Below are 246,288 nucleotides of genomic sequence, written 5' to 3'. Positions count from 1 at the left end.
ATGAAGAGGACCCCAAGATTTGTCAGCGTCTCTGATCTGGGAGGGAGTAAGTAGAGCAGCAGACCTGCTGTGGCAGATGCACATCGAGTCTCCGTCTAGGACTGGGCTCTGGGGGTCCCTGAATGGCTAACTTGGCAGCTGGGTGAGACGTTTCCCATCTTGTATCCACTTACTACCCCCGGACCCAAAGCCAAGGGCTGCCAACTCTCCTACTGCTATAAATGTTACCCATACCACAGAGAAAACCTTGGGTCCAGAGGACACGGGATTTCAGGTGGGGAACCCTAAAGATGTTAGCACTGCAAGGAACCTTATTTAGTGGTGATCATCCAATTGAATCTCCTTTACGAATGCAGACACTGAGGACCAGAAAGGGGTGCTGATTATAGAAGGTCAAAAATGGAAGAGAGATGTAGAACCCAGGAGGTGAGAGCTGGGAGGGCCCCTAGAACCCCGGAGGTCAGAGCCGGGAGGGCCCTTAGAACCCGGGAGGTCAGAGCCGGGAGGGCCCCTAGAACCCGGGAGGTCAGAGCCGGGAGGGCCCTTAGAACCCGGGAGGTCAGAGCTGGGAGGGCCCTAAGCACCCGGGAGGTCAGAGCTGGGAGGGCCCTAAGAACCCGGGAGGTCAGAGCTGGGAGGGCCCTTAGGGCCCAGGAGGTCAGAGCTGGGAGGGCCCTAAGAACCCGGGAGGTCAGAGCTGGGAGGGCCCTAAGAACCCGGGAGGTCAGAGCTGGGAGGGCCCTTAGGGCCCAGGAGGTCAGAGCTGGGAGGACCCTTAGAACATGGGATGTCAGAGCTGGGAAGGACCTTAGAGAGCTATCTGACTCTATAGGTGGATAATGAAATTCAGTGACAGGAAAAGATTTGCCTTAAAATGGATCTGCTAGGGGTGACTAGGTGGTATGGTGGATAGAGCACCAGCCCTAAAGTCAGGAGGACCTGAGGTACAAACAATACATTCTTTTATCCTTCGAGAATGGCCACACAAGGATTAATCTGGCCATCTCAAGGATTTCACTGGGAAGGAGCCAGAAGCCCAGAAGGGCACCTACTATGGAGATTAAATAGAAAGCCAGATATGGTCTGGCACAATATCACAAGGTGACAAAATGTTCAATAGTCAGAATAGCCTTATTGGGTCATAACTAGGAGAAGTTGTCTGATTGGAGTCATACTTGAGATCCAGATCCTTACAATCCTTCAGTGACTCAGAAACTCTTGAGTTTAGGACTCAGGGGTTAAGGGACTTGTCCAGAATCACACAGCTGGTGTCAAAGGTCTGAGGTCAAGATTTGCACTTGTCCTCCTAGTTCCAAGGTTGGTGCTCTATCCACTGTGCCATCTTGCTGCCCCCAAGAGGAAGTCGTTTTTATTTTTTTATTTTCCAAGTCAACGGGCAAAGTTTATTATAATTGTAATGCCAATTAAAGCGAGCTAAGTTCCAAAAGAATTTAGCAAAGAACCAGGAACAGGCAGATCAATTTGTAGGAGAAAGATAGAACAGATGCTTCATGTCACCCATATGCTAATTTTATGGCTTAGAGAGGTAGAATCGAGGAATATTGAATTGTCTGGCTTAGAGATGGAGTCGCATCCCATTATTGAATTCTGTGGCTTAGATTGTCTCCGAAACTTTGTTATTACTGACCAATGGTTAGTAGTTTTTTTAAAAAGAGGTTATCAGATGGCCAGGTGGCCATCCAAGAGAGAACTCTTGCTTGTGTTGGCCAAGTCAGTGGTCCTGTGCTTGGGGTCCTGAGTGTTCTATTACCTTTCCCCCCTTTCTTCCTGAGGGTGAGCCTCAGGCCACTTGTACAGAACAGGATTTTCTTAGTTATAGCTCTGTTTTTGCCCAGTCATTTCAGTCTCGTTCGACTCTTCATGACCCCATTTGGACTTTTCTTAACAAAGATCCTGAAGTGGTTTGTCATTTCCTTCTCCAGCTCATTTTACAGATGAGGAAATGAGGTAGATAGGGTGAAGTGACTTGCTCAAGCTCACACAGCTAGTAATTGTCTGAGGCAAATTTGATCTCAGGTCTTCCTGCAGGCCTAGCATTCTGTCCATTTTCCACCTACCTACCCTATTATAGCTCTGAACCCAGTTACATAAGTGGAGATCTCCCTACTGCACAAAATTCAATTAAATTGAACAGATTATTCAGTCAGTGCTTGTGGGTATCACCGAATACCCCTCCCCTCTTTAAGACACTTCAGTGGCTCCCTTTTGCCTCTAGAATAAGATGCAAATGCTTCTGTTGGGCCTTTGAAGTCCTTTACTGTTTGGCTCCAAACTATCTTTTCCAGACATCACTCCCAAGCTATGCATTCTGCATTTCAGTAAAACTGACTTGGTGTATCTTGCCCATTTCATCTCTCCCCTCCCTACCCTGACCCTCCCACCAAGACTCATCTGAAGAGTTATCTCCTACATACTAAGACTTTTCCCTAATCTCCTAATTGTTTGCTCTCTACTCTCCTCATCATCTTGAAATCACTGTATGTATTTATTTGGTATATATTTTTATTCACATTTTTGAACAGTTACTCCCATTAGAATGTGAACTTTTTAAAATTAAAAGCTTTTTAATTTTCAAAACACGTGCATGGATAATTTTTCAACATTAACCCTTGTAAAACCTTGTATTCCAATTTTTCCCCGCCTTCCCTCCACACCCTCCCCTAGATGGCAAGTAATCTAATGTATGTTAAACATGGTAGAAATATGTTAAATCCAATATATTCATACATATTTATACATTATCACAAGAAAAACCAGATCAAAAAGAAAATAAATTAGAAAGAAAATAAAATGCAAGCAAACAACAACAGAAAGAGTGAAAATGCTATGTTGTGATCTGTACTCAGTCCCCACGGTCCTCTTTCTGGATGTAGATGGCTCTCTTCATCACAAGATTATTGGAATTGGCTCGAATCATCTCACTGTTGACGAGAGCCACATCCATCAGAATTGATTATTATATAATCTCATTGTTGCCGTGTACAATGATCTCCTGGTTCTGCTCACTTCGTTTAGCATCAGTTCATGTAAATCTCTTTGGCTCTCTGAAATCATTCTGTTGGTCATTTCTGTAAGAACAATGATAAAATGTGAATTTCGTAAGGGATGTGTTAATACACTTGTTCCTGTCTCCATAGTACTTAGGACTGTGCCTGGAACATGATGGTTGTTTAATAAATGTTTCAGTTGGATGCCAGAGCCTCAAAAAGAGGCAGGAGGGGAAAAAGCATCGAGTTGGAAATTAAGGAGACTTGGATTCGAGTGCCAGTTCCACCAACATATTCCTGTGGGATCCTGAATTAAGTAATTTCCCCTCTATGGACCTTCAGTCTTCTCTTTATAAATAGGGGGAAGTTGGGTCAGTTGGAATCTGGCATCCCTTTGTATTCCCCTGTTGCATCATTCTCAGACACGGGGAAGGGCTCGGAGCTTGGAGGGAGGGCATGCAGCCTCTGGGATGGCCCGCGAAGTGCTCACTCAGGTCCATGAAGCTACCCACCTACACCTGGGATTGGAGGGATTTAAAGGGACTTCCACAACTCTATCTGGCCCAGCTGCGCCATCTAGTGGACTTGCTCAGCCCAGCAATCAGTCTTCGAGCTCTCTGTCCAGAGTACTGGACAATTCTCAGTTCTGACTGGGAGAAGCCATTAATATGTCAAAAGTCTCAAGCAGTTGAGTAAAAAGCTGGCCGGGCTGCTTAGCACAAGGCCAGGGGATTTGGATTTGTCAAGGTTCAGCAAGGGAGAAAGACTCAAAATTCTAGTTAAAAAAAATACCAGTGAATGTTATAAAATATAATTGTTGTGTAAGAAACGAACAGCAGGATGATTTGAGAGAGACCTGGAGAGACTTACAGGAACTGAAGCTAAGTGAAGTGAGCAGAAATAGGAGATCATTGTCCACAGCAACAAGAAGACTATACGATGATCAATTCTGATGGATGTGACTTTCCAACAATGAGATGGTTCAGATCAGTTCCAATGATCCTATGATGAAGAGAGCCATCTACACCCAGAGAGAGGACTGTGGGAACTGAGTGTGTTTCACAACATAGCTTTTCCACTCTTTTCGTTGTTGTTTTCTTGCATTTTATTTTGCTTCTCATTTTTTTCTGGTTTGATTTGATTTTTCTTGTGCAGCAAGATGATTGCATAAATATGTATGTATATATTGGATTTAACATATATTTCTACCATGTTTAACATATATTGGACTACTTGCCATCGAGGGGAGGGACTGGGAAAAGAGGGAGAAAATTAGAACACAAGGTTTTGCAAGGGTTAATGTTGAATAATTGTCCATGCATATGTTTTGAAAAATAAAAAGCTTTGGGGCAGCTAGGTGGTGCAATGGATAGAACACCAGCTCTAAAGTCAGGAGGACCTGAGTTCAAATCTGACCTCAAACACTTAATACTTCCTAGCTGTGTGACCCTGGACAAGTCACTTAACCCCAATTGCCTCAGGAAAAAAAGAAAAAAAAAAGAAAGAAAAGAAAAGAAAAGAAAAAGAAAAAGCTTTAATAAAGGGGGAAAAAAGAAAAAAAATACCACCACAGCAGGTTCAATACTATGGTAAATGAGGGAGAAAACCTTTGACCACAGACATTCTAGGCTCACTGGTCATCCCGGCTCATGTCCTTGTGTTTTTGCAAACACCAAACGTGGCTTGTGCCCAAGACAGAGAAGGACATAGTTCTGGAATGCAACTCACTCTGATCCCCATCTCTATGAATTCTGAGTCAGTGCAAATTGCTAGTCATGTGGAAGACTTTTGCCACTTTGCTGGAGGGTGAGATGAGATGTGTGTGTGTGTGTGTGTGTGTGTGTGTGTGTAGGGGGAAGGGAGTACAGATGGGAGATCAGGAGTGCTTTCAATCATATGATTACATCTCTTCCAGTTACTCTTTTCCAGTCCCGCAGGGACTTGCCCTCTGTCTATGTAAGGCCTCTTGCAGGTAGGCTAGGAGAGTCAGCCCAGCTTTGAGAGGAAACAGGACTCCATCCATCCAGTTAGTCAGTCAATAAGCATTTTTTAAATGCTTACTGTGTGACAGGACTGGGGATTCAACGAAAGATTACCTGCCCTCGAGGAGGAGACGGCATATAAACAGTAAGTATTCCGAAGATAGATGTTGTTGTTCGGTCTTTCAATTGTGTCTCTTTGTGATCCCATTTATTTTTGTTTTTGCCAGACACTAGAATGGTTTGCCATTTCCTTCTCCAGCTCATTTTACAGATGAAGAAACTGAGGCAAACAGAGTGGAGTGATTTTGCCCAGGTTCACACAGCTAGGAAGGGTCTGAGGCTGATTTATCTCAGGAAGATGAGGCTTACTGACTCCAGTCCTGGCACGGAGTCACCATCTAAGGTGTATGTGTCTGTCTGTCTGTCTATTTATCTATTTATCATCCATCTATCTATGTATCTATCATCTATCTATCCATCTCTAATCTCTTCCAGGTATGGAACACCTAAAACCCACAACTAAGCGCAGGATGCAGACTTTTCAGTACCAGAGTCTGCTCCACAAAGCTTTCCCAGGATTGTTACTCAGTTCTGTGCAGATGCCCAGCAGAGAGCCCTCAGCCAAGGTCCTCTCTGGCTCCTGGGGCAGCTGCTTGTCAAATATCTGATGCTCTTTGCTACAGCCTTCTAAAAGGCAAAGTTAACATAATGCTTTTGTCACATCCATGAAATCCTGGTGATTCAGAGAGCATCAGGCAACCCCATGAGCATCACTCAAATAAATGAACTCCTTTCACACAGGAAGGAAAATAACTTGGTGGAAAGCACCTTCCCACTACCAAATAGGGTCTCTCCCCTCTCCTTCCTTTGCCCCTTTCTCCCTCCTCTTCTTTCCTCCTTTTCCCATCTCTCCTTCCCTCTCTCTTTCACATACGTATAAACCAAATAGATTTAGAGTTAAGATTTTTAGAGCAGATCAGTTCAATCCCTTATGTCACAAATGGGGAAATGGAGACCTGGGGAAGGAAAATGACCCATTCAGACACAGAGAATTAGTTGGCCAGAAAAGAAGCCAGGGCTTCTGGTTCCCAACCCCTAGTGTGCCAACCATTATATTCTGTTCCATATGGATCTGGGATGAAACCTGCCCTTGATTCATTTTAAGTGTATAATAATGGTTTAAACTTCACAATGGGAAATGTTTTATGCATTCATTTCCACAAATATTTTATTAAGCACCTACTGGGTTCCTCATACTGGGAGTATAAAGATGGAAAGTGAGATGGTACCTGGCTTCAGGGGGCATTAAGAGGGCACCATAATACATAAGCGTGCCGGGCCTGGAGTCAGGAGGACCTGAGTTCAAATCTGACCCAAGACACTTATTAGCTGTGTGACTCTGGGCAAATCACTTTTCCCTTTTTGCCTCTGTTTCTCCATCTGTAAAAAGAGCTGGAGAAGGAACTATATCTTTGCCAAGCAAACCCTGAATGGGGTCACAAAGAGCTGGATGTGGCTGAAATGACCAAAACCTGGCTTCTAGCAGTTTATAGTCTTCTAGGCTGGGGTGGGGAGTAGGGACAAGACCTGTACATCAATCAGGAGGATGTAAGAGATCAGAGGGAAAGTCCAGCTAAGGGGCAATGAGAGACACTTATGAAGGAGGGAGATCAGTTACAAGAAAGTTAATGGGGCCTTGAACTAGGGTGGTCACCATGAGTAGAGGGAAGGGGTCTTGTAGGAAGGCAGAACTGGATCAGGACTCAGCAACTAATTAGGTGTCATGGTACTCAGGGAGAGGAGTCAAAGACGGCTGTTGCCGTTCGGCCATTTTCAGTGGTGTGCGGCCCTCTGTGACCCCATTTGAGGTTTTCTTGGCAAAGATACTGGACTGGTTTGCCGCATCCACATCCAGCCAAACGTTAAGTGACTTAGCCAGGATTGCCCAGCTAGGACGTGTCAGGCTAGATTTGAGCTGTCCAGCCCGCTGTAGCGACCCTCGCTGCCCCGGTGGAACATCACTGATGTAAGAAATGACAGATGTGACGAATACAGCTTGAAGCTCTACATGAACGGAGCAAAGAAAAACCGAGCCAAGAAAACAGTATATGTAATGACCATGACAGTAAAAAACAAAACAAAACAAAACCCAAAGTCAAATGGAGGAATACTGTAAAATTTCCTGGAGGAGGGGGGTGGCATTTGGGTGGGGCTTGGCAGGAATTCAACGTTCCAGGCAGAGGGAAAAGCCTGGCCAAGCAGGCACAGAGAATTTGAGAAGCAGGGCTCCCCGTTTGTCCTAAACATTGCATGTCCTCCAGGCCACTCTAAGGCTGCGAAAATGAGATCAGAACACGGAGGGCACCAAAATGCCAGGCAAGGGATTTGGACAATAAAGAGCCAATATTTTTGAGCAAAGAAGTAATGATGAGTATGAATATTCACAAGAAAAATTATTCTAATAGTTCAAAGAAAGGATCAGAAGGAGAAGCTCCTATGGAAAGCTACTTCCAAAGTCCTAGCAGGTGGCAATGGGAGAGCCCAGAGAGCAGAGGAAGAAATGAGGGAGGAAATTGCTAGAGATTGGATATGAGATGAGGGACAGGGAAACCCTAAAGACAACCTCACAGAAAGAGTGGAACATGGGAGACTGCCCCAGACAGAGAAGTCAAAAGGCCGCAGGCACAAGGGACTAAGGTCAGTAAGTTGCATCTTGGAGATGTTAAAAAGCAATAGAAAAAACCAAGGATTTGGTGTTCCCAAAGGTCTCTCTCTGGGCCTCCTTTATGAAATGAAGGTTTGGACTAGATCTCTGAAGTTCCTCCCAGCTCTAAATTGGATCTTAAATTGGGCAGGTGTGCGCGCACACACACATACACACACACACACACACAAACCCCAGCCTTAGAATGAGGAAGAACCGGGTTCAAGACCTTTCTTAATACCGTGTGTGTGACTTTGGCTAAATTTCTACTGCCATTACAGATTTTGGTCTGCAGGTGTGCTCACCGGGAATTCCCTAGAGCCAGGGGTCCTCAAACTTTTTAAATAGGGGGCCAGTTCACTGTCCCTCAGACTGTTGGAAGGCCGGACTATGATAAAAACAAAACTTTGTTTTGTGGGCTTTTAAATAAAGAAACTTCATAGCCCTGGGTGAGGGGGATAATCGTCCTGAGCTGCCGCATCTGGCCCGCGGGCCGTAATTTGAGGACCCCTGCCCTAGACCAATGAATTCCGTGGTTGAAATGCTAGTGGGGCACCTAGATGGATGTTCTGCAGGTAGATGCAGAGTTCAGAAAGGCTGGGGGCATCTGGGGTTGGGGGAAGTTGTAGCTGTGGGAGGGAATGAGATTAATGAGGTGGAGAAAAGATAGCTAAGGACCGCGGCTGGAGGTAGGGAAGATGAGCAACCTGAACAGAAATAAACAGGGTCAAAAGTAATAATGGAGTTTCAAAAATTGGAAGGAACAGTCAACTTACCTTTTTTGTTACTTAGCAAAAATGGACAGTGCCATATAAGGGATTACATATGCTCTTCTTATTTTCTTCATTGGATTTTGCTGATTAGATTTATGTATTTTTAAAAGCATTAATTACTAAGAGGAAAGTCAAGGAATGACTCATTTCTCTGAAACTGAGAACAACTACACAGCTGGGGCGAAATCTAAGATGAAGAGGCCTTGTTGAACAAGTAGAGGGCAACCTTGGAGAGGGAAGTTCCAGTAAAGTGGTGATAGGGGTGATGTGGAAGGCAGATTCTACAGGTACTGAACAAGAGTAGTTGATAAGAAAGTAGAGGGAGATGTATAATAACTTGTTTTTTTCTTTTACAATTACTGATGTTTTGTTTTTATACTATTTTTACTTTGTGAGGTCTTTTGTAATAAAATTAAAATAAAAACTAATAAGAATGATTTTATCTGAAAATAAATGCAACATTTCGTAACTATAGAACGCTCAATTCTAAATGAAAAAACACATTCCACCTCCATTGAAATGATCAACAAAGTTTCTAGTAACAATAAAATGACAATGTTTCTGTACACATATATATGCATACACATCTCATTCTGCATCCTAAAAAATCCCTAACCTTTCTGTTATGGCTCCTATTGTGCATAATTACTTCAAGGATGGGGAAGATAGCTGGATAAATTATTAGTGTTAAGAATACTAATAAAAAAGAATGAGGCCAGAATATGGGTGATAGAGAATGAAGAAACGCGGGAAGATTTCTATCCTATCAGGAATAGGATGCTAATGACATTAAGAATTTGTGAAGAATGAAGGAGGGAATTGAGGGCAATTTCTTGGAGTTCTTTTCCAATTTCATTCCACATGACTCCCCTTCATATACTTCAATGTAAAACTATTTTGAGAAACAGTATTTCATTTTAATGGAAAGAGATTCAGAGCCAAAGGGCCATTGGACAGAGATCCTGGCCTTCCAAATATTGTGTGAGCGCGTGCGTTTGCATGTGAATGCAGAATGGATTTGGGGATGCAGTGGGGAGGAGGAAGAGAAAGCAGCAGTGATCAGTTTGTATGCCAGAATAATAGCCTTGTAAAAATAAACTAATACAATCAGTCAGGGGGGAGAACAATGGTTTGTATGAAGTAATGGTAGTGGGGATGCAAACACAGGATTTGACAGAACCTCAAGGTACAACTGAGTCCAGGGAGTGGGAATCCTGGCATAGAGGTCCCTCTACACCCCTCTAGAGATCACTTTTTGCTTTGTTGCATCCACATTCTCTCACAAACTGGCTTGGGACTTGGGGCGAGTTGTTTGACCTTAAATCCATGGTTAAATCATGTTAAGAATTGACATAAACTTAAGAAATCACTTAGTCCAACACATTTTACAGATGAAAAACTTTGTGGACCTTAGTTTTTTTTTTCAAATGGAGATTTTTCCATACAGAAGATCTACAGAGATTGATGAATATGAAAATCCACTGAATAAATTTAGGCAGTGGAGTCTAAGGATAGAGAATTGGACTAGATGAGGCCCAGTACTGAAATTCTATGAATTATCACTTTGATTCCCAGCCCCCAACTGCAGAAATGCCTTTTCTTTTTGAATTTTTTCTTGACTTTTATTATTGCACTTATCATAGCACATCCTGTATGTAAAATCTGCGTATGTGTCATCTCCTTGGCTAGGTTATAAACTCTTTGAATAAGAGACGAACTGTGTCCATTTTTCTTTGACAGCTAACATTTAGCAGAGCAACTGGAATATAGCAAGTGCTGTACAAATGTGTAAGGATTTGAAACGACATGGGAATAATCTTGAAAAATTGTCATTTTAATCAAGAATGGAGACTATTGAATCTGAAGTTGGTCAGGCCTTCTCAACTGGATGTATTTTGAATAAGAAAGCAAATGATAGAGAGTCTCATGGAGATGCAATACGATTTAACCACAATCTAATTTTGTCAAGCAAAAATAGTCTTTATTCAAATTTAATGGAAACAGGGATCACTGTACTTTGCAAGATGGGGAAAAATAAAATTAAAAAAAAATCTTTTTTGTTTTTTTTTTAATATAAAACAAGAGTATAGTCACAATACCAGAATATGGAACTCTACAGTGGATTTCCTATGGATTACTGAAGAAATCAGTTTCTTGACTGTGCTATTCACAACTTTGTTAAAGTCCAAAAATATGAAAACCAAAGTAGTATGAAACTTAAGACTTAGCACTTTCACTAAATGGCATACATCAAAGGGCATCAATCCAAGGGCAGAAATGGTTGAAGTCATCATACCTACCTATGTCATCATCATTCCAGCCTCCAAACCACTGGCACCAAGCTCCCTGTCTGTAAGGCCAGGCCTGCGGGCTGAGGCATTTGGGATGATCTAGTGAGGGCTGTGTAATTACGGGGATCTTTCATTCGAGCAGAAAAGCCTGGCCCCAGGAGGCCTCACAGAGAGGGAGCGGGCACTGAGATTTCACAATTACAGACACACCATTGGGGGGAGTTAAAAATGTACAGCATTGACATGGGTTCTACTTCAATCACTTGTGCTACAGCTACCCAACATGTACAAAAGACTTCTCGTGGAGCTCCTTCCACCTGTGCTGGCAGCCACTTTACGACCTCGAGCGGGATCTAGATCGAGACCTGGAGCGGGATCTGGAGGCAGATCTGGATTTGGACCGGGACCTGGTTTTTGAGGCCGATTTTGATCTGGAACGAGATTCTGATTGAATGTTTGGTTTTGATTTGGAATTAGATCTGGATCTGGACTGAGCTTCCTGGTTTGCCTGAGCATCTTCCCCATCGCCTTTGCCTTCTTTGGGGCCAGCCTCAAGCTTTAGGTGCTCCTTGCCCTTGGACTGGGAGCGGGATCTGGACCTGGACCGGGAGCGCTCAGGGTCCTCCTTGCTCTTCTTTTTGCTGCTGCTCGCCTTGCTCTCTCGCTTGCTGTGCCTCTTGCTCTTGGAGCTCTTGCTGCGGCTGCGGCTGCGGCTGCGGCTGCGGCTGCGACTACGGCTGCGGCTGCGGCTGCGGCTGCGACTGCGACTGCGGCTCTCGTCCCGGCTCCTCTTCCTTCCTTTCCTCTTGTCTTTGCTCTTGCTGCGGCTGCGGCTGCGGCTGCGGCTCTGTCCCTTGCTCTTGCTGCGGCTGCGGCTCCTGGCCTTGCCCGTGCCAGTGTCCTGGCTGCGGCTGCGGCTGCCCCTCCTCTCCTCCTTCTCAGCTCTCTCCTTGCTACGGCTGCGGCTCTTGCTCTTGTCCTGGCTGGCGCTGCGGCTCTTAGCTTTACTGTCCTCCTCGTTGTTCTGGACTTTCTCTTCGGCCTGGTCCTTGCTTTTGCTCCGGGCCTTGTCTAGGCTGCGGCTGCGGCTGCGGCTTTTGTCCTCCTTGCTTGGGCTCCGACTCTTGTCCTTCTTGCCTCGGCTGCGGCTCTTACTGCGGCTGCGGCTCTTGCTCCTGGAATGGGAGCCAGACCTGGAGAGAGGCAAGCATCTATTAGGGCAGGGGATTGTCAGTGCCACCCCACAGGATGTGAACGATTCCGAGGGACCCCCCGGGGAAGGCCGCATCAGTGGGTACCCCTTGTCAAAGTCTCACAGCGGGCAGCGCAGGGTCAGCCCTGGCACTATCTAGTGGGAGGTAGCGGATGAATTCCCCACCACAGACCAGACAAAGCGGTGTTCCTACGACACCCACCTGGACCGGGACCGACTCTTCGAGTGGCTGCTCTTGCTGCTGCCGCTGCGACTCCGGCTCTTACGAGAATGTCTGCTTCGAGAGCGGGACCTGAGGAAGAAAAGCCCAGTTTTTAGAGCTCGTTCTGGAGTCAGGGCCAGAGTCTGCCTGCCCCACGGGCTGAAGCGGATGCCTTCCCTCGAACCCAGAGCCGCAGCTTCTCCGCACAACTCCCTCCCACCACCATGGCGGTCTAGAACTCCGCAGAGGACGTTAGCGGGGATGGCAATTTCTCAAGAATGATATTTTAAGAGTACAAAGAAAAACAATTTCCATGAGAACAAAATGGTAAAGGATTTAAAGAGAAAGATGAGGATATACCCACAGTAAAGTCACCAATAAATTAAAAAATCTAAACCATAAATAAAAGGACAGGCAACAAAGAACAAAAACAAAAGCATGACAGAGCTGTATGATAAGAATAATGATAGGTAATATTTATACAGTCCTTACTAAGTGCCAGGTACTTTGCTGAGCACTTTATAATTACTGTCTCATTTGATCCGTACAACCCTGGAAAGCGGGTACTATTATCACCCCCGTAGTACAGATGAGGAAGCTGAGGCAAACAGGGTCAAGTGACTTGCCAGGGTCATCCGGTTAGGAAGGGTCTGAGGCCAGACTTGCACTCAGGTCTTCCTGACTCCAGCCCCAGCTTCCCTCTCTGATGTGGAATGTTCTTGAGGATGAGACGGATGTTGTGAGCCTGGGTGAGCGGGAAGGAAAGTTCTTAAGAATAGTAGAGTTTTTTGGGAAAGATAATGAACTCTGCTTGGACATGCTTAACTGGAAGAGGTCAAATTCAACACAGCAATTTAAATTGCGATCAGCAAGAAGGGGAGAGGGAGGAGAGGGGAGAGAGCCGTGAGTAGAGGGAAATTAGGTAGAAGTTACAAAGAATCATAGTGGAGCTTAATATCTGGAGCTCAAATAGTAAAATGGACTGCCCCAAGAAGCTATCTCCTGGTTCCTTCTTACTGGAGAACTTTAAGCGAACTAAGGATGACCTTTTTTTTCTTTTGGTAAGCAGAGAAAGTCAGATGTGAGGATCTCTTAGTTCCTTCTGAGCCAAATTACATGATTCTTTTGAGATACACAGGAGGCAAATAAATAACAGATAAATTAGCCTACCAGGAAAGGCTCACATGGGAACAGTAAAAGTAATTTGAACCTAGTGAAAAATTGCTCAATCACATGCTTTTCTCTACTTGTTATTAAAACATAAGATTAACAATTTTAAGACTGGAATAAGCATCTACACCTGAAACTATGTGAACAAAAATTCATTATGACAGCTTTTGGTTAGAGGTTATTAACCCCCTTAATGAATGCCTTTTCTCTTTCAAAGGAAGAGAGCTAAGGTTTCTCCAATAGCAAAAAAAAAAAAAAAAAAAGGGAAGGGTAGTTTGTGTCTGTGGCCTTTACATAGAAATCCTTTAGTTATATTAAAAAAATGAGTTACCTTGAATGACTCCGACTTCTAGAATAGGAACGTCGTCGTCTAGAGCCAGGCCTGTCTTCAACGAGTCTAATTTTTCTGCCATTGACTTCCGTTCCATCCAGCTTTTCAAGAGCTCTTTTCATGTCAGAATAGGACACAAATTCAATTACACCTTCATTTTTGCGCCCTTTGTGAGCATCTGCATATGTTACTTCTCCTGCTTGACGCATATAATCCTAAAAGGAAGAAAAAATTGTTCTGAATGGACAGATTAGGGGACCTCATACTAAAATGCAGAAAGCAATCATCACATTAGGAAGCAGCAACTGATTCTTTTTTTTTTTTTTTTAACCCTACAGGGAGTGTGTCTCAGAAGTAAAAGCTTAGATTTTAAATTGTATCTTAAGTAAAATTCCATATGACTACAATGCACCAAATGGTTTCTACATCTTACAGCAATAAATTTTATTATAGTGGTTTGTAGAATTTTTAAAGTTGGGAGGAATATAATCCAACCCTTTACAGTGAAGTTAACCAGCAATTTTATTATCACTTTTCATTTGAAAATTTTAATTACTTATCCTCTCACTGTCCTTATACTCTCATTTTTATATTTAGAAATTGTAATGTCTAGTCTTGCCTTCTTCACAGAGTTACTGTTTAGTCCAACTGAGATCTATGAGAAGTGCTTTAAAAATTCTAAGGTACCATAGTACTGAAACACTACTATTTGAAATAAATCCAAAAACTTAGGTTAATGTTAAGACCAATTATCCTGTTTCCTCAAATTTTCTACTACTAAATTATTTGCTTAAATACATATAGTTTCACTCGGGAAAATGTAAACTCTTTGAGAATAGGGACTGTTTTGCATCTTTGTCTTTGTATGGTCAATATCCTGTACGTGATAATTGGGAATCTCCCCACCCCAGTTATGATCTGGGTCCTTTCTTTTCTGCTTCTGTAATATTTTCTTGGTGATGTCTTCTCTTCCTCAGATTCACACTTGTCTTTCTACTGATGATTCTTAGATCTTCATTTTCAGCCCTAATCTCTTTGCTCATTCCCTTGCATGTCTAGCTACTCACTGGACAACTCAAGTTGGATGTCCTATAGACATCTTAAATTCAACACAAGCCCAAGTGAACTCATTCTCTTCTCCCCCAAGCCCTCCCTCTTCCCCACAGTGTTATCCTTAATTGCTCATTCTCACTCCTACACTATCAAATCTCTTATCAAGTCCTGTGGATTCTACCCTGGTGATCTCTTTCTTGTGCTCTTTTCTCTCTGACAGTGCCATCATTCTGGGGAGAATACTCTTCACCTCATGCTCCATTAATGCAATGGCTTTTTGGTTGGGTCTTCTTGTCTCTAATCTCTTCTCACCTTAGTCTATCCTTCCACTCAATTATGAAATTGCCCTTCATAAAATAATGTGGGTGTGACATCACTTTTCATTCAACAAAGTGCAGTGGTTCTCTATCAACCCCAAATACAAAATCCTATGTGATGTTCAGAGTCTTATAACCTGGACCCTTCCTGCTGTTATATTCTTTTTATATCTTATGTCCTACTATTTATTTTTTATACCTTACTATTTATAACTTATTCCCCTCTATATACTGTAGGATCTAGGGATACTGATGCTCAGTACCCAAAAAAAAGATTCTCTTATCTCCTGGCTCTAGATATGTTCACTGATTATCTTCCATGCCTGGAATGATAGGGAAGGAGAGAATCTCTTCATCTCTACCGGCCTCTTTGACGTCCATCAAGTCCCAGCAAAAACTCCACTTCTGTAAGAAGCCTTTCCCAATCCCCCTTAATGTCAGCATTCTTCCTCTTTTGAGTATTTCCAGTTTATGCTGCACAGCTTGAATGTACTTACATGCTTGCATGTTTCTCTTCCCTTACCTCCCACCTTTCCCATGCTGTAAGTTCCTTGAGATGATTTTTTTTGGGGGAGGGGGCATTCTCTGGAGCAGTGCCTAGCACAGAGTAGGTACTTAATAGTTGTTGACTGCTTGAATGTCTTAATATACACTGAATGAACTGAAGCAAGGGTAACGATTTCTCTTCGGAAATGTTTTTATTACTAGAAATTAGAGAAATTCAGATTAAATGTATAAAAATCATAGAACCAACAAAAGACTACATTTTAATGTGAGTTTGGCAAAATGGCCTAAGAAGTAGGCTGGGTTATATTAGTTCATGGGTTTTCTCAGCGAAACATGATTCTGACTTTCAGTCTTTCCCATTTCTAAAATCATGGAAAGATCTCACCAGTCCTATTAGGCCTCTTGGAAAGGCTCTCTCCCCCTCATTTATCTCCCAGCATTTCTTGCTCCTCTCAAGCCTTCATTGTCTCTTACTTTCTGTTCTTTAAGAGGAGATAAGTCTCATTTTCAGACTCAACCAGCAGAGTTATAAAACAGGTAAAGTGATGGCAGCAACTCTTTGAGATCCCCCATCATACAGATGAAGAAACAGAGAGAGGTTTAGTGAAGCCCAGTGTAACACAGCTGTTAAGTGCCTGGGGACGGATCCCAACCCAGACCTTACTGACTCCGTGGTTCAATGATCTGTCCATATCTCTTCTGTAGGTCTTGGTGTTTGTTGAACAAATTAAGGATACCTTATTTCTCATGTTGAAGTCCCAATTCAAAGAATAAGGGAATGATTCTTTAATGTGTTTAATCAATTTGGCAAGAATCACTTCTACATTCTCAACCAAGTATACTGAGTCAGGAAATGTGTCATCTGGACCTGATTTGCCACTAACAAATGAAGGTCTCTTACTGTATCCAATTATAAATAAGATACTTTCCTATTCCTAATCACTCAAAGCTACCCTTACTTTCAAAGAGTAAGATATGATCAATTCTGAGCTTTAGATATTAAGATTGTGGGCCCTAAAATTCAGTCAAACATTTCAGGAATATAACACAGATAAAAACTTTTGCCAAATTAATATTGAACTACAAAGATCATGAGTCCCTAAATATTACATTTAATGGCTAAAAGATACTATATATCAAGAAGTATATATTTCAGAGTCTGATTCTTTTTCTACAGCAAAATAACGTTTTGGTTGGGTATACTTATTGTGTATCTAATTTATATTTTAATATATTTAACATCTACTGGTCATCCTGCCATCTAGGGGAGGGGGTGGGGGGGGGTAAGAGGTGAAAAATTGGAACAAGAGGTTTGGCAATTGTTAATGCTGTAAAATTAACCATGTATATATCATGTAAATAAAAGGCTATTAAATAAAAAAAAAAATAAATTAAATAACAAAAAAAAAAAAAAAAAAAAAAAAAAGAAGTATATATACTATATACTAAGATGGTAGCTTTACTCTGAAAAATATTTTGGAGCCTACTGAAGGAGGAAAGTTAAAGAAGTGTGCCTCTCCACTCCCCAACAAAGGTTCACATTTTTAGGATGAACATGGATGTGAGGACGGTATTAATATTGTGACTGCAAGAGTTTTTGTATTTTTACATATCCTTTCATTAGAGGAATGTCGAAGACTTAGAAGTAATAGCAATAAACTTAGTGGGTTATGGACCTAACCAAGTTTACCATAGATAATGTTATCTCAAATCAATATTGTTTTCCAACAACATCAATAATAGATTCTAACAAGTCCTCAGAGGAAGCAAAGCAGATAAAATATTGTGTGTGGAATTAGAAAGACTTGGTCTCAAGTTCTGGTCCTGACATGACCTGGCTGTGTGACTAGCAGTAAACTCCTTAACCTCTCAGTGCCCTGGGCAGCTTTTTCAAACTCTAAATTGCAGTTAAGCTGTTGACCTGCATCCATGACATCAATTTCTATACCATGAGATTATCTACAAAGATAAAATCAAAGATCTGTATAACACAAATTGGCCCAAACATCCAAACCGAATCCTACCATTATCAAGGCAAATGCCCAATATTATTGTTTGGCTTCCATCCACCAAAAGTGGATGGCCAACTATTCTCTGAGCTGACAAACCATACCTAATGATGTGCTTCTTCTGTGAAATCAAATAACCCCCTACTTCAAGGAAGTACCTGGACCAGGTGTCCTTTCTTTTAACTCTTGATTCCTGCTCATCCCCACCCTTCCCATCCTGTCACAAAGCATCCATGGTTCTCAAACCTTTAAATCTTGCCAACTGCAGCGGCTGGACAGATTTTCCACAATCAATCTGTACTCTGTACGAGTTGGAGGACCATATTTATCTCTTCCACTTCTTCTATAACCATATCCACCTTTGGGAGGTTCAAGCAGATACCAATACTTCAGTTGTGGAATAGGAAAAAATGGCTTAGTAGACATCTCATATAAAAGATTAGCATATAGATTTAGCCCTTACTCCCACCCAGTTACAAACTTTATTTTTTATTTAAAAAAGAAAAAAAAAGCAACCACAGAGATAAACATTAAAATTAACTTTAATATACTTAATGAAAATATATGGATGCATTCATTAATGTGTTTAACATTTACACGCGAAATTTTATAAAAATTTAGAAATGACATTCAAATCACTAAAACTAATTTATTAATATTACTTATACTGAGATTTGGGGTTTGTGAGTATATGGTATGAAAAAAGATTTTCTGAAAACTACTTCACTTTAATCTCCTCTGCGTTTAACTCATGGAATTCTCACTACCCAAGTCTAATAGGAAATAGGTTGCAATTAGCCAAGGACCCCAAAGAGCCCAGGGTCAGCAAATGGTACAGGCAATCATCTTAGCCTCAAAGGAGTCTTTTAATTAAAACACTGAGGTCTTTATTAAGTCTGTGTTAAACAATCACATTACAAAACACATTATTCAAAAATTTACAAAATATTAACACAAAACACTCCACTTATTTAAAGAACAATCAAAATCAAACTGAAACATTAGCAAAGACATGCTTGTTTCCAAATCTAGGTTTACTTTAAAAATATTATAAATAACTTAAAATATTATTAACAATTTGACAATAACATTAAATAATTTAGCTTCTAGCAACAAAGTTGACTAAGTAACTGATAAACTGATACAAATGCATAGTAATGCTTACTGCGTCCAGAACCATAACTGCCGTCTCGACGGGGACCCCGGGCATGCTCAACAATTACTCGCTCACCACAGAGGTCTTTGCCATTCAGTTCATAAACAGCATCATCTGCATCACGGAGGTCATCAAATTCAACAAAGCCATACCTAAAAGAGAGGTCAGAATCACAATTGGGGTGAGGGAGTTGGGATCACACCAATACATAATTTCACAGTTATTAAAGAAAAAGCAACAAAGCTTCATGTTCTACTAAGAGTTAAATCTACCTTGCAAACTAAAGGTTAGTTGGGGTCACTTGTATTACTAAGCAAGGCAACACTGCCCCAAAAGAAACTGCAAAAAGGGAAGTGTAAGGGTTCTGTTTAAAGGATATAAATATAAAGACCAGAAAACCTATCCGAGAATTAGGGAACACGTAGGGACTCTGCCAAGATGGTGCTGCTTTCAAGTAGCTTCCCAATCTTTCCTTGCAATAGTTATGCTTACTTCTGGGATAGGTGTTATATTCAAGCCCTCAGAAACACTGGGAGGGTGGGGATGAGAAGTCCTTCCATAAAAAATGGAGGTATACCTTTCTGCAGGATCAGAGAGTAATTACTGAACTTTCAATAAATCATAGGTTCAATCCCAAAGTAAAAACCTAGGGGACAATCAGACCTAACAGACACTACCTGAAATTTACTGTTATGTTCTAGGGTGATTAACTTAACACCACCAACAAAAAGTAATTTATACTGTGTACCAGTGAACCATACAATTTTTAAAACCTGTGCTTTTCTCCTACTAACGGGGGAAAAAAATGAAAAAGCTTGATTTAAAAAAAAGATGTGAAATAACTTTGTTTATTTCAGTAAATGTTTATAAAATTTTAAGAGACAGCATGGTATAATGAAAAATGCACAAGATTTCTGAACTGAAAGCCCTGGGTTCAGACATTTATTTAGTAGATTATATCCTGGTCAAATCACTTAAAACTCTGCACCTCAGTTTTCTTATCTGCAAACTAGGAATGATAATACCTGCACAAGTCACCTCATAGATGTAGGAAAGAAATGTTTTATAAAATCCTAAAGTGCATAGAAATTTATATTCTGAGTTATACAATACTTTGTAGGATGAGTTCTAGTTCTTTGAGATTTTAATTAAGAATTTTAGACCGGCTGGTATTCTTTTAAAAACTCATGCAACTGTAGGCTTCTTTCTGGAAAACCTGTTGGGAGCTTTCTAAGTGAAAAGCTTGATGACATATGTGCATGCGCGTGAAAATACACACACATGCATGCAATGAAAAAATAAAACAAATAAACCACTTAATGTATGTTAGACAAGTGCAAATTTATGTAAACCTAAATGCAAAAATCTTAGGTCTTTAAAAAATACATTTCAGGTATGCCTTATTTACAATCATGCTAACATTGCTGGAATGGCCTTCTATCTCTTAATTTCAAACTACTGATTGTAACAATCATATTAAATGGAAACATTGGTTCTGCTGGATTTTGAAACTAAAACAACTATGTGATACTTTGTATTTAGAGATAGGTTGGAAGGGTAAAGAAATAACAACTTCTATGTAGTTTGGAGCTTTAGCTTCACTAACTGCCGTACTGGGCAAGTGCAAGTAACTGAATCTCTCAAAAGTCTCCATATCTTCACTGATAAAGTGGGGATGATATTCTCCGCTTTGCCCACTTCAGAGGGCTGTGATATGAACAGAAAAGCACAATTTCTATATATCAGTGCCAGCTGCAGTTATTATTTCTTTCTCTAGTGCATAACACAATTCCTGGCACATAGAAAGCACTTAATAAATGCTTACTGCTTAATTCAAATTAGTTACACATCTGAATTGCTTTTAAATAATCTCTTTCCATGAGTTTTATCTAGTTTTTAAAAACAAAGCATTTCAGTTGCCTCTTTAAAAGATGCTAAATTTGCTCATTTCCCCCCTTTATTAAATATGTTATGGTTCTATTAACTATATTACAATGTAGCTATATAATGTCAGATTTTTTTCAATGTACTGATTGGTTTCCTGATTTATTTCCTCTTAAAAAAATTCTTTATTGCAAGGGATGGTTCTAGGAGGGACACAACGGTGTAAAAACAAAAGATAAAATCTATTAAATTAAAAAAAGAATAAAGTATAGTTATCTTATGCTGGAATATTCCTTATGGGTAATTTATAGCTATATAATCTTCCTCGAAATTAATGTAACTCCTATAATCTCAAATATAATAGCTGCTCCTGATAGTCACAATTTGTGAAACTCTTAAGAGCAAGACTTCTTAAGCTTTTTTGTGTCATGGGACTACCTACCCATGGATAATCTCATGGAATCTATGAACTCATTTTTAGAATATCTTTAAACACATAAAATAATGTTAAGATTACCAAGTAAACAAAACGTACTGAAACAATTATTAAAATATGAAGCCCTTCCCTCCAAAAAACCAAAACAGTGTATGGATCCCAAGTTAAAAGAACTTCTGCATTAAAGCATTGCTTCACAAATCCTTAGCCTATATTGCTGAAAATACTAGTAGATGTGATTAGTGAATTATTAACTGCCTATGTTTGAAGATTGTGGTAAACAATAGAGGTACCATAGGACAGAGGATAAATGTTGTACTGAGACAAAGAGAGATTAAAATCTACAAATCATAGGTCACTGAGCTTGATTCTGATTCCTGGCAAGATTCTAGAATGAATTTCTAAAAGAATAGTTAATGAACGCCCAGAAAAGAAAGTGGCCTTCATCAAGAATAGGTCATGTCAGACTAACTTTTTTTGAGAAGACCAATGAAATAACAAATCAGGCCAATGCTATGGGTTTCAATTAATTTAGATTTTCTGCAATGCATCTCATGCTATTCTTGTAGACAAGATGGAAAAAGGTAAACTAGGTAAAATTGGGTAAATACATATCTGTTTGACTGGGCAGCCCCTCAAAGTGCTCATTAATATTTCAATGTCAATTTGGGATAGTTCTCCAGTGAAGCCATGCCAGGCAATTGTACCTGTTCCTATGACGTTTAATATTTTAATCAGTAACTTAAAGGCATATCGAATTTGTTAATATCAAAGGTAGGCTAATCAAACACATGATTCAAATAGATCTTAATAGACTAGAACAATGAACCTACTCCATTAACACGTTTGATACCACCTTTGAGGAAGGGCACTGATAAAACAGTTTGTCCAGAGAAAGATAACTAGGATGATAAAGTACCTTATGAATATTTCATGAGAATTAATTGAAGGAATTACAAGTGTTTAGCTTGATGAAGAGAAGACTAGAGGGAACAGGCACATGAGAGATGATTTCAAAATCTTGAAGGATAGATTGTTCTAATTGGCTCCAGGAATTAGAATGAGGAACAACTAAAATGCAATGGAATGGAGATTGCAAAGAGGTAAACTTTGGCTTGGTAAGAGAAAAAATATCTAACAAATTAGAGCTGCCTTGATGTGGTATAAATTGTATTGGGAGGCAGAGGATTCCTTCTGACTGGAAACCTTTAAGCCAAGGTTGAATGACCACAGGTTGGTTACACATGAGCCTTCACTTTGGTCGAACTAGATGGGACTTTAAGATCCTTTCCAATTCCAAAATCTTGTAATTCTATGACTCTTAAGAAGCTATGAACACTGCCACATTTGACAAAGCCAGTTATGTTTAGCACACAGTTACCACAATGAAATGTGATCAAGTCAGTTAATTAAAAAAAAAAAAAAAAAAAAAGAAAATTTACTAACAGTAATTACCAGCTTCTGTGAACTCTCAGCTATCATTTCTTAGTCAATTCTACCAAAATTAAGTATACTCTGCTTACCCTGTATGATTTTGAGTCATACAATGCCATTATCTCTATTTTGTGAGTCAACCAAAGGGCAATGGAAAGGTGCATGGAGTATATGACTTGGCTTTAACATATTCCCAGTGAACAACAACTATATGGGACAAGTGGCATAAAAGACATTGCCAGAAAGACTGATGACTTGAAAAGAATTCAGGTTAGTTGTAGTACCTGGTACAAGAACATAAATAATGGAAATGAAAACCCGAATCCTCCACTTAGTATACAATGTCAAGAGATCTAAAAGAAGATCCCAGGTTCACAAAGGGTAGGCCCCTGTGGTGAACCTATAGGATGTCATGAACAAGAGTCACACCAGATGAGAAGGCAAAAGCAGGTTGCAGGATCTGTGTTTCTGGAGGGGCTGCCCATAATAAAGAGATCAGTTTCAGTGCCCTATTATTTAATAAAATCAAGTTAGTTTTGCAAAAGCACCCTATCTTCTATTTGATCTCATATATGACAATGTACTTTATATATATATATATATATAAAAATCTATTTGCTCATTTAGGATTTGTCACTGGTTACCACAAGATGAAATCATATTATCTAGTGTTTTGTACCAGTTTGGGCTGACAGCAATTATACTCTAAATATCAGTGTCATGCTTTCAGTGCTTATGAATGGCTAACAGCCCTGTCTAGGAGAATTTACCATCATGATTCATCCAAATGGGAACTGTCAGAAGGTATATATTATATACACTAAAAAAGAAAACTTCCTGTTACTTTCCTGGATTAAATTGCATAGTGTGTAGGCACTACAGAGGCCTTTAAGCTTTCACAGATGAGCAAACTGAGGTCTACAAAATGTTGCTTGTCCAAGAACTTGAAACCCAGTTTTTTTGCTTCCAGACTAGCCTACTTTCCATTACATCATGCTGCCTCCAAAATTAAAATTATCTTATTAGAATATTACCTAGAATTACACAAACTAAGGAAAACCCATAGCAGATTATTTTTTACACCAGTTATCATGGAGTTAAGGGCCACTGTAAACATGGCCCTAAATTATAATATGTAAGTAGCAAACTACACTAATTCTTTAAAAAAAAACTAATGCTTTAATCATATCTAGACTGTAATGCATTTTCTACAACTACAAATCATCTTGTGTTCATACTGTCCTAATTCTCCTAAAGAAAACCCAATAAATAGAACTTTTGACTTTTTCTGAAAAGCAAATGATAATGTGGCAAAGAGAATAATTAGTTTCTTCAATACTTCCAGGATCTGGAATTTTAATTGTAATTAGCTTGTTTTCCATGATCAAACCTCTAGATCTTTGTATTTTAGCAACTAGTGTTGAGAATTACAGTGGCCAGCTGTAATCTCCAAATTTAGCTCTACTGAGCTTTAGATAAGAGACCTATAGTTTGTCACCAGATTCATCCTTGAAGTTTTCCCAGTCTGGTAGGTATGTGTTTTGTTAATATGGCTAGAGTTATCTCCACACCATGATGAAATTTCCAATTAGGACTTTAAAGGACACATGAATTTCCTCTACCCTCATTCGTAGCAACAGCTTTTATGAAGAAACGCACTCTTATGGAGTAGAAAAGAATACTGGTGCAGAAGTTAGAAACATTGTCTTAAATCCTACCTTTGCCATTTACTAACTGGGATGTTGGGGAAATAAGGTAATTTCTTTGAGCCTCCATTTCTTAAGATATAAATTGAGGAGAGCAAAATTTCTACTTCCCTCAAAAGGTCTGGTTAAGAGAATCAAATGAAGCAATAATTCATATAAAGTGCTACACATATATTATCTGTTGTTATAAGGATGAGAGATGAACATGGCCTCTGAATTTATCTCTTTTTCATTTTCCACAGACTATTAACAGTGGGCCCCTTAATGTTCAGATATTATTTTAATTTTGTTTTTGTTAGGCAAGAGCCAGTCCAAAGTCCCCAGTAATAAAAGTTTGCATCAACATGCTAATACAGCCATTCTACCTGTGACCCGACTCAGGTGTCAAATCTCATTAAAGTTTAATTTAGTACATGTAGATATAGTTATTTAAAAAAACAACAAAAAACTAATAAAAATATAAGTGAAAGCTAATCTGAGAGAGGGACTTCCTCCTTAAATCCCTTATTTTGAAGTTAGACTGGTCTGAATCCTCTGATGCTTATTACTATGGGCAAAGCACTTATTCTCTCTGTGTAAAGTAGGGATGAGTAGCCACCTCACAGGGTTGGACTAAGACATAAGTGAGGTGTTACAAAAGTCTTAGCAAAATTTTTAGCTATTAAACTAGCTATTATGGCATAAGAGTTTAAAATTGCACTAAGACTTTTGGGACATCCCATACAATATGTTTTTGCAAGCTTAAACTGTTCTCAGTTAATATCAATTAATAGTATTATCATTGCCAGCTGGCACAACCAAGTGCCTGCCTTGATACTATTACAAGAACCAATTTAATTTGACTGCTTCAATTTACTTAACTAGTTAACAAAAGTTATTTCTTTTGGAGGAAGAAACACTTTAATTCATTTGTTAAAAAGAACCATACTTTACAAAATGGGGTAGGGAAAGGCTTCAGAGAATTCTTTTCCTCTGATAACCAACAAAACAAAACCCTAACCCCTCCCTCCCCAACTCCAACCAAATATAAAACTCCTTTAAAAAAACTTGTTTGAACAGGACTCTCATTATATATACACCATCAACTCTTAAATGTTTTAGTTTCTTTTCAAACAGGAAGGTGGTATTTAAAATCTTAAAAGGTTTATATTTGGATGAAAAGTTCACCAAAATACATTTTTAATTGCTTGCCCCAAAGAGCAAAAGATTCTTGGAGCAGAAAATACTTTATCCTTTAGGATCCAGAGAATGGGTTGTTCCAGGTTAACAGATACTAGAGATTACTGCCCCAATTTAAAGACAACTAAAAATATACTGGGCTATTAAATTCTGGAGATAATTATTGTATACAAGTCAATTTCTTCTTTACCTGTTCTTTATTTTCCAGGAATCAGAGAGTTACTATGCTCTCCTTTTGAATTTTTATATATAGTGGAAAAAGAAAAGAGTAATTGTTTGGTGTTTAAATTAGAACAGAGAGCCTGAGGACAGAGACACACATGTACCAAAAAAAAAAAAAAATCAAAAGAAACATCTGGTATCCCTCTATGAATACCTTCCATAATAAGCAATCCAAACTGGAAATTTCTTTAATCTACCTGCAGACAATGAATCTCCTCTGTTCTCTAGGAACAAAAGTCAATCCTCTTTCCATTTAGAAGAGGGGGTGGAAGGTAGGAAGATCATGACTCTAAGACAAACTATAAAACTCTGCCAAGGGAGAGACTATTCTACAGCCCTTCTTCCCCAATCTTTCAGAAAGAACATAGAGCATGGCTTAACTGCTGAATCTGGGCAGCAGTAAATGGAGAGGTAAAAAGATCAGGTTCCAATTTAGGTTACCCTTCCTCCCAGCTGTATGACAAGCCACATAAACAGTTAGAAGGGCCCTCAGAGGTCATCTCATCTAACACCTAACTAAAGAGTAATCTCCTCTATGTATTCATAGTCTCTCCTGAAGACCTCTGGTGAAGGGAGTCAACTACTGTCTAAGCTCCTAATCTGCAAAATGGAAGCTACTCCAAATGAATGCTTCATAGGGTTGTGAGGAAAGTGCTCTGTAAACCATAAAACATTACCTAAATCTGAGTAATTATTTTCAAATGAATAGAAATGTTTTATCTTCAAAGATTTGGCCACTTTCTTATCTTATAGTTATTCTGGTAAATTTGACAAAGAGTGGGGAATATCTCTAGCCACTATTTATAGTCTCCTAGAAATATTCAATACCATAGCTCTTAAATATGGCATTTGTATATTAAAGATGGACATTTTTGAACTAATAGTTTTCCTTTCTGGGCTTCAATTCTCTTACTGTGTTTTTCATGCATTTTTTGGGGGGTGAAGTCTCAGATAAAATTATGAAGCACTGGCATCAGAATGATTAAAATAAAAGAATAAATAAAAACAAACCAAAATGATCCAAAGGCTTATAGCAAATCTAAATACTATTAATTAGGTTCTATTATTGCTTAGTAAGTTTTTTTCTGATCCCAAAGGTCTTTATCTAAAAGCTGTAAATCAATGGGCCTTGTCCTTTTCCTTGTATGCAAAAAACACTACTTGAAGAACATGATACAGAGGTTCTCTCACCCCTTCCAGAACGTCTTAGGGTCATCTCTGCCCTCCAAACATCTTCACGGGACCAGGGAGGCTGGAGGCAAGTCCTGTCTGGAAAATGATGAGCATGACTTACTCTGGGGTAGGCTGATCAGTGGCCTAAGATAGTATGCTTTAGTGCCATGTGCCTAAGGGAAGCTCAATAGCATTCTAAGTGATGGTGCCTGCATGGAAGAGAAACAAAGTAAAACACTGTCTTCCTCTGTGCTTAAGTTGTTCACAGGCACCTACTACCACCTCTCAAATGAGATCATGTGTTAAAAGAACTTTGTAGATTATAAAGTGTGTTTAAAATTGGAAATTCTATGGACTCTGAATTCTGTCAAAAACAGACTTGAGTTTAAGTTCTACCACTGGGTGAAGTTGGGCGAGACACTTAACCACTTGGGACCTCACTTCCCTCATCTACGAATGCCCCCTCCCCCCCATATCACCACCCTCAAAAGGGAGTTTGAGATTTTCCTTTTTAATAGTGGCTCTCAAAATGGCCTTAATCTTCTTGAATGGCTGCTCTCTTCCTTTCCTTACTATAAATCTAAAGGCACTTTCAATGTAATGTGCTATTCCATATACATGGTCATGACACTCCTAAATCACAGTAATAAGAATGTGAATTTTAATTATTCCCCCCACCCCTGCAGATATGAGAGAAGGGTTGTATTCTCACCCGTTTATCCTTGTAATAGCAACAGGGCTGGCCAGGATTAGGAATGGCATCTGGGACCAAAGAGTTTTCTTTAATCCATGTGAAGTCAACTCATAGAGGGACTAAACACCTAACTTTGATCTTATTCACACTCTAATCATCTAAAATAATCAGGCTCAACATTTAAGCTGGGATAAAAGGAAGGAGCCTTATTATCAACTACCTGGGCAAAGAAAAAGGCAATAAATGACAGAGGAAAGGAAATTACAGTACTCATAAACTCATGCTCCAAAATATTCTGATCCTGTCTGAAAAATAGCTGGGAGATGGCTATCTGGATAGCCAGAATCATTCATGCTTCCTAATAAAAAGAGATAATGGGAAAAGTCCTGGGAAAAGTTTTCCTTTTGTCACCACTGGTCAAGTGTCCAGGTGAGATAAGGATAAAAAAAAGAAAAAGAAAAAAAAAGAAAAATGGGGGAGAAGGGGCTGGAATGAGAATTCTGCAAAGTACCTGGCCTAGATCTAAAAGGTCTCTCCACGTTAAAGAGTACTGAGGTCTGAAATGCCCTCAAAGGAGAGTCAGTGATTCTGCCACATAAACACTTCTGGGTGGGCAGTGTTGCTGTGAATGGTGGAATGGCACATGAATAACTCCAACCTGATTTCACTATAGAGTTGATCACAATTCAGTTTCCATGACTTCTCTTTAATCCAATCCACCCTATATCATGAAGTAGATCAATCAGACTCTTTCCATCCAGAGAAGTGAAGTCACCAAGATCCCCTTGCTTATTGAGAAGTACCACCTTGGTTGTGAAGAACATCTGTTACTGAATTTTCTTTCCAAAGTCTCTGTGAAGTAATAATGTAATAATGATATACTTGCAGAGTGTTTTACAGTTTTCAAAGTATTTGCATATGCATTTATTTGATCTTCACAAGCACCTTGTGAGCTAGACTGGGCAGGGATTAGTACTATCCTTGTACAAATGAAAAACAAGCTCTGAGAAGCTGGGACTTGTCTGAGGTCACACTGATAAAAAAGAGAGCAAGCTGATCTTGATTTCAACCCTAGTTTTCCTTTGGTGCCCTCAAGGAAACTCGAGGAGGGGACTTACCTAGGGCCATCAGGCCCATTCAAATGCTCTAGCCATTAGTGCCAAATGTCAGCTCCATGCCCTTAAAATTGTTTGCCTCAATCTACTACTATCCAATTTGGTGGTGAATCCAGGTCTACCACTTTTGGATATGGCTTCTAGCTTAGGATTCAACTTCTCGCACCTTTCAAAATAGAAACCTATCTCCTGATTTATCACCTGTGGACTATATGCAAGGAGTCTCAACTCCAGATAATAAATAACAATGGTACCACTCTTCTGTACCATGTATATTTATAAATTTGAAGCTCTCACAGTGCTTTTCTTGGTAGCTTTGATACTAAGTAAGTTACTAGTTCTTGTTTTAGTCTTCTAAAATGTCCCCAAGTTTTGCCCATCTGTCCCCACTGTCAAGACTTTACTATCTTAATTTGAGATTACCATAAAGCCTTTCTACCTGGAAACCAGTCTGTTTCTGCCCAACACAAGCATTTCATTTGTGTGTGTGTATGTGTGTGTATAAAGTAAAATAAATTTTTCCTCCTCCCAGCACTATTTTGGTTACATTATTCTGCTTCTCAGAAGAGTATATTCCCAAACCATTATCTAAGTTATTCTCTACAGCAGGGGGACTTTACTCACTTAATGTGGCAAATTATAGCCTTTCTCAACAATCTCCTTTAAAAAAAATTAAGCTTTTTTCAGAAACCTGGTCTCCTGTCAATCATTTCAACAAGACCCCTTTGCATTTCTCAATAAGTGACTAGACCAAAAGATTTAGAACAGGGAAGAAACATATGACATCATTTAGTTCTACTTCCTTGTTTTAACAGGCTGTTGGGTGACTTGTCTGAAGTCACATGAGCAATAAAGAGTAGAACTGGATTTTAAACCCAGGTCCCCGATTCCAAAATTGGTGCATTTTTATACTATGTTAATGATGTAGATGATGATACTTCTTTTGCTCTCTCTTGTTTGTAAGGCTCTTAATTTATGCTTTTCCTCTACTTCATTGCAGAAGTGGGAATTCTGTAAATTCCCAAAAGGCAGGTATTATGTTTTCCTTAGGGCCTAGTCTTCTGCACTTAAGAGATATGCAGTCTTGACTTGATAATATGATTGTTAGGGTGGATAAGATAGGATTCTTTAGAGGCAGGAAACTATCCTCATTGGTAATATTTAAAAATGACTGTGCAAGAACAGATGGCATGCATACCTCAAATTATGGGGGTTGGGGCTGACTGCCCCTTCATTCTGTTTGGGGGGGAGGGGAAATCAAAGATCTGGGTATGTGTAAGTCCTATATTGAGACACACATAGGTGAGTGATTGTCACCCTATCCTATTTTTTCTTCAAAGGTAAAAAAAAAAAACTTGAGTAGAAAAGTTTGGGGAAAGAGGTTTATTCTTGAGAATTTCCATTCTGAAGACCTCCCAGGACCTAAAATGAACCTAGGGAAATTGATGTCAAATTTAGTTCCTTGTGTATACCTTTAGATTTAGGAAAGGAAGAGAATAAGCATTTATATAGCACATACTATGTTTCAGAATTTTGGTAAGTGTTTTTAAACAAATATTTTATTTGATCCTCACAACAACCTTGTGAGGTGGGTGGGTACTGCTATTACCCTTAATTTATAGTTGAGGAAACTGAGGCATATAAGTTAAGTGACTTGCCCAGTATCACATACACTGTGTCTGAGACCAGATTTTATCTGAGGTTTTGACTCCAGGCCCAGTACTTTATCTACTATACCCACCAGCTGCCTTTAATGACTCAGGGATGGGAATGAATGAGACTCATATGAAAGGTTAGTTATGTGTGGAAAAAAAAATTGTAATCACCACAAAAAGGGTTGAGAAGGGTGACCAGAAAGATCTTTGTAAATAGATTAATTGAATCAGAAGAAACAGGATATGAAGTATATGGGCTTCAAAATCTCACAAAATTTGAGATGCTATCCCATGGTGTCCACAATATGGTAATTTAAAATTCTGATGTTGAACTAAGTATGTAGAAGCATTTAATTTCTAGACAATAATCAAAGACATGTATGACTAGTGTAAGGGAGGTGGGCTGTTCATATAATGAGATAATCTAAGAGCTGTACTGGTACTCTAGATATAGGAAAGGAACTATAGGAAAGCTTCCAGTGCAATGGGTGGAAACTATATATATAGAATATTTAAAGGAAGAAAATTAAAATGATGCAATCTATCTGATGTATAAGTTGGGACCCAAACTGATCCCCTTGATGTAAATAAGCAGTCTTCAGATAATATATGTATATGTGTCTATGTATAAGAGACACATTTATACTTGTATCCCTTTCAACTTACTGATATTTATTAATTGAGATTATGGATAAATAAGTATCAGAAACAAAGGAATTAAATCTGTACTTGTGGGTCAGTTGAGATTGAAGATTTTTCTAAATATTTAAAGTAAAATATAAGTGTCACTAGCATTACTAACCTAAGCAATACCAATGGATCCAGAATTAGAAGAAAAGTTTGGCTGTCTAATCAAATGGCTTCACTTTTATAAAGGAAATTAGTCTTTCTTTCTCTAGCAAAAAAATTTTGCGATACTTTTAGTGCTGTATCAAATGCAGTTTACCTTTCTTCATTCACTGTGGATAATCTTTCCAACCTGCAGTGTCAAGTGGAGAGAGGAATCACAATGAACCAAACAAATCTGAGTGCAAAGAAAACCAATGTGTTAACTGAAATTTTGCCAAGGAGACATTTATGGCACAGAAGTAAGAACCCTGGATTTGGAATCAGAGGTCCTGGGTTTGAATTCTACAACTGCTCCTTATCACATGTGTGTTGGTGGCCAAGTGAACCGACTTCATTATCTTCATTGCCAGAATAATAAACTAATCTTAAAAAATGTATCAGTGAATGAACAAAACAATAAAATCCCATAATGTAGTTATAGAGATGCCATTTACCTCAAGATCAGACAACTTTCTTCCATTCTCTTCAAGCAAAATATGATAAAGACTTCACTTTATGACTGAACTTTTGAGTAGAAAAAGTCTAACCTAGAGCTTTATTTAGGTGTCAAAGGGACAGGATTACCCACCCTTAAAAAAAAAAAAGTTAGGTTTGAGAGTATTTCAATATCAATGAGAGATTTTGAATCAATTATAGTCAAAACTCGCCTCATTTTATAGGCATCTGACTCTATACTCATTTTTTGTGTCACTGTTGTCTCTGTCTGAAGTTACTTTGCCACTCTGAGCTCAGTTTCTTCCTTTATAAATATAAACTTATACTGCTTATACTTCAGAGAGCTATTGTGATCAAGGGGCTTTGTACACCAGATAGCACTACACATACAGGAGCTATTCTCTGTGCTTATACCTAAGCCCTGTTTCTATTTTTATTCAATAAAGCAATTCTCTTTTCTAGTCATTGTATCTACAATTATGTAAAATATGAATAACAAGTTTTAACCTAGATGATTACATACCTCTTTAAATAGTGAAATTATTATTTTGGTTTTTATAAGTCAGAATCAAACTGCTCCTCTCCATGGAATAACTGGTCTTCAAGGATTTAGGGAAAAGGGAGGTGGGCATGGGGATGGTTTGGAAAAAAACATGTCCACACCTGTGTCCACTTTAATTTACTGACACTTAATAACATTAAATTGAGCTTAAGGGTAAATGGGATAGGAGGTGTCATAAGAAGAGGGACTGAATATTCCCTCAAGTCATAATGAAGTTCATGCAAACTCCATTACAAATTAAAAACAATTTCCCAAATATAAGACTTGAAAGATTAAAAAAAAAACAAAACCCCACACTACTTTGTAATAATAAAAAAGGACCTCCTCACCCCAAATGATTAGAATTAGTGAATGAATTAAAATACCTAAATGGCCCAATTTCCTTACTCCATCAAGTGCTTTCAAAGTACTATCTACTACCAGCACAGAAAAAATAAATTAGTTTATATTCAACACAAAAACAAGAATGACATGCCAGGTTATGGAGATCCTATGGAGGAGCCCATGTTTGGTCCTTCACTCTCAGGATCTTTTATGATTGGGTGGTTCTGGGAACTGATACTGGGACATCAAGCATTTTACTTCTTACTCTTGTTGGTGCAAGTCCTACCCAGGTCAGCCACAACAAAATCATTACCATCTTACAGCTCTTCAGAGAATGGTGTGATGAGCACTTCTGGTCTCAGTCCAGGGTCAACATCATAAAAATCACCGTCTCACTTGGCAGTTACTGGTCCTCTTGCTGGTAGTCTCAGCAGAGAGACCAAAGACTGAATGGGCTGTGGAACCTGAACTACCCTCTCACTCTTAAGAGACAGCCCCTGAAGGTCAAGGCCGAGCCACCCTGGAAAGGCGTGAGGGAAGCTTTGACTGCCACTGCCCATGCTGTACCTGGTCTGTGAATAAATAGGTCTTCAGTCTCCAGGGTTGTCAATGACTCATTTTGTAACCTTGGGCAAGCCACTTAACCTCTCTGTGCCTCAGTTTCCCCATCTGTAAAAAATAGGGACAACACTTGTTTGTAAAGCACTTTGATATCCTCAGTTGAAAAAAAATCATATAAATGCATGCTATTAAAAAAAAAATTCCAACGATTTTACCTTACAAATATACAAAATACCACCACCACCATCAATATCACCTTGGCTGTTCAGAGCACCTTTCTTCTGAGGAGCTCAAAGTACTGTCTATATGTTAGCCCAATCTTCTGCTGTGGTTACCTGGAGGTATCCAACAATACTGGATCCAAAAATCAAATAATATCTTGGATTTATCCAGCACTTGTCTTCTAAGGAGTGATAAAAGCTTCATGTATCCCATTTATTCATATGACACCCCTGTGAGGTAGAAAGGGGGAGGGGAGCACATATTATCCTCATGTTACAGATGGTTAAGCTGAGGCAGTTAGTGCTTAAAAATGACTCGCCCAAAAATCACATTGCAAGTCAATGGATACACCGGGTTCAAATTCCAAGTGTCTCAGGTCAGTGCTTCATCCACAGTACTTGATATTTTAAGTATCTTAATGTTTTAATTTGATACATGGGTCCTGGAATAAATTTTTTTTTTTTTTTTTTTTACAATGGAAACAAGAGACTAACAAAATACTTTAAACAACAAGAACAAGAACACATTTTAATAATGATTTTTTAAAAAGTCATCAAGTTCAAAAAAATGCATCCACATATGGAATATTTATAATATGAAAACAACTTGAGGACTGTCCTACAGACTTAGGAGATGTCACCTAACAAGTGAAAAATGGACATAGCAGTCTCATGATGAACTATTCTTTTACCTGTAAATGACTCAGGATAAAGTGCTTGAGTATTCTATGGCCCCTCACACTAGTAGGGGAATTTCCAAGGGCAGTCGTCAGGTCAGATTTGAATAAGCTTCTCTTCCTCTATTAAAACATGAATCTTTAAAAACCCAGAAATTTAGGAATCCATCTTCAACTTTTAACACTAAACAACAGGACTGGCCAAACCCTTCATTGAGTGAAAAACTTCTAAGCGGTTCTTAGGAATTATAATAAAATTATAGAGAACCAAATGCCCTAATTCTCCTATAACACAACCATGTCATGTCTGTTCATGTTGGCTCTGAATGACCTTCTAAGCTACTCCTTAGGATGAAGTTAACACATAAACATGAAGAAGAGGACAAGGGCCCTAGTGGCAATATCAACTTATTGTATTACCACCATAAAAAAAAATCAATTACTAAGTTGTTATCTGTTATTTTCGGGGAAGGTAATTACTTATGATTAATCACATCTTATAACCTGAATTATTAAAATCAAACAAACTTGTTCACTCAATAATAATTTTGCTTTTCCTGCACCTGCTCTACAGGACAAAGGAACAAAATGACAAAACCCAGGTCATATCAGGGATCATACCCAGCTATACAAACCATTCTAAGGTATCCTGGCCTTAGGGCCAGCAGAGATTCAGACCACTGACCACTCAACTACTATCTATCTATCTATCTATCTATCTATCTATATATGTGTGTGTTTGTGTGTGTGTGTGTAAATATAAAAAAAGATCACTGTTGCTCAAGGTGACCCTATGGAAAAATCCCCAATGAAAAGATATATACTCTATTTACAAAAGGTAGGAAAGTATACTAAAACATTTAGACAAATTTTCAATAATACGAGTTTCCTAACTAATTCAATTAGAAGGAAAATTCTATTAAACAAACCACCTTACTGTCTGAGAATACTGGTTAATCAAGGGTCATGATAGTATGAAACACAGATCCTCAAAGTACTAACTAAAGTTCTTCCTCACAAAATATACTTAAAGTTATTTATTTCATGTCTTCAATTAGTGAACAATGAAAGCCTGCTCATTTTCAAGTTTACTCTTTTCTAGATGCCAGGTGGTTAAGATAATCTGTAGATGTTGAAACAGAAAACAACCCATATACACACATTCCAGTCACTATTAATTTGCTAAGGCCTACTAAAAATAAAGAGGTAAAAACTATCTTTAAGATCCTTCTGGTACTGTCATTTATACATTTCAATGCTGCTTTGAGTGGACCAACTAGCAATCTGTTTCAACAACCTATTGACCCCAAAATATGGGCACTTTAATGAAGATAATTTAAACTGTTGCTGAATTTATGGCAAATCCACTCACAAACGCAAGATTTCATAAGACTAAGTAAAAGTAGATGTCATTAAATTTCATTAACTGAGATTAATTACAACATTTAGAAGGTGTCACAGCCACAGAGTCCAGGTCTTTCACTCACAGAATACTCAAAAGTTTTCTGATGGTGATCCAACTTTACAGAGCAGGCTGAACTTTGTCTGCTCCTGTCAACAGAAAGAAATTCACCATTCTATCAGTAAGGAGAGTGATTAAGAATTAACAACAAAAAACTCCAGTAAACAAGCCAAATCCTCCTTCTCCCCATCCCAGCCCTACAAAACAAAGAAAGAGAAAGCTACCTATGCAATTAGTATTTAGCTTTCCTGACATACATGCTAGACATGGAGTAAAGAAGACCCAAGTTCAAATCCTGCCTCTGACATTGAATAGCTATTGTTGAGCCTGATTCCCCCTCATCTATAAAGTGGGGATACTACTATGTTTGTAATAAGTACATACTTTACAATAAGTAGTGCCTACTTCACAGGGTAGTTTGTGAAGCTCCAATAATCCCATTTGGGTTTTGCAAACCTTAAAAGTGCTATTATTTTTAAGACTTAAAACCCATGAATAGAAAGCATCTGGTACCACTTTGGAGCTGCTGGTACAAAGAGAAAAACCTCCAATGAACTTGACAGGGTCTAGAATGGTTCTGCCTGAAAAGGAGAATGAACCTACAATTTCAGAGGCCCTCCATAACAGGGCCCAGATCTTACAGGTCTTGTGTGTGAATGGAAATGCACTCGTCTTGAGTGCAAGGTGGAAGGCAACTTGTAGTTTAGCACAGCACAAAGAGAAACACTGTTACCTTGGGTTGCCTGGTGTATCAAAACGGCGTGCACTAGCTTCCCTCCTCTTCTTTTTCAACAATATTTAATGTAGCCCTGACTCCTACTTTCTAAGTTTTGTACACCTTTTGTAAAAATGAAATTTCCCATGCTTCGCTAGTACTGAACTCTTCAAGGTAAATTTCTCACCACTACCCAAGACAGAATTCTGTTTCTCTTTCAAAACTAATTTTCTCCTTCCTATCCATAATCCTGCTGCTAGGAAGAACTCCCTTTCCTGGCACCCAAACCCACAAACTTGCAATTTAAGGTTCTCTTTTCAGTTAATTATGCAGAAACAGCATATACAGTACAATGGGGAAAAAAGCACTCAGGATCCTAAGTTAGAATCCTGTCTCTCCCTCCAGCTATGTAGGCAAGTCACCCCACTTCAAGGCAAACTAAGGATTATATCTGCACAAGCTGCCAGTTTACCTAGATTGGTGTGAAGAGGAAAGCACTTAAACACTTTGTAACCTTAAAGAGTTATGTTAAGATACCATTTTATTATTAGTTGCTAATCACACCATTTCTTTCTTTCATACTTACTCTTTCCGAGCTAAGCTGAGCTGATTGCTACTTTCACATCCTAAAGTAGGATTAAGATCAACTCTTGGCTGGATGATGTCCCTACTGTTGGTCTCATTTTCTTCAAATTCTCCTTTCCTATTAATCCTGACTGCTGCTACAAGTTCATCTTTGGTACACGTCCCTTGGCCAATATCTCTCCTATCCTTTATTTTAGCTGATGGCTTCTGACTTTTCAATGAATATTAATTTCAATGACAAAGATAATCCTTCCTTATGATCATCTTTCAATTAGTTTTAAATCTCTATGAATTCAATTCTCACTTCTCCCCAAACACCCAAGTTTCCTTACAGGACATGAAGTATCTGTGTAATGACAGGATGGGAGACAAGAGTACTTAAAAGTGTGCACACTTTTAAGGCTTCTGGAACAGGATCCATTCTTCTTGATTATTTCACTTCCCTAACAGTTCTACTCTACCAATGAATGCCTTTTGATTCCTATGTATTACAGTTTTTAGTAAAAGCTTCATAATGAAGTTTAAAGTTTGTATTCATTTATAATTTTGATGTTCAAATCCTTTAGTGATTTATTTTAACAAATTCTGTTTTACTAGTATCCCACCATTACTTCTATCAAGCCAATTTACTGGATATCTGACATTGGTATCCTTCTTCCTATATTCTCAATGAAGTTTTCCTCAACTTCTCCAACTAAAAGTGATCTCTTCCTTTTGAGATCTTAAAGTACTGCACAGTTATCTGTGAACATGATCTATCTCCCCCTACTAGGTTACTGGCAGAGTCCATGTCATATTTATCATCGTCTGCACTCAACAAAGCAGATGTGTAAGAAATGTTTGCTCTTGTTCTTATCTCATCTGAGGATTGCTGATCAGGGACTTCCATCATGACCAAGACAGTGCTTATTTTTCCACCCAACAAGCTACCATTTTCCCCTCAACTCAGTAGTATATTATGTTTACCTCTGTACTATAACAATATTTGTATCTTAATTCTAAGAGGCAGCTTGATATAGTGGATAAAATACTGGATATGAAGAAAAAGACCTGAATTTGATTCTTGTCTTTATGATCATGGAGATAACATTTATCCCTCCAGAACTTCAGTTTCCTTATCTGTAAAATGGGGAATAATACTTGCCCTACCTACCTCACAAGATTGTTTTAAGAAAGTGTTTTGAAAACCTTAAAGTGCAAATATAATTTTGAGTTATTATTATTTAAACTATACATTGAGCTCCATATGGCAGAAGAGTCATCCCTCACTACATAATTCCATCACAGTGGTAGGCACTCTATTAGTATATAACATAACAAAATGATCAGAATACTCCACACAGTATACTAACTCATACTGTTTAATTACTGCATAAACTCAAAAAAGTATCTTCATAAAAAATTATGTTTATTTTTCAGTTGCTTGAAACTAAGGGGAAAACCTATGACTTGATCTCAATTAAATCTCCGTAATTGTTAGTCTCTCTCAACTGGACTCTGTAAAAAACATTAAAACATTAACCTTAAATTCTGAGTGTATGTTGTATACCAACTCAATTCAAATAAAGAAATATTCATTAACCTGACCAAGAACACACATGTGATAAGTCTTAAATCCTTAAAGTCCTGCTCTGTATAATTTGGTATTTTGCTCTACCCATGTGGGAAAAGGAATGAATATTGATCAACATTTTACCAATGAATTTCCCCCCAGATAATTCCATTGTGTGATCATCTCCCAGCAAACTTTTAAACTCACAACTACTTTGTAGTTTCTAAGAGCAACCAACTTTTCCATAATATACAACCTATGTTTAACTACCTTTCAGAATCTATCAAACAGCTGCTAGTATTACATAGGGAATAAAGTGCAAGCACATGCCAAAGGGCTAGTTTGTTCTCTACCCTTTTTCTCCCACCCCTACTCAGGCCTCCCAGAAAACTAACTTTCAGACACTTCTTTCGATACTCAAGTTTGTCTTTTCATTTTTGTACAATTTCCCTCTTCTCAAGTCCCATCATTAATGTGTTGTTTTTGTTCTAAGTCCCTGTCGTTCCCCCTCCACCCCTCAGTTCTCACTTCGCTAACATTACTTTACTCACAATATCCTCTGTACTCACAATATCCTCTTCACATTTTAACTCTTGACCTAAGAAATCTTCTTCTGGCTCAGCTTTATCAGAACGAACCATTAAGTACGTCCTTTCAGGCAGTCTTTGAGGGCCAATAAATTGAGAAATACTCAAAACCCTGCGCCTTCGTCTCTTTACAGACAGCAGCGGAGGCGGTTCCCCTCTATTAGAAGTAAATTCTCTGGCCACAAGCACTTTCGCAAACACTGGGGCAGCCAAAGACAGGCACGGGGGAACTGGACAGAGCTCCTAAGAGCAGATTGGATGCTGACCTGCCCGTGGAGAGGGGATGTGAAGGCCATGCTTTCGCCAAGTGTCACTACTAGACTGAGTGGACGTGAATCTCCCGCTCAAATGAGCTTGGCACATGGCGAACGGGGCAGAGCCTCTGTGCCCGAGGTCGTGCGCCCCGGAAGGATGCCCGCTGCCCCGTTGTTCTGGGGGGCGGTGGAGGGGAACAGGAGATCCTAGTTGTTGGGTGTCCAGCGCGCCTCGCCTTCACAGCAAAGGAAGCCCTAGGCCCCCGCCCCGGTGCTCCCCTCCTCTGCCGGCCTCCCGGCCCGCTTCCTTTTCTCCCCATCCCACCCAGGTCCCAGGTCCTCCGGGCCGCTCCCCATCCCCTCCCCCGCCCGCCCCGAGTCTCCGCTCTGCGCAAGCGCAGTCGGAACCCGGGGCCTACTCCGGCCCCCCGAGGCGCCGCAGCGGCGGCGGCGGCGGCGGCGGCGGCCCCGGGGCCAGGAGGTGAAGTGGCTGTCCCCCCCGCGCGATCCCGGAACCCCAGCCCCGGGGCCTCCCCGGCGTTCCGGGGCCCGCCTCCCCCGCCGGCCCCGGCCGGCTCTCTCCCGCCATTTCGCCGCCCGCCTCACCCGTTCTTCAGATCCACCTCCAGGATCTTCCCGTAGCCCTTGAAGAACCGTTCCACGTCCCGCTCCCGAGCCTGGTAGCTCAGGCGGCCAATGTAGACCCGCGGCATCCCGGCGGCGGCGGCGGCTGCTTCACCCACCCCCACCCCCTCAGGCGGCGGCCGGCTGGCTGTCGGCGACAAGGCTGGAGCGCGGCGACGGCGGCGGCAACGGGCGGGCGGGAGGGAGGACGCAGGCGAATCCGGGCGACGTAGGCGAGCACGCAGCGCGCGCGCCACCGCCGCGGCCGCGAGCCCTCTTCCCCACCCTCCCGGCCCCGCCCCTCGCGTTTCGGAAGGATCCCAGGAGGGGGTGGGACCATGGGTAGGAAGAGACGCGCGCGTGCCCGGGCAGGCTTTCCGCCCGGGTCAGAGAGCGGAGGGAGGGACGGAGGCGAGGCCGGGGCCACGTGACTGTCAGTCCCCGGTTCCCTCCCCGCTGCCGCCTTCCGCTCCGGGAAAAGCCCGCCCGGTTCTTTCCGCCGCTCCGGGTCAGCGTCCAGGCCAGAGGGGGGATCTTTACGAGAGCCCTCGGTCATCGGCTTCTGCTGGAGCACCTCCGCGGATGGGGAGCTCGCTACCGTCCCAGGAGACCGGCTCTTTCTGCGGGGTCTCGGGACCCTCAGCCCGGGGCCCCGCTCACGTGTCAGCAACTTCCTTAAGGATTAACTGGAGAAACCGGAAATAGCTCGCTTCGGGCCAGTTCCGGCCCTCAGTGTCCGTCTCTGCCCGTGAGGGGGCTGCTCTAGAGGTCCTCGGGCCCCTGGGCGCCGAGATTTACGGGCCTAAGATGGGGCCGGGGGAGTGTCACCGGGAGTCCCGGGTGCTGCTAATTGGAGCCTTCTTCCCTAGTGCCTCGTGAGGCCCGTGGCTAGAAGGCTGGACCCAGAGCCACGAAGACCTGACCTCAAATCCAAGCCGCGACGCAGCAGTCCGGCCCGGCCTACCTCCCTTTCCTCATCTGTAAAACATGGGTGACAGGAGCACCCAGCTTCAGGGTGTGGGGATCAAATGCGATGGGAGATGTCGGATGTTTTGTTATTTACTTCGGGCCAAGAACTTGAGAAACGTCTCCTGTTACTTTCAGTGCTGGAGGGAGAGGCCTCTATTGTACTGACAAAGAAACTGAGTCAGGCAGTGGTTAAAGGATCACACTGCTGGCTTCTGCAATTGGGCTCAGTGCTCTCGGCGGGCACACAGAGGGGTATAGAATGGTCACGTGGCTCAGTGGAAGCGGGCCGAACTCCCAGTCACCGGACCTTGTGTAACTTTGGACACAAATTTCCCAAATGGACAAAGGGAGGCTTCGGATTAGTTGACCTTTAATTAATTAGCCGAGTTCTAAGGATAGAGATATAGCTTGCTTGTCCACAGCTTTTGTGCATAATCCTCCCCCATCTTCTGAGCTTTTGAAAGAAGGAACTGTAGGCAGTTCTTTTTATTGGGATATTGGGGGGACTGGAGGGCAAGGTAGGGGGCATTCTAACTTTCTGTCCCAGATGTCCCTGCAGATCCCAGGGATTAGGTCCTGTAACCTTGGTCGTGAGTTTTCCCCTGACTCATTTCAACCTGAATGGCAAGCTGGAGGCTCAGTACTCAAGACCAGCAGCCCTGGTGATGGAGGAGGAGGAGGAGGAGAGCTTATCCTTCTGTTCCTGCTCTGAGTGTCTCTGAAACCAGAGAAGCCACATGGAACAGAACAGTGGGAGGCCAGGTCACCCAACAAACCAGCCGTCCCCATCTCAAGTGCCTGAAACTTAAAAAAATACTACAGCATCTGAATGGGAACATTAGAGCTATCAGACCATGACCTCTCTCAGTCTCTAGGCCGCCTCCAGATCCTTAAGTAGTGCTAGAATGTCCTAGATATGGTATCAGAAAAACTTCAGTTCAAATTTGACCTCAGATATTTGCTAGCTGTGGGACCTTGGGCAAGTCACTTAATCCCTGTCTGCCTCAGTTTTCTCAACTGTAAGATGGAGTAATAATAGCATCTCTGCCTCTCAGGGTTGTTGTGGGAAATGAACTAAAACAACATTAAACACCTAGCACAGTGTAAATAAACACTATATGTCAGTTATCGTCATTATGATAGGAAAAATGGAGTTAAAACTTTTATAAAATGATTAAGAATAAAATTAGAAGAACAACAGTTACTACAGTAAAGCACTATGGAAGACAAGTCTGAAAGTTGTAAGGACTCTAAACAAAATAATGATTATTACTTCAGAGGATTGATGATGAAATATTCTTTCCAACTCCTGACAAGAGTATAGGGTGCAGAAATTCATATATGTATGTGTGTGTATATATATATATATATGTATATATATATATATATATGTGTGTGTGTATTGCTATTATGTATATGTATAAACACAAATATATTTATACATAATCAGTGACAAATTTATTTTGCTTAACTTGGTTACAAGATTACTTTTCTCTTTTGTTCTAGTGGAGTAGATAATGCAAGGGAGAGAAAATAGGTCTCTCTTGATTAAAAAATTTTGACATTTAAAAATAAAGAGGTTGGGGTGAGGCACTATAAGTGTAGAATATTGTAAGCACTTACAGATGAGACCACAGGATTATTAATTTTATCAATTGTTTTACTTTTTTATAAAAGAACTCTCATGGGAGATGGTAGGGTGGGATGTAATTCTGGAAAAGTTTGTAATGTAAAAACAAAATGCATCATTACAACTTAAAAAAAAAGGTAAGTTGTAGAGAGTTGGAATTCTGAAAAGGTATACTTGAATCTAGGTCAGCAAGGTACTTATAGTTAAGTATATACTTAATACTTAGTATGGTGATGTAATGGTTGTGCATGCATTGTAGTGATGTAATTCTAAACAGGTATTTAAGGGAGTCTCAGACACTGAAGACTCTCAGCCATAGCTACAGAGAAGACTTCAGGCTCGACTTCAGACTCCATCTTGGACCAGCCTCATGGTGACTCTCCTGGTCTCCTTCACTCCTCCACTAAGACCAAGGACTCGGGCTGATCCCAAGATCCTCCAGAGAGCTAGTTCAGACATTACATTTTGGCGCCCAAAGTAAACAGGCCCAGAAGTTAAGGGAGATGGTGAAAGGGGGAGGTCTGCAGAACTAGCACCAAACTGAAAATTCATCCCCTAACTCTGCCCAGGTTAAAAGCAACATAAATGTTTTGTGGAAGAACCTTTCCCTGCTCCTTGATGCTCTCATGCCTAAGGGATGGAGACAGAGCAGGGCTCAATCCCTGGCCCTGCCTCAGAACTGTGTATTCTATCATTCATCAATAACATGCCCTATCCTAGGATTTGAGGGCTATGAGGATTTAGTAGTGAAGAGGAGAGAACATGAGCGCCTAGCTGTTGATGCTGTTCATCCCACAATCCCAGTTGAAGGGATGTTTGCTAATATTTAAGCAGTAGTTGCAGGTCTTCCCAAGGGTGACAGTAAATCTGAAATAGATCTTGGCAGGGCTCAGGTGCACCCTAGCTTCAGAGAGGAGGAAACAAGTGGCAATGACTCAAGTTCCTCCCTTTGTGACATAAACTGGATCTCTTGTTTACTCTATTGTCCAGGAAGAAACCGGGGGTCTTCTGTCCACTGGACAGAGAAGATGCAGAACCAGTATCAGAAAATTGTTCTTCAGCCTGGAAAGCTGGCATTAGAGTCACAGAGCCAGCCAGACTCGGGTCTGTTCTCTGCGCGGTCCAGCCTAAATCTAGGTTAAGTTCTACCCATCTGGTTCAGGATCCCCACTTCCTGGGGCTGCTTCCTCTGCACTTGGTCTTTAGAACTTTGTTGTGCTCTTCTCAGTCCAGATGAAGGCAGTAACAATACCCACTAATCTGTGGAGTGGCTTATATAGTCTAGCTTGTTTGAGTCTTAATACTAGCAGGTGGAGAGCATAAGCAGCAGCCCTCTAAAAGCTAATGAAATTTTGATGATAATTTTCCAAAGTCCGATCTGTCATCTATCTCAAAATGAGGGTGAAAAGCCAGGGAATGGCGTCCGGGGCGAGGTATAGGAGCTTGAAGATGAACAGATGGGGAGGAGCTCTGATGTAATGTTGGGCTAGCTTTCTGGAATGTCACCAGAATGGCCAAAAATGAAATCTCTTATTTCTGGTCTTCTCAGCCCTTATGTACCTTAGTACAATTACATCATTACAACACACTGATTATGTGTGAACTAGAGAACCATTACATCACCATGCTAAGTACTAAATACATGTATACTAGAGAACCATCATTTCATCAATTCCACTGAATTAATATCTTGTAAGTATCCTTGTTTCAAGTAAACTTCTCCAGAGACCCTGAAGGTCTCTGGCCACAGACTTGGGGTGCTGCAATCCAATGAAACTTCCACAAATCCAAGACAGAACCAGGGCAAATTAGGTTAGTAAACTGGCCAGGCTTGAAAACTAGTGATGATTAGCTTGACTGGGGGACAGCCGCATGAACAATGTTCTCTCACATTCTGGTCCCCCCAAAGGCAAGACCCAGAACAAATCAGAAGTACCAATACTTGTTGGAACTACTTCAGTGCAGAGAGCACTTGGGCAAAGTATGAAGTAGACTGAAGGCATGAATGCTTGCATTGTGAACCAGTGCTAAGTCAGAAGGAAAGTGAAAATAGATCTTATCAGCTATAAGCGGAGGGTTTCTTCCTGCTTTTTGTCCCCAGCACCCTCAGCTCAAACAGATTGCTGACCAGATATTTTTTTTAAAAAAAGGTCTCATCCTTGAGCCTTCTCAAAATAAGGTTATGAAACCCAGGAGCTACTAAATTCTTGAGGAAGGAAAATACTGAAGACCCTCAGGCCAATAAAAATAACCTTAATGCCAACTGCAGAAATTATCCCTAATAATGAAACAGACAAAAACAGCAGCAGCATCTCAAATGATTTAGAAAAGGAGACGGGCAAACTTAGAATTCCAAAAAGCCCTTTTGGAGTTTGCATGAATCTAAATCTCAGGCCAATTATAGATCAAAACAGCAATTTTTAAAAAAGCTTTTATCTGTTGGTCACCATCACCAAGAAATTATCCTCAAGTATTTGACAGAAAATGTAAAAACATTTTATGACTTCTGCCCAGTAGTATATGTAGCAATCATTGCCATGGTAAGAGCCAGAAAAAGAAAGGTAGAAATATTAAGGAATACCCCAAAAGACAGTTATCACTCACCACCATGGTATAAGAAACTGTAAAGAGTCATTAAGGATCTGTGGAAAACAATTGAAAGGGTATGAAAATACTGTATCTACATGGCATGTATTATAGAACACTTAAATGCCGTGTTCAATTAAAACCTATGGGAGTCCAGAAAACAAAGGCATCTCAGAAATAAGAACTTACCTTGACCAGCATTTGAGAGCAAAGGTTAAAGTGATAGAAGAAGTTAACACAGAGCAAAGAACAAAATAATTCAATATCAATTGAAAACTTTAGAGCATCAATTCTCAAACTGTGAACCACAGATCTTTAGTGTCCTTGCAGTCAAAAGCATTTTCATAATATGAGTAAGATGTTATTTATCCATTAAAATACCCTTCCCTTTTATAAATGCCTATCTCTGTAAGGCCATTTTCTTCATAGATTTTAACTCCAACATGCAGAATGCAGAAGTAGTTATGAGAATCTAGATCTCTTCAAAGATTTTTCAAAAATATGTAAAACAATATGTCATTCTTTTCACTTAATTCTTTTGGACAAAATATATTTTGCAGAAAAATGTTGACATGTGGTAGATTTATTATTTTAAAATGAATTGATATTTTAAAATTTATTAGTTTTTATTTCTAATATTTGTAAATATCAATAGCTATAACCAACAAAATAAAAGCTGTTATGAACTAATTTTTTTCTTTAAATTAAACAAAATCTTTGTTCTTTTTTTATATTAAACATGTTTCTTTATACACATTTCCACCATTATCATGCTGCACAAGAAAAATCAGATCACAAAGGGAAAAAAAAAGATGAGAAAGAAAAAAAAAGCAACAAAAAAATTTAAGTATTATGTTTCCTACAGTCTTCCTTTCTTCTTTTTTGGGTGCAGGTGGCTTTCTCCATCACAAGTCTATTGGAACTGGCCTGAATCACTTAGCACCATTGAAAAGAATTATGTTCATCAGAATTGATCATCGAGTAGTTGCTATGTACAAAGTTCTCTTGACTCTGCTCACTTCACTTAGCATCAGTTCCAGTAAATCTCTCCAGGCCTTTCTAAAATCATCCTGCTGGTCATTTCTTATAGAACAATAATATTCCATAATATTTGTATATCATAACTTATTCATCCATTCTCCAATTGATGGACATTCACTATTTCCAGTTCCTTCCCACTACAAAGAGAGCTGCCACAAACATTTTTGCACATGTCAGTCCTTCCCCCCCTTTAAGATCTCTTTGGAATACAGTCCAATAGAGATACCACTAGATCAAAGGATATGCACAGTTTGATACCCTTTGGGCATAGTTATGAACCATTTTAAGAGTATAAAAGGAGGGAGACCTGAGGCTTTAAAGTCCCACATCATGAAGCTGAAAATTGTATCAAATTGATCAACTACAATGGACTTGGCTCTTTTGTACAATGAGGTGATTCAGGTCAATTTCAATAGACTTGTGATGGAACCACCTGTACCCAGAGAGATTATAGGGAATGTGGTTCACAACATAGTATTTTCACATTTTTGTTGTTTGCTTGTTTTTCTTTTTCATTCCCTGCTCTTTATGATCTGATTTTTCTTGTGCAGTATAAATGTGGAAATATATTTAGAAGAATTGCACATGTTTAACCTATATTGGATTATTTGCTTCTATGGGAGGGGGAAGGTGGAGAGGGAGGGAGAAAAATGTGGAATACAAGGGTTTGCAGTATTTTGGAAAACAAAAAGCTATCATAAAAAAAGAAATTCGTATCAAAGAGAAACACAAAATGTGCATCAATAATGTGATGAATAGCAGATGATATAAAAACAAATCAATTAAGAATACTTTGCAAATGGAATATTGCTTTATTTACATAAGGTATTATAAATCTAGGCAGGGTAGGTAGTTGATGGGTACATGGGGGAAAGTAGTCCCTTATTTCAGGTGAGAGAACAACCAAGTTTGAAAATGGCCAGAGTTGTGAAAAGCTGGCTAATGGAACCAACCTGGCCAGACCCATGCTGAAGAGGGGGTTCCCTTGTCTACTTTGCCATCCCACTCCATACACCTCCTTAGGCAAATCTACAGGGGCAAGTCAAGCTAAGGCTATCTTGCTCCTCCTCCCCTGTTTGCTAGTATTACCTATAACCCCAGAGCCACAGGAGCATAAGATCATAAAGCTATTCCTGGAAGGATCTTTAATAGTTATTTGGTCTAATTTTCTCATTTTACAGATGAGGAAATTGAATCCCTGAGAAGTTAAGGACCTCTTAAGGTCACAGGTACTAAGTGACTATTTAAATAACCCAGGGTTTCTGGCTCTGGATGGTTCCACAATGCCCTCATTCCTCTGGATTCCAGAGGCTTGACCAGAAGGCAAAAGAGACTGAAAAAAAAAAAAAAAAAAAAAGGCAGGGGGCAGCCTTATATACAATATTAATAATGGATTAAAAATGGAACAATTCTGATGGTCTGGGGATAATCTGTGCCTTTCTCCCTGTCTCCATTACAATTTACTTTGAATTTGAAGGGGAGCAATCAGGGGGACAGAGCATTATTTGTAGCTATTAATATCAAACTCTTTAATCATCTAGCTCAGTCCACAGCCAAACAGGATTCTCATTTACAAAATTCCTGACAATTTTGCTTCTTTATGACTATCTCTGGGATGGTAGACTTGTCATTGCACAAGGTAGAAACTCATTTCACTTCTAGAGAGCGCTAATGGTTTATAGTATGTTACATTTACATAGTATCTCATTTGATTGCCATAATAATTCTGTGAGGGGGTTATAATAGATATTATGAAATACTATATTTTACAGAGACAGAAATTAAGGCAGAGACTTGTCATCAGTGATCACACAGGTGTCAGTAGTGCTACACAAACACACACACACACAGACCCAAATGAGCCTAGGGCTTCTTGATTCCAAGTCCAGTGCTCTTCCTACCATACATATCACCTCTTTGTTTTTGACACTTTTCCCCAAATGTGGGGTCAAAATCTGCCTGCTTGTTACTTCCACCCAATTGGTTGGGAACAAACTTCTGGGGGCCAAGGGCAAGTTTAATAATATCAGTGAATAAGCCTTACTTAGATGCATCTTTCTCCCATAATTATATTGCTGCCAGGTCCCAATCACTAGGACCCTGGCACCTGGTTTGGTCTTTGTCTTTTTTAGGGTTTCCCTTCTTCCAGCATCGTTAGAAATCTCAATGCATCATGTTAGTGACCTTTTCAAACTCCTTGGAGTGATCTTTTCTGGGTTTTCTCAGTTCTGGGGCCCTATTTTGGATGGCCCTATTTTGCAATTCCCCATCATTCGGGGAATGTTCAAGATGTGCTTTTGAGCAGGGAATGGAAACATGTTCTTGATATGGATTTTCTTAGCTTGAGAGAAAAGTACCCACTGGGACACTGAGAGTGCTCATGGCAGGAAGAGTTGCACCCACCTGGCCCAAGTTCAAGAATTCAGTGAATCATATCTGGAGAGGGGAGGGCATTTCCTGGTACAGGTATTTTAATGGATTAAATAAATACCCTTGTAGCTACTAGTACTCCCCCTGGTAAGTATCCTGTGTGGAGAATGACTCAGAAGGACAGGTCTGACAGGGAGGGGAATACTTGTTCAGCAGCTCTTAAAGGCGTTAGTCTTTGAGGGACAATCCAAACCCCAGGCTGGCTCTTGGTGTCTCAGGGAGAGCGGGTAGGGTTTAAGGCTGCCTCACTTACTGAGTTGTGTGACCTTTGGCTTCACCTTGGTGGACTTCAGGATCCTTATTTGTAGAATTAGGGGGTCTGACCTAAGGGAGGGGAACTTTAAAGTCCTGGCCACTTTTAGATTTATGATTTTCAAAATATGGACAGAGTGTTCATCATGTTGGATCTGGATTCTAGAAAATTCAAGTTCAAATGGAACCACAGAAACTTATTTAGCTCTGTGACTCAGAGCAAGTCACTTAGCCTCAGATTCCTCATCTGTAAAATGGGGATAACAGCACTGACCTCCCCCTCCAACACAGGCTGTTGTAAGGATCAGATGAGAGGACATATAGAGGGATTTGCAAACCTTAAAGCAGGGGTCCTTTTTAAACTTTTTAAATAGGGGGCCAGTTCACTGTCCCTCAGGCTGTTGGAGAGCTGGACTATAGTAAAAACAAAAACTTTGTTTTGTGGGCCTTTAAATAAAGAAACTTCATAGCCCTGGGTGAGGGGGATAAACATCCTCAGCTGCTGCATCTGCCCAGGTAGTTTGAGGACCCCTGACTTAAAGCATTCTACAAATGAGGGCTATTTTAAAGTCTATAACTCACAGCATAATAGATTGCCTTCCCACCTCTCCCACTGCTTATTAATTACATTCAACTTATAACCTCCTGATCTTTGGCTGAGCTCTCAAATCCATTTAATTTTTATTTGCCTCCCTACCCAGCCCAGGGTCTAGGTACTTCTGCTGACTCACCATCTTTCTCAAATCAATTCTTTGTTTCCTTCCTCTTTCTTCCCATCCCCCAATTTCTTCTGTTCTAGCTTTGTTCATCTTCAGGCCTGGGTTTGAATTCTCCATTTACATTTCTGAAACGCCAATGATTTTGTCTTCCAGCTCAAGAAATTTCAGTGGCTCCCTAGTGCCTTAAGGATAAAATATAAAACCCTCAGCCTGGCATGAAAAACCCTCACAATCTGACTGCAGTCTCTTTTTACAGACTTCATAGTCTTCCCGGTCATGTACCTTAGATTCCAGTCAAACTGGCTTCCCTGCTGTTCCTGGAATACATTTTACTCCCACTTCTCCAATTTTGCCCAAGACAGATCTCATACCTGGACCCACTCCATTCTCACTTCTTAGATTTCCTAGCACCCTTCAAGACTAAGCCACCTAACACACGGTTTTCCTGGTCGTCATTAGTTCTTTCTCTGACCAAAATTACTTTGGAGAAACTTTGCTTAAAAAACCGAGCAATGCCGGTGTCTGCACCCTGAGACAAGTCAGATCAGGCCCTTCCATTCTGGAAGCAGAACTCAAACGTAAAAGAAAGGCAATTTTCTCAATTTCCCCCCCAAAAGAGCAATGACCAAGGACCATAGAAAGGTATTATTATGGTGACAGGAAAGACCAAGGCACAAACTCAGAAGAGGATAAGAATGTCAAAACACCTATGGGCAAACCTCCAACAGGAAGAACTCTCAAGCACAGAAAAAAATTCATGACAAAAAGGAGCTTCAAAATCATAGGAAAGGCAGAATAATTGGAAACAGAAATGAGTAATTAGAAGAGAATTATGAAAAAAAAATCAAGACCTTGGAAAAAGAAAGCAAGTGTTTAAAAATAGAATTGGCCAAAGGGAAAAGGAGATACCAAAAACCACTGAAGAAAACAGCTTCTTGAAGAGTATGATTATCCAAATGTAAAAGAAAGTACAAAAGTTAATTGAGGAAAAGTTAGAATTGGGCAAGTGAAAAGTAATGACTCTTATGAGACATAAAGAATCAACCAAGGGGCAACTAGATGGCGCAGTGGATAGAGCACCAGCCCTGAAGTCAGGAGGACCTGAGTTCAAATCTGGTCTCAGACACTTAACACTTCCTGGCTGTGTGACCTTAGGCAAGTCTTAATCCCAACTGCCTCAGGGAAAAAAAAAAAGACTCAAACAAATTCAAAAGAATGAAAAAAAAATGGAAGAAAATGTAAAATACCTCATAGGAAAAAACAACTGATCTGGAAAATAGATCCAGGAGAACAATATCAGAATCATTGGACTATCCAAAAGCCATAATCAAAAGAAGGTTCTGGACAGCATCTCTCAGGAAAACTGTCCTGAGAGCAGCTAGATGGTACAGAGGATGGAGCACCAGCCCTAAAATTAGAAGGACCTGAGTTCAAATCTGACCTAAGACATTTAATACTTACTAGTTATGTGACCTTAAACAAATCACTTAACTCTAATTGCCTCACTAAAAAACAAACAAACAAAAAAACCAAATCAAAAACTGTTCTAACGTCTTGGAACCAGACATCAAAATAGGCATTGAAAGAATCCACAGATCATCTGAAGAAAGAGATCCCAAAATAAAAATTCCAGGGAATATTGTAACAAATTTCAGAAGTATGTCAGGGAAAAAAGGTTACAAGTACCTAGAAAGAAACAATTCAAATATCAGGGAGTTGCAGTGAAGACTACAGATGACTTGATAGCTGCAATACTGAAGGATCAGAGGTCATGGAACATGATATTTAGGATTCAAAGAATCACTTATGTGGCAAAATTAAGCATAACACATCAAGGGGAAAAAATGATCATTCAATGAACTAGAAGGATTACAAGTTTTCATAAAGAGAATAGAACTAAAACAAAAATATAGCCTCCAATATTAAGACCTAAGAAAAGCATAAACAGGTAAAAAGAGAGAAGAAAACAAGGGGTTCAGAGCTAAACTATTTATATCTCTACATGAGAAGATAATATTTGGAATTCTTAAAAATTGTATCATTAATAGTAAAGTTATAAAAAAAATATCTGTAGACAGAGGATATGGGTATAAGGTGAATTTGAGGAAATGACATTAAAAAAATAAGTGATGAGAAAGAGGAGTACACTGGGTGCAGAAGGAAAAAAGAACGGCGTAAATTATTTTACAAGAAGAGATGCAAAAGACCTATTTCAGTGGAGGGGAAAATGGGAGGATAAGGGATGAACATCACTTGAACCTTATTCTCAACAGCTCAAAGAGGGAATCACAATCAGCTGGACACAGAAATCTAACTTACCCAACATGGATGAAAGAAGTGGGGAGGGGGACTGACATAAGAGAAGGTAGATTGGGGTAAGTGGTAGAAAGAAGCAAAACACTGATGATGAGGAGGAAAAGGGTGAAAGGACACAAACAGGAAGAACAGGATGGAGGGAAATACACAGGTAGTCATCATAACTGAATGTGAATGGGACGAACTGTCCCATAAAATGGAATCAGAGTGGATCAAAAAGTAGAATCCTACAATATGTTGTTTACAAAAAACATACCTGAAGCAGAGAAACACACAGAATAAAGATAGGGGTTGGAATAAAATCTATTATGCTTCAGCTGAAGTAAAAAAAAAAAAAATAAAAGCAGGAGTAGCAATTCTTATCTCAGACAAAATAAAAGCAAAAAGAGACCTAATTAAAAGGGATAAAGAAGGATACTACATCTTACTAAAGGTTTCCCTAGACAATGAAACAATATTAATACTAAAACTATATGCATCAAGTGGTATAGCACCCAAATTCATCAAGGAGAAATTAAGTGAGTTACAGGAAGAAACAGGAAAATTATATTAATGAGGGATCTCAATTGTCTCCTCTGAGAACCTGATGAATCCAACTAAAAAATAAATAAGAAACCAAGGAGGAAAGTAGAATATTAGATAGCAAAGCTAATTAGAAGAGCAAAGAATAGTTTATCTGTCAGATCTATGGGAAGGGGAAAAATTCATGATCAAACAAGAGATAGAAAGCATTACAAAATGCAAAATAGCTAATTTTAATTATATTAAATTAAAAAGCTTCTGTACGAACAAAACCAATGTTACCAAGATTAGAAGGAAAACAAAGCTGGGAGACAATCTTTACCAGCAAGTGTCTCTGATAAAGGTCTATATCTAAAATATACAGAGAACTGGGTAAAACTGGGCAAAACTGAATTAAATTTATAAGAATACAAGCCACTCCCCAAGTGATAAATAGTCAAAGGATATGAACAGGCAGTTTTCAGATAAAATCAAAGCTATCTATAGGCATATGAAGAAATGCTATAACTCATTTTTGACTAAAGCATGCAAACTAAAACATCTCTGAGATACAACCTCACGCTTTTCAGATTGGCCAATGACAAGGAAAGTGATAAATTTTGGAGATATGGGAAAATTCAAACATTAATGCACCATTGGTCGAGTTGAAAATTAATCCAACCATTCTGGAGAGCAATTTGAAACTATGCCCAAAGGGCTATAAAACTGCATACCTTTTGACTCAGCAATATCATTACTAGGTCTATATCCCACAGAGATCATTATTTAAAAAAAGGGAAAAGGACGTGCATGTATAAAAATATTTATAGCAGCCCTTTTTGTAGTGGCAAAACACTGGAAACTGAGGGGATGCCCATCCATTGGGGAATGGCTAAATAAGCAGTGGTGTATGAATGCAATGGAATACTATTGTACAATAAGAAATGATAGGCAGATTTCAGAAAAACATGGAAAGATTTGTAGGAACTGATGCCAAGTAAAATGAGCAGAACCAGGAAAACACTGTAAATAGTATCTGCAACATGGTGTGATGATTAAGCATGATTAACTCAGCTATTCTCAGCAACACAATGATCTAAGATGAGTACAAAAGGGTCACAAAGGAAAATGCTGTCCTTTATCCTTTACCAGCTAAAGACCTGAAGAACTCCAAATACAGATTAAAGCATATTTTTTTTACTATCTCTTTCTTATATTTCCCTCCTCCCTTTTGACCTGTTTCTTATTTTTACAACTGATTAATATTGAAAATATGATTTACATTGTAGCACATGTATGGTAACACATGTATCATGTAGCACACTATCAAAATACCTACTATCTTTGGAAGAGGAGAGGTGAGGGAGGGAGAAATTCAGAATTCAAAATCTTGTAAAAATGAATGCTAAAATTTTTGACATGTAACTGGGGAAAATACTATTTAAAAAATAAAATATTTAATTAAAAAAATAAATGCTTGTCTGGAAGATGAAGAGTGGCTTTAGGGCAAGATGCTTAACCTGGGCTCTGATTTTTTTAAAACATATTTTGATAATTGTATTTCAGAGTAATTGACATTGTAGAGACCTTCACAAGGAGGAGGCCCTTTGAAGAAGCCCTCTGTATCCCTACTTAGGTCTAACTATTGCGATGCTAATTGTCACTGAGCCAAGAGCAAGAGTCCTCCCTTCTTCAGGTAAACACCTGCTCCAACTTACCTTCAGATGTCATGACTTTTTGTTCCATCATTCTGATCACCATCTAGCTTATCAGTGTCACCCTGAAGAGGTGGTACCTTAAACTAAACAATTGTATGTTCTCCCCATGGCAGAGAAGAGTGGGTCCTGAGCCCTGGACACTATGTCCCTTCATATGGCCAGCTTTTTTGGCTGTGTTCTGAGGCTAGAGCCCACTAAAACCCCTGAATCTTCTTCAGACAAATTGTTGACTGGCCATGCCTCTCCCACTTTGTGCATGTGAATATGGGTTTTGGAACACAAGCATCAGGCTTTACATTCAGCCTATTATTATTTTTTTTTTAAGATTTGACCCAGCATTTTTGTTCAACTATAATCTCCCCCATGAACCTTTCTTTCCTTCCTGAGAACTCACAGTATTTTTAATCTCTTATGGTGTCATTCACTTTATATTCTTGCTATTTCTGTGGATATTTTATCTCCCCAGGATGTGGGGAGCTCGAGGGCAGTTTTTACTCATTTCTCAGTGAACTCCCTCTAGGCACTTGCCACAGTTCTGCACACATCAAGCATTCTTTCAAGTTTGTGCTGGGCAGATGCAAGCCTGGGGGCAGGGCGAGGGGTCTTTCCTGCCAGTTCTAAAACAGGGTAACTGTTTTCAATCAGGATGTTGCCTACAGAACTATGGAAGGTGTCCCTCAAAGCCTTAATGCAATAGCTAAGACTTTGTGGACCCCCCATGTATCCTCATGCTCTGAGTGCATCCTGGAGGAGATGCCCTTGGAGCTCATCATCCAGTGACGGGTGGGATGCTGACCAGCCTGTGCTACAGCTGGGGAAGGATTCTCTTCTGGTCAGTCTTGGTAACAGTTGGAATCCCTCAGGACTGGTTCTACCTATCACCTCTCCCCCAAATAAAAATACTTCTGGGCTGAACTTAGGCCCTAGAGAGGGCAGGCAAGGCTGGGGGTGAGTGGAGGAGTGGCTTTCTGATTCTACCTGAGGCAGGTAAGACTTCCTTTTGACTTGGTCTGCAATCATGCTCCTACCCTCTAAGGCTTGCAGGGGGCTTGGCCCTAGCTGACGTCAGGGTAAAAGAGGGCTCCTGAGTACCGCCACATCCTCTGAGACATAGCTCGGTGGGGCTTGCTAGCAGCCCTTCTACCTGGTTAGGTGTTTTTAAGGGATTCTAATCAGGCAGCCTCAGGAGAGAAGCTACATAATGTTAAAAAGTCTAGGGTGGTGGTAACAGACACGCTCCTCTCTGTCAAGATGGAGGCAGGGGACCCTAATTCCTAACCTTCTATTCCTACATCCTCTTCCAGAGAGGCTCCAGAGGACAGCCTCCTGAGGTCTGACCACCTCTGGCTTCTACTGCCTGGCTTGCAGGATTATGTCCCAGCCCTCAGCTGGCACATATGTCCTCCACAGGTCATGTGCCCACCTTGCCCCAAACTACAAAGCTCAGCGCTGGGTCAGAGTGTCCTCCCCTGCGGACCAATTTTTGGTACTTTTAAGACTTTCCATTCTGGGCAGTAAGTGAGACCATGTGGATGACTCCAAATGGTCAGCCCCCTGCTACCCAGTGGGAAAAGACTGCTTTCTGTTTAAGAAACTGGCAATCATACTTTATTGGTGAAGGCTGGGCTGGTGCCCAAGGCTGACAGCTTAATGGCCACTATTTCCTGATCTCAGAATCAGGCTTGTCTTGGGGAGCAGCGATGCTCCAGAGAGAGGCTCTGGTGGACATAGCACCTGGCCAAGGGCTGATACAGGAGATGTCGCATCCCTCTACCGCTGAGTCATGATACACAGTTGGTTACTCATCCTCCCGGGCCATTACATGGTGAAAATCTGCTTTGAGGAAACGAAGGGCTTCATGGAGGCTTCCAGAGCTACCTGGTAATCTTTCAGTGGGACTTCCGAGCAGGCCGGAGCCATGAGCTGCCCTCGGCGGACAAAGTCACACAGGGTGAGGATCATCTCCTTGAACTGGTCTGTAAGAGGGGAGAAGATGGAGAGAGTCTTAGGGCTCTGGAATTCAGAACCAACTGTAGGGGGAAACTGAGGCTGGAAGAAGGGAAGGGGCTGGCTCAAAATCACACTGGTATAAAATAACTGAAGCAGGATTGGAACTTAGACTTCCTCCTCTAAATCTAATGCTCCTTCAATTCCCTTCCACTCACTTTCTATGTCAAGTCTGGGGAACTTAGTATAAAATTATTATTGTTTTCAAATGAACTTCAAGGAAATTACTAATTCCTTTAACTTGTCTATCTCTTTTTTGTTTAAAAAAAAATCAAGCTTTCCACCTTAAGACAACCAATGTGCATATTTATTGTTTGACTTATTTGTTATAAGTTATTTGTTTTTTGAGTGGGGAGAAAATGGTGAAGGAGAACTTAAAAAAGAAAAAGAAGCAAAGAACATCAATGAAACACAAAAACTACCCAGAAAAAAGTGAAAGGAAATTCAAAAGGGAAGAGAGACAAGTAGGGCAGTGGGGGGCAATACTGGGTTAAATGTGACAGGCTTAGGTTTGAAACTTTGGAGTACTGTCTACTTAAAATGATGAGCTGGAAGTAATATTCACAGAATTCTTTGTTCCTTTTTTTGAATATGGAACTGTCCATGGTTTGTATGTTTGTTAAGTTCATAATAACTTTTAAAAAACATCAGCTCATTTGGTTTTAAGACATACTCATTTCCTAAGCCTCTCCACCTCCACAGTGTCTTCTCCCCAAAGGGTGCAGGAGAAATGTCCAGGAGCTTTCCTGCTTCCTATGCTCTGAGCCTTTCCCCTCCCCTCTCCAGCCTTCTCTGGCTCCAGTCAGCCTGCATTTGTGGATGTTTGCCTTCCTTCCTTGCAGGTCAGGAGAGATGTCTCTTTCCCACAAAGTCCCATCCCGCCAGATCCCCTCAAGGGGAAAAGAAAAATAAAACACAGAGGAAGGACCAATTGGAGCTCAGCTGGGCTCTTGGGGGTGGACTTGACCCTGATGTGGGTGGGGAGGCAGTCAGATGTGGGGTGGAGATTCTGAGGACATGGAGGAGGGAGAAAGGGAAGAGAATAAGCATTTATGTGGCACCTACAGCATGCCAGCCACTGGGCTAAGAGCTTTTACAAGGGTCTTATCTGATTGGGGGGGTGTGGATAGGTGCTATTATTTCCATTTTCTACATGAGGAAATTGAGGCAAACAGAGGTGAAGTCACATAGCCAGGAGGGCCTGAGATCTGAGCTCAGGATCCAGGCCCCAGGCAGACCAGAAGGGGCACCCTCACTGGGCCACACCAAGGATCCGCCACCATTCCCTGATCTCTAAGAGCCGCAGTTTTCTCACCTGGAGCCCTCCACACATCCCAGGAGAGAATGGCTGAGAGAGGGCACACAGCGCTTTGTCCCCAGGACTGGCGCCCTGAGTGGGCTATTATCGGCAGGAGGAATGATGGCAGGAACAGGTCCCAGGAAAGCACCCCTGAGAGGGCAGCATGGATTGGATGCGCTGGGGGCAGGGGCCCCAGCACAGCACACTATGCAGGGCCTTGGCTGATGCCGTGTGGGCTCAGGGAGCACGTGCAGCTCTCCTTGCGGACCCCAGGCCCCTGCAGCCATGGGCACAGGGCTTCTCTTCCTGGCACTGGGGTCTTGGGGCTGCCCTCTGGTGTCAGGAAGAGACAGGAGGGGGGTAAGTGAAGGCCAGCTGGGGACTGCTTCCCCTCAGACCTAATGCTTGGGTATAAGCTCAAGCTCACTTCCTGGGGACTTGACAACTTTCAGGGTCTGGTCTGGGGGCTTCCTGTTGGGGTTCATTCTCCCCATCAAGGACGGAAGGAGTTTTGGGGGCATGCAGTAGATGCTTAATATTGACTGAATGAAAGCAAAAGAGCCACATTTGCTGGGGGTACAGAAGGTAACCCCCAGTTGGCCTATCGTCCCCTCAGCCCCAACATGGTCATTCCCCACTCACCTGGACCTCGGTCTTTCTTCCACTGAGACATCCAGAAGCCCCGGAGCTTGATGTCCTTAAAAATGAATGAGCTCTGTGGACACAGGAAAGAGAGGCTGAAGGCTGGAAGAAGAGCAGAACATGGGAACAAAAGGTGGAAATGCCGGGTCAGCTGCCCCCAGGGGCTGCCCTCCCTCTTCCACCTCCTGGTGCCCACTCACCACCGAGGCTGTGACTGGCTGCTTGGCCATCCCTCCATAGGTTACCATGGTGCCTCCGTGCCTGCAGAAATACCAGAGATAAGGGTTGGGGGGCACAGTCCACTCTGGGGGCAGCCCTGGGGACATGGCTCCACTCCTGGCTCTGCCACCAAGGAGGGACGAGGCCTCAATTTCCTCTTCTAAAAAATGAGGTGGGAACAGATGGCCTCTAAGGCCCTCCCTGGCCCTCTCCTGTGCTCCAGCACTCTCCATTTTCAAGTCCCTTCCAGCTCTGACATTCCATGTCTGAGTCACACAATAAAGCATCTGGGTGATACCCTGCAAACAATGCTCTGGAAAGTACTTCTTCATTTCTGCCTCACAGACCGGCCCTGGTGCTGCTCAGCTCTGTCCAACTATGTGACCATATATGGGGTTTTCTTGGCAGAGATAACAGGAGTGGTTTCCCATTCCCTTCTCTAGCCCACTTGACAGATGAGGAAACCAAGGCAAACAGGATAAATTGACTTGCCCAGGATCACACAGCCAGTAAGCGTCTGAGGCCAGATTTGAATTCACGAAGAAGAGACTACTTGACTCCAGACCTCGTGCTCTATCCACTGTACCACCTAGCTGCTCCAACAGACTGGCCCAGTTTTTCTCAAAATATGTTTCAGACACAAAAACAGCTAATCCAACCACCTTTTTTTTTTTGCTGTGGCAACTGGGGTTAAGTGTCTTGTTATGCCAGTCTCTTTTGAACTGTTCTACCTCAGTTTCCCTGTACGAGTTTCCCTTGTCTCGGTCTCCCTAACTATTCCCCTTAGTTGTAACCCTCTCCCCACCCCGGTCCATTAAGACTGAGGACCATTTACTCCAAGGTTATAAATTATTAGTATAAGCAAGAAAACAAGAGAGTAGACCTCCTGACTCTTTTCTGTCCTCAAGAATTTACAATATCCCACTAAAATATTCCAAGATACCTCACTGACATCTTTATTTCTGTGTATTCAGACATCCTATCTCTGGTTTTTTAGGATTTATGGCCTCCCCTATCCTGACAGAAATTTTTGTGCCCTTTTCTCTCTTCTTTGTTTCTAAAAGGTATTTAAGGGTTTGGGATTCTCCCATTCAGCACTGGATAATTTGAGATGAGAGTCCTATCTAGTCAATTATGCTCTCCAATTAATAAAATATTAAAAACTCTTTAATCTCTCTCCTGCCTCAGTTTCTCTGGCATTACAGTCTGAGGCCAGATTTGAACTCAGGTCCTCCTGACTTCAGGGCTGGTGCTCTATCCACTGCACCACCTACCTGTCCCATCCACCAGCCTCCTCCAGCCTTCTCCAGCTGAAAATTTTCTTTCCTTTTGAAAGTTATTTTGAATTTCCTTATCTGTACACATGTCACATTTCCCAGTAGAATATAAGTTCTTTGAGGGAAGGAGGAACATTCTTTTTGTCTTACTCCATTGAGCAGCACAGTGATCACTGTATACAGTAGGCACTTTAAGTTTGCTGAATTTCACTAAATTATCAGGTGCCTACTAGTTTGTAGATACTCGTTATAACCATCCCATAATTAGTACTTGCTAACTGGTGGATTGTCACATGCACAAGAGCAGCCCAATACTCCCAGAATCAGGGATGACACTGAATTCCATCACTTAATTTCACCTAGACTCCTGTTCCCAAGTTCTTGGAATCACAGAAACCTTTGGAATCAGATGGTCCTTGGAATAGGGAGCTTAGGACACGTGGCAAAAGATGAGGGTGGTCACTGGGTGGCCACGGTCACATCTCAGGTCTAAAATTCTTTCCCCAAGATCTCTTAAAAACCACGATTGAAAAACAAAGGGCAAAGGATGATCGTATCTTTCAGAATTCAAGGAAAGCTGGAATTTTGAAGAAATGACAGTGATTTTTATCAATGCTGGGATCTCCAGCGAAGGCCTAGGGAGTTGCCTGAGATGGGCAGAGGCCACATGAGTTGATCAGGGTTATACTGCTAGTTAAATAAGTATATCATGGGGTTGCTGTACTAGGACAATGCCTTGCATTCATATCACTCTGGCCAACAATAAGTCCCAGATTGACTCAGAATGCGTATAAATAGATATTGTTTCTGTTTTAGCCAGAAACCCTGAGGGTCTCCCTCTCCTAGTGGGACACACACACACACACACACTCTCTCTCATGCAAATACATATATGTATGCAAGTTTATGTATGCACACACATGTATATACAGCTATGCCTATGTCTGTACACACAGACACAAACATACACATATTCTGAATGGGAAAAAAAGGCCTCAAACTGTGACCTGTTAAAGATCTTAGCTTAAAAGGGGCACAGTCTCCCACTGCATCCGGGGCCACCTCCAGTCATCCTGATCTATATCTGGCTACTGAACCAAGATGGCTCCAGAGGAGAATGTGGGGTAAGATGACCTTTCACAGCGCTCCCTCCCTTAAATCCAATTCACTTGCAAGTCATGCCTGATGTCACAATTCTCTTCTAGAATGAAGTCTGATAAACAACAGCTAGTTTAGTGTCAGAGATGGACTGAACCCAACTCTTCCTGATGCTTTGTGGAGGATACCATCTACTAAGCCACACTGTCTCTAAAGAAAATTATGAGCTAACAATTCTGAGTCTCTGCCTACTCTCTATCAAATTTGGCAAATACAATTAAAAGAAAAAAGAAAATAAAACTGTAGGTGCAACTGTGGTAAAACAGGCACGCTCTTTGGCAGAATCTCAAATTGGTCCAATATTTCTGGAAAGCAATACAGAATCACATGATTAATGACAAAAATCAAGTCACTTGACCCTAGATGCCCAGCAAAAAAAAAAAAAAAATCTGTTCAAGAGTACTGAGAATAGCAATTTCTCCAGAAACAAAAAGCTGGAAATAAGCCATGGGTTGCAGTGGCCAAACAAATTATTATGGTTTAATATAGCAGAATATCATTATACCATAAGAAACGACAAATGATGCAAAAAATTATAGGATGACTTATGTGACAGAACAGGAAGAAGGAACTAAAAGAACAATAAGGATTCACTGCTTTGCTATTAAAGCCAACAACAATAAATCTCTATTATGTACCGAGAAAATAAGAAAATTATACATAGTTGGTGAACAATGGATGAATAATGTATTTCAGACACATTTTGTGTAATCAATGTAATCATTGATAAACTAGGTATTGTGGTTTCATCATACATGACAACTTTTCTTGTGCTCCTGATTATACATCTAAATACAAATCTATGTGTACTTACTAACAGAACTCAAAATGTGAATTTTAAAAAAAGAACCTTGATTCTCTATAGCTAAAGACAGGAGGACTTCTAAGGCTCTATGTGTACTCCTGTTACAGGAAACATTCAACCCATGGCTGGATGACTGTCTGTCAGGGAGATTATTGAGATGACTTGAATGGGAGATAAATCAGAGAAATTCTAACATGAAGAAATCAAGTTGGGGCAAGGCAACCAGAAAGAGTTGTTTCCAGACACCCTGCTTGAGTCAGTCGGCCAGCATTTATTAAGTAGTTATTCTGTGTTCATTGTTAATTGTTTGGTCGTGTCTGACTCATCCCCATTTGGAGTTTTCCATTTCCCTCTCCAGCTCATTTAACAGATGAGGACACAGAGGGGAGCAGGGTTGAGTGACTTGCTCAGGGCTACAGCTTGTAAACCCTGGATTTGCACTCAGAAGGATGAGCCTCTCTGACTCCAGGCCTGGTGCTCTGCCTGCTGCACCATCCTGCTCTCCTTGCCAGGCGCTGTGCTGGCGAAGGAGTCAGGGCTATGAAGTGGACATGGTGCAGACTTGGCAATTGGGGAGCTCTGGGTTTGGATCCTGCCTCTATCAGCTTATTTTCTCCAAGCCCGTTTCCTTATCTGTAAAATGGAGATGACAACACCCATAATATTTTCCTCACTAGCTGCTTGTGAAGATGAAAGGAGAGCATGTTGGCAGAGTGCTCTCCAAGCTTGAAGGCAGCATACACAAGGCAGGTACCTCTTTTTGGTCTACATTTTGCAATGAGTGGTCCGCTGTCAGCAAAACCCAAGACTATGTAGAGATTCTACTGACTTCAAATATCTGGCTATTAGGCTTTTGGCCAAGGAGGGGATGCACTTCACAAAGGCTGGAAAACACAGATCTGGTAATGAAAGCCTTTATCCCCAAGAAGAGGTCATGGAGCCTGTCTGGGAGGAAGCCTGGCGTGGTGGGCAGGGCCCTTGCTCCGGCTCTTTCCTGCCTGTTTGATCCTGGACACATCACCTACCCTACCTGGGCCTAGGTTTCCTCATCTGTCAAACGAGGGAGTGATTGCAGATGAGTCACTGGCATCAGATTCAAACAAATACAGATCTCTGCTAATACATTCTATCTTAGAAGACCCCCTGAGAGAGAGAGACAGAGAAAGAGAAACAGAGAGAGGAAGGGAGGGAGAGAGACCCAAAAAGGATTGTACTATAAGTACAAAATGTTTTAAAAAAGAAAAATTTTAAAAATGTACTTGCCCGGAGTTGTATAAATCCAATCAAAAGGCCTTTCAACTGAAAAACAAGCAGGAGAAGACTGCTAATTGGTACCCACCAGGAGTTGCTGCAGTGCTGGGAGAAGACTAAGACTATGCAGAGACCAAACTAAGAAAAGAGCCATCTCTAAGCCCTATGGCTGATAGATTGACCATCTTTCTCTAAATGCATAAAGTTTAAAACAAGCAAGATGAACGAGGGATCTTACCCAAAGAGGAAAACTGGACCTCAAAGGTTTTGCTGAAATTTGGTAGGATGGGACATATGAATGGCAAATGGTTCCGAAAGCTTACACTTGATTTAAAAGGAACAAATTAGGGAAAAGCAGCAGGGAAATTGTGTACTTTAGGGTTTTCTTTCTTTTTTTAATTGAACTAATAAGCATTTATTTTTGCCTGCCTCTCCTGTACATGCTCACTCCAAAACTGTTTTGTCCCTATGTTTCCTCTGGCCATTGAGCTAAATGCCTGACACCTAATCAGCATTTAATGGTCACTTGCTGAATTGAACTGATTTGTTGGGGCTGCAGGAAAGGGCTTCTGTTTCAGGAGAAGCAGAGGGTTGGATGGTCTTAGAGCCTCCTGATCCCCTCCCGCTGTGAGATTCTATGCTTCTGTGAGCTAATAAATTGATTTAATCTGTGGCTTTGGTAAACGAATTTAAAATGAATTAAATGTTTATTATTTGGGGAAGCCTCATGCTCTTTGGACGTCCTACTACCTTTTAAAAAAAGGGCAGCATTGTATACCAAGAAGTCATACTTATGTGAGGAAATCCAGGAACAGAGAGACAAAGTAGCATGATAGAGAGAGAGCTTTAGGTGAAGATCTACACAAATAGACACAGAAGTGGTTTTATCATCAGCGTACCACAGACTACCTATCCAGAAAGAGGGAATGGATGAATAATTTGAGAAGAATTGGGAGAGCATTCTGTGCAGGTGAAGAGGGTGACCAACGACATCAAAGGCTGCAGAAAGGACTGAGAAGGTTTTGGGGATCTTCCCTTTGTTGTGTGCTGCTTTCACTTAAGGATTGGATAAAGACAAAAGATGGCCCATCTTTCCAGTGTGCACACTGTGCAAAGCTAAGGAGCTAAGTCATAGATAAGTCTGCATTTTATCCTAGGGGCATCAAGCAAATAGTGAACCTTTGGATCCAGGATTCAAAAAAATCCCCAGAAGGTGAACACTGGACTGAACTGAAAAAGATGCAGTTTAATAGAGAGGAAATTTTAAGTCCTGAATTGGAGTTCAAAAGGTCAATCACACAAGATGACCCAGTTGGGTCTAGATTAGTTTGTCTAAAAGAGATCTGGGCGTTTTAATGGCCTACAATCCCAGTGTAAATCAACAGTGTGTAGCGGGATAATGGAACCTTAACCCACAGTAAGAGGCAGAGCATCTAGCACGGGGGACATGGCTACTCCACTGGAGTGCAGAGCTGGAGCTTGGCACTCAGCCCTGGGCACATTTTAGGAAGGTCACAGATAAATGAGGGGATCCAGAGAAGGGTCTTCAGAAGTGTGAAGAGCCTCCAGGCCATGGCAGGTGATGTTAAGCAGAAGAAGCCCCGGCTGTGGAGAGGACTTAGGGGAGAACACACTTGGTTTGGACCCAAAAGGCAGAATTAGGAGTGGAAGCTACAGAGACGCATATCCGGGCAGGACAGAAATCCTCACAAGGAGAGTGCTCCACAAGTGCCAAAGGCAGTGCTGGAAGTGGGGAAGAGCACAGCTGGATCTAATGGACAGTGGGTTCTTTTTGGCTGGAGGGCCTGTAGGTCACCTCTTCTGCCCTGGTCTGTGGGTGAGAGACCGCCTACAGTCCACGGCTGAGTTGATATCAGAGCCCTTCAGCCCAACAGAGCCGGGCCCCTGCAGATGTCATCGCCGAGAAGCCGGGGTCACCTTCATACATAGGCCGATGGGGCATCAGAGGGGGACTTCAGAGCAACACTCTCCAGGCGTACAAAGCAGTTCCAAGGAGTGGAAAGGAATTATTCGCTGTTCAAAAGAACTTACCTTTCCTTTTGATACCTGGCTCCCTTGGAAAATGTTTCAATTAGTCTACCCGTGATCCATGTGCACCTCTTTTTGAACACGCAGGGCATCAAGGGGAATTCAGCTGTTTTCATCAGCTCTTAGCCAAGGTTTCAGAAGCGTTAGTCTTGTTAGTATGTCCTGATCTTTTCTTTAATTACATTTTGAGCCCTTCAAGAGAGGGATCAAAGACTCCTCTGTTTGATACTGCCTGCCTAGATCAGCCCTGGGGGGTGCTCCCCCACCCCATTCTCCAAAGGCAGAGCTAACAAATGATGATTTCTGCCAACACTAAGACTGGCACACCACCCCAAGAGGAGGTAGGTTCAACTCAGCTCAAGAAGGGCCCTGGGATGAGATGACTGGAAACGATTTTTGACTTTCAGGTTCCATATACACTGGAATACCTTGGAGGAGGGAGGGAAGCAGAGGGTGTGTAGGAAATCCAAACAACTTGTAATTACTTATCAACTATTACAATCCCATTAGTTTGTTATTTGAGCTAATCCCATGTCATTGGCTTTCATGGGAAGTAAATCTTGCAACATTAGCAATATTTTCATGCGTCATTCAGTTTCTGTGAAATCTGGAAGGATTTTAAACCTCTTAAGAGGATTATCCTTCCCAAACTTACTACCAATACAACCTTGCATTTGTTTAATGCTTTATATTTTTCAATACTCTTTTGTAAATTTCACATCAGTCAAGGTTTGGGGGTGGGAATGGTAATCATGTTTTATTAATGAAAACTCCCCCAGACAAGACAAATACCCACCTATGAGGCCTCTCCCTCTCAGCAGGTCTCAAACAGAACTTGTTCCCTTTCCTCTCAAACTTCCTACCTCCCTCTACATAGGTAGCTTCTTCTGCTGCTTTTCTGTCATCACCCTTCCAGTCACTCAGGTTTGTGGCCCTGAGTAACCAGCTTCCAGGAATTGTGGATTCCACTTCCAAGTCTGTCCCTGCGTTCTTCTCTACACTCCCACTTCCTTAGAGTACCCCTTGGGAGTATCCTACAGGCCCATCCCCTTCCAAATGGCTGCCTAAATGATATTCCTAAATCCCAGATCTTACCATGCTACTCACTCCTCAGTTCAAAAGGCTTTCTGTGGCTCCCTATTGCCTCTAGGACAATGTGCAAACTCTTCTGTTTGGCTTTTCAGGCCTCCTAGTCTGGCTCCATCCTTCCCAGGCTTCATCCCTGTACTCTCCTCTCTGGTTCAGCCAGGTTACCCACTGGGGTTCTGTAAGGCTGTCTCTTGGCTGGAACATACTCTTTCTAACCATTATTTCTTAGAACTTTTAGTGTCCTTCAGAGCTCGGCTCAGCCACACCTGCTGCCTGAGGTCTCCCCTCATTTCCTGCCCTTCCATTTCCCCCAACTAAAGTTACCTTGAGCCTACTCTGTACGTTTCTTACTTTTGCACGAACTCCTGTTTCCCCTAATGGAATGTCGGCTCTTTGAGGGCAGGGTCTGACTTTTTTTTGTCTTCATAGTTTGAGTGCTCAGCACAGTGCCTGGCAGTGCCAATTGCTGAAGAGACAGTTTGCCAGACTGACTGGTCCAAGTTGCACCACTAGTTGGTGGCAGTGGCAGAAATATTCCCTGTCTTCATTAACCTTGCCTCTTCCTCCGGGATCCAGTTTCTAGCTGGGATCAATGGTTGAGTCCTGGGGTTCACCAGGAAGAGGAAAGGGAATTATAAAAATGCTACAGATGGAAGGGGCCCTCCCGACCATCTATCCAGGGGTTCTTAACCCTGAGATCTTTGGATGGGGAAAAAAAAAAACAACTACATCTTGGATTTTACCATTCTCTAACTGAAAATTGGCCTTTCTTTCAATTATTTAAAAACACTACTCTGAGAAGGAGCATTATGGCCTCATGAGATTGCCAAATGGTCCTTAAAACATAAAAAGAGTTAAAACCCCCCAGATAGAGAAAGTTGCCAAAAGAAGTGACATGGGCTGGGTCACAGCAGGTTAAGGACAGCGATGACTCCAGCAAATGGACTCCAACAAAAGGCCAGGCCCCCGGTAGCAGCCCCGGATCTGAGGTATAATTATGGTCTTGTGCTGACAGAAGCATCTTGTACAGACAGAGCCATCCTGTACTGACCCCCGGTGACCCCACACAATGCCACTGATGTTAGCTCCCATGGCTATCAGGTATAAACAGGACGGCCATGATTGCCACTGATTTACCGACGCACACAAGTAGCACGGTTAGCACACCTTTCCCATAAGAGGGGCCACTTCTCCCTTGTTAACTGTGAGTACACTAGGAACTCTGTCTGCTTCTTCATAAAGCTTGGCCACTTGACCTGGAGATGGTCATTCCGAATGACCCTCCCCCCACTTTGGGGCTAGTTGTACCTCACCATGATCTCCCCCATCAGCAGAGCTGGAGCCTGACCTCAGGGGTCTGACCCCGAGCCTCTACAAAATGATTCTGGGTACCCTCAGTGGCAGGATGGCTGCCTCCCCACCTCCCTGTCCAGCTGGGACCTGGCCTGGCCACCCCAAGTCTACACTGGTGGTTCACTGTGGCCTTCCCTGGCTGGTGGACGTACAGACTGTGAGAACTCCTCAAAGGCAGAGCTGTGTCTCACCCACCCACGGTCCCTCCCCAGCACCTGGCCCGGCCCCACAAAGCTACACACCAAGCCCAGATGCCAGACGCCGGGGGGCCCAGCCACCCACCAGGGCCAGCCACCCGCCAGGGCCAGCCACCCGCCAGGCCCAGCCACCCACCAGGGCCAGCCACCCACCAGGCCCAGCCACTCGCCAGGCTGGTTCTTTCGGATCTGGGGTCAGCCAGGCACTTGCTCACTCACCCCAGGTGTCGCATCAGCTCAGTGGAGCTCTTCCCACCGACACAATTGAGTGCAAGTCGCGGCCGAGGAAAGGTCTGAAAACCAAGGAACCGGCATGGGGTGGTCAATGGCTACCTGGGTGGTTGGGGCTCCACTCCCACTCCTGTTCTCTCCCCTCCCCATCCCTGCAGTGAAGCTGGAGTCCCTGGGCCCAGAGGTCATCTTCCAAAGGGAAGGCCAGAGAGACAAAGGCCGTTCCCCAGCCCCAGCCATTATGCCCTTCCATACCTGGCCTGGCCCTCCCTCTGCCTGGATTTTCTGGGACTTTCTGGTGCTGAAGGTCCGTCCCCCAAGCTTCTCTGTGGCTTGCAGCACACAAGACTCTTGGGCTCTACTTCCTGATCTCCTGCAGCTCGAGGCAGCCCTGGCTCTGCCAAGGACTTTCTGTGGGACTCCAAGCAGCCACTCCCCCTTTTCCCCCCCCTCTGCTGCAAAATGAGGGAACTGGGTGACCTTGACTCTAGACTATAAGCTCACTGCTGGTGGAGGTTCCAGGAGGCCCCTGACATCTGCAGCAGGGAAGGCTCCCGGGAGGCAGGAGCTTTGGACCAATCTCAGAGGGATCCCAGTTAGAACTGTCCAAGGGGTGCAGGGGCCGGGATTCCCTTGGGGGCAGCCCTGGCATTCTCCTTGGTGATGGGTTACATGGAAGCTTCCAGGGTATTTGTGAGTAGTGCTGTGTACAGGAGGGAATCGGATTTGTTCTGTTTGGTCCCAAAGGGGGAGAATAGTAGTCTCTGAGGCGACCAAGGGGAAAGGCTTCAGAAGGATCAGAACTATCTAAGTGGAATGGACTGACCTGAAGGGTGACTGGTCCCTCGATAAGCATTCACCGGCACCCACCTTCCCATGAGCTGGGGCTGGAGGCTGGGATATGACAGAGGGCACCCTTGTGCAGGGATTAAACCGGAGGCTGAGGGTGTATTTGAGTTCTAAAGTTCTGTGACTAATAACTGATACAAGTAATTCTGTTGGGGGTGGGGGGTACAGGGCACAGAGTGCTGGGCCTATAGTCAGGAAGGCTCATCTTTGCAAGTTCAAATCCTGCTTCATTCACTTATTAGAGAATCATGTCACTCTGCCTCAGTTTCCAGATCTGTCAAATAAGCTGGAGAAAGAAATGGCAAACCAGCCAAGAAAGCCCCAAATGGGGGTCACAAAGATTTAGACATGACTGAAATGATTCAACAATAAAACTATAAAGTCTATGAAGCACTTTGCTTATACTGTCTTGTATGAACCTCTCAACCTGGGAAATTAAGTTCTGCTAGTATCATCTCCATTTTAGAAATGGGGAAACCAGGACTCAGGAAAATCAGAGTCTCTGAAGGCTGGATGGCTGCTGAGTGCCCAGGGCTGGCACACCAGGTATTTAGTAAATGCTTGTTGAATGACTGGATTCAGACCCAGAGACTCTTAAGTCCTTTGTGCCCTTCCCAAGCTGGCTTCCAGCATCACTGACTATCACTGTTCTTCCTGCATTCTGTGACCCAAGCCGACCTTGTTCCTCATCTGTGACCTTCCAACTCCTACCTCTAAGCCTTTGCACTGATTGTGTCCCATGCTTGGAACACATCCCCTCCTCGGCCCACTTCTCTTTCTTCAAAGGGCAGCTTCTCATACCTCATTCCCCGTTCCGGTACCACTTTGATCCAGCTAAGCCAGTGGCTGATTTGTTTTTCACACATCTCCCACTTGCTGCAGATAGCAGAGGCTATCCCCCAAACCAGTAATCCTCCCTCTTAGCTTCCCTGAATTTGTTCAAGACTTGACTCAAATCCTACCTTCTGCAGGAGGCCTGATTCTCCCAGGGCCTTGTTAGGGCCTCCCATTTGAGATTACCTTCTATCTGCTCTGTAAATATATAGCCTCTATGTATTACACATATTACATGTTCTCTCCCCATTAGACTGTGAGCTTCTTGGACATACACACACACATATATGTATATACTTAATGTTTTTTTTCCATCATACTATCAACTTTTTGTGGGCAAGTATTTCATCACATAGTCCTGGCACCCAGAATAGTGATGGGTCTAGAGAAGGATTCACAATATTGTTTTAAAAATATTTTGATGTCTATATTTCAAAAGAATTGGTTTCTTCTGTAATCTCATGTATTTTGGTTTCCGCTGAAAAACATGATTCTGAGAAGGGGTTCCACAGGCTTCAATTAGCCTATCCACGGAATCCAGGACACAGAAAAGGAGAACTTTTGGACTAGAGATGTTCTCTCTGAAAGAATCCAAGGATTTAAAATAAAGGATCAGAATTAGATCAATGTTTTGAACCCAGTAGGCAACAGGGAAATGCCAAATGACTGGAGAAAGGGGAGCTGTGGTAAGGGTTCCCTAGCAAGGGTCCTGTTGTCTACAGCGGGCCTGGCTCTTGAGTGTTGGAAGACAGCAGGCTCCACATCTCAAAAGACCCATGAATGACTTTACTGAACTGGGCTGCTCCCTGTACTGATGCAGCTCACATACCACCCCTCCATCTATGTGTTAGGAGTTTAGGGAATTTCTGTGGCCTAAAGATGTCATTAGCTCAAGGGTCCTCAAACTACAGCCCATGGGCCAGATGCGGCAGCTGAGGATGTTTATCTCCCTCACCCAGGGCTATGAAGCTTCTTTATTTAAAGGCCCACAAAACAAAGTTTTTGTTTTTATTATAGTCCGGCCCTCCCACAGTCTGAGGGACAGAGAACTGGCCCCCTATTTAAAAAGTTTGAGGACCCCTGCATTAGCTGCTGATAATGAGCCCGTGGGTCCTGGGAACCTTTAGTGAGGCTGGTTTGTGGAAGACATTCTATTCCCAATGAGAAAATCCTTAAAGGAGATAATGGGCGTCAACGTTTCGAAGACTCTAAGTGCTCCAGAAGCTAGAGGTTTCTTGTCCTTCACGGCTTTTATGAATCCAGGGCAGGTGCCTGGATAGGGTGAGAGCTGGGAATCAGACCTGAGAGGCTGCCAGGGAATCGGAGGCCACGGGTGCTAGCGGATGGGGTTCTGTGGCTAGCCACACTGTGCCGTACAGATGGGGAAACGAGTTGGGAGGATCAGAGACTGGCCTGGACCCTGAGCCAGGCTCGAGTCTCACCCTCTGTTCCCTCTTCAGGAGCTGGTTCTCTGTTGGGAACAGTTCCTTTGTTCTGTTTTTTTCTCAGAGCCTAAGGCCTTCTGCCCCTAGGGGTGTGTGTGCCCCTAGGCTCTGTCACCTGAAGAATGGAGTCTCTCTCCAGGGAAGAAGAGAGGTTTCCTTGGGAAGAGCACAGAGGAAATTCTCCATATTTGGGACTGGCTGCTTTCAGGAATCACAGACTTCAAGGCATCAAAGAGTAGCAGTAAGGGACATTAGAGGTCCTTTAGGGAACCCTCCTTCTCCTGCCCCCATTTTACTGATTGAGAAACTAAGGCCCAGGGATGTTAAATAAAGACCCGGGCTCTAAGGAGAGCCTGGGGGAGCTGAGGCCTGGGGAGGTTAGCCCTGGCTGCCCACAGCCCCCAGACAGCAGGCTTCCCTCTCTCCCACCCCTGCTGGTTCTCTGGCCTCCTCCTTTTGGTCTGTCCTGCGTACCTGGAAGAAGTCCTTGATCTCTGGCCTTCTCAGGGCCTCCTCTGTGAAGACATGTTCAGCCCCCAGAGCCTTCAGTCTGTCCACCAGCTGCCGCAGGTCTGGCCTAGGCCCCAAACACAAGCCCTGAGTCCTGTTCTTCTCATGAAGGCTCCCCAGGAGGCCGGCGCCCGCTTGCCTACTTCCCAGCAGCTGGACCTTGGCCCAGGAGCGGCCCCACTCCTTGAGACCAGCCGGCTCTCGGCTCACTTTACAAAGGACAGGACTCCATGCTACCCCCTTTCTCGGGCTGATTCTGCCCCCTGCCTTCGTTCCTCGGATCTCCACTGCCCATCCTCTCTCACTGCCCAGGGTGGGTGCCCAGGATTACAGCAGGAGACAGCTGAGGGTGCTTGGGCAATCGGAACCCTTGGAGGACCAGGGTCAGGATCAGAAGCAGTGCTATGGCTCTGGCGCGGATCCCCCTTTCCCCCCGAGGGGCTGGACCACCCTGACATGCAAGGTTTGGCAAATTCATTTTGCTCAAAGAACAAAACATTTCACATTCCCAGATAGCAGATGCTGTTCTGAAAATAGGGCCTTGGTTCCTTCCTACGGGATGGGAGTAACAAGTAAGAGTGGGTGTCCCCAAAGGGAGCTTTCCCCCTAATTCCTGATGTTTTATACATGCACTCAAACCTGCCTAAAAGCCCCCTCCCCTTAAGGCGGATTACCTGATCGCCAGCATGGGAGAAATCAGGTCCACTGCTTCCCTGAGGTTTCTGTGATCTAGTGTCAGAGCTGGGAATGGCCTTTCAAAGCTCCCTCTATGGTTCTTAGGAACCTTCTGAAAGTTGGTTTGCGCTCAGCTTTCTGGCTTTGTTCTGTAATCCAACCTCCTGCTAGTTGCCTTGCCTGTCCTTTAGACCCTCGAGGTTAGCCTGAAAAACCCTGTGGGAGACTGTGACAAGGCAAATAAGCCCTAGGCCAGCTCCCGCTCCCTCACCTGTCTCGGACCACGTTGACGGTTCTCAGGCCCAAAGCTGCAGCGATCTGAATGACGGCTTGCCCCACTCCACTGTTGGCTGCATTCTGGATGATGGAGTCTCCTAGAGAGGCGGAAAGAGAAACCAAATCAAGAGGTCCTGTCTTCCCTGCCCAGGACCTCCCAGGGCTAGTGTCATTGTCATCCAAGCCTTGCCTAGCGTTTATTTAAAAAATAGTGCCGTCAACATTGTGTGATGATCAATTATGGCAGACTTCTCTTCTCAGCAATACAGTGATCCAAGACAATTCCGATAGACTTGGAATGGAAAATGCCATCCGCATCCAGAGGGAGATCTATGCAGACTGAATGTGGATCGAAGCACAGTACTTTTACTTTTTTAATATTTGGTTTTTTTTCTCTGTGGTTTTCCCCTTTTGTTCTAATTCTTCTTTCACAACATGACTAATGTGGAAATAAGTTTAACATGACTGTGTATATATATATATATATATATAACCTATATTATATTGCTTGCTGTCCTGGGGAAGGAGAAGAGAAAGGTGAGGAGACAAATTTGGAACACGAAGTCTTACAAAAATGGATGTTGAAAACTAACTTTACATGTATTTGGGAAAAAATACTATTAAGCGAAAAAAAATTGCTTTCAATCAAAAATTATTAAGGATCTACTATGTACCAGGAACTATGCTAGGCCTTGAGGATGCAAAGAATATAAGGATTCGTTATTTACAATGAGCTTACACTTCATAGCGATTTCTCCCTATTAGGATCACTTTGGGGCCTGATCCTAGGGACAGAGTCCCAAGGTCCCACTCTTAGGCTATCTGTTGAGTATGCAAAGATCCTCTGCCCTAAGTACTATATAAGCAAGAATGGGGCAGTCACCCCCAAGCTACTTTGGTTAGGGAGAAGGTCAGACAGAGCGAGCTTGGGATACTAGAAAGGATTCAGCCCTGGAGGAGCCAGGTTCTATCCAGAGGAAGTGACAAAGAGGAGTGTATTTTTCCCCAAGAGATACAATTCCTGCCTCGTGTGTTCAGGATACTTAGTCTCTGCTGAGAATAGCTAGAGAACCTTTGGCATTCCGAGGATATACTACACAGCTAAAACAGGACCCCCATCCTCATGATCATATAGAATCAGAGATTAGAACAGCTTCCCGCCCTCTGTCATTTAACTAGAGGTTCACTGCCCCCAGTGTATGATCATAAGGATGGAGGTCCTGTTTTAGGTCTAATTCACTGCATGACTTGGGCAAGTCATTTGACCTTTAAAAGGCCTATCTTTCATCCTCTAAAATGAGAGGCTTGGATTTCATGGCCACTAAGTTCCCTTCCAGTCCTGGTATTCCAAAGCCTCTTCCAGTCCTACAGCTGAATCTCCTAAGAATGCAGCCACCTCCCACATGATAAGATTATTCGTCTGATAGTCTATGTTCTAAGGCCCTCCTAGCTCTGACTTTCTGTTCTGGGAGCTCTCTAATTTGGAAATTCTAAGGTTCAAGGTTGATTTCTGCTCTACTATTCTATGAGTAAGGGAAATTTGTAGTCTAAATCACTATGGAGTCAAAAATGGTGGGAAAGGCTCAGACGGTAAATGTGTTTTGCTAATTTAAGGAATGAAGAGGAAAGCTGATCTCTAGGTATAATTACAAAAATTTGAAAGTAAAAACAGAATTTTTTTTCCTCCATCTCAGGCAAACTATGCCTACTAGATCATAGGCCCCTCCTCCCCTTTATGTCACTATCAGACAGAGTATTTGGGTCTCATAGCTCCTGGAAACCAGGAAACCACTGGTTTTAGGAACATAAGATTTCCAAGTTAAACACAGTCACAGCATACATACCAGTCATCTTCAGACTTAAGTCACTGTCAGACCCTGAGAACCAATGTTTTTAAGGCTGTGACTCTTGCCCCCCCCATCTTCCCAAGCAAAACCAAGCCCAAAAAACAACACTAAGAATAAATATTCAGACAGCTGCAGATCGTCAGGCATCTTTGTCTGATAGTCAAGAAAGAAATGATCCCAGGTGAAACCTGGACAAGAACTCACAACTGTGCCCCATGTGGAACCCTGCTTAGGCCTCTAAGTTTTATTTCTCTCTTAGGCAAATCAACCAATGAGTCATTTGGCATCTATTAAGCATCTAACTTTGAGCCAAAGTCTTTGCAAGGCACTGTGGATACAGAAGCAGACATGAAACAGTCCTTGCTTTATTTCTGATATGCAGACATAGAGTTTACAGAGTTTACAATCTATTAGGGGAAACATAAAAGATTAAAACCAGACAGATATGTGTAGATATACATCTATGTATGTAAATATGTAGACATATAAATAGTTATCTACAAGATCTATACATTTTTATAAAATAAATACAGGGTGATTGTGGTGGGGTCACACTAGCAGCTGGGAAGGAGGGGGAGGGATATTAAGTCTCATGGACAAGGTGGCCCTTGAGCTAAGCCAAAGCTAACCCCTTAAGTTGAGGGGGAGGTGAGAAGGGAGTGGATTCTAGCATAGGGGGAGGGGAGAGGAAGAGGCAGACTGGGAAGAAGCATGGGAATGAACAAAGAGCATCTGGTGGGTGGGAAACAGCAGGCTGGTGTGCAGCAGCGCAGGAAGGGGGAGTCATGTACAACAGGGATGGAGAAGCAGTTGGAGCAAGGAGATAAGGGCTTTAACTGTTATACAGGGGAATTTCTATTTAACTAGAGGTGAGAGGGAACAGCTAGAATGTCCTTAAGTAGAAAGTGACACAGTCAGAACTGTGGAGAGGATGACTTGGAGAGGGCATCAGCTGAGGGATGGATACCTAGCAGGTAAGTGGTAGCTGTATCAGGAGAGACCCTGGGAAGGAGGGGAGGGATGTGCAGATGGACTGAGGGGGGAGGAGCCCAGGAAGCTCCTGCTCTCCTCTGGTGAATTCTACCAGTTGACCCAAAATTAGCCTCTCTGATAACCTCCCCACAAGAAGCTCAGGGCCCCGATCAGCACTATGGAGAGCTCCTGGAGCCCAAGCCTGGACCCCCAGGTACCCACCTGGGCGCAGCTGCTCAAAGTCACACAGCATCCTGTAGGCGGTGCAGGGGTTGACACCCAGGGTGGCCGCACAAAGCAGGGGAATGTCACTTGGGACGCTGACCAGGGACTCTTCACTGATTACAGCCTCAGTCCGCCAGGTTCCTGGGCCAGAAAAGGACACTGCTTAGACACCAAACAAGGTGGCTTGCTCCCAAAGGCCCGAAACAAGGCCCAAAGCTCAGGCCCTGCCCCCTCCAGACCCATCATCTCTCCAGATTCTTACTGCTCAACAAAAGTCTCAAAACCCGATGTTCTAAAACATCTGGAAATAATGACAAATTTGGGGTTACTCAAGGTGCACACAATAAGACCATGTGTAGAAGCGCCTCCTCATGTTTTGTGCTAGGGGCCAGAATAAGAGAGGAAGTGATCATGGTCTCCAAAACAAACTGTGCTTAATATACAAGTGGTGCCTAATTAGTGCTTGTTGACTTAAATGCTCAACCATTCAAAGCCACAGAACACAAAGAAGAGAGGTCTTCGGAGTCAAGAAGATGGGAGCGGTTCAAGGCCTGTCTCTGAGACAAACAGGTGTGACCCTGGGCCAGCCATTTAACTTTTTACTTTCAGTTTCCTCCACTTCCCAGGGTTGTTTTGAGGATCCAATGAGACAAAAGCCTCCTGTGAATGTGGGTTTTGGGCAGTTCTCTAGGCTGAGAGCCGACCTGCACTGCTAGAGTTCTGAGGTGTGCTGAGTCTGCTGGCCACCACCCTGGGCTGAGCCCCATGATCTGGCCAAGAGCACGAGCTAGTTTGTGCTTGAGGGAATTCAGTTTCACCCTTCGTGCCACGCTCGGTGCATAGTGGTGCTTAATACACGTTCAGGGATTGACAGAATGTGTGGACTCCAAGCACAGTGCCCTATCCAGCTCCCCTTCTTAGTTAGGGAGCAGCTGCTAGTCTTTCACATAAGCCCCAGTCCCCAAGTCCTCTCCAGGATGCTATGAGTGCTCGTTCCCCATTGTCTCGTATTGCTTTCAGAAAACACAGACTTAGGCACATACACATAATCTTCCCCTTCAGAACATAAGCCCCTGAAGGCAGGGACGACCTAATTTTTGTCTTTTCTGTCTCCAGTGCTTAGTATGGAGTAATCTGGCCCACAGCATATGGTAAGCACTTGTTGAAAGCCTCTCTGGGACCACCATTTTAGGTCCTTTGCTGCTTCCTCTGCCTGACTTCACTCCCTACTTTGGGCTGTCTCCTCCACTGCTCCAATAACCAGCCTTCTCCCTTAACCCCTTCCTCAGTTCCATTAAAGAACCAGGAACATACAAAATCAACGCTGCCATTGTTCCCGGACGGGGCATGGCAACTCCCTGACGGCCCCACTCACCATCCTTGTGGGTTTTCTCCAAATATCCCACAGCCAAGATTCTCTTCTATGAACCCTCTCCCCAGTTAGAAGGCAATCTCCTATTAGAGGAGGGCTTTGCTTTTGTTCTCTGCACCCAAGCCCTCGGGAGGACACCTGGACACCTTCTGCTGTTGTTCGGAAGTGTTAGAATTGCCTGGTTCTCTATGCCCCTGTTTTGGGTTTTTTCTACAGAGAACCTGGACCGGTCTCCAGACCACTTTACAGATGAGAAGACTGAGGCAAACAGGGTGAAGTGGCTTGCTCAGAGCCCCACAGTTGGTCTGAGGCCGGACTGGGAGTCAGGAAGGGGTCTCCCTGAGTGCAGGCCTGGCTCCCCTGCTGCGCCAGCCAGCGGTCCCTCCCCAGGGCTTACTAGGGGCTAAGAGATGACTCGGTGGATGAGCTGAGTGCCAGTTGGGCCTCGGTCACTTCTAGCCCTGTGACCCTGAGCCAGTCTGTGTGCTTCAGATTCCTCCTCCATTAAAGCAGCCGGAGAAGGAAAAGCGCTCCAGCCTCTGGGCCAAGAAAACTCCAGATGGGGTCACGGAGAGCTGGACACGACTCAACAATGACAGCCCCCACAAGCTCTTGAGAAATGGCTTTTCATTTGTTAGTTGGCCAAACTTTCCTCCCTGGAAGTTCCCTATGCTTATGAAATCACAAAAATCCCCCAAAGTAAAAAACAAAACCTGCCGCCCTCCCAAAGTGAGATCAGATGTGGAGGCTGTTTCTTCCAGCCCAGGGAAGGGCCAGCTGGCAGAGCCGGCTGTAGCTCGAGGCGGGAGGGCACAGGCGCTGTGGATAGGCAGTCTGGAGGTCCCTGGGAGGCAGTGGGGGTGGGGACGCCTTAACCTCCCAGGGCTGCCTGTCTCTGGGCCTCTAACTCCAGCCCGGGGCAGGCCACAGAAGTGTGGCGGCCCCTGCCACTCCACCAGGGGCTGCAAGAGACGAGTGGATGACGTCTTGGCTCCATCCCACCTGCAGGCCCAGGATGAAACCACAGGCCCTCACTGACCGGGCAGGGAGCTGGGTGTGACTCTGGGCCTTGTCCCAGCCTGTTCTGAGAACAGAGCTGGCCCTGCCCTTGCTCCCTCCCTCCTCCCCCTTGCACTTTCAGGCCTCAAATTCCCCAGCAGTGCAGCTGTCCCTGGCGCCTGTGGGTGGGGTGCCCAGGGCCTACTTCCTCAGGTGGCTGATGGGGAGGGGGACCTGCCCCAGCCCCAGAAGCCCTCATCCAGCTGTGAGGTGAGTGAGCCCCAGGGTCCTGCCAATGGGCTGCAGACTCTGGAGCCTCCCTGCACCTCCAGGAGCAAAAGCTTGGCCTTCAGAGCCTTACACAACCTGACCCCCTCCTCCCTTTCCAATCTCCTTACATCCCCAACTCTGTGATTCAGGGACACGGGCCCCTCACCACCATGGGCTCCAGGCCTGGAACATTCTCCTTCCTCTTGGACTACCTACTGACTGACCTTCCTGGAAGTTTCCACGAAAATCCCACTTTCTACAGGGAGCTCTCCCTAATCCCTCTCAACTCCAGTGCCTTCCCTTCCTTAATTACTTCCTAGACAGATCCCAGTCTGCCTCAGTTTTCCCACCTATAAAATGAAATGGAGAGGAAAATGGCAAACCACTCCAGTATCTTTGCCAAGAAAGCCCCAAAGGTAACAACTGTTTCTATCTGGACCTTTCCAAAAAGATAAATAGGAGATAACACCAATAATAATTAAAGCTATAGGGGGAGAGAGGGACTAAAAAAAAAAAAAAAGCCAAGGAAGAGGATTTGAGAAGAGAGTGCTGTCTCTGTGACAAGTCCTCCAAGACTCTGGATGCCACAGTTTCCTCTCCAGCCTCCAGGATTCCTGGGTCAGGCCCTCACTGCTCCTACAGTGAGGGAGAGAGCCTTGGAGGAGGTCCCAATGATTTTGCTCACTGGAAGAGATGGAGATCCAGAGACGAGCAGCTGGGTGCAGAGGATTCAGAGAAAATGGGCGGGCTGTGGTCTCTTACCACAGATTTGGAAAGACGTCTCCTAAGTTCTGACTTCCTCATTGATCATTTTTTGTTAATCCCCATCAATTTCCCTTCAGTGATAGGAAGTCTCTTTCGAAATCTCTTTCGAAAAGTCTTTCTCATGTGCATGGAGGCAGGGAGGGCTGGGAGGGAAGTCTGAGAAACAGAGTCCATCCCATTCAGCGGAGATCTGGGAGTGGGCAGTGAGTGCCTCTGGGTGGAGGGCACCCCAAAGAAACGGAGCGGGGTGTGGGGGGGACTGACAGCTAAGACACATGGGAAATAATCAGGCCAAGCAAATGACTGCTCATCCTGACCCTTACTAGGTAGGGGAGGTGGAGGAAGTCCTGAGCTCCTTCTCAGTCTCGGTTTCCTCCTTTGGCTTATTAAACCCACCACTTGTTTGTATGTAGTTGTTTGCATGTTGTCTCCTGTGAGCCCCTTGGCCCTGGAGGGGGGGGAGGACAGGGGGACTGTCTATTGACTTCGGATCCTCCATGCTTGGCACAGTGCCTGGCACATAGTAGGTGCTTCATAAATTTGTGGGCACTGATTCTTCTGGCTCAGTGTCTAAGATCCAGTGGTCAGCCTCCTCCCGCAGGCCCAGATCGCGCCTGGGCTCTGCGTCCCCTCCAGCCTCCAGGATGGGGCCTTGTGCACAGGACCCCAGCTATGCCAGCCAGCACAGGGATTCTTAAAGCCTTTCCTCTTCCATGGGCAACCTTGGGCAGGTCCGCTGAACCTTATGGGCTCCTGCTCTGAATCATCTTTTTAAATGCACAGTATAAAAAGGAAATATAGTTCATGGCAATATTGTCAAGAAGAAATAAATCCAACAAGTTTGTGGCTCCCAGATTAAGACGTTCTGCTCTAGTATGTCTGTGAGCCTGTGAATGAAGGAGTTCCTTGTAAAAATGGGAATTGAAGCCTGTCCAAGTGTGGCCTTCCTTTGTGACTCTTACCTGTCCTTTGCCTAAATTTATCCAAAAGAGCACACCCTGGCATTCTCTGAACACAATGTGGACATCAGTTAGCCCTAACTCTTGCCCCATGGAAGGGACATCCCTCTTTTCCCCCCTGATTTTCCTCAAGGACGTCCTCCTGCATCATTCCCCACTTATCATGCCCTCTGACCTGCCCCCTGCGCCTCTCTGCCACTCCCTTGGGTGACCCTCAGCTTTACTTCTTTAGAGGTCATAGGGACCCCGGACCCCTACATCATTCCCCAGAAGAATATTTGGGTATGAGAGAAGGCCTTTGTTTCAGGAAGAAGCCTGGGCTCATTATAGGAACATCAGAATTTCCCAGAGCAGCAGGTACAAGGCAAATATTTGTTGAAGGAAGCTAATGAGATCTGGCTCCAGGAAGGCTGCTGCCCCATGCAGGGAAAGGCCTGGAGGAACTCACCAAGGCCTGCGTCAGCCGGGATTGCCCAGTCCCCGGGCTTCAGTCCGGTCACAGCGCTGCCCACTTCCAACACCTGGCCGACCCCTTCGTTCCCTCCGACCGCGGGCAGTTCGGGAAGAATGGCATACGTCCCTGGGGGCAGAAAAATGCAAATGTCACCAGAGATCTCAGGGGAAAGGGATGGGGGCACAACAGAGGGCCAGCTAAGGTGAGCCCCTTAGGCCCAGGGAGGCTGGGACCAGCACACAGGAAGTTTTGGGGAGGCTCCAGGGTGAGCACCCCTCCCCTGGGTTACAGCGCTTTCCCCTCTCTTCAGAGGCTCGATGTGCCAGCTCAGTGATCCCAAAGGGTAGGAGGTACCCTTCTGAGTGACAGCAAGTCAAGCTGTGCTCTTAATACCAACAGGGACAATGAATGATGACAAAAAGCTACTAGAAATTCAATGATACCTTTTGGAGTTAACATCTGGCTCCAGACACATTCTAGTTATGTGACCCTGCCTCAGTTTCCTCAGCTGTAAAATGGGAATAACAGCACCCACCCCTACCAGGGTTGCTGTGAGGATCAAATGACACCATGTTTGTAAATCTAGTAGCCATTATAAGAACACTTCCTTCCCTTTTGAGGGGAACTTGTATTTTGTTAATCACATCATTTGCATACAGTTGAAAAACAGTCCCATATATGTGGGACCATTACTTGTTGAGTCCATAGGTGCGACTGCTTATTGGTGATTCTGAGTTGAGAAGGCTGGTTTCAACCTTGGCTAAATAAAGAGAGAATTCTTGGTTTCCCGGCAGATTTTCAGACCCTTTGATTAACTCGACTTCTCATGAGTCCATGGCTCCCAGGCTGGGGACCATGTGTGACACAACTGCCTTAAGAAACCCCACAGCCACGGCTGTCTCCCCAGCCCGACACTCAGGGCCCAATTCCACAGCTGACTGACCGGCTCCATCTCCAACCTGGGCAGTCCCTCTACCACCCACTGCTCCTGGGGCCACCCTAGAGATGCCTGACTTAGTGTGGGCCCTGATTGGCTTTAGGCCTGAGCTCAAACAGTCTGAGCTGTAGCGCAGACACAGGAATACTCCTCCCACCCCAGCGGAGGAAAGGAAATGAACTGGCATGCAGGCAAGATGCCGGTGAATAAAGCAAAGACCAAGGTTACCTTGGATCATGTTTATGTCGGCTGGATTGATAGGGGCCGCCAGCATCTTCATCCGGACGTCGGACTTGCCCAGAGGCCTTAGCTCCTGGTTCTTCAGTCTAAACATAAAACCACACTCACATTAATGCCTCCGAGCTTGGATTGTGTACCCTTCACTCAAACTGTCTTCCCAGGGGAAGTGCCTTGAAGAGAAAATTCTTGGGGCATTCATGGGATGCAGGCATTGGCTTGTAGTCAAAGAAGCCCATCCTTGGGGGCCAACCTACCTGGCATGGGCAAGGGCAAATTGTTCCCTTTCTCCAAGCTGCCTTTTGTTCGTCTGTGAAATGGGGACAACAACCGTCCTACTTCTCAATTAGGGCTGGGACAGGGACCAGATGGGCATTTTCATTTTGGGAACTATTAGTCTCCTGGGGCCCCTGAATAGTTTGGGGATAAAATGCAAACTCCATCCTTAAAAAGGATTCACCCCCTCCCTCTCCTGCTGGTTCTTGTCCTGGTCACTGGCTTTGGGGTTGTTCCTCACACACAACACCCCATCTCTGACCCAAAGGCCCTCTGGGGGGGGGAATCACCCACAGAAGGCCTTTCTTGGTTTCCCCAAGTCACTCTGGGTATATTTTCTGCTGATTTACACAAACATATGTGGTTTCTGCCCAAGAGAACGTGAGATCCCTGAGGGCAGGGACTACTTTGTTCTGGTCTTCAGAAATGCTTGCTTAGTGATTGGTCTGCTCTTCTCTTCCCTGTTCTGCCAGGCTGCCGGTGGTGGGATTGTGCTAAGTGGAGATCGGGGAGATTTCCTTTGTCACATCTGGTTGTACGTGGCTACCTCAAAGGCAAAGAAATACTACCTATTCAACAAGCATTTACGAAGCACCTACTACATACCAACCTTGCTCTGGAAACACAAACCTCCACTAAACCCTAAGAGAAACCCCCTGCCCCACGAGAGCTGACTTTTTATGATGACTGTTTATAGTCAGTGGACTTTGGGTTGGGTGCTACTTTGAGGATTTTGTGTTATTGTTGCTTACACGTGCCCAAGACCATTTATCTGAGTCTCATACCAACCTCTACACTAAAGAATTCTTCATCAGCAAATATTTATTAAACACCTACTGTGTGCCAGACTTTGTACTAAATGCTATGCACAAGGCAAAAAAGCCAGCTCCTGCTCTCAGGGAGCTGACATCTGATAAGGGATAGTTGTTTCACTGTGTCTGAGTCTTTGTGACTCCATTTGGATTTTTCTAGGCAGAGATACAGAATAGTTTGTCATTTCCTTTTCCAATTCATTTGACAGATCAGGAAACTGAGGCACACAAGTAAAGTGACTGGCCCAGGGTTACACCTCTGAGTGTCTGAGGCTGGATTTGCACTCAGTTAGAGGCAGGCCCAGCCCTCTGTTCCCAGAGCTGCCTACTAGGCCTGGAGGGAACCTAGAATGTGGAGTCTGAGCTGTCCTGAAGGAAGCCCAGAGGCGGGGATTAACAGGGAGAGGACTCCAGGGGAGGAGAAGAGACTGTGTGAGGTGGAAGGACTGGCAGACAGTGGGTCAGGGCCAGTCCAGAGGGATGCAGGGCACTCTGAGGGGAGGAAGGCAATAGGAGGTTGGGTCCGGTTGAGAAGGCATCCAAAGGCCCCTTCCAGGTTTGAACTGTGACGCAGGACTGTTTCTCAGCACAAAATACAAATGACATCACTGGTGAGGTACAGGACCCAGCCAACAACCAATGCAGTGACTCGGACAGGAGAAGGCCCCTTTGGGGCTGGCGGCTGGAAGTTCGGGAAGCAGTAAAGGGCGAGTAGCCAGTGGGAAGGGACAGGGTTTGATGCCAGAACCTAGGGAATCCTGGCAACTGGGATTGGGGCCCAGACGAGGCTAGTGCAATCTCACCACCTAGTAGGCTTGACTCACAGATAAGGAACCTTAGGCTCAAGGTTAACTTGCCCAAAGTCACACCAGGCAAGCCGGCAACTGTCTGAGGTGGGATTTGGACCCAGGCTTTCTTGACAAGTTGGTACTGTGAAAGGAACCCTGGCTCTGGAGTCAGTCGTGGGGCTCAAGCCACTTATGATACTATTTATTTGACATTGGTTAAGTCTCTCTAAGCCTCAGTTTCCTCATCCAGAAAATGAGGAAGTCAGCGGCAATTCCACTACTAAGACTCAGAGCGGAAAAGCATTGCGTGTACAAAAATATTTATGGAAGCTCTTTTTGGGGTACCAAAGAATGGGAAACTGAGGGATGTCTATCTACTGGGGAGGAGCCTTAACAAGTGACGGTAAATGAATGTGATGGAATATTATTATGGTGTAGGAAATGATTAAGGGGATGGTTTCAACGAGACCTGGGAAGAACTGGCAGAATGAAGTGAGTAGAACAAGGAGAATATACATCAACAACACTGTAAGGACAGTCAACTTTAAAGTCATAAGAAACAATGCAAACAATGATGAAACATGAGCTAAGAGGCCCTGTGATGAAGGATGTCGGCCACATCTCGACAGAGAGATGAAAGATGATGTCTATGGAAGGAAACAATTTTAGACACGTCCAATGGGGAGGTTTGTGTTGTTTGTCTATGAATACGTTACAAAAACTTTTCTTTTTTTCAACTGGGGAGAAGAAAGAAAAAGTAGTTTTTTGTTTATTGAAAAATAAAATTAAAAGAAGAGATTGGCCTGGATCAGGGTTAAGTTTTATGTGTCACGGACTCCTTTGGCAAACTGGTGACCCCCTTCTCAGAATGTATCAAAAGAACCCTTGGACTAAATGATCTCTAAGGACTATGACAGGCTGCCTCTTAATGAAGAAATGGAGGTGAAAATCCCAGCACCTGCCACCAGGGGCCAGACATGAGTCGCATCCTGCAGGTCCAGAGAAGCAAATTCTCTCCCTCCTGCCTGTCTGAAGCCGCCAGGGGATGCCCGCCCAGGCCTGACCCCCACGGAATGTCACCAACATCACAGAAACTGCTGGGCTGCCTGGATGCTATTTCAGTGTTGCCAAGGATACCAGTGGGGCTCCACGTCTGGATTCCTGAAGTTAGATCTACACTGAACCAACCATTGACAACGTCTCACATATGTCTTTTTAAAAACACTTGAGAGACAGGTGCCTGTAACAAAGCACAAAGGAGTCTCTTGTAACAGGCAGGATAAACCTCCAGCTCCTTCCTGGGGATCCTAAGTCTGCTTCTCCAGGGACCCTCATTGGGGGGGGAGGGGGAAGGACCTTGGTCAGATGTCAATCTGACAAACCACAATGGCTCTTTGGAAGCTGAGACAATCCACCTGTAAGTGATGCTGCCCAGCATAAAGGCAGGAGGAAAAACAAGCCTTCTGAGATGGGAGGAAGAGTGTCCTGGGAATTATTAGCCCCATAGGCTGGAAGCTTAGGGCAGGTACTGTCTAGCTCAGGCCCTATTAACAGCCTCTGTATTCAGTGAATTGTCAGTTGTGCTATCTGGAGGCTTTTGTTTGACAATCTCAAATGATTTACTGTTGGTCTGGTTTTGGGAGGTGGAAAAGAATCAGAATCACAAACATTCTTCTAAAAACAACAAACTCGGAGTTTCAGAAGAGCATGTCTCAATGTCCATAATCTCCAGGCAGCGAGGCCTGGCGGGCAGGGAGGCAGCTGTGAGCCAGGATGCTCTGACAGCACAAGCCAGCAGACAGGGAAGAACGGCCCCATTTCTGCATCTGGCCTGGGCCAGGCATAGCGCTGGGTGCTGCACAGTGATCACCTCGCCCAACTCTCACCACGATCCCGGGAGGAAGCTGCTCTTATTCTCCTGCAGCTGAGGGAAACTGAGGCAAGCAGAGACGAAGGCACTCGTTCACGGATGGACATAGAGCTGGATGGTGATCCTGGTGACTCCAACTAAGGCCTTCCAGGCTCCGGGCCCAGCCTCTGCCCAGCACGGAGCCCCCCAGTGACCAAGCCACTTAACCTATGGCCCTTTCTCAGGACCCCCGGGGGTAACTGGCTGAGCATGGCATGCCTCAGTCCTGCGGCTGTATCTCATCCCTTTCTCTCAGTTCTCCAGCCCCACAGCAGAGGTGCCAGGGAACCAGCCTTCAGGCCCTTTAGCGTGGGTGTATCCCAAACACTGCCCTCGAGCCCCAGGGCCTGGAGACCAAAGGGGCAGAACTTCAAGCACCACATTCAGGACCAGAGTGCTAGCTCCCTCCCCGTGTTATTCAGCAAGAGATCACCAGGAGCCTGAGAGCAGGCCCACAAAACCCTCGCCGCAATACCAGCTTCGACGATACCTTTTAGAGGGGTACAAGGGTTACCCACTGGCAAGTACTGATATGCTGTGGTCCGTGTGTGCAGCTAGGGAAGGCAAGGAACGGCAAGGAAGGGGTCTGCGGCTCCTACAGAGGGAGAGATGGCTGGCAAGGTGACTGCAGAGAAGCCCGGGGTTCTTGGAATGCTTAACTAATGATAGGCAAGAGCCCTGGGGCACATTTTACTTGAGAGTTTCTAAATTTCTCGCTACACCTCTGCCTCTACACACTCTATTCAGTCTCCCCTAGTTAACCAAGCCATATATCGATAAAGTATCTGTGTGTGTACACACACACACACATATACAAAATATACACACACATATACAATGTGTACATGCAGACATAAATCACCTATAAGCAGGAATATCTTTGTGTTCCTGGAAGAAAAGTGAATCAGTGCCTGCCCTCAAGAAACTTACAGTCTATCCAGAAGAGAACCTACACATATGTAAAATAACACATTAGGTATAAAATAACAATATGCTAGATATGTAACAAAAAAATAATGACATACAGATATATCCAAATTAGATGTAAAATAAGAATAAAACATTTATAAAGTGCTTTAAGATTTTCAAAGAGCTTTGTGTATGTTAACTCATTTGGCCTGTGACACAGGTATTACTATTATCCTTTATACTACTTACAAGGGAAGAAACTGAGGCAGAGGTTAAGTGACTTGCCTGGAGCCCCAGAAAGAGTAAATTTTGGAGGCAGAACTCGAATTCAGATCTCCTGTGTCTTTAAGTCCTGCATTCCACTCACCATGTCCCTGGCTACTTAAATTTTCAGATTCCTTTCATCTGCTTTGTTGAATTTTATATGTCCCTCAATATTTACATGCTATCTCCTGGATTGGAAAGGAAGTTCTCTGAGGGAATGGAGCGCTTCTTGCCCTTGCATTTCCAGTGCTTAGTATGGTGTCTGATACAAGATGCAGATAAACATTTGTGAGTGTTGACTAAACTGTGCCTTGAAGGGAATCAGGGGTTCTAAGAGGCAGGGGTGAGGAGAGAGCATTCTGGGCATGGGGGACGACCTGAACAAAGGCACAGAGATCACTGGTGGAATAGTCAGGACGCCAATAACTGGGATACTGGGGAGCCATCAGCGTTTTCTGACTAGGCCACTGAGCTAGAAATCAGGAAAGGCCCCATGAAGGGGCCAGAGGGCTGAAGAGCCCAGCCCTCTTCCCAAAGAAGTGTTCCCAGGGAGAGTGCAGCAGAGGGAGCCCACGCTGAGGGGGGCCAGGCTGAGGGAGGACCACGCTGAGGGAGGGCCAGGCTGAGGGAGGGCCACACTGAAGGGGACCACGCTAAGGGAGGCCCCCTACCAGGGAGGAAGATACCCGAGTCTTGGCTTCTGTGACAGGGCCTACACTGCCTGCGGCTGCTATGAAACTCAAATGATGCCCAAATGCACCAAGAAACCTGACCCAGCACAACCGAACCCCAGCCCCGAAGTCTGCGTGTCCTTCTGTAAGAGAGAGCCGCCCTCCTCCTAGGGCTGGCCAACTTCAGGAACCTCCTAGGTGGACGAGGCTGGCCAGGGGGTGCCGTGGTGCACCCAGCCAGGGTGCTGAAACTGGGGCTTCGCCACGTGACCCCAGGTGAGTCACCCAGTCTTAGTGTGCCTCAGTTTACTCAGCTGTAGAATGGGGAACACCTAACTCCCAGGGTTACCATGAGGACCAAATGAGATAGTATTTACTGAAAGCAGTGAACAGCACGCTTGGTCCATAAGAGCTACATAAACGTTAGATACTATTGTTATTATCATTACTGTTTTCCAGTTTTCCACTGAGGGAGTCAATTCATTCAATATGCAGCTAATTCATGCTAAGTGTCTGATATAAGAAACACACTGTGCTGAAAACAGAGGGATAGACAGAACCAGAATGGATGGAATGAGAGAGAGGGAGCCAGAGAGATAGAGAGAGAGATAGACACACACAGAGATGGGGAGCAGGGGAAAGGGAGAGACACAGAAAGAGAAGAAGAGGGACAGAGAGGAGAGACAGACACAGAGAGAAGAGTTTTGATCTGTCCTGGCCGTTTGGAAATCTCCTTTCTTCCTCACTCAGCTCCCTGGGGAGGGAGGCACAATGGAGGTGGAGGACCCTAAAGAGGGGATTTAGGGGCCTAAGGTCCAAGTGCCAACTGCGCCACGAGCTCTCGCAGGACTGGCTGAATCGTTTTCCTTCTCTGTTTCCTCAGCTATAAAATGAGTTGAACCCAGGACTGTAATTCATTTCCCTGATGAAGAAACTAAGGCAGGAGAGCCTGCATTCTTAGGTTACCTCCCTTACTGGAAGCTACCCATGTTCTTCCAGGAAAATAAGCATCTTTAGCTTTTACAACTGTACTCAAAAAAAGCCTCATATCAGAAAATCAGCAATCCTTTTTGCCTCTTATAAAAGTACTATAATTTTGGCTTAAGCACTATAAACAAAACACCGTCTGAGATCACCTGCATTGATCTCTGGCTCCAAACACGGCATTAATCTTGAAATGAATAGTTACCTAGGGGCAATCAGAGCCCTTGCAGAGGCGCTGAAAGACCACTAATTACACTGCTTCTTTTACTAGGGGCTCTCTCAACTTCCTAACTTGTTCCAGCTGGTTCAGAGCAAAGGCAGGCAGGCACCCAAGCGATTCATTACTTCATTTCAGGAACTGAGCCTTAAACGGCACTTACCTGCCCCCTTTCAGGCCAGAAACTCATGACCCTCTAGGATGCTGAGCAAATGAAAATCTTAGTACCATGGAAAGGAAGGAGGAGGTGTACTTTCTCCATTTCCTTGTCTCCAAATCTGGAGGGAGCAAAGGCTTCTCTTTGGTGCAGAGAGACTCCCTGACAGGGAGCACTCTGGAGAACAAAAGTGTGGCTTCTGGAAAGAGAAATAGCGGGCAGGTCTTGGGGGGAGAAGGGAAAGAAAGTGAATAAGTGGGAAGTGCTAGAGATGTCAAAAAAGAGTTAGCAATTAACAATTCAGAAGAAAACAAAAAAGTTCAGAAGGGGACAGAAACAGGACAATTTTGTTACTACTGTATTAAATTTAACTGATGTTTAAAAAAAAAAAAAACCAATGTAACAAAAGCTCATAGTTCATGCAGACTCCTATTGTTCTTTGCAGTTTTAAATAACAAATTTTTAATGAGCAGAAATATGTTTTCTCTCTTTAACCCTCCATTAGGGGGAAAAAAAAAAACCCAATAATAACCCTGAAGGAAAGCAAAATCCTTGCAACAAAGTTAAGAAAAATGTCTAAGAAATATAAATTTCTCATTCTGCACTCCCAAGTCCATCCCCTCTTGGTCCTCAGATAACATGGTTTATCATTTCATCAATAAGAAATCTTACAGCTTTCAGAGCTGTCCTTTGCACATGGGACTTTTGAGTAGTGTTGATGAATAAGTTCACCAAAACCCCCAACAACAATAATTTAAAAAGCTTATTAGGCCTGGAGTCAGAAATCTGGACTCAAAGTCAGCCTCTGATGCTCACTTGCTCCATGATCTTGGCCAAGTTTCTTCATCTCAAAGTGCCTTCGTTTTCTTATTTTAAAAATGGGGATACTGTCTGCCTCAGCAGGTTGCCGTGAAGCTCAAGGGATGTGTGTGAAGCACTCTACAAAAATGAGCTTCCCAGCTCTTCTTGGGACCCTTGCTTGGGATTCTGGGAAAATCTTGGGATGGATGCAGCTGCTGAGAGCCAGAGCCTGCTGTCCCAGGGGTTTCCCTGGCTTTTGAGCTGGAGATTTTGTGGGGTCCTGTGGAGTCTGGGGCTGAGGTCACTCTCAAAACACCACGTTCCACATGACATTGTACTTCCAGCCTCAGTGACAAGAAAAGAGCTGGGCCCTGGCTCACCTCAGAGCAGAGCTTCTGTTCAGGAGCAGTGGGAGAAAGAAGGAACACTCACTTCTGCTCCTCCACAGGAAAGAGTCATGTGGGGAAAGTCTGGGCCATGAAATGAGAGCATCTCACCAGCTTCTTCTAGCTTTCTATTTCTCCTCCAAAGGAAGAACTTGTGCAAAATGAGAACAAATGAGTACTTTCTCTTCCTATTAATCTCACATCCTTCCTCTTCCTGCTCCCGCACTCCTCTACCTCTCCCACCCTCGGGGGCCCACGGCCAGTCTTGGCTCACTTCTCATGAACTCTGCGACCCAGCTGTGGGCCTGTTCCCCATTCCGCACACAAGTGACTCCATCTCCATCTCAGGGCCTTTATCACCCCAGAAATGTACTTCCTCTTCACCTCTGCTTCTTGGAATCCCTCCCTAAACTACCCTATTTCAAAAATCCTCTGTATCCTAAGCCACATGTCTATGGTTGTAGTTAGCACCTAGGAGACACATATATTGTGTATTATTTTTGTGTGTAACTTTTGTCACCTACCCCTTTGAAACACAAGCTCCTCGAAGGCAAGGAATTCCTATCCCTAGCACTCACAACGTGGATGTTTGATGAATGACTGCTGATTGACTTATTTTCAACCAAAACACATCCCTCCCTGTAGAGGCAGACAGACCTGGAGTCAAGAAAACCTGAGTTCAGACTCATCCTCAGATTTTAGATGTGTGAGCCTAAGCAAGTCAATTAAATCAGCCTCAGTTTCCTCAAATGCAAAATGGAGGTCACAACAGTACTTATTTCACATGATCATGGTGAGAATCAACTGCAATCTGTGCAGGGAGTAGTAAATGCCAGGCCCATATTATCCTTCCCTTTCCTTCTATCCCCTTCTTTCAAAACGGCTCAAAAACCAGCTCTTCTCACCAAATGATAAAAAGAGCAGTTTCAGAGAAAACTGGGAAGACTTGTATGAACTGACACAGATGGAAGTGTGCAGAACCAGCAGAACAATTTCTACAATAACAATGACATTGTAAAGGCAAAAGGATGACTTAAGAACTCTACACAGAAAGCCTGAGACAGAACACAAGACCCGTCCTCTGGTTTGAGATGCAGAATAAACACATATTTTTGGACAGTGTTGATAAGGGGATTTGATTTTCTGAATTATGTCTAAGTTTTTCTTTTTTTGCTGAGGCAATAGGGGTTAAGTGACTTGTTGGGGTCACACAGCTAGGAAGTGTTAAGTGTCTGAGACCAGATTTGAACTCAGGTCCTCCTGACTTCAGGGCTGATGCTCTACCCACTGCACCATCTAGCTGCCCCTTGTTTTTTCTTTTTCAAAAGGGGAAATGAGACAGAAAATAGATCACTGTTGACTTAAAAAAACAAAACAAAACAAAACAAACAAACCCAACTTAAAACCACCTGCTTCTTTTTTGAGGCATTCCCAGGCTTCCTTGCTCTGGTTCCACTTCAGTTCTGTCCTCCTGCAGCCCCCATGACTTTCCTGAATAGCTATAATGAACTATGTGCAGATTTATGACAACAGTCAAGTCAGGGGGCTGGCCTCATAAATCCAGATCACCGCCAGAGCAGTCCTCTTCCCTATTCTACAATCTAATTTTCTCTCTTCCCCTCCTGGAGTCCTTGTTGTGCTAGGTGGTGTAAGCTGGTCTGAGGTCCCTGTCAGCTCTGAGATGCTGTCCGTGACACCATCCGTGACTGCTTCTGCTGATGGGGCTCTATGAGAGCAGTGAGAGAGCTCTTCAAAGAGGAAGGTCATACCCCTATGGTGGGGGGAGGACTGGAGCAGAAGGGTGCTGGTCCCTTAGGAGGTTTGTCCTCTGGTCTCTCAAAGAATCAGTGCACACCTTCATCAAGATGGCTTGGGGAGAGGAGTGACTGCTTTGCATGACCTATGGCAACAATGGGGCCTTTGGGGATTGAGACATCAGGGTATTGGCCAACTCACTTCTCTTTCATTCCTTTCTCCCATCCCTCTACACAATCAGGACCATGGGGACTTCTGCCTGAAGCCTATGAATCTAGGACTTCATATCCTAGGCCTGTGGGCCACAGTTCTATCAATCACTGCGGCTTTAACATTTTTTTTTGGATAAGGCATTCAGAGTTAAGCCGCTTGCCCAGGGTCACACAGCTAGATTTGAAGTCCTCCTGCCTCCAGGGCCAGCTCACCATCTACTAGTCCCTGAATTAACATTTTGTGGCCTTGATGAACTCATCACTTCCTATAGTGAGAGCCACAAGCAAACATCTCCTTGGCAGACCACCTCTTCTCATCAAGGTCTTGCATCTGGCTCCATGCAGTGCCATTTCCCCCCTCAAGAACTCAAGAAATTGGATGGAATAAAATACTGCAGCTTTCTGATGGGTCCGGAGTCATCCAGATTGTCCATTCTGCTTTCATCCTCTTCCAGTCAAGACAGATCCAAGTATTTGCTCCCCCTTGATGAGCTGGACATTGCCCATGGTACAGACTCCATGTGTCAAAGGGTATGACTAGAGAGAGCTAGGTGGTGAGGTGGATAGAGCGCATTGGGTCTGGAGACCGGAAGACCCTCAATTCAAACCTGGCCTTAGACATTTACTAGCTGGGTGATCTTGGGCAAGTCTGCCTCACTTTCCTTAACTGCAAAATGGGGATAATAGCAGCAGCTACCTTGTAGGATTGTTGTGAGGATTAATTGAGATAATATCTGTAGAGTCCTTGGGCAGCTAAGTGTCAAAATGGAGAGAATACAGGACCCGGAGTCAGGGAGACACATCTTCCAGAATTCAAATCTGGTTCAGACACATCCTAGCTTTGTGACCTTTACCCTGGCAAGAGTAAAGGCAAGTCACTTCACCCTGTCTGCCTCAGTTTCCTGATCTGTAAAATGAGCTGGAGAGTGGCAAACCACTCCAATGTCTTTGCCAATAAAACCCCAAATGAGGTCACAAGTAACTGGACCTGACTGAAACAATTCAACAACAACCAATCGCTTGGCACAGTGCCTTCCACAGAGTAGGTGCTGTTATAAATGCTCATTTCCTTCCCTTGCCCTCCTTTGAAAACAAACCTTCAAATTGCTATACAAATATAAGGGGTTACAATGATTTCAGTCCTTTTACTAATCAATATGATGTGCTCTGCAGCATGGGTTTGCAGTGTCCCCAAAGGAGCCCATATCCAGTAAGCTAGGCCCCTGGCCCGTCTGATCCATGTCCCTTCCCCCTGAGCTGCACTCCCAGGGAACCTCCCTCATCCCCCAGAATCCTCATTCCTGCCCTCACCTTAAAGCTATAACCTCCCGCAAAACTTGCCTCCACAAAGACCTTTGATTCCTGCCCTCACAGATCCATCCTCTATCCTAACAGATCAATACTTCCCAAAGAGCCTTCTCCCAGGCTCTACTTCTAAAACACCCCATGTTAAAACCGGAAGACAGCTTAGAAAGCAGCTTAGAGAGCAGCGAAAGTTACAGCTGGGGAGCACCTTAAAACACAATCACAACGGAAAGGGGCACTTAGAACACAATGTCAGAGCTGGAAGGGCCTGTAAGAGAGGAGACTCATCAGGGCCTCGGGATGAAGAATGAGCGGGTAAGTAAGGTTCGGAATACTAAGAGTGGCGCACTGGAGGTGAATGGGCCCTCAGAAAATACAACAGAGGTGAAAGAATCCGCTGGGGGAAGGCTAGAACCCTAAGAGACAGCATGAAGGCTCTAAGGGGCCTCTAAACTCGGAACACCAAGAAGTGAATGAATCAAGAAAGAAATGGGCCCACGGAACCGCGAACGTGCAGCGCCACGGCTCTAAGGAGCCTGGAACGCTGGAGCTGAAGGGGCCCTGAGCTCGGAAAGTTAATGGTGAAAGGGGTCTCCCAGGGAGGACCGTTAGAGCCGAGTGGGGGCTCTGAGCCTGGGCAGGAGACTTTGAGCCTCGAACGGATCTCAAAACTTGGCACGCTAGGGCCGAATGGGGCCTTGGGACGTGGAACCTTAGAGGTGGGAGTTCTGGAAGATTAGCGTCTGTTCCAGGGACCCCGGACCACGGAACGCTAGGGACCCGGGAGGGGCTTTCTTACTCGGGCGGCTCCCGGCCGGGGCCCTGGAACTGAAAGGCTAAGGGTGAATGGGCTCGAGGTTCTGGGCGAGGCCGAGCGCGGCGCGTCAGAGCTGAGGGGGCCCCGAGGGACACCCGGCCTGGGGACGGAGGCTGCGCGCGCGGGGTCTGGGTGGGACCGGCAGGTTCTCGCGGAGACGCGCCCTAGAACCTAGCAGCCGCGGCGTGGAGCTCCCGAGCCCCCCGGACGGGGGAGAGGGCCCCAACCCCTTTGGGGCCCCCGCGCCCCCGGCTCTCCAACGACCTTGACCGGCTCCCCGTGCTGCGCGTAGACCGCGCCTGGACCGGCGGCGCGGGCGCGGGGCGCGAGGACGAGAGGGCCACGCGTCGGACCGCGTCGCGCTGGGGCCCCCGCCGGGGCCGCGGCCGGAGCAGCGCCCGAACCCCGCGCAGCGCCCACATAGTCCCCCGGCCACGCGCCGAGCCCTCGCGCCGGCCCTGCCCCCGCCGGGTGGGCGCCCGCCCCGCCGCAGCGGTTGCCGCCCGCCCCGCGAGTCCTGCCCCGGCGAAGCCCGCTCGGAGGCCCCCGCCCCGGGAAGCCCCCGCCCCGCCCCATTTAGCGGCCGGCCTCGCCCGCGGCCGGCCGCTAGAGGGAGCTTCTGCCCTCGGAGGCGGGCTAGTCTGGGAAGAGCCGGGTTTTGGAAAGAGGTCCTTCGGCCCGATTTTCAAAGCCCCGGCCTTGGGGTCCCGGAGCAAAACGAGGAGATCGCCCGGTCCGGCTTCCGTCCGATTTGCAGGTGGGGAAACTGAGGCCCGGGACCTCGGCCCTCATTGGGCAGCCGCCGGCGAGGGGAGAGCTGCTGGTGCAAGAGCCTGCTTCCCGCGGCGCAGCGTTTAAAACCTTTATTGGTGTCTCCCCCTCACCGCTGTCTCCTCTTAAGTGCTACCTCTCATAACAAAAAGTGCAAACGAGACCTCGCGCTGATCACGTCCGACACCGTGTGCCCTATTGCTCACATCCACTTTGGGGGCCCGGGGCTTATATGGGGGGCAGGGGCTTATATGGGGGCCCGGGGGCTTATATGGGGCCCGGGGGCTTATATGGGGGGCCAAGGGCTTATATGGGGGGCCAAGGGCTTATATGGGGGCAGGGGCTTATATGGGGGCAGGGGCTTATATGGGGGCCCGGGGCTTATATGGGGGGCCAAGGGCTTATATGGGGGGCCAAGTTAGGGCTTATATGGGGGCAGGGGCTTATATGGGGGCCCGGGGGCTTATATGGGGGGCCAAGGGCTTATATGGACAGTTAGGGGCTTATATGGGGGCAGGGGCTTGAGACGGAGAAAATGTTAAATTCATATCGTCGCTGCAGCCCGGGAGTGCTTCTCCGAGGCGCCCCCCCAGCTGGTTGTTAGACGTTTACCAGGGCGCGCCCATAGAGAAACGCACATGGGTGTGCGCATAAACACTTGCAATACGATTCAGAGCTGGTGTGATAACTGGAAGAGGATGCGAGGCGCTGTCAGGCCCGTGTTTCGGCCCTTAGAGATGTCTGCAGCAGTGAGCGCTCTCTCCCAACGGCCGTCTCAAATTGATGAAGTCAAAATCACCCGTTACCTCTGGGGGGCAAAGGAAAGAACCCGAGCCAGTCAAGTCGGCCCCGTTATTTGTGTGTACGACCCCGTGCGATTCACCTGAACTTTTGGGGCTCAGCTTCCTCCTCTGTAAAGTGCAGTTGGGCCAGTTGGCCTCTTGGGAAGTGATCCTATAACTCAGCTGTTTATCTAGTTGATTCTGGTGTGACAAGCATTTATTAAACGCTTACTGTGTGCAAACGTGTGGATGGGGAGGACTGGTACCTGGGGGGGGCCTTGGGGTCCCCCTGGCACTGACCCGTGGCTCCAAGAAGCTGCCCCATGCACCAGGGCCGCACCCTGCAGACAGGCTAAAGCAGGTTGAGGGGAACCAAGGGGTCTTAAACCCACTGGGGAGTTAGAGGGATGTCTGCCCAAGCGTGTGAAGACTTCCCTTGGCAGAGCGGGAGGATGAGAACAGTTTGTTCCAATGGCCAACTTGGTCAGACATCAAAGGGGCCACGGTCATCCATCCGCTGCATCCTCAGCCATGACCAGTGATGACCACTGGACTTTGGTGATTCTGGAAGAGAATGAAGCTGACAACTGTGTCCACTTCAACCTTACATCCAATTCACCCAAGAGTCAAGACGTCACTTCGTGATTAGTTCTCTTCTAAAAGGAAAAAAAAAAACAATAATTGTGTGTCAAGAAGTATTATTCCTTGTTTATCTTTATAATTTTGGAGTCATTTTCTCTCCATTTTATAGATGAGGAAACTGAGGCCAAGGGAGATTAAATAGTCCAAAGTCGCCCAAGTAGTAGTCCAGCATGGTCTCACCAATGTGGGCAGTATCTTCCTTTTGATTGCATCTTACCCATGTCTGCCCATCCTGGGCTACTTTTGTCCTGTCCAAGGCTAAGCATAATACTGATGGCCACCTAATGGCTCACCCTTTGAGTAGTTCCTGGAGAAGAGATTCAGTTGAATCTCTGAGAGATTCATTTCTCTCAGAAGAGAGAAGAGAAATATAGATTTAAAGCTGAATGATAAATGTGGAAGCATGTTTAGAAGAATTTCATACATTTAACCTATTACTTGCTCTCTAGGGGAGGGGGAGAAGGGAAGGAAGGGAGAAAAATTTGGAACACAATTTTTTTAAGGGCGGATGTTGAAAATTATCTTTGCATGTATTTTTAGAAATAAAAAGCTATTATTCAAAAAAGATTTAAAGCTGAAAGGGACCTTCAAAAAAGTTAATCCAATTCACTCATTTTGTTGCTGAGTTACTTGAGATCCAGAAAGGTTAAGTTAGAGTCTTGCTCCAGGTCACACATCGGAGTCTGGGAGACAGGAATGGAAACCTGTCCTTGAACCTCACACCAGCTGTCTTTCTACAGCTGCCTCCTGGCTTCAGGCTGAGAGAAACAGAAGTAAACAGGAAGTCCCTGAAAAATCTATAAAGGAAAAAAAAAACCCAAATTAAAAAAAAAAAAAAAAAAGGACAACAAAGAAGGGGGAAAAAAAAAGGAGAAAAATACTATAGTAAGCTTTTGGAGCAGACCTGGAGAAATACCCAGAAGAGCTAATTACTTAGAATAGATACTTTACAATTGTGATTAACTAGTTGTTATCTCAATGCATTCAAAGTAGAGGGATAAAAATAATTGGGACATTGTTTTGTTTAATCAGAATGGGAGAAAAAAAGAGAGGAAGATAAAATGGCAAAGAGAATTGAAAGGAGTTTATTCCTTGAGCAAAATTGAAAAGCAGTCCTTTTTCTAAGGGAGTTTACATTCTGCTAGATGAGTCTCTCACTTCCTGAGCTGAGAGGTGGGACCACATCAGCCCCAGAGCTCATGTTGGTCTTGTATTTCCAACTTGGTTGGCCCTGCTGTGGTCAACATTCTATAGTATAGCCTTTGAGAACCAAGGGCTTTTTTAAGCATGCAGGAGGGCATCTAAACGGTGCAGTAGATAGAGCACTGGCCCCAGAATCAGGAGGATCTGAATTTAAATTTGATATCAGACACGGTCCAGCTGTGTGACCCTGAACAAGTCACTTAATCCTGATTGCCTTGAGAGAGAAAAATAAGAGAATGCAGGAGGCACTAGAGGAAGACTAGACAAGAGAGATATGAAGGGAAAAAGAAAATCCCTTTCAGCAGAGGAGGTAGCCTTTGAGTTGGATTAAGGAGAGATATAGAAGGAAGAAAAGCTAATTGTACCTAAAAAGTCTCAGGAATTGGTGACGAGGAGGCACTTAGGGCTGGGGATGCTATAATGGAGGCAAGGAGACTAGTACATAGTTGGCAAGAACAATTAATTAATAATAATAAAATTAACGGTACCAAGGTGGATAAAGTCCTGGATTTGGAGTTAAAAAGAATTGAATATTGATGGATAGATGGCTTCCCCATTGCCATGGTATTTTGGCATGGCCCATCCTGCCTCTGGTCTCCTCCTAGGACAGTCCTAGCAATAACTTTCCTGGGTCCTGACATCTTCCCCCCTTTCCCCTCAGCAAACAAACTGAATTGATTTTACAGTTCATCTAAAGTCATGATTATACTAATTTCCCCAGTTATGTTTTGTGTTTGTCGCAAGCATGAAAGTTGCCTCAGTATCCTCAGTTGCATCAGTGTAGTTGTTAAGGTTCAGCAGACCTCAAGAGATTGGGGTCATAGACCGGTGTCACGAGATGTCTCAGTGGTTTCAACTTGCTGTGTTACTTTGGAAAAGTCACCTTCCTTGAGCCTGGGAAGTAGGGATAATCCCATTCCCTAAAATGGGGAAATAGTATAATGATTGCATAGGCACTTGAAGCTCTCAGGGAAAAGCTCCATGGGGAGGTGAGAGGTTTCTATTTTGCAGCATTATAGTATAAATAATCTTACATCACTTTAATCCTTTACAGGATTCAAAGCATTTTCACCCATAGTAGCTCATTGGATTAGCTGCAATGGCACTGCCTGGAGATTTTTCACATCCAGTGCTTTCCCACTGGGAAGGGTGTGGGCTCTTGGGGAGAAGAGAACAGAGACAAAGATTCAAGGCTGCTAAAAACTTTGTGGTTCCTAAGCACCATAGTAGAAATTGTTTCAATGGACCCTCACAAAGGACCCAGGGGATAGGCATTAGTGCTAAGCTTGTAATTTCTGTTTTACAGAGGAAGAAACTGAGGGAGTGTAGTGAGCCTTGAGAACCCATCAGCAATGATGGAGATTAAGGGTCTTCTGGCCCACAGTTACATGTTGTAATTTTTTGTCCATTTTTTTTTTTTCTGAGACAATTGGGGTTAAGTGACTTGCCCAGGGTCACACAGTCAGGAAGTGGTAAGTATCTGAGGTCATATTTGAACTCAGATCATCATGACTTCAGCACTGCTCTATTCACTGTGCCATCTAGCTGTCCCCTGGCCTTCATTTTTGAAGAGGTCCAATGACATCAAGGTATAATAGCTTGACTTTTGGATAAATTGGATTTAAGTGAGACCGAGGTGCACAAAGTCATCAGCTCCACTGTCTCTTCCAGAGTCATGGTAGGACAAAAGTCAAGATGTTTAGTGATGGCCTGGGATGCAGTGGATGACCCTGGCACAAGTGACCCGTTAACACAAGGATGACCCTTCAACTGTCTTCATTGTCTTTAGGTACTTGATACTTGCTAGCTGTGTGATCTTAGGCAAGTCACCCTGATTGTCTTGCCCTCTCCCCAAAAAAACATTCATTTAGTGTTTTAAGGTTTGTAAAACACTTTACTTATATGTTAATCCATTGGAGCCTCACAATAACTCTGTGACTCAGTATTATTATCTCTGTCTTACAGATGAGGAAACCAAAGCAAACAGATATTAAATGCCTTGTCAAGAATCCCAGAGCCAGTAAAATTCTAAGGCAGGATTTGAATTCAGATCTTCTTGATTCAGACAAGAGGCTGAAAGACTTCTTGTTATGATTATTTAGATCAATTCTGAGGTCAATTCAAAAATAACAAGCCTTTATTAAGTATTTAGCAGGGGTCCTCAAACTAAGACCTGTGGGCCAGATGTAGCAGCTGAGGACGATTATTCCCCTCACCTGGGGCTATGAAGTTTCTTTATTTAAAGGCCCACAAAAGTTTTTGTTTTTACTATAGTCCGAACTTCCAACAGTCTGAGGGACAGTGAACTGGCCCCCTATTTAAAAAGTTTGAGGACCCCTGAATTTTAGAGTGTTCTAGACACCAGGAGATACAAATACAAAAATGAAACAGTCTTGATCCTCACATTCTTCCTACGTGAAAATAGAGAAATAAAAACACAGTAGAGACAAAGCAATTAGGATTTTTTTTGTGGGGGGTATGGATGGGTATTAGGAGATCACCACAACTGGAGGAATCAGGAAAGACCTCTCTTTAGACTTGGTCCCTGAGTTGAGCCTTGAAGGGAGCTAGGGATTGCAAGAGGCAGTGGTGAGGAAGGAGAATATTTCAGGTAAGAGGAACAGACAGTCTGGCCAAAGGTGTGGAGGTGAGAGAAGGAATACTATTTTCTGGTCCCCCTCACCCTCAACAATAACAGATGACAGAGCCTCAGATAGGCCAATTTGACTGCAACAGAGAGCTAATGAGGAAAAAGAAAATGGTCCCTTCTAAAGCGACCCTGAGCTTCTGGGACTCTGCCGGACATTTCACACTGTCTTTCCTGTCCTGGGCTCTTAGCCTTAAGGAAGCTAGAAAAAAGAGACCAAAGGCTCTGGACACTGGGCACCTCTCCAAGACCTCTGTCCACTGGTGACTTGAGTTCCATACAGAGGCACCTGGATGCACATAATTGATCCAATGGGTGAGGGGCTGCTGGGACTCTAGCATCCTGCAGAGGGAGCAGTGGCCGAAGGTAGACAATTGAAGGAATGATAGTTTTAAAGCTGAAAGGAATCTTAGAAAGCATTCGGTGCAAGCCTTTCATTTCATAGGTGAGGAAGCTGCTGGCCAGCTTGAATTTCCTAAGATCTCACAGACAGTAGGAAACAGCAGACACTTTCTCCTGATATGATGGAAAGGCAATCAGGACTAGGGCTAGGGAAGGTTGGCAACTGACTCTGTGTTCGTGTGTATGTACATGTGTGTGTATATGTATATATGTAATATTTATAATTCCATAAAATTCTTTTTTTCAAAGGAACTCTCTTTTTTCTCTCTGTCTCTGTCTCTCTCTATATAGGTAGGTATAAATATATAAATATACTCAGTCTCTGTCTCTTTTCCCCTTCTCTTTTTGTCTGTCTCTTTCTGTGTGTGTGTCTTTCTCTCCTTTGAGCAGCATAACAGTAGGAAAAAAAATGATGGTTTTTAAAATCTCGGGATCTGAGTCCAAATTCTTCTAATTACTACCTGTGGGATTTTGGATCTCAGTTTATTTACCTATAAATTTAGGGGATTAGATAAGTGGATCTCTAAGACCCCTTCCAGCTTCTATAAATGTTATGTTCAATCAGATCTCATCCTTTTCAGGGCAGGTGCAAAATTTCTGTATCTTTTTTGTTCCTAGTCCTTTGCATGTTACCTCCCCTATAAGCCTTCTAGCTTTTTGAGAGTAGGTCTTGTTTTTGCCTTCCTTTCTATCTTTAGCTCTTAGCAAAGTACCTGGCACACAGTATGTGTTTAATAAATATTTGTTGACTGATCATATGCATATATGAAGGAAGATGGAAAGAGTATATGACTGGAGATACCTGAATTCTGATTCTTAACTGTCTTTAGTTGTGTGATTTGGGGCAAGTAATTTCCTCTCTGAGGTTTAAATCCTCGGACTGTAAAGTAATGTGGTTGGCATCTGTAAGGTTTGATATTCCACTTTAACATTTTATATGCTAAGGCTCCTTATACTTCCAATATTATGTGCTTTAAGGTTCCTTTACACATTTCATAAAATGTTCTGCCATTTTATGGTTCCCAAGTTCTTCCTATCACTGACATTCTATGTTCTAAGCTCCCTCCCAGCTCTGACCTCCCGGGTTCTAAGGGCTCTCCTGGCTCTGACCTCCTGGGTTCTGAGGGCCCTCCCGGCTCTGACATCCCGGGTTCTAAGGGCCCTCCCGGCTCTGACCTCCTGGGTTCTGAGGGCCCTCCCGGCTCTGACCTCCTGGGTTCTGAGGGCCCTCCCGGCTCTGACCCCCTGGGTTCTAAGGGCCCTCCCAGCTCTGACCTCCTGGATTCTAAGGGCTCTCCCGGCTCTGACCTCCCGGGTTCTGAGGGCCCTCCCAGCCTTTGGTCTAAAGGCCCTTTCAGGTCTGACACTTGAAGGTCTGGGCCCCCTTCGGGCTGCCTCTGCCTGGGTGAAGGTGACCTGCCTGGGTGGGGGGCCGGCCCCTGGCTCGGCCTGCTGGGCGCGGGTGACCGTGTTCTCGCAGAAGGCTGTGAGGGGCTCAGGGTGTGCGGGCGGGGGGAGGCCGTGGATGAGTGAGTGGGGGCTGGGCTGCTGGACGCGTGCTGGACTGGGCCTGGGACTGACCGGACACGGGGGGGGGGGGGGGGGGGGGGACGTGTCTGGTTCCGGCGCCGGCACCGGGGCTGATCCCGGAGCCAGCACGTCAGGGGCCCAGAAGGGAGTGTGGACGAAGCCCCTGTCCAGTGGGATTCCGGCCCCTCCCACCGGAGCGCGGAATCCCTCGGGCGCAGGAGCGGCGCGCGCCGCCCCCAGGCCCGGACCGTTCCGCCGCCCCGGGCCCGCCGCACTAGCGGGGGCCCCTTCCGCGCAGCTTGCGGGCTGGCCGTCTCTGCCCCCGTTCGCCAGACCTCCGCACTTCCAGCCGCGGGCCGGCAGGAGGCGCCCCCCGCCTTTGGAACGCGAGCCGCTGTTCGGCTCCTGACGTCAGGGCTCCGGCTCGGGCTCCAGCGCCCGCTCCGGACTCAGTGCCAGTCCCGGCTCGGCTCCGGCTCCGGCGGCTCGGCAGGCTGCGGGGCTCCGGGCTGCACGCTCTCCCCGCGGCCCGCGCGGGTGGCGCACGATGGCCGGAGCCCAAGCCCTCATCCTGGCGCTCACCTTTGGGCTCTGCGCTCCGGAAAGCGGGACTCCCACAGGTAAGGGAGCCGGGGCCCGGGACTCCCCGCCCCCGCCTGGGGTCCGGGACCGCGCTGGGGACCCCTGGGGCCGCGCGCCCCGAGGCAGAGGGGCTGCGCAGTGGGAGTGCGTGTGCGTGTGCTGCGCCTGTGTCCGCGTCTGCGTGTGTGTCCGCGGGTGTGCGCGCAGGAGGGCAGAACTACTTGTTTGTGCGCCGCCCGGGCCCCCGGGGCCGGGGCTCGGGCCGCCGGGGCAGCCTGGCCTGGAGGGGCCGCCGGCCGGCCGCCCACACCGACGTGCTGTGTCGGCTTTCTGGTGTTTCGCAAGTTCGGAGCGGCTTCGGTCGGCGCCTCGGGGCTCCCCGCCTGCGCTGGCCGGGCCCGGGGGCCGGAGCGGGGCCGAAGGGGGCTGGGGAGGAGGGGGGGGGGGGAAGGAAAAGGAAGGGGGGAGCGGGGGGAAGAGAGGGAGAGGGCAGCCAAAACGGGCAGAGGAAGGAGAGCAAAGGAGGGGCCGGGGAGGAGAGGGAGAGCAGGAGCGCGGAGCTGGGGAAGGGGACCCGGGAGCCAGAGCCGTCTCGGAGGAAGGCGGAGATGAGGAGAACGGAAGAGAGAAGGCGGAGGAGAGGGGAGGCACTGCGAGGGGGAGAGGGGAGGCACTGCGAGGAGGAGAGGGGAGGCACTGCGAGGGGGAGAGGGGAGGCACTGCGAGGGGGAGAGGGGAGGCACTGCGAGGGGGAGAGGGGAGGCACTGCGAGGGGGAGAGCCGCGCCACTCCGGCCTGGCTGGGGCCGGGGGGCGCGGTGGGGGTCTCTGAGGCTCTCAGTTGGCACTGCGGGGTGGGGATCGCCTCGAAACCGCGGAGCTTTCCCGGCCTCGGAGAAGAGCCGCCGGGCTCGGAGCGGGTTCCGGCCGGGGGGCACGTCGGCGAGCGCCCCCTTTGCCATCTCCCCGTCCCCTTCTCGGCGAGGTCCGCTCCTCGGGGGGAACAGCCCGGGGAGAGGTCGGCCCGGGCGGCTGCTCCCCAGGGACCCGTAACTCTGTGCCCGGGTCTCTCCGCCAGCCGGGGCGGGTGGTGTCCGAGTGTGTGTCCGCGTGCTCGTGTCTCCGCCTGTCCCTCCGTCTAGGAGGGCCCGTGCTTAGGGCAGCCCGCCCGTGCGACCCGCTCTTTGTCCGCGTCGCCTCCGTCTAAGTGCCACGCGCCGGCCGCCTGAGTGTGCCCCGCGTGTCCGTGCCCGTGCGTTTCGGAGTGCGTGCATGGCACGGTGGGTGCAGTGCGCGCCTCGGAGGGTGGGCGTGCGTGTGTGTGCTTGAGTGCGCCCGTCTAGTCCGTGTCCGCGTGTGCCTGCCAGTGTGTGGCGGCCGCCTTCCTCTCCGCCCCGCGGACGCTGGGAGCCGCGGCGGGCGTACAAGAAGGCGCTGCCCCTCTCCCCCCACTGCACCACGGACCCCCCGGAGGCTGCAGTGAGCACATCTTCCTTCCTCTCTCGGGCCCCTGGGTCCCAGGACCCAGGGCAGTGCGAGTTGGGGGCCCTGAGGCCTCCGGTGCCGCGCCCCGACTCTGAGCTCAGTCAGCCAGGGCCGGCTCCGAAGCCGAAACGGGGAAGCAGACTGCACCTTGTAACCTGGGGAGGGCCTGGCGCGGGGGAGGGAGCCTCTAGGAGCGCTAGAATTGATGATTCCCGGAGGGACAGAGGTCGCTGCAGCCCTGACCCTCGCGGGGGTGGCCCCTGGGCGCCTCCGGACTCACTGGAGGGGTTTCTTCCTCCTCCGGTTTGGTGGCCCCCACCTCAAACCCAGACTGTCTGGCGCCTTCCTGTCGCCCATCACAACAGGAGGACTCTGTCGGGATCTGAACTCGGAGAACAGAATTTCATTTTGGGTTTCCCAGGAAGGCCTAAGAAGGGGCAAACAGCTCCCAGGTACCCCCTCCGAGCCCCTTGGGGGCTCTCGGATTTCTGCGGGGAAATCGACCCCCCCCACCCCCACCCCCACTCCCACAGGATCAGCCGGTTCAATTTTGTATCCTGGGCAAGGGGATCCTTCGCAAGGAAGCTGGGGCGGGGGGAGCAGAATTTCTTTCCTTTATTTGGGCAAGTCATGAATTTCCTTTGGTCCCTTGGTGCATCTTTCCCCTCCCCCAATTCAGTTCCCTCAAAGGGTAGAGTCCTGATCACAGCTTTCTCTAACCCCCTCTCCAAGTCTGCTTAATAGAGGGTTCAGTGAACTCCCCTCCCCCCCAATTCATCATCATTAATAGAGGTCATTTGTTCTGGTGGGGAGGGAGCTTTGGGTCCCTATAACTGAGCTCTATAGGTCCTGGACTCTGAGGAAGGGGGCCTAAGGCAAAGGTGGTGGTGGGGGGAGACGGGGGCAAGGAGCATTTCTTATTCTTCCCCTTCACTAGGTCTGGGCTGGGAAGAAGAATGTTTAGAAGAAATCCTGATCCAAGGACTGGAGTAAAAATGGTTGTGTTGCAATTTAGAATTATTCCAGTAGTGGAATAGATTATCTCAAGCGATAGAGAGTTCCCCCATCAAAGTACAATCTGGATGCCCACTGGCTTGGGATTTCTGTGCAGATAGAGGTTGGATTCCCTGACCTCTGAGGAACTCTGACATCTCTGAGACTTTGAGCTTCCCTCGTTTCCAGGATTCAGTCGAAGACATCTCAGCTCCTGGATGCCTATAAGCAGATTGTTCTGTGTAATGTGGGTGAAGATGGAGGGGCGGCAGTGTGGCCGGGTAGCATTTTAAGGTTCAAATGTGAAGTTAAAGCACTGAAGCCTGGCATGTCTAGCAGATAATGTAATGTTTCTGAGATGAATGAAAAAGTTCCTGGATGCTATGGAAATAGCATCCCTTAGTACTGGACCCAGAGCTCAGAGCTGGAGAAATTAGGCTGCAGGAAGAAATCAGATTTGGGTGGTACTTGTGAATAAATAAGTGCACCTGGAAACTTTGTCCCACTTTGTTTCTTCCCTCTGGGCTGCCGTAGCTCTGGGTGGCTTTGTGACTAGGTGGGGCTGAGGAGATGGGCAGGTTGGTATTTGTTTCCAGCTTTCTAGTCAGCAGATGTTGGGGGCCAAGATGGGGGGATATCTGGGAAGGGAATCTAGACAGTTTCTTTGTGGTAGATTCTACCTGCTTCCATCAAATGCTGTACTTTTATTACTTCCTGCCTTTTCTGAGTCGCATTGATTTCCACAATTTCCCTCCAATGCCATGCCATCCTTAAGCTAGAGAAGGAGATAATGGTATTGGTAGAACCAAGTCATTGACCCCCAGCCAGGACTGTGCTTGCAGTGGTGAATTTTCCACCAGCACCCTGGGTAATGCAGAGCGGATGGAGGAAGACACAGAAAGCTTTGTTTCAAAAAATAACATCAACCAAAAAACACCATTGAAAGCTGGGCCCTATCATTCAGTTTTCCTCACTTGTTCCAGTACTGTGAGCATTGGGGAGATATTCAACAGAAACTGAGGGAGGTAAAAGGGTATCCCCTTGATTTCCTCATTCCTCAGTGACCCCACTATATGGCTCTCTCCTTCCTCCCCATATCCCTTCCATGCCCATTTCCTTCCCTTTCTAAGAGAGGTGTCCATGACCCAAGGATAAAACAAAAATGAGCCTAAGATGGAGCTAAATTGTGGGTCTTGGGCTCTGCCCACTGTCTTAAGTCTCTTGACTGGGGGAGGGTTTTTTTTTTTTGTCTTTCACTGCCCCTTCCCCAAATAGGCTTGGCAGTTAACTGAGCATCTGTAACAGCATCTGTGCTAACTGAACTGTTGAGGGTCTCATCCCAGTCTCTGTAAATGCCCCCTCCCCCTCCTCCCAACAGATGGAGCAGGGAAAGGGCAGCAGCTGGGAGTAGTTCTCAGTATTTGTGTACCTCAACTGCTTCCTGAGAGCCCTGTATTGTGTTCCTGTGTTTATGTGTGTTGGATTGTGTGTATACTAGAGCAGTTTTTGTGTATGTGTGTGTGTGTGTGTGGGAAGGGAGTAGTACTCAGGTAACTGGGTGTGGTCTTTCACATGTGGAAAGAGTCCTGGACTAGAGTCCAAGTCCTGGGTCACTCTGACATTGGTGAAATTCTTTGGGCCTTGGTTTCCTCTGTTAAAGGAGGAATTGGATTAGGTGATCCTGGGTGGCTATCTTTTTTATGCTAAGCTTCCTTCCAGTTCTAATATTCTATACCTCTGTGGTCCTAAATCCCTTTTTCTGTTCTCCTATCATCTCCCAGCCTTCCATTCTTCTTGTCCCTAAGGGATCTTAATACTCTTTGCAGCTCTGAATTCTCCAAGAAATATCAGGTGACCTCAGTTTCTGGATATGCTCACTGGGGATCTATAGACCACGAACCTAAATATGGACCATAGGGAAAGGGGTGAGCGAGCCACCAGTAAAGAAGTAACTGCGTGTGTAGATTAGGACAATAGGGAACATTGACCTTGGGGTATAGTTTCTCAGGAAGGGCTTTGGAAGGAGGATATTTTAGTAATTAAATGTGTAGCATGTGTAGTATCTCACCAGGCTATCCCTTGATCTGAATCACTCTGGGGTCGATGAGCATGGGGGAATAAGACCCTAAAATTAGTGACCATCTAGTACAATCCCCTCATTTTATAGACCTGAATAGCCTCAAATGGTGGTAGCAGTAAATGAGACATAACAATAATAATAATAATTATTATTATTTTGGAGGAGCTAAATGACTTGCCCAAGGTTACAGGTTAGTGAGTGTCAAGTGTCGGAGGTCAAATTTGAGCTCAGGTCTTCTTCACTCCAGAAGTGTTTGTTCTATTCACTGTCTCATCTAGCTGCCCCTAAGACAATTCTTAGTGATAACCCCCTCCTGAAATAGACTTCTTTGCCAACCCATGCCTCTTCCCACTTTTAAAATACAGCGCAGACCTCCCTTTTTCCAGAAAGCTTTCTTGGATTGATTTCATATTATTTAGTTCACTCTTTAACCCTTTTATTTAAACTATAAATCATGGACCTAGAGCTAGATGGGACCTTGAGGCCATCTTGCCCAATCCTCTCACTTTTTAGATAAGAAGACTAAATCTCAAAGAAATTGAATGATTTGGCCATGGCCTCACAGGTAGCAAGAGGTGGTATTTGAGCAATGTCAGACTGACTAGAGAAAATGAATTCAGAGGGGTAATGAGGCTGGATAAGGGTGCTATAGAGGTGGTTGGGGGGAGGTGGTGGGGAGTAAATGGGATGATAAGATTTCAGACAGAGGCATTTTTATTCGATTGAGTGGACATTGGACAGCTAGGTGGTGCCATGGAGTCAGAAAGATTCCTCTTCCTGAGTTCCAATCTGGCCTCAGACACTTACTGGTTGTGTGACCCTGGGCAAGACACTTAACCCTGTTTTTTCTCAGTTTCCTCATGTGTAAAATGGAACTGGAAAAGGAAATGGCAAACCAGTCCAATATTTCTGCCAAGAAAACTCCAAATGGGGTCACAAAGAATCAAATACGACTAAATGTCTGCAACAAAAAGCAATAGAGAATCACTGATGATTCTTGAAGATGAGGGTAACGAGGTAAGAGTAGTGGAGGATGAATCTGGCAGACTATTCAGGATGGCTTAGTATAGAGAAAGCCTGGACACCAGTCCAGTAATCCAGGTGGTGACATGGCTGCCGGTGGGAATGCAGAGGGAGGGTGAATCTGGGAGATTTTGCCAACGAGGACTCCACGGGACTTGATGACAGATTAGATCTGGGAGATGAAGCAGAGGGAGAAGGCACAGATGACTCTGAGTTTTGAGAAGAAGAATGGGAAAATGGTGGTGTTATTGATGGTGTGCCAATTGGGAAAGTGAGTAGAGAAGCTGGTTTAAAGGGAATGATAATGTCAGCTCTCATTTCTGTGACCCTTTATAATTTATAATGTGCTTTTCTCACAGCACTCCAGTGAGTTTGGTAGTTCGGGTTTTGTTAGATCTATTTTACAAGTGAGGCTTTTTGTTGGTGTTTTAGAGGCTAATAATTTGCAAAGTCACTCAGCTATTTTTTGGCTGAGATGGGATTGGAACCCAGGGCTTGATATGCTGGATCTTCACTGTATCTTTGTGAGGGTGCAGCAGAGGCAGCTCTGGAGGATGGGCAGCGATTGGGTGATACATTTAGGGCTTAAGTAGGAAATATCAGTGGGTTGACACCATGAGTATCGGGACACTGATACTGTACTTGAGGTATGAAGAAATGGTGGAGAGAAGTTGTGTTTGCCATGGGTTTGGGTTGGGACACCAGGATCACAGATGTAAGGGCCATCGAGTTCAACCCCTAAATTTTATAGATAGGGAAATTGAATCCCAGGGAAGCTAAGTGATTTAATAATAATAGCTAGAACTTATGTAGTGCTTAAAATTTACAAAATGTTATACAAATATAATCTCCTCTTATCCTCAGAATAATTCTGGGTAATAGATGCCATTATTATTCCAATTTTACAGATGAGACAACTGAGTCTGTGAGGTTAAATGACTTGCCCAGCATTATACCCCTAGTAAGTATCCAAGGACTTGACTGTACAAGTAGTAAGTATAAGAGCTGGGATTCAAATTCAGGTCTTCTCAAGATCAAGAACAAGTTTTTATTCTTCCAATGCTAGGGGAAACAGAATGAAAGTTTTTTTTTCCTTTTGTTTTTCTCTTGGAGTTTCTATCACAGAGTTGGAGGAAACTAGGGAAGGAAAATGGGCAGAAAATGGCTTCCTTCAACAGTGCAGGCAATAGCTATATTCATAGAGTCTTTTTTCACCACTTACGGTCAAACTTTCGTCCTATTTCTCCTGGCACTAGAAGAACAAAAACTTGTTCTATCTGGAGAAGACTTGAATTTGAATCCCATCTCTGATGCTCACTACTTGTATTGATCTTCGGAGAATCTCTCCCCCCACACACACCCCAAACTTGCTTGCCAAGAACAGAATTTAGTCAAGGTTGGTTGGGTTGGTGGGTATTCTTTGTTCTCGGAAGAGGTCCAAAATGACATCACTTTGTTAGAGTTGAGTTACAGTGTGTCCGACGTGGCCGATCAGCCCAATGTGAGCTTTTGGAGTGCTCTGCCACGGGTCAAGGCTGTAAGAGAGAGGAAGGGTGGGCAGAGTGCTGAACTTGGAGGTGGAAGCCTTAGGTTCAGCCCCCATCTCTAATGTCCTAAACCTGCCCAATCTTGCCTCATCTCAGAAACTAAGCATGTTTGGGCTTCCTTAAGCCTTGCAGGGGAGAATGTTTAGGGATACTAGGTGGTAGTAGGCCTAGGGCAGCTGAGTGCAGTGAATAGGGATGAGGGAAGCCTGGGTTCCAGTTATTAGCTTTGTAATCCTTAATCTCTTTATACCTCAGTTTCCTCATCTATACAATGGGGATAATAATAACTCCTACTTTGTGTTAGTTGTGAAGCTCAAATGGTAATTTCCATGAAGTGCTTTACTAACCATTAAGGACTTTTAAAATGGGAACCGTTATTATCAGCAGAGAAGGAGTTTTTGTGCCTGGAGAAGCCCTTCTAGCCCCAGTCTAGTTATAGGCCTGAAGATCAGACTAGCTAATCGAGTGGCCACTTGGTTTGACCACTCTCCTGTTCGCTGTGTCACTCTGTCCCCCGTGACCCTAAAAGCAGGAGCTGGTGATCCCCAACAAGCTTTCCACCTGGTTTGCTTTGTCTCTGCTTTTCTTCCCTCTCTGCTGGGGGCCCCCATGATGTGTTTGGATTGTAGAAAGGCTTTTCAGCACAATCATTCATCCCTCTGCTAACGAGATCAGACCTCCTTTGGATATAAATACCTGAACAATGTGCTCAGCGCTCACCCCCTCCCCCGTAGTCTTCTCCCAGTGCCCTTGGAGAGTTACTGGGCTGGAAGAGGGGGGTGCAGAGAGATGTGGAGGGGCATGGAGGTCAGAGGCCTGGCCTGGGATGGAGGGGGTGGGCAGTGGGATTTTCTGTCCATCCTGGCCTTCACCTCCATCCAGGGCTCAGGCCTGCCCTGCCCTGGTTCTCCATACGGCCCTGTCCTCCTGCCTTTCACATCTGTCCCTCTGGGTCAGGGCGTTTCTACCAAAACATCTTTTTATTTCTCTGCACTCCTGCCCTCACTGCTTCTGCTCGGTACTGCCCGGAGCTGCTGTAAATGCTACCCTGGCCGCCCGACATGGGGCCTCTGGCACTAGGCTGAATAGTGACTTCCTACAGAGGCACTCCAGGAGCGTTGAGACCTCGTGGGGACAGAGGGTCTGGGCAGGGACAAAGGGCACAGAGAGAGAGGACTTGCCAGCTAGTACATAAGATAAGGAGAGCCCATTGTATCTGGCTTTGGGGCCTGAGTTTTGACACTTCTCAGCTGTGAGACCTTGGATGAGGACCTTCCCACCTCAGTTTCCTCATCTGTAAAGAAGAGGATAACTGTTTGTTGAAGGTGGATTAAATTACACTTTTTGCTTGATCAGATTGTTATAAGGAAAGTACTTTGCAACCCTTAAAACAGTAGAAATAAAAGATACTAAGTAAAATGTAAGTTTCCTATGGGGATGGATTTTCTTTCTTCCTTCATTCTTTCCTTCTTTCTCTTCCCCTTTCCTTCCCCTTCCCTGTCATTTCCTTTTCCCTTTCCCTTCCCCTTCCCCTTTCCCTTCCTCTTCTCCTTCCTCCTCCCCCTTTTCTCTTCTTTTATTTTTTGGTCTTTTCTTTACTCAAGTGCCTAGCACAATGCTCAGCACAAAGCAGGGTCTTAATAAAAGCTGTATGACTTGGCTTAATAAAATGCTTGTTGATTCACTGATCATTGCATAGAACTCTGCTTTCCTACTTTCTGTTTCTTCCCTGTTGCCTAGATCATAGGTTCTTAACCTTTTTTATGTTACAGACTCTTTAGGTAGGCTATGTTAAGCCGATGAACCAAATGCCAAAGGTGAAGCCTATGAACCTCTTCTCAGAATAATGTTATTAAATGCATGAAATGAAATCTGTAGGATCACAAAGGAAACCACTTACATTGAAATAGGGTTATTAAAATACTTTAAAAGTCCACTGGACCAAGGTTAAAAATCTTTGACCTAGAGCATGGGAGGCTACTTAATATTTGTATAATTCAATTCTGCAAGGATTTATTAAATACCTACGATATTCTAGGCAGCTGTGAGTGCAAAGATAAAAAATAGATCTGCTCCCTGCCCTCAAGGAATTCACATTCTATCACACTGAATTTCACTGAACTATGTTGCCAGGATTTCTACCCGGCACTATTTCTGTCATGGTGGTGGGTCTACCTCATGTTGAATGTTTGTATTGAGTGAGGTCTTTTAATGATTTGGATTTCTTTACTGGGGCTGGGGTGGGGCTGGGGGGCTGAGAAGGTTAGGTTCCCATCTCATTTAGACTCACCTAATGATGAATTCTATGGGTCTTTGGATAATTTATTCCTCTTAGCATTCTTCCTCTTGGAAATTTTTCCAAAATCTAGCTTAAATGGGCAGTATAGCTTCCTCTTGGCTTTCTGGAAAATGGAATCCAGCTACCCAGAGCCTCTGGGGTCAGCCTGTTTTTCCTCTCCCTGCCCCATCCTACCTTTTTCCCCACCCTGTTGGTGAAGAGGAACCCTGGTCCTTGGCTATTCTCCAGTGTAGATATTCCTGCCAGGCTAAAGCCCCAGTGAGCCTGGGAGGGGGTGTCTAGGAAACTGGCACATGGCTGCCAGCCCTGTGGGTGAATTAATTGCTCATTAATTATTCAGGGCTCTGGCTGCCGCTCTCCTGACTTGTAGCTGCTGGGCTTCCTGGGCCTGGGCCACGGAGGACACTGAGTCAGAATACTTTCCCCTTCAAGTCTGGGTTGAGTGGGCAGGGGCAGGTGGAGTAGCTGGTGGGTCAGCTCCTGGTCTGGGATCAGGGTCAAGTTTGGAGATTAGGGTCAGTGCTAGGATCAGGGTTAGGGAAGTGGCCACTCTTTCTAATATATCTTTGCAGCATCCGGACCCTATTCTTGCTGAAGACATTCCCTAAGAGAGAATGACTTGGGGTCATACTGTCCAGGGTTATTGGGGGAACTGAGATTGGGACAGGGTCAGACAGAGGTCAGACCTGGACCCAGGGCTGTGTTGGAAGTTTCTCTTAGGATGTTAAAAACCAAATGAAAAAGACTCCTGACAAAGAAAATCTCCTTACACAAGAGAACAGGAGAACACTGTTTGCTTAGGGTCTCCAGAAAAACAATGTGGTGTCTGCTGCAGCGGCAGCTGGCATAGGCCCCAGTCTCATTGCCAGCTCCCGGGGGAAGCCCCCTCTGCCAGGTTCTGCCCTCTTTCCCCCTCCCACTCCTCTGCAGCTACAGCAGTCAGCTCAGAGCCAGCCCAGCACCAGGTCCCTGCCAGCCCTCCCTGGTGCGTGAACACGCCCCTTTATTTCTTCATTCAGCAAACATTAATTAATCTTCTGCTCTCTTCAGGGCCCTCTCATGAGAGAAAGGAGCAAAGATTCTGCCTTCAAGTATCTTGCAGTCTTATAAGGACAGACACACACACAAGGGACACGATATGAAGGAGTGTTAGATAAATGCAGTTTTGAGCTGGAGAAATTTGAGGAGGGAGTGATCACTTTCAGCTGGAGAGAGTCGGTGAAAGGGGGGAGAATGGTAACTAGCTCGGGGTGAATGGGACTTTGCCATAAATTTGTTGTGGTTGTTCAGTCATGTCTGACTCTTCCTGATGCCGTGGACCATACCGTGCCTGTGCTGCCCGTGGTTTTCCTGGCAAAGATACTGGAGTAGTTTGTCATTTCCTTCTCCAATAGATTAAGGCTAACAGAAATCATGTGATTTGCCCAGAATCACACAGTTAGAAAGTATCTGAGGTTATGTTTGAACTCAGAGCTTCCTGACTTCAGGCCTATCCACCGAGTCACCTAACTGCCTCCTTAAACCCTCACAAAAAAGCTCCAACTGAGAGAATCTGAACTTTACATCCCCTTTCATCTCTTAGATGAAAGTTCAAATAATGATAATGACAGATAACATTTATGTAGAACCTACTGAGTGCCAGGCTGTGTTAAGCCCTTTACAATGATCTTATTTGATCCCCACAATACCTAAGAGATAGATGTTATTTTTGTTGTTGTTATTGTTCAGTCATTTCAGTAATGTCTGATTCTTTGTGACTCTATTTGATGTTTTCTTGGCAAAGGTATTGGAGCAGCTTGCCATTTCCTTCTCCAGCACATTTTACAGATGGGGAAACAGAGGCAAACATTCCTCTTTTGTCTTCTCTTCTTCTTCCTCCTCCTCTTGGAGGAAACCAGGGTTAAATGACTTGCCCAGGGTCATATAGCTACTATTTGTCTGAGGTCAGATTTGAACTCAGGTTCTCCCAAATTCAGGGTTGGTGCTCTATCCACTGTGAGACCTAGTTTGCCCCCCTTTTTCCATATAATCTATATATTCTTACATATATACTTCTACTCTTCTTGGTTAGAATGTAAGCTCTTGGAGATGAGGGGTTATTTTACTTTTGTCTATATTAATAAAATGCTTTTTTCATTCACAATTTCACTCATTTATTCATTTCATTCATTCATACTGACACACACATAACACATCATCGGATACTCTCACATCTACACTCAGACATAAACAGTCTTTGAAGATAAGGGTTCATCCATGAAGAAATTCTAATGAGCTGACACCTATAAACACTTCCATATGTACATAATTAAATTCAGCAGATACTTATTGAGGGCCTACTTTGTTCAAGGCACTTCATACATATATTAAACAAATAAGACATAACACATATTCAGAGACTTACATAGGTATACTTTCTTACAGGGATACATACATACAGGATACCCATCAACTAGGGAAACATCTTCCCATCCTCAAACACCTGCTGCCTAAGGGGTGGGTTCATTCTCCCCACCCCCCAACCAGCTGGGTGGTGATATAGCTTCCTCTTCGAGTTGTGGAATAGTATGATGGTTGCTCAGGTAACAGGGGCTGCCAGATATAAGAGATTAGCTGAGGAATGTGGCTGGACAAGTCTGAGCATGGAGTAGGAGAATATTGGGGGAATGAAACAGCTAGGTGGTCTCTGGGCGCAGAGCTTCCAGGGGGAAGGATGAGCAGAAATCCTGGTGTTTGAGAGAGCTCCCTTCTGAGAAAAGTCTTCCTCCCCAAACACAGTCTATCTAGTTCTGCTAGGGCCTCGTTTGGGAGACCCTGAAGGGAGGATTTTTCACTTAGACCTGGAAGGGACCTTAAAGGCCATCTGGACTTATCCTACCATTCCATGGTTTCATTTAGTTCATTCTACAAGATGCTGAAGCTAGGAAGGCAAAGAAGTTTATATTTTATTGTGTGGGAGTGGAAGCAGCAGCATATACACAGATAAGCCTACTCTGTGTCAATACAAATTAATTTCTGGTAGGAAGGGCACTCATAGCTTGAGGGTTTCTGTTAGGCAAAGGTAAGGGGGTGGTGGTGGTGTTGGGGAGCAGGCAGTACATTCCAGGAAGGCATGAAGGACAGCCGACTCAAAGGCATGGGGCAGAAGATGAAATTAGATGGATAATGGATAGGTGGATGGATGGGTAGATATACACAGGTAAAGCATAGATCGATGGATAAGTAGATGGATAGATGGGTAGCTAACTAGCTAAATAGGTAGCAGATAAATTAGTAGATACATAAAGTGGCTGGGTGGAAGATAGAGTGAGATAGAGAAATAGAATCAGAAAGATAGATAGATAGATACATAGAGATAGATAAATGTTAGAGTTGGGTAGAATTAGAGAGATAGAGTCAGAGAGACAGAGTCAGATAGATTCAGATAGATACAGATAGGGTCAGATAGAAATGAATAGATAGATAGATGATAGAGTCAGAAAGATAGACATAGAGTCAAATAGATACATATACAGAGAGCTAGATGTTAGAGTCAGATAGAGTTAGGGAGAGAGTCAAAGAGACAGAGTCAGATAGATTCAGATAGATACAGATAGAGATGATAGATGATAGAGTCAGAAAGATAGATACATATAGAGATAGATGTTAGAGTCAGATAGAGTTAGATAGAGGCAGAGAGACAGTCAGATAGATTCAGATAGATAGATACAGATAGAGATGATAGATGATAGAGTCATATAGAGAGAGTCAGAGAAATAGAGTCAGATAGATACAGATAGGACAGATAGATAGGAATAAACAGATAGTCAGATAGATGATAGAGTCAGAAAGGTAGACATAGAGTCAGATGGATAGATACAGATAAATAGAGATATATAAATGATAGATGATAGAGTCAGAGAGACAGAGTAAGATAGATACAGATAGATAAATACAAATAGATAGATAGTCAGATAGACAAATAGATAAGGCATTTGTTTAAGTGCTTACAATGTGATAAACATTGTGCTAAGTACTGGAGATAGAAATTCAAGGAAGCAGAGAGTCCCTTTCTTTAAGGAGATTGAGGCAACTAAATGGCACAGTGGTTAGAGTGCTGGTTCTGGATTCAGGAAGATCTGAGTTCAAATTAGGCCCCAGATACTTTATCCTAGAACCTTTGAAACTTCTTTGAGAAAGGCAGTGACAGGAACCAATCTGTGAGGTCCAGAGAGGTAAGTGGCTGAGTTCTATTTGAATTCAAATTCTCTTGGGATCCTTCTTTTGAAGGGGATGTGAATGTGTGCATGGGGAGGCAGGAGAAGACAGAGAAAAGCATAAAAGTTTAGCAATCAAAGGATGTTAGGATTCTGGCTTTGCCATATATTACCTTTGTAATCCTGGGAATGATGTGGCCTTATTGAGTCTCATTTTCCTCATCTATAAATTAAGGGAATTTGACCCTTTAGGTCCCTTTTAATGCTGCTGCTGTTGATGGTGTATGGGTGACTTACTCTGTGTGAATGAGCCTTTGTTTGCCTATGTAAAAATGTGCTATTATTTTCAGTATGTATAGATTTGGAGCATTTGAATTCTTGAGTCCCAAAACTCATCCCACCTCCTGTGGCCATAGTTGCCCCACTGTAGGCAACGATACCTTATAGTCCATGGTCCTTTCTCTCTTGAACTTTGTTAGATAGGAAACCCTCCAGGGATATTGTGAGAGGGGACATTCCTTTGTATGGGGGGGTATCCTCCATAATCTTTATTCTTAACTAACCTATGACCTGTTGGTCTCTCTAACCTTAGTTCTGAGAAAGAGGGAAGAGCCACAACAGGTCTACAAAATCTCTTCTTCCCTTGCCCTTCCACCGAATAGAAAGAATGTATAGTTAGTTGTACAATTATCCTTTCCACATTCAGGGCTCAGGGGTGCAGTGCCCTTACAATCTGGAAAATGCTCATAAAATTTTTTGGCTCTCCTTTCATACCAGAAAAGAAGTCTGAATTATTATGGTATTAAAAGATAAAATATGTTGATATTATGCAATACTATACATATATTTTATGTATTTTTTAGTTTCTAAACTTCTTCTGTATCGTCTGTGGCTTCCGCAAAACTCTTCTAAAATTCTTAATTTCTTATGCCAACTTGAGAAATATCAAAATCATGGGGAAAGTCGTGATGTGGAAGGGATTGCTATATTTTCCTAAGTCATCTCCTTTATAGAATAGCAAAGCTATTTGAGGACAGTCATTAAATTTATATCTATCTCCCTTAGTACTGAGCACACAGTAGGAGATCCGTTAATTGTGATTGACTGCTTTAGTGTCCATTTCAGGGCCCAAACCTCCTGTGGAATTGGGGGAAACAGGCTGCTCTTGTCATATTGAATGGAATTGGAACTGAAAACTGAATTCAGTATTCTGGAGAACAGGGTTAGAATCTTCTGCTCTCTTATAAGGAAAACAACCATCTCTCTTCTGCCATGGTAGAGAAAGGACACCCAAACCTGCTAATTTTTTGCAGCTTGCTTAGACTTAAATAGACCAGGTATTTAATTTGACCTAGGGTTTGATCATTAGTACTTGTCTGTTACGCTGAAGCTGGAAATAAATCTCAACATTCCAGGCTCCCAGATTCCTGTTTGGTCTCAGATCTATAGGTCCTAGGACAGAACCCCACCTTATGGTGACAACTATGATGGGAGAAAGATCCTAGAATCATAGAGTGTTTGTGCTGTCAAAGGATCTTAGGACTCATCCAGTTTATAGTGGAAGAAAGTGATGGTCATAGTCTGGTTAGAGCATCAAGCCCATGTCCTTTGGTGTCAAACTCAGTCTCCTCCCCTGATAAAAGTTCCTTTTTCCTTGATCTCTATATGAAGAGCCTGTGATGGGCAGGGGAAATATTCATTCTCTGGGACCCTTGGAGTTAGAATTCATCCTGTGGGACCTTTATGTAGTTGAGATTTGTTTTGGAGCCAGAGGCTCCTGAAATGTTTTGGGAAACCCCTTATCATTCTGGGCCAGGGGTCCCTCGGGTCAGTCTGCATTGGGAATTAACCTCCTCACTCTGAGTTTGGGAGAATCTGTCTCATTTAGGGTATCATTTTGGGATGAGGGCTATCATCAGCTTCTGTGAGAGTTTGGTTTGGGAGGTGGGGACTCTATTCCTATGTGCTTGATTGGCCTGGGGTCAGTCTGATGATGCTGGAATGGGAAGGGTCAACCAGGTTTTTCTAGGCCTTGAGTTAGACTGATGGGTCTGGGCTAAGGCCACATGAGCTGGGGCCAATCTGTCTGCACCCTAAAACTGGTAAGGTTGGACAGGGAAAGATGAAGGAAGCACATTTCCTAGACTAGGGCCTTAGAATAATTGCGGATGGCAGGTGTTGAAGCTGTTGCCCTGTGAACGACAGGGGAAGGAGTCACAGCCACAAGTCTGGCAGAGATGGGGGAGGAGGTGACCGAGCCTCTTTATTTGGCAGTCTCTCTCTTTAACGGAGGGATTGGACCTATGCCTCTTGGGGTCTGTGGACTATGAGGTCAGGAATCTCAGGAGACAGTTTGAGTTCTCTGCCCCCAAGGGCCCTCAGTTTCCCCCGTCTTCCTCCTCAGTACCGACAGTAGTAAAGCTTCCATTCCACAGCGAGGCTAGGCTGCTGACTCCAGCATTTCTTACAGAGATGGAAATCAGAAAACAAACAACTCGCAAAGAGCCATTGGTCCACATTGTCCAGGATGCCTCATGCCATAAGACATTGTCATCAGCAGAATGGAAGGCATTGTGTAAGACCTCTTATCTCTCTCAGGGCATTCTATATATTAGTACTCAGTAAAGACTAGTTGATTGTTTAGTCTTCTTCTTTCTCTGCCCTTATCTCATTGGGTTTCACTCAATTTTCTGTCTCTTCCTCCCTTGTCTAGGCAATGATAATTTATGCCATGAACTTCAGGGCATTCAGAAGTATAAGACATGGCTCCTGTAGCCTCTAAAAGTTTATAGGTTAGTTAGGTATTCAATTCAGTTCAGTATAATATTTAATAAGCACCCCATCTGTACAGGTGCTGTCTTAGGTTCTAGAGATACATAGACAAAAATAAAATAGCCCTGCCCCAGAGAAGTTTAACGCCATACAAGATGTGCACAGATATGTATATCACTATATTGAGATTTTAAGAGGAAGGGGGAAAGGAGAGGAGGGACTATATTCCAGATTTGGGGGCCCATCTGTGCACAAGCAGAAAGGTGGAAGACAAAATGCTGTGTTCCTGGGACATCTGACAGCTAGTTTGACTGGAATAGAGCAGGATGATGTATCTATGGGTAGTAATAGGAAATGAGACTGGAAAGTTGGGATAACAAACTTGCTGGCTTTGGGGTTTAAGAAGATTTTATAGGGGGCAGCTAGGTAGCACAGTGGATATAGAATACCTGATCTGGAGTCACAACAATCAAATCTAGCCTTAAACACTTATTAGCTGTGTGATCCAGGCCAAGTCATTTAACCCCCATTGCTGCAATCCAGGAGACTCAAGGTTGAGTCTCAGCTCAGGCAGTAACTTGATATGGGATCTTGGGCAAATTATTTTCTCTTTCTAGCCCAAATTTCCTCATCTGCAAAATGGGACAAGAGGAAGGGGCTGGGCAATGCAATTTAATTCAATAAATATTTCTTAAGCCTTATATAAGCTTAAGTATCTTAAGAACTTTTTTGATACTGAGGTAGGCACTGGGTTACAAAAAAAAGTGAAAAAATGTCCTCCTTGAAAGAGATTACATTCCACTGAGAGATATAATATGTATATAGATTAGAAACTGAATTTTTAATATCCAAGGTAACAGAAAGTGATTTCAACAGATAGAATACTAATAGGGGTGAACATGGAAAATGGGCTCATTAAGGAGGTACATCTGAGTCGTGCTTTGAAGGAAAAACTAGGGATTCTAAGAGAAAGAGGTGAGGGTGATCATTCCAGATATGGGCCACAGTCTGTGAAAAGCAGTGGAGGTGGGAGACAAATTGTGACAAATGAAAACAGCTAGCAGTCCAGTTTAATTGGAATGGAGAATTCACAAAAGAGAGTAGTATGAAATAAGATTGGTAAAAAGTGGGAAGAGAAAAAACGCCAGGGATGGAGTTATGATAAGCAATACTTTGAAAGGCCTGCTGAATGAATCTTAACTTTTCCAAGCTTTATTAAATGGTTCTATAGGTCAGTAAGATGAATTGGAATTTAAGAATTGGAAAAGATTTCAAAGACTATCTGGTCCAGCTTCCTCATTTTATTTTTTAACACATGAAGAAACTGGGTCCCACAGAAGGTTAAGGATCTTATTGATGTTTCTATAATAACTAGCAGAATCAGGAGTTAAATATAGATTCTTTGCCTCCTATTGCTGTGATCTTTCTATTACACCAATAATAAATCTACACGTTGTGGTATCTAAAAAAAATCAGCACTTAGTGGGCAGACTTATGGTGACGAATCTTTCCACACTTAGCTGTGTTGATTCTCTGATGAAAGATATATTGTCCATGGCCAGCCAACCCATGCCCAAGGATTTTTAACTTTGTAGAACCTGTTGGAACTTGTGTTTTGCTGATATAATCTTTAATACGTGAATCACCTTCATACTCCCATAAGGCACCAGGAGAACATTAGTAGAGGTTTAGGAAAAGATTCTTGATAGAATCAAGGACCAGATTGTGTGGTACATGTTATAAATGTTGTAGGAATGCAGAGGAGGGAGAGATCAGTGGCTTCTGGAGAATATAATAATAATAGCTAATGGTTATAAAGTACTTACTGTGTGTCTGGCACTGTGTTAAGTATTTGGAATTATTTATCTCATTTGATTCTCATCATAACCCTAAGATTAGTCAGTCAATTAATCAATGAATTAATATTTATTAAGCACCCATCATATGTCATGGACAGTGAGGTAGTACAGTAGAAGGAGCACTGGTCCTGGACTCAGGAAGATTTATCTGGTTTCAGACCCTTAGACATGTGACCCTGGCTAAGTCACTTTACCTTTGCCTCAGTTTCTTCATCTGTAAAATGAGCTGGAGGAGGAAGTGGCAAACCATGCCAGTATCTATGTCAAGAAAACCCTAAATGCAGTCACAAAGAATTGGATCCAACTCAACAACAAAAATAATAGCAACAACAGCAACAACAACAAGTGTTAGGATCTGTGCTGTGTGCTAGTAACACAAAAAGAGGCAAAAGACAATCCCTGCTCTTAAAGAGTCTGCAGTTTAATGGGAGAGACAAGATATAAACAAATATATACAGGATAATTAAAAATAATTGAAAGAGGGAAGCTACTTAGATTAAGACGAGTTGGGGAAGGAAGATTTGAAGAAAACACAAGGTTTCTGTTGAGTATTAAGGAAGCTAGGGAGGTCAGTAGGTAGAACAGAGAAGGGAGAACATTCCAAGCATGGGGGACAGCCAGGAAAAAATCCCTGGAGCTGAGAGATGATTCCATCTTGTTCATGGAATAGCCAGGAGGCCAGCATCACAGAATCAAAGAGTACAGATCAGGGAGTAAAGTACAAAAAGGCTAGAAAGGTAGGAGGAGACTAGGCAATAAAGGTCTTTGATTGCCAAATGGAGCATTTTATAATTGATTATGGAGGTAGTAGGCCTCCAGCCATTGGAGTTTATTGAGTAGGAGAGTGACATAGTAGAGCCTATAATTTAAGAAAATCACTTTAGTGGCTGAATGGAAGGTAGATTGGAGTGAGGAGAGACTTGAGGTTACCACACTATTTCAATAGTCCAGGTGTGAGGTGATGAGAGGGTCTGCAACAGAGCAGTGACAGAGGAAAGATAGGAAATGATGGACTCTTGGCCAGGGATGGAGTGTCCCTAATGAGGGCTGGTAAGAATGAATTTGCCTGGAGTCTTGCCAATGTAGTCAAAAGGGTTTTGGATTAAGAAGGAAAGGAAAGGAAAAGAAAGGAGAGACAGACAGAGAAATAGAGACAGAAAGACAGAGAAAGATAAAAGATAGATTCAGAGACAGAAGATCAAGACAAGAGAAAGAGGAAGAAAAAAAGAGAAAAGAAGAAGAGGAGAAGAGAATAAGGAAGAGACAGACAGAGACACACAGAGACAAAGACACAGAAAGAGATAGACAGACAGACAGAGATAAACAGAGGAAAGAAGGAGGAGTGTTTGAGAAATGTTGCATAGGTGAAATCAATAAGCTTTGGTGACACCTTGAATATGAGTGGGGTTAAGATGGTGAGCAGTCCAAGATGAGTTCTGAGTCCGGGGGACTGAGGATGGTGTTGTTCTTTATAGTAATTGGGAAGAAAGGAGGTTTGGTAGGGATAAATAGGAGAAAAGCTTAAGGAGAAAAATAATGAGTTTGTTTTGGATATAGTGGGCTTAAAAAAGTCTTCTGGACATCCAATTCAAGGTGTCTGAAAGGCAATTGGAAGTGTGAGATTGGAAGTCAGTAAAGAGGTTGGAGCAAGATAGATTTGAGAATCATCAGTATTATCCCCATTTTATAAATGAGGAAACTGAGGCAAACACAGAGTAAGTGACTTGCCCAGGTTTATATAGTTAGTCAGTGACTGAGTGTGAATGAGGTCTTTTTGACTCCAGACTCAGGACTCTGTCCATGATGGAAAAGTCAGTAAAGGTTCTTGGAAGAAACTGGAATTGCAGGCAGCAAGGATGAGCCATTGTTCTTTCATTTTGCTACAGCCTGCTTCATGATGTGGTTCCCTTTCTGAAATCTTTGTTTTTGGCAGGTATTTTTCTCCCCATTGTAACTCCAGCATTTAGCACAATGCCTGACACATAATAGGTGCTTAATAAATATTTATTGAGTGCTTGACTGATAGGGGCTTTTTAGCTTCCATTTTTAGAAGTCTGTGAAGATGATTAAAAATGACATAGAGACTCCTAGTAGGAAGAATTCAGAAAATGAGATCAGTTTCCATGTGGTAAAATTTTATTTAATGAGCTCTCTTCACCCTCTTTTTATTTCTTTTTTTGAAAGAGAGGATTTCCACTGAGAGTGGTGGAGACCACCTGTAACCCCGAAACCAGGAAAATTGAGGCTGGCAGATCTTTTGAGCTTATGAATTCAGAACTACAGTAAGCAAAGCAGATTGAATTTGTAGTAAGTTTGACAATTAAATAGTGAGACCCTAATAACCAAGGACCCGAGGAGTTCTAAGTGGGGACAAATGGAACGGGTGAAAGCTCCTATACTTTACAGCGTGGGACCTGACCTTTGTACTTCCAGCCTGGATGAAATGAGGAGACCCAGTATTTTTTGTTTAAGTGAGAATTTTCACTATCTATGTGGATGGTGGAGATCACAAAGTCCAGAAAGCAAACAATCCTTGTTTATTGGAAAGTAAGCCATACTTGGATGTAGAGGACCTGGGTCTGAGTCTAGGATAGTTCTTACACCAGTTGTGTGACCAAAGGCAAATCACTGAACTCTTCTGGACTTCAGTTTTCTCATCTGTAAACTGGGGATAACTTGATAATACTTCCCATATCTGCCTCATAAGATTTTTATGAGGAAAGCATTTTTAAAAAACATAGCTTTGTGAAAATGGGAATTATTATTTTTAATCATAATAGTGTTTACCACAATGTCTGGTATGTAGAAAGCACTTAATAAATGCTAAGTGCTTGACTCCCAGAATATTGATATCTTGAAATATATGTAATGATGGACTCTTGGCCAGGGATGGAGTACCCCTAATGAGCGCTAGTAAGAATGAATTTGCCTGGAGTCTTACCATTATAGTCAAAAGGGTTTTGGACTAAGAAGGAAAGGAAAGGAAAGGAGAGACAGAGAGACAGACAGAGAAACAGATACAGAAAGACAGAAAAAGATAAAAGAGACAGAGACAGAAGATCAAGACAGAGGAAGGGAGAGAGAGAAGAGGGAGGAAGAAAAGAAGAAGAAAGAAAAGAAAAAGAAGAGAAGAGAATTGGAGAGAGGGGAGAGACACACACAGAAAGAGAGAGAGAAACTACGTCTATACATTAAGCTAGCTATCATAGATAGTCATTAATTATAAGGTAGGAAGAATAGTAACAGGATGGTGATATTCAAAAAAGGACCCAGTAATAAGAATTCAGAACCACTTATATCCATACTATTCTGCAAAATGTATGGATAATAAGCCTGGTGAACTAGAGGTTCTAATGCTAAGGGACAGGTTGGACCTCACCTATGTCTCAGAGACCATATCTGGGATGATATATCTCATTTAAAATAAAAAGAATAGGTGAAAACAAGATATTTTATACTAAGGATATACAGGATATCGAAAAAATTTTGGTGTAGTTTTAAACTAGTAAAACTTTCTGGACACCCTGTATATGAATGATCATATGGATCTATAGGAAAACCATATATTCAGGGACCAGAGAAAGAAAGAGTGGTGGAGAACACTTGGATAAAAGTGAGGAGATTGGAGGCAGAAACAGAAGTGATGTCATTATCAAAGTAAATTTCAATCACTTAGAAAGAGGAAATTAATGTGAATTTTAGGAAATATAACACTATCCAAGCTCAAAAACATGACATAATAGTGGTGAGACTCTTCAGTTATCCAGACATCTACTGAAACTCTTGCACTGCTATAAAAGCAGACCAGTTGTTAATTTCTTAACTGGCTTTGATGATAATTTTATCCTTCAAAAGGTAGAGGAAGCAATAAAGGAAATTGCTATTCTGGACCCTTGTCTCACTAACTAGAAGAATCTGGTTGCTGGATGGAAATTATTGGAACCTTGTGGGAACAGACTGCCCTATTTTAATAATGATGATGATGATGATGATGATGATTATAATAACAACAACAAAAGCTAGGTAGCATGGTGCATAAAGTGTTGCACCTGGAGTCAGGAAGTCCTGAATTCAGATGTATCTTTAAACACTTCCTAGCTATGTGACCTTGGGTAAGTCACTTGACCCTGTTTGCCTCAATTTCCTCACCTGTCAAATGAACTGGAGGAGGAAATGGGCAACCATTCCAGTATCTTGGCTAAAAAAACCACAATGGATCACAAAGAATCAGAGATGAAATAATTGAACAATGAAAACATAACAATTCTGTGTTTGCAAAACACTTTACATTTGTCATCACATTTGATTCTCACAACAACTCTGGGAGATAGATGCTATTATTATCTTCATTTTACATATGAGAAAGTTGAGACTAAGAGGTCTAAGACTAAGAATTGTATGCTCAAGATCATACAGCTAAGATCTTAGACCAGATTTGAATCCAAGTATTCCTGGCTCTAAGCCCAGTGTGCTATCCCCGTATCACCTAGAATTTGAATACTAAAATCTTCTAAATTCAAATTTTATAATTTCTGATGGAGAAGGAAAAAAAGGGGGACACATAGATGGATGCACCCTAAATTTTTGATGAATAGATTTCACAATTCATTGAAAAGCTAGGTAGAATCCCATAGGCTAAAATTCTTTAGCAGATTTCAACCAGTGAAGGTGGAGAACTCTCAAAAATATGATTCTAAAGACTTAAAGAGATACAATTCTATGAGGAGGAAAGAGTGGAGTTGTCTAAAGAGACTAATGTGGATGCACAGAAAATTTATTGACTAATTTAGATTTTAAAAAGATGTATACAGAAGATAGAAGAAAGGGCAGGTAACAGATGAGGAATACAAACATGTAAACAATTCTGTAATACTGTCAGGAGTGCTAACTGCCAGAACAAACTGAAACTTGCCAGAAGATCCAAGAACAAAAAAAAATTCTGTGTTTTTTGTTTGTTTGCTTTTATTTTAAACTATCCTGGAGAAAACAAGGAAGCTCAAAGACGGGACTGATGCTCCAGGTGTATGGAGCCCTGATAGATGTTGATGGAAGGTAGAAATACTCAGATCTTATTTTGTCTGATTGCTCTTCCCAAGAGAATAGAGAAAAGAAAGAACTGAAATGGCTCTTAGGGAATTGAATTCCGAGAAAGGAACGAATAAAAATAAAATCGGCCTTTAATAAGTTCCCATGTGGTCCACTAATGAGTTCCCATCTCACTACCAGATACCACATCCCATCATCCCCTCTCTATCATCTCTACTCTAATCTTCATTTCTTCTGTCTATTGGCTCATTCCCTGTTGCCTACAAACACAATTACATCTCTCCTATCCTTAAAGAGTCCTCACTTGATTCTATTATTCTATCGTTTTCTTCCCATTTTCACTAAATTTGAAAAAGCCACCTACAATTGATGGCCATCTCTCATCTTCTTTTGTTAATCCTCATCCTTCTTGACCTTTATGCAGCTTCTGACACTGACTCTCCCTCTTCTCTTGGATTCTCTTTAGGTTTTCTCTCCTGGTTTTCTTTTCCCTGTCTGCCCATTTCTCCATTGCTAGATTTTCATTTAAATCATTCTCACTAAATATAAGTGTTCCCTAAGTTTCTGTCTTGGGCCTAGTTCTCTCCACCCTCTATATACCAAAGCTTCTTAAACTGTTGGTTGCAACCTTATATGGTGCTGCATAATTGAATGGGGGAGTCACAAATTTATGATTTATTATCAGTAAATTATTTGTACACTTTTAAAATATAACTACATCCCTGGGTCAGGCAAAAATCTATTTTTTTAAACATTTAAAAATTATTAATTTTTCTGGTTACATGTATATTGACTTAAAGTATATATTTCTTTATGAATCATGTTGAGAGAGAAAAATCAGAACAAAAGGGGAAAAACACAGGAGAGACAAAAAAAAAACAGAAATAAGAAGTGAACATAGCATGTGTTGATTTACATTTAATCTCCATAGTTCTTTTATTTGATGCAGATGGCATTTTCTATATAAAGTTTATTGGGATTGCCTTGGAATGTAAACATTTCTCAGGTGAAAAGGGGTCTTGAGTGGAAATAGTTTAAGAAACTGTGTTCTCTGCTGTTTCCTTTGGTGATCTTAACAGTTTTCATGAGTTCGATGGGCATCCCTCTGCAGGTGATTCCTAAATCTATATATCCAGGCCTAAACTCTCTCCTGAGTTCCAGTCTCACTTTTCAAGTTAGATGTCCAATAGCACATTTAACTCAACATGTCCTAAGCCCTCCTTCCTCCTATCCAATTTCCTATTAGTATCAAGAGCTCCATCATTCTCCCAGATACCCAGACCTTCAACCTTGCTATTATTCTTAGCTCCTCTCTTGTATTCATTCCATATAGCCAATCTGTAGTTGAATCTTGCCATTTCTACCTTTATAACATCTCTCATATATTTCCCCTCTTGTCTACTCACCTACCACTATCTTAGTGTAGGCTCTTAGTTCTTCATGTTTGGATTAATGCAATAGCAGGTTGGTTTCCTTACACCAAGCTTTTTCTACGTCTAGGGCATCCTCTATTCAGGTACTAAAGCACAGGTCTGACTATATTCTTTTCCTACTCAATAAATGTCAGTGACTCCCTATTACCTATTTAGCTTCTAAAATCCTTTATAACTTAGTCCTCTCTTTCCTTTCCAGTCTTCCACATCACTGATTTCTACATAGACTTTTTTGTTGTTGTTGAGGCAATTGGAGTTAAATGACACAACTATTAAGACTCTGAGACTGGATTTGAACTTAGGTCCTCCTGACTCTAGAGCATTGTTCTATCCTAGCTGCCCCTCTTGCATATACTCCTATGATCTAGCAACACTGGCCTTTTTGTTGTTTTTCATACACGGTATGCCATTGCTTCCCTTAATGCCTTTTAAATAGCTCCTTATCTCTCCAATGCGTGGAATGCTGTCCCCTTCTCACTTCTGCCTTCTAGCTTCCTTCAATTCACTTCAAATACTACTTTTGGCAAGAAGTCTTTTCCCATCTCCCTTACTGCCAGTGCTTTTGCTTTAAGATTACCTCCCATTTGTACTGTATTTAACTTGTGTATACATTTATTGGTGCACCATAGGAAATTATTGGGGAGGGACAGCTAGGTGATGCAGTGGATAAGAGTATCAGATAGAATCAGGAAGACTTATTTTCCTAAGTTTAAGTCTGGCTTCAGATGAGATCTATATGACCCTCAGCAAGTCACTTAAACATGTTTGCCTCAGGTCCTCATCTGTAAAATGAGCCGTGGAAGGAAATGATATACCATTCTAATACCCTTGCCAAGAAAACCCCAAAATGGAGTCATGAAGAATCAAGCATAAGTGAAATGTCAATGAAAAGTTTTATGGCAGCCAGGTGGCTCAGTGGATGGAGGGCAGGGTCTGAGTTCAAATATGGCATCAGATACTCATTAGTTGTGTGATCTGGGCAAGTCACTTTATCCTGTTTGCCTCAGTTTCCTCATCTGCAGAATGAGCTCAAGAATGGCAAACCACTCCAGTATCTCTGCCAAGAAAACATGAAATGGGATCACAGAGTAGGACTAGAAAACAACCCAAACAAAAAAAAACACAAAATAAAAATAGTTATTAGCACGTTATATCTCCCATTAGAATGAGAGCTCCTTAAAGTATTATATTTTGACTTACTTTGTATCCTCATCATTTAGCACAGTGCCTGGCACATAGGAAGTGCTTAATAATTGCTTATTGGTTGATTCATTGAGAGAATTAGTATATGTGATTTTTAAGACACTATTAAGTTAAACTTGTGATTTGTACAAATCTGTAACAGTTTTAGAAAATTAAATTATTTCTTCAATGAACAAAAATTGATTTTTTTCTCCATCCTATTCCCCTTCCCAGCAATAATACTTGAAAGACTGTAATGAACTAAGGAGGTGTTATGAAACCAGAGAAGGGCAAAAGTGTCCTGATTTTCAAAAAAGAGAAGAGAATGTAGTCTGCAAACTATCGATCAGTGAGTTTGATTTCTGGTAAAATTTTATAGCCTTTTATTAAAAGGATGGTTAGTGAAACTGTAGAAAAGAAGGTAATAATCACAAAGAATGGCCTTTTTAAGAGAGGTCCTGTTGACCAACTTCTCAATTTTACATTGGATTAATCGACAGGGAAATTAGGGGAATGTTAAATCTGTCTATCTATTTATCTTATCTAGATTTTAGCAAAGGATTTGATAAAATCTCTCATAATGTTCTTGTGGAAAATACAGATAAAATTGAGTTAGATGATTATACAATTTTGTGTATTCAATTAGTTGATTGGCTACATGTAAATAGTAGCCATTGTGGTTTGATATCAAATTGGAGGGAGATCTCTTGTATAGCATTTCAGAGATTTGTCCATGGTACTCATTAGTGATTTGGATTATGAGATAAATAGTATGCTTATTAAATTTGCAGATGATGGGAATTAGGAAAGTATAATTAAGATACTGGATAACAGTATCCAAAAAAAGATTCCAGCAGTCAAGAACCTGGCCTAAATCTATGATGGCATTGATATGTGTACTTTCATTCCATCATGCAAATCATAAAACAATTAGCACTTCTCATGTTCTTGGAGTTCTTGACCTTATGTGGATACCAGTCAAATGTATGGGGTTTTTCCATTGATTATCCCTTACTCTTGCTATAAGTCTACTCCCTTTTCATATGATAATATTCTTTCTTTCAATTCACCTGAGCAATACCTCATTGAATATGTGATGCCCTCTACTGAGATTCTCTAGGTACATTTCTATTGCCCTTTGAATGATTTCCAAGATTAAATTTTCAGAGACTGTTGTCCATGACTCATAGACAGATAGAATCAATAAAAGAATACTGATAGGCTTTCTTTCTAGAAGGAACCTGCACAATTTCACAGAGTAAGTTTATCTTAGTCTCCCCCTCCTAGGATCCACTTCATTGTCTATCTTCAGTGGCTGTCTAAAATTTATGTACAGATGGACCAACTCTATAGCATGTCTATCTGACAGCACATCAGTAGTCAGGATTATTGGTATTCTTCATCCACTTGGTTTTTGCAGGGTGGATTGTAAGGTAAAACTCTTTTCAATGATCATAGGCTTTACTAGGGAACTCTGAAATGTTCTGGGGCTTGGGCAATCAGTACAGTGTCATCTGTAAACAGCAGCATCTGGGATATCTTCCATGACAGTGACAGATGGCTTTGGTGAATATAGATCTCACTGATTTCAGCCTTTCCCCACTTTTTGGTCTGGAACTGGGTACAGAATTTCTGGTGAACAAACCACTTCTACCAATTGGCAACTTGTTCTGCAACACAGAGACTAATGCCTGAAGCAGTTTTTTTTTTTTTTGCCTTATTTGATATTCATAACCAGAGTGTCCTTGAATGAAGTTATTTCTGTTGTTAAATCTTTGAAGGAAACTTGGAAACTTTTGACTTGTGTGTGGAAGATGTCTTGTCATAGAAGAGTTTTAAAGACAGTCTTTGTGCTACCAAATACAATTCTTTTACGTAGTCAATGAACAGTAAGCATGGGAGCATTTTGTACTATTTGTACCTTTCAGTCATAATAGTCTTTGTTCTATCAAATACAATTCTTTTAAGTAGTCAATGAACAATAAGCATGGGAGCATCTTGTACTATTTGTACCTTTCAGTCACTTGTGAGACTAGAAGGATTTGGTCTGTTGTTGAACAATACTTATAAAAGCCTTTCTGTTGTTCCTTTCTCTCATCTTCATCACATGCCCTTGATTTGCATGTAGATTATTTGTAGAGGATTAGAATTTTTTTGTAGATGAGAAACTAGACATGTAGCTTAGGAATTATCAATGTTGTCTTAGTTGATATTTTTGGGGGGGTTAGAAAAACATTTATGATTCTGCCCCCACATCCATTCAGTGCCATTTCTACTGCCTCATGCATCATCATTCTATGATGTTAGAATACACAGGTGGTAGCTCCACTGCCATTGATAGAGAAAAAGACTTTGGTATACATATTTTAAACTGATCTTTCTTATCCTTTTTTAAATTTATTCATCTTCTATCCAGTTTCATACTTAAATACCTTCAGTGTGATCTACTTTAGTTGGGTCTTTTTTGCCTTTCTATAAATGTGATTTTCCTTCTTCTACTGCTTTTCACTGTTTAATGCAGCAAGAATGCTTATAATCCTTTCTATACTTGTTTGTTTAAAATAAGATTTTACAAAAGGAGTTTTTATTCTAAAACAATGTTATCCTTGGCTGATATAGCTCATATTTAGCAAGGTGATCAAATATCTTTCTGGATGAGTTTTTGAGGCTCTTTTGGTCTCCAGATTGTGATGACTGATTTTCTTAGGAAATGCCAATGATCTATGTTCATGTCTGTTAATCCATTTTCCACTTTGGGGGATCAACAGCTTGTTGAACTAGACCAGGTTGGGGTTGCTTCAGTTGTATTTCTTAGCTTCTCATTTTTATACTTTTTTTCTAATTGGTACTAATCTTGAACCAACAAGTCATTGATCTGGCTTTATATTGATAGTTGATTCAAAAATGACCTCCACATTGTTACTCGGTAATTTTGGTATGTTACTACCAGAATAAAGATTTTATTTCTTATTACTCCTCTTCCTATTCTTTCCATTCTAGTCAAACTGTTCAGTTATCTATTTTCCATAATAAAATGTTATCTCCTACCTCTGTGCCTTTGCATAGATGATCCCCTAAGCATAGGATGTACTTTCTTCTTACCTCTACCTTGTAAAATCCCTAGTTTTAAAAAATTACATTATAGGTGCCATCTTTTGCATGAGGTCTTTCCCAATCTTCCTAGTGATCAGTGTGCCCTTCCTTATGAAATTATGACTTTATTTTGCATTTACTTCTTTGTATACGTTTTAAACTTCCTCCTACAATGTAAGCTCCTTGAGAACAGGGATAGTTTTATTCTTTTGTCTTTGTAACCTTAGCATCTAGAACAATGCCTAATACTCCTGGGTTCTCAACAGATGCTTATTTTATTTTATTTTTAAATTTATTTTACTGAGGCAATTGGGGTTAAGTAACTTGCTGAGGGTTACAATTAATTAAGTGTTTAATTCTAATTATACTAATTAAGTGTTTAATATCTGAGGTCAGATTTGAACTCAGGTTCTCCTTACTTTAGGGCTGGTGCTCTATACATCGTGCCATCTAGTTGTCTCCTCAACAAATGTTTCTTGAATTGAATGAATAAATGAGATTTGTTGGCTGGACCAACTAGGTTGCCATTGAGGTCCCTTCCAATTCTGAGATAGCATGATTCAATGCTATTATGCTAAAACACATAAGTGATGCAAACATTTCCCTCCTATATTTCTCTAAATAACTTCAAACATGCAGATTTTTTTTACTCTCCAGTTATGTGTGTGGTATGTGTTGAGTGTGTGCATGTCCACATCAGATTATATACTGGGGGTGGATTGGCTCCTGAATTAGGAAACACAAGATGTTCTGGGATTTTAGTCCAGGGGTGGGGACTGCAGTACATCAGTCCAGATCACATCCCCAGCCTTTCCTTTTACCTCCTCTTCCTCAGTGCCCCCTTTCCTAATCTAATCTCCTACATGATTTTCTGAAAGTGGAGTTTAAGCTTGGTTTCTATAGATCTCTTAGGTCATGTAGGAGTTACCTTGGAATATTCCAATAATTTGTTCCAAAGGTAAACTGGAAGGTGACCGCAAAATGGATTTGAGATAAATTAGCTTTCCTGTTCCCACAGCTGGCTGCTCTTTTGATGAAGATGGAGACCCCGTGGCACCATGTGAATATAGTCAAGCCCAATATGATGATTTCCAATGGGAGCGAGTGCGCAATGATGCTGGTCCCCGGTTTCCACCAGACCTTCCTCATGGTGAGCCTTTTTCTTCTTTTCTTTAAAAAAATGCTTTATTTGCTACCTTGTCTTTATATCACAGTTATTTCTCACCTCGACTTTCAGATTGAACCTTTTTTGGTGACAAACAATGAAGAAAAAAACATCTTATACAAAAACTTTGTCTGACAATATCTACAGAGTCTCTTCTAGTTGTCTTTCATCTCTCTGTCATGGGAGAGGAGATTCCTTTTGTTATCTTTTCCCTAAGACCTTTACTGTTTTTTTATTATTCACAGTAGGATTCCTTTTAATGTACCGTTCGTTTACATTGTTATCATTTTGTATCTTGTTCTCTTGATTCTGCTTATTTTCTCTGTGCTAGTTCATACACATTTTTCATATTTCTCAGAATTTTATTACATTCATATGCCACCATTGGTTCAGTCCATTCAATGGGCAACTACTTTGTTTCCAGTTCTTTACTTCCCTAAAAAACCTGGTTATGAATATTTTGTCCTATTTGGGAATTTCTTTCTTTGTCTGACTTTATTGAAGCATGTACCTGGGAAAGGGATTATTCAGTCAAAGTATATTACTGGTTTCGTTACTTTTATTGCATAATTCAAAATTGAAATCCAGAACAGTTGGATTATTTCCCAGCATTGAGGGGAGCCATTTTCTGCTCTCCCTTCTTCCCTGCTCTATTACCATTTCCCAACAGTGAACCTTCCCTGATCCTCTTCTTTTCTTGTCTTATGTAAAAGCTGGAGGCAACCATTGCTGAGACTCATAAAGGCTCAGGGTATCTGCTTCGTGTAGTATCAGGTTTCTTGCTAGGGGAGCCTGACTTCCTCTTCAGGAAGCTGCGTTCCCCACTCTTACATACATTGCCTTATCACCTGTTACCCTGGCTGGATAATCTGGACACAATTCTATTTTGAGTCCAGTCTAAAGTCTTTTTCAGAGAGAGAGAGACAAAATAAAAGAGGTATTCACTATACAAAATGAATGTGATATGGTATAGGTGATTTATTCCTATTTAAAAGAAAGGCTAGATAAGCAAAGGGAGGATCTTAGAAGCAAAGGGAAATCCCATCATCAGAATGATCAGAGCAGAACTTAGTAGCTTGCTTAATATTACCAGTTACCTGGGAGTCAACATTCAAGCCCCATTTGGACATGAATAGTTTTTACAAGACTGCTGATTATCCATGTTACATTGTCTGATGCTGACCCCTCCCTTGGCCATCTCTTTTTCTTTTCTTTCTTTCTTTTTTTCCTGAGGCAATTGGGGTTAAGTGACTTGCCCAAGGTCACACAGCTAGAAAGTGTTAAGTGTCTGAAAGCTACCCCTTCCTTGGCCATCTCACTCCTTCTGCTGCTCAGGCACTTCCTGAAAGACATCGCTATTCCAGGGAAATGCTGCTTCTGTCACTTTACCAGTGGTGGATGTTGCCACTGTAATCAAAAGGCTTCTAAACCTTTTGAGTTTTCATAAGGTCTCGTACCAAAGTAAGAAAGACCTCAAATTTTGCCTAGACAAAATGGAAGGAAGACAAGAGGAAGGAAGAAGCTAAAGCTCAGGGCACTCCCTTAGCATATTCATAGAATTCTGAATTATGGGACTGAACTCAGTGATGAGTTATATGTGGTCAGAAGCCAGCATCAGAGAAATGATCCCCCTGGAAGTAGGCAGAGGATATTTATCTGGATAGGATGGATCCCATTTCATTTGCCTTACAGGGAGCTTTCTATGACCCTCTTCCTTTTCTGATCCATAGTGAAATTTCCCCATTTGTACTCCATTGCCTTTTCTCTGATCCTTATCCCTGCTCTGCACAAAATTTTTGCTAATCTTTCTTCCTATTCTCCCCTTCTCTGCCCCAGAATGAGCTTACTTTGTTTCTTTACTCTGGGAGCCTTTTTGGATTTTTCCTTTCCCCCCAGCAGGTCTTGCTCCTCCATCCTCCTCCAAAAGTTCAGCTGTGAACCATTCTTGATTCTTCTTCCTTCCCGTCCACTGTGAGCCTTCTTCATTTCTTCCCTTTGCCCTTCCATGGACCCTTCCCAACAGGCAGGTTCATTATGGTGGGATAGAAAGAGCACTGAAGATGGGAGACTTATTTACCCACTGTGTGACATTAGGTGAATGACTTTATTTCTCTGAATTTCAGTTTCTTCATTTATTTCATGAGGGATTTGGATTAGATGATCTTTAAGGTCCTCACCAGCTCTATATTTATGATCTCCATTGTTTACCACTCTCTTTTTAGTCTGGGTCCCATTATGATCAGCACCAGGGAATTTCTCATACCTCTCCTTCTCCTGCCTCAGTGCCTTCAAGTTGTCCATAATCCCACCAACCCTGTTTCCATACTCCTATATGGAATCTGTCCCTTCTTCTTTTGGGCCTCCCAGTCCCCATTCCCTGAGGGCTCCCCTCACTCTGTAACTTCCTAACAACATTTTCTGGTTAAAGTCTGATCCCTACTTCTTCCTATAGACTGCCTGAACTCAAAGCCCTTATGTGTTATCTTTCTTCATTAGACTATAAATTCTTTGGGCTTAGGGATTGCCTTGCCTGCTAATATCTGCATCTTTAGCACTTAGCACAGTTACTGGCACATAGTGAATGCTTAATAATTGCTTTATCTATTTCCTAGGTTGTGCACCTGACCTCAGGATGGCCTTCCCCTACTTAAAAAAATTTCTATTTATTTATCAGCCTCTCCCACTTTTTGAAGGGCAGGGCCCAGTTACAATCTCTTTCTTCCTTCAGATGTCCTCTGGGCCTGAGGGGATGAGTCACCCCGGAATTTGATGGTGGAGAATGCATCTGATGATTAGTCCTGCTGGCTTGTCTCCACATTCTAAGATAGAATCTTCAGCAACCTCTCCAGGGTTAAGTTTGGGGCTGAGCCTTCACTCCCGTCTGCTATGGTCATATTACACAATTTAGAGCTGTTAAGCCTTCTCTGAAGCCTTTTGCCAAACCATAGCTAAAAGCAATCCCCACAATAGCATATTTTACACGTGGCCATCCAGCACACTTAGAGTTAGGGTTAAGGTCTGAAGATCTGACAAGAGGGTAGCCCATTCCCATCCCTCCTCTGGCATGGCCCAACTCACTCTGGGATAGCTCTCCTTGGGAGGAACGTTTTCCTGACATCAGGCCCCTTTACATCGCCTACTCATTAGCTCTCTACTCTAGAACCAAGTAGAACCAGTCTAATCCTTCCACCTGTTGCCCTTTTCCATAGCTGAACAAAGATATTATGCCCTCTGATGTATTCTCATAAGGGATGGATGCAAGTTCCTTCCCCATCTTGGTTGCTCTCTTTGATCTTCCTCCAGCTTATCAAGGTCCTTAAGCTCTGGTACCCAATTACGTCTGACTCCCCCGGAGTCCTGCTCACTGCACGCAGCAAGCCTCAGCTGTCTCTCCAAGTCTGCCAGAAAGCATTATAGAGCTAGAAGTGCCCACCTCTGAGATCGCTAATCTAATCTCCTTTTAAACAGATGACCCAGATTGGGGGAATTGAGTCGTCTTGGGTCACACAGTGTAGTCAGTGCATGATTGGGACTAGCAGTCTTCTGACTCCTAGTCTGGGAATCTTTTTTGCTCTATCATACCATATCTTTCTGCAGTGCTTTTTCTCCCTGTCCCTCTCCTCCTTCTCCTTTCCCCAGAAGCTCATGATTGTGGAAGCTTGGAGTCTGATTAAGCAGCCTTTTCTTCCTCCTGAAAATAATTTGGTCCTTTTTTTCTTTTAACATTTTTTCTTGATATCTTTTGTTTTCACATTGCCAACATTTCCAAATATATCTGTTCCTCCTCTTCTCTACTGAAGGAACATTCCTTATAACAAGGGATAGAAAAGAAAGGGTGTGTGTGTGTGTGTGTGTGTGTGTGTGTGTGTGTGTGTGTAAAGCACTTCAGCAAAACTAACCAACCGATTAACTGAGTGTGACAGTATATACATGTTCAACATTCGTAGCTCCTCACCCTGCAAAGAAATGGGGGAACCATTTTCTCACCTCTTTGTCAGGAATTCCCCTCTCTCCTTCCTTCTGTTCCAAGATTGGAACCTGTCTTGGCTGGCACTGGTAGCCTTTAACACCCCACCCTTCTTCCTCTTCCATCCTCATTAGGGGTAGGTTAGGGTTGCCCTAACTCTCCTCAGGGAGTATCTAGCTTGTTGGGAAGATAAGCTGCACCCCTAGAATAGCCAGAGTAGGGCAGAGCATGAGTGTGATTTGGGGGGCACAGAGTCAGGGAGGATCAAAAGTGGATGGGAAGAAAAAGGGGGGGTCACCAGGAGTCTAGGGCTTTGATGAATTAGGATGAGAAGGAACCAGAGACAGGAAGGGCTGGCTTCTTATAGAGAGGAAAAGAGCAGGAGGAGGGAAGGAAAGAGGGTTAGGCTGGTTCCTGGGTTAGAGGCTAGGATGGGATAAAAAGAGAACATGAATTTGTTTAAAAAAAAATCTCTAAGTTCTTCCCACTTTCCTCCTGACTCTGTAGTTCTGGCCTTGGAAAGATGAATGAAATTCCCTTCCAGGGGTGTCTCAGGGGAGTCCTGAACTCTGGAGGTACAAGGACTGATGAAAATGAGTTTTTGTTGGATGTCTTCCAAGCCCAGGAGTCAACTGGGATAGCTCTGACTCTTGGCCCCTTGCCACTTGCCTCTTCCCTCCTGGTGGCTTCCTCAGCCACCACTCACCTCTTGCTCCCGGTAGCTTCACTCCAAAGAGCTCTGGAAGCTCGTCCTCGGATCGTTACCCCTTTCCTGGGCCCAGTTGGGGCCTCCCCTGTTGATCCCATTTCGGCACTGTGACTCTTACTCTAGAGGGGTCTTTCTGTCCTGGGCTCTCCTCAGAAGGGACTTGTCTTTGAATCCCCCAGAAGCATTAGGATCCCCAGCTCACAGCCCTGCAGGATTGCTTCCGTCTGACCTTGCTGGAGCAGAAATCACCTGCTCCAGGTGGTTCAAAATGAATGGGCTCATCTGCACCCAGAGAGAGGACTGTGGGAATAGAGTGTGGATCACAACATAGCATTTTCACTTCTTTTGTTGTTGTTGCCTTGAATTTAATTTTCTTTCTCATTTTTCCCCTTTTTGATCAGATTTTTCTTGTGCAGCAAGATAATTGTATAAATATGTATGCATATATTTGATTTACATATATTTTTTCCATGTTTAACAAAAAATGAATGGGCTCATGTGCGTAGCAGGGATTGTGAGAGGCAGCTCTGTATAGTGGAAAGAATGATGGCCTGGGAATAGAAAGACCAAAATTAGAATTCCAGGCCTGCCACTTATAATCTGTGTGACCTTGGTCAGCATCTGAAACTCTCTACTTCTCTCATCTGTCCAATGAAAGTGGATCCAGTGATCCAGCTAGGTGGAGTTGTGGATAGAGGGCTGGCTTTGGAGTCCACAAGGTCTGGATTCAAATGCTGCTTCAACGACTTGCCATCTGTAGGGCACTGGGCAAATCATTAAGCCCATAGCCTCAGTTTCTTTTCTTGTAAAATGGGAATAATAGTAACATCTATCTCAGAGAGTCATGAGGATCAAAACAAATTGAGACTGTGGCATTTTGTAAACCTTAAGGTGGACATAAATACTAAGTCTCTTAGATCCCTCCTAGTTTAAATGTAAGAACTGAAGGTTTATTGCCAAAATATACAGAAAACATTTGGTTCCTGTTTTGTCCTGTCAGCAGTTCTCCTTGACTCCTTTTTCTCCAGCTTCCTCTAGATCCTTCTTGTTTCTCCTCTCTGGCCTCCGAGTCCCCATGTCCTTGAAGCCTCAGTTGTTGAGTCCTTAATATGTTGCACGGCACATAGTAGGCGGTTAATAAATGCTTGTTGACCATGTTTATTGACTTAGTTTTCTCTTTGCCTCCAAACTGTGAACTCTTCTCCTTCTAGGTTCGTACCTGATGGTCAACTCTTCCCAGCATGCTGCTGGTCAGCGGGCCCACCTGGTCTTCCAAAGCCTGAGTGAGAATGACACTCACTGCTTACAGTTCAGCTACTTCCTGTACAGCCGGGATGGACACAGTCCAGGGGCTCTCGGAGTCTACGTCCGAGTCAATGGCGGCCCACTGGGCAGCCCCGTCTGGAACATGTCCGGCTCCCATGGGCGTCAATGGCACCAGGCTGAGCTGGCGGTCAGCACCTTCTGGCCCAATGAGTACCAGGTGAGCTGGCCCTGGCAGCTCTGTCAGGAGGAAGCCTTAGCGCTCCGTCTGTGTCCAGAGGTGGGACTTTGCCTGAGTCTAGGACACCAGGTTCAAATCCCAGCTCCTCCACTTATTTCCTCTGTGACCTCAGACAAGCGTCTTAATGCTTTGGACCTCAGATTCCAGTCTTTGGGGAAAGTCCATTGTCTGTGAGGGGTTTTAGGTCAGGCCTTGGCCTTTAACCACCAGGTGGTCCCAGGCCTTGGAGGTGCTGTTAGCCGCTCAGTGCTGGATTTTAAGTTGGGTTAGTGGTCCTTCTCGGTGGCAGATTTGGGGTTACAGGACAGGCAAGACATGGGAGGAACGGGCTGGGATGGAGGCTTGGGAGGGACACTGAAAGGTCCAAGATTCTCAGCTTCTTCAGGGAAGGAGCACTCATTGTACTCACCATCCCTAAACCCCAGTATGGTACTGTGCACTAAGTTTTTGTCAAGTGAGGGAATGGGGGGAGGACCTGAGGGCTTTGGGGAAGGGGGCAGAGCTCCTTGCCATCAGCTTGTTTCATTCTTCGCACTTGTGTCTGGCACCTAGAGTTGTTGCACCTGGCACACGGGGGACATTTACTGATTGCCTGATGATTAATCGATTGATGGTGGGGTTGGGGGAGGGGGAGAGTTAGCTGTGGCGATGGGCAGAGGCCTAGACCACGAGCTTGGTGTTGGGGTCCCTGCTGGCCCAGGTGCTGTTTGAGTCCGTCATCTCTCCTGACCGCCGAGGCTACATGGGTCTGGATGACATTCTGCTCTTCAGCTACCCATGTGGTGAGTGCTCCAGGGAGTCCCCCCGCTGTCCATCATCCCTCGGAGAACTGCCAGGGTGGGGTGGGGGTGGGAATCGGGGGCCTGCCTCATGGGCCATGGAGGGGAGACTGGCTCTTCCGTTCCGCCCCATCCTCACGTGTCCCTGTTCCCTCTCTCCAGCAAAGGCCCCTCACTTCTCCCGCCTGGGTGACGTGGAGGTCAATGCGGGCCAGAACGCCACCTTCCAGTGCATGGCAGCTGGGCGGCCCTCAGAGGCTGAGCAGTTTCTGTTGCAGGTGAGAGCTACCCTTTGCTCTGCCCTTCTCCTCTCCTTGGCAGGAGGGTGGCGGGCTGCCCCTTGGGCTCCCTTTGAGGGGTTGTGTGCTCATGGCTGGCGGGCAGGCTCCCGGGGACATCCTCGTCCTTCTGGGCAGGGCTCTGGGCGTGGGCTCTGAGCAGGGCTCTGGGTGTGGGCTCTGGGCAGGGCTCTGGGCAGGCAGAGCAGCCTCCAGGCTTCTCCTTCTCCCCCAGCGCCAGGGCGGCTTGATGGTCCCTGCTGCCTCCGTGAAGCACATCAGCCACCGCCGTTTCCTGGCCACCTTCCTGCTGCCTGAAGTAGGGCGGGGGGAACAGGATCTCTATCGCTGTGTGTCTCAGGCCCCAAGGGGCGCCGGCGTCTCCAACTTTGCAGAGCTCATTGTTAAGGGTCAGTGAACTGGGGTGAATCAGGGAGAGGGACTCGAAGGATCTGGGAGATCCCAGGTTAGAGGGTGCCCTCTGGGTGGGTTTGATTGGAAGAGGGGGATAGGGTCAAAGGGTATCTTCTTGGTTCCTCCCTGGGTCATGTTTCCCTGCACCCCCCCCCCCAATCCCTTTAGGGATTATAGAGTTCTGGATGTGGGCAAGAAGTGGCTGTGGTTTCTCCCACACGGCCCTTTCCTGCCTATCCTGTCCTGTTCTCCAGAGCCCCCCACCCCCATCGCCCCTCCCCAGCTGCTCCGGGCTGGTTCCACCTACCTCATCATTCAACTCAACACCAACTCCATCATTGGGGACGGCCCCATCGTGCGCAAGGAGATCGAATACCGCATGTCTCGGGGCCCGTGGGCAGAGGTCCACGCAGTCAGCATGCAGACCTACAAGCTGTGGCACTTGGACCCCGACACGGAGTACGAGATCAGCGTGCTGCTCACCCGGCCTGGGGAGGGGGGTACTGGAAAGCCCGGCCCTGCCCTCATCAGCAGGACAAAATGTGCAGGTGAGTGACCCTGGAGAGAGAGGAGGAGTGCCCTCAGGACCGGAAGCCATTGGCAGAGCAGGAAATGAAACCTGGAGATACGAAATAATTTGCCCAAAGTCTCACAGGGAATAAGTAAAATCTGAACCCAGTTCTGTTGGACTGCACTGTTCCTGCTCATTCCTGGGGGAGAAGATCCCCTTTTAAGTATCCCATCGGCCTGAATTTGTGGCATTTCAAAAGTGAGAGAATTTTTGAAAAGGAGGAAAATAGAGATGCACTGAAAAGTGAGAGTATAGAACACATTCAAGTTTTATCCAAGCCAGATTTGGGAGAAAAGCATGGCAGAGATACTGAACTTTAGCAGTACTATTTGCTTGCATAGTTAATATGCTAATTATAAACAGTCTTATTTACCCCTTAAAGGGAGACCTATATTATTGATATTTTGTTGGTAGTTAGTGTAGATATCTGAAATGAATGATTTTTCCCTAATATTTGGAAAGACCTATAATTTCTGGCATGGGACACTCTCTGGAGCAGTTCCTGTTTCAGAAAAAGGGCTTCATGAGTTGGGGCCAATCTCTTTCCCACCAACATGTTAGGGGCCCTGTGGCCCCATTTTTGTCCCCCAGAGCCCATGAGAGCTCCCAAAGGTCTCGCCTTCTCGGAGATCCAATCTCGCCAGCTGACCCTCCAGTGGGAGCTGCTTGGCTACAATGTCACCCGCTGCCACACCTACACCGTGTCCCTGTGCTACCGTTACACCGTGGGCAGCAGCCATAACCAGACTTTTCGGGAGTGCGTGAAGATGGAACGGGGCACTAACCGCTACACCATAAAAAACCTGCTGCCCTATAGGAACATCCATGTGCGGCTCATCCTGACCAATCCCGAGGGCAGAAAAGAGGGCAAGGAGGTCATTTTCCAGACAGATGAGGATGGTAAGACCCCAATGGTTTTGAGTGGCTTGGTCCTTTAGGAAGTCCTACCTTCGAGGGTATTGATGGAAGGCTTTGTTTGCTGAGTGCCTTGGGTCAAGGACTGGCTACCTGGCAGTGATTGAGAATGGGGCAAAGAGCTAGGACTCAGTAGTAGAATCAGTAGTAGGAAACTCAAGCTCGCCAGGACTAGAAGGCAGAATGTGTCCATTTGCCATCCTGTAACTCTCCAAGGTACTTAATGTACCTAAACGAAGCATATCTGCAAATATGTGCCCATCTTTCTTTGCATCTCCCAGGCTTAACATACTGCCTGGAACACAAGCACTTAATAAATGTATGTTGACTGATTGAGAGTATGTAGCACAGAGTCTAATGCTCATAGACTGACTTAATGCTGATATTAAGTGCCTAATGTTTGCAAAACATTGCACTAGACGCTGAATGAGATTCAAAGTTTAAAAAAGTTCTGTAGTTCTTTGCTAATTCTACCATGAATCAGTCAATGAGCCTTTAATAATGACCTGCTGTGTCTAGTTCATGTTTGATATCTCAAAAGGCACAATACCATATACTTGTATCTTTTTCCATCCATTCATACAGTCACTACCTTAGTTCATCACCTGTCATCTGGATTATTGTAATGATATCTGGTCTCTTTCTTGTCTATCCCATCTTCCACATATTTAGTAAATGTTTGTTGAAATTATCGTGTATTTATTGAATTTCTGAAAAATTACACTTTTGACTATGATACTGCCCTGCTCAAGAATCTTCAGTGACTCCCAGTTGTCTCTAGGACAAAATATAGAGTTCCCAGCCTGGCCTTGAAGACTCACTGCAACTTGGTTCCCACTCACATTTCTAATTTTATTTCATATAACTTTCCCTTCACAATGGACTATTCTCTGATCTTGACTTTTCATCTCCAATTTCCATGCATTTGCATAACCTTGAAACATACTCCTTCCTCATCTTTGCCTCTTAGAATCCTATGTTGCTTCAAGGCTCAGCTTAGATGCCACATCTTCCATGAAGCCCTTGGGTCTCAGTGCTTTCTCCATCTGCCAATTGCTTTTTTTTTTTTTTTTTTTTTTTACTTTTTGTTTGCTGTGTTATAATCTCCAGAAGCTGGTTACACTCAGCTGGCCACCTTCCAGTAAATTTTTCCAGTGTGGGGACTGTTTCACTTTTGTTTGTGTTTTTCCAAGAGTTAGCACACTAGGATATATATAGTAGTCACTTTACATTTGTTGAATTCAGTTGAATAGGAGAAAGGTTGCTACTTTGTCTTTTTGAAATTTGCTGTCCAGTTTAGCAAATAGTAGTAGTAGTAATGATAATAATAATGATAATAAACCCAACATTTTGATAGTACTTTTTTTTTATTTAAGCACGGGTTTTATTAAGCACGTGTCTCATGGCATCTCAGCCAATTAGGTGGCACAAACATTATTATCCATATTTTACAGAGAGGGAAACTGAGATTCAGAGAAATTGTAACTTATGGTCACACAATACTAAGTAAGCTAAGCCAAGCATTAAAATTCAGGTCTCTTGTGTCCAAGTCCAGCTTGCTTCATCATCTACCATGGTCTAGGTCAAAGCTTCTTAAACTACATGGAGGTCATGAAATTATGATTTATTATCAATAAGCAATTGATTTGTATACCTCTTTTAGATACTTCTGTATTTAGGGTTACATAAAAATTTCTCGGGCAAGAAAGGATGGCAAGTGGAAAAAGTTTAAGAAGCTTTGGGCTAAGTGAATGTTATGGGGATATGGAGTCATAGAATTCCAGCATCAGAAAGGATCTCAGAGGCCCAGATCTAAATAATTACATAATCAACTGACATTTACAAACTCCTAGTGTATGTTGGGCCCAGTCCTAACCTCCGGGAATACAAAGATAAAAGTAAAACAGCATCCCCTCTACTCACATTCAGTACTCATTCAGTCTTTACTTAAAGCTCTATGTTGAAGTCTAGAAGGCATAAGGGAAGGTATTATTACCCCTTAGTTTACAAATGAGGAAATTGAGGTTTAGAATGAATGAATCCATGAATAAAAAATTAAGTTCTTACTCTGCCACAAATATAAAAAAATTATGAGACAGTTCTTGCTCTCAAGGAGCTTACATTCTAGTAGGAGCAGATATATACCCATACATACATATACATATGTTTATATATATACATACATACACAGAAGGATGTAACCAAGGAAGGGTATTTTGAAAGTTACAGGGATAGTGAAAGTGGAACCTTATAATAGGGGAGTAGATTGATAAACCCTTTCAAATAGCAGTAGCACAATTAATTGGATGAAGATGGCCATGGAATAAAGTGAAGAATGACTATTTTGAGAATAAGCCTGGGATGAAGAACTTCTGGGTTTGGTAGCAGGCCTTTTCCTTAGAATTAAATGTCATCTTTGGGCTATCGGTGTTATGAAGCCTTTTTTTTTTTTTTTTTTTTTTGCTGAGACAATTGGGATTAAGTGACTTGCCCAGAGTCACATATCCAGGAAGTATTAAATGTCAGACAAAATTTGAACTCAGGTCCTCCTGACTTCAGGGCTGGTGCTCTATCTACTGCACCACCTAGCTGCCCCTATGAAGTCTTCACATTATTACTTGGCTTTATGGTATATGGCCCTTGTTGAGGATAATAGATGGCTTAGAGCCCAGTTCTTTCATTCTTTTAATTAAAGCTTTTTGTTTACAAAACATGTGCATAGATAATTTTTCAACATTGACCCTTGCAAAACCTTCTGTTCCAAATTTTTCCCTCCTCTTCCCTGGATGCCAGGTAATCCAGTACATGTTAAATATGTTAAAATATATGTTAAATCCAATATATATATATACATATTTATACAGTTATCTTGCTGCATAAGAAAGATCAGATTAAAAAAGAAAAACCTGAGAAAGAAAACAAAATGCAAGCAAATAACAACAGAAAGAGTGAAAGTGCTATGTTATGAGCCCAGTTCTTAAACTGTAGTTTGTGAGCCCATATGGGGTCTTGTAATTGAATGTGAGGGTCATGAAATTATGATTTATTATAAGTAAATGTGTGATTTGTATGCCTATTTTATATACCAATATATCCAGGGTCATGTAAAAATTTTTTGGGTAAAAAGTAAAGTGGAAAATTTTAAGAAGCCCAGCTAAGAGGGTGAAACACTGAAAACTTGAGTTCTACTCTTGCCTCAGATACTTATTAATGTGGGATCTTGAGCAAGTCTTTGAGAGAAGTCTTAGCCTTAGTTTCCTTACTGTAAACTAGAGATAATGATAGGATGCATCAAATAGTAATTGAATATGTAAAATGCTTTGCAACCCTTAAACCCTTTGCTATGGGAATGTTAGCTATTATTTATTATTCTGTGGTCTTTAGTTTATCGTGGCTTTTAGGCTACTATATGGCCTCTTAGGTTGTCATGTAGCCTATAAAGAAATGATCTCTGGAAATGACTGACATAAAAACCAAAAGACATCAATAAACCTTTCTTTTAAAGGATTGGCTTCAAATCAAGTACTCCATCAATAATAAGAATTTATTAAGTGCTTACCATGTGCCAGGAACTATGCTAAGTAAGGCCTGAGGATATAAAAGAAAATAAACAGTATCTGCTCTCAAGGAGCTCACATTCTAATGGAGGAGGGAACATATATAAATCGGTACTCACGAGATAAATCCAGAGTAGATGAGATAAATACTCACTATTGCATATAAATGAATATGTGCAGAATATAATATAGAAATACATATCCAGGGCAGCTAGGTGGTACAGTGGATGGAGCACCAGCCCTGAAGTCAGGAAGACCTAAGTTCAAATCTGATCTCAGACACTTTCTAGCTGTGTGATCCTGGGCAAGTCACTTAACTCCAATTACCTCAGCAAAAAGAAAGAAAGAAAGAAAGAAAGAAAGAAATACATATCTGAACACACACTTGCACAATAGCACACACCATATGTATGCATATAATGCAATGCATATATGAATATTTGTACACACAACACAATACATGCAATATGTCTATACAGCATAGTACAGACCTGCATGATACATACATGTAGTTTGTATATACATGGTGCATATAGAGAAATAGGCACACAATACATACATTGCCACAATATACACATGTGCATAACTATGTGAGAATATACATGTGTACACACAAACATGCAATATACATATGCACACACACATACATATGAAAGAATAATTGCTGTTACCCTAGACCCAGTTCCACAGGAGAGCTCTTTTTCTACCCTTTCTCCTTAACTTCTCCTGGACCTGCTGCCCCTTGAATGGCCGAGAATGGCCCATTATTCTAACCCTCTCCTGTTTCTACCAGTCTGCATCTAATTCCTAGATGAGCTAATCCCCCTCTTCCCTATTCTTGCCTCTAGTCTGAATTCCCTTTTCTTCTCTTTAGTACATGAAAGCCTGAAGTGGGGCTTTCTTTTTGAATTTTTTCCTTTTTTTCAAATAGTACTTTATTTTTCCAAATACATGCAAAGACAGTTTTCAACATTCACCTTTGCAAACCTTGTATTCCAAATTTTTCTCCCTCTCTCCTTCATTGCCTCCCTCTCCAAGACAACAAGCAATCTGATATAAGTTAAACATGCAATTCTTCTAAAACGTATTTCTCTATTTGTCATGCTGTGCAAGAAAAATCAGATCAAAAGGGAAAAACCACAAGAAAGAAAAAAACAACAACAGGGGCTTTCTTTGTCACTTACAAAAACATTCTAGTGTCCAGATTTATTTGACTTTTCTCAATTACAATTATTGTCATTGGTCTAGTACACTATATAATACTGTGCTAATCCTTCAGAAACAGAGGCCATAGGTCATAAACCTAGAACTAGAAGATGCCCTGGAGACATAGTCAGCAAGCATTTATTAAGTACCATTTGCATGCTAGGTACTGTGATAAGCCCTGGGATACAAAAAAAGACCTCAAGGAGCTCACGGTTAAATGGGGGAGGTAGGATGTAAGCAACTATGTATAAATAAGATGTAGACAGGATTCATTGAAACTGCTGAGTCCAGCTCTTTCATTTTATAAATGAAGAGATTAATGCTCAGAGAGATTGAATAATTTATCCAAGGTTACCCAGCTAGCAAATGCCTGAGATAGGATTCAAACTTGGCTCTTCTTGACTCCAAGTCTAGCTCTCTATCACCATCAGTGATGTTGCTGTTTGTGTAATTTGTTTTTCTTTCTTTGAAGCAAGTGTGATGTTGTTCCCTTTGGTTTTAGGGATCAACTAGATCTCCCTTCCTTCCTCTTCTTTGGGAGCGATCAGGCTCTAACCTGCATTCTAGACCCAGTCTCAAATGTTTAGCTGGAGCATCCCTACTGGCCACTACCAATCAGGACTTGATTTACTATATTGTTGATTGCCTGGACTTAAAAGAATGTTAATAACATGGATTAAATTAAAAAAGATGTTTATGCATACATATTCCTCTCCCTCCCAAAGAGCCTGATTGTAACAGATTTCCCCATTGAACACTCTTCCTTTGTAATAATGAAAGAAAGGAAGGAAGAAAAAAAATAAAAAAAGGAGGGACAGCTAGGGGGTGCAGTGATTAGAGCACCAGCCCTTAAGTTACCTGAGTTCAAATCTAGCCTCCGACACTTAACACTTCCTAGCTGTGTGACCCTGGGCAAGTCACTTAACCCCAATTGCCTCAGTAAAAAAATAAAAAATAAAGCAAGGAGGGAAGGAAAGAAAGAAAGGAAGGAAGAAAAAAGGAAGGAAGAAAGGAAAAAAAAAGAAAGGAAGAACAAAAAAGGGAGGAAGAAAATGATGGAAGAAAGAAAGGAAGAAAAAATAAAGGAAGGAGAAAAAAGAAAGGGAGGAAGGAAAGAAGAAATGAAGGAAGAACAAAGAAAGGAAGAAAGGAAAGAAGGAAAAAGCATTTCATCCATCAAATCAGCCTATTAATCAGTCTGACAGTATAGTCATATCAGGACGTCTTAAACCTTTTCTACTTGTGACCCTTTTGTGCCTGAGAAATTTTTATGTGACCCTGGGTATATAATTATGTAAAATAGATATGCAAATAAACATTCACTGATAATAAATCATAATTTTGGGACTCCCACATTTAGTTATGTGGCTTCACATAGGATCATGACCCACAATTTAAGTAGGTTTGTTCTTTTTATGAATAGCAATCTACTCCCATAGTCCTTCATGAGGTGAGTGAGGGTTTTCCAATGAGACTTTACCAGTCTTAGTTGAAGAGAAGGTGAAGCAAAACAAGTTTTGAGCCTGGAATTTCAAAGTTTCAGGGCACAGGGATTTCTCTGCTGTAACATCCCTGAGTGGCCATAGAGGCCAGCCCAGCTTTCTGGGCTAACTGGCCTGCATGCTGCCCCAACACAGTCTCCCTCCTGAGTTTGCAACCCCATTCTTGTCTTGTTCCCTACTTCTAGGCTGATACCATCTTAGCTTCTTTCATCAAATTCTGGGATTAGTGCTTCCAGGAGGATCTCTGCCCTCCACTTGAACAGGGTTTCACACTTTGCCAGTTTCCTTTTGATGAATGATAACTTTTCTCTTCCTGCCAGGCTGGTAGTACCCTGTCCCTCCATCCTATTGACACATACAATTCCCATGATTGCAAAGAGAAAGACCTTTAGAATTTTACTTGAATCTGTACATTCTTTGCAAACTTATTTTCCTCTCTTGGTTGACATTGAGGCTGGAGGGATTAAGGATAGGAATGGTCTGTACTAGTAAGGGTGTTGACAAGCAGCAGCAAACTAGAGTAATGGAAAGAGGACTGACTTTGGAGCTAGAGGACCTTGCAAGTATGACTGGATAAATCACATTCTTGATCGGCTTCAGTTTCCCCATCTGTAGAATGACGTGGCTGTACTTAATTAATCAGTCAACAAGAACTGACTAAGTACTTGCTATATACCGGGTACCATGCTAGGTGCTGGAGATACAGAGAGAAAAATGAAACAGCTCCTGTCCTCAAGGAGCTTACATGATCTTTAAGCTTTGTTCCAGTTCATTTATTATTCATTCATTTATCTATCCATTCATTTATTTACTTCTCTATCTATTCATTCATTCATTTATTTTCCTAGAGACTCCACAGTCAGCAAGTAGCAAATCCAGGACCGGATTCTAAGCTCATCTGCTTCCAAATGCAATATTCTTAAAAAAAAAATTAGTTTTCAATGAATAAACATTTTTTTAAAAGATGTCTTTTTTTATTGATGTCTTTTATTTTCACATTGCTTAATTTTTTTTCAATATCCTTCTTCTTCTCCCTTCCCCCTCCCAACAAACCATCCTTATAGCAAATAATGATTTTTAAAAAAAGAAAATGTGGAAGAAAAAAATCAGCAAATTTGATCAACATACGAAAAAATTCTGAAGATGAATACAATGTTCCACATCTCTGGACATCTTCCCTACCCCCATCTTGAAGGTTTGCAAAGGAATTGGGGCAGGTGTCTTCTCTGTCTCCCTTCTTTGAAGCCAGGCTTGTTCTTTGTGATTCTGCAACATTCATTTTCACTTGCTTTACGGTTTTTTTCCCGTTTCCATTGTAGTCATTATGTATATTGTTTTCTTGGCTTTGCTTACTTTTCTCTGCATCATCTTTTGATGCTTCTCTCTTCATATTGTTCTTTGTTTGTTACGAGAGAAAGGAAGGGGAGGGGATTTAGCATTTATGAAGTGCTTGCTATGTGGCAGGCAGTCTGCTAAGCACTTAAAAACACTATCTCGTTTGATGCTCATCATCACCCTGGAAGGTAGATGCAATCGTGACCCCATTTTACAGTTGAAGGAACTGAGGCAAATAGAAGCTAATTGACTTGACTAGAATCACACAACTAGAAAGTATCTGAGATCCAGATTTCAATTCACTTGATTCCAGGCCAAGTGGTTTATCCATGAGCTACCAGCTGCCTCTTAAAGCACAGTAATATTCCATTCCATTCATGTTCCACATTTTGTTTTGCCATTACCCAATCTGTGGGCATCTACTTTATTTCTAATTCTTTTGAGTAATTATTTTCCTCCCTCCCATCTCCCCTGCTATTGAAAGAAAAAGAAAAAAGAAAAAGTAAAAAAACATAGAGGAAAAAAAGAAAAAACCCTGGTTACAAATATGCAGAGTCAAGACAAATTTTTACACTGACTGTGTCTAAGACACAGTCTCATATCTCTCAGTCTACATCCTGAGTCCATCACCTTTCTGTCAGGAGGTGGGTGACGCATTATCTTTTACCTCCTCTTGAATTGTGGCTAGTCACTGCCTTCATCACAGTTTTTGATTTCAGTTTTGTTGTTTCTCCATACAGTGTCGTTGTTATTGTATAAATTGTTCTCCTGGTTCTGCTCATTTCCTTCTGCATCAGTTCATATAAGTCTTTTCTGGTTTCTTTGAAACCATCATTTCTTATGGCCCAACAGTATTCTATTCCTTTCCTATACTATAACTGCTTCAGCCATTCTCCTTCTGATGGGCACCTCACAGAGAGTGGCTATAAGTATTTTTGGTGCATATGGTTCCTTTCCTCCTTTCTTTAGTCTCTGAGGGTGTACATGCATGGTTGTGGTATCACTGAGTCAGAGGGTATGTCCAGTTTAGTCACTTTGGAGGACGGTTTCCTGCAGCTGTCAGGAGTCCCACTTTTTATAACTACATTATAAATGGCTGGTGGTTGAAAGCAGGTCCCTGCCCTTGCTCATCATAGGTGCTTAGTGAGTATTTGACACTAACAAACACTCATCAGCTTTTCTTGAAGAGAAATTGACTGTCTGGATTCCCTGAACAGCTTCCCCCCTTCCCAGCCTGAGAGTAAAATCCATTCTTACCTAGGGTAGCTCAATCCCAGTTTGAAATTTTCCCTAGGGAAGCCTTGTTATCAGCTTAATGATTAGGGCAATTAATTGGAGAGTGATTCTGGGTCGAATGGATTCAGGGATGGTGTCTAGGGTCAGGGTCTGCTCCCTAAGGCAGGAAAGCACAAAATGAGACTAGAAAATCAGACCTCCAGTGTCCCCAGCCTTCTGGGAATCCCAGCATTTCATTATTCTTAGCTGGGTGGTGAGATGGGCCCCATGGCCCTGGAGGGGGAGCACCATTGCTATACTTTTTGTGTAGATTGTTCCCTTGATTCTGCATTTTTTCATTCTGCATCAGTTTATATTCAGTTGGTGTAGGATACTGCATCAGAGTCATGGGTTCAAATCCCATCTCAGATCCTGAGGTTATTATTTAACTCCCGGGCTTTGATGTCTCCATCTACAAAAATGAGGGGGCTGGATTTAATGACTACTTAAGTTTATGTCAGCCCTAGATTTATGGCCCACTACTAATATATGGACCACTGGGAAGGGGCCAGTTCCATGGCCAGGCATTTTATATGCTTGGAATGTGGTTTCAAGATGGTACCTCAATGGGTCACTATCCTCTGGGGCCTCTGACTATTTACCATATAGCCCATGAAATGTGATTCATTACAAAGTAAACCTTTCCAGGCCACGGAGAGTAGAATTTTTTGTCATACAGGACATAAATGTTAACCAAAACACCCATTTAAAAAAAGATTCCATGTTGTGTGTTAAGACACTTGGATTCTAATTTTGCCACTGGCCAGCTATGATCTTGTGTAAGGCATTGGCTAAGACTTTGTTTCCTTTGCTGTAATGAGAGTGTTGGACTAGATGGTCCTGAAGATTTTTACTGCCTTTAGCAATCTATTACTTTATTATTATTATTAATTGTTATATAATTTAAATTATACTTATTATAAATATGTTAACAGGTATAAGATGATATAATATAAAATTATATAAATTTATTATAAATATATCACATTTTACAATATAAATTTATTGTAAATATATTATATAATTATTAATATATCAATGTACTTCCTCTACCTCACCCCTATTTTTCTTATTCCTAATAATTCCTCTTTTCTAATTAAAACCTTACCTTATAACCAGGAAGAATACTGAAGGAAAACAAATCAACCTCGTGGTCATATTTGATAGGTATAATATATTATAATGTAACATAAAATTATATAAATTTATTATAAACCTATCATTTATAACATAATATAAATTAATTATAAACAATATATTTTTATATAATTATTAATATATTAATGTACTTCCTCCACCTCACCCCTATCTTATTCCTAGTAATCCTTCCTTTTCAATTAAAACCTTACCTTAAAGCCAGGAAGAATACTGAAGGAAAACAAATCAACCTAGTGGCCTTGTTTGACAGCATATGCCTCATTCATCACCTCTCTGATGAGATGTGAGAAACTGATCATTCTTTTCTTCTGGGGCACCTTATCCTCTACGGTGGTCCCTTACCCCATTGTGCTTCAAGTTTCCTTTATGGAAATTTCTTCCTTTCATTGTTCAATCTGTCCCCTCGCCTTCATGTGCTATCCCAGGCATTTTCCATAACATTTCCTACTGGTTCCTCACGTTTGATATTCAATCTCCCATCTTTGCTCTGGCTGAATTTCATGCAATACATCCCTTCCTCACCTCCACCACATAGAATTCTTCTCTTCCTTTACAACGAACCTTAAGAACCATCTTCCAAGTGAAATCCTTGATACCCTAATTGCCAATGCCCTCCCTCCTCAACTGTTATTGTTATTGCTCGTTCATGTCTGAGTCTCTGGGATTTCATTTGGAGTTATCTTGACAAAGGTACTGGACTGGTAAAAAGCTCCTTGTGTGTAGGGATGGTTTCATTTTTGTCTTTAATATCCTGGGACATAGAAGTCACTTAATAAATGTTCGTTGGTTGAGTAGGGCTCTCCTGTTTTTAAAGATTGCCAGGGAAGAGAAGCTCCCAATTCATCTGTAATGTAAGAGCTTCATCTTCTTAATCGTCAGAAAATTCCTCCTTTTAGATGACCTCTGTCTCTCTCATTATATCTGAGCTAATTAAGGTCTGGGGTGGGGTTTTCCTTACAGTTCCTGGAGGCATCTCAGCAGAGTCACTGACCTTCACCCCTTTGGAGGACATGATTTTTCTGAAGTGGGAGGAACCTTTGGAGCCAAATGGCCTCATCACCCAATATGAGGTAGAGCTATTTCCTTGAGACTTGGTTCTCTGGTTAGATACAGATCCATAAGCCTTGAGCAGAAGCTCAGGGAGGGGGTAGGGAAGAAGAAATGGATAGATGGTGGGAGAAGAAGAAAGAAAAGAAGTCTTCTGTAGAGCCTTCTGATTCTAAGATCTGTGTGGATCAGTAGGGGTTGTTTAGATTTGGGGGAGAAGGGAGATGGAAAGTTGGGGAGGTCATCCGCAAAGCTTAGTGACCTGTCTTCTTACTCTAAATCTCAGTAGTCCCTGACAGTGACACCCTCTTCTCTGTGACTTTTCCCACCTTGGTCCATCTTCAGATCAGCTATCAGAGCATCGAATCATCAGACCCTGCAGTAAATGTGCCTGGCCCCAGGCGCACAGTGTCCAAGCTCCGGAATGAGACTTACCACGTGTTCTCCAACCTGCATCCGGGTACCACATACCTGTTCTCTGTGAGGGCAAGGACTGGCAAGGGCTTTGGCCAGACGGCTCTCACTGAGATCACCACCAACATCTCTGGTGAGCAAACACATTCTCCACATCCCAACAGAGGCCCCCGTCCACACTGGGCTAACCCTGTGGACTGTATCTTGCCATGGAATATATAATGTGGCGGATCCCAATAGAAGTCTGATGGGGATGGGGATCATCATTGGATTGGAGGAGTAGGAGGTGGGGAACTGGATGCTTTGGTGAAGATTCATGGAGGGGTCTGGAGATGAGGGAGTATCCCCTCTCCAAAGAGATTATCGTGCAATGTCCAGAGGCTCAGTTCATTTCTGGTTCCATTGTCACCTATCATTTTTTGTTTCTGAGCATGTATCTTGCTGTACTTGGGGAGAACTTTGTCCCTTCTATTTGGAAGATCAGTCAGGGTCTGTGTTTTATTTTCAGTGTGCCATCAGTCCTCTAACACAGAGCGCATGGCTTAGCAGGTAGAGAGCTGATCCTGGAGCCTGCAAGACTGGGGGCTTTTTCCTACCTCTGTGTGTGTTAGGACTGTGATCTTGGGCTCTTAATGTCTCAGAACTCTAGGCCACCCTCTAAGACTATGGTTGCAAAGGAGATGCTGACCTGAATTCGTAGGGGGAGTTTCTTCACTTAAAAGGTCCCTATTTCAGTGGAATCACAGATCTAGACCCTGTCCTTGGACTTTTTATTGCTTCCCTGAGGGGTTAAAAAGGCAGGGGACATAGAGAGGGATCAGAGAAGCAGAAAACAGTAATGTCAGGGAGCCTGGAGATGGGAGAGATCAGGGAGGCTGGGGACTGAAATGTCAGGAATGTTGGGGACTTGTACATTAGTGAGGGGTTAGGGGAAAGGGAAAGGAGAGTCAGAGAACTCATGGATCTTGAGGGATCATGGAGGTTGGGGACCAATGGATCAGAGAACTAGGTTTGGAGATTTAGGGAGGAAATGAAAGATCTGGAAGAACTTAAGAACGTTGGCTATTAATAAGTCAGAGAGGTTGTAGATATGGAAATTGGCAGCCAAAAGATGCCCTGAAAGATCAGGAAGGCTGGGAACAAGGTATTTGGGAGGCTAGGGACCAAAGGAGAAGAGAACTTAGGGGGAATCAGGAAGGTTGGATAATCACGGGTCAGTGAGATCACAGACAAAAGCATCATTGAGGCTTGAGAGGAAGCGATTGGGGGAACTGGGGACTGAAGGGTCAAAAAGGCTGAGGACAGGAGGCGTCAGGAAGCTTAGCTGTTAAGTAGTCATAGATACTGGAGAGAATGAGGTCAGGGAGGTTGGGACCAAGGGATCAGGGAGTATAGGGGCTGAATGTTAGGGAGGCTGGAGATTAAGTAATCAGGAAGGTGGGCTTCTAGGGAGAAGGAAGACTGATGATTGAAGATCAGGGAGGCTAAAGGTGGAGATATCTGGGAGGCTATAACAGGAAGGCTCAGGACCCGTGGGTATTAAGGGAGGAGAGAAGTCAGGTCTCAGGAATAGTGGTCTTGATATCTGGAATCAAGGTTCTCTGAATGTCTTCAAACTCTTTCCCTGGCCTCTGGCTTACCGCTCCTCATCTCTCCCTTCTCAGCTCCGAGCTTTGACTATGGGGACATGCCATCCCCATTGGGGGAGTCAGAGAGCACCATCACAGTGCTGCTGAGACCAGCGCAAGGACGTGGGGCCCCCATCAGGTAGGATGGCTCAGGGGGGAGGCCCAAGAATGAGTGATGTTGGGGACAAGTGGGTCCTGTGGGACCTTCCTCTCCCCTGCCTGTTTTTTTTCTCCCCCACCCTTTTTTTAACCTGATTTGGTTTGTGGTTCCATTTTTTTTTTTTTTTTTGGTATGACATCAGCTCCCTTACCTTTTCCCCAAGTCTCCAAGTCCATTTTCCTCTCTTTCTCCTTCTTTCTCCTGGTAGTTGAATATCCCAATAAGAAGGGATTGTTTCCTGAAGGTCTATGACCTAGGAAGGAAATATGGCTGGAGTAGGGGGAGGTTGCTTCTCTTTTGGAGATTTTGGTTGGCAGTTTGGCTCCAGTCTTGACTTTATGCTCCCTGGTCACTGAGGACTCTGGTTCCCGAAGTTTTTGTCACTATGGACACCAGTCACCGAGGATGGTGGTCCCTGAGGATACTGGTCACTAAGGCCATTGGTCATTGTTGATCCTAGTTGTTAAAGCTTATTGTTCACTGTGAATCCTGGACTCCAAAGATGTTGGCACTCTGGGTCCTAGGTCACTGATTGTGGAAGATAGTGCTTACTGGGACCCTGCTCATTCTGTTCACTATGGATTCCTGATTTGGAAAGGTGGAGGTCATAGACTAGCACCAAAGAGAGCATTCCCTTGAATTTTTGTTACTATGGATATTGGTTACCAAGGACATTGGCTACTCTGGATGTATTGAGGATATTGGTTACTGAGGAGATGGACCACTATGGAAGCTGGATCCTATGGACTCTGGTTACTGAGACATTGATGGACTTTGATCTCTGGAAATGCAGGTTATGAAGAATGGGGGTCGATATGGATATTAGTCATTGAAGATACTGGTTATCCAGGGTGCTGATCTTTGAGCATGAGGGACACTGGTCACTGATGGCGTAGGTCATTGAGGACATCGGTTCCTGTGGATACTAGTCATTAAGCATGTTGACCGTGGTACAATGGCAACAGAAGATTGTGGTTATTGATAGTATCTGGCCGTTGGGGTGTTAGCTAATGTAGCGACTTGTCACTTTGCATGTTGGTCTTTGATCACCGAGTGTTGGTCACTGGGAATGTTGGTTAGAGGGATGCTGGTTACTTTACATGTTGAATGTGGAGGAATCTGATCATTGAGGGATACCAATCAGTGTAGACACACCAGTCACTAGACATTGTACACTTTGAGAGAACTTTCTCTTCTCCCTCTTTTTCTTTGCCACCATTGAAACAGGATAGAGTCTAGCCCCACTTCTCTAATCTACAGTGTTGAAGGGGTTCAGGTTTGTAAAGTATATAAGGTAGTAGGAGATTAGGGATTGTGTTTTGGTGTGTATGAGATGGAGAGGTACCCAGACGTGAAAGAATACCCAAGGTGGTCCATTTGTGAAAAGTAAGGAAGATTTTTCTCCTTAACCTGCCCTTAACAATGAGAGAGGGTTAGGTTTAAGGCATTTTTTTTGGTTGTTATTAAGAGGGCTGCTTTCATAATATTAATATCATTATTTATATTAGTGATGACAATACTGCTATTACTCTGGGGCAATGCCTATCCCCCACTTTTCCCATTGCCCCTAGGGATGGTAGCAAGTGGTGTCTGGCTTGTTACCATGGAGACAAGGATGTAGGGGAGCCTCTCATTAGGTGGGTTTTCACAGCCACAGGGCAAGAGAAAGAAGAGAGAGAGAGAGAGAGAGAGAGAGAGAGAGAGAGAGAGAGAGAGAGAGAGAGAGAGAGAGAGAGAGAGAGAGAGAGAAAGAGAAAGAGAAAGAGAAAGAGAAAGAGAAAGAGAAAGAGAAAGAGAAAGAGAAAGAACAAGCTTGAAGCTTCCTCCTTCCTAGAGCCATCCCTGGGAAGAGCAGACTGATAGAACTGAATCTCTTTTCTACAGCTTGCTGTAAATGGCATAATTAACTGGTTTTTTAGGTAATTTGCACAAAAATTCTCCCATCCTGCTCCTGAGTTTCTCCCACCAGATTGGTTTTCTCCCTCCAGATTTCCCAGTTTTCCTCTTATGACCAACTGGTCTTCCTTTTGGGGCAGATCAGTAAGTCCAAAACTCTAATTCTTGAAGTCTAGAAGACCTGAGTTCGAATCCTGTCTCAGATATTTACTGGCTGCATGACACTGGACAAGCCAGGTCACTTTTCTCAGGCTCAATTTCTTCATGTGCAAAACAGGGATAATAATAGTTCTTAATTTCTAAGGTTGCTGTGAGAATCAAAGGAAATAACACACATAAACTTCTTTGTAAATCTTAAATTGTTTTTATAAATGTTTGTTATCATAATTATTAATGTGGATTAGTTAATATTTATAATAATGATAATAATTTCCCCAAAGGATCTTACTTCCACATACTGAAATAAAAATCTTTTCCAAAAATCCTCTATCACTATGGTGAGAAAATGACTGGGATTCCCATTTTTGTAAGTAATCAGCATGCAAGATAAAGCAAGCCTCCCGAGCTGGAAAGGGTTCAAGGGCAGGTCTGGTTCAGAACTAGCTGGCTATGTTCAGAGATGCTCATTATAGAGAGTTATAATTTTTTATTCCCTGCCACTTTCAAAGCCTGAGAACTGAGATACAAAGGGATTGTGATCTCTTGTCAGTGGGGTGGGCAGAGAATCCACATTTGAAGACTCAGGTCATTAGAGGTTTACAAATTAGGGCAAAAGGGCATGAATTTCCAGAGCTCAGGATGTTCTGGTGATAGAGCAGCGAGATCTTAGCCTGAGATGTCCTTTATCTGGTCTTGGAGGCCGGCCTGGCTTTCTGTTCCCCTCCTAATTTCTGGGTCTTGACCTTGATGGCATGGTCATCATGACCTTGATCTGACTTTCCTAAAATCATCTTCTCTCAAACCCATGGAACCTCAGGGTTGAAAGGGGCCATTGAGGGCTTCTAATCCAATTCCCTCCATGACTTCACTGAGAATCCATCATTCAGCCTACACTTGCTGAGTTTGGAAGCTGGAGGGGAAGGATTGTTAGGAGCCATCCAGTCCAACCCATTCCTTAAAGGAATCCTCACTATAACATACATGACAAGTGATCTTCCAGCCTCTGCTTGAAGATCTCCAGGGAGGAAAGCTCCCCCCATGTGGCCCTTTCCACTTTTCAACAATTCCAATGACCTAGATTCAGATTCTGACTTGGACTAGGCCCTTCCTTTCTCTGAGCCTCAGTTTCTTCATCTGCAAAAATCTGGGATCATAAATTTAAGGCAGGGGGAAACTTAAGAGGTCATTTCATCTAACCAGGTCCTGTCTCGGACTTATTGACTGTATGACGCTCAGTAAGTCACTTTAATTCTCCGTGCTTGGGGCAAATCTCTATGATTCTAAAATATAGAACAAGTGCTGGTCTGAATGAGCTCTGTACATCAAAAAGACCACAGGTCTGCTCCCTATACCTTATGCAATTGTTAGAAAGTTTTTCCCAATATCATACCCAAATTGACCTCTGTAACTTCCACTCTTTTTGCAAGACAAGGCATCCTCTCCAGTTTGTGTCTTTTCTGATTTTTAGGAAGTTTTCCTTAGAAGCTTAGATTCACAAGTTTGGAACTGGAAAGGCCCTTAGAAACCATGTAGTTCAAATCCCCTCTCTTCCCCTACATATAAAAAAAATTAGGACCAGTTTTATATGGAACTGAAATCTGCCTCCTTTCATTTTTCTTTTATTGATGAATTTTTGAACGTTTGTTCCATTGTACTAACTTTGTGAGGTTTTTTGGAATTCCTGAGTCAGTCATCTAACCTCTCAGCTGTCCTTTCCAGCCCATGTAGACTCCTAATTTGATAAGCATGGTGTTACAGTTCTCATGAGAGTAAGTGATGAAACTCTGAAGAGAGCAGCACCAAGGACAGAGACCTGGAGCACTTCTCTCTCTACTTGGGTCCATTAGTATCTTCCATGTGTCAGGCAATGTCCTAGGCACTGCTGATACAAGTGCAAAGAAATCATGTCTGCTTTCAGGGACCTTATATTCTAATGAGGGAAGATAATAAGTAAATATGAAAATACATATAGGATAAACATTGTCTATATATATTTATATATACATATACTCCCCCACAGAAGCACAATATACACATATAATTACACTCATACATGTATATATACACATATAATACACACATACACAATATGTATATATATATATATTTATGTGTATATATCTACATCCATCCATCTATCCATCTACTTATATCTGTCTATCATCCATCACTCTATCCATCTGTCTATCCACCCATCTGTCATCTATATCTATCATCTATCTATCCATCCATCCATCTACCTATATCTATCATCTATCTATTCCTTTATCTATATCTTCTATCATGTATTTATCATATACTTTCTTTCTTTTTTCTTCCTTCCTTCCTTCATTCATTCCTTCCTTTCTCTCTCTTCCTTCCTTCCTTCCTTCCTTCCTTCCTTCCTTCCTTCTTTCTTCCTTCCTTCCTTCCTTCCTTCCTTCCTCTTTCTTTCTTTCTTTCTTTCTTTCTTTCTTTCTTTCTTTCTTTCTTTCTTTCTTTCTTTCTTTCTTTCTTTCTTTCTCTTTCTTTCTTTCTTTCTTTCTTTCTTTCTTTCTTTCTTTCTTTCTTTCTTTCTTTCTTTCTTCCTTCCTTCCTTCCTTCCTTCCTTCCTTCCTTCCTTCCTTCCTTCCTTCCTTCCTTCCTTCCTCTTTCTTTCTTTCTTTCTTTCTTTCTTTCTTTCTTTCTTTCTTTCTTTCTTTCTTTCTTTCTTCTTCCTTCCTTCTTCCTTCCTTCCTTCCTTCCTTCCTTCCTTCCTTCCTTCCTTCCTTTTCTTTCTTCCTTTCTTCCTTCCTTCCTTCCTTTCTTCCTTCTTTTCTTTCTTTCTTTCTTTCTTTCTTTCTTTCTTTCTTTCTTTCTTTCTTTCTTTCTTTCTTTTCTTTCTTTCTCTTTCTTTCTTTTTCTTTCTTTTCTTTCTTTTCTTTCTTTCTTTCTTTCTTTCTTCTTTCTTTTCTTTTCTTTTCTTTTCTTTTCTTTTCTTTTCTTTTCTTTTCTTTCTTTCTTTCTTTTTCTTTCATTTACATCCATCTATCTATCTCTTTGGTATTTGGGAATAGGGTCCTAGCTATTGGTGGAATCAGGAAACCTTCATTTGGAAAACTGATCTGTGTCTTAAAGAAAGAGAGGTACTTTCTGAAGGTGGAGGTGGGAAAGGAGTGCCTTTAGACATGTGCGATAGCCAGATGGGAGGATTGTTTGTGAGGAGAAGCCAGTTTGGCTGATTCCACTCCCCACTTGCAAGGCCTGACCAGATTGTCACCAATGGTATCCAGTTAAGCCTTTTGATATATGTCCCATTCTCCCTGCTGTTCCCATCCGCATCCTTGGGTTTAGATTTTCACAGGTATATCCCCCAAACAGGGAACATTCCCCAGAAAGCACCTCATGTTTACAGTACGTTACATGCAGTGCATCTATACATAAGCCATAGGGGACTCACGTTGGTAATTAGTGGACAAGGTTGTTGCTTCACAATTGCTTCTTTCTGAGCACAGGGAGGTTATCTCTGAGACCATCTCTCCAGAGGGATTGTGTGACTCATCCTTCCCTTCTCCCTGCCTTCCAAGCTCTCAGATGGGGGCCAGAGAATATTCTCAGGACCAGCTGAGCTATCAGATTGAGGACACAGCCAACTCTGTTGGGGCAGGACTGAGAGAGTTTATTAAAGAGATGGTGCCCAGAGATAGAAAGCTCGGGCTCTGGTACTGTCCTGGACTTGGAGGCCTCTCATTTCCCCAGAAATAAGAGACTTAATTGAGGAGGGGGCTGGTCCTTTTAACTACTTTCTGAGACTTGGTGACATCAGCTGAATGAGATAAGAGCAAGCGTTTATAGAATGTTTTATCGTAGATAACTTTCTTTGTTGAACAACATGTCCCTCTTCAATTCTCCTACCCCCTTCTTTCTCCTTCTTCCTCCCTTATGAGAAGGTGGTAGTAGTGTAAAATAAAGGAATTGGGCCCAATTGCTTCTAAGGTCCTTTTCAACCTTAAACCTACAGTCCTTTCTCATATGTTTCTTCTTTTCTCTCTCCTGTTTCCTAGCCATGTTTGTGGGATAATGAGTTTTGAAAGGAAAAGTGGTCAGAAAGTGCCCATATGCCGATGCCATGAAAAAGGACGAATTTAAGGCTTTGGGAGGAAAAACAACATACATCATAGTTTTCACCTCAGAGTCCATGTGTAGGGCTGGTTACCATCCCCAAAAGGAGCTTTTCTGGAGCTGAGTAAGGGGGGTAGGGAAGATAATTAGATGATCAAGAGGAGTGGGGGGGTGGGGGAAAAGGCAGATGCTAATGTATAGACATAGCAGGCAAGATGAAAATGAGATAGGATTAAAGTTTACAAACTAATCAAAACAATGGGGGGAAAACAGAATTTTAATCATCAAATCTCAGAAGACTATCAACTGACATTTCTGTAGCAACTTAAGATTTGCAAGGTGCTTTACCTATATTATCAATCTCCAGTTACATAAACATTGAGCTGCAGTGCAGTGGACTTGGGAGCAGGAAGATCAGAGTTTCGGGCCTATCTTGGACACTTTCTAGCTGGGTGATTCTGGCCAAGTTCTGGGTCTATCTGGACCTGTTTCCATGCATTTGAGCCTTACCACAAAACCACAAAGTAGATATTGTTGGGATTGTTATTGTCTCTATTTTACAATTCAGTAAACTGAGGTTCAGCGAGATTAAATCTATGGCCCAAATCGCATAGAATGAATGCATAGAATGAAAATCTTCCCTGACTTCAAACCCATTGCTTTGTCTACTACATCCTATTGTCCCTGAAATAGCAGTTCTCCAGAATTGGGCCCATGTTCTCTTATTGACTAGTTAAGTAACCTTGACCAACTTAATTTTACTTGCTGAGTCTTGGTGTCTCTCTATAGGGATAATAATATAAGTATGTACTACTTACTTCTGAGGGGGTGCTGTAGCGATTAAGTGCTTTAGAATTGGAAGCTATTATTATTTCATGGAACTGGTTAGCCCAAGAGGTGGGACAGGCCAAAAATATAAATAGCTTCAAAAGCAGTTAGCTAAATCATGGCTAACAAAGCCATAATGGTTACTAAGGAAATATTAAATCATAGCATTTTAGAGCATAAGGGAGGTGTGTCTATGTGTTGGGGACATCTTAGATCACAGAATTTGTGAGCTGGGTGAGCCCTTAGAACCCAGGATATCAGAGCCGGGAGGGCCCTTAGACCCCAGGATGTCAGAGCTGGGAGGGCCCTGAGAACCCAGGAGGTCAGAGCTGGGAGGGCCTTTAGAACCCGGGATGTTGGAGCTGGGAGGGCCCTTAGAAACCGGGATGTTGGAGCTGGGAGGGGCCAGTTCTTCTCTTAGTGATCACCTAGTTCAATCCTTCCACTTTACAAAGGAGGAAACTGAGATCCAGAGAGATAATGGGCTTTGTGAATGAATGGCCAGACTTAGTCTCCATGGCTCCATAAACCAGGGCTCCTGCCTTTGAAGGCGTGGGAAGGGGTGGTCTCTTCCACTTTAATCTCTTGGTTCTGCTGCTAGAGACAGAATGCTTGGCCGGAGAGATCCTGGATCTGACTCAAGGCTAGATCAATGACCTTGAATTTGGGTGAACCGAGTGAATCAGTACAAAAGATGATAGATTTCAAGTCAGGATCTGAGTTCCAATCTTTCCTCTGATGTGTGACCTCTGTCACTCACTTCAGTTTTCTGGACCAGAGTTTTCTCCTGTGAGTGGGTGGACTTGTACAGCCTCTTTTGGCCCTGGAGCTCCAATCCTGTGTGTGTGTGTGAGAGTGTTTGGGGACGGGCCTTCAGATCCCCTGATATTGCCACGGTCACTGGGGGATGGGATGGTTTCTGCCTCCCTGCCAGGCCCCCTGGACCCTCTCCTGATGCTCTGTCTTGCTTCTCCTGTGCCCAGTGTGTACCAGGTGATAGTGGAAGAGGACCGCGCCCGGAGGATGAAGCGGGAGCCTGGAGGTCAGGACTGCTTCCCGGTGCCACTGACCTTTGATGCTGCCCTTGCCCGGGGAGCGGTCCATTATTTTGGGGCAGAGCTGCCAGCCAGCAGCCTCCTGGAGGCCACACCTTTCACTGTGGGCGACAACCAGACGTACCGCGGCTACTGGAACCCCCCGCTGGAGCCCAAGAAGGCATATCTCATCTACTTCCAGGCCACAAGCCACTTGAAGGGGGTATGGAGTAGCCTGGGGCTTGGCAGGGGCTAGCAGGGTTGGGGATACTTCCCCTTTCTCCTCAGAACCAGCGTATTCTTCCTCAGGAGCCAGGCTACGGGGTTTGAGCAAGTCTAAACCCTGTCTTGATACCCAAAGGCATTGAGGGGATGGTGGAAAGAGTTCTGCATTTGCAGTCTGGGTTTAAATCCAGATTGGGATCCTGCCATGATCTCAGGTGGGCTGTGAACTTTTCTGGGTCTCAGTTTCCTCAGTTGTTATATGAGGAGATTGGACCAGATGACCTTGAAAGTTCCTTCCACCTCTGAATCTCTGGCCCTGTGATCCCTGAGGCTCCTTCCCTCCATCTTCTTCTCTTTTAATCCCCCAGTTTGTTTCTTGCCTCTTAAATATGACCCCATTTGGACACCTGAGCCTCGACTTGATTCTCCTAACTGCCTTTGTGACAGCTGTGAGAGAGGGGGCAGAAGACTTTGTGGGCCTGTGAGGCTGGGGGAGGCTGAGGTGCCCCCTGCCTCAGGAATATGGCTGGCCCTGAATGCCAGGTCATTGGGATTGACCTTCCCTCTCTCATGTGTCTCCTCAGGAAACCCGTCTGAACTGTATTCGGATTGCTCGCAAAGGTAGGACTCTGCTTATCCCCCAAACCCCTCCCCTCTACCGGCCTGACCTTGCCCTCCTCCCCTTTCCATAAGTGAACCCACTGCCCTTTGCTCCATAGAATTCCTGGCTGGCTTTTCCCCGGGCTTATTTTGGGGAGGTGGGGATGAGGGCCATCCACAGAATGGCCATGCAAGAGCGTACCAGTAGGGTTGGTTGTGGACAGGGAACTGATTGATCCCCATCCCCACTGGAGGAGATCGATCATATATGTGGAGTTACATACATGTGCTGTATTTCAGCACATACATGGGTGATCACAGCTGGTTATGCACATGGTATATTTATGTTAGGGTAGTCACAACTGGGGCTGTTAATGTGGTCTCCTTGGGCATGTTGGTCCAAGTCTTGCATCAGATACTAGCACAAGACATTAAGCAAGCACTTAATTTCTCTGAACCTCAGTTTCCTCATCTGTTAAATGGAAGTATTGGGGTAGATGGTCCCCAGGGCTTCTTGCAGCCCCGATCTTCCATAAGTTTCAAATTTGACCTTTTTTTGGAGTAGCTTTAGGAAAGAAAGGATGTGGAGGGAAGCAGAGAAGGATTATTTTGTTCTTCTCTCTTCTGATCCCTTGTAACTGTTAGGGAAAGGCCAGTTTAGCTTTGGGTCATTAAGGGATGGTAGAGGGCCTTTCTTTGTCCCCTTCCTCTCACCAGCAGCTAGTCCCTTACACACACACACACACACACACACACACACACTCTAGTTTCTGCCATTCAGGTCCTTGGATATACATAATTATTTGCATGGTGTCTTACCCATTGGAGTGTGAGCCCCTTGTAGACCAAGACTGGGGTTTTGTTTTTCATTTTCTGCATCCCCAGCACTTAGCAGCACAGTGTCTGGCACTTGGAAGCACTTACAGAATGCTCAGTGGTTGACTGCCCAGCAGCTGAAGATAAAGGGGAGACCCCCCCTTGCCCCACTTGGGGGGAGGTCGGAGTGGAGATCTGTGGGCTTTCTCTGCTTTTCCTCTCCCTTGTTTATAGAGTTTGGACTCATTAGGCAGCTGTGGCCTGATGCTTTCCTAGGGTGTGACATTTGGGGAGTTAATGAAGTTACTGCTGAGCTTGGCTGAGACATTCTGGTTTGTCCAGTGCTGTGAGGGGAGGAAGAGCTAAGCTTTGGGGAGCGGGAAGGGAGGTGGCAGGGGCAGGGCTGAGAGGTTTCTACTGGGCTACGTGGATGACCCCCGGGGAGGCTGGGCAGCTCCGGTGGGGGGGAGGAAACTGGAGGAGGCCACAAGAAGCTTGGGAGCTCACTTTCTCGGTCTGAGAGTACAGATGGCCAGTCTGCCATCTCCATCCAAAGAAGAATGCCCAGGATAGGTGGAGTTCCCTGAAGGCTCATTCATATATTCCTGTGTAGAACTGAAGATGATTAGGGAGGCCATAGAGAGAGGGAGTGGGCGTGTGATGTCAGGGGGAGCTGGGGCTGGGGGTTGCAGCCCTCCAACCGTCCCTGATGTGTGCACCCAGTCAGCGGTTATCAGGCTAGAGCCACGACTCCTTGTGGGAATTCTGGGTTCTGGTTCTGACTTGATTTCTAGCTCTGTGGTCCCTCTCCACATCTGCTAACAAGTGGATTTGGTCTTTTCCTGTCCCAGCATTCTGGGTTCCATCCAGGCTGTCCCAATTCCTTTATCCTGGTTCACGGGAATTTCCCAGGTGAGAGCAGGAAAGAGGTGGGATGGCAATGGACATCAGGAAATCGAAGCCCCACTGGGTCTCACCCCCAGTTAGCTTCCCCAGCCCAAGCTGTAGGGCAGCTGTTATCTTCATCATTAGCTACCATTCTTCTCCACCACTATCGTCACCATCAGCCAAGGCCCAAAGGGAGATCCAAGAGAAATTAGCTAACCTCTGCATTTGGGTAGCTTATGGCCTGGTAGTGAGTCTGCTGTTCTTCCGTGGGACATAATGTTTTCTCCGGCAGCCTATGGACACTTAGAAGCACATTGGTCCATCAATCAATAAGAAAGTGTTAAAAAAATTTTTAAACTAATTTTTAAATTTAGTTTAAATTTAATCTACAACTTCCCTTCCCAAAGGACATGTCCAGAAAGAGAATTATATATGAATTACATATAAATCTTGTATGTACAGTTTGGTTTATATGCACACACATATATAGGTATACCTATATAATAAATTTAATTTAATTTAAATTAAATTAATAAAAATTTTAAAATAAATTAAACACTAATTAAATTAATTTAAATTAAAGGACTGCTTTGAGAGTAGTCCTGCTTTAGTAAACATTTAATGGTTTTAAACATTTATTATGCACCAGAGTAGTTAAATTATTTGCTTGTAGTAACAAGTTAATTCCTGAGACAGGATTTGAACTCAGATTTTTTCGATCTCCAAGTCACCAATGCTTTCTACAATGTCCAGGTCACTTGCCTCTATCACAGTACTTCTTATAACCCCTTAATAGAATGTAAATTCTTGAGGGCAGTGAGAGTATTTTTAATCTTTTTTTCTATCTAGTGTAGAGCACAAGGCATTCATTCTATTAATCATGTTTGGGGTTTTCTTGGCAAAGAAACTGGTTTGCCATTTCCTTCTTCAGCTCATTTTACAGATGAGGAAACAGAGGCATTCAGGGTTAAGTGACTTGCCCAGGGTTGCACAGCCAATAAGTTTTGGGTCAGATTTGAACTCATGAAGATAAGTATTTCTGACTCCAGGGGCATCACCAATTGTATTCATAGAACATACTTAGGAGAGGGTTATTGAATTCAACCTGTAAAAGGGAAATAATAGTGCTTGTTTACTTATCTACCTCATAAGGCTTTTTCTAAAAGAAAACATTTTGTAAGCTGAGCTTAGATTTTATTTATTTTTCATTTTTTTCAACATTTTATTATTGATTCAGAGGATTATATTGCAGCATAAGGTTGGAGAAATAGTTGGGGCTGGATCAAGGGAGGGTGTTGGATGCAAAGGGAGGCTTTTGGACTCGATGGCAATGGGGAGCTTTGGGGGACTCCACGTCAGAGAGCACTCATGTGACTGTGTCTGTGACTGTTGTTTTTGGTGGGTGTGGCAGTGGAGTTAGATACTTGCTCAGGATCACATGGTTAGTACTCAGGCTGTACCAATTGTGCCTTGTATTCCTCCCAATCTGCATTGTCACCCATGGTTCTGCAGGGTGGTTTAGGGTTCCCCTCTGACTCTTTGCCCGGGACTTTGTCTCCCCAGCTGCCTGCAAGGAGAGTAAGCGGCCCCTCGAGGTGTCCCAGCACTCAGAAGAGATGGGCCTGATTCTGGGTGTCTGCGCTGGGGGTCTTGTGGTCCTCATCATCCTCTTGGGGGCCATCATCATCATCATTCGAAAAGGGTGAGTTGGGGGAGAGGTGGGGATGGGGGGCCCCACTCGAGTTCCCATGGGAAAATTCAGGGACCCCTTCTCCTTGTGACTAGACCAGGGTCTCCCACCTCTTCCCTTGCCTTTTCCTTATATACATGCAACTACATATATGTGCACACACATGTATGTACATACATATACACATGCACATATATGTATACATACATACCACACAAATCTGCCTCTCCCCATGAATAAACCCAGTATCTCCCACCTTTTCCCATGGGCAAGACCAGAGTTCCTCTTGTCCTCTGCCTTTCCCCAGGGGGCAAACATAAAGTTCCTAATATCTGCCATCTTTCCTCTTGGACAGAACCAAAGGTTCTTGCTGTGCTCCATAGAGAGATCCAATGTCCATTGCTTAGCACATAGTAGATCCTTAATAAGTATAGATTGGTTTGTTTGATTGGAAAACAAAGCTTTCTGCTGTCCTTGGTAACCAATTGCCTTGCTCTTCCCCCAGAGGTAAGCCTTCCCCCCATGGTCAGACCCCCATTTCTTACCTTCCTTCTGTAGGAGGGCCCAGCATCTCCTGTCTTGCACTATGGATGAGAGCCCGTCCCCCCTCTCCCCATCTCCTCCCCCTTTCATCCTCCCTTAGCTGGGCCAGGCCCCAATGTCTCCCACGCAGCCCGCTCTCCCTCTGGACAGTGCCAAGGAGAGCGGGCGGTCTCGGGGTCTGTGACTAGTCAGCCTTGACCGGCCACTTTCATTCACGTCTCTGGGGAGGACTTGTCTCCGTGTCAGTGTCAGATCAGTGGGTCTGAGCCTGGTGCCAGCTTGAAGCTGGAGAGGTGTCTGTAAACACATCAGCCATGAAAGTAGCAGGCACCATGCCTTTAGGCCCACCAGCCCATGCCAGTGGATGCCACTATCCAGGGAACTGTGGCACAATGCCCGCTCAGTGTGCCTGAATTAGCATCTAGAAGTTGGTTTCTCAGAGAGTGTGGCAGGAGAGTCTCATTTCTCACCTTCCCTGAGGTTACAGGGAGGGAGAGGTGGAGGAGGGAAGCCATTCTGTGCCCAGGGAAGCTGAGCAATCAGAGCACCTTCGGGTCCCATGCCTAGGGATGGCACGGAACCAGGCTGGGGATAGCTGCCCTTTCCCTGGGCCTCCCCATTGGCTGACTTGGCCAGATAGGGCCAATGCAAGTCTGAGGGTTGAAGAATGTCAGCGGTGGGCGAGAGGGGTAGGGAATGACTGAAAATTCTCAAGTCATCATCCCACCCATTCCCTCTTCTGGCGGTTGCTCAGAATCATGGAGCTGAAAGAAACTCAGAAGGCAGCAACTCACAGCAGGAGTCTCCTCTTCAAGGCCCCCAACAGTTGGTCCTCTGTCCCCTGCCGGAAAACCTTAGTATCCACTACTAGGGGTAACCATGTCATTGTGGGAAATCCCTAGGGTTGGCAATCCACTCTATATTTGATCTGGAATCTCCTTTCCTGTAAATTCCGCTGATTGCACCTCCCAGGCCTGATCACTGAGATCAAGCAGGTCAAGATCAGTTCCTCTTCCATAAGAAGGAAAGGGTGATGGGAGCATTGTGGGCAGAGCACGAGTCTGGGGGTTGGGAAACCCAGCTTTTAGCCAGAGTCTATGTTTAATTCACTGTGTGATCCAGCAAATCATAACCCTCACTGGGCTCCAATTGATTTTTGGGAAACAAGAAGCAAGCCCTGGCTGATCTCTCCTCGGAAGGTTGTTCTGAGGGCCAAATGAAGTTATGGATCAATGGGCAAGCAGGAGGAAAGGTAAAACACTGTTGACAAAGGAAAGAAGATGATATCACATTCTATTGTTGCTCTTCCAGCTCTTGGGGTATATTAAAAATAATTTTTATTTAAATTTAAATAAAAAAACCAGTGATCTTTTCTCATGCCATGTCCTCTGGACAGAAGACCCAGAATCCAACTTCTTGGTTACCTGCTTAGCTTGGCAGCAGCCTTGCTCTCCTGTGGGTGGACTGAAATTTTAGGAGTCCTTCAGCATTGCAGGATTCACTCCTCCCTTTTCCCTCACTCCCTTGCAAAGTGGTTGGATTGGCTTTTGTATTGGGATTTTTTTCTGGGTTTTTACACTCTTCATAATAGCCAGAAGGAACTGGAGCCAGATCTTAGATTCTAGGAAACGATGCTTAAAGACTGGATAAATGGAATAGAATCTCAGACTCATGGAAGCATAGAATATTAAAGCCATAGGGGATATGAAGTCACAGAATATCCGAGTAGAAAAGTACCTTGGAACACAGAATGTTGAATCTGGGAGGGATCCTGTACAACAGAATGTCAGAGCTGGGAGGGAGCTTAGAATATAGAATGTGAGAACTGGAAGGCCTTTAGAACACAGACTATCAGAGCTGGGAGGGGCCTGAAAATACAGAATGTGTGTGATCTGGGACAGGTTTCAGACAAGGATGTCGGAATTAGAAGGAAGCTATCTAGATTGAGCTCCTTATTTCACAAGAGGAGAAAACTCAGGCCTGGGAAGGGGAATGATTGTCCAAGGTCACACAAAGAGATGGAGGAAGAGCTGGCCCTGGAAACCTTCCAGCCCTCCTCCTAGCTGGCTCAGAACCACTTCCTGGCTCCAGATCTCTAGGCTGGGCCCACATCCACCCATTGGCTCTTGTCTCTTCCTTGCTGTTCTGGAGCAGATAAGCAAGATGAGCGTGGGAGGAAGGCTGGAAAAGCACCCTCCCCTCGGGCTGGCCTTGCTTGGATTCTAGCTGGAGAACTAGTAGAGATGCAGTTAAGAGGGAGCCAGGTGATTTCTGTTCCTTTGGGTTCTGGGCTAAAAGGGGACCAGGCAGTTGGGGGAAGTTGGTGGAGAGGGGACCGGGAGCAGTGACAGGGATAGAGTCCTGAGGGTCCTCCTCAAGGGCAGGGGGGCGTAGGATACAGGAGATTTGCTCAATGACAAGAGGATCTATTTCTTCCCTCTAGGAATTACCTTTACTTTCTCCTCTGCAAAATGGGAGCTTGGATGAGGTGGTCTCTATGACCATTTCTTTCACTAAAGCCAGTGACTCCTGGGTTCTCCCTACATAACAAACCTTACCCCCTTCCCTCATTCCTGGCCCATGGCTATTCCTCCAGGGATCTCCCCCAGGCCTGCCAGCCTGTCTCCCTTCAGAGACTCTCATATCTTTTCTTTGTATTGGCCCTTGCTCTGCCCTATTCCCATTTCCATATTTTCAGGTTATCCTGAATTGGGAGGGGTCTCTGTAAGGGGAGAACTCTGTGGGAAACTGATGAGAAGAAGAAAACGATGTGTTAATTTGTGCAAAGCAGACACACCGGCTCTTTGGAAGGCAAATCGTGGATCTAAGCTGGAAGAGGGAGGCCAGAGGTGGAAGGGGACTGGGAGAATCCTAAGGGAAGTCCCAGATGGTCAGTACTTCTTAAAACAGGGCTGTTTTAGACCTCCGTCTAGGGCCCTAGAGCCTCTTCTTCTGAACCACACCTTCCATTCACACATCTGGGGAAAATGGCCTTGCTATAACCTAAGTTATAAGTAATTTAGAGTCACCAGCCTTTGCCTCATATCTGTAAGACTGAGTGGTCCCATGTCCTAGGGAGAATGGAGGCAGTCACACAGTAGGCTTCCATGGCTCGTGGATGGGGAGATTGATTTGGAGCAGGACTGAGAGATTGGGGTGCTCAAGCCAAGAGGAAAAGCAGAAAGCTTTATATAAATGTAGGTTAGTATCTTAAGGATGGGGCCTCAGGGTCAGATTCTTGGGGTGCCATGAAAAGGGAAGAAGAGGATAGAGGTATCTGAAGGGCTTTTGGGCTTAGTTGTCAGCTTGATACCCTTTGAAATTTGGGCTGAGACTTTATAAACTTAGTGAATCTTGGGATAAAGGTGCTATGCAATTTGGTTTTCACTTCCCTTGTCTTCCTGTATGTTAGCAACCTTTCTAAAATATGATGCCCATGTATTCAACTATGAATGAACCAGGGCAGAATACAGCAGAGCTGTTGCTTCCTTTTTATGTTATCCCATACAACCCACATCCCTTCACTAACATCCAGTTTTGATGTCTCATTGTAGTATAGGGCAATGGTTTTCAAAGTATCGTCCTGAGAATCCTGGCAGGTCTCTGAAACCCTTTCAGAGGATCTAAAAATGAAAGTTAGTTTTTATTTCTAATATGGTAAACATCTATAATATAACCTAAGGGTCCTCAAACTACAGTCCGCGAGCCAGATGCGGCAGCTGAGATCGATTATCCCCCTCACCCAGGACTATGAAGTTTCTTTATTTAAAGGCCCACAAAGTTTTTGTTTTTACTATAGTCCGGCCCTCCAGCAGTCTGAGGGACAGTGGACTGGCCCCCTATTTAAAAAGTTTGAGGACCCCTGTTAACCCAACTAAACAAAAACTCTTTGGACAGATCCTCAGTCATTTTTAATGGTATAAAGATACTGAGAATAAACGCTTGAGAACCACTGATAGAGGGTGTTCCTATACTCTTGAAGACTCAACTGCCAGTCTTGGTCATTTTATACTGAGTTAGAAAGATTCAGAGAGGGGTCTGGTTAGTGACAGATTGGATGTCTGTCAGAGGGATTATAAAAGCTTGATGGAGTGGGGAGACAGCATGACATGGTGGTGAGGGCACTTGGGATCAAGAAGTCTGGGTCAAGACCCTCTTTCTGACACACAGTGATTGTGAGACCTTGGGTAGGGGGTTTAATGGATGAGGCATTGAACGTGTGGTTAAGGAGGCTTGAGTTTGAGTCCTGCCTCTGACATTTGCTATCTGTGACCCTGAGCAAGTCACATGACTGCTCTGTGCCTCAGTTTCCCCATTTGTAAAATGAAAGGATTAGACTTGATGACCTCTGAAGTCCCTTCTAACTTTTAATCTATGATTGTATGATAATATGAATTTTTTTGGCTTCCACATCATACTGTTGGTTCTCTCTCTCCTTCTCCCTCTCTTCTTCTCCCTCTCCCTCTCCCTCTTCCTCCCTCTCTCCCCCTCCCTCACTTCCTCTCTCTCATATTTCTGTTTTTCTGTCTCTCCTTCTTCTCCTCCTCCTCTTCCTCCTCCTCCTCCTCCTTTTTCTCCTCCTCCTCCTCCTTCTCCTCCTCTTCCTCCTTTTTCTCCTCTTCTCTGTTTTTTTTGCTCTCTGTTTCTATCTGTCTGTCTCTATATCTCTGTCTCTTTTTCTTCTTTTACTCTATTTTCTTCTTTCTTTCTCTCATTTTCTCTCTCTCTCTCTCTCTCTCTCTCTCTCTCTCTCTCTCAATAGGAACTATTGTCTAGCTATTCCTCCCCTAGCTTTACTTGTTCAATTGATATTTTTAACCTGAGGGCAGGATCTAACATTTACTGACATTTAATTCCCTCTTACTTGATTTGGCTCATCGTTCCAGTCTGTCTTGATTCATCATTCCACTTTAGATTCAATTTTTGTCATCCAATATGTTAGTTACCCCTTTTTGCCCCACCCCAGCCCCCCAGTTTTTTGTCATTCACAAATGTGATAAACATATGATGTCTTTATCTAAGGCCCAGGTCCAAATTCATTAACATGATCCATTAGAGTTCCTTCTATAGATAGATGGACATTGATTCATTAATCACCACTCAGCCAGCCCTCCTTGCTTGGGTTTTTAAGTGGATTGAGGTCTACTGAGACCTAGGACTGGAAGGGACCTTCGAAACCTTCTAGTCCAGTTTGCTTATTTTATACCTAAGAAAACTGAGGCCCAAGAGCTGGAGTGACTTGTTCATGGTCCCTTGGGAGTAAAGTGGAAGATTTAACCTTTGACTTTTGGCATCCAAGTTCAGCATTCTTTCCATTGCTTTCTGCTTCCTCTCCTCCCCCAATCCCAAGTTACTTTCTAGGATTATTATAAGTTACAGTGGGAAAATGGACATTTAAGTGCTTTAAAATAATTACAGACACTATTATTGTGGAAGGGGCTTAGTTCACTGGAAAATTGGTTGGACCAGGTTCCTAGCAATTATAACATTTGGTGATTCTCTTAGGTCAGTTCCCTTGAGTTGAAACTGGGGGGGGGGGGTCGGGATCCTTCTAGGGGCCAGGCTGCAGGGTGGGATTCAAGGTCCTCTGGGGATTTGTAGGGGACATTACCTGAGAGTGTCTGGTGAGCTTAAATTTGAGACTCTTGAGCTGAGCTGCTGGGGAGGGTAGCCGGCCTAGAACTATCCTGGTCAGATTGTGTATGTGGGGCACGTCTGGAGACTCCCCCAAACCAGTTATTGTTTGTATGATTGTACAACAGTGTAGGGACTTTTGAGTGTATATTTTGGACACATGTAAGTGTTTCTGAATGAAGCCATGTACAACCACAAATATATGTGAGAACATGTATGCAGGGGTCTGTAGGCTTGTGACCATTTCTCTGGGTGTTGCTGTGGGTAACAGTATTTGTATGGCTATGAGAGGGTGAGTGTGGGTGTAAGACTTTGGGGGAGCAGAGGACGTTCTCTGTCGGAGGGGGTAGAAAGGGTCAGTGGGCTTTTCTTGAGAGAGAGACGGAGGCAGAGAGAGCCCAGTTCTCCCATCTCTTCCCCTGTCCCCAGGAGCCCAACCAGGGCCCTCGCCCCATCCTTGCCATTTATATGACTTCTGTTCTCTGTTTGCACGCTGCCCAGGAGGGACTACTATTCCTACTCTTATTACCCGTAAGTAACCTGGCCCTGGCCAGCGGTTTGTGTCCCCAGTGTCTCCCATTCTTTCTTGGACCAGACCATCTCCATTTATCAGTTCTTTTCCATCTCCTTGCCTCCAGTCATGCTGTTTTTCCTACCTCCCTCTCTTTTCATCTCTCACTTGGTCTTGCTTCCTGTGGCTGTTTCTATAGCCCTCCCTATCTCTGTCTTTTTTTTTTTTTTTTAAAGTTCAGTAGCTACAAAACATTCCCACCACAAACCTGGGACATTCTCCCACAAATACACCCAACGTCAGTGGGAAGAGTGAGCACAAGCCAGAGTTCTGTCTCTGTCTTCAATTTTGCTCTATGTCCTCTGTCTCCTTCTCCCACTCTCCCTTCCCTCTCCCTCTCTCTTTCTGTCTCTTTTTCTTTACTCCCTCTTTCCCTTCCTCTTTTTCCTCCTTTTGCTCTTTCTTTCCACCTCTTTGTCTCTCTCCCTTTTTCCTTTCTCTCTTTCTCTGCTTCTTCTACCCTTCCTCCTTTCTCTTCTCCTCTTTTTCTCTCTTTCCATTTATTCCCTTCTCTCCCCCTTTCTCGTTGTCTCTTCCTCTTCCTCCCCTTCACCTTTCTTTCTGTGTTTCTTTCTTTTTTTCTGTCTCTCCTTCTCTCCTCCCCCTTTCTGTTTCTCTTGTTCTCTCTCCCCTTCCCTTTCTCTATCCTCCTCCTCCCTTTCTCTCCTTCCATCTTTTTCCATCTCTCTGTTTCTGTTTGTCTCCTTCCCTTTTGTTTTCTCCCTCCCTCCTTCCTTCCATCCCTTCCTTCTCCTCTTTTTCTCTCCTCCCTTCCTTCTCTCCTTTTCCATCTCTCTTTCTCTTCCCCTTTCTCTTTCTTTCTCTTCCTCCAATTTCTGTCTCTCTCATTTTTTTCTCCATCTCTACATCCTTTCTTTTTTTTCTGTCCTCTTTTGCTTCTATGTCCTTTTTTCTTTCTTTTTTTTTTGTCCTCTGATTTCTTTTGCTTTCTTCATTTCTCTCTGTGTCTTTGTCTACCTTTATTATGTTTTTATATCCTTTTGTGACTTTATGTGAGTCAGAGGATCTGAGTTCAAATTTGGCTCTGTCACTTACAACCTGGTGTCCTAAAGCAAGGCACCTCCCTTTTCTGGATCTGTTTCCTCATCTATAAAGTAGGAGGATTGGATGAAATGATCTTAACCTCTGAGGAACTTGGAAGCATAAATCTATGATCCTATGACTTCCTTTCTCGTATCTGTCTTTCTTAACTCTGCAAACATTTATTGAACGTTTATTGTGTACAGGTCTCTTTGCTTAGCACCAAAAATACAATGACAAAACAGATGTAATCCCTGACCTCAAGGAACAATTCATATATAATTATAATATCTAAGAGCATGATATGTACTGATAGAATTTATAAAAGATATCAGAAATTGGAAAGGGAAGTATCCAGAATTGTGCTGGAGACAGCTCCAACTGCCTTTCAAGAACCGATTATAAAATTCTCAGTGTGAGCACTCACATTTCAGAAAGATGCAAATGCTACAAATTAGGGCTTGATTTATTATCTTGTTGATTGTCTACACTTAAGAAAGTGATGGAGAAAATGTTAATAGTATCGATTAAGTTCAAAAGCTTGTCCCAGAAACATTTGTTCTTTGGAGATCTGAATGTTAAATATTTACCAGATCACTTCTAACTTGGGGGAAGGGCTGAGGGGGAGAATCAAGAGTCTTCATGGAGGAGGTAGCTCCTAGGCTGGGCTCTTAAGTAAAAAGAGTTCCAATAGACAATGTAAAAAGACCATATGAGGCATAGAATATATGGCTTGAGCACAGATATGGGAGAGGACAGGACAAAATCCTCTGATTAAAGGTTAAATAGGTCTTTTGGCTGTAAATAGCTCAATATAGGGAAGAGTTTTTTTTTTTTTCCCACAATTGACTATTCTATAGTGGAATCCTTATCTCTGCAAGTACTGAGATCCCTATTTCTGAGTTTTTGTTCAAGGAAAAATTGGTCAGACATGTTGTATGTTGGGTATTGTTTAAGAAGTTGGACAAGATGGCCTCTGGATTCCCTCCCAGTGATTCTAAGTGTGTACATCCCTTTGTGGGAAGGACCATTCAGAGGCCATCTAGGACCTTTCCTCTCCCTGGGGAGATGTTTGACTCAAGGCAGGCAGGCAGGAGATGGGGGGATTCTCTAACTTTCCCCTCATAGTCCTTATGACCAAGAAATCATGCCTCCTATCTAACTTGCATCCTTTCTTCCGCGATGGCGGCCCCTTCTCGTGACCTATTTGTGGATCTAGAAAAGAGACCTGCTCTTCTAAACTATCTTTCAGAGACTCCTCACAGCCTTGTCTTCTCCAATCTGAGTAGCTCCAATTTCTTCCTGTGTCTTTCTGACATCAGACATACATGTCTCCTCCTTTTTCTTCCCTATTCCTTTTCCTCTCCTCCTCCAAGGAACCTTGGCAGTGAGAAATAGGGGCTGACATTTTATCTACATCCCACTCCTCGACCACCACAGTCTTTTCTAAGCCAGAGTCAGCCACAGACCAGTGCTGCAGGCCACATCTATTGCAAGACATTAGTGCAGTCACCTAGGCTGAGTAGCTTAGGGGTGATAACATAATGTACACAAGTAGGAGATTGGGATTTGATCTAACAATTAATTTGCTCCAATTCTGTCATCTTTTTTTAATCACCTGCTGGGTAATGGGGATAGAAGACTGACATAGGAGAAAGTCTCTGTCCTCAAGGAATTTATCACATTTCTACTATAATATGAATTAATTAATATATTTAGCTGCACACAGAGTAGCCTCTGTACTTAGGGCTATGGCTACAAGAAGTGCAGTGTGAAAGATTCAGGGTGATCTCATTCTCACTGTCAGGGTGGATGTGGGGATGTTGTAGGGAAGTAAGTTTGAGGTCTGTGAGAGTTCATGAGAGGGTGTGAATTGGGGAAATGGCTTATAGGTTGGGAGGGTAAACTTGTTTGTACTGTGGGGTCTGTAACTGGTTGGAGCCAGCTAAAAACCTTGGGAATGGGTGTGGGCTAGGATTATACCCTTCCTGATAGGGGACATTCTCTTCTGAAGTGACAGGGGCCTTCCTCTAGGGGCCCAGGCAGGGGCAGGGTGTCCAAAGTCTCCCCAAGAGAGGGTCACTCTGGCAGGTTCTTTCTCACAAACCTCTGTGGGTTAGGTCTTTCTGCCCTTCATGGGAGGCAGAAACTTTCTAGGAGATAGTATGGGACTGGAGAAAGGATACTTAATTTGGAACCAAAAGATTTGGGTTCAGATCGCATCTCTGCTGGTTACTACTTGTGACTTGTTTCTGGGCCTGTTTCCTCATCTGTGAAATGATGGCATTGGACTAGATGGACTCTTCTGTCAAGCTCTAACCCTGTATTCTCTGTAGTTAGAAGTCATAGTCACTGGAGAGGAGGAAGAGATGAAATATATGGATCTACCTGATGGGTTCAGGGAGCATTACAGGACTTTTTTCTCTTTCCTTTCCTCCCCTTGCAGCCCTCAGGGCTCTAGCTCACCCCCTAGTCTGGTCCTTCTCTCATAGCTCTGCCCATTCTCTCTGGATGACTCTCAGATTGGTGTGGAGTTCTTGCTGGTAGGTCCAGCTCAGCACTTACCACCCTTCCCTTCTCCATGTACCACAGGAAGCCGGTCAACATGGCCAAGGCCACTATCAACTACCGCCATGAGAAGACCCACATGATGAGTGCTGTGGACCGCAGCTTCACGGATCAGAGCACGCTCCAGGAGGATGAGCGCCTGGGACTCTCCTTCATGGATGCCCACAGCTACAGCACCCGGGGTGAGTCGTGGGCAGCTGGGCACTGTGACTGAATCTCTCCCAGCCAGCCTTTGAAGCTGATGTGTTCCTCTAGTGAGCACATTCCTGCTCACTCCTGGCTAGTGTTTGCTGCCCAGGTTACAGAGAATAAAGTCTGGGGTCACAGCTCCCTTCTGTTCCTCCCAAAGAAATCATGAGAGCAGGGTCCTCTGGTCATTCAACAGCTGAGTGAAAAGAGACTTAGAGCCAGAGGGTCTGCATTCAATTACTGCCTCTGATGCTTACTATCTTTGTCAAGTCACTTGCAGGACCTCAGATGCTTCATCTATTAAATGAGGGGGTTGGACATGATGATCTTGAAGATCTCTTCTAGCTTGAAATCTTATAATTTTTTAATTCAGTTCTATGGGATTTTGCTAATTTAGTACATGAGTAAGAACCAGGATGGAGGGTGGGGATGATTCTCATGCAAAGACAATGGTTTTTGATGTAGAAAAGATGAGGCAAAAATGGCTAATAGTGAGTTGAAACCCAAGATAAGCAGGAATATAGAAAGAAAGCATCTAGATAGCCTTTAATGAGTGTAAATAACCAGGATCAGATGGAGTGTATCCCAGGGCAGTGAAAAACTCTCCCAGCTCTGACCTCCTGTATTCTAAGGGCCCTCCCAGCCCTGACATCCTGGGTTCTAAGGGCCCTCTCAGCTCTGACCTCCTGGGTTCTAAGGGCTCTCCCTGCTCTGACTCCTTGGGTTCTAAGGGCTCTCCCAGCTCTGACTCCCTGGGTTCTAAGGGCCCTCCAAGCTCTGACTCCCTGGGTTCTAAGGGCCCTCCCAGCTCTGACATCCTAGGTTCTAAGGACCCTCCCAGCTCTGACATCCTGTGTTCTAAGGGCCCTCCCAGTCCTGACATCTCCTGTTCTAAGGGCCCTCCCAGCTCTGACATCCTGGGGTCTAAGGGCCCTCCCAGCTCTGACATCCTGTGTTCTAAGGGCCCTCCCAGCTCTGACTCCCTGGGTTCTAAGGGCCCTCCCAGCTCTGACATCCTAGGTTCTAAGGGCCCTCCCAGCTCTGACATCCTGGGTTCTAAGGGCCTTCCCAGCTCTGACCTCCTGGATTCTAAGGGCCCTCCTGTGAAGATCAAGTTAACACCCTGGATACCTTAGAATCCTGTAGTCAGGATAAGCAAACATCGTTAGTCTTTATTCTTGGTCTTTAGAGGTAGGAGTGAATAGGATGGGATGCAGAATCTCCACAACCTCTTTCTTCCTCGTCTATTGCCAAAGTGACTCTGGCTCGTCTTACTCCATCCCCTAGTCCCTCCTACAATTCTCTGTATACACCAATTATTGAGCCAGCACAGGATAGTGGGAAGGACCATTTCCCAACCATATGCTTATAGAGTATTGTCCAATTGGTAGTTAGCCTTAAGTGCTCGGTTGTCTGATTCCAGTGCATCTACTCAGAGTTTCAGCCCTTTACATCTCCCACTTTCTTTTGTTTTAAAACACAGGTGGTCACGCCATTGCTGACTTCTCAGGAAGGGAGATGAAAAGCACCAAAGGGAATGGGGGATTGCTAGTGGGTTTCTGGGCTGAAGGGTCTTATTAGAAACAGGTATACACAAACCCATCAACATGGGAGGTATTACACAAGCACATAGCAGTAATGCACAGGGTATTAGTGATGACCCTCCCAACAGCCGGTGCAGGTTCAATGTGATGTAAGAAACATGAATTGTACATGCAAATAGTTATATAACAAACAATATAAATCAACACAGTATTGTAAAAGATTCCCAGAAGTCCTAGAAGAAGGGTATGCAAACAACAATCACACATACACCTCTTTCAGCAGCCAAGAGATAGTCCAGAATCAATCTATTGTCCATTGTTTCACATGTCAGGGAATCCAATGATCCCTGGAAGTTTTTGAAGTCCTGCAACAGTCTTTTTATGTGTCAGGGAATCCAATGATTCCAGCAGATTTTGAAGCCCTGCAACAGTCTTATCATTTCTCAGAGAATCCAATGATTCCTGAGGGTTTTCAAGTCCTGCAACAGTCTTATCGTGTCTCAGAGAATCCAATGATTCCTGAGGGTTTTCAAGTCCTGCAACAGTCTTATCGTGTCTCAGAGAATCCAGTGATTCCTGAGGGTTTTGAAGTCCAACATTTTTGATGTCCATGAGTCAAACGCCATAACTGCCATGTTCTTTCAGTGGTGGGCACAGTCAGTGACAGAACCACCCGATGTTTCTTGGGTCTTTTCCTTTGTTTCAAGGGTCTGCTCCATCTTCAATGGACAAAGCGAATATGGCTCGTTGGCACCCATTTGATTCCTTCTCCATCTATAGAGATACAAGCAAACCCTCTCCCCCAAGCAGTTAACCTATCAGGTCCCTTCCATTCACCACTTTCTGGGTCTCTATACATCACCTGGCAATTGTCCAAAGATAGTGGAGCCGCTCACACTGGACACTGCCCTTCTGGTGGATTATAAAACCTGTCTGCCAGAGCCAGTGCATCTTTGTCAAAAATCAAGAAGTTAATAGTATAAAGAGCTAGATTTAGAAGTTCTCTAGGGTTACCTGTGGCTCCCTCTTTCTTTTGTTTTTGGAGGAGCATCTTAATGTTTCTTCTCTCTACTATTGCCTGTCCTTGAGGATTAAAGGATGGTAAAATCTTATACAGTGCACAAAAGTGTGCAAAATGTTTAGAAGTATATGCTGGTCCATTATCTGTTTTTGTGGCTTGTGGCACACCCATAATGGCAAATGCTTGGATAAGGAATTCAGTGACCACTCGGGCTGTCTCTTTTGCTGCTGATATTGCAAAGGTGAATCCTGAAAAGGTGCCTACCACAACATGGATAAAAGATAGATGATCGAAAGATTTATAATGGGTCGCATCCATTTGCCAAATTTCATTGGGTCTTAAACCACGAGGCTTCTTTCCTGGAGTGAGTGTAGGCGCGTGGAAAGGAAGGCAAGCCATACAGGCTTTTACTATGCTCCTAGCTTCCTCTCTTGTTATTCTAAATTGTAAATATAAAGCTTGAGCAGCCTGATGATATTTAGAATGAGATTCCTGGGCTTCTTGAAATAAAGGAGTATTGACCAACATGGTTAGAAGGCTATCTGCCTTTGAATTACCATCAAAAATAGGACCTGAAAGTCCACTATGAGAGTGGACATGCAAGATATAAATCTTACCTGGATGCTTTCTCACTTGCTCTTGAAGTTCTTAAAGAGCTGATATATATTAGAGGCTACAAATTTTATTTGGGCTGTGGCAATTCTTTGTACCACACTTACTGAATAGGCCGAATCAGATATTATATTTATGTCTCCTGGATAATAAGTAAGAGCTAGAATGATTGCATACAATTCGTTCTGCTGAGTGGACTGAAAGGAAATTCTGACTACTCTCTATATAGTTAAGTCACGAGAGTATACAGCACAAACGTTATGTTTTGATGCATCTGTACAGATAGTTGGTCCTTTAAGAGGAACTTTTGGAACCTTTTCTTCAAGAATCTATGGCCAATTATGTAATAGTTTGGTTCTCTTTAATGGAGACCCATGTGTAAAATTTGGAGCCATGCCTAATAAAATTTGCCACTCTGGGATGGTCTTGCAGCATTCATTAATTTGTGCATTAATATAAAAGGTGTTTATCTTGTTAGGTCTTATCCCAGATAATTGTACTGCTTGCTTAATGGCCTTTAATAAAATTCTAGCCACAAGCACTGGGTAAGGAGTAAGGCTTTGTTCTGGTTGTGCCAGGTTCACCCACTCTATCACACTGTCTCCTTGATGAAAGACTGCTGTGGGTGCCTCTTGTGTAGCAAAAACTGACATTTCCAAGGGTTTTTGAGTGACTCTTTCAACCACATTGAATAAAGGCAGTTCAACTTCTCTCAAAGACTCTTGAGCTTCTTTTGTAAGCTGACGTGGTAAGTTTAAAGCACTGTCTTCCCTTAAAATGTCATATCATTGGTTGCAATTTGATAGGTAGTCAAGCCTAACACTGGACACATCCATTGGATATCTCCTAGCGATTTCTGAAAGTCATTTAAGGTGTTTAGCTTCTTGTTCTTAAGGAAAGTTTTTGTACTGTAAGCACCTTAGAGTATACTTCACATCCTAAATATTGAAAAGGAACATGTCTTTGAATTTTTTCTGGAGCTATGTATAATTTGTAGTTCCTTAGTGTTTCCACGGTCTTTTGTAGACATGCTTCTAACATTTGTTCCTCAGGTGCATATCCCAATATATCATCCATGTAATGTAATAACATAACTTTGGAGATGCTTTTCTCAATGGAGTAAGAGCAGCAGCAACATACATTTGACACATAGTAGGGCTGTTTTTCTTTCCCTGTGGCAAAACTGTCCATTCATAGCTTTTATAAGGCTCAGCTAAGTTAACGCTGGGCACTGAAAAGGCAAATCTTTTCTTATCTTCCTTATCTAGAGGGATAGAATAGAAACAATCCTTAATGTCTATAACCCAAAGAGGCCATTCTCTAGGCAACTAAGTAGGAGATGGAAGTCCAAGCTGAAGAGTTCCCATAGTTTCCATCTGTTCATTCACCTTTCTTAAATCAGTCAACATCCTCCATTTTCCAGATTTCTTTCTTACAACAAATACTGGGGAATTCCAAGGACTTAGAAAAGATTCTAAGTGTCCTTGGTCAAGTTGCTCCTGTATTATATCTAATAAGGCCTGAATTTTATCGCTAGTTAAGGGCCACTGTTCTATCCACACTGCTTTTCCATTGGATAGAAACAGTTGAAAATTTGGCAGGCCTTCAACAGCAGCGCTTCCTAAAAAACTGAAGTATTCATTTGTAATCCTAATTGTTGTAAAATGTCTCTTCCCCACAGATTGATGGGGATTTTTTCAATTGTAAAAGGAGTAAAAACTCCTGTTTTGCCTTCAAAAGTCCATCTCAAAGGGGTAGCACTAACTTCAGCTGCTATTAATCCTCCTACGCCAGACATGTGGGTGTCTGCCTTAATTTTTGGCCAGTGACTGGGACAGTTGGCACCTCTAATGACTGTATGATCTGCAACTGTGTCTACCAATCCTTCTAATGATATGCCATTTATATAGATAGTGAGCATAGGCTGGTCAGCTGTCACAGCTGCTGTCCAGTATATTCCTGGATTTTGTTGCTTGTAGTCAGAATCTGGGCAACTATCACCAGATTGATTATTAGGAGCCTGTATCAATAATCCTGATGCTACTACTTCTGGTTGATAAGTCACACATTGTCTACCTGTATTAGTGAGTGGGATATTATCTACACATTCCCCAGTTTCCCTCAGTGTATGGATGGACACTGTTTTGTAAGTACTCTCAGGAGGTGAAATGGTCAATCCCATTGTGCTTGGAGGTAAGGGATCCGTAGGCTGGAGAGGAACAGATTTCACCTCTCCAGGGGGTATCTCAGTTGTCCCAGCTGCATACAACTGTATTCTCCCCAATTGTAATCCCTTTCTCCTATCAGATGGCTTCCTGGCTCATTGGTCATGTCTGGGTACTGGACTTCTAGGCACTCTCTGGGTGTAGCATCAGCTGCCATCATGCCCCAAGTATTTTTTGCCTTGGGCCCTGGAGTTGGGCCCCTCATCCCATTTCCCTGAATCAGTCTACATTCTGATGCCCAATGGAAGCCTCTGTTGCATTTTAGACATGGGGTTGGGTCTTGTTCTCCCACCCTATTTTCTCACTCTATCTCTATGCCAACATTGAGCTTTCAGATGCCCTACTTTACCACATTGAAATCTTTGGCGAATCTCTCTGGTAGTCCCTTGCCAAAAGGAACCCTGTCTTCCCATGTTTGGATTTAGGGAAGTCTGCATCATAGCCTGGCTGTAAAAGATATTTGTGCCCACTGTGGCACAGAGTCTAATGATCTCCTTTAAAGGAGCATCCTTATGTAGTCTTAGTATAATTCTTCTGCAAACCTCATTAGCATTTTCTTTATCAAGTTGCCTTATCAAAATGTCTGTTCTTGCATTTTCACCAATAGTTTGTACAACAGCTGTCTGTAGACATCCCACAAAATCAACAAGGGGTTCATTTGGCCTTTGTGCTATTTTTGTGAAGGCTTCATCCTTGTAGTGTTTACCGGGGGAAAACCCCATGTGTGGATAGCAGCAGCAGCAATTTGCTTATATGCTATTATGGAGAAATTAATCTGTACTGAAATGTCTGCATAAGAGCCTACACCTGTCTGTTGGTCATAGGTGATTGGATTAACTCTGCCTTGACTATTTTGTTCGGCTTGTATACTGCATAATTCACTATACTCCAAAAGCCAAAAGTTTTGTCCAGGTTCTAAGAATGTCCTTGCTATAGATTTCCAGTCACTAGGAGTTAAGACTTCATAAGCCAAATTCTCTAATAACATCTTAACATAAGCTAATGTAGCTCCATAAAGAGTGCAAGCCTTTTTCAGGTCTTTGAGGATTTCTATATCAAAAGGAATGTATCTTCTACTTTCTTGACCTGAAGAGTTAAACTGTTGAATCACAGGATACATTCCTATTTTCAAATTAGCTATATCCTGCCCTTCTTCTGTGGCTTTAAGTAATGCTTTTTGTAATCTAGTCATAGGAGGGAGTGATTGCTGGGGCGGAGGTGCTGGTGATATCACTGCCCCTCCCACTCCTCCTCCTCCTTCCATCTTGGAGGATAAAGTTGATGGGGGCGTGTCAAGGACATGCTCTGGGTCGAAGCTGCCTTGTGAGGAGAACCACCATGCCTTTCAACATCACTTAAGTCCTCATTCTCTCTGGGGATATTGTCATTAATCTGTCCTTTGTCTTCTTCTTTTTCCTCACACTTCCTCATCTGGCTGTTTTTAAAACTTTTCTTTTTTTTTCTATAATTTTCAGGATTCTTTAAGGCCAATTGTATTATGTTATATGTATAGAATGTTTCCTTGGAAATTGAATAAGGACGTTTATCATTGTAGTATTCACATAGTTGATCTCCTACTAGTTTCCAATTATCTGCCCCCTATATCTTCTTCCTTTAAGAACCAAGGGGACGTGAATTCTAATGTACCCAAGAGTCTACAATTAAGCCTTGTCCCTTGATCAACTTAAATATGCTTTCTATAGCACCCCTTTGGGGTGGGGATGGGGGGTGGGGCTGGGGATGGGGGAGAATCTTTTCCTAATATCTGCCCATTTCAGCTAGAAAAGGTTACTAGTTTAGCCCTTAACAAAGTAAGTTCCCTGTTTGTCTATTAAAATACTCACCCTATTTCCTGGTCCCTGGGGACTTCTTCAGTGAAATTAGAGTCCTTGGTCCACATGTTGGGCACCAAATGTGAAGACCAAGTTAGCACCCTGGATACCTTAGAATCAGCCTGAGTTGGGATAAGCAAAAGTCCTTGGTCCTTAATTCTTGGTTTTTAAAGATAGTATTGAATTGGATGGAAACAGAATCTCTGCAACCTTCCTTCTTCATCTCCCAGCCAGAATTGACTCTGGCTAGTCTTACTCCACCCCTAGTCCGTCCTACAATTCTCTGTATTTACCAATTATCAAGCCAGCACAGGATAGTGGGAAGGGCCATTTTCCAAGCATATGCTGATAGAGTATTGTCCAATTGGTAATTAGCCTTAAGTGCTCCAACTGACCTCAGTGAATTGACTCAAGAGTTTCAGCCCTTTACACCCTCCTAGCTCTGACCTCCTGTGTTCTAAGGGCCCTCCCAGCTCTGACCTCTTGGGTTCTAAGGGCTCTCCCAACTCTGACATTCTGTGTCCTAAGGCCCTTCTGTCTCTGACATCCTGGGTTCTGAGGCCCCTCTCACCTTAGACATTCCATCTTCTAAAGTTGTAAAGTGGATAGCTTCTTGGAGACTAGGAAATCATGGACAAGAATGAGGGCTTGTCTTAGTTTAGTCTGCAGGGATCTTAATATCAGAATTGAAAGTCAGAGCCTGGACTGGACAAAGCAGAAGCACAGACCCATGAAATCCATCGTTTGGAAGAGAAAGAAGGATGAGAAAAAAAGATGAAGAGCCTGAATGAAAGAGCAGAGTGTCCCTGGGCTTAGGGGAAGCATGAGGACAACTCTGCATCATTTTGTAGCTGGACTTCAGGCTGGCGCAGGGGCCTGCCAGAGAAGGGAGAAAGCAGATCCTGATGGCACAGAGCTCGCCAAGAGGAGAGTCACAAGAGCAAGTAAGGAGAGCCGGACGGCTCAGAGCACAAGCAAAGAGTGCCATCTGGTCAGGACCAAACCAGGAGCGGGCAGAGTCAAATCCAAAAAGCATCCTGGAGGGACATGAAGCAAAGCACATGACAGCCCCAGCCTGGGCCAGGTGCAAAAGGAGAAAAAGAAAGGACAATCCTCCTCTCGGCCCTGGAAAATGCACATATGCACCCCAGGGTTCAGAGTTGGAGGGCCCCACAGATGATTCTGGAGCTGGAAGGAGATTATTGAGGGTGGAAGAGACCTCATGGCATAGGATCTTAGAGCTAGATAATAGTATTTAATGTTTATAGGGCACTTACCATGTGTCAGACAGTGTGCTAAGGACTTTACAGTTACCTCATTTGAAATTGTCAGAGCTGGGAGGACCCTTAGAACACAGGATGTCAGAGCTGAGAGGAGCCACAGAATGAATGATTAAGACATCACAAAAAGAGATTCATGAGCTTGTTCCCAAGCTGCTGGAAACTATGTCCAGATAGAGAGGGTGAAATTATCAATAATAATAAAAGCAGTTTTTACTCATACAAGAACAGACATTACCAAAAGAGACCAACTCTGTACATAGTGCTTTAAGTATGTAATTCTGTACATTAACTCCTTGGATTCTTTCATCAGTTCCCTAAGATTGGTGTTATTTTAATTACTTTTTAACATAAATGGAAATTGAGGCGGAGTAGTTTGAGTGATGTGCCCCAAACCTTATCAGTAATGAGTACATGGAATAAGATTCAACCCTGGATTATCCTCACAACAGTTTTCATATTTCATTCACTACAGTTCTATTAAATTACAATTAAAGCAGATTTGGACTCCAAATGAAGGAACATTTCTTGACCTTCAGAGCTTTGCAAAAGTGAAAAAGGTCTCTGATAGGTAGTGAGTTCCCTGTCACTGGAGGTCCTTCAGAGGAGGTTTTTCTTTGGAAGCTGAAAAGGGGATTCTAGTTTGAACTAGATGACTTCTGAGATCAGAGTTTTTCTGATTTTGTGAACCCAGGTTTCCTAATTCCTGAGCCAGTGGATGTTCTCCTGTCACCAGAGGCATCCCTTGCAGAGCGGGCCTTCCCTCCTATGGGACAAAAAGAGGAAAATGTCTGGGGGTGGGGGGGTTCCTGCTCTGATCCTGGCTTTATAACTTATTAATTATATGACTTTGGGCAAGTGCTTTTCTACCTGTGAGCCTTCTCTGCCTGCTGAGAATAATAATCCTGGCGGTACTTATAGCGTAGGATTGTGGGGAGCAAAGTGCTGGTGAGAGGAAAGGGGACATTTGATGAGGTCCCCTAAACTCTTGCAGCCATTTGAGCCTGGGGCTCCAAAAAGGACATCGGCCTTTGGGCAGGGAGCTGGACCCCTCCCCAGAGAGGCGTGGGGGTCAGAGTTTCAGGAGGGGAGCGTGGGGGGCTCTCTGGGCTTGAAGATGATTGGAGCTGAGAGCAGCAAAGGTTTACAATGGAAAATGCCAACGCAAAAGAAATCCCTCTATTCAGCTCCTTTTACTAATCCGTGGCAGCGGCAGCAGCCGTAGCTGGTGGTAGCAGCAGCTATTTTCAGGATTTTCTTCTCTCTGAATGGGGGGTAATTGCTGGGAGTTGCCAAATGTTCCAGATTGTTTCCCCAAGAGAGAGGAAGGGAGGGTCTTGTTCTCCAGGTTATGCTGCGGCTGGGATGGGAGGATGAAGGTAGAGGGAAGTGGGGGATCAAGGTGGTTTTCTGAAGGATTCCAAGCCTGAGCCCCTTTCCACACTTCAGTGATGGGGCCCAGGGCCCTGACAGGAGAGGAGAGAAGAAATTAGGTTTTCATGGAACATGAACATAGACTCTTAGAACAGAGAATGTCAGAGCAGAAAAAAGGAACATAGACTCTTAGAATGAAAATGTCAGAGCTTTTAGGCTCCTTAGAATAGAGACTACAGGGCTGAGAAAGACTTTAGACCACAGGGAAGAGTTGGAGAGCCCTGAGAACATAAGCATGTCAGCACTGAGAAGTTTCTTAACAACAGAGAGTGTCAAAGCTGGGAGGGCTCTTAGAACCCAGGATGTCAGAGCTGGGAGGGCCTTTAGAACCCAGGATGTCAGAGTTGGGAGGGGCCTTAGAATACAGGAGGTCAGATTTGGGAGGGAACTTAGAACACAGATTGCTAGAGCTGGCAGGCTCTGTCACTTCCTCTTTGGGCAAGTCACTTCATTCTTCTGGGCATCCCTAAAATTAGAGAGTAGGACAAGACCAGCTATATCAAATCCCTCTGGACAGCATGCTATGACCAGAAAACCACACATTGACATTATTCACATGGGACTGCATTTTACTTATTTTTATTTAATATTTCACATTTTCTTTTTAATCTGCCTCCATGGGCCCTCTGGATCTCTGAAGCCCTTCCAGGTCTGTGTGTGGGAGGGCTGCCCTCCCTCACCCGTTCTCTGTGTCTCCTTCCCCTCTGCCAGGGGACCAGCGGAGCAGTGTGGTCAATGAATCGAGCAGCCTTCTGGGAGGCTCCCCCCGGCGTCCCTGCGGCCGGAAGGGCTCCCCCTACCACACGGGGCAGCTGCACCCCGCCGTCCGAGTGGCTGATTTGCTGCAGCATATCAATCAGATGAAGACAGCTGAGGGTTATGGTTTCAAGCAGGAGTATGAGGTAAGAGCCCCCGGGGCTGGGAATCAACATAATAATTATACCATATATTTATAGCTCTTTAAGGATTGCAAAGAGCTTCATAAATATTACCTCACACAACCCTGGGAGGGGGGTGCTATTGTTATTTTATATATGAGGCAAATGGGTTAAGTGACTTGCCCAGGGTCTCACTGAGCATTTGGGTTTTAATTCAGTTGTTTCTGACCCGGTCCAGCACTCTCGTCCCCGTTCTGTGCCGTCTCCAAACCAATGAGAAGACTAAATCTTCCACTGATGGCCCATGTGATCTTAGATCATTTATCATTTAACACCCTCCAAATACAAGGACTGATCACTTATAAATCCTACGGTCGTTATCCTGCCTCAGTCCTGATCTGAACCTTTGGTCTGACCCCATCTGTAGCTTCAGCTCTGATCCTCACTAACCATCCCCTGAGCTTTGCCCCTGCTTCTAATGCTTAATGCTGATGCGTTCTACATTTGTGCTTGAATTTGGTCAGATGCTGATAATAACCCAAGGCTTGGTTACCTGCCCCTTCTTTTTGGGGATATCCTGGCCTAGGAGAACAGGCACCCCAGACTTTGGCCCCCACCCAGAGCCTGCTCACAAAAGCATCTCTGCTGCTCTCGGAATGCCCGTAATTTAAAGCAAGGCGGGTGCACAGTTTACAAAGTGAGCGTCTCCATTAATCTGTAACCAGGGACTCTTGTGGAGTGTGGAAATGCTCAGCGAACATTCCCTTCAGCAGTGGGGCCCCCGAGACATTATGTGGGGAGCATGGATCCCGTGGGCCCCTATTTCTCAGGGCCTCCCTCCCTGGCCTCATTCTGGGATTTTGGCCTGAGGGCCGCGGACAAGGGCATTTCTGGAAAAGCATTTGATGTGCCCTGGAGGAAGGGCTTGGAGAACCTGGACCTTGGTTCACTTCTGTGACTCTGGGTGTGTTGGCTCAGTTTCCCCTCCTGTAAAATGGGTTGAACTAGACAGCTGGGCTAAGAGCTGTAGCCCCTGCTCCATCCTCAAAATCTGTGTTTTCTATAGAGCTTCTTTGAAGGCTGGGATGCCACCAAGAAGAAGGACAAGACGAAGGGCAGAACGGAACCTGTTCCACCTTGTGAGTGTCAGAGCAACGGAGGGAGAGCTGGGGTGGGGATGACCTGACTGGCAGGAATCACCCTCTGTCGCGACGCTGGGAGCAGACATCTTGCTGGGGTGGGTGAAGGCTGACGATGGGGCTTCTTGTGTCCCAGCCTGGGGCGTTCATGGCCCAGAGGGAAGAGCCCAGTCCGTCCTGTAAGCACTTACTGATTTGGTCCAAGGCTGATGGGAAGGCTTGGAATGTTGATATAGCAGCTGAAGGACAGAGCTGCTTTTTCCTGGGGATCCCAGAACTTCCCTCTCTTCCTTTATGGTGTTCTCTCATCTCCAAATATCTCTCTTACCCCCGTCTTCCTCTGGCCCCGCCCCCCAGTTCAGTACCCCCCTCCCTCTAATGCCCTGTAGCTCCCCAAAGTGTCTGTGTCCCTCCATTCCCAGCCTCCATCTTCCTCTCTTCATTGCCCCCCAGACCATACACCCTTTTTCCCCACCTTTCCTGACCCCATTGTGTATCAGATTGGGTAACTGCGTGTCCCGCCCTCCCGGTGCTCCAGCTGTCAGGGCCAGGTGCTCAGCTCTCCAGCCCCAGGAGCCCACCTTAAACCCCGAGCTTCTGGCCGGGCCCATGGGGCTGCTTTCCGACACTGCCATGTTCTGGTTTGCAGATGATCGGCACCGAGTGAAGCTGCACCCGCTTCTGGGGGACCCCAACGCAGACTACATCAATGCCAACTACATCGATGTGAGTGCTCCCTGAGAGACTTCCCTCTGCTGCTCTCCCCCCCTTCCCCTCACCCGGCCAGGTGCCGAGCACCCACCTGCGGGCTGGCTGCCGCGGGGATGTGGGGGAGCACCCGCTCTGCTCCTGCCCTCACGAAGCTCCTGCTGCAGTGGGGGAAACCGCTGACTAATTGATGGCAGAAGGTGCCAGGGGACGCACCAGGCAGAGTATCTCAGAGAAGGGGGACACGTGGGTAGCCTGGATAGTCAGGGAAGCCTTCTTGGAGGAGCAGAGCCCAGAAGGATGGCTTGGAGCTGGGAACCAGCTGCTGAAGGCAGAGGCTGGTCTCCTCTTGTGTTCTTGCACCCTGAGCCGCGGGCACATTGCCAGGTGTACATCAGGCCTTTCAGAAATGGCTGTTGAGTTCAGTTGGGTTTTCAGGACAAGGACGAGATAGATCTGGTCATGGGGAGGATTTGTGTGAGCTCCTACAGCCAGGAACCAGTGGGGTTCCTCTGTATGGGGGGCTGGGGAAGTCAGGGAATAAATAGGCAGCTTCCTCTGAGGAACTAGAGGGAGGGAACGGGCTCAGCAGAGTGGTATTGGCAGGAAAAGCCCGACTCAGAAAGGGCATGTGGCCACGGTCAGTCCAGAGAGATGGGGTCGAGGGCCCAAAGCAGAGTGGGGGAGAGAGAGATTCTTACTAATCTCTGCAGACCCTCAGAGGGGGAGAATTCCTGTGTCACCCTTGAGCTAAACTTGTCTCTGATCAGCCATGAAGCAGAAAAGGCAGTAGTGTTAGGGGGTGATGGAAAGGGGGGAGAAGGGGGAAGGACATGACCTGAGGTCTTAGTTCAGCTCAATAAGTATTGACAGAGCACCCACATGGATCAGTCCTGTGCCAGGAGAGACTGAGAAAGAGAAGGTATCACCTGTGCCCTGGGGGTGCCCAGACAGTCTAGGGGGAGGAGAGAACATTCTCATCACCTGAGGGGATGGAAGAGAGGATGAGCAGGGAAAGGCGTTCCAGGCAGGCCCACAGCATGAACAAAGGTGTGAAGGCAGGAACAAGCCTCTCACCTCCTCCTCCTCTTCTCCTGGGGGTCCTGATGCTTTCATTCTCCATTCTTGGCTTTTCCCTGTCCTATTTTCCCTGTATCGTTTCCTTCTTTTTCTCCCACTCCCAGAGGCCCCAGATTTTGGTAGGGCAACCTCCCCTTTCCCCCTCCTCCCTTTCTCCTTCCCTTGCCTCTGCCACATCCGTATCCCTCAAAGCCCCTCCTGCTCCTGCCTCTGCCTCCCATGGCCATGCCCAGTGGGCTAATCTCCCTCTTTCTGGTCTCTTTGGCTTGGGCACCTGTCCTCTCACCGGAATCCTTAAGATTCGGATAAACCGAGAAGTAAGTATATCCTCTCTCTCTCTCTCTCTCTCTCTCTCTCTCTCTCTCTCTCTCTCTCTCAGTCTCTCTCTCTCTCTCTCTCTCTCTCTCTCTCTCTCTCTCTCTCTCTCTCTGAGTCTCTCTTTTCCTTCCCTTCCTCCTGTCCACCAGTGCCGACTGTCCCCATCTCAGTGCTTGGCCCAGACCCTGGTGATCCCCGAGTCACCGTTCACTCTTTTCACTGAAAGCCAAACCATCCACCCATTGGCCGCCTTCTCCTTTGTGCTTCCGGAATACTGGGGAGGGGAGGGGGCCGGAGTGTGTGGGGGACAGTCTTGGCAATGGACACCAGGCCCTCTGTCCTCTTAGTCACGTTAACTCAGTCTCTGCCTTCTCAACCAGTAACCCCCAATGCCCTCCCCCCTTTGGCCAAATCCCTCTCTGCCCCCGAGTCCTCCTGTGACTTGCTACGGGGAGTCCGCTGGGTTAGATGAGCATTGGGTCCATAGTCAGGGACTTGAGTTCTGGTTCCCAGCCTGCTGACTGTGTGACTGGATAAGGCGCTTCTCCTTTTGGAACTGCCTTTTCTCCTTTTTAAAACTAGACAATTGTCAGAGGTTCCCTCCAGTTCTGCGAGTCCTATAGTTCAGTGTACAGCTGCAAGGTGTCCCAAAGGTGCTGCACTAAGATTTGTGGGATGCTAGGGGTGTAGGACGGTGGAGGGGCGCAATGCTAAACTGTACACAAGAATCCCTGTGGACCACATATTGACTTAAAAAAACATTATTTAGGTTCTATTGTATTAATTTTCTATTCATTGTCTTTATTTTTGAAGTTCTGTTAAATATCTCCCAGTGACATTTTAATCTGGTTCAGGAGTACTCTGGGCAGCCTGTAGGACACCTTTGGTGTAGGGAACTCCCAGATGAGGAAGTTCCTCCTAGGAGGGTTTTACCACTTGCTGGTTGAGAGTTGAGGCAGGGAGGAGTTAATGCTTGATGTGCCCAGTATGTGTTAGAGGAGGGGACTCAAATCTAGGTCTCCTTGACTTCTGGTACTGGCTCTTTCCTATGCATTGCTGCACCTCTGGTTAATTAGAGATGCAAAATGTAACCCCATCTCCTCCGACCTCAGAAAGATTAGGAACTGTGGGGAAGGGAGGGCAGGAGTGGCCAGGGGGAGCTTGGCCATTACTCAGGACCAGGGAGAGGGGCCAACCATCAATGGACATCATTCCCATGGTGAACAGAACAGAAGAAAAAGGACTTGATTTGCATTGGGTGGGATCTAGATTAGATATTAGTAAGAACTTCCGATGTTTGTTAAGATGTTATCACCGAAGGAGGTTTCTTGGGCAGCTTATAGGAATAGGGTCATGGAGGCTTGAACAGAGACATCCCTAGAGCCAGAGAATGATTGTGCTTTAGGCCAGAGGTGTCCCTGACCCTCCCTGCAGTGAGGGACTGATGACTGTTGCCGGGGGGACAGGATTTAGAAATACGTCCCTGTGGCTTCCACTCCCAGGTATAGGCCGATTGATCTTGTTTCCAAGGCAGTAGTAAGGCAAGGTTCTCTGAGTCTTGGAATATATTGACCCCTGGATGAGATGGGCTCATCATGGACCAGAGAGAGGGGGGAAAGGGCTTGGGCCCTGGGGAACTAGGGGTTGGTCCTTTGGGAACTTTGAATGTTTGGGGACATCTTCTCTTGAGGGTCATCCTGACTAGATGGCTTCTTTGGGATTGGAGTCAGAACTGGTGCTTTCCTTGATGGTCTGACAGTGTCTCCTTCTGTTCCAGGGCTACCACAGATCAAACCACTTCATAGCTACTCAAGGTACCCAGGCTCTCCTTTGGTTGTGTGTCTCTCCTACTCTGTCCTGTCCCCTCTCCTCTCTTTCTTTCCTTCCTTGTCTTACCATCTTTTCTATCTGCCTTTCTCTTTTTGCTCTGTCTGTGAGTCCCTCTCTCCTTGTCTGTCTCTCCCTTTACCCCATCATGTTTGTAGTCCCATAAACTGGAGTCCCCTGGCACAGACTCTCTCTTCTGTCCTCCCCATCTCCATCTTTCACTAGACTTAGAGAGAAAAACCAAGCCTTCTCTCCGCAAGTCTCCCAATCTGGGTTGCCATGGGCCCCCGCTGTCTGTTACTCCTTGGTCCTGCCTGTGTCGGTCCAGTCCTGGACTAGGGCTGTGGGGTGGGAATGTCAGAGGTCCCATGGGGCCAGGCCCTGGGAGCTTAGGACTTTGGGTTTACAGTCCTGAGGGAAAAGTCCCAAGGCCCCTCCTGTCCATCCAATGCCTTCTGGCTCCCACTCTCCTTGGGGCCTTCTTCACATTCTTCCCCCCTTCCCAGGACCCAGACAGGAGATGGTATACGACTTCTGGAGAATGGTGTGGCAGGAACACTGCTCCAGCATCGTCATGATCACCAAGCTGGTGGAAGTGGGACGGGTAAGGGGGCAAGAAGGCAGCTTCAGGGGCCCTGCAGGATGGGGAGCCTCAGAGAAGGGATTGGAAAAATCAAGGTTTGCAACAGTGAGGGGAAAATGAGGGAGAGGAGGGGAATTCAAATTTAGGGAAAATATGAAGATAATGAAAAGAATAAATTTAGTTCCAGGACTTGAGGGTGAATCCTAATTATTCTCTGTATGATTTTGGGCGAGTCACTTAATCCTTATTGGCCTTAGACTTAGGGTCAGAAATGCTTGAGTTCTCAGAGGTTTACTAGCTTTGTGGTCCTTATCAAGTTAGCATCCTTGGCTGTGAAGTGGGATAATGATAGCCTCCACCTTACAATGGTGGTGTGAGGATAAGTGAGATAATATTTAAAAAGTGATTTGGAAACCATCAAATGCATGCTAGCCATATAATAATAATTATAATTATAAGACAAAAGGGAAATAGGAATGAAGGAGATTTGGACCACGTCCGATCAAGGGCAGTTGAAGGCACTGGGAATATTTAACCTTGAGAAGGGAAGACTGGGTCAGGAGGCTGGATGGGGAGACACGATCATTGTCTTTTGTCAGTGAGATGAGATGCATTCTATCTGATCCCAGAAGACAACTAACTAGGAAAAGTATCCGTTGTGTTTTTGTTGGGGAATAGTTTCAGAAAGACCGTATTTAGGCTTGATTTTGGGAGTAAGTTCCTAATAATCAGAGTTGTCCAAAAGTATCTTGGGAAACAGAGTTGTCCAGTGGTTGGGGATATTTTAGGGAGGACTTTAGACTGAATCTAAATGGCTGAGGTCCCACTGGGGTGGGGATGGGCAAGGAGTAAAGGGGAAATGGATTTTGGGGAAGGTGAGGAGAATGAGGGCAAGGGAGGCTGGGAAGGTGAAGGATAGGGAGAGGAGGGGAAATCATGTCAGACCCTGTTGGTCTCTAGGTGAAGTGTTCCCGCTACTGGCCTGATGACTCAGAAATGTATGGAGATATCAAGATCACTCTGATGAAAACAGAGACCCTGGCAGAGTATGCAGTCCGCACTTTTGCCATGGAGAGGGTGAGCCGGCCCTTTTGTAATCCTGCCTCTTGGGGAATCGGAAATCTGGCTTGTGGAAAGGGATTCAAGGAGGGAACCAGAGCCCACCCCGGCAGAACCCATCCAGTCTTCATGTTAGTTTTCAGGTTGCCACCTCTGCCAACTCTTTCTTGTGCCCTCAAGGCCCCAGTAATGGGATATTAAGGCATGTCCATCACTTCCTCTCTATTCTTTGTGACTCCCCAGGCCCAGGACCTCAATCCCTCTCATTTCCGATTGCAGTGACTACCACACAGTCTCTCTGCCTCCAATCTTTCCCTTTGTGTGCCCTGCAAATAAGACCTGATCCTTGGTGTCTGGACTTCAGGCTTGAGCAAAGGGCCCTAACCTGTGCTGTCACAACTTAAAAAATGTTTAAATATCAGTGATTTCCTTTATAATCTGATATATATTAATATACATATATACGTACATACACACATACGTATATACACACACACATACACATTATATATATATATATATATATATATATATATATATATACATATACATACATACAAACAGGTCAAAAGCCTTTGGTCTTGTGGTTTATTAAGATGAGTTTATAAATCTGATGTTATATATATATATATATATATATATATATATATACATACATACATACATACATAGTATATACATATATACATACACACATACATATTTATATACTTTTAAAAAGCATCATTCCAAGAAGGATCAGTAGCTCCTAGACTGGCCAAGGGGTCCAGGCCATACATACACACAAGTCAAGAACCTTTGGTCTTATGGTTTGTTAAGGTAAGATATAACTAGGCAGAACAAGGCAGCATGTAGGAGATGGAGACAAAATGCCATCAGGGGAGTGCTCACGGAGAAGGGAGAGAAGGCAACTAGCAGAGGGGGAGGGGGTGAGGACTTCCTGGAAGAAGGGCCATGGTACTTGGGCCTTGAAGCTGGGCGGCAAGTGGAGGCAGACTGTGCTGAGCCAAGGGCTTTCCCCACAGAGGGGCTACTCGGCCCGCCATGAGGTGCAGCAGTTCCATTTCACTGCGTGGCCGGAGCATGGCGTCCCTTACCACGCCACAGGCCTTCTGGCCTTCATCCGCCGCGTCAAAGCCTCCACTCCCCCTGATGCTGGGCCCATCGTCATCCACTGCAGGTAGCGGCAGGGGTGGGCCGGGGGTTGGGAGGGGTAACTGGGGGAGGTCCTAGATCTCCTGCGGGAGCCTCTTGCTAGAATACACGGGTGCATTTGTCTGTGTGTGATTTTTCTGGGAGACAGCTCCATGAGAGCAGGGAGGGTCTGCTTTTGTTTCTGTTGTCATAGAATGACGTGTTAGTAAATGCCTCTAGGGAAACTTGCCCTTTTCTCTTTGGTTTTGATCTCCCAGAAGCTTTGGGACAGCAGCCTTATGGGGTAGCAGGGGGATCCTAGGAAGGTGGGGGTACTGGGAGGGTCTGGGTAGCCATGCCCCAAAGACCAGCCCCCTCTCCTCGCCCCATCCTGGAGGGGGGCCAGGAAGCTCCCCTTAGTTCCCAGCTCTAGGAGGCCTCCGTCTCTCCCTACTCCTCCCCTTCCTGCTCCCCTGCCTGCGGCCTGAGGCAGGACGTGGCTGGCTGTGTCCCCAGTGCAGGCACGGGCCGGACAGGCTGCTACATTGTTCTCGATGTGATGCTGGACATGGCTGAATGTGAGGGGGTCGTAGACATCTACAACTGTGTGAAGACGCTCTGCTCTCGCCGAGTCAACATGATCCAGACGGAGGTATGTGGGCTTGTGCGTGTGAGCTAGTGTGTGGTGGGGCAGGGGGGCTTGTCCAGCTCTGACCAGCATCCGCAAGAGCCTCTCAGGCCACTCAGAGGGGCCCCAATGGCCTCTACTTTGTGGATGCTCTAGTCAGCTCATCAATGAGCAATTATTAAGCACTTACTGTATGCTACATGCTGTGGAACGAAAATAAAGCAATCCCTTCCCTCAAGGAGCTCACTCACCAATCTATCTCTCTCCAGGTTTCTTTCTTCTTTTTTTCATACCAAAGAGCATAGAACTTTATTTTATTTTTTTTAATTAAAGCTTTTTATTTACAAAACATATGCATGGACAATTTTTCAACATTGACCCTTGCAAAACCTTCTGTTCCAAATTTCCCCCTCTTTCCCCCCACCCCCTCCCCTAGATGTCAGGTAGTCTAATACATGTTAAATATGTTAAAATATGTGTTAAATCCAATATATGTTTACACATTTATACAGTTATTTTGCTGCACAAGAAAACTTGGATCAAGAAAGAAAAAAAAGCCTGTCTCTCTATATTTCTAAACAGAATTTTGGGACCTCCATGCTATGTTAGGCTGACCCAACCTAGAATGATGGAGAGGAGGCTGGGCAAGCTTTAACCTCTCTGGTCTGTACCCTCTCCACCCTCCCTTAGGAACAATATGTCTTCATCCATGATGCAATCCTGGAGGCCTGCCTGTGTGGGGAAACTACTATCCCTGTCAGCGAATTCAAGGCCACCTATAAGGAGATGATACGAATTGACCCGCAGAGCAACTCCTCCCAGCTGAGGGATGAATTTCAGGTACGTGGGGTGTGCCTTGGGAGCCTGGAGGTGGGTGGGGTTATTTATGTTATATAGTGGGTTATGGAGCTGGGTGGGATTAGGTGGGAAGCATGGGGCCTAAGATTTTCTTTGAGTTTCCCTTCAGTAGGGGAAGGACTGAAGGGTTGGGAAGTGTGTGTCCTAGGTCTGGTCTCCATTAGGTTGCTTTGTGATGTTGGCTGTTATCGGCCTTCCGTTTCTTCATTTGAAAAAGGGAAAAGGGAGGAAAGTATTCTGGAAGTTCTGTTCAACCCAAGGAATGCTGGTTCAGGCCCTCCTTCTCTGCCCTCTTGCAGACCCTTAATTCAGTGACACCCCCGTTAGATGTGGAGGAATGCAGCATCGCCCTCCTGCCCAGGAACCGGGAGAAGAACAGAAGCATGGATGTCCTGCCTCCTGACCGCTGCCTGCCCTTCCTCATCTCCACCGATGGGGACCCCAACAACTACATCAACGCAGCTTTAACTGATGTAAGAAGATCAAAAGGCACTGGGAGGGAAGGGGGGTGGTCCTGGGACTTTCCTTTGAGCCACAGAATTCCTGCAGTCCAGGCCTGGACCTTTCTCTTTTTTTTTCTCTTACCCTTGAAGCTCTTGATTCTGCCCCTTTGCAACATTTCCATGCCCTTCAGTTGTCTGGGCTTTAGGACAGAATATGATTATAATCTTCTATTGATATGAAAACAATCTGGGGGTCATGGTGAACTGCAAGTCACTGCCAGCTATGTGATATAGAACTGAGAAAGCTAACTCAGTCCTTAACTGTGTGGTTGCTCCTGTATGGATCCAGGATAGCAGACATGGCATTCTTTTTGTAAAAAACAGCTATGTGGTACACTGAATAGAGTGCTGGGCTTGGAATCAGGACGATCCGAGTTCAAATTTGGCTTTAGGTACTTATTAGCTGTGTGACCCTGGGTGAATCATTTCTCTCCCCTGTCTGCCTCAATATCCTCAACTGTAAAATGGGAACCACCATAGCATCTACCTCTCATGGTTGTTATGAAGATAAAATGAGATAATATTTGTAAAGTGTTTTGTAAATCTTAAAGCATTACACAAATGTGTTTGATGAGGATGAAGACGAGGATGACGATGATGATGGTTTGCCCTGGTCTGGTCAAATACAGAATATTGTGCTTTGTCCCAGAGATCACATTTTAAGAAAGATAGTAATTATCTCATATATTTTTCAGAGAAGAGCAAGCAGGGAGATCAGGTCAGATGAGGATCAGCTGGAGGGGGTGGGGGAAGAGATGAAAAGGTTTAGTGGGAACACAGTAGCTGCTTTCACGTATCAAGGGGTATCTCTTTTTCTTCTTGGCCTCTGAAGACAGAATTGGAAGCAATGTAGGCAAAGTTCAGAGAGATAGATTCAGACTACACACAGGAAAACATTCTTACTCATTACAAGCATCCACAAAGTGCATTACCTTTGGAGCTAGTGCAGTCTCCTTCACTGGAGATTTTCTAGTAGAAATGTATAAGGAAATAGAAGTAAGAGCAGGTGACAGTAGATGAATGCAAATCTCAGAGCAGTGTGAGAAGGGCCAAGGTTGACAATGAGGTTAGTGAAGAGAGCTCAGACAGATGAAAAGATGGGACTTCACATCTGTATTGGGGGAAAATGGAGAATCGATGAAGAGCTGACTAAGGAGGAGGGGGACAACAATAACCTGTCGTAATAGAGAGAAGCTGCTCAATTTGGATTTTGCTTCTGTTTTCTCTGTCAAGAAGAAGGGACTTTGGACTGGAAAGGGCTTGCTAATAGGAAATTTATGCCCAAGCTAAGTAACAAGATGAGTGCACACCCAATTGCCTTTGAGGAGTTTGAGTCCAGGCCAGATAAAGTCTCGGAATGAGTGAGAATGATTTTGGAAAAATCACAGACAATGGGAGAGACATCACAAGATCCGAGGACAGATATTGTCTCAATATTCAAAAAAGAGAACAGAGCTGAACTTTGATTACTGGGAAAAATTCTAGAACGTATAATAGTATATTCAAGATATGCTTTGTAGACATGTAGAAAAGGAAACAGTAATGATTAATGATTGCTGAGAGCCAGCATGCTTTCATCAGCAATGGGTTACGTCACACTTAACCTGTATATTATATTCTGATGTGATTACTAGGCTGGTATATCAGGAGTATGCTGTAGATATGGTTAATCTATTTGGCAATGACAATTTGACCAAAAAAAATTAACAAGACAGCATTAGACAATGAAAAATATCATGGGCTCTGGAATCCAGAGGATTTGAATTCCAATTCTACCTCTGATGATTACCAGCCTGTCTAGTTGCTTAAATTCTGTGGGTTTCAGCTTCTTCATCTACAGAATGAGGGAAGTTAGAAAGTCGATTATCTTCCAGTTCTCAATCTGTAGTGCCATGTTTCTTATGATTCTTTTGTGGAAGAGGTTGAGAAATGTGCAACTAGATGTACTCAGAACTGGTTAAGTGACTGGACTAAAAGAATGAATGGTTCTAGGTCACTCCTTTAGAGTGCCCTGTGTGTTTTCCCTTGGTGCTATACTATTTAACATTTTTGTCAATGCCTTGAAAAAAGGTATAGGGTTAAAGAGTGGATCTGTGATTTCTTTGAAAGAAGAATCTTCCAGATGAGGAAACTCCATCAGTGCAGATTGGCACCTTCTATTCAACTTACAGTCTTTTAAACATTTCTTTTTTTATGACTTTATTTTACTTTTCCCAGTTATTGGTAAAACAATTTTTTACATTTATTTGTAAGACTTTGAATTCCAAATTCTCTCTCTTTTTCCCTCCCTACCTCTTACCTCCCTCTGATAAGGCATATGTAAGATGCATAATAATTCTATATAGTCATTCAATTTATAGTCTTTTTTAATTTTGCGGAGGCAATTGGGGCTAAGTGACTTGCCCAGGGTCACACAGCTAGAAATGTTAAATGTCTGAGGTTAGATTTGAACTCAGGCCCTCCTGACTTTGGGGCTGGTGCTCTATCCATTGTGTCACCTAGCTGCACTCAATTTATAGTCTTTAAAAAAACTTTAATAGTATTTTATTTTTCCAAATATACGTAAAGATGGTTTTCAACATTCATTTTTGTAAGACTTTGTCCTAAAATTTTCTCCCTCCCTTCCTTACTTCTCCCCTTTCCAAGATAGCAGGCAATCTGATATAGGTTAAATATGTGTGATCCTTTCAAAGATCTTTTCCTATTTATCATGTTGTACAAGAAAAATCAGACCAAAAGGGAAAAATAACAAGAAAGAAAACACAGAAAAATAACAAGAAAGAAAATAAACAAACAAATAGATGCGATGCTTTGATTTACATTCAGTCTCCATAGTTCTTACTTTGGATGAGACTGGCATTTTCCATCCTAAGTCTATTGGAATTGCGTTGAATAATTGCATTGTTGAGAAGAGCCAAGTCCATCACATCAACTATAGTCTTAAGAGAATTGTCTGGGTCAATGAAAGGTTTAAATGCCTTGTACAGCTAAGTAAATGCATGAGGTGAGATTAGAACATGGAAAGATGCCCTCCAGGCCCAGTGCTCTACGCACTATGGCGCCACCTGGCTGCCTTGTTTTGTTGTTTTCTGTAAATAATTGTAGATGGCACAAGATTGAGAGAGGTATAGTTGGGACACTGGATGCCACAGTCAGAGTCCAAAAAATCTTTAGGGATGAGAACATTGGGCCAAATTTCTTTTTTTCTTTTTTGTTTTAATATATTTTAATCTATTTCATTAAATATGTCCCAATTACTTGTGCACATTTTTAGCATTTAAAAAAAATTTCTGAGATCCAAATTCTTTCCCTTTCTTCTTTTTGTTTTTTAAAAAGGCTGTTTCTTTTCTTTTCTTTGTTTCTTTCTTTGTTTCTTTCTTTGTTTCTCTCTCTCTTTCTTTTCTTTTCTTTTCTTTTCTTTTCTTTTCTTTTCTTTTCTTTTCTTTTCTTTTCTTTTCTTTTCTTTTCTTTTCTTTCTTTTCTTTCTTTCCTTTTTTGCTGAGGTAATTGGGGTTAAGTAACTTGTCCAGGATCACATAGCCAGGAAGTGTTAAGTGTCTAAGGTTAGATTTGAACTCAGGACCTCCTGACTTCAAGACTGGTGTTGTATCTACTATACCAATTATTTGCCCCTGGGTAAATTTCTTAAGATGAAATTTAATAGACAAAAGTCCCAGCCTTACCATTTGGCTAGAAGAATTTGCTTTATAGGTACAAATTAGGCTAGACATTAATTTGTCTGAAAAAAAGATCTGGTGGTTTCAGTGGAATACAAGCTAATTTTGAGTCAGTGATATGATTTGACAGTCAGGAAAGCTAATGCAGTTTTGGTCTGCATTGGTAGGTACTACATCCAGGGTCAAATCTTGCTATTCTTTACTCTGGTTCCACTACATCTGGAGCCCTATGTCCAGTTTTGGGCGCAATGAGGACACTGACAAGCCTTAAAGTGTCCAGGAAGGACTCCATGATGGCAATGATAAGAGTAGTCACTATTTACATAATGTTTTAATATTTGCAAAGCACATTACAGATATTATCTCATTTGATACTCACAATATCTCTGGGAGGAGGGTACAATTACTTCTCTCATTTTGCAGATGAGGAAACTGAGCAGGACGGTGACTTCTTTTGAGTCACATAGCCAGTAAACGTCAGAGTCTACATTGTACAGAGTCTACAAATACAGTCGTCTACATGACTGAAGAAATCAGACAGGGTCAGTCTGAAGAGGAGGAGATTAGGGGCTGTGATTATTATCCTTAAGTGTTTGAGGGACCATCACATGGAAGAGAGAATATGCTTGTTTGACTTGTTCCTGCATAGATAAAGCTAAGAACAACGGATTGGACATATAGAGAGGTTATTTTCAGCTTGACATGAGAGCTGCCCCAAAGTGGACTGGGCCCATAGGAAGGTAGGGAGTCCCTTTATTGAAGGTCTTTAGGCAGAAGTTGGATAATAACTTATTAAGTATATTATAGAGGGAATCCTTGTTCAGGGAATGGATGGATGAGATGGCCTCTGGGATCCTAGCTAACTCAGATTATGTGATTTGATGACTGCATCAAAGAGGAGCCAGGGGCTACAGGGACATCATAGGAGTGTGTGTGTGTGTGTGTGTGTGTGTGTGTGTGTGTGTGTGTGTGTCCAGGGAGGACACTGAGCTTTGGGGCTTGTGGGTAGGGAGCCTGGCTTCTCCCCTGGCCGCCTGGTTGTCCTGGTCCTATTTCTGGGTCATCCTTCAGGTTCTAGAACCAGAAGTTTGGAGCCTTCAGTGTTAAGCCAAGGGCCAACAAGCCTGGAACAAAAGCTTATTTGATAGGTCCCATTCCTTCCAATTTGATAGGTCCCCATCCTGCCTGGATTGTTGCAGTAAGCAGGAGGACTACTAAAGTCCAGAATCTGAGTCTTGGGATGGCTTGCTCATGATCCATTTAGGAACCTCTCTGAGTTCTGGGGATCAGTCTCTTCTCGTGCCCTGAGGCAGACATGGGAGGCCCGACTGCCAAAGTGGATTGACCCCAACTATGAGTGCCTTGCTCTGGGCCAGCAGACCCTCAGAGATCTTCAAGAAGATTCCCTTCTTAGGCTCCAATCCCAGTCATTCTGGAGTCTGGGATTGGTTGGAGGAGGTGGCCAGGCTGCAGGCAAACGGTGCTTCGATAAGGGATATACTGATGGTGTTCAGCGCTGGGGTTCATGTAGTTGGCGAGGATCAGGGGAGGTTTGGGAATGGGGCAGGGGAACCACTAGAGGCATTCACAGGAAGAGAAGCTTCCTGGAGTAAAGGAGACTGTGAGTGAGTTTGGGAGTTTGAGGGAGAGGAAAGAAAGGGAAGAAAAAGATGGAAAACTAAGTTGGTTTTGAGGTTGGTATGACTGAGAGATGAGAGGCCAACTTCTCGGATCTCTCAGTTTCCTTGACTTCCTCTTTCTTTTCTGCTTGTTTTCTTAAGGAAATCTCAGCCCTGTTTCATCTTGTATCTCAAAGAAATTGTCATTTTGTAAATAAATTAGGTGCTGATTATAGCAAGCAGGGCTCTTCTAGACTAGACTGGGCCAGGTTCAGCTTTGTAGAGAATAGATTTCCCAATCTATCCTCTCTGGTCTGCACCTAAGGCTATTCACTCCTTTACATCCAGAATGGGAGTACATCTGGGCCTCAGTCCACCAGGCAGGAGTGGGGAGCCTGGATTCCATTTTCAGTCCACCTTCCCCTTCCTTACCAACCCATCCTAGATCACTGTAGGCCTAGCTTTGGACTTTGCCTAATCTGTTGGGCTAGGAGACCATTCCCATGATCTACCCTTCGGGATAGTTCTTTTGGAAAACTGAGTTAGTTCCCTCTTGGATCAAGTTCCTTGTCACTGAAAATAAACCTCTGTTCCTGGTTTGGACTTCAGAGAATTTCCAATTTGGTCAGTTGGCTTGGAATACAGTTTCAAGTGATGGGAAAACCCAGTTTCTCCCATGGACACACATGGAAAGTTATCTCCATCCCTACTCCTGTCCTAGAGTTGTGGTTTGACATGAGATCATTAACTGGAGAAAATTCAGGGTGGTTATATTACAATTCGGCACAGATGGGTCGCAGACTCTGTACTCACGCTTGGGGGGAAGGGGGCACGGACTTCAAATCCTTCCAAGGTCTCCTACCTTTCTGAAACTTGAAGCCTTCTTCAAATATTTGAAAGGTTGTCACGTGGAAGAAGGAAAACATTCATTTGGCATGGCCCCTGTGAGCAGAACTCACAGCAACGGGTAGAAGTAACAAAAAGGCAAACAGAAGGAAAAAACACCCTAACAGTTAGAACCATTCAAAACTCTATTTGGTAGACCAAGACCATATGGTGTCTATTGTAACTGACTGGGAGGGTGAAGTGTAGGGGCAGGAGAGCTCTGTCTTTGTATAGTAGGTAGGACCCAGATCTCCTGATGGCTGGCCCTGTGTTCCTTTCAATTCCTCCTTTTCTTCCCACCACTGTTCTTTCTGGCACCCCTCCTCCTCTATTTCTTACCCTCTTAAGGGCTGGGAGCTCTTCCAGATTAAAACAACAATCCTACTCCCCACTCTGCTGGCAGATTTCACAGATGGGGCTGGGTCTTTTAGAATAACAATAGCTAGCCTTTAAACAGCACTTGGAGGTTTGCAATTATTGCCTCATTTTCTTCACAACAACCCTGGGATGTAGGTGTGTTATTATTCTTATTTTATAGATAAGAAACTGAGGCAGAGATTAAGTGACTTACCTAAGATCACACATATAATAAATATCTGAAACTAAATTTGAACTCAGTATCTTTCTGATTCCAATTCTGGCTCTCTAACCACTACACTATCCAAATCATCCAGAAAGAACTCTCGACTAAATCTATAGGATCATAGATTCAGAATTGTAGCGTCATTCAGGTCAATCCCCTCATTTTGTAGATGAAGACATTGAAACAAAGAGAGATTAAGGTCATGCAGGTGGGATTTGAATATAGATCTTTTTAACTCCAAGACCAGCATCTCACCCACTATGGCATGCTGCCCTTGGTCATTCCAAAAGATTCCTCATGAACTTAGCTGTCCATGGTACTAGCTGGGGAACCATCTATGGAACTTCACAGACTCAAGAGTCCCTCTCTAGCCATGGGCACAAAGTTGATGGAAGGTCATAGGAGTCGACACCTCTGCAGATTGCTCAGGCTTTGAAATAGAAGAGACTGGGGTGATTGTTGGGTCCACCAAAGAAAATTACTTGGAAATCTGGACAGTATTATTTCAACTATCCTCAGAATCCTCTGTGGGATTCCTAATTTTGTCAGCATCAAATGGCAAAGAGTTACTTAGAGGACCTCCTAAAGGGGAGCAAGAACCTTAAAGAAGAGAAATGTATGTTCAGTTGAATTAATAATAGTGATAATAACCAGCACCAACACTTATTACCCTATAAATACATATCTAATGAAACTAGGAAACTTGAAGAATAGCTCCTTTTAAATTACCTTAGGTGTCGAGGAAGATGAGAAAAAAGTGTTATTTTATAGCTGGTAATGGATCTTTCCCCAGTACTTGTTAGAATATGAAACTGAACTAAATGTCAGATGTTGAACTAAACTGAATTGAAGGTGTTATCACAACGTCAATTTTTCCCAATGAAAGAAATTGGTGGTGGGAAAGTTCAATTAATGAGACATTTTATAACCAGGTCAAGAGAAGGAGCTTCCATATCTGAATTTTTTGAGACATGAATTCCTCCTTTTTATACTTCAAGTTTAGATCATTTGAGACTTAGCCTATTGCTCTGGACACACAAAATGTTTAATAAATGTTTTTGAATTGGATGGAATACAGGGGACTAGAAGGTAGGTGACTTTTAATGATTTTGTTGGTATTTATATAAGCTAAAAAAGTACTGATAATGATGATGATAATTATCTCTTGAGTAATGGACAACAACCAATAAAATGGAATAGTAACAAATGTAAGATCCCAAACTTGGGTTCAAAAAACCTTTGAATCATCAAAGCCACAGTGGAAGAAATATCAATAGTATTCATATGGTAATGTTAGAAGAACCAAGGATATTTAACCTAGAGAGAAAAAGACTAATAACAGACATGCTAGCTATCCTTAAATTGTTGTGTGACAAAGGGTGCCGTCTTGTACATTATTGCCACAGGTAGAATAAGGGGTATAGAAAAGAATGATTTGAAATAATTTATTGCTGTCCAATAATAGAGTGGTTTGCTTTATGTAATAGCGAGCCTTCTATCATGAAGGGTTCATGTAGACAAGTGAGATAATTACTAGTGAGGGATTATGTTGAATGAATTCCTTGTAGAATGAGATGTTGTAGTTAGAATGTGTTCTCTGTGATAAGAAGCTAGGATTAGATTACCTCTGAGCTCCCTGAGAATCTATGTTCTAAGAGCCCTTTGCACTCTGAAATTCTATATCCTGTGTTCTAAGGTCTTTTCTAGATTAGAAATTCAGTGTTCTAAGATTCTGTGTTCTAAGGTCCCTTCTGCCTCCAATATTTTGTATTGCCCTAGCCCTGACATTCTATATTCTATGTTCTAAGATTCTTTCTAGATCTGAAATTTCAAGTTCTAAGATTCTGTGCCCCAAAGTTCCTTTTACTTCTAATACTCTATGTTCTAAAATTCAAAATCAGTCCTGACATTCTATATTCTAATATTTCACATTCTAAGATTCTTTTTAGATCTAAAATTTGGTGTTCTTAGCTCTTCTGTTCCAGAATCCCTTCTACTTCTAAAGTTCTAGGTTCTAAAGTCCATCTCAGCCATAATAGCCCATCTGTGTTATAAGGTTCCTTCCAGATCTAATGTTCTATGTTCCAATGCCCCTTACAATTCCAACACTTTGTGTTCTAAGGTTTCTCCCAGTTCTGAGATTCTTTGGTCCCCTTAAGGCTGGGCCATGTGGCTTCTCTTTATGACTTCTGTGCTGACAAGGACAGTCTACTACTCAATGAGACCTTGACGCTTCCTATATGTAAAAATGGGGCAGCTGATATGAGGCAGAAGAATCAAACTTTGTGTCACAGTTGGCCTGGAGTGAGCACCTTTAGGCTGAGAAGGAGGAAATGCATGTTCATTTTGAGGCAGTGGGCTGATGGAAGGGTCTTGGACCTCTTCTTCCCTTGCAGAGTTACACCCAGAGTGCAGCCTTCATTGTCACCCTGCATCCACTGCAGAGCACGACCCCTGACTTCTGGCGCCTGGTCTACGACTATGGCTGCACTTCCATCGTCATGCTCAATCAGCTGAATCAGTCCAATTCTGCCTGGGTGAGTGTGTCTGTGGGGAGGGATTGATTGACTTGCTAAGTGTCAAACAACTAGTAGTTGTAGGAATCAGCACTTGGACCCACTCCTTCTGATTACCAGCCTGTTAGTCTTTTTGTTGCCTTATACTACCTACTTTTCTCTGACCACAGGGGTTAGTATTTCTCAGCTGAGTCTGAGGAGTGGGTATTTATTGGTTTTAGGGCCTTCTTAAAGGCCCTATGGGGAGGAGAAGAGCTATGGGGTCTACAAGCCAGTGAGAGCAGACAATGCCCAGTCAAAAGGTAAGTTGGGGTTTGAGGACAGAACTGGAACAAAACTAGGGGACATCCTCTTCTCCTCCCCTATTCCTAGTGGGATCAATGTGAAATGAGGGCACAACCCTCATACCTGTCCATGAGCATCAGCCCTCATTCTGGCTCAGTGGCATCCTAGAACTTTGGATCTGGGGATATGCCAGATGTATGAGGAGAGCTTTTGAACAAAGGGAAGGACCTTAGGACATAGAATGTTCAGCTTTTACCCGCCAACACTAAAAGGATTGGGGAAAAAACCTCCCGTGGTTAACACATGTAGTCCTATTAACAAATTCATAACTAGGGTTCAATGATCAGGGCTTTTCCCAGGGCTGAAACCTAGAGGGAGTGTTGACAACTTTTTTAGTCCATTAGAAATGTAGAATTCATTTAGCTTAGCATCTTATTAGCAAGGATAATTAGTTAAATTTTTTTCCTGTTATTTATAATAAGGCCTGACTCTTTAGGTAGGAAAGGAAGTATATATTTAGAAATGAAGGTGATATAAAACAAAAAAGATATCAATAAAAATCAAAAAGCCTTAATTATTTAAAGTGAGACTCTTATCAGAGGGGGCTTTACCCACCACGTGGGAAAACTCTGTAGTAGCTCCTTTTCTGTTGCATCTTACTCTGTTCTCCCTCCCTAGTGCTTTACCCAGAAATGTCCTTAACCTGTCCTAAATTCTTCACCATTTTCCCAAATGCACTGAGGGCATTCAGTATCACTTGCCGGGGTGCAAAGGCTGCTGGTTATGGCTCTGTTCATTAACTCCAATGGAAAATAGGCTTTATATACAATTAAGTTCATGGGCTTTTAACAGATAGCAGAGGAGACTTCATTAACTGAGGGATTTTATGAGTTTTCAGTTCACAGTGGCCCCTAGGCAGATGGAGTAATCTGGTCATAGCATTCCAGGGCATGCGCTCTGCTTCTCTTGACCATTGATCCCACTAGGAATAGGGGAGGGATCACAGAAGCGGGTGCCTCTTAGTCTACAGAATTAGGCCTCCAGTCCTAATGTGCTAATGTGCTAAGATGGACTCCAGGTAGCCTAGAAAGTCTTGCCTGGGAGCTAGAAGACCAGCTTCAAACCAAGGCTCTGATTGTCACTGGGTAGGAAACCACTCACTTCTTCCCTTTAGGTGAGGATTGGGTTTTTTGAGAGGGGAATCAGAGGACTTTTTATTTATAACTTTCATTTCCCCCTAATCATCTGTGAGCTTCTTAAAAGCAGAGATTGTCTTCTGCCATTAAAAAAATCCCCCAAACTTAGCACTTCTTGATATATAATAGGCACATAATGTATGTTTGTTCGCCAACTAACTGACTTTTGGAAAAGATGCATCAGTAATCTTATCTCTCTGCATTTCAAAAAATTAAAAATATTATTATTCCTATGTTTTGTTTTTTTTCTGTCACATTGTTTCCACACATATCTCACTTCTCAGAGAGCTATCCCTTATGATAAAGAATAAAAAAAGGCGGGGGGGGGGGAAAGCAATTCAGGAAAGCTTATACTTTGACTGAGTCTGATGGTGTATGCAATGTTCTACACCCCACCTATTCAAGGAAAGGAGGGACAATCTGTGGACAGTTCCATGTATCTGTGCAAGGCTCACAGATTGGCCTCTGTACGTACAGAGGTGGTGGGGAGAGTCTGTGTGAGAGGCAGTGGGATGTAGCAGTGATCAGGGTGCCCATGGGGCATTGTGTACCTGGTGTGTGTGTCTGTTGTATCTATGTGTGTGCCTCTGTGTGTGTGCGTGTGCGTGTGTGTGCAGGTGTGAGTCACTGTGGGGGGATGGCGAGGACCTCACTCCCAATCTGACTGCCCCCCAGCCCTGTCCCCAATACTGGCCAGAGCCCGGTCGCCAGCAGTATGGCCCCATGGACGTGGAGTTTGTGTCTGGCATGGCAGATGATGACCTCATCGCTCGCCTCTTCCGAGTTCAGAACCTCACTCGGGTAAGTGTGTCAGTGGGGTGTGTGTGTGTGTGTGTGTGTGTGCGCATGCATACAAGCAGGACTTAATTATCAACTAATTAAACTGAGAGTCATTAGTATTCTGGCTCCACAGATTGAATTTCCTTGTGATTATCATAAATACACTCGCGTCCTGGCTGCTGGATTGGTGTTCTCTCTTCCCCAAGTCCTCCCGTGGCTCCCGTTCCCATGTCACCCATGTGCCCCTGTCCCCTTCCTGTGATGTCCCTCTCCCCCTCCCCTTCTGCCTTCAGTGCCCCCCACCTCCCTCTGCTCTCAGTGCCTGGGGATATCACTGGTCTCTTGTCTTCCCCACGTTTGATGGCTCTCCATCTCCTGTTCTCTAATCCCCTGCCCTGCTCCTTGTGTCCTGTTCTCCCACGAGGCTAAAGATCTCCTATCTTGATGCTGAGGTCTCCTTATTCTCTTGACCTCTGGGTCTCCTAGACCTGATGTCTTTTCATTCTCTTACCTTTAATTTCTCTCATCTCCCTGACCCCCACATCACTCAGCTCCTGATGGTCTCCATCCTCTTTCCCTCGGTGCCTTATATCCCAGTGTCCTCCCTGATGCTGAGGTTCCCTCTTCATCAGTGATGCTCCATTCCCTGGACCTCACTGTCCCTTTGATTCTGGGGTTCCCTCATCCTCCTGCCTACAATGTCCCCTCTTCACTGATGTTCCATCCCCTGAACCCCAATGTCCTTTTGGTTCTGAGGTTCTCCCATCCCTCTGTCATGGATGCTCCCAGTCCGTCTGTCCCCTCGTTCCTCCCTGATCCCTGCCCTTGCCCTTCCTAGTTGCAGGAAGGACACCTGCTGGTTCGGCACTTCCAGTTTCTGCGCTGGTCCGCATACCGGGACACACCGGACTCCAAGAAGGCCTTCCTGCACTTGCTGGCCGAGGTGGAGAAGTGGCAGGCCGAGAGTGGGGAGGGGCGGACCATCGTGCATTGCCTGTGAGTGACCTGAGGACTGGAGTGGGCTGGGCACTGAAAGCCAGGGGCATGCTGGGGCATGGTGGGCACTGGAACCAGGACAGCACCTGTAGAGGTCATGGCTGGACCTTAGGATGCCCCTGTGGGGCCATAAGAAGTCCCAGAGCAGGGGGCCTGGGGCCTAGCCCTCTGCCACTGTGGTCTCTCGGACTTGGTTTCCTCATCTGCAAAATAAGGGGCTGGACAAGCTGGCCTCTGGGGTCCTTTTTGGCTCCAAGTTTCAGACACAGAGAAATCATGTGTCAGGCTCTTCTGTTCGGCTGAGCCAACAAAAATGTTTCCCCCCACAGTATGTGCTGACCTCTTCAACCACTTGCTCCCCCTGCTCAGCCCCAGCTCCGCTGGGGTGCTGTATCAGCCTCTTTTACAGCAGCGTCTGTCTAAGGGCACTGAGGGGGGCAGAGGGAGGTTCACAGACAGGCAGAGATGGCGGGTTACCAGTGGGTAGATAGTTGGAGGTTCCTTCCGTGGGTTCCTAAATCCTAGAGAATTCCCTACTTCCCCTGAGGCAAGAATTCTTACCCTGAGATCCAGACCAAGATTTCAGAGGGTCTGTGGCTTTGGAGGGGAAAGCAAGTCCAGCTTTATTTTCATTAAACATAAGTAAAATGTAGCACTTCTTTCAACTAAAAACTGCCATTATCTTCTGGTAAGGGGCCTGTAGCTTCACCTGGGTGGGGGGCAGGACACAATGAAAGGTGAAGAAAATCTCTATCTGGGGAGTCACTTCTGTAGCACAGGTAGGACAGGTGCTCAGTTAGCTAAGGACAGAGCCTGAGAACTGGACCTCTATCCTTATACCAAGCGACATGCCTGGCTGGTATGGAGATGGGGAGAAGCTTTCCGGGTGGACTCCATTTTTCCATCACTTTGAGACAACTATCCTGCTTGCTATGGCCTAGGTAGACAGGTCTGCTCACCTGAGTTCAGTGCTAGCTGGTGGCTGAGTGTCAGAGTCGGAGTAAAGAGAGGAATGAGAGGGAGGATTCTCTGGAGTGAGAAGCCCAGAGAGCACTTGCCTCCATTCCCTTCATTCTGTACAGTTGTCCCTCTTTGGAAAATCAAGGCTCCGGGGGGCGGGGGGGTTTCATTTGGAAAAGAGAAGGAGCGGCCATAGACAATCCCTGAGAAGGATGGGACATTCTGGGGATAGAGCTGAGGGAGTGAGCAGAACCCAGACATGTACATATATACCTGCTACTAGTTGATTACCTCCCAGAAAACATTTATGAAGCACCTACTATGTGTCAAGCACTCTGCTAAATACTGGAGATACAAAATGAAAAATGAAAGTCTCTGTGCTAAAGTAGCTTATAGTCTACTGCACACACACACACACACACACACACAGCTGACCTGTGATTTATTGATGTCAGCATCTCCTAGTAAGGAACTCACTCTACCAATTAATTCTTCCATTGATTATTTGTCCTGCCAATGGCTTATTTGTACTGTTATTTCTCCAAAGACCGAACTCCTTGATACAGAAACTGCCTTTGCTTTCCTTTCTATCCCCTGTGCTTAGCACATAGTAGGAGCTTAATAAATATTTATTCACTGATTGATTCACTGACCATTGTAGATGGGCATCTGTTCTGCCCTGAAAACTTAGATGATTTCCTCAGGGTTACATGGCCACATGGGTCTTCCTGACTTCAGTGTCAGCTGCTTTATTCACTATACCATTCTGCCTTTACACATATAAATAAATGAAAAACAATTAGAGGAAAGGGGAGGGCTGATGGTGGGAAAGGAAGCTGATGATTGGGGAGGGAGGTGGGGGGCTTGCAAGTCTTGGGTCTCTTTCTCTATGTGGATCTTTTTCTTTCTGTGACTCTCTGAGATTTCTGGTAAGCTCTGGTTCTCCATCTACTGTCCCTGTCTTTGGGTGAATTAATCTAGTGGTATCTCTGCCTGTTCCTCTGGCTATCTCTGGGGATCTTCCCCCCTCAAAGGCTGGGTCTTCTTCCTCCTGACAGGAATGGAGGTGGTCGCAGCGGCACCTTCTGCGCCTCTACCACGGTCCTGGAGATGATCCGTTGCCACAACCTGGTGGATGTCTTTTTTGCTGCCAAGATGTTGCGCAATTACAAGCCCAACATGGTGGAAACTCTGGTGAGGGGCTTCCCGGTGTCTGGTGCCCATTCCTCCTGTAGTCAGTGCTCTGTTCATTCCAAGCCAAGTGTGCCATCCATATCTTGTGCCACATGCCCTCTGTTCTCCATCCCACAGCCTTCCATCCCCATTGCCCAGAGCCTGCCCTTTCCATGAATGATGCCCTAGGACTGCACCCCACATACCAAACACCCTGCCTACTCATTTACCATTTACTACATCCAGCCATTCTGTCTCTCATCTCTGCCTAATGCCATGTTGATTCCATTCTTAATTCAGCATCCCATAACCTGTGCTTAGCCTCCTGTCCATTCCACATCCCCTTGCCCATCTTTACCCCCTGCCTAACACCCTGCCCCCTTCATACCTCACTCATGCTCCCCTATCCACGCTATGTGCCTCTCTCCTACACACTTACCCCCCCCCTTAGGGGCCCTTCATCCACATCCTATGCTCAACATTTTAGTCCCCATACTCCTCTGCACTATATCCATGTCCAAGCTGAGCAGCTTGTCCATTCTCTGTCTCATGCTATGCATCCTATCTGTGCCCCAAATCGTGTTTATTTCATGCTCAACATCCTTTCTATAACTTGTATCCAATGCTACCCATTTTATATTCTACACCCAGCGTCTCATCTCTGTCTGATGCACAGCCCGCTTCATATCTAATATCCAACATTATATCCATTCCATGTCCTAGGCTATATCCTGTGCATTCTATCCCCGATGCCTTGGCCATTATAACTTCTATGTCCAATTTTCTGTTGATTCTAAACCTAGTGCCCCCCCATGCCTACAACTTATTTTATACCCTGTTCTCAGTATTCCACCCATTTTATACATCACCTCAGCCATATTCCATTTCCATTGCTCTGTTTATTCTATCACCTGGGTTAAGTGCCCTCGCCATTGTATACCCCAGCCCAGAATCCCATCTGTGGTTAATGCCCTGCTCTTCCCATGCGTAGTCACTATCTATAATTTGTCATTAGCATCCATCCATTTCATATTCATGTTTATACTTTATCCCATGTCCACCATCCTTTTAATTCCATACCTTGTTCTTGGTAACACTTTTATTCCATACACTACCCCCACTGCCCTGCCGTTCTATGTTAGCACCTAGTTCATTCCTAACCTTTGCCTGGTACTTATTATCTATTCCATTTGCCACATCCAATGTCCCATTTCTTCCTCCAATACCCAGTGCCTGTTACTTCTATAGCCTATGCTCAGAGTCCAGCACCCACAAAGACGCTCTCATGTCTATGGTTAATGTCCCTGAACTTATATCTCCTCTTGGGTGACCTCTTAAAGCTTAGTGACTGAGAACTAACCCTGGATATCAGAGTTCTCCCCCCAGGCTTATTAAGAAAGCTTCCCACCCTGGTCTCTTTTCCCTTGGGGCAGTGATATATTAAAGTATGGGGTCTGCAGGTGGATGGGCAGGAAAGGCTCTGATAACAACTCACCACCTCTTCTTCCTCCTCTTTCCCAGGAGCAGTACCATTTCTGCTATGATGTGGCCCTGGAATATCTGGAATCATTGGAGACCAGATAGCGTGAGATGTGCTAGGTTTTGGAGGGGAGGGAGCTCATCCACCAGGGGCTGGCCCTCCCATCATCCATTGTCCCACCTGCAAGTGAGAACCCTGGCATGAGGGGAGGACCTGGTTGCCCATTTGCCTGCCCTAGGTCACCCTGGCTCTGACACCATCCTGTCCCCTCCCCTCTTAAGCATAACCCCCGTTCAGTGGCTCCTGGGGGGGAGGCCCTGTAGATAGGATATGGCACGACTCTGGCTTGGGGTTTTCTCTGTGTCAGTCCTGGTACCTGGGAAAGTTGTAGGGACCAAACAGAGGTGGCTGCTGGGGGATGGGCCTCATATGGGCCTAGTAAAAGGCCTTCAGGGCTGTTAGGATGGAACCACAGAGCAAAGAGGGAGCTGTCTTAGCAGCATCCCAGGCCATGGAGAGGAGAGGGGTTTGGATACCACAGCCACTTTGCCTTGAGAGAGGGCCTTTGAGCCCATGGACAGCCTTGACTGAGAGAGAGTGTGGATCACCAGGAAAGCACCTTGAGGAGGTTATGGCTGTGTCCTTTAGGGCTTGGGAAGACAAAGGGAAGAAAACTGTTTTAAGACTGAATGGGTGGGACTAGGTAGTCTGGGCAGGTGCTAGGTTAAGAGGAGAGAGTCCTGCTATGACTTCCCAGTAAGGGATGGTGTGTCCGCTGGTTCTATCCATGAGGGACTTGGCAGGCTCTAATGAGTGACCACTAAGCTTTCCCTTGTGTCTGGGAGGTCTCAGCCTTTCCTCCCAGACTGCCCATCTGGCACTGATCTACCCCTTTCACCAGGCCAGTTTATCTTTTTGGGTTACTCATTTCCTGCAGCCTCCAGAATGCTTTTTTATGACTCTGGGTCATGGTACTGGCCCTCTAGCCCCAAACTCTTCTCTGAACCAGATGCCAGATGCCTGAATCAGGGGGTACCAAGAGCCCCCTGACCAGATTTTCCTTACCCCAATGCCTCCAGCCCACTGTGTTCTGAGAATGAAGCTGATTCATTTCCCTCTCCTCGCTCCTCCTTCACTCAGAATTTTGTCCTCGCTGGCCTAGCCAGGCCCAGCCCAGGCGAGTGACAATCTGCAAGGCTGAGTTGTGGATCACCATGGGAAATGGGAGCCCATGGAGCCCTGGTGGGTGCCCACCGAGCGTAGAGGAAAGCACTAGAGTTGCCAGAGCACTTGCATGTCTGGGTGATCCCAGGAGCAAGAATGCATATGTTTCTTTTCTTTTCTTTGACGGATGGGGACAAGAAAGATCTTTTTACAATGGGGCAGGCCACATCCCCATTCTGTGCCTCAGTTTTCCCATCTGTAAATTGTAGATATGACTTACTGACCTACCTCACAAGGGGCTGTGGGGAGTCACAAGCTGATGTTTGTAAATCGCTTTGTAAATAAAAGAGCTCTCTGAATGCCATGCATTGGGTCTGTGTGAACCTGCCTTTCCTGCTTTATGACCCTGGGAGGTTGTGGTGGTGGGATGGAAAAACTACTACATTTAGAAGTCAGGGGGTTTGAGTTCGAACCTGATTATATTACTTAGAGACCCCTGTGATCTTGCTGCACTCACTTCTCTGAGTCTCAAGTTTCCTCATTTGTAAAATGGCAGCGTGAATTCAATCCTACTTCCAGGCTTTAACCTATGATTTCGGTGGGGCAGGAGGAGGCCAGCTGTTATCTGCCCCATAGCTAGACATTCCCCCCAATTACTAGACCTAGGGTTCCACAGAAAGATCATCCCAGATTCCAGCTCATGGTGAGACTTTGCCTCTGATTAGTTAAGATCCAGTCTATTGAGCACAAGATCCCTTTGAGGGCTTTTGTTGTATCTTGGCCCCTAGGAAGTGGGGTTTGCTATAGGGAAGCCCCAGCGGGGTCTTTTGCCATTAATAATCCTCTCACCATGTATGCTTCCTAGAAAGGGACTCTCTGGTATAGAGGGTACCTTCCACACTCACCAGTTTTTTCCCTTGGTATCTGCCTTGATAATGGTGTCACACATTAATGAGCTGGTGGTGGTGGGGGAAGAGTCAGGGCTGGCCAGTGAACCCAAAGGCAATGACCACCCTCCTCTGCTGAGCTGTCCCCCCATGGGCCGGCATCTCCCAACTAAAGTCTCTGCTCTGCCAGACACACAAAGAACAAGGACTGATGGAAAAGCATATTCCCAACATAGCAGGTCTGACCAGCAGATGCTGTACGGACATAGATCCTCTCCAGCTCTGCCTCACTAAGTCTCAGAGATAAAATGAACATCAGAAACATTCAAATCCAATTCTTTTGGACACAACAACTCATGAAGACTTATTCTAAGGATGGAGGAGTTGAGATTCATGTTGATGACATTTGTGTTGATATTATGCTGACCCCAATAAAATCATGCATCCTTGAAGTGTGATTCTATACAAGTTGGACACGAGGGGGTTAAAAAAATCAATGCATCCAGAGTAAGACCTTTTATACTCACTATTTCTGTTCAGCTGCTCAAAGCTCAGTCTATTTTTGGCTTGGACCTTAAAAAATGATTGTATGTTTTTCAATGAACAAAAATCTATTTCCCCCCATCTTCCCATTAGAAAAAAAGGAAAAACAAAACCCTTATAACAGTTACATATAATCAAGCAAAGATAATTCCTCTATTGGCTATGTCCAAACAATATACTTCTCAATGTGCACCTTGAGTATGTCTCTTCTCTGCCAGAAGCCAGGTAGTACATTTCATTATTCTGGAATCATGGTTAGTCCTTGATTAGAGTTGTCAAGTCTTTTAAAGTTGTTTGTCTTAAAATGTTACTGTATAAATTGTTCTCCTGTTCTGTTCACTTCACTCTGCATCCTTTTACGCGGTCTTGTCAGGATTCTCTGAAATCCCTTCTGTGACTTCTTACAGTGCAATAGTCTTACATTACATTTATATACCATACCTTGTTCAGTCCTTTCCTAAATGTATATTTATAGACACACACACACAGAGAATATATAGTAGAGAACCGGCTTTGGAATTTGGGTTTCTGATAAGTCACTTAACCTCTGAATGCCCCAGCCAGAAGACCCAGATTCAAATCTCAGCTCTTCTACATGCTTTCCTTATAACCTGTCTTTGGATCTCAGCTCATCTTGAAAATGACAGTAGGTTTTGGACTCAATGACTTTCTAGCCGGAAAGTATACAATCTTTGTGACTACAAGTTATAAGGAATTGTTATCTTGTATCAGTGGAGGGAGTTTCTATGCTGAGAGTTTCTTACACTGATGCAATCTTAAGACTGGAAGAAAAACTCTTCTATTTATCGATCCTCATTGCACCTCAGCTGCCTCATTGGCCAAATAGGGATATTTTTGACACACCTGTTAAAAGCCCTGAAAAATTACTTACTATTACTAGGCTGTTCTTTTTTTTTTTTTTTAAAGTTTTTTACTTTTCAAAACATAATGCGGAGATAATTTTCAACATTAACCCTTGAAAAACCTTGTGTTCCAAAAATTTTTCCCTCCCTTCCCCCTCCTCCTCCTCTAGATGGCAAGTAATCCAATATATGTTAAACATGTGCAATTCTTCTATATACAGTCATCATGCTGTACAGAAAAAATCAGATCAAAGAGGGAAAAAATGAGAAAGAAAAAATACAAGCAAACAACAACAAAAAATGACAATACAATGTTGTGATTCACACTCAATTCCCACAACCCTTTTTCTGGATGCAGATGACTCTCCTCATCACAAGACCATTGAACTGGCCTGAATCATCTCATTGTTGAAAATAGCCATGTTTATCAGAATTGATCATCATATAATCTTGCTGTTGCCATGTACAATATCTTCCTGGTTCTACTCACTTTACTCAGCATCAGTTCATGTGAGTCTCTACAATTTTTTCTAAAATCATCCTGCTCATCATTTCTTATAGAACAATAATATTCCATAATATTCATATACCACAACTTATTCAACCATTTCCCAACTGATGGGTGTCCATTCAACTTCCAGTTCCTTGCTAGACTAGATTCTATGGAAAACACAGGAGATTTCAGACACAATTCCTAAAAGTCTTGAAAAGGAGTTAGGACTGATCCATATGGGAATGGAAAATAGCCTGTAGTGAAGGGCTAAGAGACGATATGTAGAAAGTAGCAGCTGTAGGAAGCCAATGAAGGGGCAGATTTGCATGGGTGGGACTTAAAGGGTGTAGGAAGAAAATAAAGAAACAAGCATTTATTTGGTGTCTACTATGTTCCGGGAACTGTGCTAAACACTTTACAAATATCACTTGTTCCTCATGATAATTCTGAGAGATAGACATTATTATTATCTTCATATTACAGTTGAGGAAACAGAAGCAAGCAGAGGTTAAACTTTTCTAGCTAATCACATTTTCCCAGCTAGTGAGAATCTAAAGCCATATTGGAACTCAGATTTTCTTGATTCTAGACCCAATGCTGTATACACTACACCAATGAATTGCCTCTAGGCAGTTAGGATTTCAATTGATAGAGAATGGGACCCCTCTTGACTGTAGTGGTTGTGATGGGTTGTGGGGGAGGTATTTCTGCTTCAATTAACTGCTGAGGGGCTGAAAAAATGACTTTGTTCTCTCCCTGGGGTTGCTAAGCTGACTGAAGTGTCCTCCTGGAATGAATTCTTTGCACTAGAAATATATCTATTGAGGAGAAGCTTCTGCTAGGGGGAGTTTATCCCCTTGGTTTTGTGGATTAGTATCCCAAAGAACTGGTGTACCTTTCTGTTCCATGTCCAAACTTGGGGACATAGGATCCACTCATGAATTCAACCCTGTGGCCATCTGGAGAGAGTCACAATTAAATGGTCATGTTCAGGTTTAGCTTTTGTTGTTCAGGCATTTTTGATTCTTTATGATCTCATTTGGGTTCTTGGCAAAGATATCATAGTGGTTTTCCATTTCCTTCTCCAGTTCCTTTTACAGATGAAGAAACTGAGGCAAATAGGATTGTGACTTGTTTAGGGTCACAATTATTTTGTGACCCCACACAGCAGGGATTGTCTGAGGCTAGATTTGAATTCAGATCTTCCTGACTCTGGATCCCATACTCTGTGCACTATAGAACCATCTAGCTGCTTTAGGTTATTATAAAGGGGAGAGGAGTCAGAATAAATCCATTCTGCACTAGTGCTTGGGTAATATGAAGGGTATGGTAAATTGAGAAGTGGAATTGGCAAAATCTGAGTTCAACTCCTGCCTGACCTCAGTGCTATGATCTTAAGCAAGTTCTGCAATTTCTCTTAGCCTCAGATTTCTCATCTGTAAAGTGGGGATAATATTAGAACCTACCTTATAGGCTTGTTGTGAGGAGCAAATAAGAGACCATAAATAAAGTATTTTGCAAACTTTAAAGGGCTATCTAAATGCAATTCTTTGATTATTATATAATATTTATATTCCATATGCATAAATATAATTATAATAAATTATACTGGCTATTGTTACAATAGTGCAACTAGGGTGCGCCATACTGGTCAGAGTACCAGGCCTGGAGGTAGGAAAAATTCCTGAGTTCAAATCACAGATTAACACATACTAGCTTTGTGACCCCAGACAAGTCTCAGTTTCCTCATCTGTAAATGAACTAGAGAAGGAAATGGAAAAAGCATTCCAGTACCTTTGACAAGAAAATCCCAAATGGGGCCACAAGGAGTTAGACACACTGGAAAATAACAACCAAAACTGTCATAATAAAGTGTTTAGGATCTGCTTGCTTCACTTTCAGTTCCAGTCTTCACTTTCCTAACTTCTCTACCTCCCTCCCAGCAACTTTCTTACCCTAGAGATGTTTCTGTATTGTGACCCTCTCTTCTGACTGGTAAAATTCCTGGCCTGGATCACAGTTCTATGAGATGTTCAGGCCATGCTCACTTTTCTCCCAGTTCCATTCCTTGCTCTCTAGATTTAATCTCCCTGCCAGCACTGGATGGCCTAATTGCAAGCATCTTCTCCCATCTTCTGGCTTTTAAGCTCCTCTTTGTATTTTGTCTTCCCCCATTAAGATGTAAGTCACTTGAAAGGAGGTGCTATATTTTTTACTTTTATTAGTATTCTTGATAGTTTGCATAATTTCTGGAACATAATAATTCTTTAATTAATTTTATTTATCTATCTATCTATCTCCCCGTTAATTCATCACCCATTTATATCTATCCCTCTATATATCTATCCAGCCGTCTATGTATATCTCTCTGTCTATTATGTATCATCTCTATCTCTCTGTCTCCTTCCTGAAGTCCATGAGAGAAGGATCCTGTTGGATTTTTATGATCTAGGAATCTTGAATTTGAGAGTCAGCATGACACATTGGAAAGAACATAGGATTTAGAGTCAAAGGCTTCACCCCTCCCCTTCTCCACTAATGTCTACCTGTATGACTTTCAGCAAGTTAATTATTTAGCTCCTCTGGGCCTGATTCTTCATCCATAAAATGAGTGTTATTGGATGAGGCGATGTCTGAGCTCAACATCGATGACTCTATGATCCTGCCATGATGAGGGCCATCTCATGGAACATGTCCAGAGTTGCCTTTCCTGGTTCTGGATGATGTGTTGTGGCTTAGCACTTAAGTCTTTTGGGGGATGATGAATTCCTGGGCTGTTTTCGGCCAACTGTGGTTTAGTGCTGAAGGATATGGGTGATTTGAAATAATGAAAGGCACTTCCCCCTAAAACTGGCTGCTGACTCAGGGTAGTGGATGCCTTCATGGATTTTAAAAAGAAAAGACTTTACAAGTCATTCTTTTCTTTAGAGTCTCCCTTTTGGAGAGTGGTATACTTAGTCTTGTCTCCTAATGAGGAGTTAAGGGACAGGTGGTGATCTTACCTTCCACCCTATTACAGCTCCCACAAGGAGCATAGATTCAACCAAGTGAGCTTGTGCTGGGTTCCTGGCAGCCTTTTCTGCTTTGTGTTTTCTTTCTTGAGTAGGTTGTCAATTATTGTTTTCAAGGTCGACATTTCCTGGATTGAAGGTGACTTTGTGATTTTGAGAGGTCTTTAGTTCTTGAGTTCTTTTGATTTGAGTTGACTGGAGTAATGGAAGGAATCACTGGCAACATCTTCAGCATTTTTTGAGAACATATCCATGAGGACATAATCATCAAGGATGTGGCTCTCTTCAACAATGAGATGATTCAAACCAGTTCTAATTGTTCAATGATGAAGAGAGCCATCTACACCCAGAGAGAGACCTATGGGAACTGAGTGTGGACCACAACATAGAATTTTCACTCTTTCTGTTGTTGTTTGCTTGCATTTTGTTTTATTTCTGTTTTTTCCTTCTTGATATGATTTTTCTTGTGCAGCGAGATAACTGTATAACTATATATACATATATTGGATTTAACATATATTTTAATATATTTAACATGTATTGGACTACCTGCCATCTAGGGGAAGGGATAGGGGGAAGGAGGAGATAATTTGGAACAGAAGGCTTTGCAAGGGTCAATGTTGAAAAATTACCCATGCATATATTTTGTAAATAAAAAGGTTTAATAAAATAAAAATAAGACATAATCACCAATAAGAAAATGGGTCCAAATTTGGCTCATTTTACTGGACAAGTTTGTTTGGACAGTACAGAACCAAGATAAAATGTGACTATAATATCAGGCCACCAACTGCTTTTTGTTTTGATGAGGTTGGTTCAAAAATAAGACTCCCAAGAGATTGTAATAATAGTTATAGCCTGAGTTGTTGAATTCTTAAGTTATTTTCTTAACATAGCAATTGTAAGAGTCTTTTATATCTTAGCATTTCTTTTGTGTAGAAGTAATAAATTCCTGTTTCATACTGGCTTTTATTGGACATTGAGTATCTCCATTTTTTTTTTTTTTGTGGAAACCCTAGATGTGAGCCAAAAACTGAACTTTAAGTAATTATTCTTGGGGGTACTATGAAGAGGGAGTCTAATGAGCTAAAGAGTGTAAGAAAAGGAATCCAGCAGTGGTTGTTAATGTTAGACTATGAAGAGTAAATGAAGGAAAAAAATTGTAAAGCACTTACTTTGCCCTAGCTGCATTAAATGCTAAGGATGCAAATATAATAAGTGAGATAGTTCTAGCCATTAAGAAGCTTACATTGTGATAGAAATAGACATATAGAGGAGTGATAACCACAGAAGAAATTGTCTTGGAAGACACAGGAATACTGAGTGAATCCAAAAGAGACCTCTCTTTCTCCCTCCCTCCCTTCCTCTCTCCCTCCCTCCCTCCTTCCCCTCCCTCTCTCTTTCCCTCCCTCCCTTCTTTCTTTCCTTCCCTCCTTTTCTCCCTCCTTCCCCTCCCTTTCCTTGCTTCTGTCTTTCCTTCCTTCTTCCCTTCCCTCCCTTCTTTCCATATAGATTTATTAAGAGCCAACCATATCCAGGCTTTGCCAAAGCTAATTCCCTCACATGCATTCTTGATCCCATTGTCTCCTCTATGACTTTGACCCAATATTTATCCATTCTCTATCTTTAGATGCATCTTTAATCTGTTTCTCCCCTGACTCCATCTGATCATCTGTTTATAGTTCAGGTTTTCCCAATGGGAAAAAAACGATCTATGCTTGACCTATGTAATTATTTCCTTGTCCTTCTTTTCATGATTATATTTCTAGAAAAAAGTTTTTTTTTTATGGTTGATTCTTCTATTTCCTTACCACTCATTCATTCCTCAGTCCTTGTAACCTGCCTTCAGTCCTAGAAACTGTCCTCTCTGAGGTCAATAAAGACCTCCACACTGACCAGTTCTTATTTTCCTTGACCATTTGTGTCATTTGACAATGTTGACATCATACCTACTGGTCCTGTCTCCTATCTTGGCCCCTGAAAAACCACATTATCCTGGTTTGCCATTTCTAATCATTCATTCTCTAGCTCTTCATTCTCCTCTTGCCTTCTTAAGTGAATCTTCCTCATGCTTCCAGCCTTAGTCATCTTGTTTTTCTTCACTCTTCGTCTTGGCAGTCCCATTTATTCTCTTGGCACCATCTCTTTGCAAATGGTTTCAAAATCTGTCTCTCTAGCCCTGACTTGTCTCCTGAACTTTTAAGCTTCAGTTTTAATTGTCTACAGGATATTCCAGCACACCTAAACTCAACACATAAAAAACAAACTTGAAACATGGGAAGACTTAAATGAATTAAAGCAAAGTGAAATAAGCACAACCAGTAAGGCAATTTACCCAGTGACTACAGCAATGTAAACAGAAAGAATAATAACCACAAATCCTGAATTCTAACCTTGTAGAATTAGAATGACCAGACTTGACCCTGAAGGAAAGATAGGAAATCTTCCTTTCTTCTATTTTGGTGGAGGTGGGATTCTCTCTCTCTCTCTCTCTCTCTCTCTCTCTCTCTCTCTCTGTCTCCTTCCCTCTCTGTCTCTGTCTGTCTGTCTGTCTGTCTCTCACATACAGACACACACCCACAGATACACTCACACAAACTACTTAGATGATCCTGTGCTAGTCACTTAACTCACTTAGGGTTCAATTTCCTCATCTGTAAAAAGAGATGATTTGACCAAATGGACTTTGAAGAGCTCTAACTCTGTGATTTTGGAACTTAATGCCTGTTTTAGTTTTGCTAAATTCATCCAGCAAGAAGCAAGCCCAGTGAAGTCTAGATGTAGAGGGGAGGAGTTTTGTTGAATAGTGAGACAGCTTTGGCTGTCAAGAGTTGAGTTGTGGAATTGAATGAAATGGGACAGAAACCCTTTGGTTGATTCTGGAGGTAATGGTGCCCTTCCCAAACCAGGAACTGAACATGGCCATCAAACAACTTCCAGAACCTGTCTAAGGGACAGGGGGATGGATGAAATGACCTCCATGGGAGATTTCTATGGTTCAGTAGAAAGGAACCGAAGGAAAACAACCGAAGGATGCATGCTGACAGGGCCCATCAGGGCTGTCCTGTTAGACACCCACTCCCGCAGGCTGACAAGCTCACGAATTCCAGGCTTCATTTGGAGCCAGTTACTGTCCAAATATTGTAAAGTGTGATGACTGTAATTATGCCCGGCAGCAGAATGACTGTCCATTATTCATTGAGAACGGCAGAGGGAGGACCTGACACCTGTCAGGCTCAGAGACAAGGGCTGCTGGAGATTTACGGAAGCAACAGCTCAGGAATGGATTCTCTCTTCCTATTGGGCCCTACCCAGTCACAAGGCTGACTATGGATTGGTCTACTGCTTCTCTTTCTGACCATAAAGAAAATTAAAGAGCCTATCATGGTTAACTCATTGAGGCTTGTTCTCAGTTAAGTCTGCTTTAACCTCCTCTGTTGACAACATCCCTTCTGTTGTTAATATGGCCTCTTCTTTCACTGATACAATCACATCCTCCATATACAAGTCTACCTTTCCAATGGTTTAACTCAGTTCAACAAACATTTAATTGCCTTCTATTTGGAAGATACGAACAACAAGGTAACTTCTGAGCTTTATTTGTAATCTAAATGGGAGGGTGTTTAGGTAAGAAAAGCATTCCAAATAAGTATAACAGCAAAGCATAGATATAGCTAGAAAGGTGCATTTTACAATGTATGAACATTCATTATTATTGGTCTTCCTTTCCCCCCATCCTCTTTTGTTCTGGCTTTGACTCAGGCAGGTCTTTTGGTTCAGGCTCTATATTAGGATGAGATGAAATCCTCAGAGAACATATGACCTTCATTAAAAGGAAATTTGCTCAATAATAGCATAGAAAGGATATTCAGTAAAGATGCAGCATTGATTCAACTAGATGAAGCTCCTGTAAGCCTTTCATTGGCCATGGTGATATGGCAGGTCAGAAAGTCAGTGGCAAGTCCTTTTAAGCTTGAGGAATCCCAGCTAATGGTAGGTTGAATTTTTATGCCTTAGGTGATGGGAAAGCAATACTAAGTGGTCAGTTCTCTGGACTAATTAAGATTGACTTTATTTTTCTTTTCCCAGTCACATTTATTTCACTTGCTTTCAGGTCCCATATAGACTCCACTCTTCCAATTTGATATGCTTGTCATTTCCATTCCTGCCAAATTATATATTTCCTCTATTTTTACAGCCATTGAAAATCTATCTTTTGTCTCCAACTTCTCTGCTCCCATTGAGAAAGTAAAAACAAAACAAAACTTTTGTTACAAACATGAATAATTAAGAAAACTAAATCCTCATGTTGGACATATTTTACCCCTCCTTCCCAATCCACTCCCCCTAAATGTATCACTGCATCATCCCTATCAGGAAATGAGTAACATGTTTCATCTTAGTCTTCTGAAATATTGCTGTTGATCAGAGTTCTGCCCATTTGTCCTTCTTGTTTTTCTTTCACTAGGACCTAATCACAAGTTCTTATCTTATCTTTTTCTTTTTCTTATTACAGCTCTTCTAAAAGTTTCACTCTCTTAGAATTTGTTTTGCTTGATGCAAATCCCTACTTTATTCTACTCTCCCTTTTATCTTCCCATCTCTTAACCTCTTCCCCTCCTGTTTCCCCATTGAGTAAAATACATTTCTGTACTTGTCCCTCTGTGTGTGTATATGTGTCTATTCTTTCCTCCCTTAACTAGGTTCAGATGAGAATGAGGTTCAAATGTTGCATACTCTCCCTACCCTTTCTCTTGGCTTGAATAGACCTTTTCTTATATACCATAATAATATTAGATAAATTTCTCCTTTCATTTCTTTCCCCTCTCCAATGTATTTTTTTCCTCTTGCCTTTCCATTCTTCTCTCAAGATCAACAGAGTATTACAAAACTACTTTCAGGACCTTTGGCTAATTCAGTTTTTACTATGACCTCTGATGATGACAGTCTTCAGTAGAGATATGTATTGTCTACCTATATTAGAATGCTAACAGTTTATCATTGCTTAGTCCCTTATGATTGCTTATTTATGTTTATCTTTTTATATTCTTGACTTGTGTTTGTATTTTAAAGTTTTTATTCAGTTTTGGTCTTTTCATCAGGAATGCTCAGAAGTTCTCTGTTTCATTTAAAATCCATTTCCCGGCTGTAGGATTACACTTAGTTTTGCTGGTTAAATAATTATTCCCTATATTCTTTGTCTTCTGGAATTTTGTATTTCAAGCTCCCTGATTCTTTATAGTAGTGACTGATAGATTTTGTATGATCCTTACTGTAGCTCCTCTGTACTTTAATTCTTTTCTTTTTGGCTGCTTATTGCATTTTAATTTTATATTAGGTATACTTTATTTTACTTGGGCATGGAAAGTTCTAAATTTTGGCTATAAAGTTTATGAAAGTTTTGATTTTGTGGTTTCTTTCAGAATGTCACTATAGTATTTTCTATCTCTACTTTTTCCTTTAGTTCTAATAAATCTGGACAGTTTTATGATTTTTTGAAATGTCATGACAAACTCTTTTTTTTTGGAGGGGGTCATTACTTTTAGAAAGTCCAATGATGTTAAAAAAATTTTTTAGTCTATTTTATAGTTAGTTGTTTTTGCTATGAGAAATTTTATGCTTTATTTGAATTTTTTTGTCTTTTGACTTTGTTTTAATGTTTCTTGTTGTCTCATTTATTATCTTTGATGTGACCTATTCTAATTTTCAGGGAATGTGTTTCTTGGGCATACTTATTTTGGCTATGTTCCTTTTTTGCCAAGTTCTTTCCCCTTTCCTATTTTTCTTCATTATCTCTCATTTCTTTTCCAATTTAATCCTCGAGTACTCTTGCATTTTAAACTCTATTTTTAAACTCTTGCTTCATTTCTTAGAAATTCTCATTCAACTCATAGCTTGTGAGGGTTTTCTTTGAAGCTTTTTTCCCCTAGATGTTTTGAAGTCATTCTCTTCTGTGTTTGTGTCTTGAGTGTTCCTGCTAACATAATAACTTCTTATGAGGGGATTATTATTATTTTTTGACTTACTCATTCTTCTAGCTTACTTTCTGATTTTAGGCTTTATATTCAGGCTGTGTATTTCCAGAGTGAATGTCTGGACTAGCTTCCGTACTTGGTGGTTTTGTGGTTGCTTTCTTGAGGTATTACATATTTTATTATTCAAGGATCTTATGATAGTTCAGGCTGGGGACCTGAAAACTTTTTGTTCTTTCAAAGTGGTATTAGCCAAGTTGAAGTTTGATCACTCCTCATCTGCAGAGTTTCAATTCTGCAAGTTTCTGATCTAAGCAGCATGCCTATGGGCTTACCTCCTTTTAGGTTCCATTAGACTACTAATTGATTTAGCTCTTATTAGTTAGTAGTTGGAAAGTTCTTCTGTTTCAGCATATGAAAACTACAAGCTACTTTCTGTTCTTGGATTCTTTGTTACTCTGATGCAAACTTTAGACGAGGCTAGGGACTGGAAAAAAGATCCCACTTTATTCCTGGAGGTCAGAGCTACTGTTTGCTTGTGAACTTGTTCCTTACTCAGTACTCAGTCTTGGTCTTGCTATTCATCCTGGAAGACCACCTCTAGTCACAGGCCCATTCCTGTCTGACTTAAATTTATGATTTGGAACTGGGTGATGAGTGATAGAGTTCCAAGTTGGCATTTGTTCTTGCAATCTGTGTAAGTTGGCTCCCTTTGTGGAAGTTTGGAACCTCTTTCTGCCTTAGTACACTATCTCTCTTTGTTTTAGAATGCTACTAGTGTGACCTTTCCTGCACAAACCTTGTCCCCAGTGTCCACAGACCTCTTTTTTTATCTTCCTATTCTACCTAAACAAGAAAAATGACTCTCTGTGATTTTTTTCTTATAGGTCTTAATTAGAACTCAGTCTTGTATGCTTTCTAGATTTGTGTAGAGTTGAGGATGAGATCTTGAATATACATCTTCCTATTATTTTACCATTTTGACTTCACTCTGGTTTCTTGCTTTTAAAAGGAAAAACTAGCCCAAGTGCCCACTCTTCCAGTTTTATTGCCTTAGGTCCCAATCAGATTAGTAGTGAATATTGTCCTAATCCTCAGAGGAAGTAATTAGAATTGCAGAGTGAGCCTTATACCTAACACACTCTCCTAGGCACATCCATGACACAAAATAGAATGTGATAAGGATAATTTTTGGGGTCATTTTTAACTTTTCCTTCTTCACACTCACTTTTTCACCTCCTAACTTGGAGTCAGAAGGACTTGAGTACAAATATTGTTTCAGAAACTTACTAATGACTCTGGGCACTAAGGCTTTGTGCCTTAGTTTCTTTACCTGTAAATGGAGATAATAATGGCACTTAACTCACAGGGTGGTTGTGAGGATCACATGAGATACTATTTTTAAAAGCTTAGCACAGTCCCAAGTACAGAGCAGGCATTTAAAAATACTTCCTTTTCATTCCTTTTTTTTTTTTTTTTTTTTTTTTACATCTCCAAAATTTCTCTGAGTGTTACTCCTTTCCTCCAACCCATGTAATAAACATTTTTTTTTAAATAGAGAAGAGGAAAAAAATCAATAGGACTGATCAATATGCTGAAAAAGCCTGAAAATATATATAATGCCCATGACCTTCTCATCTCTACAAAGGGGTAAGGTGGTGAGTGCTTTCTCATATCTCTTTTTGAAGCCATGCTTTTTCATTGTAATTTTGCAACATTCTCTTTAAATATTAAAATTTTATGTCTTTTTTATGTCACCAAAATTACTCCCAGTATCCTTCCTCCTCTCAGAGCACTGTCCCATATAACAAAGAATAATTTTAAAGAATTAAAAAAGGAGTGAAAAAATGATCAAATCTGATCAAGAAATCAAAAAGTTCTGAAATTATCTGTAATGTACTATAATCATGGACTTCCTACTTGAACAAAAAGGTGTAAAGTGGAGGACTATCTTTTCATTTCTCTTCTTTGAAAACTGTTTATACTTTGTAATTTTGCAGCATTCACCACAGACTGAGCTGTAGTTGTTCTTTACATTTCCATTGTTGCTATTGTGTCTTGTTTTCTTGGCTTTGCTTAATTCACTCTACATAAAGTCATGTAAATTTTTTCACACTTCTTTATATTTATCATAGTCATCATTTCTTACAGTATAGTGGTACTTCATAATCTTTACATACCACAGTTTATGCATTGGTTCTCCAATTGATTCAGCAATCCATTAGTGAGTGAGATTCTTGAAAACATTTCTTTTGCTTCTTTTTTAATTACCAGCACTTATCACACTTCCTGACACATAGTAGACATCTATCATGCTTCTTTACTACTACAAAAAGTGCTGCCATAAATATTTTGATTATATGGGAATCTTCTTATGACCTCCTTGTGATATAAATTCAGTAGTAGACTCTCAGGGTTTAAAGACATAGATATTTTAGTCACTTTATTTTCATAATTATAAATTTCTTTCCAAAATGGTTGTACTCACAACTTCACCAATAATGTACCAGTGTTCCTCTCTTCTTACAACCCTTCTAATATGACCTATTCCCATTAAAAAAAAATTATCTTTGACAGTTGGCAGAAGGTGTAAGGAAAGTCCAAGGTTGTTTTGATTTGCATTTCTGTTATTATTGATACGAATAATTCTTATGTGATAAGTTCTTCATTGTTGTACCTACTTCCATTTTTTCCTCCTCCAAGCCATCTGCTACACATTTATCTCAATGATTTTCCTAAAGCACATACTTGATCACATTTGTATTTGAATTCAAATACTTTCAGTAGTACCATAATTCCCCTAGTGTAAAATTCTTCATTCTGGCATTGAAGGCCCTTCACAATCTCCAGTAGTAGATAGAACTCAGGACAACTCAGGTTCAAATATTACCTCTGATATGAGTTGTATAACCTTGAGCAAATAATGTCCCTTCTCCTCAATTTCCTCATCTATAAAATGAGGGAGTTGCACTTGATGGTCTTTAATATTTTTCTAAATCTTTGATCTTATTATCTAATATGCTTCTTTCTCAGTTAAACTGGACCATGAGAAATTCTGCCTGCTGCTTCTTTGCATTCTCCAGTCTGCTTCCTATACTTAGAGTGAAATTTCTTTCTCATTTTTGCCTCTTGGAATCTTTGTTATCTTTCAGGTTTCAACTTCATTGTCACTTCTGCAACTTTCCTCATCTCTGTTCCAGCCCCTTATCATTGCAGGTGCTTTCTCTCTCCTCAGATGAAATCATATTTTTCCTATAATACTTAATCATATGTTCTCTAATCTTCTTCACCTAAGAAGTGAGGCATAGAATGTCAATATCCCCCTTGATCTCTGGAGTGAGATGAAACCTGCTTCATGATGACATTGGTCCCACCTAGTTTCTATCAAATTTGTATGCTGAAGAGAGTCCAGGTTTCAACTCTCTACTGGCATCATAAGATAATGAATCAAGATCCTTACAAGGATATGAACATATGATGTGACTGAACAAGACTATGCCCATGGGTTGATTAGTATCCTGACAGTCTTCTTTGCCCCAGTCTCTGGAATCCTCACAAAGTCAAAGCTTCTTTCATAAATATGCAAAGTAACAAATTCAATTCAGATGTGATGCTGGTGAGAAAGCCCAAGTTTCCTAGCTCTTACTGGACTCTCAAGGAATCAGAACACTAGGAAATGAACTTGGACAAGACATAGCATTAATGCTCCTGTGATTGTATGACAGTTTGTTTGCATTCTGGATTCTTCCAGGTTATTCTTCTAATTTTAAAATCTCAATTCAACTGTCTTGATGAAACAAAGCGAAGAACTGAAATGACTGGACACAAATATTGTATTTAAGACTCTTTCTTTAATTGTTTATGCATTTTCTTCCAGTATTACCTTTCTGAAATCTATCTTAGTGGAAGGAGAAGAGAACGTTGGAACATGAAGGATCACAGTAATGTTGTATATTAAGATTACTTTATGCATGTTCTGATCATATGAAAAGCTATACTAATAATGTATACTAAGGGAAGGTGGGAGGAAGAAGGAAGTTGGACAAAGTGATTCGATGTCTATTGATGTACTTGCATATGTTCTTCATTATACATTTCATAATTAATTAAAATCTGTCTGTAGATGAACAAAGAGGATGTCTATGATGAACTGAATGTTTTCATATACTTGTCACAATAAACATTTACTTCTAGCACCTACTCTATGCAGGGAGATTGCTGTAGTGACGATGTTTCAATATACTGTTAATATCCATACATGTTGTTTAGTGTTCAATATGTTCAGTTGCTATATTGCTTAGTACCATGCTTTTATCATTCTTCCTGTTCCTTATTACATTGTTCCTTCATTCCTTCCTTGCCTATCTATTCCTTCCAGTTGCCTTCTTTCTTCCTTCTCCTTCCTTCTTCCTTCCTTCCTTCCCTTCCTTCCTTCCTTCCTTCCTTCCCTTCTTTCCTTCTTCCTTCGCTTCGCTTCCTTCTTCTCTTCCTTCCTTCTTTCCTTGACTTCCTTTTTCCTTCCTTCCTTCCTTCCTTCCTTCCTTCCTTCTTCCTTCCTTCCTTCCTTCCCTTCCTTTCTTCCTTCCTTCTTCCTTCCTTCCTTCTTCCTTCCTTCCTTCCTTCCTTTCCTTCCTTCCTTCCTTCCTTCTTCCTTTCTTCCTTCCTTCCTTCCTTCCTTCCTTCCTTCCTTCCTTCCTTCTTTCCTTCCTTCGCTTTTCTTCCTTCCTTCCTTCCTTTCTTCCTTCCTTCCTTCCTTCCTTCCTTCCTTCCTTCCTTCCTTCCTTCCTTCCTTCCTTCCTTCCTTCCTTCCTTCCTTCCTTCCTTTCTTCCTTCCTTCCTTCCTTCTTTCTTCCTTCCTTCCTTTCCTTCCTTCCTTCCTTCTTTCCTTCCTTCCTTCATTTCCTTCCTTCCTTCCTTCCTTCCTTCCTTCCTTCTTTTCTTCCTTCCTTCCTTCTTTCCTTCCTATCTTCCTTCCTTCCTTCCTTCCTTCCTTCCTTCCTTCCTTCCTTCCTTCCTTCCTTCCTTCCTTCCTTCCTTCCTTCCTTCCTTCTTTCCTTCCTTCCTTCCTTCCTTCTTTTTTGGCAAAGATACTGGGGTGGTTTGCCATGTACTTCTTCAGCTCATTTTACAGATGCATGGACTGAGGACTAAGTGGATTGCTTAGGGTCACACAGCTGGTAAATGTTTGAGCATGGATTTGAACTCCGGAATATGAGTTTTCTTGATTTTGCATCTGACTCTCTATCCACTATGCTATCTAGCTTCCCATGACAGATAGACCCCTCCATTAGTGTATAGGGTGTTTGAGAACAGGATTCTTAGTTTTTTCCCTGTATTCCTGATGTCCTAGCACAGTGCCTTGTATGCAGTAACTACTTAATAAATGCTTTTAGAATCAATATTAATAGCAAATAGATGAAGAGAGGTGTTCTACTATAGCTGATGAATTCATAAACATTCTAAATTCATAGGAATCTTCAAGGTTTACTTTTTTCACAATATTCTTGAGAGGCAAGTTGTGTGGGTATTACCAGCCCTTTTTACAGAAGGGGAAATTGATGCCCAGAGAGCACCAGAGAAGTTAAATGACATCCCTAGAGTCATATACTTAATTAGTGTTAGGACTGGAACTTGAAGTCAGCTTTTCTCACCCTTAAGACAGTGCTTCTCTAAAGGCTGAATTTGGAATAAGGAGATGAGACCCATTAATTATCATGCAACTGTGTGAATCCTTCCCCTGCTTATACTACAGGTTCTTTCTCTACTAAATAAAAAAAAAAAAGATGATAGTCAAATGTTAAAATACTCATATGGATATGTGATTTCATGGATGTGAACCCTCCTTCCAGCAATGCATTGGGGACCTCCTCTAAGGTCATTTACCTCTTAACTCTGCAGGGGCACCAATGGAGTCCATGTGCTTTCCACTGATTACTTCTTGCTCTTGCCACACACAGTAAACCCATGTTGTTTTGCTCACATATTTCCCTGTTGACATCCTTTATTCTGCTTCTCCTTCTTAATTCCTTGTTTTTTTAACAACCAAGTAGCCCTGCCAGCCATTAATCTTATCCTATTCAACAGAAAGAATCAGACACTGGCAGATCCCACTGGAGGTTACGTATTATTCCACTCTGTTGAGCACACATGCAAAGAAATTGACACACACTCCATGCTTTTAGAAAGTGGGCAAGCTTCTGTTTTTGAGCTCTGTCTGCCTTTCTCTAGGTAGACACATCAGTTAGAATTCATTGGGAATCCCCATCAATGGGAAAAACCCTGTCTCTCTTTTCTGAATTTGTAACGTTTTTTTAATCGTCCCAATGCCATGACATCTCCATTTGACTATTTCATAGCCTCAATGAAACAATATATAATGAAACATCTTCTGCACAACTTTTCTCATATCTTCTAAACTCCGTGAACCCTCAGAATTATTGTTTCAGAGTCATTAAAAGAACTTTACAGTCTCCCATAGATAATTCTACTTGTTCTACTCCCTCTGTTTTATTCTGGCCCTTACTTTTTTTTTTTGGGGGGGGGTGTAATATTTGTCCAAGATCCATTCACCAATGGATGAGATTTATACTTTGTCATTGCATATCATAGTAACATCCTTCATCCATTTGGTTTTTCTTGTGTGGATAGTTAGGGTAAACTTTGTATAGTGATGATCATCAATATCTTTTTTAAATTTTTTTATTTTATAGCCTTTTATTTACAGGATATATACATGGGTAACTTTATAGCATTAACAATTGCCAAACCTCTTGTTCCAATTTTTTACCTCTTACCCCCCCCACCCCCTCCCCCAGATGCCAGGATGACCAGTAGATGTTAAATATATTAAAATATAAATTAGATACACAATAAGTATACATGACCAAAACGTTATTTTGCTGTACAAAAAGAATCAGACTCTGAAATATTGTACAATTAGCTTGTGAAGGAAATCAAAAATGCAGGTGGGCATAAATATAGGGATTGGGAATTCAATGTAATGGTTTTTAGTCATCTCCCAGAGTTCTTTTTCTGGGCATAGCTGGTTCAGTTCATTACTGCTCCATTGGAAATGATTTGGTTGATCTCATTGCTGAGGATGGCCAGGTCCATCAGAACTGGTCATCACATAGTATTGTTGTTGAAGTACATAATGATCTCCTGGTTCTGCTCATTTCATTCAGCATCAGTTCGTGTAAGTCTCTCCAGGCCTTTCTGAAATCATCCTGTTGGTCATTTCTTACAGAACAGTAATATTCCATAATATTCATATACCACAGTTTATTCAGCCATTCTCCAACTGATGGGCATCCACTCAGTTTCCCAGTTTCTGGCCACTACATAGAGAGCTGCCACAAACATTCGTGCACATACAGGTCCCTTTCCCTTCTTTATAATCTCTTTGGGATATAATCCCAGTAGTAACACTGCTGGATCAAAGGGTATGCACAGTTTGATAACTTTTTGAGCATAGTTCCAAACTACTCTCCAAAATGGTTGGATTTGTTCACAACTCCACCAACAATGCAGATGATCATCAATATCATGAAGAAAACTTGGAAATATTCCAGGGATTGATGCAATCAGCATAATGTCATCTTTAAATGGGCATCTAGAGAACTTCCCCATCTTTAGGAATTTTTCTGCAACTTAAGACTTTGGGCTAGATCTCTTCTATGACAGCAGTGAATGCCTTTGGGGAGCAAAAATCTTGCTTTACTTCTCACTTTATATTAATGATCACAGGGTTTTTGAACATAATTATGTCTTCTCTTCTTATACCTCTCAAAGAATCTTATATAATTTTGATGTGCATCAGAGATATCTTGTGGAAGAGCCTTTTAAGAAGGTCTTTTTCATTTCTAAATCAAATTCTTTGTTATCATCACCAAACAATGAGCACAGTGGGATTTTGTATGATCTGCATCTTTTAGGTAATTGTGTGATAGCAAAGATGTAGTCGATTGTGAAATATCAATTAGGAAAACTTGCCTGTTCCCTTCTAATAAACTCATCAAGGATGTCCTTGATGTGTGTGTCACATATTCTCATTAAAATTTTATGTTAATGAGAAAGTTAGCATATGGGTCAGTAAATATTGATGTTCTCTTGGTCACTTTTTTTTTTTTTTGTAATAAGGTCTGAGATTTTACATGCCTTATCCTCTTTTAGATACCTTGAGAACAGTAGGTAGCTATGTGGTAGAGTGAATAGAGCAAAGGACTTGGAGTCAAATACTTGTTATGTGATCCTGGGCAAATCATTTTATTTTTCCCTGCCTCAGTTTCCTCATTTATAAAACGAAAATGATAATAGCATCTACATCATAGGGTTGTAGTAATAATCAAATGAGTTAATACATGTAAAGCACTTTGTAAATCTTAAAACATTGTATAAATAATAATGGTTAGCATTTATATAACACTTCAAGGTTTGCAAAATGTTTTGCAAATATTAGGTCATTTTATCCTCACTACAATCTTGGAATATAGGTGCTATTGTTGCCCCCATTTTATAGATGAGGAAACTGAGTTATAGAGAGGTTAAGTGACTTACCTGTGACATAGCTCTGGGACTCTGATGTTAGAGTTTAAAGTGTCTACATTGTCTAAAGGGTTCGAAGGGTTTATAATAAAAATTTTTTTCAAGATCTTTCCCATATTTTCCATTTTTTCTTTAAACTAGATCCCCCCTTTACTGTATCTCATTGTGTTCTTGTTGCGGGCGTGGGGGGGGGGTAATGCCCATAATAGTTTTCTACTTTCTGAATGAATGGTGTGCTGGAGCCAGATCCTACTGGCTTGTGAGAACGATTGTTAAATTTTCAGTGTGAACATTTACATCTTGGAAATTGGCAAAAGCTACAAACAAGGGCTCAGTTTATTGGCTTGTTGATTGTCTAGACTTTAGAAAGCCATGGAGAAAATGTTAATAATGCAAGTTAAACTTAAATGTGTATGATGAGTAAAACTTTTTTTGGAAAGCCAGTTGTTAGCTACTTACCATCACCACCTTTCTCTCTAAGATTTTACAAATGAGCTCATATATCAAACTGATGTTGTCCTTGTTTGAAATAACTCTCTGCTTAGCAAGTAAGTCAAATGTTAACTGCTTAAGGCAATTTTCAGGCACTTTTGATATCCTCATTAAGATGATTGACTTACACCAGTTAAACTTCTATATGAAATTGTAATTGGCATCCATTCCTTCATCCATTTTCATTTTGGAGCATCAATAACTTGTTTAAATAGGTCAGATTTGAGTAGTTTAAGTTACCTGACATATCTTTTTCTTCTTCTTTTTCCTAGTCAGGCATTCATTTTAATCTTTAGTCTCACAAGTTGGTGGACTGATGGTACACAGCTGTTTCAGAAATGACTCCCACATAAAGGACTCCCTATTCATTAAAGATGATCAATTTCACTTTTTGTGATATCACCTAATGTTCACTTTATCTAACAACTTTTGATCCTTTTTCTGAAGAAAGTGTTTATATGTATAAGTATGACACATCTGTGTAGTTGTCTATAGACCACAGATAAGTCATTATTCCTGAACCAGAATTTCCAATACTTTATTTTTTTTTTGCCATCCTTATCTATTTTCTACTTATGTCTTGAAATCACTATCAAAGTACATGCTCATTTAATTTGGAGGCTCTATATGATTCTTAATAGAATTTCTCTACTTTTTCCTCATTTGAAAAATATATCAGTGCATAAGTTAAAGTTATTTTCATGATGATATTTTTGCAAATGCATGAGCACTGTAATATGAGATGAGATGACCAAATGTCCCATGAAATAATGTTTCTTCCTACCTTTGGACACAACTAATAAAATCAATAAAACCCACTTGACTCACTCCTTTATTTGCTTCTTCAAGAAGAACCCATAAATTTGGAGCACCAATAAATGAGTTGATGTTTATAGGCAAGCTAAAAATGATGTGACTTCCAGCTTCCTGTGCTCTCTAATTCTAGCACTCTGTCAACTTTGTCAGGGTCAGGCAAGAGGTTATATAGGATGGAAGGTGATTTGTCTGCATTTTTTATTTTTGTTTCATGAGTAACCATGACCAAAGAATTTGCCCATGAACCCTTCCATCATTATCACGGCTGATCCTTGGAAGACAGATATGGTCTATTGCTAGAACTGTACTTAGAGCCTTTCTAGTCTGGTAGAATCTGATAGAGCTGGCATCCCACAGCAGAAGCTTTGAAAACCCAAGGCTACTTGAGTTAAAAATAATGTGTTTTTTTTCCTGGACTAGTTTGTGATTTCATTGAGATAGAAAACTTCCAGGTGAGGAAGCTTCTTCTACCAATGTAAGTCTGCTCCTTCTCTTCAACTAATAGTCTTACAAAATGACTCAGAGCATTGAGAGAATAAAGACTTGCCCAGGATCACCCAACCTGTATATGTCAGAGAGAGGACTTGAGTTTACATCTCCCCTATTTGTCCACTACACCATGTTTAGTAGTAAAACATAGGGATAACTAGGTAGGACAGTAGATACAAGCACGGTGCCTGGAGTCAGGATAGATGTGTACAAATCTGGTCTCAGATACTCGCTAGCTGTGTGAATATGGACGTTTTGCAACTTTCATTCACCTCAGTTTTCTCATCAGTAAAATGGGAATAATAATAGTATCTAACTCTCAGAGTTATTATGAGTATCATATTGTAAAGTGTTTAGCACAATCTCTGGCATAAAATTAGTGGATTTTATAAATGTTAGCTGTGATGCTGATATTGCTGTAAGTTATCATCCATTATATTATTAAACCCGACACAAAAGATTTCTCTTCCATTTTCTGGGATTCTGGATTTGTTAAAAAAAAATTTACAACTGTATTACAATATATTTCATTTCCTTTGCAAACCCATGGATTTTATTTTATGTGTTTAAGAATGTTATTCTGAGGAAGACTTCATTTGTTTTGTCAAACTGCCCACCGGGTCTATGGCTCTGCAAAGGTTAATGACCTCTGCTGTAAGAGAAATCTGTGTTCTTTTTATGATACTAATCAGCTTTTCGTATATAATCTTGTATTTTACATCATTTGGCCTGTATTTCAGAGTTATCAAAAATTATCTGTGAACAAAAAGTGAGAATTTGATATTATTTTATTGCTTTGAACAAGCCAGCCCTTCCAAGAAGACTTCAGGCCAGAGCTCTCTGTTCACAGGTCCATTTCTAATACCCTTCCCCACTTCCAGTACTTGACTCTAGTCTCCTGGTTCCTATTCTTATTCAGTTGTTAAGATTTTCTCTTGGATCCATTTCATTAAATTTAAATTTAAAAATGAAATATCCACTATAATTGTGAGGCATACAAAAATGAAAACAGATAGCCTTTGCCCTCAGGATGCTTACTATCTGGTTAGATGCTGTGTGTCATATGTATACGGAACATAAGGCAAAATGGGATAGAGACAAAGCAGAAAAATAGACAAAAGTGCTTGAGGAGAATTTAGGGGTAGTAGGATCACTCTTATCTGGGGGGAGAAACCTGTGTCATATGGGATGGCACACAGCAAGCCTTAAAGAAAGAGAAAGATTTCAACAGGCTCCTCTCCTTCTCTCTTTCCCTATCCCCCACTTCCTTCCTCCCTTGGGAAACACAATAGAAAAAAAGTTTGTATTCTGCAATATCTAATAGTGTATTTATCTTTCAGTACTTTAAAAAGTCAACATAATTACTCCAGTCCCATTAAGTTTAATTTGCAGCAAATTATGCATTTAGTGTGAAGTTGGGGGTTGCAATGCTGGTTGGAGGCAAGATAAAGATTTGGCTATTTATAACACAAGGTTTCAGGGGAGTTGGTGATAAAAATATGGATTGGTGAAAGAGCATTAAGTAATTTTCATTGCAAAGAATTCCACCTGAACTAGGATTCTCAGAATTTCAGGTCAGAGCTGGAAGAGACTTTAGAGCATTAGAGCATTGAACATTTGTGCTAGAAGAAATCTTAGAAGAAATGATTGAGCCAGAAATACTCATTAAAGAGGAATTCTTAGCCTTTTCTTGGATCCCTTTAGCAATTTAGTGAAGCTGATGGAGCCCTTCTCTGAATATTACTTTTTAAAATGCATAAAATAGAACTCACAGGATTATAAAGGAAACTAATTATATTGCAATAAAGTTGTCAAAAATTTTTTGGGGGGAGAAATTAAATTTAGAGACACCAGGTTAAGAACTCTTGCTCTAGAACATATATCTGGAAGGATTCTTAGAACAGAAAATGTGAGAGCATACAATATTAGATTTGGAAGGGAATTTAGAAGATTGGATATTAGAACAGATTGTCGGAGCTGGAAGAAACTCAGCACATGGAACTTGAGAACTCCTAAGTAACCTTAGAAGAAAGGGACAAGTTGGAAATAATCATGGAACTTATACTGTTAGAGTTCTTAGGTCCCTGAGATCCTAAGAGACATTAGAAGTCATCTAGTCCAATCCCTTTGTTTGTGGATGAGGAAACTGATTCCAGGTATATTTTATTCCCCCTTCATTGTCTTTAAAATCAGCAAACCTTTGCAGGTTTATGAAGTATTTGGGTTGGTGAGTTGAGAGAAGGAAAGTGGTCTTCTCTTCTCCAAAAGCTTCTCTTGTCCATCCTATTTCTTGGAACTGAGGCTTTCTGAGTCACCGAGGGAGGGGTGACTTGTGAGGAACCAACTGGTTCAGACTGCTGGCTTCAGTATGGTGTTCGAGATGATCATTTGGGAATTTGTGGACATTTTGGGAACATTCTGATGTAGCTCCTTTCCCCAATCCCTCTTGCCTAGTCTCCTCTTTATCAAAAGACAACATTCTTCTTTAGTCAGTTATTCTGAGGCTACATTGCTAGAGAGTCTACACCATTTAATGGAAAAAGTCCTGGACTGGGGGCCATTCAGGAGATCTGAATGTGAATAATCATGAATAATCTCCCCAAGAGGGCTGTTAGATGATGCAGTCCTGGAGTCAGGAGGACCTGAGTTCAAATGTGACCTCAGACATGTAACAATTACTAGTTGTGTGACCTGAGCAAGTCATTTAACCTCAATTGCCTCCTTCCCCCCCCCCCAAAAAAAGAATCTCTCTGAACTAGATTTTCCTTATCTGTAAAAATAATACCCCCTCACCTTTCTTATAGAAGCATTATGAGTGTAGTATGGTGGAAAGAGAGATGGCTCTGGAGCTTGAGGACTGGATTCAAATCTTACTTGTGATGTTTAGTTAGTGGTGTGATCTTGGAAAAGTCTCTTATGTGATTGGGTCTCTGGAACATTCCTCACCTTGAAAATAAAGAATCAGCAGCAAAAGAACTCTAGGAGATAACTAAGAACTATTACATTGAATTCCCAATCCCTATATTTTTGCCTGCCTGCATTTTTGATTTCCTTCACAGGCTAATTGTACAATATTTCAGAGTCCGATTCTTTTTGTAAAGCAAAATAACAGTTTGGACATGTATACTTATTTTGTATTTAATTTATACTTTAATGTATTTAACATGTATTGGTCATCCTGTCGTCTAGGGAAGGGGGTGAGGGGAAGGAAGGGAAAAATGGGAACAAAAGGTTTGGCAATTGTCAATGCTGTAAAATTACATGCATATATCTTGTAAATAAAAAGCTATTAAAAATTAAAAAAAAAAAGAAAACATAGGGTTGGACTCTGAGACCTGTGCCAGGTCCAGAGCCACAAACTCACTATGAATGGGAAGAACTTTGCAAAGATGAATGATTATTATTTATTCCTGGATATTGGAAGTTTGATCAGCCATGGGTTCTTTTACATAGGTAAATGATGAAAGATTCAGAGAGGACAGCATCCAGTTTGCAAAATCCAATCTGATGCTGAGATCTCTCCATTTCTGATGGCCCTCTTCAATTCTATTTCTCATCCATTTTTAGCTTAGCTTCCAGGAGCAAGAAATCTGTATTCTGTCTGTGATTTCTGTCTGTTCCTTATGGATGATCTTATTTTCTACATTAATCCCTTCCCTTTGCCTGGATAAGCAAGAATTAACAATATATAAAAGGTGAGAGTTTTAGATTCTAGCTGTGACCCTGGGAGTCCACTCTAGCAGTTCCCTCCTTCCACCTAAATACAGAGCTCAGCTGTCTGTGGCTCAGGGAGATACACATTTCCTTTGCATATCTCTCTGTTCTGGATGCCCACATCTTGCTCCTGGAGCCTGCCCCCTCCCATCTTTGTTGCCTTTTGCTAAATGGCCATTTTCTCTTTTGGTACTCCTTGACACACCTCTAGGCTGTTTTATTTTTTTGGGGGGGTGGTGGTGGTCAGATTTGTGATTTCACTGCATAAGATGGGGGAAGCACTGGCCAACTGAGAGTGTGATGTTCTATATACATGGCTGCTGGTAAGCTTGATTCTGGGCATCTGTAGTGGAAAGACTACTCAACCTCAGAACATGTCGAACCATTTATTGGGTAGGAGAAAGGAACAGCCTAGAATCTCAGTTCAAGAGATATCAAGCCCAGCCTGGAGTTCTTTCTTCCCTCTTTGTTTAATGAGGGACTGATTGTTGGCTCTGCCTCCCTTAATTCAGAACCCAGATATTTAACTTCAGAGCTAGGACAAACATATCCATTAAAGGAGATCTGTCTCACTCTACTTACTGCAATTATTAAGGTCAGAGTAGGGATCAGAGCTGGGATTTGGTGTGTGTAGGGATTTGGGAAGAGGGGTCTTGACAGGTTGCTTGGTGGAATGGATCAGGCACTGACTTTGGAATCAAGAAGATTTGTTTGCATACTGCTTCAGGTGGCAGATACGTGGCACAGTGGGCCCTGGAGTTAAATCAGGTTCTGATTCAGATTCAAATTCAGATTCAGGTGTTTGACACTTATTAGCTATCACTTAACCCCAACTGCTTTGCAAAAAAAAAAAAAAAAAAGAGAAAGTAATAAAGAATGAAAGGAAGGAAGGAAGAAAGAAGGAAGGAAAGAAAGAAGGAAATAAAGAAAGAAAGAAAAAGAGAAGGAAGGAAAGAAAGAAAAAAAGAAAGAGAAAGAAAAGAAAGAAAGAAAAGAAAAAGTCTGCTTCATACATTTTACACACTCACAACTTTGGAGTCCCCTTTGACTCATCATTCACACTAACTCCACATATCCAATCTCTTTCATTTCTATGCTGGAAAAATCTTTCAGCTAAGTCCCTTTCTCTCTATTAACATAGCTGATGCCTTAGTGTAGGCTTTCATGGTCTTTTAGTTAAACTATGGTAAAGTCATCTGGGAGGGGTCTCCCTATTTCAAATCTCTTCCCCCTTCAATCCATCCTCCACTCAGATGTCAAAGTGATTTTCTAAAAGCTTACATTTGACTATTTCACACCCCTTCACTTCTCCAGGGAGCTTCAGTGACTCACTTTTACCTCCAGGATCATTTATAAGCGCCTTTACTTACCATTTAAAAAATCCTTCATGTCCTGACCCCTTCATTCCCACCCTCCCAATCTTCCCACACTTAATTCCTTCCACACACTCAGCAGTCCAGCTATATTGTTCAGTGACCTGCTCTCCCTTATATACAACAATCCATTCCTGTGCCTATTGACCACACTTGGGTTCCCCTTTCCTCTCACCACCACCTTTTTGCTTCCCTAACTTCCTTCAAATATTCTCTTCTTTAGAAGGTCTTTTTTCTTTTCTCCAGTTACCAATGTCTCCAACCTTACTCACAGCCATTTATGTAATGTCTTCTTCACCAGAAATGAACCCCATATAGGCAGGAATGGTGTTTTTGCCTTTCTCTGTATCCCTAAGCTTAGCACATAGTATGCACTTAATAGATGCTTAGTTGACTGACTGATGGACATTCTCAGGTAGAAAGTACAAGTCTGACCATGTCATTTGCTCTTCCTCTTACCCAATAAACTCCATGGCTCCCTATTGCCCTCGTGGTCACATATAAAATCCTTGGTTTGTCATTCAAAGGCCTTCCTAACTTCTCCCTCCTTTCCAATTTTCTTACACCTTACCCTTCATACAGAATATACTCTTTTTCAGTAATAAGATCCTCCATCTTGGCTCAGGGACTTCTCTCTGGCTGCCACCCTGTCTGGAATATTCTCCCTCCTCTTCTTCTTCTATTGACTTCCTGGTTTCCTGTGAGCCTCAGCTAACATCCCACTTTCTATAGGGAGCCTCCTCCAATTTCTCTTAATTCTGGTGACTTCCTTCTTTTAATTGCTTCCTATTTATTGTATCTATAGCTTGTTGATATTTGATGCTTTGCATGTCTTTTTCTTTAGACTGTGAGTTCCCTGAGGACTGGACATTATTTTACCTTTCTTTTTATCTCCAATGCACAACACGTGAACAAATTAAATAAATAAATGAATAAACAAGCAAACGAATAAATCAATTAATCACTTAAGTGAATATTTATTGATCGAGCGAAGTGGGACCAGGGTCCACATGGGGATGTGATGGGGCTAGAGATGGCTAGGTGCTGGGTGACCACTTTGAGCTTTGCCTTTTACTCCCCCTGCGGTATATGCATGTTTCCCCCTTCTCCAGACCCCCACCCCCACCCTGACAGACTGCAACTCTGCTGACTCTGTGTGCCACACACTGAAGGCTGTTGTGTCCATGTGGGCAGGCAGCCCGGGGAAGGCCCGGTCTGCTAAGCTGTTGTTCCGCCTCAGCCTCCCCACACATAGCCCCATTGTGCATTCCCACCCGCCCCCACTTCCAGCATTCACTGAGCCCACTTCAGCTAGCTCACACTGTTTCCACCCCCTACCTCAACAGGAGGCCACGGGGGCCATAGCTATAAAATTGACACAATGATAAGGGAAAGAACTTGGATGTGAGGCCAGAAGAGTTGTTTAGATCCTAGCTCTAATACTAAATACCTGAGTGATTCCAGCTTCATTTTTAACCTCTCTGAGTCTCAGTTTCCTCCCTTGTAAAAAAAAAGGGGTTTTTCTAGATGACCTCTAAGATCTCTCCACCTTAACAATTCTTATGATCCTGAATCATCAAGAAAATATTAAATCATATTTATATTGTTATATACTATTATATTATATTTTAGTATTTTACATTTGAGAAAGCAGGGAAGTATTTTGTTGATTTTATTTTTTTGTATTAAAAAAGTTTTATTGAAACCTTTTCATCATATATCATAGTCATTTCTGGATATACTTCTAATCTCAACTGAAATCTTCCTTGGAACGTGAGATGTGAGAAGTTAGAGAATTCATCCCAAATGGTTAATAGGGCTATTTGTGTTTATAGGGCAGATCATTCCGAGCTCGTATTGGTCTGTTCACTTACAGTTGGTCACATTGCAACTGGACTCCAAAAAAGTGATAGGCACAGTAGAACACAGTGTAACTGGACTGAGAGCCTCCGTCAGACACACTGTAATTGGACTCCAACACAGCAACAACCACAGTTGGACCCACTGTAACTAGACTCCAACACAGCCACAGCCGCAGTTAGACACACTGTAACTGAACTCCACAGTGATAGCCACAGTTGGACACACTGTAACTGGACTCCAACATAGTAATATTATTTTGGTCCTCTTCAAGAATGAAGGACAGCAACCAACCATATATTATTACATCATGTTATATATTACATTATATTATATTATATTTTAATATCTTACATTTGAGATAGCAGGGAAGTATTCTGTTGATTTTATTTTTTTGAAGTAAAAACTAGTTTTATTGAAACCTTTTCATCATATAACACAGTCATTTCTGGATATACTTCTAACCTGCGAGTTTTTCTTGCAACAAATGAGAAAAAACCAAACCAACTCATGAAGTGATCATAAATGGTGGTGTATGTGTGACATTTTGTGGTCATAGACCTCTTCTTCTCAACTGAAAGAAGGGTGGTGTTTTCTTATTCCTTTTTCGGGGCTAAGAGAGATTGTTAGAGACAGTGTTCATTTTTCATTTATATCATTGGACTCATTGTACATAACTATTCTCCTTATTTTGTTCTGTATTAGTTCTCATCAGTCTTCTCATGATCCTGTTTAGGGACTGCAGTTTCTATCCACATTATACATTATATATATATATATATATATATATATATATATATATATTCCTTTTCATATTTAGAGAGATTAACCATGTATGTCCTCACCCCCAGTCTTTTCTTTTCCAGGTCTAATATCCTCTGCCTCTTCAGGCATGTTCTTTGATCCTTCAACATCAGGTTTGCTCTTCTCTGCACCTGTTCTCTAGCTTATTCATCTTATGGGTCTAAACCTCCAATTACATTGTTTGTAAGGGCCTCTCCCACCCCAATTACATTGATGTAAGGGCCTCTCCCACGAGTATAGGTCAGCAACTCTTTGTGGCACTGAGAACTAACTAAAATGATTTGACCAGGGTCATATAGCCAGGATATAGCAGAGACCCAGGTCTTCTTAACTCTGAGGCTGGTTCTTTAGTCACTTCATCACACTGCCTTTCAGTTTGTCATTCCTTTGTAAAATGAAGGACCCAGAACTAAATGAGATATTCTGAATGTGATCATAGAACCTATCTTCCATGGTTGCTGAGGATCAAATAAGAAAACATTTTAAAGTGATTTGCAAACATATATGCTAGCTATCATCATCATCATCATTTGTAATTATTGTTGTTGGGAAAGGAGCAAGGAAATAAGCATTTATTAAACACCTATTACATACCAAGGGTTGTATTAAGTATTCTTACAAATATTATTTTATCCTTACAACAACTCTGGGAAGTAGATGCAGTATTATCCTCATTTTACATTTGGAGAAATTGAGGTAGACAGAGGAAGTATAATAATGCAATCTGAGATTGGATGAGTTTTTTGGGGTGTCTTAATACCCTCTTGACAAATGGTGAGCTTGTGGTACATTAGCATCTCATAACTTTTTCTCCAGGAACTATTCTCTAGCTATATCCACTATGTAGAATGTATTCTCTGAACCCAGGTGTAAATACATTTATGTTTATTACATTTTCTTCTATTAGTGTTGACCTATTAAGATATTTTTGGATCTTGATTGTCATCCAGATGTAAGCGATTTCTCTCAACTTCATGTCATCTGCAAATTTAATAAGCATGGCAGCTACGCCTTCATCAAAGCCATTGAAAAAATTGTTGACTAGATAATAAGAGTTGACATTTATAAGAGATAAAGTTTTGTTAAGCTTTTTCTAGCTCTTATCTCATTTGATCCTCAACAAAAGTCTACCAGATACGTACTATGCTTACCCTCTCCATTTTGCAGATGGGAGACACTGAAGTTTAGAGAAGAATAGTGACTTGACTTAGATCACACAGGAGTAAATATCTGAGGACTCAAATTTCTCTTCCTGACTCAAGTCCAGAATTCTATGTATTACTTCAT

The 246,288-nt window shown here is 43.3% G+C and overlaps 3 protein-coding genes across 17 annotated transcripts; 1 reads left to right on the top strand and 2 right to left on the bottom strand.

The window, feature by feature from the left end:
• Nucleotides 1-10,423: 10,423 nt before the first annotated feature.
• Nucleotides 10,424-39,858, bottom strand: SRSF4 (serine and arginine rich splicing factor 4). Of its 11 annotated transcripts, XM_031962411.1 has the most exons (11): nucleotides 39,605-39,687; nucleotides 33,281-33,397; nucleotides 32,952-33,053; nucleotides 28,103-28,296; nucleotides 27,463-27,512; nucleotides 26,769-26,846; nucleotides 18,726-18,868; nucleotides 17,807-17,947; nucleotides 13,675-13,889; nucleotides 12,174-12,263; nucleotides 10,424-11,951 (listed from the first exon to the last, which is right to left on the bottom strand). In XM_031962411.1, the coding sequence occupies exons 7-11, from the start codon at nucleotides 18,768-18,770 to the stop codon at nucleotides 11,093-11,095; spliced, it is 1,350 nt and encodes a 449-aa protein (XP_031818271.1). In that variant the 5' UTR covers nucleotides 18,771-18,868; nucleotides 26,769-26,846; nucleotides 27,463-27,512; nucleotides 28,103-28,296; nucleotides 32,952-33,053; nucleotides 33,281-33,397; nucleotides 39,605-39,687; the 3' UTR covers nucleotides 10,424-11,092. The 11 variants fall into 11 exon arrangements, with proteins under 11 accessions (XP_031818271.1, XP_031818270.1, XP_031818269.1 ...); XM_031962410.1 differs by having other exon boundaries at nucleotides 26,769-26,842; nucleotides 27,463-28,296; XM_031962409.1 differs by lacking the exon at nucleotides 27,463-27,512.
• Nucleotides 39,859-55,367: 15,509 nt separating this feature from the next.
• MECR (mitochondrial trans-2-enoyl-CoA reductase) lies at nucleotides 55,368-81,077 on the bottom strand. 2 transcript variants are annotated; one of them, XM_031962405.1, is made up of 9 exons: nucleotides 80,980-81,077; nucleotides 79,809-79,940; nucleotides 74,993-75,136; nucleotides 71,947-72,049; nucleotides 70,965-71,067; nucleotides 67,351-67,424; nucleotides 57,934-57,994; nucleotides 57,734-57,806; nucleotides 55,368-55,760 (listed from the first exon to the last, which is right to left on the bottom strand). In XM_031962405.1, the coding sequence occupies exons 1-9, from the start codon at nucleotides 81,029-81,031 to the stop codon at nucleotides 55,603-55,605; spliced, it is 900 nt and encodes a 299-aa protein (XP_031818265.1). In that variant the 5' UTR covers nucleotides 81,032-81,077; the 3' UTR covers nucleotides 55,368-55,602. The 2 variants fall into 2 exon arrangements, with proteins under 2 accessions (XP_031818265.1, XP_031818266.1); XM_031962406.1 differs by lacking the exons at nucleotides 67,351-67,424; nucleotides 70,965-71,067.
• A 20,249-nt stretch (nucleotides 81,078-101,326) lies between these two features.
• On the top strand, nucleotides 101,327-215,506 carry PTPRU (protein tyrosine phosphatase receptor type U). Of its 4 annotated transcripts, XM_031962400.1 has the most exons (32): nucleotides 101,327-101,848; nucleotides 131,836-131,967; nucleotides 137,870-138,141; nucleotides 138,863-138,944; nucleotides 139,104-139,219; nucleotides 139,455-139,629; nucleotides 139,888-140,181; nucleotides 140,796-141,104; nucleotides 152,113-152,222; nucleotides 152,545-152,746; nucleotides 154,278-154,380; nucleotides 162,348-162,621; nucleotides 163,208-163,244; nucleotides 166,491-166,629; nucleotides 173,296-173,325; nucleotides 176,999-177,156; nucleotides 187,823-188,013; nucleotides 189,056-189,128; nucleotides 189,778-189,854; nucleotides 191,216-191,233; nucleotides 193,012-193,048; nucleotides 193,568-193,665; nucleotides 194,605-194,721; nucleotides 195,729-195,883; nucleotides 196,354-196,489; nucleotides 197,156-197,305; nucleotides 197,623-197,796; nucleotides 206,987-207,127; nucleotides 209,263-209,388; nucleotides 210,206-210,363; nucleotides 212,382-212,517; nucleotides 214,018-215,506. In XM_031962400.1, the coding sequence occupies exons 1-32, from the start codon at nucleotides 101,776-101,778 to the stop codon at nucleotides 214,078-214,080; spliced, it is 4,356 nt and encodes a 1,451-aa protein (XP_031818260.1). In that variant the 5' UTR covers nucleotides 101,327-101,775; the 3' UTR covers nucleotides 214,081-215,506. The 4 variants fall into 4 exon arrangements, with proteins under 4 accessions (XP_031818260.1, XP_031818262.1, XP_031818261.1 ...); XM_031962402.1 differs by lacking the exon at nucleotides 173,296-173,325 and having other exon boundaries at nucleotides 101,328-101,848; XM_031962401.1 differs by lacking the exon at nucleotides 191,216-191,233 and having other exon boundaries at nucleotides 101,328-101,848.
• The last annotated feature ends 30,782 nt before the right edge of the window (nucleotides 215,507-246,288 follow it).

The sequence above is a fragment of the Sarcophilus harrisii genome, chromosome 3 (genome assembly GCF_902635505.1).
Source record: "Sarcophilus harrisii chromosome 3, mSarHar1.11, whole genome shotgun sequence".
NCBI classification, from domain to species: domain Eukaryota; kingdom Metazoa; phylum Chordata; class Mammalia; order Dasyuromorphia; family Dasyuridae; genus Sarcophilus; species Sarcophilus harrisii.
This window is presented reverse-complemented; position numbering and strand designations above follow the sequence as displayed.

What these genes read in the sequence shown, in the direction of transcription:
- SRSF4 (XM_031962418.1), bottom strand. Translation starts at nt 39,711, where the DNA reads ATGCCGCGGGTCTACATTGGCCGCCTGAGCTACCAGGCTCGGGAGCGG. An exon ending in GAGGTGGATCTGAAGAACGG is followed by an intron (nt 18,869 to 39,604) that starts GTGAGGCGGGCG and finishes CCTCTCTTTTAG; the next exon opens with GTATGGCTTTGTTGAATTTG. An exon ending in AAGAGTCGGTCCCGGTCCAG is followed by an intron (nt 11,952 to 12,173) that starts GTGGGTGTCGTA and finishes GCCTCTCTCCAG; the next exon opens with GTCTGGCTCCCATTCCAGGA.
- MECR (XM_031962405.1), bottom strand. Translation starts at nt 81,031, where the DNA reads ATGAAGATGCTGGCGGCCCCTATCAATCCAGCCGACATAAACATGATC. An exon ending in GTCAACGTGGTCCGAGACAG is followed by an intron (nt 71,068 to 71,946) that starts GTGAGGGAGCGG and finishes TTTGGGGCCTAG; the next exon opens with GCCAGACCTGCGGCAGCTGG. An exon ending in GAAGAAAGACCGAGGTCCAG is followed by an intron (nt 55,761 to 57,733) that starts GTGAGTGGGGAA and finishes CCCCTCTTACAG; the next exon opens with ACCAGTTCAAGGAGATGATC.
- PTPRU (XM_031962400.1), top strand. Translation starts at nt 101,776, where the DNA reads ATGGCCGGAGCCCAAGCCCTCATCCTGGCGCTCACCTTTGGGCTCTGC. An exon ending in CCACAGCTACAGCACCCGGG is followed by an intron (nt 177,157 to 187,822) that starts GTGAGTCGTGGG and finishes CCCCTCTGCCAG; the next exon opens with GGGACCAGCGGAGCAGTGTG. An exon ending in AGCTGAGGGATGAATTTCAG is followed by an intron (nt 197,306 to 197,622) that starts GTACGTGGGGTG and finishes GCCCTCTTGCAG; the next exon opens with ACCCTTAATTCAGTGACACC.